The sequence below is a fragment of the Coregonus clupeaformis genome, chromosome 20, assembly GCF_020615455.1.
Source record: "Coregonus clupeaformis isolate EN_2021a chromosome 20, ASM2061545v1, whole genome shotgun sequence".
In the NCBI taxonomy this organism is placed as follows: domain Eukaryota; kingdom Metazoa; phylum Chordata; class Actinopteri; order Salmoniformes; family Salmonidae; genus Coregonus; species Coregonus clupeaformis.
Window position 1 is genome coordinate 48328716 of NC_059211.1, and position 251770 is coordinate 48580485.

At 44.8% G+C, this 251770-nt stretch overlaps 1 protein-coding gene across 1 annotated transcript; it reads left to right on the forward strand.

The window, feature by feature from the left end:
* The first annotated feature begins 42131 nt into the window (after nt 1-42131).
* On the forward strand, nt 42132-242500 carry LOC121533575 (neurocan core protein). Its single transcript, XM_041839642.2, has 16 exons — nt 42132-42452; nt 79018-79098; nt 104861-105084; nt 105414-105582; nt 115554-115728; nt 117517-117644; nt 118258-118551; nt 119239-120141; nt 138996-140204; nt 178644-178760; nt 214000-214113; nt 235531-235689; nt 236311-236393; nt 236872-237016; nt 240728-240910; nt 241903-242500. Exons 2-16 carry the CDS (start codon nt 79026-79028, stop codon nt 242073-242075), a joined length of 4149 nt encoding a protein of 1382 aa, XP_041695576.2. The 5' UTR covers nt 42132-42452; nt 79018-79025; the 3' UTR covers nt 242076-242500.
* The last annotated feature ends 9270 nt before the right edge of the window (nt 242501-251770 follow it).

Sequence of the window (251770 nt, forward strand, 5' to 3'; positions counted from 1 at the left end):
CTTTTCCCTGAATAAAAGCAGTGCATGTGCAGGATTTATGAAGTATGGCTGCTCTAACTCTAACTTCACGCTCCAGCAGGCTAGAATCCCCACCTGTTCATGATGTGGTTGGATACCCACAGGATATACCTTATCCTCAGCTGACGTCCGTGGGAGGAATAGGACTAGTCGTAATGCCAGGAGCTCTACAGAAGCTCTCACTGGGGGATCTAGCTGAAATACACCTACATGTACAGCATAGCATTTTGTGTTAAGGTCATGGAGGTGGTCATGGGGATCTAATCTTGAACTCATGTTTGGTGAATAGTACCTGGATTTTATGGGGATATTAATCTATCTGGAACTAACTGGAGGAGTTTTGATATAAGCCTAATTTAACATGATGATCACTGCTTGTTCCTGACGTTTTTAGCATTTGCAATCAGTTCTTTGAAGTCAATCGAAAGGTGTCCTCTGTCACAGCCAATTCTGCCAATTGAGAGTGCTAAAGAACTAACCCTTTCCTCTGTGTTATTATTCCAGACAGGGACAACCTCTGTAGCATGGTTTATCCCCTCCCTATTCCCCATTATCTCTTTATCTCTCTTTATTCACAGGCACACTGCCTTTTTTGGACCAGACTTGGATACCAGACACCCAAAGCCCCTCTCTCTCAGTACCAATGACCTCTCTCAAGGTAAAAACAAGAGTTTCATAACAGGTGGAGATCACAGAAACAATCTCGGGCTTGTTTCTTTACTGTGCTGGGGTAGTTAGGGCATCTAACATTGATCCCGAAGGGAGGAGCTGAATCCCTTCTGAGATATGTCTTTAATCCCTCTCATTGACCGTGACTTGAGATACCTACTGCAGGTCTTAGTACATCCTCTCCTCCTCTCATTTCTTCCTGTTCTCTTCTCCTATCCTTCTCTCCCCCTCCTCTCCTCTGTGCGCCTCTGATGTCCTAAAGTTTTGATAGCTACAGTATGTACATATGCTACCTCAATTACCTTGTACCCCTGCACATCCATTCGGTACTAGTACTCCCTGTATATAGCCATGTTATTTATATTCGTTATTCACTGTGTATTTATTCCTCGTATCAATATAAATATATATATATATATATATATATATATATATATATATATATATATATATATTTTTTTTTCTTGAACTCTGCATTGTTGATTAATGACCCGTAAGTAAGCATTTCATTGTTAGTGTACACCTGTTGTTTACGAAGCATGTGACAAATAAAATTGTATTTTTATTTGATTTGCTCAACATGTCCTTGAGAAGTGGAACCTCGCTTGCAAAGACGGCGCATCGTGATCATGCCCACACACCAGGGACAGCTAGGTGCAAGATAAACACCTGAAGCATGAAATTCTCTAACGCGTATGGATTTATATGAGCGAATCTGCAAAATCCAGTGGCAAATGAGTTGGGTCAGGTTTTTTTTCTTTTTAATGCAGATTTTGTAAGCCAAATAGGACAGAGGATATGTACTATAAGAGGGCTAGAAGTGGAGTCATGGATACATGGAGGTTATGCACCCTGTGTTATTATGTTATTATGCGAGGCAAGCACATATAAACAGTGAGTAGTATGTGCCATTGTTAGCAATGAAGAACGCAGGATTGTGATTTAATACTGACTGTAGAGCATCCTTTCAGTTATACAACCATACACCCATTGATATTACAAAGGCTATTCATGTATTAGCTGTATATTTCACTTTATCATATTCTGTAGTCCAGGGTCAAAGGCAGTGAAAGGTACTGCGTGACTGTGAATATTAATCACATACAGTGCATTCGGAACGAATTCAGACCCCTTCCCTTTTTCCACATTTTGTTACGTTACAGCCTTATTCTAAAATTGATTAAATATAAAAAAAATCTCATCAATCTACACACAATACCCCATAATGTCAAAGTGAAAACAGGTTTTTAGACATTTTTGCAAATGTATTCAAAATAAAAAACAGAAATACCTTATTTACATAAGTATTCAGACCCTTTGCTATGAGACTTGAAATTGAGCTCAGGTGCATCCTGTTTCAATTGATCATATCTTGAGATGTTTCTACAACTTGATTGGAGTCCACCTGTGGTAAATTCAATTGATTGGACATAATTTGGAAAGGCACACACCTGTCTATATAAGGTCCCACAGATGACAGTGCATATCAAAGCAAAAACCAAGCCATGAGGTCGAAGGGCTTGTCCGTAGAGCTCCGAGACAGGATTGTGGCGAGGCACAGATCTGGGGAAGGGTACCAAAACATTTCTGCAGCATTGAAGGTCCCCAAGAACACAGTGGCCTCCATCATTCTTAAATGGAAGAAGCTTGGAACCACCAAGACTCTCCCTAGAGCTCGCCGCCCGGCCAAACTGAGCCATTGGGGGAAAAGGGCCTTGGTCAGGGAGGTGACCAAGAACCCGATGGTCACACAGAGCTTCCAACAGGACAACGACCCTAAGCGCACAGCCAAGACAACGCAGGAGTGGCTTTGGGACATGTCTCTGAATGTCCTTGAGTGGCCCAGCCAGAGCCCGAAATTGAACCCGATCGAACATCTCTGGAGAGACCTGACAATTGCTGTGTAGCAACGCTCCCCATCCAACCTGACGGAGCTTGAGAGGATCTGCAGAGAAGAATGGAGGAAACTCCCCAAATACAGGTGTGCCAAGCTTGTAGCGTCATACCCAAGAAGAATCGAGGCTGTAATCGCTGCCAAAGGTGCTTCAACAAAGTACTGAGTAAAGGGTCTGAATACTTATGTAAATGTGATATTTCTGTTTTTTATTTTTTATAAATTTGCTGAAAAATCTAAAAACCTGTTTTTGCTTTGTGTAGATTGATGAGTAGAAAAAAACAATTTAATCCATTTTAGAATAAGGCTGTAACGTAACAAAGTGGAAAAAGTCAAGGGGTCTGAATACTTTCCGAATGCACATAGCATTTCCAAAGATCCGTTATTCTTGGAAATATTAATACTAGACAAAGAGAGAGGTCAGTGGCTTGGTTTAATGTCTGTTTTTGGAACCATAGCCATATTCTCAGAACGATTATTTTATTCAGGGCTGCAAGCTGGAGACGACACATCACTCTGCCTGCGTCTAGACACCTGAACAAGGCCACTAAGCTTTACCCCGCCAAATTGTATTTACTGCAAATAAAATCAAATAGCACCCCCAATTAGGTGAATTAATTATAATTTGCACTGACTCTTGTAGATGGTGTGACAGACAGGAGCACCAGACACTTGCCTCATTCTCTCTCTCTCTCTCTCTCTCTCTCTCTTTTTTGCTCTCTATGGTGGGGGGTATCTCTTTTCAGAACAGGCAGGCTGCCCTGTAATTGGGAGACTGCATGCAGAGGAGAGGAGAGCAGAGGAGAGCCAAGCCAGCAGCGGATAATATAGCCAGGGTGTGGAGGTGGGGTGGGAGGAGGGTTATTTGGGGGCAGAGGACAGGAGACCTGGGGGGGTTCCTGGAGCAGGGTTCCTGGGGCTGCCTCCACCACCCACTAAGTCATTGTCTGAGTCGATTTCTTGGGTCCCACCTTTATTCAGCTGCTCAATCTGGTCAAATCCAATTGAGATCTTGTCTCAATGGATTACAATCTCGGGCCATAAGTGATGCTCCCTCCCCATTTCCATTCGAATGCAGTTCAAACCGTTCTACTTTCAATCCAATCCAGGTGCCTTAGCCTCCCATAATATGGACCTCTCTTCCTCTCCCCCCTGCACCCCCCTCGCCAATGCAAAGATGAACCCTCCAGACAAGTGCCACTGCTCTGAATGAAAATTTGGCTTTTAGAAATCAAGACACTGCCCATTTGTCTTCTGTCGTATAGTTAGCCCAGCAGCAGACTGGCTCTGAGGTCTTACTGTAAGCTAGGCTTCTGTACTGGAGCCACTTTCACAACAAAATAAACAAGGAATAGCCTTTCATATCCCCACATTCTAGGTAAGATTGAGTGGTTGCATATGGGTATCAATCAGAGAGGCTGTGGTGTAATGATGAAATATGCATCCATATGTACACTGATTATACCAACATTAGGAACACCTTCCTAATATTGAGCTGCATGGACTGTACAAGGTGTCGAAAGCGTTCTACAGGGTTGCTGGCCCATGTTGACTCCAATGCTTCCAGTCAATAAGGGATCATAGTTTTCACCTGGATTCACTTGCTCGGTCTGTCATGGAAAGAGCAGGTGTTCTTAATGTTTTGTATACTCAGTGTAAGTTGTCATTTTATACACATTTTTGTCACAAATCAAGAAGGAATAGCATATATCCCCACGGCCTAAATTTGATGGAATTATTATATGTGACTGTCATAGATTGTGGTATTAACTGGTATACTGTGGGGACATAGTAATGCATTCATCCATCCATATAAGTGTGTGGTGTGACTATAATCTTATGACCACATAGTACCGTTGCTCAAGCACCCTGGTGAAGGCTGTTAGAAATAAGCATTTTATATTCAACCTCCATTGTCCTCAAGTGGCTGGCACATCCTGTTGCTCATAGCAGATTGTTGATCTGAATTCCTCATACCCACACTCTTGGTATAGTAGGAGGGAAATTACATCACATATATCACAAACCTTCCCTACAGCATTAAAAGAACAAAACGAGAATCATTCAACTAATACCTAAAATAATACTCTAACCCCATCCCCTATGTTATTAAATCATCTTCCTATTCTTCACACAGGAAGCTGATGAGCTGAAAATATGAGCCATTATTCCTGAATGGGTTATAGTATGGAGGGTTCCCCTTGACAGAGGACCCTTCGGCCATCCTAATTAATTCCTGCATCAAAAAGCAAATGAGCAATCCATCAGGACAAGTGGTTCCAAGTGATCCATCTATCTCAGGTCGTCTCTTCCCAAGCAGCCCAGTCAGCGCTTATCACCCAACACAAGTCCCTGACCGCAGAGCTTGTTACTGTACTGTGTAGTGGTGGAATGAAGGCAGGAACTGGATAGTGCTATAGTGTACAGTACAGTTAGTTGCGTGGTATATTGGAGCCACTGGGCTCAGTGAACTCTGAGGTATCGGCAGCCAGTCACATCACCAAACAATGTACCATGTGGTGAAGGCACTCACTGGATTGTGCTGTACAGTGCAGTTACTTGCGTGGCATGTTGAAGCTATTGTAATGTAAGCTATTGGCAGTAAGTCACATAACCAAACAATAACCAACTACCACAGCAAAGAATACAGTGACGCCAGGGTTGGGTCGATTCTATTTCAATTCAGTTAATTCAGGAGTGGAAAAGAAATGGCACTTCACTTAACAAACCCTGACTGACATTAATAACTTTGGGCGGATGATGATGATGATGATGTCTTGAAGTGGTCTGTAACAGGCTGTGTTCAGAGGCAGTATGTAAGTTCAGCCCAGGCCATTTAGGTTGACATGCTCATGTTGGGTTTGGATGAGGATTCCTGAACAGTATACAGACCACTAGGCTGGAAGGGTCACAGAGTGGAAAACTGGGATGTGGAAGAATGAGTGAAATGATTTGCTGTGTTAAAGCATGGGTGAGTGTGCACCCCTCCCTCCTTCCCCCTGAGGTGTGTGTCTGTGTGTGTGTGTGTGTGTGTGTGTGTGTGTGTGTGTGTGTGTGTGTGTGTGTGTGTGTGTGTGTGTGTGTGTGTGTGTGTGTGTGTGTGTGTGTGTGTGTGTGTCTGTGTGTATGTGTGTAGTCTTGTGAAACACCTCTCTGCTGATCTTGTTTTTCTAATCTACAGAATCCTTTGCTCTCTGTATCTTAGTGACATGTTCCCAGTTATTAGATTACAGTCATGTGGACACATATCGGGCTGGATTTATATGCTGCATGAAGATTGTATTTCTCCTTGACAGATATTTCCTTACAGGATAAGTGTTCAAATAATAGCTGGATAATGAATTGAGTTGTAATGGTAGTTGTGATACGGTTGTGTTTGGATTAGTTTAGTGTGTTGGGTAAATATCTCCGTCTGTGTTTTTACTATTTTAAGTCAGTGTAGAGATTAGCTATAACAGGAGCATTATCAGATGGATTCATGTGGACTGTTTGTAAACAGTCTAAGCTTGGTTCCACACAAAATAAATTGGATTGAGGTGGATTTGGTAATGCAGGTCTCAGCACATCATATGGTGGTGAATGAGATTACCAGGAGAAAGTGGATTTCCACCTCTTATTTAATTGCTCCTGTGACAATCCAAATTCTCTGAAACAGGTTTATCAAAGGATTTCTAATGTCAATTGGAGTAAAACCAGCTTAGTGAAGTTAGTCTCAAGCTACGAATCATGTACTGAAATGAAATGTAAGGGAGGATGTAAGAGGACAGAATAAGAATCTTTCATCTCTCTCTCTCTCCAATAACCGAAAGGGTGCTGGTTCGAATCCCAGAGCCGACTAGGTGAAAAATCTGTCAATGTGCCCTTGAGCAAGGCACTTAACCATAAGTGCTCCAGGGTCGCCGTCAATAATGGCTGATCCCTGGCCGTGACCGAACTCTCCAAGGGTGTCTCGGGGAGTGGGATACAGCAAAAAAATATATATCCAATTCACACGTGTATAATACACACTTGTACATGTGTGAAATAGGACAAATGTAAGCATCCACCTAATTATTATTATTTATTATTATATTTTCCTCAAAGACCTGGTCAGTAACTTCTCTCATTCAACCATATGCCTTAAAATAGCAACAACCATAGGGAAACCATAGAATCCAAAAACATTTTTATTTTCTGTTTTGCAAAAACATTGAAACCTTTGGACACGGACCTTGGAAAAACTCTAACTCTATAGACTTTAACCAATATCAAAATATAAAACTAACAACAACTTGGGACAAAAAGCATTTACGGAGAAATCAACAAATACTAAATCAATGTCAAATAGACACTTAAACACAGGTGAAGATAGTAAAACCAATAATTACAAGTCAACCAAATCAAACATGTAAAATAAGAAACCTATTTTCTAAATACACTAGACAGTGCCTTCGGAAAGTATTCAGACCCCTTGACTTTTTCCACATTTTGTTACGTTACAGCCTGATTAAATAATACAATTTCCTCAGCAATCTACACACAATACCCCATAATGACAAAGTGAAAACAGGTTTTTCATTTCTTTTTCAAATGTATTAACAATTAAAAACAGAAATACCTTATTTACATAAGTATTCAGACCCTTTGCTATGAGACTCGAAATTGAGCTCAGATGCATCCTGTTTCCATTGATCATCCTTGAGATGTTTCTACAACTTGATTGGAATCCAACTGTGGTAAATTCAATTGATTGGACGTGATTTGGAAAGGCACACACCTGTGTAAATAAGTTCTCACAGTTGACAGTGCATGTCAGAGCAAAAACCAAGCCATGAGGTCGAAGGAATTATCCGTAGAGCTCCGAGACAGGATTGTGGCGAGGCACAGATCTCGGGAAGGGTACCAAAACATTTCTGCAGCATTGAAGGTCCCCAAGAACACAGTGGCCTCCACCAAGACTGGCTGCCCTGCCAAACTGAGCAAAGGGGGGAGAAGGGCCTTGGTCAGGGAGGTGACCAAGAACCTGATGGTCACTTTGACAGAGCTCCAGAGTTCCTCTGTGGAGATGGGAGAACCTTCCAGAAGGACAACCATCTCTGCAGCACTCCACCAATCAGGCCTTTATGGTAGTGGCCAGATGGAAGCCACTCCTCAGTAAAAGGCCCCTTGGAATTTGCCAAAATGCACCTAAAGACTCTCAGACCATGAGAAACAAGATTCTCTGGTCTGATGAAACCAAGATTTAACTCTTTGGCCTGAATGCCAAGCGTCACATCTGGAGGAAACCTGGCACCATCCCTACGGTGAAGCATCATGCTGTGAGGATGTTTTTCAGCGGCAGGGACTTGGAGACTAGTCAGGATCGAGGCAAAGATGAACGGAGCAAAGTACAGAGAGATCCTTGATGAAAATCTGCTCCAGAGTGCTCACTACCTCAAAGTGGGGCGAAGGCTCACCTTCCAACAGGACAATGACCCTAAGCACACAGCCAAGACTACGCAGGAGTGGCTTCGGGACAAGTCTCTGAATGTCCTTGAGTGGCCCAGCCAGAGCCCGGACTTGAAGCCGATCGAACATCTCTGGAGAGACCTGAAAATAGCTGTGCAGCGACGCTCCCCATCCAACCTGACAGAGCTTGAGAGGATCTGCAGAGAAGGAATGGGAGAAACTCCCCAAATACAGGTGTGCCAAGCTTGTAGCGTCATACCCAAGAAGACTCAAGGCTGTAATTGCTGCTAAATGTGCTTCAACAAAGTACTGAGTAAAGGGTCTGAATACTTATGTAAATGTGATATTTCCATTTTTCCATAAATTAGCAAAGATTTCTAAAAACCTGTTTTTTCTTTGTCATTATTGTGTGTTGATTGAGGGAAAAAACAATTTAAAACATTTTAGAATAAGGTTGTAAGGTAACAAAGTGGAAAAAGTCTGAATACTTTTCGAAGGTATATAGAAAAGCATGTGGACACCCCTTCAAATTAGTGGATTCGGCTATTTCAGCCACACCTGTTGCGACAGGTGTATAAAATCGAGCACACTGCCATGCAATCTCCATAGACAAACATTGGCAGTAGAATGGCCTTACTGAAGAGCTCAGTGACTTTCAACATGGCACCGTCATAGGATGCCACCTTTCCAACAAGTCAGTTTGTCAAATTTCTGCCCTGCTAGAGCTGCCCCGGTCAACTGTAAGCGCTGTTATTGTGAAGTGGAAACGTCTAGGAGCAACAATGGCTTAGCCGCGAAGTGGTAGTCCACACAAGCTCACAGAACGGGACAGCCGAGTGCTGAAGCGCGTAAAAATGGTCTGTCCTTGGTTGCAACACTCACTAACGAGTTCCAAACTACCTCTGGAAGCAACGTCAGCACAAGAACTGTTCATCGGGAGCTTCATGAAATGGGTTTCCATGGCTGAGCAGCCGCACACAAGCCTAAGATCACCATGCGCAATGCCAAGTGTTGGCTGGAGTGGTGTAAAGCTAACCGCCATTGTACTCTGGAGCAATTGAAACGTGTTCTCTGGAGTGATGAATCACGCTTCACCATCTGGCAGTCCAACGGACAAATCTGAGTTTGGCGGATTCCAGGAGAACGCTACCTGCCCGAATGCATAGTGCCAACTGTAACGTTTGGTAGAGGAGGAATAATGGTCTGGGGCTGTTTTTCATGGCTCGGGCTAGGCCCCTTAGTTCCAGTGAAGGGAAATCTTAACGCTACAGCATAGAATGACATTCTAGACGATTCTGTGCTTCCAAATTTGTGGCAACAGTTTAGGGAAGGCCCTTTCCTGTTTCAGCATGACAATGCCCCTGTGCACAAAGCGAGGTCCATACATAAATTGTTTGTCAAGATCGGTGTGGAAGAACGTGACTGGCCTGCACAGAGCCCTGACCTCAACCCCATCGAACACCTTTGGGATGAATTGGAACGCCAACTGCGAGCCAGGCCTAATCGCCCAACATCAGTGCCCAACCTCACTAATGCTCTTGTGGCTGAATGGAAGCAAGTTCCCGTAGCAATATTCCAACATCTGGTGGAAAGCCTTCCCAGAACAGTGGAGGCTGTTATAGCAGCAATGGGGGGACCAACTCCATATTAATGTCCATGATTTTGGAATGAGATGTTCGACTAGCAGGTGTCCACATACTTTTGGTCATGTAGTGTATTTACCTCAAAAATAATATTAATCAAAAAATAAGTATTGACCATGCTAAAAGAGTTGAAAAGGAAAGTTTTGAGTGAGGAAAAAAAGGGTTCAATTCTGTCTTTACTGGCAGAGGGATACAGTGAGCGTCAGGTTGCTTCCATCCTTAAAATTTCAAAGACGGCGCTTCATAAGAACAAGGTCAAGCAGCAGACATTGGGGACAACAAAGCAAAAGACTGGCAGAGGGCGAAAACGACTCTCTACTGACCGGGATGACCGCCAACTCATTCGAATGTTACTCAACAACCGTAGGATGACATCAATTGACCTACAAAAAGAATGGCAAACGGCAGCTGGGGTGAAGTGCACGGAGAGGACAGTTCAAAACAGGCACCTAGGGGCAAGGCTGAAGTCGTGCAAAGCTAGAAAAAAAACCTTCATCAATGAGAAGCAAAGAAGAGCCAGGCTGAGGTTTGCAAAAGACCATAAGGACCGTAGAGGACTGGAGTAAGGTCATCTTCTCTGATGAGTCCAATTTTCAGCTTTGCCCAACACCTGGTCGTCTAATGGTTAGACGGAGACCTGGAGAGGCCTACAAGCCACAGTGTCTCGCACCCACTGTGAAATTTGGTGGAGGATCGGTGATGATCTGGGGGTGCTTCAGCAAGGCTGGAATCGGCAGATTTGTCTTTGTGAAGGACGCATGACTCAAGCCACGTAAAAGGTTGTCCTGGAAGAAAACTTGCTTCCTTTTGCTCTGACATTGTTCCCCAACTCTGAGTCACCCAACATCAATGTGAAAGACTGGTGGAGAGCATGCCAAGACGCATGAAAGCTGTGATTGAAAATGAGGGTTATTCCACCAAATATTGATTTCTGAACTCTTCCTAAGTTAAAACATATATATATATATATATATATATATATATATATATATATATATATATATATTATATATATATATATATATAGTGGGGAGAACAAGTATTTGATACACTGCCGATTTTGCAGGTTTTCCTACTTACAAAGCATGTATAGGTCTGTAATTTTTATCATAGGTACACTTCAACTGTGAGAGACGGAATCTCAAACAAAAATCCAGAAAATCACATTGTATGATTTTTAAGTAATTAATTTGCATTTTATTGCATGACATAAGTATTTGATCACCTACCAACCAGTAAGAATTCCGGCTCTCACAGACCTGTTAGTTTTTCTTTAAGAAGCCCTCCTGTTCTCCACTCATTACCTGTATTAACTGCACCTGTTTGAACTCGTTACCTGTATAAAAGACACCTGTCCACACACTCAATCAAACAGACTCCAACCTCTCCACAATGGCCAAGACCAGAGAGCTGTGTAAGGACATCAGGGATAAGATTGTAGACCTGCACAAGGCTGGGATGGGCTACAGGACAATAGGCAAGCAGCTTGGTGAGAAGGCAACAACTGTTGGCACAATTATTAGAAAATGGAAGAAGTACAAGATGACAGTCAATCACCTTCGGTCTGGGGCACCTTCGGTCTGAGGTCTGTAATTTTTTATCATAGGTACACTTCAACTGTGAGAGACGGAATCTAAAACAAAAATCCAGAAAATCACATTGTATGATTTTTAAGTAATTAATTTGCATTTTATTGCATGACATAAGTATTTGATACATCAGAAAAGCAGAACTTAATATTTGGTACAGAAACCTTTGTTTGCAATTACAGAGATCATACGTTTCCTGTAGGTCTTGACCAGGTTTGCACACACTGCAGCAGGGATTTTGGCCCACTCCTCCATACAGACCTTCTCCAGATCCTTCAGGTTTCGGGGCTGTCACTGGGCAATACGGACTTACAGCTCCCTCCAAATATGTTCTATTGGGTTCAGGTCTGGAGACTGGCTAGGCCACTCCAGGACCTTGAGATGCTTCTTACGGAGCCACTCCTTAGTTGCCCTGGCTGTGTGTTTCGGGTCGTTGTCATGCTGGAAGACCCAGCCACGACCCATCTTCAATGCTCTTACTGAGGGAAGGAGGTTGTTGGCCAAGATGTCGCGATACATGGCCCCATCCATCCTCCCCTCAATACGGTGCAGTCGTCCTGTCCCCTTTGCAGAAAAGCATCCCCAAAGAATGATGTTTCCACCTCCATGCTTCACGGTTGGGATGGTGTTCTTGGGGTTGTACTCATCCTTCTTCTTCCTCCAAACACGGCGAGTGGAGTTTAGACCAAAAAGCTCTATTTTTGTCTCATCAGACCACATTACCTTCTCCCATTCCTCCTCTGGAGCATCCAGATGGTCATTGGCAAACTTCAGACAGGCCTGGACATGCGCTGGCTTGAGCAGGGGGACCTTGCGTGCACTGCAGGATTTTAATCCATGACGGCGTAGTGTGTTACTAATGGTTTTCTTTGAGACTGTGGTTCCAGCTCTCTTCAGGTCATTGACCAGGTCCTGCCGTGTAGTTCTGGGCTGATCCCTCACCTTCCTCATGATCATTGATGCCCCACGAGGTGAGATCTTGCATGGAGCCCCAGACCAAGGGTGATTGACCGTCATCTTGAACTTCTTCCATTTTCTAATAATTGCACCAACAGTTGTTGCCTTCTCACCAAGCTGCTTGCCTATTGTCCTGTAGCCCATCCCAGCATATAATAATATAATATAATATATAATATATAATATGCCATTTAGCAGACGCTTTTATCCAATGCGACTTACAGTCATGCGTGCATACATGTTTGTTTTTTTTTGTGTATGGGTGGTCCCGGGGATCGAACCCACTACCTTGGCGTTACAAGCGCCGTGCTCTACCAGCTGAGCTACCAGCCTTGTGCAGGTCTACAATTGTATCCCTGATGTCCTTACACAGCTCTCTGGTCTTGGCCATTGTGGAGAGGTTGGAGTCTGTTTGATTGAGTGTGTGGACAGGTGTATTTTATACAGGTAACGAGTTCAAACAGGTGCAGTTAATACAGGTAATGAGTGGAGAACAGGAGGGCATCTTAAAGAAAAATTTACAGGTCTGTGAGAGCCGGAATTCTTACTGGTTGGTAGGTGATCAAATACTTATGTCATGCAATAAAATGCAAATGAATTACTTAAATATCATACAATGTGATTTTCTGGATTTTTGTTTTAGATTCCGTCTCTCACAGTTGAAGTGTACCTATGATAAAAATGACAGACCTCTACATGCTTTGTAAGTAGGAAAACCTGCAAAATCGGCAGTGTATCAAATACTTCTTCTACCCACTGTATCTACTAGTTCTAATGTATCCATGACATTCACGATTTCCTTAAGAGCATGAGGGTGATAGTGTCACGAGTTACAAAGCCAGAACCCAGAAGCAGACCAGGACAAGGTAAGTTGAAACGAAGGTGAGTGTTTATTTACAAATTCAAGAGTGATGCTGAATAATCCAGGGAACAGAGCGGGCGGCGTTGCTTAGTTGTTGGGGGTGCAGTGGTTGATCCAATCATGGCTCGGCAGCCGCCGACCACCAGGCAGAGGTTGGATGAAGGTCCCGGATGAGTGACTGCAGATGGAACAAAACGGAGGTAAGTAAACAACAAACCAACAAGGTGCAAAAACAACAAAACTAACGCTAGACGCTCTAAGACTGATACTCTGGTAAACCTACTGTTCATGGCTAACGATCCGGCAGGGAATGGATGTTAGGCCAGAGCCTAAGAAGGGTGATGATCAGGACCAGGTGTGCAGATTGCTGATGGGATGCAGGTGCGGAAATCAAGAGAGCTCCCCGGAGCGTTCCAGAACCCTCGGGAAACTGGAGATCACGAGCAGAAAAACTAGTCCACAGACAGGACCCGACTCAGACTGCCGGGATCGTTACAGTACCCCCCCTCCGGCGAACGCCACCGGGCGGACTCCCGGAGCGCCAGGATGGAGGCGGTAGAAGTCACGGATGAGGTCAGCATCTAGGATCTGTCGCCGCGGAATCCAACTCCTCTCTTCAGGACCATACCCCTCCCAGTCCACGAGATACTGGAAACCCCGGCCCCGCCGTCTGGAATCCATGATGCGTCGCACCGTGTAGGCAGGACCGCCTCCGATCATCCGAGGAGGAGGAGGAGGAGGCGGAGGAGGCAACAGAGGACTGAGGAAAACAGGCTTGAGGCAGGAGACATGAAAGGTGGGATGGACTCTGAGCGTCCTCGGGAGTTTGAGTCGAACTGCCACCGGATTGATCACCTTCTCCACCACAAACGGACCAATGAACTTCGGTAACAACTTCCTAGACTCAGTCCGTAAAGGAAGATCCCGTGTGGCCAACCAGACCCTATCTCCGATGGTGTAGGTGGGAGCGGGGATCCGGCGACGATTCGCCTGGAGCTGATACCGGTCCGAAACTCTAAGGAGTGCCTTTCTGGCCCGATGCCAGGTCCGGTGGCAACGACGAATATGGGCCTGAACAGAAGGCACTGAGAGCTCCTTCTCCTGAGAAGGGAACAAGGGAGGTTGGTAGCCATACAGGCACTGGAAGGGAGACATCCCAGTGGCAGATGTAGGGAGAGTATTGTGGGCATACTCAACCCAAGGCAACTGAGAGACCCAGGAGGTGGGGTTGGAAGAGGCCAGGCAGCGTAGCGTGGATTCCATCTTCTGGTTGGCTCTCTCCGCCTGACCATTAGATTGGGGGTGAAAACCAGATGTGAGACTGACTGTAGCTCCAATGGCCAAACAGAAGGACTTCCAGACAGCAGAGGTAAACTGAGGGCCACGGTCGGAAACGATATCACTGGGCAACCCGTGGACCCTGAAAACCTCCCTAACCAGGATCTCGGACGTCTCCGAGGCAGAGGGAAGCTTGGCAATTGGCACAAAGTGGGCGAACTTGCTGAATCTGTCCACGATAGTCAGAACGACCGTGTTCCCCTCAGAAGCGGGCAACCCAGTGACAAAGTCCAGGGGCCAGATGCGACCATGGTCGCGGGGAATAGGAAGGGGGTGAAGTAGTCCAGAGCTGGGCCGATTGGTACTCTTATTCTGCGCACACACTGGACAGGCAGCAACATAACCCCCGAGTATCCTCGGCCATGGCAGGCCACCAAAAACGTCTGCGAAGAAACGCCATCGTCCGAGCCACGCCAGGGTGACAAGCCATCTTGCTGGCGTGGGACCATTTGAGGACCGCAGGACGAACCGACTCAGGCACAAACAACCGACCGGGTGGACCGTTACCGGGACCGGGCTGCGTCCGAAGAGCCGCCATCACCTCCTCCTCAATCTTCCACCTAACAGCTCCCACGACGCAGTTCCGGGGGAGAATTGTCTCGGTCTTGGACCCACTCTCCTCCGTCTTGGAGAACATCCGAGACAAGGCGTCCGCCTTGCCGTTCTTAGATCCAGGTCGGAACGTCAGGGAAAAATTGAATCGTCCGAAAAACAACGACCACCTGGCCTGACGGGAGTTGAGACGTCTAGCCGATTGCACGTAAGCAAGGTTCTTGTGGTCAGTCCAGACAATAAACGGCTGCTCCGCCCCCTCCAACCAGTGGCGCCACTCCTCCAAGGCAAGTTTCACCGCGAGAAGCTCCCGGTTACCCACATCGTAATTCCTCTCCGCAGGCGAAAGGCGACGAGAGTAGTAGGCGCAGGGATGGAGTTTACTGTCCGTGGAGCATCGCTGCGACAGGATGGCGCCAACTCCCACATCAGACGCGTCCACTTCAACGGCGAACTGACGGGCCGTGTCCGGTTGAGAGAGAATCGGTGCGTTGGTGAATCGCCTCTTCAAATCCAGAAACGCTCGATCCGCCTCCGGATTCCACTTGAAGCTCCTGATACTGGAAGTCAAGGCCGTTAACGGAGCGGCCACACGGCTGTAATCCCGGATGAATCTGCGGTAGAAATTCGCAAACCCCAAAAATCTCTGGAGCTGCAATCTCGTACCGGGCTGGGCCCATTCCAGAACCGCTCTAACCTTCTCCTGGTCCATCCTAATCTCTCCCCTGGAGATGATGTACCCGAGAAAGGATGTCGTGTGGGCGTGAAACTCGCACTTCTCGGCCTTCACGAACAGGCGATTCTCCAACAATCGCTGCAGAACCTGCCGGACATGCTGGACGTGGTCGGAAGGTTCCTTCGAGAAGATCAGAATGTCATCCAGGTAAACAAACACAAAGAGACCGATCATATCTCTCAGGACGTCGTTCACCATACTCTGGAATACCGCTGGAGCATTGGTCAGTCCAAACGGCATCACCTGATACCGAAGTGACCCATCGGTGTATTGAAACCCGTCAACCACTCGTCTCCCTCTCTGATCCGGACCATGTGATACGCATTGCGTAGGTCTAGCTTGGTGAACACCGTAGCACCCTGTAAGGAGTCGAAGGCAGAACTCATCAAGGGCAGGGGATACTTGTTCTTGACCGTGATGTCATTCAAACCCCGATAATCAATACACGGTCGAAGAGAGCCATCCTTCTTACCCACAAAGAAGAATCCTGCCCCCAGGGGTGATGACGAGGACGAACGAGACCAGCAGCTAGGGACTCCTTGATGTAGGTCTCCAAAGCCTCACGTTCAGGGCGGGAGATACTGTATAACCTTCCCTTGGGGTAGACAGCTCCAGGGAACAGGTTGATGGCACAATCATATGGTCGGTGGGGAGGGAGTGACAGAGCCTTCTGCTTACTGAACACTTCCCCCAAATCGTGATATGTCTCGGGAACCAGGGACAAATCTGGGGGTTTAGCCTCAATCACCTGACTGGGAACCGAATGGGGACAGGCAGTCTTGAGACAGTTAGCATGACAATCAAGGCTCCAACTCGTTACCTTGCCCGTCACCCAATCGAACGTGGGATTGTGTTCCTTCAGCCAGGGGTATCCAAGGACCAGAGGAACATGGGAAGACGGCAGAATGAAGAATGAAATCATCTCCGAATGATTCCCCGACAACAGCATCTTAACCGGTTCAGTCCTCATCGTGATACGTGCCAGACTACTGCCGTTCAGAGTGGTCGCTTCAATGGCTTCCGGCAATTGCTCCTTGGAAAGCCCCAGCTGTTCCACCAACTCGGCATCAAGAAAGCTTCCATCGGCACCTGAATCGATAAAAGCGTTAATCGCTAAGCTCTGATTCCTGTTCACAAGGGTAGCCGGGAAACGGGGTCTGACAGAGGTACTGAGAGGTTGAAACTGGCTCGCTAAAAGTCCTCCCAACTTTAGCGAGCCGGGCAGTTTGACGACCGCCGGGAACAAGTGGAGATGTAATGTCCCGAGCTACCACAGTAGAGGCAGCAGTTGGTCTTACGTCTATGTTGACGCTCCTCCTTGGTTAACCCGTGCCGCCCCACTTGCATGGGTTCAGAATCGGGAGAGAGGACCTCTCCACTAATCCTTTGTGGTGGAGAATGATCGACGTGTTCTGGTCCACCACCCGACCCGACTGGGAACTGAGAAGCTGATCGATTGGACGGACCCCATTGCTTCTCCCTCCTTCGCTCTCGGACTCGATTATCCACCCGAATAGACAAGGCTACCAAGCTGTCCAGGTCACTAGGCTCCGGATAGGAGATCAACTCATCCTTGAGCTGCTCCGACAGACCCTGGTAAAAGGCCGCTTGCAGAGACTCCTCATTCCACCCACTCTCCACAGCCAACGTCTTGAACTCGATCACGAAGTCGGCCACGCTGCGAGTTCCTTGGTGAAGCGAAAACAGGCGCCTAGCTGCGTCCCTCCCTCGGACGGAATGGTCGAAGAGCTTCCTCATCTCGGCCGTGAACCCCTGGTATGAAGCCATGCAGGGGTCTTGTCGTTCCCAAACGGCTGAAGCCCACTCCAGCGCTCGACCACGCAGCAACTCAATCACAAAGGCTATCCTAGCCTTGTCTGTGGCATAAGAGTAGGGCTGTAGATCGAACACTAACCCACACTGCATAAGGAAAGAACGGCATCTTCCCAGCTCCCCTCATATTTATCCGGCGTCGGAACCTTGGGCTCACGGAAGGACACAGCTCCAGACGCGGCAGGCGAGATGGGTGAACCCGGTAGTGGATCCTCCACCGGAAACTTGCGCTGGTTCTGGACCTCCGTCAGACCGGTAGAAAGGTTCCGAACTGACAACGCTATCTCCTGTAGTGCCGTGCTATGTTGTCCCAACATCTTCTCCTGATGGGAAATGGCATGGCGAACAGAGTCCAGGTCCGCTGGGTTCATTACTGGCCGGATCGTTCTGTCACGAGTTACAAAGCCAGAACCCAGAAGCAGACCAGGACAAGGTAAGTTGAAACGAAGGTGAGTGTTTATTTACAAATTCAAGAGTGATGCTGAATAATCCAGGGAACAGAGCGGGCGGCGTTGCTTAGTTGTTGGGGGTGCAGTGGTTGATCCAATCATGGCTCGGCAGCCGCCGACCACCAGGCAGAGGTTGGATGAAGGTCCCGGATGAGTGACTGCAGATGGAACAAAACGGAGGTAAGTAAACAACAAACCAACAAGGTGCAAAAACAACAAAACTAACGCTAGACGCTCTAAGACTGATACTCTGGTAAACCTACTGTTCATGGCTAACGATCCGGCAGGGAATGGATGTTAGGCCAGAGCCTAAGAAGGGTGATGATCAGGACCAGGTGTGCAGATTGCTGATGGGATGCAGGTGCGGAAATCAAGAGAGCTCCCCGGAGCGTTCCAGAACCCTCGGGAAACTGGAGATCACGAGCAGAAAAACTAGTCCACAGACAGGACCCGACTCAGACTGCCGGGATCGTTACAGATAGTTTGTAGTGTGATTTCCTTTACGGTCCATTGAGCTATTTAAAACGGTATTATAATCTCCCACCACAATAATAGAGTCTTGAATTGCTTGCAGGGTTGATAATTTATTATATATATATATATTGTCAAAGAAGTGTGGATCATCATTATTTGGGCCATATCTGTTTATGGTCCAATAACATATTTACCTTGCAGATCTGTTTGGACAATTTGCACATTCGGATCGAAATTACTGTTAATTAATGTCATCACCCCTTTTGAGTTTCTTTGCCCATGGGAGAAGTATATTTCGCATCCCCATTCCTTTTTCCACACAACTTCATCTAGAATTGTTGAATGAGTTTCATGTAAACAATAGATATTACATTCCTTTCTCTTTGAGCCATTACAATTGAAGCTGCCAGAAAGTTATTTGTTTCTGGCCATTTTGAGCCTGTAATCAAACCCATAATTGCTGATGCTCCAGATACTCAACTAGTCTCAAGAAGGCCCGTTGTATTGCTTCTTTAATCAGCACAACAGTGTTCAGCTGTGTTAACATAATTGCAAAAGGGTTTTCTAATGATCAATTAGCCTTTTAAAATTATAAACTTGGATTAGCAAACACAACGTGCCATTGGAACACAGGACTGATGGTTGCTGATAATGGGCCTCTGTACACCTATGTAGATATTCCATAAAAAATCAGCCGTTTCCAGCTACAATAGCCATTTACAACATTAACAATGTCTACACTGTATTTCTGATCAATTTGATGTTATTTACAAGACAAAAAAAATTGACCCCAAACTTTTGGACGGTAGTGTGTGTATATATATATATATACACACACACACACACACACACACACACACACACACACACACACACACACACACTACCAGTCTTAAGTTTAGACACCTACTCATTCAAGGGTTTTTCTTTATTTTTACTATTTTCTACATTGTAGAATAATAGTGAAGACATCAGAAATTATGAAATAACACATATGGAATCATGTAGTAACCAAAGAAGTGTTAAACAAATCAAAATATATTTTATATTTGAGTTTCTTCAAATACAGTGGGGAAAAAAAGTATTTAGTTAGCCACCAATTGTGCAAGTTCTCCCACTTAAAAAGATGAGAGAGGCCTGTAATTTTCATCATAGGTACACGTCAACTTTGACAGACAAAATGAGAAAAAAAATCCAGAAAATCACATTATAGGATTTTTTATCAATTTATTTGCAAATTATGGTGGAAAATAAGTATTTGGTCAATAACAAAAGTTTCTTAATACTTTGTTATATACCCTTTGTTGACAATGACACAGGTCAAACGTTTTCTGTAAGTCTTCACAAGGTTTTCACACACTGTTGCTGGTATTTTGGCCCATTCCTCCATGCAGATCTCCTCCAGAGCAGTGATGTTTTGGGGCTGTCGCTGGGCAACACGGACTTTCAACTCCCTCCAAAGATTTTCTATGGGGTTGAGATCTGGAGACTGGCTAGGCCACTCCAGGACCTTGAAATGCTTCTTACGAAGCCACTCCTTCGTTGCCCGGGCGGTGTGTTTGGGATCATTGTCATGCTGAAAGACCCAGTCACGTTTCATCTTCAATGCCCTTGCTGATGGAAGGAGGTTTTCACTAAAAATCTCACGATACATGGCCCCATTCATTCTTTCCTTTACACGGATCAGTCGTCCTGGTCCCTTTGCAGAAAAAACAGCCCCAAAGCATGATGTTTCCACCCCCATGCTTCACAGTAGGTATGGTGTTCTTTGGATGCAACTCAGCATTCTTTGTCCTCCAAACACGACGAGTTGAGTTTTTACCAAAAAGTTATATTTTGGTTTCATCTGACCATATGACATTCTCCCAATCCTCTTCTGGATCATCCAAATGCACTCTAGCAAACTTCAGACGGGCCTGGACATGTACTGGCTTAAGCAGGGGGACACGTCTGGCACTGCAGGATTTGAGTCCCTGGCGGCGTAGTGTGTTACTGATGGTAGGCTTTGTTACTTTGGTCCCAGCTCTCTGCAGGTCATTCACTAGGTCCCCCCGTGTGGTTCTGGGATTTTTGCTCACCGTTCTTGTGATCATTTTGAACCCACGGGGTGAGATCTTGCGTGGAGCCCCAGATCGAGGGAGATTATCAGTCTTGATTATCACTCCCACAGTTGATTTCTTCAAACCAAGCTGCTTACCTATTGCAGATTCAGTCTTCCCAGCCTGGTGCAGGTCTACAATTTTGTTTCTGGTGTCCTTTGACAGCTCTTTGGTCTTGGCCATAGTGGAGTTTGGAGTGTGACTGTTTGAGGTTGTGGACAGGTGTCTTTTATACTGATAACAAGTTCAAACAGGTGCCTTTAATACAGGTAACGAGTGGAGGACAGAGGAGCCTCTTAAAGAAGAAGTTACAGGTCTGTGAGAGCCAGAAATCTTGCTTGTTTCTAGGTGACCAAATACTTATTTTCCACCATAATTTGCAAATAAATTCATTAAAAATCTTACAATGTGATTTTCTGGAGAAAAAAATTCTCAATTTGTCTGTCATAGTTGACGTGTACCTATGATGAAAATTACAGGCCTCTCTCATCTTTTTAAGTGGGAGAACTTGCACAATTGGTGGCTGAATAAATACTTTTTCCCCCCACTGTAGCCACTCTTTGCTTTGATGACAGCTTTGCACACTCTTGGCATTCTCTCAACCAGCTTCATGATGTAGTCACCTAGAATGCATTTCAATTAACAGGTGTGCCTTCTTAAAAGTTGATTTGTGGAATTTCTTTCCCTCTTAATGCGTTTGAGCCAATCAGTTGTGTTGTGACAAGGTAGGCGGGGGTATACAGAAGATAGTTTTTTGGTAAAAGACGAAGTCCATATGATGGCAAGAACAGCTCAAATAAGCAAAGAGAAACGACATTCCATCATTACTTTAAGACATGAAGGTCAGTCAATATGGAACATTTCAAGAACTTTGCTGGTGACACTGTCTGTGATTTATTTCGAATTCAAGGCACACTTAACCAGCATGGCTACCACAGCAGTCTGCAGCGATACGCCATCCCATCTGGTTTGGGCTTAGTGGGACTATCATTTGTTTTTCAACAGGACAATGACCTGGCCTCCACAATCCCCCGACCTCAACCCAATTGAGATGGTTTGGGATGTGTCGGACGGCAGAGTGAAGGAAAAGCAGTCAACAAGTGCTCAGCATATGTGGGAACTCCGTAAGACTGTTGGAAAAGCATTCCAGGTGAAGCTGGTTGAGACAATGCCAAGCGTGTGCAAAGCTGTCATAAAGGCAAAGGGTGGCTATTTGAAGAATCTCAAATATAAAATATATTTTGATTTGTTTAACACTTCTTTGGTTACTACATGATTCCATATGTGTTATTTCATAGTTTTGATGCCTTCACTATTATTCTACAATGTAGAAAATAGTATAAAATAAAGGAAAACCCTTGATTGAGTAGGTGTGTCCACACGTTTGACTGGTACTGTATATCTTTGTTCTACTTGTGCTCTTTCCACAGATGGCTCTGGCTTGCTGATAACATCTGATCTGATGAGACTCTCTATGCGATTTAACTCCTCTATTACTGACTCTATTCAATTAAACTTCCAATGTCAAATGTAAATAATTTGGGATTCTGTAATTGATAGACGATGGTAGTTCCTAATCAGACAATTACTATCAGACAAATCCTCAGTACAATATTTGGTGAATGCATGTGCAATGTTTGGTGAATGCATGGTGTTGTTTTGTCCTCGGTACACCTTTGAATGCTGTGTGTACTGATTCAGTTCTAAATGACCATCATCAGGGCCTCCCGAGTAGCACAGCGGTCTAAGGCACTGCATCGCAGTGTTGCGGCGTCACTGCAGCCTGGGGTTCGATCCCAGGCTGTGTCATTACCGGCCATGACCGGGAGTCCCTTAGGGCGGCACACAATTGGCCCAGCGTCGTCCAGGTTAGGGGAGGGTTTGGCCGGGGGGGCTTTACTTGGCTCATCGCGCTCTAGCGACTCCTTGTGGTGGGCCGGGTGCCTGCAGGCTGACTTTGGTCATCAGTTGAACAGTGTTTCCTCCGACACATTGGTGCAGCTGGCTTCCGGGTTAAGCGAGCAGGTGTTAAGAAGCGCGGCTTTAATCGATCTTCGCCTCTCCCGAGCCCGTTTGGGAGTTGCAGCGATGAGACAAGATCGTAATCACAAAATTGGGGAGAAAAAGGGGGAAGAAATTACAAAAAAAAAATATATAAATGACCATCATCAAGTCCATCCTCACCTCCTCCATCACTGCAACAGATTTTCCGGTCTGCTGAGAGGGTCATTGACTGCCACCTGCCCTCCATCAAGGTCCTGCACAACTCCAGGGCAAGGAAGCGTGAATGACCTATCCGGGCACCTATTTGCCCGGATCCGGTACATCTCGCGGCATGATTTATTAATTGCTTCACTGTTCGCACTGTAAACATTCTAATAATAGCGATCAGCATTAAATTAAGTTGCCTCCTTGTTATTTCTCCCACCCCCCAGAAAGACCATCATGTAAAAGTGCGGTGATCCTTCTGTGTAATCATCCTATCCTGCCATACTGATTCCAGACCTGCTCGCCTATTAGTACATAGAGGTTATGGGGAGGGCCAGTGGGGTAAGTAACAGATCTTAGTGGTGGTCAGCTAGTCAAGAGGCCCCTACGTAACCACGTCATGTAAGCTAGACTAGTCGTCTCCCTACTGAATTTGAATCGTGGGAAAGACAAATAAAAAATTGATAAGAAAAGGCAATCGAGTTTGATGACATTTTTCAAGTGCAAAAATCCAGAGAAAGATGGTGAATCGAACCCAGAACGAGCCAGAAAGTGCCGGAGGAGAGGAGTGAGGGGCAAACTGTTCCTGATGGTGATGCCTTAGCTAGCAGTGCTGCTAATCCCGCCATTTCTGCATCACCACCGGCAACTCCACTAGTTAATAGGCCTACTAGTGAGTCAGACTCAGCGGGAGAGGGAGACTGGGAGCTGGGGGGGACAGCGCATCATCCACCGACGAAGTGCTCGGAGCAGGTGCAATTTGCAGTTCAAGAACAAGCAAACGTATAACCCCTGGCTTGTCATGCAGAATTCAAAACTGGGCTGTACAACATGCAAAAGGGTAGGGAGCTTCGGTCTAGAAACTACTGGAGGGATTAAACTAGCAAAAGAGTGGAAGGAATGTACAGTAACATCCTCTGCCTCAGACACACAAAAAATAAGGTATTTGAACATGCCCGAACCAAGGCGCATTTGGTGGCAGCAAGCCTTGTAGACAAGGCTAAAGGACGCCAAGGTTATAGTTAACTCTCAAAATGATTTTTTTTTAAATAGACTGCAATAAAATAGAATCTGCAGCCTGTCTTCTGAACAGCCTTAGAATGAGGCTAAACATCACAGCCACGGGCCCCTCATGGCTTTGAGCAAGAAATTGACTGCCAGGAGTTAAAAGGACTTAACACGGCAAGACTCATTGTGGAAGCTTTTAAAACTAAGGTATAATTTGTACTTTACAAACTTGTTCTGTACTTTGAAATTAATCTGAATATGTGCATCATATTATCACATAGGCGGGAGGCCTATATATTATAATATGTGTGTTCTGCTGTAGCCTACATTGATTTATTTTATTTGAAGTTATATTCCGATATTGTGATATTTGTTCTACTGCTACATTGATGTCTTGAAAATTATATGAAATGTGGGTCTTGGAAGCCCCACAGCTGAGTATGTGTGCATATGCATATGGCCTGTGTTCTGCAGTGACGTCTAAAAATGTTGCTGTACGTTGATGTGTTGAAAATTAGGATATAAGAAATTGGGACTTGTGTAAGCCCCGCAGCTATACTCAAGTATGTGGGCATACTGCAGTGATGTCTAAAATGCTTTGAATTAATCAGCACCTTGGAGAGTGCTGTCTGTTTCACCACCATAGATGGTAGGCTACTTGGCTGTTTACTCTGTCTGCTGCGCTGCTACGTTGTGTTTGACACTTTTTTTCTCTATGTGTTGCGGTTCCTCAGACCCCCCCGGATAAATGTAGGATTTGTCCAATTACTGTAGGTGGAATGTGATGTTATGGATGGTCAAAATGTCTATATTGAAACACTAACCAATGGTAGGCCTATAGATTGATTAGAAACACATTCATAAAGTCATGAAAAATGGAAAAGATCGAATAAATCAACCACATATGAGAAATGATAAAAGATATACAGTACATCTGGGGCCAAAATAATGTGTTTTTAAATAAATGAGTAACCCAAAATGGGTTGGGAGGATATTAATGCAATTAGGTCTAATAGTTGTTTGCTATTGGACTCCTGCTGTGAGAGGGAGCTCCAGACTGCTGCTGCTCCACTCTAGAGGGCTCTAGCTGGGTAAATGGGACAACACTTCTCAATTAACAATACTTAATTTACATCTGCCCCTCACTGACTCGTCCATCTTTTCGAGTGGAGCCCGCCTGGACTCTATAAAGCGCTATCGGCACATAGATCAGTAGGCCATCAACAGATTGAGTTTTTATTCATACCCATATATCACGCTGCATTTCATGCTACGCCTGTGCCCAGCCAGACTGTGTTTACAGATAATAGATTTTACAGAGGTTTAAATCATTGGCTGGAGCTCATCTGACTGACATAAAACTTGCTTGGGTCTTGCTGAATTTGACAGCCTTTCATGATGGTTGCACTGAGGAGAAACACACGCACGCACATACTGTACTACATGAGCACACAAACAAATACACACACACACACACAGTCTCTGTCTGTTTTCTCTCTCACTCTCACACACAGACACACACACACGTGAAAGGTGAATGTTTGAGCATGTAGCTATGCAGGTTAGATCGTGATTACAAGGTCATGTGTATGTATGTCTGTGTGTGTCTATGAGTATGTTTGTGTATATGATATTATACAGTATGTTTGAGAATGAAAACTTGAGCATATCAAATCACAGTTTATTGGTCGTGTGCATAGATTTGCAGATGTTATCACAGGTGCAGCGAAATGCTTGTGTTTCTAGCCCAAACAGTGCAATAATACCTAGGAGTAATGCACAGTAGCTATGCAGGTTGGCTCGTGATGGAGAGATCATGTGTATCATGTGTATTGTATCATTGTATGTACATGTATATATGTGTGTGTGTGTGTGTGTGTGTGTGTGTGTGTGTGTGCTTGTCATGTCTGGTCAGCGTAGCGCTTCATACATAGCCCCTTTCTTTTCTAAGAGTGTATCTGGAACCTGAATGGGTTATTTGGCTGTCCCCATAGGAGAATCCTTTGGAGTACCCTTTTTGGTTCCAGATAGAACCCTTTTGGGTTCCATGTAGAACTCTTTTCATAGAGGGTTCTACCTGGAACCAAAAAGGGTTCTCCTATGGAGACAGCTGAAGAACCCATTTGGAAACCTTTTTTCTAAGAGTTAAGATGCATTTTGTCATGTCAGGAACAAATAAGTAAGGATGGGTAATAGGCAGGGGTGTAGCAGGGCTACCACACTAGCCCTCTTCTCTAATTAACCAACCAGGTTTGTGGGGAGTTGGGCCATCCTTCAGAAACATGACTAAGACCTGCAAAATGTTGAGCCGTACAGCCTTTCTCTATCTGCCTCTCATGCTATTAGGGACAGGATAAATCCACTTCGGACCGTGCGCATTTTCCTCAAGCATTCTTTTGATTAGCGTGAAACCAGACTGTCGAGTCGGCTGCATGGCAGAGAGAAAAAAAAGAAGAAGAAAAAGAAACAGGTCTTATACATCCTTAATCACCTTCCTCTGCGATACTTCAAACGGTGAGGCACACACGGCATTGGCAATGGCGTCTTGGAAGAGAATTCATCCATAACTTAAAATGCTTCAACAATGAGCTGTGTACAAATGGAAAGCTAAATAAATAAATAATTTAGTGAGGTATTAAGCTGATAAGAGACTAAAAATAGGCCTGTCTGCTTTAAGAGAGCGCCAGCAAGCACCGGTTGCAATTAGCTCAGCCAAGCAAGTCCGCCGCGTCAACACACAAACAAATGAAGTACGAAGGCAATCAATTCGGTTGTGGGTTGTGGGTTGTGGGTTGTGGGTTGTGGGTTGTGGGTTGTGGGAACCTAGCATCTTGATATATCCTATCTGTAGAACAGATACCATAAACTCTACAGCCCTGTTTTACTCCACAAAGCCTTTACAGAGGTGCCAATTAGGAATTTAAACTCAATTAAGTTGTTAGTGTGGAGTTTGTATAGAAGTCATACAGTATTACGGTACAGTTCAGACAGGAGCTATTGCGGTGAGTAAAGTCATTCTCTTGTAAGCACCATTGCATATTTGTCTGATTATCCTTTCTCTGGCGGTGTGATGGGAGTTCCATAGCCTACGCCTCAGCACAGTAAAGAGCAAATGTTCACATGGCTAGCGGCTATATGTCCACATCTACAATTGGATAATAAGGTCAAGCACGCTCTACTCTGCATCATTTGCTGCCTAGAGCTTCGATGTAGAATGAGTAGGAATGAGCAATATATGCCTACGCCTTTTCAGGCAATCATTCACACTTAGCTTAATCGTTCATTGACATGGACCTTGGTCATTTACGCCTCTGCTTTATACAGACATTGAGATTCATGAGTGAGTTTTAATTGCAAACCAAAAGTAAGTTGATTCCCCAGTTCCTTGGGGTTATATTGAGGTTAAGTAGACGGGAGGCTTGGTGTGAAGACCTGGGGGAATTGCTCTGCTTTTCATTGTCTGACATTTGAGGCATTAGCCTCAGAAGTGCAGGGCCCTGTTGGGTTGAACAACAAAGAGCACAGGCTAGTTCCAGTGCAGCGGTGTTCTATAGTCACCTCCCTTCAACCCTCTTCTCTCTCTTCTCTCCTCCCATCTCTTCTCTCCCCCTCTCCTCTCATCCGTCTCTTCTCTCCTCTCTTCACCTCTCCTCTCATCCTTGCCATCCTCTCCTCTTCTTTCCTCATTTGACATTCAAGGAACATCCTCCTGGATGTTAAAAACATTGCTAGATTGTCCCTGGAATGTTATGAAAGAAAGGAATTATCTTAGAATACTCAAAAGTGGACAAAGAGACGTTATACAACCCTAGGTTACTGTTACCCATAACCTACCAGAAATGTTATGGGATCGAATAAGAAAGCTACGTGAAGGGAATGGAGAAAGTGTATTCAATGGGCCAGAAATACAGTCTCACCTTCCCTCCTCCTCCTCTAAACCCCCCCTCATATCACCACCACCAGTCTAACATTTCTGTTCTCAACAACATGAGTCATGACGGGCGAGACGGTGCTCTACTTTACATGCGTTAGGAGGCGGTGAGCTCCAGGAGACAGATGCCATTTACTTTCCATTATGTGTGATTCATATATCTGCAAACTTACGGGGGGCATGAAGGGAGAAGTCAGGTGAGTAAAGGCCTGGAGACGAGTAGCATGAGATGGAGGAGACACGACCACTGCCGTGTCCGGTACAGAGGAATTGTCACTAGGATTATTGTCACTGAGATGTGACAAAGCAATCTGGTTCCTTGGGAGGTGGCTGGGGAGGGTTTGGTTCAGCAGCATGAGAAACAGTCCTCAACCTCTGCCTGCGGTATATGACATGAGTGTCAGTGCAGTGTGCTACAGTATAAAGGGCTATTGATGAATGGTGTCCAATTTCGTGTCCAAAGTCAACTGATATTTACTGACTGATACTTGCGGTCTGCATTGGGGAAGAAGAGCATGGGGAAGATTAGGAAGAACTGTGGCAAGCTCTCCTGACTGCCCATTGACATCTTTACTGAAAGGATGGATGCATGATTGACAGTCTCAATCGTGGAAATATGAAAAGAAGGCAGAAGATATGGACTGGATGAATGCAGAGAGAACAGTACAGAAAGTAGCTAGGCTACTATATGGACAGTACTGCTTCTCATATCAGTACAGTCTATTATTCAGACAGGGATCAGCTGCTTCACCAATAGGGACGCATCTGGCCTGGACCAGGAAGCAACAGCACATGAGCTGATTGTCAATGTTGTGGCTGACACTTCAACAGGATATCACCTTTTATTTGGTGCTCCATGAACGTTGATGTGTGTGACTGGAGGAAATATAAAGAGGGATTGTGTTGTATTTCAGAACTCAGTAACACATCTTTATTTACATTTGAGTCATTTAGCAAACACTCTTATCCAGGGCAATTAGGGTAAAGAGCCTTGCTCAAGGGCACATCAACAGATTTTTTACCTAGTCGGCTCAGGGATTCAAACCAGCAACCTTTCGGTTACTGGCCTAACCACTAGGCTACCTGCCGCCTTGACTCTATGCTTTTGAGTTTGTGTTATCTCTTTGGATCGATATCACGTAAATAACATGTTTATAGATCAGAGGCTTGTCTTTAGTGTGAGAAAATATACATGTTTCTTTGATGAGAGCATGTCTTAGATCTTTTGTAATCCTTTAACAGATGTGTTTATGTGTGTGATGTTGAGTCACATTTACTCCATTAAAGAAACACAAAGCAAACAAACAATAGTACCAAACAAGGCTTGAACAAACAAATAAGAAAATGAGCAGGAGTCGAGGTGTGGAATGAAACAGTCAAACTGGCATCAGTATAGCAACAGGAACTTGATCATTGTGGGTAATTGGGGCTTTCCCTACCTTACATTTATCACTTGAACCTCAGCACATGATCTCGATACCTACAGTTGAAGTCGGAAGTTTACATACACTTAGGTTGGAGTCATTAAAACTCGTTTTTCAACCACTCCACAAATTTCTTGTTAACAAACTATAGTTTTGGCAAGTCGGTTAGGACATCTACTTTGTGCATGATTTCCAACAATTGTTTACAGACAGATTATTTCACTTATAATTCACTGTATTGCAATTCCAGTGGGTCAGATGTTGACATTCACTAAGTTTACTGTGCCTTTAAACAGCTTGGAAAATTCCAGAAAATGATGTCATGGCTTTAGAAGCTTCTGATAGGCAAATTGACATCATTTGAGTCAATTAGAGGTGTACCTGTGGATGTATTTCAAGGCCTTCCTTCAAACTCAGTGCCTCTTTGCTTGACATCATGGGAAAATCAAAAGAAATCAGCCAAGACCTCAGAAAAAAAATGGTAGACCTCCACAAGTCTGGTTTATCATTGGGAGCAATTTCCAAACGCCTGAAGGTACCACGTTCATCTGTACAAACAATTGTACGCAAGTATAAACACCATGGGACCACGCAGCCATCATACCGCTCAGGAAGGAGAGGCTTTCTGTCTCCTAGAGATGAACGTACTTTGGTGCGAAAAGTGCAAATCAATCCCAGAACAACAGCAAAGGACCTTGTGAAGATGCTGGAGGAAACAGGTACAAAAGTATCTATATCCACAGTAAAACAAGTCCTATATCGACATAACCTGAAAGGCCGCTCAGCAAGGAAGAAGCCACTGCTCCAAAACCGCCATAAAAAAGCCAGACTACAGTTTGCAACTGCACATGGGGACAAAGATCGTACTTTTTGGAGAAATGTCCTCTGGTCTGATGAAACAAAAATATAACTGTTTGGCCATAATGACCATCGTTATGTTTGGAGGAAAAAGGGGAAGGCTTGTAAGCCGAAGAACACCATCCCAACCGTGAAGCACGGGGGTGGCAGCATCATGCTGTGGGGGTGCTTTGCTGCAAGAGGGACTGGTGCACTTCACAAAATAGATGGCATCATGAGGAAGGAAAATTATGTGGATATATTGAAGCAACATCTCAAGACATCAGTCAGGAAGTTAAAGCTGGACAATGACCCCAAGCATACTTCCAAAGTTGTGGCAAAATGGCTTAAGGACAACAAAGTCAAGGTATTGGAGTGGCCATCACAAAGCCCTGACCTCAATCCTATAGAAATTTGTGGGCAGAACTGAAAAAACGTGTGCGAGCAAGGAGGCCTACAAACCTGACTCAGTTACACCAGCTCTGTCAGGAGGAATGGGCCAAAATTCACCCAACTTATTGTGGGAAGCTTGCGGAAGGCTACCCGAAACGTTTGACCCAAGTTAAACAATTTAATGGCAATGCTACCAAATACTAATTGAGTGTATGTAAACTTCTGACCCACTGGGAATGTGATGAAATAAATAAAAGCTGAAATAAAATAAATCTACTATTATTCTGACATTTCACATTCTTAAAATAAAGTGGTGTTCCTAACTGACCTAAGACAGGGAATATTTACTAGGATTAAATGTCAGGAATTGTGAAAAACTGAGTTTAAATGTATTTGGCTAAGGTGTATGTAAACTTCCGACTTCATTTTACATTTACGTCATTTAGCAGACGCTCTTATCCAGAGCGACTTACAGTTAGTGAATACATATATATATATTTTTAGACTGGCCCCCCGTGGGAATCGAACCCACAACCCTGGCGTTGCAAACGCCATGCTCTATCAACTGAGCTACATCCCTGCCGGCCATTCCCTCCCCTACCCTGGACCAATTGTGCGCCGCCCATGAGTCTCCCGGTCGCGGCCGGCTGCGACAGAGCCTGGATTCGAACCAGGATCTCTAGTGGCACAGTTAGCACTGCGATGCAGTGCCTTAGACCACTGCGCCACTCAGGAGACTCAACTTCAACTGTATGTGGCGTATACCTTACCCTTCTTAAATGACAGAATGAACAAACGTTGTTGCATGACCCTTATTTTATAGTTCTCTATCTAAAAATACATAAACATTGCGAAGTGACACCTCTCTCATTACGACTTTCACACAGGGGTATGCCTTGTGGCATCTACATTTGCATCAGAGCCTGATAATATGACGTCTATTTCTCTGCCCCTCTGTGTGAATGTGTTAGACAGGGAACAAGCTGTAACCATGGACACCATGGACACTGGAGAGAGAAGTGTGAGGACTGAAACATATGGATCTGTTGATATTTACTGACAACCATTGTTATCAATAGTAACATGTCGATATTTTCCATGTTGTTTTATTTCGACATTTTGTGTTGGATTGTTCCACCACCTTTTGAGGAAAGACGGCGTACAGTGGGAATTGAATAGGCTATTGTTCATGAGAAATGATCATGTTGGGTACGTCCTCATGACTTACAGACTCCCAAATATAGGCTCTGTGTGTATCAATGGACTCAGAACCTCTTATCACCCTAGTCAGTGAGGCTGAAGCAGCCATGCTAATAAAGCTCTTTGCCTTCTCATTCTCTCTTTAGTGCTGATATTCTGATGTGCCTCTCTTCTCTGGCAGAGTAGCTGCAGCATAATTTCAATTCAATGGTGCCTTCTTGGCATGACGTACAGTATATAGGTATTTCATATTTCCAAAGCAAATTATAACAGCAAATGTCTTAACTTCAAGGGGTTTTTCATTAGTTGAGATGACTGGAAATCATACAGAGAGTGGCTGTAAGTCAATAAACATAAGGCAAAGCTATGAAAGCCAGGGTAATGCTGTATATTATATTGTTGCAGAAAAGCAAAGTTGCGTGAGCAGCGACAGGAGAGAGTGATAGCAGGAGAAAGAAACGCTAAATTATATGCATGAGATAATTACAGCTTCCTAACTGAATAGCTGAATGGAGAAAATGTGCTCCTGTCTGAATGAGGGCTCACAGCTGGAGAAAGGGAGAGAGCTGTCCTCTGTGTGCGAAAAGTGACCCCCTTTCTGCCCCCCGATTGTACATATTGTTCACACTAGTCTATTTAAAAATGCTGGCTTTTCAGATAAAAAAGGGGCCTCAACCCCAGACCCCCGGCTCCGTGTTCAGTTATGCTGTTCCGAGGCTTGATTATACAGTGGAGCAGATTGAGTGTAGTGCCTGCATGCCTCTTGGAGGACAGATCACTTCTGGTGCTCCACTGCTGTTTGTTTGCTGTCCAGCAGCCAAGCATAGCTGACAGAAGTGCTTCCTCATTGACTGCTGGACTCTGCTGTGCTTGTGGCCATCACTCTCTGAGCTGGCCAGTGGTTAGCCAATTAGAGGGAGGGAGTGGACAGAAAGAGAGAGGAGAGCGAGCGGAGCGAGAAAGAGAGAAAGAGGAGAGCCACAGCGACTGAGTGGCCTGTTTACCACTGAAAGGATTGTTCTTCTGGCACATTAGATGACCAGGGCCATATAAGAGTAGAGTGATTGAAATGATGAGTGCATCACCTTTCAGAAGCTTTTTGTGTAAGACGCTCTTTATTGGTCCTGTAAAAGGTGTCCGCTGTCCAAGGCTGCATCGTCTATTCCGGCTGTCCTCTGGATCAGTGCCATCCTCTGCATTGCGTCGAGCAATGCCTCATAATGCCTTGTGATGATTTCCTTAACTAGGCCATTTATCAGATGTATTTGTCATCACTTTCTCCCTCCCACTCGTCAAGACAATGGCGTGTGTGTGGGTAAGCTTTCTGCCTTAGAGGAGTGACAGTGACAGGCATTGTTCATCTGTCTGAGGGCATTTCTAAAAGACACAGCGCTGAGGGGCCAGTCATGACTAGGAGAGAGAGAAAGACAGACAGAGAGAGAGAGAATAGGAGGTGAGTCCAAGTAATGTATGTTGTGTCATAGAGATGCATAAACGGATAATGTACACTGAGTATACCAAATAGTATACCAAATATTGAGTTGCAAGGTGTCGAATGCATTCCACAGGGATAAAGTTTTCTGGATGTCTTTGGGTGGTGGACCATTCTTGATACACACGGGGAACTGTTGAGCGTGAAAAACCCAGCAGCATTGCAGTTCTTGACACAAACCGGTGTGCCTGGCACCTACTACCATACTCCATTCAAGGGCACTTCAAGCTTTTGTCTTGCCCATTCACCCTCTGAATGGCAAACATACACAATCCGTTTCTCAATTGTCTCAAGGCTAAAAATCCTTATTTAGCCAGTGTCCTCCCCTTCATCCACACTGATTGTAGTGGATTTAACAAGTTACATCCATAAGGGACCATAGCTTTCACCTGGATTCACATGGTCAGTCTATGTCATGGAAAGAGCAGGTGTTCTTAATGTTTCGTATACTCAGTGTATGTTATGTGCCATATGCATTAGTCAGCCATTCCAGTCACATGCATTTCCCCATATGCTGATTAATGCTGATCTAATGCTTCATTATGCTGACTTAGTGCAGAGTCAGAGGGTTTTGTTTTAGAGATATGCTAACTGTGCGCTCAATGAAATGTAATGATATCTCGAAATTGATAACAATTTGAACATTATTGAGCATAGGCCTATTTATTTCTGCAACAACAAACTCACTCATCATCACCTATTGTAAGCAAGCTAGTTGCAGTGCCTCCTAAAGACATGATTGACATCGGGAAAAGAGGGTGGGGTATCAGCTGATCATTGGTGTTGATGATTGATGTAACTCTGCTAGTTAGCTAGTTTTTATTGAACTATCCACTTTATCATTAACTGTACTGTGAAACAGAATACTGGTGTATTTCAAGGCTACTTGATGGCTGGGCCCAGGTTTTAAGTTCACTCTCTCACAAGGTTGTTTGTTTAACAGCTTCCTTTAAATGGTGCTGTTAAAAGGAAGCATGTTACACTATCTCTCTGTTGAGGTTTTTAGATGGACCAGTGAGAAATTATACAGACCATTATGGTGCCTTGAGAGGAGAGAATTCTCTCACATGATCAACCTCACTGAGTGAATCATAACGCCCTCTCTACCTCTTCCTCTCTCTCTCGCTCTCTCTCTCTCTTTCTCTCACTCGCTCTCTCTTCCTCTCTCCCTCTCTCTCACGCTCTTTCTCTCTCTCTCTCTCTCCCTCTCTCATACTCTCTCTCTCTCTCTCTCTTTCTCTCACTCGCTCTCTCTTCCTCTCACGCTCTTTCTCTCTCTCTCTCTCCCTCTCTCTCATGCTTTCTCTCTCTCCTGCGATACGGGTCTCTAGTGTCAGTGCTGATGGCCAGTAAAGCTATGCATCTCCCTCTGCTTGTAATACAACCTGGCCCCAGGACTCTCTCTCTCTTTTATGCTGACATCATCGCTGCCGCTGGCTATTGTTTGGAATTGAGTTTTCAGTGCCTCAATGAGCTGAGGTCTGTCAATTATTGTTTGGCTGTCTGCATTGGGCAACGGTGGACTCTGTTACTGGCTCATCATATAGGGTCTGGGGTTGCCATGGAGACCCACTGTGGTTTGGCTAGAGAATGCGCATTCTCTCTTGCTTCTTGTCCCAATAGGGCCACCATCACTCACCCTATAGAAATAATGAAGAGTTGGATGGAGTTGCCCCAAGACACTGATTTTAGGTCATTTTCTTTTTTTAACCTAGTGGTTGACGTGACGACTTGGAGAGGGTTAGTTGTTCCTAGATCTGTGCCTAAGGGCAGCGTGTACCAGGAGAATTGAAGTGACATGCTCATAGCTCATTAGCTTTGATGGGGGTCTGTGTCGGGGCAGGCGTGCAGCAAACACACGGGCGCTCACGAGCCAAGCACAGCATTAGCATCCTGTTGTTCATTTCTATATCTTCTCCTTTATCTATTTTTGTGTCTACCAAGTGACTTAGACAAATTGTCTCTGTGAGGGGAGTGACTATTGAATATGTTGAGATGCTATTCAGAAGGAATATATATTCTTTGATCACCGGTTCCATCTGTCTGCTTATAAGACAGAAGGGGAAGTACTTATTATTTTATTGGGCGACGTGCTTCCTGCAGAGACGTAATCAGAAAGTATTCACAATATTTTTTGCATTGAATAAAAAGGCCAAGGTAATTGTTGGTGCCCCAAACAAATAGTTCGGGCTCGGAGAGTTTGTATTTTTTATGACATGCCGCCATGACATGGAATTTCCATTAGCCAATGACTGTTCTCTTTGTAATGTCAGAAGATATTTAGATAATGGAAGAATGAAACTTCATTCATTCTAGTTGTCTCATTCTCTCTGTGCTGCTAGTGAATATTAAACCACAAGTCAAATGTCTGAGTCAGGATTGAGCAGTTAAAAACACATGCAGAGAATGCTGTGAGAAATATACTGACCAGGGCTGTTCTGTGCTCCAGTTAGCTGATTTGTTTGTGAAGGCTGACTTGTGTTAAAACAGTCATCCCCCCCTAAGTGCAGTGTACACCTCCTTCCATGCTCACCTTATTGACTCCCTTGTCAAAGTGAGTGAGTGCTTAGTTTGGAGAGATTTGCTTCGAGGTCCATGTATTGAGATGACAATAACACTGCTGCCCTCTATGTGAAGCAGAGTAATCACCTCCCATCACCGCCAAGCACCAAAACACTTCTCCCCTGGAAAAAATAGATCTTCAAAACCAAACAAAAGCTGCTCTCATCATCGCTGACTGTGTCGAGCCGAAGCCACTCCATTTTGTAATGTGTTTCTTGTTTATCTGGCAAGGGCCCGACTAGAGGCCCGTTCCCTCCTCCGCTTTTCCTCTCCTGGTCCTCTCCCCTTCATTTATTATGGATCACCTGCCCCCACCTGAGAGGCTCCATTTCACCCTCATTTATAGCTTCTGGCTGCTGACTCTCCTCTTTTTTCCGGTGCTCCATGGCCCCTGTGGCGCTCCCACAATGCCTGTCACCGAACCACCAGGCCGTCAAACCGCCAACATCGTCCCACACTTTTTCTTCCCTCCTCCCCCCTCCCCCCTCCACCTCCCCATCCTCCTCCCCCCTCCTCCTCCTCCTCCCTTCTCCTCCCCCCTCCACCTCCCCCTCCTCCTCCTCCCTCCTCCTCCTCCTTCTCTCCCCTCCTCCTCCCCCATCCTCTCCTCTCATTTTCACCCCCAGCGTACGTTAACTCCCTCGCACATCCCCAGTAATGGCGAGTGACCAAGTGTGGTTTGTTGATTGCCTCTAAGTGCTTGTGTCAGTTGTTTCTGGGTCAATGAGCTGCGGTTGCTGGACTGGCGCCAAGAACCCCCCCACACCTCACCAACACCCCCTTCTACCCCAGACAGCAGCACTGTCCTCTCTCATCCTCTCTCCCTACTACTTCCTCTTATCGCCCCTCCTTTCTCCTCATTCGTCCATTCTCTCCTCTCCCCTCTTCTTGATTCCTTTTTCCAGTTTCACCTCTCTCCTTTTTCCATCCTCTTGTATTCTCTCCCCTCATATCATTCCTTCCTATCTACTTGCCTCTCTTCTCTTCTCACCTCTCCAATAGTAGTGATGGTGGGATGATGGTCTCTCTCTTTTACCCTGTGGTAACAGATGAATGGATCAGTGGGACGTATGGATTGAAATCAATCAGGGCAGTTCTCCAAACAGTCACCTCTTACCCCTATCCCTAACAGAAGAGCCCAAACACACCCTCTATCCCTGACCCATCAACACAACACACAACACACCCTCAAAATCAATAAGAGTCACTGCTATCACAATGGATTAGATTTGTCCCTCACTATTATCCATAACTCATGCAGTCAGATCCATGTATTGTAGATTATAGTCACATTATTTGTGCTAAACTACTGAAAATAATCAAGTTTCTAACCCACATCCACAATAGATCATATATCAAGTCAAATCAATACAAGCTGAAGCTCTTATTTTCATGCAAGATAAAGGAAGGTAATTTGTGAGAATCTCCATCATACCGTGAAAGAGTTAGTAACCTTCTGAGTTTATCATTATTATTTTGCTCTGTTATATAATACCATACAGTATCAGAAGCGATGATAAAGGATCACAATATTGTGTTAATTAGTGGATCACTTATGCCAAATGTAACTAATTGCAATTTGCATTGCATTATAAAACCTTGTATTTTATGTATTTGGCTGAAATTGTATTTCATTTAATCAAAGGGCAATCTATTAATATTGCAGTTGAAGTTTAAACAAACCAAGCAGAGTTTATGATTCATATAGAAGAAAACAGTAGATTAAAGTGAATATGATATTACACAATCGTACTAGAGAAGTGTAACATTTGCCATGTCCAGTATTTATACAAAAACGTTGATAGAATGGAGTTTTTCCTGGGAGACATTTCTTATTCTGGTTGTGAGATCAATGGGCTCAGGCTTTGGCCTTTCTGTCTGTCAGTGCTGTACATCATATCTGATAGCAGCCTACTCAGGGGAGTGAAGGATCATTGGCCATATAGGAGAAAACCCCCAGCAATGCCATAGCAGAGGTCAGCATGGGCGTCTGAATGTCTGCTGACCTTATATTGCATATCATATCATCTCATATTCAGCTAATCCTGAATGATGTAGAGTAATGGAAACTGTCAATTTGCATCAAAACTACTATAAGGGCTGAAATCATCAGCTTGCCAGCACAAAATAAGTGAGTATTCATAATAAATAACTGCATTGTGTTGTGTGTTATGTTTACCATATGTTCACTAAAGCAGTCGCACATATTCAAGATGAGTTTAGGAAGCTTTGCAATATAAAATGCTCTATTACATTTTACATTTTAGTCATTTAGCAGACGCTCTTATCCAGAGCGACTTACAGTTAGTGAATACATATTTTTTTATACTGGCCCCCCGTGGGAATCGAACCCACAACCCTGGCGTTGCAAACGCCATGCTCTATCAACTGAGCTACATCCCTGCCGGCCATTCCCTCCCCTACCCTGGACGACGCTGGGCCAATTGTGCGCCGCCCATGAGTCTCCCTGTCGCGGCCGGCTGCGACAGAGCCTGGATGCGAACCAGGATCTCTAGTGGCACAGTTAGCACTGCGATGCAGTGCCTTAGACCACTGCGCCACTCAGAAGACTTATTGTTGTCATGGGAGCCGACTTCTTTGATTCTATGCCTGCAGAATGGTATCTGTTGTTGACAATAAAGCACAGCTTAACCCTCCTTATTATGCTATCTCCAATCCCCTACGGACTCAACTTGATTTAAAATCCTCTTGGGGGACAGACATTCCTCCAGTACTGTGACTATTCCTGTGGGCCGTCAGGGGTGGCTGGACCGTTTCTCTCTAAACTCCATCCTTTGGGATTCATCTCTCCCAGTCAGACAGTGTGTGTTGGTTAATTAAGGTATTAACAGTAATGAACATCAAGGAGAGAGAAGAGCCTCTGCTAGGCTGGGCTGCTGTGATTAGCCAGCCCAGATCACATAAGCAGATTTACTGTTATATGGTAGTGGCTAGATAAACACATGTACCCTCATCTATATACAGTGGGGGGGAAAAGCATTTAGTCAGCCACCAATTGTGCAAGTTCTCCCACTTAAAAAGATAAGAGAGGCCTGTAATTTTCATCATAGTTACACGTCAACTATGACAGACAAAATGAGAAAGAAAATTCCAGAAAATCACATTGTAGGATTTTTTATGAATTTATTTGCAAATTATGGTGGAAAATAAGTATTTGGTCAATAACAAAAGTTTCTCAATACTTTGTTATATACCCTTTGTTGGCAATGACACAGGTCAAACGTTTTCTGTAAGTCTTCACAAGGTTTTCACACACTGTTGCTGGTATTTTGGCCCATTCCTCCATGCAGATCTCCTCTAGAGCAGTGATGTTTTGGGGCTGTCGCTGGGCAACACGGACTTTCAACTCCCTCCAAAGATTTTCTATGGGGTTGAGATCTGGAGACTGGCTAGGCCACTCCAGGACCTTGAAATGCTTCTTACGAAGCCACTCCTTTGTTGCCCGGGCGGTGTGTTTGGGATCATTGTCATGCTGAAAGACCCAGCCACGTTTCATCTTCAATGCCCTTGCTGATGGAAGGAGGTTTTCACTCAAAATCTCACGATACATGGCCCCATTCATTCTTTCCTTTACACGGATCAGTCGTCCTGGTCTCTTTGCAGAAAAACAGCCCCAAAGCATGATGTTTCCACCCCCATGCTTCACAGTAGGTATGGTGTTCTTTGGATGCAACTCAGCATTCTTTGTCCTCCAAACACGATGAGTTGAGTTTTTACCAAAAAGTTACATTTTGGTTTCATCTGACCATATGACATTCTCCCAATCCTCTTCTGGATCATCCAAATGCACTCTAGCAAACTTCAGACGGGCCTGGACATGTACTGGCTTAAGCAGGGGGACACGTCTGGCACTGCAGGATTTGAGTCCCTGGCGGCGTAGTGTGTTACTGATGGTAGGCTTTGTTACTTTGGTCCCAGCTCTCTGCAGGTCATTCACTAGGTCCCCCCGTGTGGTTCTGGGATTTTTGCTCACCGTTCTTGTGATCATTTTGACCCCACGGGGTGAGATCTTGCGTGGAGCCCCAGATCGAGGGAGATTATCAGTGGTCTTGTATGTCTTCCATTTCCTAATAATTGCTCCCACAGTTGATTTCTTCAAACCAAGCTGCTTACCTATTGCAGATTCAGTCTTCCCAGCCTGGTGCAGGTCTACAATTGTGTTTCTGGTGTCCTTTGACAGCTCTTTGGTCTTGGCCATAGTGGAGTTTGGAGTGTGACTGTTTGAGGTTGTGGACAGGTGTCTTTTATACTGATAAGTTCAAACAGGTGCCATTAATACAGGTAACGAGTGGAGGACAGAGGAGCCTGTTAAAGAAGAAGTTACAGGTCTGTGAGAGCCAGAAATCTTGCTTGTTTGTAGGTGACCAAATACTTATTTTCCACCATAATTTGCAAATAAATTCATAAAAAATCCTACAATGTGATTTTCTGGAGAAAAAAAATCTCAATTTGTCTGTCATAGTTGACGTGTACCTATGATGAAAATTACAGGCCTCTCTCGTCTTTTTAAGTGGGAGAACTTGCACAATTGGTGGCTGACTAAATACTTTTTTTCCCCACTGTAAGACATGGATCAATATAAGCAGTCGTGTGTTGACTCGTTCTGAATGCCTCTTAGTCTCTCCCTGCCTGCATGCCTGCCTGCCTACCAGTGATGGCTTGGTGTAGGCTGGAGAGGAGTTCAGTGGCTGGCCAGTGTGTGCGGCATCAGCCATCAGGCAGGCGGCCTTGTCTTTTGAAGTATCTGGCTGTGAAGTGATCTGATAAGCTGGAGCTGAGGGTGCTGGAGTGCTTTTAGGTTCAAAGCCACTGAAGAGGGAGTCTGCTACAACATGCAGGCAAGGACCTTTTCAGACAAAAGGCAACCTCAGTCTCGAGCACTGTGCCCCAAACAGACATTGTAATGTCACAATGTCACCCCTATCTGGAAGTCAAATTGGACCATTACACGCATTTGCTTTGATGATGAAACCTTGAGTGTCATGCTGATAGGCATCACAATTATGTTATCAGCATGAGACTGTGATAGCTAATAATTAAGCATCTGCAAATGTATTTGGAGCAGCAATGAAATGTCAATGTTGAAGGCCCCTTTGTTGTCCTGTAAATGCCACTGGAAATGGATTGGTAATGTTTGCTTAAAAAAAAAAAAATCATATTCTATTGAATACAAAGAGCTATGTTTTAAGAGAAAGATAAGGGCAGTAAATAGAAAAAATAACAGAAATTAAAATAAGCTCCAACACATGCACTAGGGTTTGAATCAATCATATGATAAGTGTTGTTTGAGTACAGCATGTAGCAGCTGTTATAGCTGTGTGCATTGGAAAACCTATAGTGCACAGGTCAAGTAATGCTCTTGGTGCTGATAGGAAAGCTCTGAACAACAAACCCATGAAGCTTGGTAATTGTTCAGCACCATGGACAGCTCCTGCATTCTAAGGACTGAAAGGATCTGCCTTTTGTCGGTGTAGTGCAGTGTCAAAGCCTACAATTTGCCAGGTTGGAAAGTAGGCCTGAAACTCTCAGCACCAGCATTATTGTCTAGAATAGTTTCGCTGTCCAATTTATCACAAAGAGATTTTCTAAAATCCCAATTTCTACACGCCAAGAACAGACCGCGAATAAGCCTCATGCTAGAATCAATTTTAAATTGACAGTTTCAAAAGGCCCTCTGCAGAATTTTTTTTCTTCTTTAAATTAACAAGCAATACTGAAAGTGTATGGTGGGCTGTGAATTAGTAGGGCGAGTTAATCTTCCCTGCGCAGCACTGTGGCGTCTCGGAGGGGATCATTATTCTCGGTGTGGTAAAGCGGTGGGTTGAGAGGCTCTCTGGTGCTGTCTGTCTACCCGAATCAGGTCCTAATGATTTCTGGAGACTTCAACAAGGCTAGACAATAATATAAGCTAATTTATAAGAGTGTAATAAGTCATGATGTTTGCATTAATTGCAATTAGCTGAATGTTTTGGCTGGTGACACATCTGTCTATACAATAGCTTTTCTGTTGTTTTAACTAGGCAAATTGACAGTGAAGTCTGAGTTGTCGACTAGTTTTAGTGGTAGATAGGTGTTAATTAAGTGTTGTTTGGAAGAGCGACAAGCCTGTCTGTATAGTGTGACCTCAAACGTGTTTCTAAGACTATAACTAATGTTGAAGCTACTTCAAAAACAAGAGTTGGCCTAATTGTTATTAATCTAAGGTTTCAGCATTAATGAGTTATACCTCTTTCTTACTCTGCGAGGTCAATGTGAATTTGCAATACAAGGTAACATTATCCCCCAGGCTATTAATCGTGGCGCTCAAAACAGCCAAACGGGATTATACAGTAACAGTGCAGATGTGCAAAATTACGTCTTTCACTCTCGGTCCCTCCCTCTCCCCTCCAGAGGACGCCCCCCTCCCCACACACCCGATCCACCGCACCCCCCCACCTCCCATTTCTCCCTTCGCTGATTTGAATAGGGGGACTCTGCAGAGAGCAGCCTGAGCGTATCTGCGCTCTTTTGTTCAGTAGCACTTGGCTGCTGGGGAGGTGAGAATCGTTGTCGCTCTCCTCATTACTTTTCGTCTGCCTCTCTTCTCTTTGCGCGATAGGACGGACACCAGATACCCCGTTTTTGTGTTTTGGACCTCTCCAAAACGTTATTCGTTCTTTTTTCCAACTCTTTATGCGGTTTTGGTGCTGTTCGATGGCTCACCTCTGACTGTGGCTCGTGACTAACAGAACACCTGCCCCGAATCAGACCGACGTTTCTCTGAGGCCGCATCGCTCTACATTCCTGAGGACTTGACAGAGACACCAGAGCGGCTCACGGTCACCTCCTCCTAAAAGGTGAGAACAATGTGTATTACTGTTATTTAGCCTGTTCTAGTATATTACGATTTGTCTTTTTAGAGTCGCTTAATATGAAGCTGGAGAAACCGGTATCTTGGGTATCCGTCATTAATAAGGAGTAGGCTATATTCTATATTCACAAAGACAAAGCGAGGTATTTGTAAATACACTTTCTACCAATTAAATAAAAATTGCGCTATGCATGCGTTGAAGATGCTTATTTAGTTTTCCATGTGAACATTGGCATATCACTGTATAGTTTATTACACTCTTTTCCCCCCCGCTTTTATTCGATGCCTTTATTCTGGTCGAGTCTTAGCGATATCTCATTTGAATAACTAATTTGGCATCATGTATGAATTTCAGTTGTCATTTTATTCTGAATTGTTTTGCTTTTACATGCTTTAACCCTTTTTTAACCATGTTATAACATTTGTAGAATCCTTGTTGATACTATAATTAGCTACTCTTAACTAAGAAGAAAAGTGCATGCTTGACATCTGAATGATATCTGAAGAATGATACTTTTTTGTCCTCTTATGATCGGAACCAACTGTTATCATGTGTGATTCAATAATGTATCACTGCTTTGCGTGATATTGTAGTCTGCAAAGTAACAACCATCACCCCGGCAGGGGTGCGACAGAAAATGTGTTAAAGTGTTTAATGTGGGGGAATGTTTTAATAGCCTATCGGCTCTGTTATAAAGCCACTTAATTGTTGACGAGACAATTGGAAGGATATCGACCTTGACGAAACCAACAGGATGAGAATCTGAGCAGCCTTTTTCGGTTTCTCAGGGAGAGTAGCAGGCGGAGGAAGGATGTATTGTATATGATGTGAATTCGACAAGAAGCGAGCCCTTTCAGTAAATCCTGAAGCAACCACAGCCAGCTAGCCGAGAGAGGGAACACATGACGTTATCTTTGATGGCACTCTGTCAAACAATGCATGTGTTTTTATACTTTCTGCTCTCTGAAAACTAACAACTCCTGTTCACACTAATGAAAGTGCACGGTCAAACGCTGGTGGAGGCTGTTGCGTCAGTCTGCGATATGCTTTTGAATCGGACAAAGATAGATGATGCTGCTGAACAGCGTACATGTGTATGTGTATTTTCATTGTTTTATTTTCAAAGCGAGTCGTCGGAGATGTTCAGATGAGCCCCAGCGAAATTTAGCACGGATTCCAACCAGGACTTCGTGAAACAATAATCTCTCTCTTATCTCTGCTCCACTTCTCTCTGTGCATGCATGTGTGTGAGCTTGCCGATTCCACCAGGGTAGAAACTGTTATGCCCATCCATGTGTTTGTGTGTGGCCTTGCCAAAACTCTGAGACAGGCGGGCTGATGGATTGGAAAACGGAAAAGGTAGGCTTGGCTCACAAGGCTGTTGCATAGTGACATGGGGGAGATTAAAAAAAAACGCCTCAACAGCTGCATGGTTCATTATTTGAACTTGTTTCCCTTCACATGGTTGAGCAGTCATGTGTGTGTATGTGTGCACCTGGAAAAGCGGTCCCTCCTGTCACTGACCAGTGTTGGAGACCACCTGGGTTCCCTGGCTGGCACCTGTGTAAATGGAATGCTCCCCAAACAAAGGTGATCAGCTCTAATCCTGTTAGTGGGAGAGGCTCCCCCCTCTCTCTCTTTCTCTCTTAGCCTCTCTCTCCCTCCACCCTTCTCTCAGTCTCTCTCTCCAATGCTCTCTCTCTCTCTCCCCCCCTCTCTGTGACCCCCCTCCCTTCTCTCTCGATCAGTCTCTCTTCTTTTCTCCAGGTTCAAAGGCTAGCTCACTGACACCACTAAACTAATCTCAATAGAGGTGTTCTGTGGCACTGCCAATTTGGTTGCTGTTCCATTTTTCTTCTTTTCACGAGGCACAACAGAGGCACAATATCCCATCAGAGAGTTAGTTGCACACTGCTCCCCGATGGCTGTTTTCCAATGATACTGACGAGGGCCAAAAACAGCTCGTAAATGTTGTCATCACAAGTGGCTGAAAAACAGATTGGGGAGAATTCAGAGTATTCTCTGCTTTTGCATGGGTTGACTCGCAATGTCTTTAAATAATGTGCCTCCCTGCTCGGCTGCACACAGCTTAGCACCGACACGTGTAGGGAGCGACATGAACACCGATAATTCAATTTTGCACTTGAGTAGTATCCAAGCCAATGAAAGAAAGCGTGGATTTTCGGAGGTTTCTGTAAATTAATATTCACTTAATTAAGCAGCCACTGTCTGTTGAATGAACAAAATCATTCCTGAAGTTTTTCTACAGAACTTGAGGAACAGCAGGTTATCCGGATGTCTGCAGAGGGTTCAGATGGCCAATAGTTCCAGACAGTATTCCTGCTGAAAGCAATACCCCATTCATACATGCAGTGCGATTTGTAAGTGTATGTCTGCATGCTCATGCATGTGTATGAATCCCACTGACTGGGGTCTGCTTTGGCTTTTTGCCAGAATCCCAGGGATGTTTTATCACCTTAATGAACCTGGTGTTTCTGCTTTGATTGACAGCTCAGGAGAATCTTCGGCTGTTCTGAAGCCTCTGGCCTGGCAGAGCAGAGCAGTACTGAGCTGTAGCAGGATGTAGGCTCTCATCTGGCATTAGCAATGCTTTGGCATTAGCCACATTGGCTAACCACAGTGTCGGGCTGCAGTCATGGCTAACTGCATGCAGACAAAGGCGAGCAGCAGCTCTCAGCAGAAACAGCTTGTGAATATTCATCGGAGGAACAGACCATGAATGCATAATTCAATGTGGGCATTTTGCCTATTAAACACCATAAATAATCAATTACATCTGGTAACAGTTTTTGTCAAATTTTAAATGGGGGGCACAAAGGAGCTACTTGGGGATTTAATATCTTTTCCCCCTTCCTTTTTTGTTGATCATTTTGGTTGGATGCATCCTTTGTTAGTAATATGGCTCAGGTGGCGAATGAAATGGTCTGTGTGTTGTCCAGGTTGGAATTGAATTGTGATTCAGACTCTGAAACCGATATGGGAAGAATACTTGCTTTTTATTTCACCAATTTGCCAGTGGGTTCTTATCTGGAACATTTAATCCTCACACAGAGAGACCAACCTCCCCAGGGGCTCTGTAATGTAGGAGACTGCCGTTTTTTCAGCACTGGAAAGCTCCAGGACCAACGCTGTCATTGTCGCCGATGCTTCCTCAAGCAAAGCAGAATCTGTTACTGCTAAATTAGACAAGAGTAGCTACAAAGGAATAGAGAGAGCGATATTCTGTAAGGTTGGAACACAGAATGGAACCACTCCAGACTCTCTCTTCCACTTCTTCATTACTGAAGGACATGACGTGGTTGTGGATGGCACCGCGACAGAGGGCTGGGCTCCCATCCCTGGTATGTCCTGCCATCCGACAGACTCTGATAAGCCTTTAAACAGAGAACACTTGTCAAAGGTACAGATGAGTGAGGCATTCTTTCATTTCTTCAGAGCAGCTAGTTCCCGGAGGAGCTGTATGTTTTGTGAGTGGGTTGAGTCGGGTTATGTTTTGATGTATGGGGAAAAACCTGGAGGTCTGATACATATTTTTGAAGACAGAGAAGAAAAACGGAGAAGTAGAACAGAGAGCCACAGAAGGAGAAACATAAGCTCTTCAAGCCCACATTACAGATAATGATTCCTGAAGCTCTCTGCCTGCCACCGTCCCCCTGACTGCAGGTATTTATGAAGCCCAGAGTCTGTCTGATAGCTATTAGAAACCCAACTCTTATCATATATCTGCCTTATCTGAGTCTGGGGGGAGACCAAGACGAATCGCGTCGGATTTCTGGAAGAATGGAAAGTAATCTAATTCATTTAATTCAAATCCCTCTCGGACCCCGGTTGTGGCACCTCTGAATTTCTATTTGGCGGTTTTGTGAATGCAATATGCCTGTTCACTATCGGCTTGTGCTGCTATTGATATTAGTTATTAGTTTGCAGGCGACAATGAGATTTCTCCCCTTGTGTAATTCAAAGAGATGCTCATTAACATGTTAAAAAGATACTGAAAGCTTTATGCGGCTTGCCTTGGTGAATAATTTCTCTTAAATGTGGTGCCTTCAAAAAGCAGTAGGGGTGTTTTGTTCTGCATAGAAAATGTAATTCAGTTTTCATATTTCCCAGAGAAAAAAAATAATAAATAAATTATCCTCTTTCTCTGTGTGCCTTACTGAAGGCAAAAGCTCAGAAGCTCATGTACAGTATCTTGATATTTTGTTCTAATACAATATGCACCATTATTATTTTCTTATGTCTACAGACTGATATTCTCACATACAAGATACACACTGAGATCAGGCTGATCCTCTATATTGTGCTACTCTGTTATAGTGCCCTGTGGCAGTTTTCTGACCTGTATTCAGGTATATTTAGTGTTTTGCTGTAATTGGTGGATTTGCAGCAAGGGTTGGAAAGGAAATGATTTTGCAATCGTTTAATTCTGAACAGAACCATTATTTTTTTGTTCCATTTCACTGTTCCGACCAGAAAAATAAAGTTCTGAACCGGTTCGACCCCAAAAAAGTAACAGTTTATATCATACCTTTTGTGTTCCTTTTTTAACCCCTGAAATCATTTTTTTTTTTTTACATTTAGGTCAACATTAAATTACTACACCATTCAGTGCGGATAGAGCAGTTTGCTATGGAGCGGGCAAGCTATTTACATGCATTGGACAGACAAGTGTAGGGCGTGAGATGCGACTGAAATTTTGCGGGTGGGGAGAGAGCTAGAGAGGATGGAAGAGGAGGCTTGGCTTGAAGCGCTGGGCATCTTGTTATGACGTGCATTATCTGAATTAGGCCCTCAGAATTATACCTACAGAGGAGTGGCTTCTATGAAGGAACTTTGAATGTCTTTGAACTTCAGAAAGTTGGCTTAACGTTGGACCAGCTAACTAGCTAGCTAGCTAACAAGCTTGTGTGTGCAGAGTTAAAATTAAAAACAAGTCTTACCTTTTTGTAGTTAATAAATCCAATGTGAAACGTAATAACTATAGTATCCTTATCTAGCATTGACAAGGTTAATCCCTTCTTAGCTAATTAAATATCTTTATCCCTAATATCTGAATCACGCTTATAATGTCAGTAGGCTACTAGACTATGTCTTTGGAGGGGGAGGGTTCTACACATGCACACACACTGGGAAAGATTTCAGCTGGCAGGCAGGCAGACAATGGAATACGTTTTTGAGTGATGGTGTGAGGGCTTCGCATAGGCGCTTTGTTGCATTTTTTGAGGGACTGGAAAATAATCCCGGAACGTAAAAGCACGTTATTAACCGGTTCCCATGCTTTTAAACAGTATAGATCACTTTTGTTCGTGGTTCTGATTCTGTTTCTGGAAAAATGTCATTATTTTCCAGTTTTTGGTTCTGTTCTCTGAACTGATTCCAACCTCTGATTTGCAGGCTCTGTAGCGGAAGTTACCTGTCTGATATCAACAAAGCATCTCCTGTAGTGAGGGGATACTGGAATCTGCTGAGCTGAGCAGAATGAGCTACAGCAGCTTAGGCAGGGCAAGGTTAAAGCCCACTTCCTCTGTTGCAGTTACACACACACACACACTCACACTCACACTCACACTCACACTCACACTCACACTCATACTCATACTCATACTCATACTCATACTCATACTCATACTCACACTCACACTCTCTCACACACACACACACACACACACACACACACACACACACACACACACACACACACACAGTTCCAGGTGGTTAATGGCTGTCCTCTGGTGTGGCCAGGAGGGGCCTCCAGTCCTACTTTGATACTTCATCCACTCTATACCCTGGAGGGAGAAAGTCAAATGATAACTCCGGCCGTTTGATTCAATGCTGAACTCTCAATTTGATGAGTTTATAGCAAGTCAAATGTCCCACCAATAGACTTTGCAGTCGCTCTGCAGTCATTAATGAGATTGTCAATGCCCCACTAGAGTGGTTTTGCATGGAGGGAGTGGGACCCATTATTCTCCTTTAGATTTGTGAGATTCTCTGTTCAATTTACTCACTTATGAAAGTGAGTGCAGAAAAGAGATGGAGAGGAATAAAGAGAGAGAGGGAGTTTTCTCCAGTCAGGGTTGTGTTTAGGAGCGAAGCTTGTTTCCTAAATGGAGGGTAGTACCTAATGTACCAATAGTTGTCATGTTAGTGATGGGAAAATTGCACTTTGAAAATGTAATTTCTTTTCACATTGCAATTGCTGTGTCTTGGCAACAGAGTACAAATAGGCACATATCAAAACCCATTTGTTTGCCGCGTTGCCATTTCAAGAAAGAAACATCAGCAAGTCAGTAACTCAGAAGAACATTGAGGTTGACTTTTTATAGACTAAAGAGATTAAATGTATCAGAGTTTGTGTATATAAAACCCCCCCACACACACACATCAGGACATTCTGGTCCTGATAATGAAGAAAAACACTTGTTTCTTTGTGTTGTCTCAGTGATGCATTTGCAACATTTTAGACTCCGGGTTGTTAAACAATTAGCATTTAGCCATGTTACACAAAATCTCTGCAGGCAACTTCTCCTAAGTGATTTGAATTGCTTTTCCATTTTGTTTGCCACATTTACACTTTAGACTGATGGGCTTGTAACCAATTCCCTTCTGTAATTAACTGTCATCCTACAGAATAAATAGAGGAGGAGAAATGCAGAAAGTAAGAGAGAGAGAGAGACTAAATACTTCAGTACCGAGATGCGGCTGTTTCTGTTTGCTGTGATTTGCAAGGATAATATTATTCTTGCAAGGATAATATGTTATCTAGCAGAGACTATATGGACCAAAGTTTGTGTGTCCGTATGTGTTCGTGTGTCTGTGTGTGTGCGTGCATACTTATGTGTGTGTATTTCACAAAAGTGTGTATGTCAGCATCAGAATAAGTGTTGCCCCATGCCAACCCATCCATGCCCCCACTCTCCCTGCGCCCCTCTCGGCCCCCCTACCCTCTACCCGTGTGTGTGTCCCTGTGAGCACGTCTCTCCCCTGGCAGGCCGCCTGTCTGGTATCATGGCCTCTGTCTCCTCATCTGTAATTAACAGGCTTTAATGTCTTTCTGTATGTCTGCTGGAACCACCTCTGATCAACAGGGGCTGTCCAGGGGCCTTACGATTAATCTGGCAGCTGCTCACACACACACACACACATACACATACACACACACACACACACACACACACACACACTGACGCGAAGCGTGGGGGCTGCCCCGACAGCCCGCTCTCTGTTCAAATAGATCTGAGAACTTTCCCAGTGATGGATGGCTCTTTTCTCTACAGCACTATTAGCTGGGCCGTTAGTCACTGGCTGCTGTCACTAGAGTCACTAGGGCTACAAAACCAGACCAGTAGGAGCGTTAAGGCAGCCCTGCGCTGTAGCCGCTCAAATTGATCCGACCAACTAGAGTACTGTCCAATCCTCTAATGAAAAGATCAGACAAGAGAGAAAGGGTTTGATATTGAATCCTCAGTCTGCTGCATCCAGCGTTAAAGGCTTAATGGCGTCAAAATGGTTCCTTGTTTATTTTTTCTTTTGTCCCTTTCCTTTAATGTGTCCAAGCCCCATCACCACCACTCTCCCTCCCCCAGCCTTTCCTCTCTCCTCTATCCACAGGCTTAACCACTGTTCCGTGAGCAGCAGGCGACTGGCGGAGCCCTAATTGGGCGTCAGCTTGCGTGACCTTCATTGTTTTGACAGATGCTGATCAGACGCAGGCAGCGCTTCTCTCCTCAACACGCCAGCGAGGACCAGAGGACAGCATGGAGGAGAGCCATTAGCTGGCTGGCTTCTCTGGGCTTCTGAAGGGGTCAGGCTTGGGGCTATCACTGTGTGTCTACCATTGTGGAATGGTGTTTTGCACTCGCCTCCATGGTCTTGAATGAAAAAGTGCTGGAATGGAGAAGACAGGCAGATCACTTGAGCACGTCTGATGTAAACGCAGAGATACGTTAAGATACTGAATGATTTGCCATTGCTCAATTAGTATTCAGCCCCTTGCATGCAGCCTTTTCTCAGAGGAGATGAAGAAATGCACCTGCACTGTGGTCATACAGGCTCCCCTGTGATTTATTAAGACAACATTGCTTCAGACCACAGTGGTTGGCAACGTGAAAGAAGTGTCGTTATGGAGCTGAATGTGCAGGTCCCTCTGCTGCTCTGCACTGGCTTTAAGACATTAGAGTGGGCAGATGCAGGATGCAGATTGTGATTGTGATTGTTTTCTCCAGACTCCAGCACTAATATCAGTACCTCATCATGGCTCTCTCATCAGTCCAATCCAAATGATGAAACATGAGCTTCCTCCCGTCACTGTGTCTCAAAGACCCCTTAATTAGCATCTTCACAGCAACAAAAACACCAAGCCGGCCCCCCTCCTCCCCTCCCTCTCTCCCTTCAGTTTTAATACCAGACATCTAGGTCAAAATGGCACTCAAAGTGGCGTTTAGTGTCGGTGCTCGATCCGTCGCAATCACAGGGTTTGATTACGCTATCCCGTATTCCTCATCAGGACAGCAGGATCATTGTAGAATAGATGCTCATCACATCGCCCGGCTGCAATCAAAGCATTGTCATGTGTTATATATCAAACAGTCTTTAATTGGCCACTCTCACTCTATGATCGACCAGCGCCACGATTGCAGAAGCTGTCTTAATGAATGATGCCGTATAAATCTAGCCTGGTCCCAGAACTGTTTGTGCTGTTTTGCCAACTCCTACGTTCATTATCACGCCAATGACCATAGGGGTTGGCAAGACAGCAGAAACAGATCTGAGACCAGGCTAGCTCGTATCCAGTAGGAAGTGTAAATGTAGCTGGCCTGGTCCTGGGCAGGCCATAGCTGTATCTCCCTGCAGTGTCTTGGCCTAGCTAATGCCAGCTCACTCTGTCATATAGATGCATTGGACTGTCAGCTCCAGTTCCTATGGGATCTAGTCTTTGCATTGGCGGGTAGATAAATGATGTGTTTGCTTTCCTGTGGCAGCGCAGTGATTCTGATAGGGCAATAGGCCCGGCCTCTGGGACCGCTCGGCTGTCTCTTATTCACCGCTCCGCTCGTCTGCTCCAACATTGGGTCGGGATGGGGGGAAGGGGTCACGGGGTCAAGATGATCAGACAGAGAACGGCTGAACTCTTGTGCCGCAGCGAACTCCTTTGCACCAGCCACACATGACGAAAACTACTTGTCAATGTTTTTCCGTCCGAGACCTAACAGCGTTAAAAGTTTGTGCAAATTAGTATGTCAGCATATATTCCAGATGTTTCTGTCCATCCTGCCCAATGGATTCCTGCCCAAGGAGGAGATGGATGGAGGGATGGTCCGCTTCGTCACGTTTTTGAGACTTCAAAACTTCTGAAGGGTTGGCGTTAATTCAGAGACAGTTTCTTCTTCAGAAGAAGATTGGCATTCTTGTGTCCTTCTCCTTGCAACGCCAATCCTCCCATGCATCCGTCCCTCAATATTTCCCTCCCATCCATTTCAATCAAGTCTGCTTCCCGTTCGTTAACTTCACAAGCGTCACACCAACTCTCCCACTCTGAATTAAACAGTAAACATTGTTTGATGAGTTAGCTAAATTACTTCTCCAAAACGTAGTCTGGCATAGCAAGGGGGCTGGGGAACAACGACTGCTTTGTGTCTCATCCGGTAAACACTATGATCCACAGTTGGATGATGAGGTCCCCACGGTTGAGTCATAATGGCTCCATCCCTGTGAGTCCATGCCTTTGATTAGTCCATAATGATGCTGTATGTACATCGGAAATGGCACCCTATAGTGCATTATGTGCCCTGGTCAAAAGTAGTGCCTAATAGGGTATTGTGGATGATGGGATCTGGTCAAAAGTAGTGCTCTAGAGAATAAGGTGTCATCCATAGAGTGTACTCTGTATAAGTGATAAGGTGAAGCCGTATGGGGAGGCAGGCTCCATTATCCTCATTAATTATACAAAGCGTGTCCAACAACTTTGTTTATAAATAAATAACAGGTCTGTTATGAGCTCATAAAGCTAACTTGAGACCCCCACTGTGTTTAGTTCTGTTGTTTTCCCTTTAGCGCACTCCCTTTAAAGAACATTTTAAATGGCGGTATTTTCCCTTTTGTTTATTCCATCCATTGTATTGACTGAAAATGCTAATTGAGTGGAACTTTAGAAGGTTTTGGACCTTAGCTTGTTGTAATAGTGTTTGGGAACTGTTGGAGCAGAGATGAAAAAAGAACACATATTTAATCAATATGGTTTTGAATTGAATTTGAGTATTTTCGAAATGAATTGTTTCTGAATCATTTTTGTATTCTCTTGGTGGGAGCTCCCTGTTGAGGCACTATAGCATTTTTCAATTTAGCCGCTCTCCTGGCCACATTACCTGCTCCGTGGGCTAGCAAACCTCTCCTTTCTCTTCCAGTTTGTTGCTCGTTCCCTCATCCCCTCCCTCCCTCCCTCCTTCCCTCCTCTCTTCCTCCCGCCAGACAGCCGCCTGCACTGCAGTTGGTGGGACAGCAGTGGCAGGGGATGGGGAAAGGAAACATTATTAGGAATTAATTGGGCATGTGTGAGGCATCCATTAAAAGCAGGCTGGGCCCACGCCGTGCAGGAACAGTTGGCTCCGGTGACAGGACTGCATCCATCAGACCTGTACTAGCAGGATACTAGCAGGATGCTTCCATGGTTCCAGCTCCAGCACCACACTCCCTCCCTCTGCACCCCAATACAGAGACACACCGAGGGGCTGAAGTTGAGTCAGGCTGCCTGGGGCTTTGATGGTCTGTTGGGACATTAGTAAAGTTTCTTCTGCATCTGAGCTCACTGACAAACCGAAAAACTGCAGGCGGCAGGTATATGGAGAGATGGAGAGGAAACTAAACGAGAACGAGGCGTGCTAGCCCAGGTATAAATGGGTGTTTGAGAGTTTTTACTCTTCGTTATATCTTGGCTTCCTTGTTTAGTCACTTTCTCTCGCTGCTGGAGAAAGCCAATACTCTTTTCTCAGTCAATCCATCTGTTTATCAATAAGACTTTATAAGCACTGTATCAAGAGGGGTAGTCGATGAATTTCTGACTGCCGTATATATCGACTGGTTCCCCGTTAGTAATGCCAGGCCCCATGTGGAAGGGGCTGAGGTTAACACCACAAATCAAGCTAATTAATTGCCCCAATTTAGTCATTAAGACTGAGTTGGAACTGAAAGCTGACACCTGCGAGGCTGCAGAGAGATCCAGGGAATTCACGGTTGCATTCACTAGGCACCAAACGGAAGAAAACAGACATGTAACAGGGAGGGACTACCTGATCTTGTCCAATAAGAAAGCTTGCTTTTGTTTTCCGTTGCAAAATGTTTTTCTACGGTGTGCACTAATGAATACAACCCAATAGAGTAAAGTTGCATTCAATGTGTTTGGTATCATCACAGAAGATACACATGTGAGATGTCATGCATAGAATGTCACTATTACAGAGGCTGATATGCAGACACAGAATGAAGTGTGTTAGGTGATGTTAGCTGATGCTGTCTCTGAGCTCTCTCTCCAGTGATAACACCTTCTGCTCCAGATTAGGGAAGATGTGGGCCCCGTGTAGCTCAGTTGGTAGAGCATGGCCCTTGCAATGCCAGGGTTGTGGGTTTGATTCCCACAGGGGGCCAGTATGAAAATAATAACAAATAATAACAAATAAATAATAATAAGAGCGTCTGCTAAATGACAAAAATGTAAATGTGCCAGGATGGAATACGATGTATAGGAGGGTGTGTGTGCTGTAGATTATTTAAAAGTATGTGGATGATTTGGGCTGCGGAGAAGGGTGTGATATAGGGGGTGTGGAGTGTGAGATAGGGGGAGGGTGGCACCTTGGGCTCTGCCAGTGCTGACTGGAGGTGTGTGGGGGTATAAGGGGGATAGAGAGAAATGGGGAGAGAGGGGTAGCATAGAGGGTTGAGAGGGCAAAGAGGTGAGTTTGTTGAGCGAGAGAGAGACCTTCACAGCAGAGAGAGAGAGAGACTTTCACAGCAGAGAGAGAGAGAGAGAGACCTTCACAGCAGACAGAGAGAGTGTTCTGTTTCGGAGCACAATCAGTGGTGCCTTAACAGAGAAATGGGCCGGGCCTAGCCCCTCTGTCTCTAGGTGTTGTTTGCAATCAGTCCTCCTGGTACTGATGGTTCGCAGGAAGCTGCCCTCCCTCCCTATCTGATGAGATAGGGCTGATAAAGATAAGAAAGATGGCGCCCTTAACTCTTCTTCTCTTCCTCTCATCCACGCTCTCTTCCTCCTGTCCTCGAGTGAGGAGGACAATTATAGGATGGAGAAGGTTATGTTGGCATGTCAACACACTCTCTATGAGATTGAAATTAGCCTCCCCTCTCTCATTCGTCACAGGCCTGTACATCTTCTGTACTAGGACGCTTAACGCCTGAAACCATCACCACTGTGTTTGCTGGGCACTTATTTGGAGTGTCACACAAAAAAGGCATTAGCACTGTAGGGGCAGGTCAGATTGATTGTAAACACAAAGAATGAAGGGCCCTCATCATAATGTGGCCGGCCATCGCTCTTGTTGTTGGGGACATGTTGTACCATTAATATTAATGGGGGTGTCTGCCCTATCCTGCCTCTGTTGTTAGTAATTGCAGCCTATTAATCAATTTATGCCAGCTGAGGACACAGTGGTTCAAAACACTTCCATCCGGCTGGCTGGGGCCTTGATACATGATACATTACTGGGATTATAGAGCTGCGTTGGTTTCAATAACACTCTAATACTCAAAGACTATGGGTATGCCATGACAATGCAATGGTATGCAATTTAATTAATATTTCAACTAGATACAGTAAGTCATTGAGAACGATAACTTTTTTGGATGACGGCATGGCCAAGTGGAATACATGAAAATGTAGGTGTCATTAAAAAAGGTAGAACTCTGAACTGCAGGAAAATAATCTGTTGATTGCTTGTTTGTTTCATGTTTAGATTCTTACCTTATCAAGTACCATGGAGCTATATGAGTATCAATGTTTTGTGGAGGGTTATTATGTTTGCAGCTCGATACTCTATCGATCCCAGAACTTGCTGTTTTGGTCTTATAAAATGCCAAAATAATTCAAAAAATACATTTCCAAAGATACAGTTTGGTAGCACGGGCTCATGAATCCAAAATTCGCTTAAGGAGTGCAGTGGAATTTATCAAGACCCTCTCTAGACACATTCTCAGGAATAAAGTAAAGTCTTTGAAATGTTATTACATTTACAGGCAGTCCTTACTGGCAAATGCTGTAATTTAGATACAATACAGCAACAATGGAGACTAAATCATTCCTTTGCTTTATATTCATTGGCTGTTAAATCCAGTTTAATTCTACGCTGTGGTATTTTACTACAGACTAATAAGATCTTTACTGCCGATCCTCATTTTTCATGGTCCTCTGTTATACAGTCTCATATTAATCCTTGTCTTTAGACTTACAAAGGTGGAAGCGAAGAACTGCAGAGGAAATGATGAAGTTAGGGCATTGAACTATAACAGCAGTTCATAATTGAAATGAAATAACCATTCAACAATATTACATCATTATGATGCCCCGACTCCATTTTGACATGAAATCCTATGTTATCTGTAGCATACATGGCATGTAAGGATGCATAATATTAATTGCCTGTACAGTGAGGGGGAAAAAAGTATTTGATCCCCTGCTGATTTTATACGTTTGCCCACTGACAAAGAAATGATCAGTCTATAATTTTAATGGTAGGTTTATTTGAACAGTGAGAAGGTCCTCTGTAGCTCAGCTGGTAGAGCACGGCGCTTGTAACGCCAAGGTAGTGGGTTCGATCCCCGGGACCACCCATACACAAAAAAATAATAATGTATACACGCATGACTGTAAGTCGCTTTCGATAAAAGCGTCTGCTAAATGGCATATTATATTATTATTAGAAGTAAAAAAATCCAGAAAAACCCATGTCAAAAATGTTATAAATTGATTTGCATTTTAATGAGGGAAATAAGTGTTTGACCCCTCTGCAAAACATGACTTAGTACTTGGTGGCAAAACCCTTGTTGGCAATCACAGAGGTCAGACGTTTCTTGTAGTTGGCCACCAGGTTTGCACACATCTCAGGAGGGATTTTGTCCCACTCCTCTTTGCAGATCTTCTCCAAGTCATTAAGGTTTCGAGGCTGACGTTTAGCAACTCGAACCTTCAGCTCCCTCCACAGATTTTCTATGGGATTAAGGTCTGGAGACTGGCTAGGCCACTCCAGGACCTTAATCTGCTTCTTCTTGAGCCACTCCTTTGTTGCCTTGGCTGTGTGTTTTGAGTAATTGTCATGCTGGAATACCCATCCACGACCCAATTTCAATGCCCTGGCTGAGAGGAGGTTCTCACCCAAGATTTGACGGTACATGGCCCCGTCCATCGTCCCTTTGATGCGGTGAAGTTGTCCTGTCCCCTTAGCAGCAAAACACCCCCAAAGCATAATGTTTCCACCTCCATGTTTGACGGTGGGGATGGTGTTCTTGGGGTCATAGGCAGAATTCCTCCTCCTCCAAACACGGTGAGTTGAGTTGATGCCAAAGAGCTCGATTTTGGTCTCATCTGACCACAACACTTTCACCCAGTTCTCCTCTGAATCATTCAGATGTTCATTGGCAAACTTCAGACGGGCCTGTATATGTGCTTTCTTGAGCAGGGGGACCTTGCGGGCGCTGCAGGATTTCAGTCCTTCATGGCGTAGTGTGTTACCAATTGTTTTCTTGGTGACTATGGTCCCAGCTGCCTTGAGATCATTGACAAGATCCTCCCGTGTAGTTCTGGGCTGATTCTTCACCGTTCTCATGATCATTGCAACTCCACGAGGTGAGATCTTGCATGGAGCCCCAGGCCAAGGGAGATTGACAGTTATTTTGTGTTTCTTACATTTGCGAATAATCGCACCAACTGTTGTCACCTTCTCACCAAGCTGCTTGGCGATGGTCTTGTAGCCCATTCCAGCCTTGTGTAGGTCTACAATCTTGTCCCTGACATCCTTGGAGAGCTCTTTGGTCTTGGCCATGGTGGAGAGTTTGTAATCTGATTGATTGATTGCTTCTGTGGACAGGTGTCTTTTATACAGGTAACAAGCTGAGATTAGGAGCACTCCCTTTAAGAGTGTGCTCCTAATCTCAGCTCGTTACCTGTATAAAAGACACCTGGGAGCCAGAAATCTTTCTGATTGAGAGGTGGTCAAATACTTATTTCCCTCATTCAAATGCAAATCAATTTATAACATTTTTGACATGCGTTTTTCTGGATTATTTTGTTGTTATTCTGTCTCTCACTGTTCAAATAAACCTACCTGTCAAAGCGACGTGTAGGCGAAGTCAGGAGCAGGACACCGAGCTACTGGCAGATACTTTACTGGATACAGTGCAAATCCAAAGTACAAAGGTAACCTCACACAGAGAGGAACGATACAACCCGCACACATGGGCAACTGCCGAAAAGACCAAAACAATTACGCACAATACACAATGAGAAACAGAGGGTTATAAATGGAACACAATAAAACATAATGGGAAACAGGTGTAAACAATAAAGACCAAACAAGACAAACACCGAAACATAGATCGGCAGCAGCTAGTACTCCGGGGACGACGAACGCCGAAGCCTGCCCGAGCAAGGAGGAGGAGCAGCCTCGGCTGAATCCGTGACACTACCATTAAAATTATATACTGATCATGTCTTTGTCAGTGGGCAAACATACAAAATCAGCAGGGGATCAAATACTTTTTTCCCTCACTGTATACAGGATCCAATTTATCCCACCAGCACCTACAGTACCTCTCCCTGAGACCACAGCAAGGCTGGCTAGATGATCAACATGCCGGAGATTGCATCAGTTTTGTCACTAATTATTTCATGCCATCGTTTGAACTGTCTGTTGAAATGCAATTACCCGGGAGCCTGTGTAGTTTACAAGATGGGGGTGGTAAAGGAGGGATGAGGGAGAAAGGATGGGTAATACTGTACTGTGATATCTGGAGCATTACTCTGGGAGAGAAAGAGAGCAGGGAAAAATAGGATAGAAATCCCTGTTGATTCTTTGGCTTTCGTTTGCCACATTCTATGGCTCCCTTTGTCAGAATGATACTATGGACATTGATGGTGTTAATGATACTAAGGAATTACTATGAGCAGTCAGACTGTCAAAAATTGTACGTTGAACATTCAGATGGTTGAATGTAAAAATACCAGTTGCCGATTCCATGCCAACATTTTTGGCAGTTTTTATAACCCGAATGCTTTTTATTCGATTGCTTTGGTGGCTTAGTGAATGCTTATGACATATAACCAACCACAGAACCACAGCAGAGGGAGAACTTTATGAAAAATACCTTTTGTGAATCACCAAGTATTTTGTGTCATGGTCCTTCTGCAGTTTACATTACCCATACCTATCATCCTTTCCCACACTAATTTAAAGCTGCAATACGTACCTTTTGGGGCGACCCGACCAAATTCACATAGTCCTCAGAGCATGCGCAGACCAGCTGGCTGGTGTGTTTACGGACATATTCAATATCTCACTTTCCCAGTCTGCTGTTCCCACATGCTTCAAGATGGCCACCATTGTTCCTGTACCCAAGAAAGCAAAGGTAACTGAACTAAATGACTATCGCCCCGTAGCACTCACATCTGTCATTATGAAGTGCTTTGAGAGACTAGTCAAGGATCATATCACCTCTACCTTACCTGCCGCCCTAGACCCACTTCAATTTGCTTACCGCCCCAATAGATCCACAGATGATGCAATCGCCATCACACAGCACACTGCCCTATCCCATCTCGACAAGAGGAATACCTATGTAAGAATGCTGTTCATTGACTATAGCTCAGCATTCAACACCATAGTACCCTCCAAACTCATCATTAAGCTCGAGGCCCTGGGTCTGAACCCCGCCCTGTGCAACTGGGTCCTGGACTTCCTGACGGGCCGCCCCCAGGTGGTGAAGGTCTGAAACAACATCTCCACTTCGCTGATCCTCAACACTGGGGCCCCACAAGGGTGCATGCTCAGCCCCTTCCTGTATTCCCTGTTCACCCATGACTGCGTGGCCAAGCACACCTCCAACTCAATCATCAAGTTTGCAGACGACACAGCAGTAGTAGGCTTGATTACCAACAATGACGAGACCGCCTACAGGGAGGAGGTGAGGGCTCTGGGAGTGTGGTGCCAGGAAAATAACCTCTCACTCAACATCAACAAAACAAAGGAGATGATCGTGGACTTCAGGAAACAGTAGAGGGTGCACCCCCCTACCCACATCGACGGGACCGCAGTGGAGAAGGTGGAAAGCTTCAAGTTCCTTGGCGTACACATCACTGACAAACTGAAATGGTCCACCCACGCAGACAGTTTGGTGAAGAGGGCGCAACAGAGCCTCTTCAACCTCAGGAGGCTGAAGAAATTTGGCTTGGCACCTAAAATCCTCGCAAACTTTTACAGATGCACAATTGAGAGCATCCTGTCGGGCTGTATCACCGCCTCCAAGACACCTACAGCACCCGATGTCACAGGAAGGCCAAAAAGATCATCAAGGACATCAACCACCGAGCCACTGTCTGTTCACCCCGCTATCATCCAGAAGGCAAGGTCAATACAGGTGCATCAAAGCTGGGACGGAGAGAATGAAAAACAGCTTCTATCTCAAGGCCATCACTGTTAAATAGCCATCACTAGCACATTAGAGGCTGCTGCTGCCTATTGAAATCACTGGCCACTTTAAGAAATGGAACACTAGTCCCTTTAATAATGTTTACATATATTGCACTACTCATCTCATACGTATATACTGTATTCTATTCTATAATATTGTACTGTATCTTAGTCCATGCCGCTCTGTCATTGCTTGTCCATATATGCAAAAACCTCTGAAGCTGGAGACACTTATCTCCCTAACTAACTTTAAGCATCAGTTGTCAGAGCAGCTTACCGATCACTGCCCCTGTACACAGCCCATCTGTAATTAGACCACCCAACTACCTCATCCCCATATTGTTATTTACATTGTTATTTATTTTGCTCATTTGCACCCCAGTATCTCTATTTGCACATCATCTTCTGCACATCTATCACTCCAGTGTTAATACTAAATTGTCATTATTTTGCACTATGGCCTATTTATTGCCTTACCTCCATAACGTACTACATTTGCACACACTGTATATAGATTTTCTATTGTGTTATTGACTGTACATTTTGTTTTTGTTTATTCCATATGTAACTCTGTGTTGTTGTTGTTTTTAATCGCACTGCTTTGCTTTATCTTGGCCAGGTCGCAGTTGTAAATAAAAACTTGTTCTCAACTGGCTTACCTGGTTAAATAAAGGTGAAATAAAAATAAAAATGTATATATTCTTAAATTCCATTCCTTAATTAAATTTGTGTGTATTGGGTATATGTTGTGAAATTGTTAGATATTACTTGTTAGATATCACTGCACTGTCGGAGCTAGAAGCACAAGTATTTTGCTACACCTGCAATAACATCTGCTAAACACATGTATGTGACAAATACCATTTGATTTGATTTGATTTTAAAAGGCACGATTCAGCTGTAGCTTTCTCTGTGAAATGAGTTTTCTGACCTCAACATTTGAAGGCTGGGAGATGTCCCTCTCTGCCTGGCAGCTAGGGCCACAGATAAATAAGTAAATTAACTTTGACCTAAAGGAGAAGCCATCCATTCTGATTTTCCAAACGAGTCTGTGCCTCTGAATCAATATGGCCGGGGGAACCCATTCTGTCTCTATTTCAGACAACAGAGAGACCATCACCGAGCCAAAACATTTACATTGCACTCCCATTGCCACAGTGTTTCTCTTTCTTTTTCTCTAGTCTCTTTTTCTCTCTCTTTTTTCTTTTTCTCTCTTTCTGTAACTCATCCTCCCTCACCTCTCTTAATCTCCCCCCTCCCGCTCTCTCCTCTCCCACTCTCTTTCATTATCTGTCTCTCACACATTTCTTTCCCCCTCTATTTCTTTCACTCCCTCCACTATCTCCTTCCTTCTCTCCTCTGACACCTCCCAAACAACACTCCTCTACCTCTGTCACCTCTCTCCTTCTAACAGGATCCAGAAACATCTGTAGGCTTTCATGACTCATTAGCTGCTCTAAGTGTGATTATTTAATAAGCAGATGCACTTTAAAACAACCACCCAGGCTGAGCTCACACAGGCTTTTCTTAGTTTTTCTCAGTACTGTACCTCAGGTGAAAGAGTTTGACTTCCTGTGTTTGTGTGTCTCTCTCTCTCTTCTTCCAACTCTCCCTCTCACTCACTCACACACACTCACTCTCTTTCTCACACACACACACACACACACACACTTTCTTACACTACATTTCTAACTTTCACACTCTTTTCAACTTATTTTTACTCAGCATCTTTGATCCTCCTTCTCCCTCTCTTTCTTTACCACTCTCCCTCTTTCTCTTCTCTGTCTATCTGTCACATTTCTCTTCCAGAGCTCATCTCAACTATTGTGAGCGTGTCTCTGTTTGATGTGTCATTTCGCTCACGTCTGACAGGAAGACTGGAAGTCTCACCCCTTCTGCCATATCCTCTACATTCTCTCCTCTCTCCTTCACTGTTTCATTCCCACAATCCCTTCTTTATGGATCCGCCTTTGTTAGGATTATCGCTCTCTCTCTCTCCGATCTATCCTTCCATTCATACCTCTCTGTTACGGATACAGGTATCCTGTATTTTTGTGTGTTCCTACTCTTTCTGCCCTAATCACAGGTGTCCTGTATGTTCCTGATTGGTGGTCGTTGAGGTGTCTGCTGATTGGACCAATCAGTGAACATTCCTGTTAATTGCACCACCTGTTATTCGTTTGTTCAAATCACACATCCCATTTTTATAAAAACCAGACTTGTGTTTGTTGAGAGAGAGAGACTTTTTGCCATATGTGAGTATGGACACGGTGGTGTCCTGTGTGTTGTGTACGCACTAAGTTGTTGGTTACCCTATTGGTAACATTATTATAATATATTTCTTTACCTGAGTGTGGATACTGTTGTATCCGGTGTACTTATTTAATTGCTGAGTACCCTGTTTAGTAGCGTGGTGTGTTTCTGGGAAAAGGGGAGTTTAAGCTAGTTGCCCTTGGGCGTACATTACCCGTAGGAAGAAATCTGTCTATAAACACCAGTTAGACCTGAGCGGACCACCCACTGTATTTTTGTATGGTAGCAGTAGCCTAGCGGTTCTTCAGGCAGGCTAGATCAGTTTAGGGGGTTTTACACTATTGTTTCATTTCTTGGGTCCTGCTCAGCCCTTTTTCCCAAACCCTTACCGTGTGTTCATAAATAAACACTTTGTGTTTGACGGTAGTTCATGGTAGTTGTGTCTTATTTGTTCTCACTATTCCATGCCACACTTATAATTTACATGAATTTATGTTACGGGTCTCATGTCCATCCACCCTAGATGTTTAGAGCCACGGGGTTCGTAACATAAAGTGGGGGCTCGTCTGGGATCCTATCTATCCCATGCTACTCATGTAAATTAGTAGTGTCTGGTTCAGTGTTGAGCTTAGCAGCTGTAACTACCTGTTTTTTTTTGTGTTCAGTAGTCGACGGCTCGTGTTGCTAGTAGGATGGCTACTTTTGAGTTGGAGGCATTTTTGGAAAACCCTACGTGGGAGGTTTTTGATAATTGCCGTAGAGTGGATCTACAGGCTTTGGCTGACCACTTTTCTGTACCCATACCGAGGGGTTTAGTGAAAGCAGAAGTTAGGGAAGTAGTGTTAGCGATATTGTTAAACGAGCGAGTGCTTGAGTTACCGCCGCCTGAGTCTGCTGCTCCTGTAGGGGATGTGGTTGCTGTTCCTGTAAGCCCATCAGTGTCTGAGGACGAGGCTAAGGCTCCAGCCACATTGCCCCGTTATGACCCACTCTCCCCACTGACTGACAGTGATGCCAGGATGGATGTCCGCTCGACACGGCTCCAAATAGAGGCGGAAGAGCGGGCACAAATCAGGCAAGACAAGCTGGAGATGCGTAAAATGGAACTAGAGGCAGAACAGGAGACGCGTAAGCTAGAGGCAGAACAGGAGACGCGTAAGATGGAACTGGAGACGCGTAGGCTTGATCAAGAACTGGAGACGCGTAAGATGGAACTGGAGATGCGTAAAATGGAACTAGAGGCAGAAACAGCGAGGTTAGTCTCTGCTCATACTATGCCTGCTAGTGAGCCAGCCTCACCAGCGGTGTCGTCTGCTACATTTGATATTAGTAGACAGATCACCTTGGTACCTGTGTTTAGGGAGTCAGAGGTTGATTCCTATTTCAGTGTGTTTGAGCGTATAGCGGTAGCATTGAAATGGCCCGACGAGGTATGGTGCCTATTACTTCAGTGTAAGCTAACAGGTAAAGCCCAAGAGGTTCTGGCAGCGCTACCTCTTGAAGACAGTTTGAATTATGAGGTGGTCAAAGCTACTGTTCTTCGTGCCTATGAGCTTGTTCCTGAGGCATATCGACAGAGATTTAGGTCTCATAAAAAGTCTCCTACTCAGACTTATGTGGAGTTTGCTAGAGACAAAGGAAATCTGTTTGACAAATGGCACAGTGCTAGTAAGGTAACTGATTTTAACTCTCTACGGGAGTTAATCTTGTTAGAAGAGTTTAAAAATTGTTTACCGGAACGCATTGTAGTTTATCTGAACGAACAGAAAGTATCCTCACTGTCGGAAGCGTCTGTATTGGCAGACGAGTTTGTGTTGACGCATAAGAGCGTGTTTTCGGCTCGTACGGAGAGCAGGGCTGCGGAGTTGCTAACTTCTAGTCCTAGTCGACCAGCAGTACATCCAGCACGCCCAAAGATGTGCGTCACTGTTTCTATTGTCATAAGGTGGGACATTTGGTTAGTGATTGCTTTTTGCTTAAACGCAAACCGGGGATGCCTCAGCACGCCAGGCCGCCAACGGGTGTTGGGCTGATTCGATGCGGTTGTAGGGCCGGAATCAAGACAGAAGCCTCATAGTGAATGTGGTTTGAAAGTCCCTGTCCCAGATCACAGTTATGAACCGTTCATTTTTGAGGGGTTTGTTTCTATATCAGATGATGAAGCGTCTCAGCGTCCAGTTAGAATCCTCAGAGATACTGGTGCGGCGCAGTCGTTCATACTAGCTGATGTGTTGCCCTTGTCCAGTAATACATATTGTGGTTCCAGTGTGTTAGTACAAGGAATTGAAATGGGTTTCGTCCCAGTGCCATTGCACTTTGTGAACGTACACTCTGAGTTAGTCAGTGGATTGTTCAGAGTGGGCGTACGTCCTATGTTGCCAGTAAAAGGTGTGACATTTATAATGGGCAACGATATTGCCGGAGGAAAGGTAATACCCATATTGGAGGTATTGGATAAAAGTGACCAGTCTCTCTCCGAGGAGCTGGCACAGGGTTATCCAGATGTGTTCCCGCTTGTGCTGTCACACGTGCTCAAGCACGACAAGTGGGTGAAGTGGTAGATTTGTCAGACACGATTCTATTCAGAGAGTGTGACCCAGAGGATAGTTCGAGTGCTACCTCTGGTAAGCTGGTGCAGTCTGACCAACAGCCCAGAGAAAGGAAGAAGGATGTGGAACTTGTTGCTGAGGCCATACAGTTACCAGTTACTCGTGAGCAGCTGATCGCTAACCAACAGGTTGACATTAGCCTGGCTAAATGTTTTTCTAGTGTTGTCTCAGAGGAGGAGCTAAAGAAGAAAAACATGGCATACTTCCTTGATGGTAATCTCCTCATGCGTAAATGGACATCCCATGTTGACGCTGGCGGAGATTGGAATGCTGTTTACCAAATAGTGATTCCTACAGCCTTTCGACAAAATGTTTTATCCCTCGCTCATGATCACCAGTGGTCCGGACATCTGGGAGTCACCAAGACTTATGATCGTGTTTTGCGACATTTCTTTTGGCCTGGTTTAAAACAAGATGTGGCTCAGTTCTGTGGGACTTGCCACACCTGTCAAGTAGTTGGGAAACCGAACCAGGTTATTTCCCCGCGCCTCTTTGTCCCATACCGGCCATGGTGAACCATTCGAACATGTGATGGTTGATTGTGTTGGACCATTACCAAAAACAAAATCTGGTAACCAGTTTATGTTGACAATTATGTGTGTGGCCGCCAGGTACCCAGAGGCCATTCCTCTGCGAAGAGGGGTTGGATAATGTGTTGGCAGATGCTTTGTCTCGTGTTTAATGATCTAGGTTTTTTTTGTTATCCCGATAGGATGATTTGTGAATTTGGGTGTTGTGATAGATACGTGTGTCGCAAAACCATTTTGGTTTGCTCTTTTAAGGGTGGGGAGTGTTACGGATACAGGTATCCTGTATTTTTGTGTGTTCCTACTCTTTCTGCCCTAATCACAGGTGTCCTGTATGTTCCTGATTGGTGGTCGTTGAGGTGTCTGCTGATTGGACCAATCAGTGAACATTCCTGTTAATTGCACCACCTGTTATTCGTTTGTTCAAATCACACATCCCATTTTTATAAAAACCAGACTTGTGTTTGTTGAGAGAGAGAGACTTTTTGCCATATGTGAGTATGGACACGGTGGTGTCCTGTGTGTTGTGTACGCACTAAGTTGTTGGTTACCCTATTGGTAACATTATTATAATATATTTCTTTACCTGAGTGTGGATACTGTTGTATCCGGTGTACTTATTTAATTGCTGAGTACCCTGTTTAGTAGCGTGGTGTGTTTCTGGGAAAAGGGAGTTTAAGCTAGTTGCCCTTGGGCGTACATTACCCGTAGGAAGAAATCTGTCTATAAACACCAGTTAGACCTGAGCGGACCACCCACTGTATTTTTGTATGGTAGCAGTAGCCTAGCGGTTCTTCAGGCAGGCTAGATCAGTTTAGGGGGTTTTACACTATTGTTTCATTTCTTGGGTCCTGCTCAGCCCTTTTTCCCAAACCCTTACCGTGTGTTCATAAATAAACACTTTGTGTTTGACGGTAGTTCATGGTAGTTGTGTCTTATTTGTTCTCACTATTCCATGCCACACTTATAATTTACATGAATTTATGTTACGGGTCTCATGTCCATCCACCCTAGATGTTTAGAGCCACGGGGTTCGTAACACTCTCCAAATTGATTTCCTACTGCTCTTAGTTCCCCAACACCATCACTTTGGACCTTATTGTCCTTATTTCCCAGTCAATGGAGAATGAGTTCAACTCAGATGAGAACAATAATATTTCACTGATGAATTAATTAGAACACATACATTAACTTGGATTGACATTTAGTTGTACGTAACTGAGTAATTGATTGAAATATCTGCCAAAACCTTCACATTGGCTTTGAGTTGATGGGACATTGTATTCATTAAATCATTAGAGACTATGTGCACCTGCTCCATGCAGACTGTTTAGCAGTTGTCAGTCAAGCTCTTATGTGCTGCTGAGGACAGCACACGTGGTCCTTATCTGACTGGATCATTATTGTGTTTGTCTGACTGTCAGGGGGCCTCAGCAGCTAGTCCAGGCGGCCTACCCATCTGGCTCTCTCTGTCTGTCTACGTCCCTCTGGCTCTTATGGGCTTTGGGTGTGTGTGTGCACTGAGAGGGTGTGTGTTTGTGTGTGTGTTTGTTTGTGTGAGCGTGTGTGTGTGGTGGGGACACAGGGCTCCTCAATGTGTCTCAGGTGCTGTGATTGTGATGAGATGCAGACACCCAGGTCCCCATAACAGTGGGCAGATTTCCCCAATGCCTGTTTGGTGTGTGTGTGTGTGTTTAGTTGGGGCCGCAGCGATAGCTGCAGAGGCAGCATATGCTTCACAGTGTGCGGAGTGACTGATGGTTTAATGAGCTTTATTTTCACAAAGTGATTGGATGAAATGGCGTGTCTGCATGCGTCTGTGTGAAGCCCGGAACGTCCAGCTAAGCTCTATTGAAAACCCCTAACCCCCTACCCACTTACTTTCCATTGTCCCACGCATCCATTTGTCACCATTCTTGCATCATCTCAGACGGTATTGTAATTTATGGCATGATTAAAACAAAAGCTGCCTTCAGCTGTGGAGACAAGGTAAAAAAAAAAGTAGTGGGAGAGTTAAGCCTCATTAAAACACTGCTACTGGCACAAACCAACAGCACACACACACACACACACACAGATACACACCCACCCACCCACACACCACAGCACCGTGATGGACTAGGAGAGGCGCTTCCACACACTCTCTCCAAGCGTCTCCCCACAATCTCTCTCCTGCTTGTGTGTGTGTGTGCGCGTGTGTGTGTTCACTCAGGGAATGGATTAGAGAGCTTCCTAAACAGCAGACAGACAGCTCCTATCGTTAGTTAATTAACCTCCCTTTCACAGTGTAGGGAGTGCTGAGCAGGGCTGAGGGATGGTGTACTGGAGCTAATTGTTCATTGCTGTACCTAATAACTCACAGATATCAAAGTTATCTGGTTTACACAGGGGAGACATGGGTTGTGTTACTGACTGAGGAAGCTTGGGTGATGATATATTATCCATTCTGTATGTGTGGCAACCAGACCTCAGTTGAAATACTATTTAGGGTATTTTAATAACTTTCAAAGTCATTTGGAAGTAAGTATTTTGATATTTTATATTTGAAAACAAAAGTAGTTGAACATTGGACTGTATTTGGAAATACACTTGGAAAGTATTGGCATGTATTTGAAAATACTCAAATACACAGTATTTATAAAAATACTTACATACTCCCATGCATTTGAACCAGGTCTGTTTGGTATTAGAATTTTTTTATGTGGAAATACGTTTTAGAAAATACTTTCAAATAGTGTGCTATTTATAGTAAAATACTCAAATACACAGAAAATAAGTATTTAAATAAAAAAAACAGGTCTGGTGGGTTGGTGTCATCAATTGACTGTGACTCTCTTATTACTGATTTGAGTGTGTGTGTGTGATGGGGGTGTGTGTCTTAGGGTGGGTGTGGTGGGGGGTGTCTTAGGGTGGGGGTTACACCATAATCAAAATCTTAAAAGTCCCCCCAATCTTCATTTGGGAAATTGGGAACACAGTATAATCCTCTGATGTTTATATGTATGAGTTTTTCTCAGCAGCTTATTAGAGTGCATGTTACTGGAGCGTGATTCAGTGGCCTGTAGCCCGTAGTAACTTTGATTAACTGAGTCTTAACAGCCTGCAGTCAGAAGCCACTGGAATTATCCCGTCTGCCTGCCTGCGCCCCTATCAGAGAGAGGGGAGAGAGGGGAGAGAGGGAGAGAGAGGGAGAGAGAGGGAGAGAGAGGGAGAGAGAGGGAGAGGGAGGAGGGAGAGGGAGAGGAGGGAGAGAGAGAGAGAGAGAGAGAGAGAGAGAGAGGGAGAGGAGAGAGAGAGAGGGAGAGGGAGAGAGAGAGAGAGAGAGAGAGAGAGAGAGAGAGAGAGAGAGAGAGAGAGAGAGAGAGAGAGAGAGAGAGAGAGAGAGAGAGAGAGAGAGAGAGAGAGAGAGAGAGAGAGAGAGAGAGAGAGAGAGAGAGAGAGAGAGAGAGAGAGAGAGAGAGAGAGAGAGAGAGAGAGAGAGAGAGAGAGAGAGAGAGAGAGAGAGAGAGAGAGAGAGAGAGAGAGAGAGAGAGAGAGAGAGAGAGAGAGAGAGAGAGAGAGAGAGAGAGAGGCCTCCCTACTCTCCCCAGACCTTGGCCAATAATGAAGTGATGACATGGTCTCTGCACGGTGGTTGCGGTGCGCTGCATCTGAGCCGTGTGTTGTGGTGGGGGATATTTCCCTAAATAAGGTCCAGGGTCCTGGGCCCACTCTGTTAAACCCATGGGTAACACACTGGGGGTGACACTGTCTGTGATAGCTCACTGCAGGTGTGCACACCTCAGGGAGTTTGGGGAGGGTTTAGGCTCAGTCACTGTCAGAGGGATGGGGTTTTATCCCTGCTCTTTGGAGGAATGGGGTTTCCGTGACTGCCATTGCTGCAAAGGATGGGGGTTGGAGAGGGAGGATGTGTGTGTGTGTATTATTGCTTGCTTGTGTGTGTATGGTCGCTGCGCCAGCCATGCCATTGCTACAGAGGCTCCTTGGGCTCAGCATGCCATAGCTAACCACTGCTCCTCGTCCTCCTCCTCCAAGATTGGCAAGTATTGAGCTAACACCAAGGTTACAGTGATGGGTTGGTTAGGTAAGGCAACAGCAGACAGAACAGGACACACATTTATTTAAATCTTACATTTTAGTAATTTAGCAGATGCTCTTATCCGGAGCGACTTACAGGAGCAATTAGGGTTAAGTGCCTTGCTCAAGGGCACATCGACAGATTTTTCACCTAGTCGGCTTAGGATTTGAACCAGCGACCTTTCGGTTACTAGCCCAATGCTCTTAACCGCTAGGCTTTCCCTAAAGAAGCCCTTGCAGTCACAGCCTGCTTGTGTCCGACGCTGCGCTGAAAAATGTTCAATGGACTTTCCTTTCAGCCCAAATTTACATTCCTCTTGTAGACAGCAGGCAAGGAGACCTTGATGTGCTCAAGAACAAGTTAAACATTTGCCTCAGTGTAAAGTGGCTTTACGGCCACTGAGCATTGATCACTCTCTCCCCTCTTTCTCTCTCCCCCTCTCTCTCTTTTTCTCTCCTCTCTCTCTCTGTCTTTCCCTCGTTTAAAATCAGGACCACATCACACCTGTCGGATGCCATATTGGAGCAATATGTTATTTTCTTCTTAAAGAGGAGAGATATTCCACCTCCAGCCAAGCCCTGACTGCCAGCCAGGCTCATTTCATTGGTAGGATGCTCATCTGAATAGGAGAGAGGGGCAGAGGGAGACACTGTTTCTTTGAGGTGGAAGTAATATGCTTTCACACAGTCCTGGGCAGGCTCGGCTCTGCATGGAGAAATCCTCTCCACTACTTTCCCTCCCGTCTCTTTCACGGCCCAGCGCTTGGCCACGATGCGAGAATACATCCAACCTTTTGTGTTGTCGGTAGCATCATCAGGAGAGTGGAAAAAGATAAATACACACTCGTATGAGGGGGAAATAAACAAACTCTGCATTCCCCGCTGCCCTGGTCACATCCAGGCACATTAGATGCAATCAGGGGAGAGAGGGAGGGAGGGGGGGAGGGAGAGAGGGGAGGGGGGGAGAGAGAGAGAGGGAGAGAGGGGGGAGAGAGGGAGGGAGGGAGGGAGGGAGGGAGGGGGGGAGAGAGGGGGAGGGAGGGAGTGTGTGTGTGAGAGAGAGAGAGAAAGAGATGGCCGTGAGGAGCACTCCAGTGTAATTGCCAGGGCCTTTCAGCAGTTTAGTGTTAATGTGGCACACAGCCTCCTCCTCCCTCCATCCCTCCATCCCTCCATCCCTTCGTCCCATGAATGGCCCATCTCCTGCTTAATCGCATCTTTTCATGTCAGCATAAAAAAACCCTAACTCATAGGCAACAAGGGCACACTACTGCATGTACACTGAGAAACACTCATGCAAACACTCACAGGGACAAAAAGGCTCACACACAAAACATGCGCACACACACCCATACATAAAACACACTCACACACAAAGAACACACGCATGCACATGCATTCACACACACACGCCCACATTCACATTTCCATACAGAAGGTTGGCATTGACTTCATTATCATTCAGCGCTGTTGAAATGCAAATAATCCTCCTTTTATAACCTGAGCCTTCAGCCTCGATCATGATGGGATGGAAATGACTGTGTGTGCGTGCGCTTTAATTTATGCATGTGTGTTTTTGTATACCCGTGTGTGTGTGAGAGAGCATATGGTAGGCTGCGATGATGATGCGGAGCCAGACTGGTGGAGAGGGACCCACAGGCCAGCTATGGGCTCTCCTATAGTTCACATACAGTCCAGGCGACACGTTGGGGAAATGGATGGCTGCTTAAGATTCCAGTTGCACTCATCCGCTCCGGCTTGTCATTTGCGTGGATGCTAGCTAGCTAGAGTCAGAGTGCTCAACCAAATGGCGTGCCAATGGGCCATCTGAATGTACTGCACCACAGACAGACATTGTGTTTGTTGTGGCCCAGAAAACTCATGCTCTCCTTTCTTCCCATTGGCGAGCTGTTGTGTTCTCTCCTCATTCAGGTTTTATTAGTTAGCTTTTAGCGCTGCGGTCTCAGCGTTGTTTTCATCTGGATGCTTTTATCATTATGCATCAGAACAAAAACTCACGAAGGGAAAACACAACCAACTGAGAGGGAGAAGCAGCTCATAAAAGGCCAACTTTGTCCTGCAAATGTAGTATAATAAAGAGAACATTTACTATACAATATGAAAGTTCAGCAATATGGTTCCTGCAAATGTATTTTGTCACCTAATTTCTAATTTGTCACCTACATAGCTGTTGATGGGTCTGAGTCCCAAATGGAAATGGCATTGTGTGTGTGTCTGTGCGTGCGTGCATGTGTTGGTGTGTGTGTGAGTGGGTGCCTGCGTCCGTGCATCCATGTGTGTGTTTGTTTGTGTGTGTGTGTGTGTGTGTGTGTATGTGTGTGTTGTGACTGACTGACTGACTGACTGACTGCGGCAGGGACAATGACAGTGTGAGCTGATGGAGTGATAGGGGGAGTGAGTGATTAATGAGCCTGGTTCATAATGCACGATGGCACGGAAGAAAGGAGGGAGGGAGCACACAGAGAGAGGGAGACTCCATGGAGGGATAGCAAGGAGGTAGGAAGGGAAGAAATAGGGTAGACAGAAAGAATGATAGAGAACTTGTGGGAAACAGGAAGAAAGTTGACAGAAAGGGATAGAAAGAGGCTCCGTAGAGGGACAGCATGAGCTCCTGCCTGGTGGTAATAGCATATGGAAGCCTCCTTCTCTCCCTCCTTTCCTCCGCCATCTGGGTGGGGCAACATGGAGGGAACAGTCAGGCTGAGCAGAGCTTCCAACCAGCTGGGATGAAGCAGTGGAGACTGTGTGGAGATCTAGTGAGGCTCCCAGTGACTTCTCTGAGTCTTCCAAGTATAGGACACTGTTTCAGTGGGTGGTACAGGACAGTACATACCTGTTCTGGTCTCATGTATCTCTGTTAGTAGCAACGCTAACACTGTAATTACTGTATGTCTAATCTGAAATGGGTTCTGATTGTGAAAGGCACTGAGAGTAGGTAGGTAGCCTAGCGAAAGGTAGCGGCAGCAGCAGGTAGCCTAGCAGTTAAGAGTGTTGGGCCAGTAACCGAAAGGTCGCTGGTTCGAATCCCTGAGCTGACCAGGTGAAAAATCTGTCGATGTGCCCTAGAGCAAGGCACTTAACCCTAATTGCTCCTGTAAGTTGCTCTGTATAAGAGCATCTGCTAAATGACTAAAATGTACAGATGTAAACGTATGGCACTGTATGTATACTTTCTGCTTATGTGTGGCTGTGTGTACAGGTTTCTGTATGGGTGTGCGCGCGTGTGTGTTGTGACTGGCCTAGAAATGTATGCAGATGTGTATACAGCAGCAGGTTCATGTTGGCGTTGCAGTGATGTCCAGTCCTGTGAGCCAGCGGAGCAGAGAGAGTTGGTATTTGAAAGGACACTCACAGCTTGGCGGCTGTCCCCTGCTCACAGAGGCAAGGAGGGCTGGCCCTGGGCATAAGCAACATAAAAAAATTAGAAACTAATTCGGGGTCTCAAGTTACTGTTGAGAGTTTGAATAGTAGAATACACAAGATGCAATTTCTAAATTTGGTTGTGTATCAGCAGTTTTTCTCTTGTTATGTCAGTCACTGACAGTCACTCAATAAGCCATGTCATTATAAAAATAAAAATTAAAGGTAAACTAGTCTAGCCAGCTATCTAAACTTGTAGTAATCATAGCCGAATACCGAACGGGCATTCAGGACACGTGCCCAGGGGCCCTGACCTCCAGGGGCCCCCATTTATTTTGTTAGTCACTCTCACTCAGATATCATATTAACATGGCATAAGTCATGTCAAAATGTGTAGAATTGCAGGAGATTAACTTTATTTTTATTTTTATTATCAGGCGCCATGAAGAGGGGGGCCACTGAAATGATTTTACCATGAGGTGGGGGACCCCCCCCAACCAAATCTGGCTTAGGGCCCCCAAAATGCTTTCTTTGTATTGATGATGTGGCAAGGTCAGAGCCGACATAGCGTTGTGACTTAGCCCTAGAGAACACACATGAATAGAAGGCTTTCTTTGTATTGATGATGTGGAGAGAGGGCTACGGAGCTCTGAGGAGCCTGTATTGATCTGGGATTGAACTGAAGTGGGTCTGTGTGTCATGAGGAGCCTTTGGAGATACAAATAGTCTAGAAAAGGGAATATTATATTTTTGATGCTTCGTTAGCAAGGAAATCACTTGGCATTCTTCCCGCACCCCTAGCATGGTACTAAGGAGCCTTTGGTGTCTTATTTTTTTCTAACCAGGAAATACTCTAGGCCCTGGTCAGGTCACGTGATCGGGAAAAACTCCTGCCCCTAGCATAATATCACATCATCATTTGGGCAGCGTTCAAGCATTGATCTGTTGTTGCTGTAATATTTACGAGGGATAACACATACCTAAATGGTCCCATCTATATTCCTTCTCATAGAGAATAGCCTGGCTGGGCTGTCTGTGTTTGTCCTTGATTGCCTTTGAAACAGTCTGAGCGAATAGCGTGGCTGTAATGGACACCAGCTATCTGTATCCCATCTCTGGTACCCTTTGCCTCGGATTTCGCACCTTGGCCGCCGCGCCGGGCTGGACGCCGGATCTCCATAGCTGCCACATCCATTATTTATACACAGGGTTTTTCTGTCCTCCCTCCAGGGACTGGCATCTCAGTAGAATTTAGTTCACAATCAACACACACTAGATCCTACTATCTGGACTGGACTGGGCTGGTGTTAACACTTTGTCATAGCAACAGACGGGTCAGTTTAGTTGAGCCAGGCAAAGACATACTGTACCTGGATGCAAAGCTGGCCCTTTGTTGTCTATCCTGAGTGGCCCTGGTTCGAATCCAGGCTCTGTCGCAGCCGGCCGCGACCGGGAGACTCATGGGCGGCGCACAATTGGCCCAGCGTCGTCCAGGGTAGGGGAGGGAATGGCCGGCAGGGATGTAGCTCAGTTGATAGAGCATGGCGTTTGCAACGGCAGGGTTGTGGGTTCGATTCCCACGGGGGGCCAGTATAAAAAAAAATGTATTCACTAACTGTAAGTCGCTCTGGATAAGAGCGTCTGCTAAAATGTAAAATGTTATCTCTTTATGCTGTATAATGTGGAGAAATTATGTAATTGTGGTTGCTTGTGCTCTAACAATGTTGCCCCTGGGGGGATTAATAAAGTTGAATTGAATTGAATTGAAGGCATATTTTACACTGGGTTTTCTCTATTTGCTTTCATGATTCTTCTATCAAAATTGAGATTAGGACGTCACTTTTCTTCATTAAGAAATGTGACCGGTTACAGGATCTGAGGCGTTTGATGCTGGTTCCTACTTCACGGTAGGGCCATTTGCGTGAGGCTGTTTTTCACCTTCCCAATGACACAGAAAAGGTGCATTTTCCAATAAATGTATATAAACACTAGGCTCTCTCTCACATACCAGCTGCCTCCACCCTCACTAGATCTAAGAATTCCTGCAACTTTGATTTTGTGTGTGTGAAAATGTCAAACATGCCATGTGTAACAATTGCCATGGAAACATAGGCTTCAATCATGTTGTATTTGCTTGCTGTGTTGTGCTGCTCAGCTGTTTTGATGTAGAACACTGCAAACATATTTTATTTTGGTATAGGAATCAGAGGAAGCTGATGGGTTGCCAAATAATAAAACATCATTCAATGCAAATATCTTATCCACCTGATTGTCAGTCTGTATTGTAGACCTACGGACTGGGCTGTTCTAGGCAGAAATCAGTCTTTGATTATAGGGAGATTGTAAAGTCGGCTACATTATCAGTGCCCTGCCCTGATGTAGGGCCAGCAGGTGATTTCAAACCACAGAAATTATTCCTGTCTGATTTGTCACTAGAAGGGCCTGTCTGGGATGGGATTCTAATGGCTATGCCTCCTGTCCACCTCTCACCTGTCTCCTCTCTAGCTGGAACGTTAATGGAAGGAGATAGAGAGTGTACATGCAAACATATCGGCAACTTGAGTGATTGTAATTCTAACGATGTCTCTGCCTCTCTGCCTCTCTGTCTCTGTCTCTGTCTCTGTCTCTGTCTCTGTCTCTGTCTCTGTCTCTGTCTCTGTCTCTGTCTCTCTCTCTCTCTCTCTCTCTCTCTCTCTCTCTCTCTCTCTCTCTCTCTCTCTCTCTCTCTCTCTCTCTCTCTCTCTCTCTCTCTCTCTCTCTCTCTCTCTCTCTCTCTCTCTCTCTCTCTCTCTCTCTCTCTCAATTCAGTTTCAATTTAAGGGATTTATTGGCATGAGAAATGTATGTTAACATTGCCAAAGCAAGTGAAGTAGATAGTAAACAAAAGTGAAATAAATATTAACAGTAAACATTACACTCAGAAGTTCCAAAAGAATAAATAGTATGTGTATATATACAGTGTTGTAACAATGTGCAAATAGTTAAAGTACAAATGGGAAAATAAATAAACATAAATATGGGTTGTATTTACAATGGTGTTTGTTCTTCACTGGTTGCCCTTTTCTTGTGGCAACAGATTACAAATATTTCTGCTGTGATGGCACACTGTGGTTTTTCACCCAGTAGATAAGGGAGTTTATCAAAATTGGGTTTGTTTTCGAATTCTTTGTGGCTCTCTGTAATCTGAGGGAAATATGTGTCTCTAATATGGTCATACATTTGGCAGGAGGTTAGGAAGTGCAGCTCAGTTTCCACCTCATTTTGTGGGCAGTGTGCGCATAGCCTGTCTTCTCTTGAGAGCCAGACCTCACAACCATATAGGGCAATGGGTTTTATAACTGATTCAAGTATTTTTAGCCAGATCCTAATTGGTATGTCAAATGTTATGTTCCTTTTGATGGCATAGAAGGCCCTTCTTGCCTTGTCTCTCAGATCATTCACAGCTTTGTGGAAGTTACCTGTGGCACGGATGTTTAGGCCGAGGTATGTATAGTTTTTTGTATGTTCTAGGGCAATGGTGTCTAGATGGAATTTGTATTTGTGGTCTTGGCAACTGGACCTTTTTTGGAACACCATTATTTTTGTCTTACTGAGATTTACTGTCAGGGCCCAGGTCTGACAGAATCTGTGCAGAAGATCTAAGTGCTGCTACAGGCCCTCCTTGGTTGGTGACAGAAGCACCAGATCATCAGCAAACAGTAGACATTTGACTTCAGATTCTAGTAGGGTGAGGCTGGGTGCTACAGACTGTTCTAGTGCCCTCGCCAATTCGTTGATATATATGTTGAAGAGGGTGAGGCTTAAACTGCATCCCTGTCTCACCCCATGGCCCTGTGGAAAGAAATGTGTGTGTTTTTTGCCAATTTTAACTGCACACTTGTTGTTTGTGTACATGGATTTTATAATGTCGTATGTTTTTCCCCCAACCCCACTTTCCATCAATTTGTATAGCAGACCCTCATGCCAAATTGAGTCAAAAGCATTTTTGAAATCAACAAAGCATGAGAAGATTTAGCCTTTGTTTTGGTTTGTTTGTTTGTCAATTAGGGTGTGCAGGGTGAATACGTGGTCTGTCATACAGTAATTTGGTAAAAAGCCAATTTGACATTTGCTCAGTACATTGTTTTCACTGAGGAAATGAACTAGTATGCTGTTAATGATAATGCAGAGGATTTTCCCAAGGTTGCTGTTGACGCATATCCCACGGTACTTATTGGGGTCAAATTTGTCTCCACTTTTGTGGATTGGGGTGATCAGTCCTTGGTTCCAAATATTGGGGAAGATGCCAGAGCTAAGGATGATGTTAAAGAGTTTAAGTATAGCCAATTTGAATTTGTGGTCTGTATATTTTATCATATCATTGAGGATACCATCAACACCACAGGCCTTTTTGGGTTGGAGGGTTTGTATTTTGTCCTGTAGTTCATTCAATGTAATTGGATAATCCAGTGGGTTCTGGTAGTCTTTAAGTTGATTCTAAGATTTGCATTTGATCATCTATATTGTTTTGCTGTTTGTTCTTTGTTATAGGGCCAAAAGATTGGAGAAGTGGTTTACCCATACATCTCCGTTTTGGATAGATAGCTCTTCGTGTTGTTGTTTGTTTATTGTTTTCCAATTTTCCTAGTAGTTAGAGTCTATGGATTCTTCAATTACATTGAGCTGATTTCTGACATGCTGTTCCTTCTTTTTCCGTAGTGTATTTCTGTATTGTTTTAGTGATTCACCATAGTGAAGGCGTAGGCTCAGGTTTTCTGGGTCTCTAAGTGTTTGGTTGGATAGGTTTCTCAATTTCTTTCTTAGGTTTTTGCATTCTTCAACAAACCATTTGTCACTGTTGTTACTTTTCTTCGGTTTTCTGTTAGAGATTTTTAGATTTGATAGGGAAGCTGAGAGGTCAAATAAACTGTTTAGGTTTTCTACTGCCAAGTTTACACCTTCACTATTACAGTGGAACGTTTTGTCCAGGAAGTTGTCTAAAAGGGATTGAATTTGTTGTTGCCTAATTGTTTTTTGGTAAGTTTCGACACTACTTTCCTACCATCTATAGCATTTCTTAATATTATTCAGTTCCTTTGGCTTTGATGCCACAGTCAAAACTGTTCGCTGCTCTGTTACCCCAATGGTGGAACAAGCTCCCTCACGACGCCAGGACAGCGGAGTCACTCACCACCTTCCGGAGACATTTGAAACCCCACCTCTTTAAGGAATATCTGGGATAGGATAAAGTAATCCTTCTACCCCCCCCCCATTGTAAAGTGGTTATCCCACTGGCTATAAGGTGAATGCACCTATTTGTAAGTCGCTCTGGATAAGAGCGTCTTCTAAATGACGTAAATGTAAATGTAAATGATGCCTCATGATTGAGTATTGCTCTGTTCAAGTAGACTGTGATTTTGCTGTGGTCTGATAGGAGTGTCAGTGGGCTGACTGTGAACGCTCTGAGAGACTCTGGGTTGAGGTCAGTGATAAAGTAGTCTACAGTACTTCTGCCAAGAGATGAGCTATAGGTGTACCTACCATAGGAGTCCCCTCGAAGCCTACCATTGACTATGTACATACCCAGTGTGCGACAGAGATGCAGGAGTTGTGACCCGTTTTTGTTGGTTATGTTGTCGTAGTTGTGCCTAGGGGGGCAAATGGGGGAGGGAATGCTGTCACCTCCAGGTAGGTGTTTGTCCCCCTGTATGCTGAGGGTGTCAGGTTCTTGTCCAGTTCTGGCATTTAGGTCGCCACAGACTAGTACATGTCACTGGGTCTGGAAAATATTGATTTCCCCCTCCAGGATGGAGAAGCTGTCTTCATTAAAGTATGGGGATTCTAGTGGGGGGATATAGGTAGCACACAGGAGGAAATTTTTCTCTGTTGAGATAATTTCCTTTTGAATTTCTAGCCAAATGTAAAATGTTCCTGTTTTGATTAATTTCATAGAGTGAGTTAGGTCTGCTCTATACCAAATTAGCAGTCTCGCTCTCTCTCTCTCTCTCTCTCTCAGGTTCCAGGATGCTGGGTGCGGTGGTCCCTGCCTGTGGACTGCAGGCTCTGCTGACGGCACTCCTGCTCTCTCTGGGCTGTGGTAAGTTCTCCTCTCCTCGGCAATACACCGGTACCTCCCATCACTGGTTTACATGGCCATCTGTGTGTTTTAGCACCTTTGGTCCTGTAGATACAACATTAGCAACACACTACCTATCTCCTACTCTTCTGAGGGTGTTTCTGAGGAGGTCTTATGATAGCTCCAGGCTCTTAGCGGAGTCTTGGCTAGCCCTAGGTGCTCTATCCAGTGTTAGTATTCAGTCAATACTCTATGCTATCTGGCTCATTGGTCCCTGGACTCCTACGCTCTTAGAAAAAAAGGTGCTAAGTAGAACCATACAGGGTTCTTCGGTTTGTCCCAATGGGGGAACCCTTTTTGGTGCTGGGTAGAACCCTTTGCAGTTTATGGAGAAATGGCTTATCTAGAACCCTCTATGTAGGGTTCTTTAAAGAACCCCCTGTATATGGTTCGACCTAGAACCCTTTTATATATGAACGGTTCCACCAGCCTTATTAGTCTTTAAAATGTAAATACTTATAACAATACATTACATATATCATAAGGCCTTTCTTTGAGGGCTTAGTTCTACCCTAACACAGTGGTGTTAGGAATCTCCTGGTTTATAGGCCACTTAAGGCCTGCAAGTCGCATTATGCTGGCTTGCAAAGTGATGTCAAATCAAATTGATTGGAATTCCTATTGGAATCCAGCCAGAGTTAGGATATCCAACAAGTGGAATTGTTAATCACCCGCAACCTGCATTCAGAATGACTGCCAGGGTAGGGTAGATTGAATACTGAGACTACCTCAATCACCTAAACTGGAACAACCATTTAAGTAATGGGTGCAATAAATCCAATTACTAACAGATTGGATTAGTTTAGAAAACTGTATGCAGTGATGTAAAGTACTTAAGTAAAAATACTTTAAACTACTACTTAAGTCGTTTTTTTGGGTATCTGTACTTTACTTTACTATTTATATTTTTGGCAACTTTTACTTTTACTTAACTACTTTCCTAAAGAAAATAATGTACATTTTACTCCATACATTTTCCCTGCCACCCAAGAGTACTCGTTACATTTTGACAGGAAAATGGTCAAATTCACACACTTATCAAGAGAACATCCCTGGTCATCCCTACTGCCTCTGATCTGGCGGACTCACTAAACACAAATGCTTCGTTTGTAAATTATGTCTGAGTGTTGGAGTGTGCCACTGGCTATCAGTCAATAAAAAATAAAAATACAATTATGCCGTCTGGTTTGCTTAATATAAGGAATTTGAAATGATTTATACTTTTACTTTTACTTTTGAAACTTAAGTACATTTTAGCAATTCCATTTACTTTTGATACTTAAGTATATTTAAAACCAAATACTTTGACTTTTACTCAAGTAGTATTTTACAGGGTGACTTTTACTTGAGTCATTTTCTATTAAGGTATCTTTACTTTTTTACTCAAATATGAAAATGGTGTACTTTTCCAACCACTGACTGCATGTTATTTCTCTTTGTGTCGCATTAAATGTATCAACCAATCAATGTACATGTAAAAACAGATATTAGAGTAAAAAAATATATTCTGAAAATCTCCCTGCAGTAGAGCATGTTGGGAAATATTATATATGGTTCTATGTAGAACCCTTCTTGCCGTCTAAATAATCCATCTTGCCTTCCAAAGAATCATCAAAGAACCCTTTCTTCCAAAAACAGTTCTTAGGATGTTAAAGGTTCTAGGTAAAACCCTTTGCCTTACAAAGAACCCTTGTCTACCAAAAAGGGTTCTTCTGATCAAAATGGTTCTTGGTAGCACTGCCCTTTGGAGGGTTGCAGTTCATGGAGGATTGTCACACCCTGGCTCTGGGGACTCTTAAATGTTGAGCCAGGGTGTGGATTTTTCTATGTTTAGTTTTCTATGTTTTTTGTTTTAGATCGTTTAGATCTATGTTGGCCAGGGTGGTTCTCAATCAGAGGCAGCTGTAGCTCGTTGTCTCTGATTGGGGACCATACTTAGGCAGCCTGTTGGCACCAGTTAGTTTGTGGGATCTTGATCCGTAAAGGTTTGGTGTGTGTAACCTCAGGACTTCACGTTTCGTTTTGTTGTTTTGTTCGTGTGTTGTGTATCAATAAAGATGTACGCTTATCACGCTGCGCCTTGGTTCCACGAGTCATCAGTCAACGTGCGTGACAGAAGATCCCACCAAAAAAGGACCAAGCAGCGTGTCCAGGAACAGACAGCCTGGACTTGGGAGGAGATCCTGGACGGGAAGGGATCCTGGACTTGGGAAGAGATTCAGGCCGGAATGGATCGCCGTTCTTGGGAGGAGACTGTGGAGGCGCGCTACAAAGAGGAGCAGCGGCATCGCAGAGGGTACCGGCCGAGGAGGAAGCCCGAGAGACAGCCCCAATTTTTTTGGGGGGGGCTAAAAGGGTGGTTGGCGGAGACTAGAGTTAGAGCAGAGCCAACTCCCCGTACTCAGGCTAGGAAGCGTGAGACTGGGCAGGCTCCGTGTTATACGGAGCCACGTACTGTGCCGCGAGTGTTCCGGCACAGTCCTGTACGTCCGGTGCTAGCACCACGCACGTGTCGTGCTAAGATGGGCATGCAGCCAGGACGGGGTGTGCCGGCTCAACGCTCGTGGCCTCCAGTACGCCTCCTCGGTCCCGTATATCCTGCGCCAGTGCCACGTGCTGTAGCGCCAGTACGAGTGCACAGCCCTGTACGTCCTGTGCTGATGCCTCACACATATTGTGTGGAAATAGGCATTCATCCAGGACGGGTTGTGTCAGCTCTCCGCTCCAGACCTCCAGTCCGCCTCCACAGTCCGGCCCGGCCCGTTCCGGCTCCCCGCACCAAGCCAGTGGTGCGTGTTCCCAGCCCGGTCCGGCCTGTTCCTGTCCCTCGCACCAAGCCAGTGGTGCGCGTCGCCAGCCCGGTCCGGCCTGTTCCTGCTCCCGCACCAAGCCAGTGGTGCGGCGTCGCCAACCCGGTCCGGCCTGTTCCTGCTCCCCGCACCAAGCCTGTGGTGCGCGTCGTCAGCCTGGTCCGGCCCGTTCCTGCTCCCCGCACCAAGCCTGTGGTGCGCGTCATCAGCCCGGTCCGGCCTGTTCCTGTCCCTCGCACCAAGCCAGTGGTGCGCGTCGCCAGCCCGGTCCGGCCTGTTCCTGTCCCTCGCACCAAGCCAGTGGTGCGCGTCGCCAGTCCGGTCCGGCCTGTTCCTGCTCCCCGCACCAAGCCAGTGGTGCGCGTCATCAGCCTGGTCCGGCCCGTTCCTGCTCCCCGCACCAAGCCAGTGGTGCACGTCGTCAACCGGTCCGGCCTGTTCCTGCTCCCGCACCAAGCCTGTGGTGCGGCGTCGTCAGCCGGTCCGGCCCGTTCCTGCTCCCCGCACCAAGCCTGTGGTGCGCGTCGTCAGCCCGGTCCGGCCCGTTCCTGACCCCCGCGCCAAGCCAGTGGTGCGTGTGTCCAGTCCGGCACGGCCCGTGCCTGTTCCACCGGTGCCTGGTCCGGCACCGGTCAGCTGTTCCACTACGGAGTCAGAGCAATCCGCTCCACCGGAGTCCGGTCCAACTCCAGTCAGCGGATCCACACCGGAGCCAGAGAAATCCGCTCCACCGGTGTCCAGTCCAGCTCCGGCCAGCGGCTCCAGTCCGGAGCCGGTAAGGTTTGGTCCACCGTCGTCGGATCCAGCTCCAGTCAGCGGGACCAGACCAGGGGTGCAACGGGGAGGTGGAGAAAAGGTGGTGGTCACGCCCGGATCGCAGTCCGCGCCTTTGGGGGGGGGGGGGTACTGTCACGTTCTGGCTCTGGGGACTCTTAAATGTTGAGCCAGGGTGTGGATTTTTCTATGTTTAGTTTTCTATGTTTTTTGTTCTAGATCGTTTAGATCTATGTTGGCCAGGGTGGTTCTCAATCAGAGGCAGCTGTAGCTCGTTGTCTCTGATTGGGGACCATACTTAGGCAGCCTGTTGGCACCAGTTAGTTTGTGGGATCTTGATCCGTAAAGGTTTGGTGTGTGTAACCTCAGGACTTCACGTATCGTTTCGTTTTGTTGTTTTGTTCGTGTGTTGTGTATCAATAAAGATGTACGCTTATCACGCTGTGCCTTGGTTCCACGAGTCATCAGTCAACGTGCGTGACAAGGATGGCTTAGACACACACACACACACAATTCCGTCATCCCTATAGGGCTGGGAATGTTGGCAGGCCCTCACAGCTTAGGGACGAGGGGGTTGATTCCAGTCATTTTATCTCACTATAAATACTGGAGCTGGACTTTAGTAGAGGCAAATTTTGAGGCATTTAGGGCAGGGGTCCAAATCTCCCAGCTCCATTTATCCTGCAGTTCTCAGCTCTTGAGTCCCAGTCTCTGGAAAAACAGGAACATTCGCTAATCTCCCATGCAGAGCTTTATTTAGAGTTTTTTTGCAGCATTACTTGTTAAATATTCATATGACTTGTTAATATCCACTTTGATGCTTAAAAAAACAAACTCAGCTGCATTTTGACAACTTAATACCATGCTAATACTGCTCAAATATATGGGTGTATTCATTAGTGCACACTGTAGCAAAATGGTTTGCAACAGTAAATGTTTATTGGCAACAAAAATGAGCGTCTCTTATTGTACGAGTTCAGATTGGTCCCTCCCCATTTCTGCCATTTGCTTCCATTTGGTTCCTAGTGAAAATACCCCTGGTGAGAAACTGAAGATATAGACACAGTCCTGTGTCTCAATATTGTATCCACATACCGTAAAATAAGCCCTATAGTATGTCATAGGCAGATATCTAATGTATCCTGTCTCAGTATTGAATCCACATACTGTACAATGAGCCCTATATAGTATGTCATAGGCAGACATCCAATGTGTCCTGATCTATGATTTGCCTCAGTGAATTCCAGCCTGGTCTCAGAGCAAAACGTAATATATATATATATATATATATATATATATATATATATATATATATATATATATATATATATAGATATATATAGATATAAGAAAAACCCTGGAATGAGTATGCGTCACGAAGGTTGAGAGACGGGTCAGACCAAGGTGCAGCGTGGGGAACATGTTTATTAAATTGGATAAACACTGACAAAAACAACAAAAGGCAACGAACCGTGACGTCGGAAGGCTATGCACAAACAAGCCAAACACACCGAAACACAAACAAGATCCCACAATCCAGGCAGGAAAACTGGCTGCCTAAGTATGATCCCCAATCAGAGACAACGAGCGACAGCTCCCTCTGATTGGGAATCATACCCGGCCAAACAGAAGTATAACCACTAGACTCTAACCATAGATATACAACATAGAACTAAACATGCACACCCTGACCAAACTAACTAGAGTTGAGGGCATGACAGTACCCCCCGCGTTGCACCCCTGGACCGGTCTGGACCTCAACGCGGAGCTTCCCCTCTCAGTCCTCCCACGATGCACCGATCCCTGTCTGGACCCTGGTGTGGGAGACCCCGAACCTGGAGAGGGGCTGACTTCTGGACCCGGAGTGGAGCCGCTGACCGGAGCTGAACCAGATCCCGGTGGAGCGGACTGCTCTGGCTCCGGAGTGGAGCCGCTGACCGGAGCTGGCTTGGGCACCGGTGGAGCGGACTGCTCTGGCTCCGGAGTGGAGCAACCGACCGGAGCTGGATCAGGCACCGGTGGAGTGGACTGCTCTGGCTCCGGAGTGGAGCAACCGACCGGAGCTGGATCAGGCACCGGAGGAGCGGACTGCTCTGGCTCCGGAGTGGAGCAACCGACCGGAGCTGGATCAGGCACCGGTGGAGCTCCTCCGGGAGCCCCCACGAGTTAGGGAACAGAAACTTATCGTCGTCATCCTCCGACTCCTCAGTATAAAACTGTTCCCATTCCTGTTCCCATGGTCATAGGGACTCAAACTGGAAACCCACCGGGTGCAGTGGTCGGGTCTCTTCTCTCTCGATCCCCGACCACCCCTTTAGCCCCCCAAATTGTTATTGGGGCTGCCTCTCGTGCTTCCTCATCGGCCGGCGCCGTCGGTGTCGCCGTTGCTCCTCTCTAACCCGCGCTTCCTCTGTCTGTTCCCAAGGACGGCTATCCATCCCAGCCTGGATCTCCTCACATGTCCAAGATCCCTTACCATCCAGGATCTCCTCCCATGTCCAGGATGTCTGCTCCTGGCCACGCTGCTTGGTCCTCGTTTGGTGGGATCTTCTGTCACGAACGTTGAGAGACGGATCAGACCAAGGTGCAGCGTGGTATGCAAACATGTTTATTAAACTGGATAAACACTGACAAAACAACAAAGGCAATGAACCGTGACGTCGGAAGGCTATGCACAAACAAGCCAAACACACCGAAACACAAACAAGATCCCACAACCCAGGCAACTGGCTGCCTAAGTATGATCCCCAATCAGAGACAACGAGCGACAGCTGCCTCTGATTGGGAATAATACCCAGCCAAACATAGAAGTATAACCACTAGACTCTAACCATAGATATACAACATAGAACTAAACATGCACACCCTGACCAAACTAACTAGAGTTCTAGAGGTCAGGGCGTGACAGTAGGTGTGTCCAAACTTTTGACTTTGGACACACCTACTCATTCCAGGGTTTTTCTTTATTTTACTATTTTCTACATTGTAGAATAATAGTGAAGACATCAAAACTATGAAATAGCACATATGGAATCATGTAGTAACCACAAAATTGTTAAACAAATCAAAATATATTTGAGATTTGAGATTCTTCAAAATAGCCACCCTTTGCCTTGACAGCTTTGCACACTCTTGGCATTCTCTCAACCAGTTTCATGAGGTAGTCACCTGGAATGCATTTCAATTAACAGGTGTTAAAAGTTAATTTGTGGAATTTATTTCCTTCTTAATGCGTTTGAGCCAATCAGTTGTGTTGTGACAAGATACAGAAGATAGCCCTATTTGGTAAAAGACCAAGTCCATGTTATGGCAAGAACAGCTCAAATAAGCAAAGAGAAACGACAGTCCATCATTACTTTAAGACATTAAGGTCAGTCAATCCGGAAAGTTTCAAGAACTTTGAACATTTCTTCAAGAGCAGTTGCAAAAACCATCAAGCCCTATGATGAAACTGTCTCTCGTGAGGACTGCCACAGGAAAGGAAGACCCAGAGTTACCTCTGCTGCAGAGGATAAGTTCATTAGAGTTAACCTCAATTTTCAATTTTCGCCTAAAATGACATACCCAAATCTAACTGCATGTAGCTCAGAACTTGAAGCAAGGATATGCATATTCTTTGAAGTTTGTGGAAATGTGAAATTAACGTAGGAGAATATAACACATTAGATTTGGTAAAGGATAATACAAAAAAAAAACATGTTTTCTATTTATTTTTTTGTTCCATCATCTTTGAAATGCAAGAGAAAGGCCACAATATAATATTGCAGTTAAGGCAAAATTTAGATTTTGCAGTGTGTGCAAAGTTTCAGATTGATCCAGTGAAGCTTTGCAATACTGGATTATTTTGTATGAAGTCTGCTCAAATGTACCGAATTGGTCAATTGATACATTTTCAAGTACATAACTATAGAGAACATACATAAATTATATGGTAATACAAAATGTAAGTTTACACACTCCCAGGAATGTCATACATGATGGGCATTAGCTTATACACTAACTTTCAAACATCTAGATGGCCGAGCGGGGTGGGTGTGGAGCCAGAGACAGCAAGGGTTCAAACTGTAGATCCCAGTTCCTACATTTGAATATAAAATTGATTTTATCAAACAAAAATATGCTACATTTTATCTCTGGGACCCATAGGATGACAAATCAGAGCAAGATTACTGAATGTAAGTACATTATTTACCTTCAGAGGTGAATGTATCAAACCAGTTGTCGTGATAAGTTTTTTGTTGATGTGCACTCTCCTCAAACAATAGCATGTTATTTTTTCACTGTAATAGCTACTGTAAATTAGACAGTGCAGTTAGATTAACAAGAATTTAAGCTTTCTGCCCATATAAGACATGTACAGTGGGGAGAACAAGTATTTGATACACTGCCGATTTTGCAGGTTTTCCTACTTACAAAGCATGTAGAGGTCTGTAATTTTTATCATAGGTACACTTCAACTATGAGAGACGGAATCTAAAACAAAAATCCAGAAAATCACATTGTATGATTTTTAAGTAATTAATTTGCATTTTATTGCATGACATAAGTATTTGATCACCTACCAACCAGTAAGAATTCCGGCTCTCACAGACCTGTTAGTTTTTGTTTAAGAAGCCCTCCTGTTCTCCACTCATTACCTGTATTAACTGCACCTGTTTGAACTCGTGTATGTCAGAGCAAAACAGTTTGAAACAGTGTATGTCAGAGCAAAAACCAAGTCATGAGGTCGAAGGAATTTTCCGTAGAGCTCCGAGACAGGATTGTGTCGAGGCACATATCTGGGGAAGGGTACAAAAAAATGTCTGCAGAATTTAAGGTCCCCAAGATCACAATGGCCTCCATCATTCTTAAATGGAAGAAGTTTGAAACCACCAAGACTCTTCCTAGAGCTGGCCGCCCAGCCAAACTGAGCAATCGGAGGAGAAGGGCCTTGGTCAGGGAGGTGACCAAGAACCCGTTGGTCACTCTGACAGAGTTCCAGAGGTCCTCTGTGGAGATGGGAGAACCTTCCAGAAGGACAACCATCTCTGCAGAACTCCACCAATCAGGCCTTTATGAGTTGCCGGACGGAAGCTACTCCTCAGTAAAAGGCACATGACAGCCCGCTTGGAGTTTGCCAAAAGGAACCTAAAGGACCTTCAGACCATGAGAAACAAGATTATCTGGTCTGATGAAACCAAGATTGAACTCTTTGGCCTGAATGCCAAGCGTCATGTCTGGAGGAAACCTGGCACCATCTCTACTGTGAAGCATGGTGGTGGCAGCATCATGCTGTGGGGATGTTTTTCAGCGGCAGGGACTGGGAGACTAGTCAGGATCGAGGGAAAGATGAATGGAGCAAAGTACAGAGAGATCCTTGATGAAAACCTGCTCCAGAGCGCTCGGGACCTCAGACTGGGGCGAAGGTTCACCTTCCAACAGGACAACAACCCTAAGCACACAGCCAAGACAATGCATGAGTGGCTTCGGGACAAGTCTCTGAATGTCCTTGAGTGGCCCAGCCAGATCCCAGACTTGAACCTGATCGAACATCTCTGGAGAGACCTGAAAATAGCTGTGCAGCTACGCTGCCCATCCAACCTGACAGAGAAACTCCCCAAAAACAGGTGTGCCAAGCTTGTAGCATCATACCCAAGAAGACTCGAGGCTGTATTCGCTGCCAAAGGTGATTATACAAAGTACTGAGTAAAGGGTCTGAATACTTATGTAAATGTGATATTTCCATTTAAAAACAAATACAAAATTGCAAAAAAATCTAAAAACCTGTTTTTGCTTTGTCATTCAAATCATAGCAATTTTTATTGGTCACATACACATATTTAGCAGATGTTATTGCGGGTGTAGAGAAATGCTTGTGTTCCTAGCTCCAACAGTGCAGTAGTATCTAACAATGAACAACAATACACACATCTAAAAGTAAAAGAATGGAATTAAGAAATGCATAAATACTAGGACAAGCACATATTTAGCAGATGTTATTGCGGGTGTAGAGAAATGCTTGTGTTCCTAGCTCCAACAGTGCAGTAGTATCTAACAATGAACAACAATACACACATCTAAAAGTAAAAGAATGGAATTAAGAAATGCATAAATACTAGGACAAGCAATGTTGGAGTGGCATTGACTAAATACAGTAGAATAGAATACAGTATATACATATGAGATGAGTAAAGCAGTATGTAAACATTATTCAAGTGACTAGTGTTCCATTATTAAAATGGCCAGTGATTCCATGTCTATGTATAAAGGGCATCAGCCTCTAAGGTGCAGGGTATTGTGTGTAGATTGATGAGGGGAAAAAAACGATGTATTCCATTTTAGAATAAGGCTGTAACGTACCAAAATGTGGAAAAAGTCAAGGGGTCTGAATACTTTTAGAAATCACTGTACGTATCAGTGGGGATTGAGAAGTGCGTATACGCAATGTCCACTGAAAAATAAGTGGGTATACTGCGCATACACTCCACTCCACTACTGTATATAATTGGTTTGTATGTGTGGGGCTTTATCTGAAATTGTTCTTTACAGAGTCAAGTATATTTGTCCAGGCCTCAATTGTTCCTTCACTAACAACATTATTTCTCGCTGTTGATCATTCTAATGTTATAACTTCTAATAGTAACTGGATCCACTGGTTAAATGGGACAGAGTAAGGAGGCTGCAGCAGTGCTGCCTGCTAGGAGTAATCTTCTCTGATTGATTGAGATATTAATTATGTAATATAGTAGATGGAAAGCATTGACTATATAAATTCATGCACTTCTAAATGAATTTTGTAACTTTTCCCCAGAAGTATTTCACCTTTTACTGCAGTGGGCTAAATCAGGGTCACACAGAGTGATTCTTGGTAGTCTTAAACAAATCTACTTTGAAACAAAAGTATACACCTCACGTACATGGTTATGGTCTTAAAAAAAAGAAGACACCTGTATCATGTCAGATATAGAGTTGAAATGTATTACATTTTGAGTTTGCATCACATTATTACACTTTATATACATCACAGAAGACTGAAATATAACAAAACTGTTTGACATAGAAACACCGAATTTTCATCATGTTTTTTGAAATAATCTTTATTAATGATGAAATGATGAAATATATTATCATTCAACCCATGGAGCCTTTTGGTCATTGACTGCAGGAAAGGGCTACCTGCAGGGTACTCATACATCATATGGGGCGGCAGGTAGCTTAGTGGGTAAGAGCATTGTGCCAGTAACCGAAAGGTCGCTGGTTCTAATCCCCGAGCCGACTAGGTGAAAAATCTGTTGATGTGCCCTTGAGCAAGGCACTTAACCCTAATTGCTCCTGTAAGTCGCTCTGGATAAGAGCGTCTGCTAAATGACAAAAAAAAATAAAAAAATTAAAAAAATAAATCATATGAAGGAATGTGCCTACCTGATTTAGGGCGTCAACATTATTCAGTTCGGCTGGTGCCTAGCCAAACTCGGCTAGGTGAAACTCGGCTAGTGTGCTCGTATACTCCCTTAAAAGATCTTCGCTTGAAAAATGAGAAAAAATTGGCAATAGTACTGTTTGTACATTTTGAGATGCAATAGGTAGTATACTAAGATGTTTGGTGCAGTATTTCTGAAGTGAAAAAATTTGCATGAAAACGATTTGTCTCTCGTTGAATGACAACAAACACTTCATTGAAGAATCCCTACTGTAACATATCATACTAATTTGAGTGTCCCGGATTTAGTAAAATATAGTACTTTTTAAAGTATTAAAATATAATACTATCCGTACCAAAGTTTTAATTGTATTTCCACGCACTAGCATTTCGCTCCATCATACACAGAGCTCTGTGATGAATCACTGATGAAGGGGTGTAGACTTCAGCTTCTGACTTTGGATTGCCGCGAGAAAAAATGTAGTGTGCACGAACAACCGAAAAAACCTTTGCCGAAGACCAAAATGAACAAAAACGTCACAAAATGTTGTCATAATATATGCACGAACTGTTCCGAACTATTTAGGCTGAGAAGCATGCGGATGCCTTGGGAGTTGGAGTCAATATCATCGTAAAACGTCTCCTTGGTGTTAAATACAGTCTGTGAATGAACTTAAAATGTATAAGTTGATTACGGGATGCCAAGGTCATATTTTTCCCTATTCAGTTCCAGTTAAAGGGTTGTTCAGATGCCATTAGATCTGTGGACCAAACTTTTTTAATGGCTAGCTCAGAATATGAGCTTTCCAAAAGTTGTTTATATATTATAAAGGTCAGTCCTTTCGGGAACCCAGATAATTGATTTATAAATCCCATCATTGAATGGTTTGGTAGTTGGGTTTCCCAAGGGACTCCATAGGCCAGCATAGCTGACCTAAATTGTAAATATAGAAAAAAGGAGTTGCCTGGTAATGTGTATGTATCTTTCAAATTTTGGAATGTTCTCAAACCATTTATGTCCATGATATCTGTAAGGGTACGGATTCCACATTTGGACCATTGAGGGGATGCAAAAGGCCGCCCTCCAGATCGCAAGCCATTATTGTGAAACATTGGAGTATGGGCCATTTTCATTCCCAGTTACATTGTTTTACAATTTTGCGCCAAATAGAAATTGTGTGTGCAATAATAGTACCAAAGCGTAGTTTACATTGTTGAAGGGATATATTAGTGAAGACCACCTCTTCCAGGGCATTAGGAGACACCATATTGCTCTCTATACTCAGGCAGGGGGCAAAATAATCATGTCTAAACCAATTTAGGATGGGGCAAAATGCTAGACAAACCATAAAACAGGCAATGCGTCAATACAGGACTAAGATCGAATCATACTACACTGGCTTTGACGCTGTGGCAGGGCTTGCAAACTATCACAGATTACAAAGGGAAATCCAGGTGAGAGCTGCCAAGTAACATGAGCCTACCAGACGAGCTAAATGCCTTATATGCTCGCTTCAAGGCAAGCAACACTCAACCATGTGTGACAGCACCAGCTGTTACGGATGACTGTATGATCATACTCTCTGTAGCCGATGTGAGAAAGGTTACAGACGGATTACCAGGATCCGTACTCAGAGCATGCGCTGACCACCTGGCAAGTGTCTTCACTGACATGTTCAACCTCTCCCTGACCCAGTCTGTAATACCTACATGTTTCAAGCAAACCACCATAGTCCCTGTGCCCAATAACGCCAAGGTAACTTGTCTAAATGACTACAGCCCCGTAGCACTCACATCTGTAGCTTTGAAAGGCTGGTCATGGCTCACATCAATGCCATCATCCCAGAAACCCTGGACCCACTCCAATTCACACACCGCCCCAACAGATCCACAGATGACGCAATCTCTATTGCACTCCACACTGCCCTTTCCCACCTGGACAAAGGAACACCTACATGAGAATGCTGTTCATTGACTACAGCTCAGCGTTCAACACCATAGTGCCCTCCAAGTTCATCACTAAGCTAAGGACTCTGGGACCAAACAACTCCCTCTGCAACTGAATCCTGGACTTCCTGACAGTCCGCCCCCAGGTGGTGAGCGTGGGCAACAACACATCCACCACGCTGGCCCTCAACAAGGGGGCCTCTCAGGGGTCCGTGCTCAGTGTGGTGCCAGGACAACAACCTCTCCCTGAACGTGGGCAAGACAAATGAGCTTATCGTGGACTAAAGGAAATGGAGGGCCGAACACACCGATATTCACATCGACAGGGCTGTAGTGGAGCGGGTCGAGAGCTTCAAGTTCTCGGGGTCCACATCACTAAGGACCTATCATGGTCTAAACACACCAACACAGTCGTGAAGAGGGCACGACAACGCCTCTTCCCCTTCAGGAGGCTGAAAGGATTTGGCATGGGCCCTCGGATCCTCAGAAACGTATACAGCTGCACCATTGAGAGCGTCTTGACTGGCTGCATCACCGCTTTGTATGGCAACTGCTCGGCATCTGACCGCAAGGAGCTACAGAGGGTGGTGTGTACGGCCCCAGTACATCACTGGGGCTGAACTCAAAGACTCCAGCCACCCAAGTCATAGACTGTTCTCTCTGCTACCGCACGGCAAGCGTTACTGGAGCACCAAGTGGCTACCTGGACTATTTACATTGGCCCCCTTTTATTATTTATTGTTGTATCTTAATTTTTTTGCACTGACTCTCTTGCACTGGCTCACTAGACTCTACCCACAGACTCACACATACTACATTGACTCTCCAACACATATACACACACACACTACATACGCTCACACACACACACACACACACAAAACACACGTGCATATTGACGCCACACACACACACACTCACACAGACACACTTCACATACGCTGCTGCTACTCTGTTTATTATATATCCTGATTGCCTAGTCACTTTTACCCCTACCCACATGTACATACTGTATTACCTCAATTACCTCAACTACCTCGTACCCTGCACATTGACTCGGTACTGGTACTCCTTGTATATAGCCTCGTTATTGTTTTTATTGTGTTACTATTTCCTTTTTTATTTCGCAAATATTTGTCTTACTTTTTAACTCTGCATTGTTGGGAATGGGCTCGTAAGTAAGCATTTCAAGATAAGTCTACACCTGTTGTATTCGGCACATTGTGTGAAGTTACATATCATACTAAATGGAGTGGCATCGATTTTAGTCAAATATAATATGTTTTGCTCTAAGACCGGATGTGAATTCCTGAGTGCTATGCTGTGTGTCAGTGTGTCAGAGCTGTCCCTGCTCATTACAGCAAGAGCAGTCATTTGGCAGGACAATTTAGTCCTCCACCATCATCACTCTTAAGTCAGGCAATCGTTTGGAAGATGCCTGGGTAAGGTCTTTTTTACCCTCTGACTATGTGTCAGTGCGTGTTTCTCTCTCATTCTCCTTGAGAACACTTTGGCAGGTCTGACATCATGAGCTGTCAGGGATTAGAGTCTCTCCCTGCAGACAACAGCTGATCCTGGACCAGTCCTACTCAGAGAGTCTTATCTGGCCAGTGCAGGGGTCTGCAGGGGCTGGAGTAGCCATGTACACACACTCACAGCCCCTACATGAGAGACCCAGGACAGTGGTATACACACACACACACACACACACACGCACACACACTACACACACACACACACACTGCACACACACACCCATGCATTATCCAGAGTGCAGGGTCTGGAAGGGTCTCCTGGTAGGACTGCATCCACAGTCCTACCAGGAGGGAACCCAGACCAAAGCGCCTCTGTGCTCCCTCCATGCCCCCTGTGCCCGCCTGTCTCCCTGCTCCGTCTGCTGCCATCTGCACACCATTGTTCTGCCTTATGTCAAGATAAACAGCAGAGCATTGTGAGGCCTGAGGAACACCAAGGCTTGTGGGCCTGTGACTCAGCAAGCTACTCCCTCAGCACGAGAGACGTGACTGAAGCAGATTGAGTGTTTTTGTGTGTGTACATAGGTGTAATGGCAGTTATTGTAGTTGTAATAGCCTGCATGTTATGTATCCCAAGAAGCTCAGCAGTCACACATAGCATAAGCACAATAAAGTACCTCCCTCGGGTCATATGCCCAATTTCTTACTAACACGCATTAGCCTCTATGTCTGTCGTGCAAAAATATGCATTCTGCCCCACCCCCTTTTCTAACTTCCTCCTTTTCAGGTGAGTGAATATGGAAATGGGTGATGGAGGGAGACAGAGGGAGGCAGGGGGCAGTGGGCACAGATGGGTGGCTGGCATGAAAAGCTCCTCTGGTGAATGTGTTTGTTCGACGGGTCAGAGATGAGGACGGGGGGACGTGGGGAACTGGGCCCTGTGCCATTTCATATAAATGTATCATTACGCCACACAGGGCGCGGGCATTTGTCACGCCAGCAGCTTCCGAGTGGCACTAAACCGACATGTGGCTGGATGGGACAGGGCTGGGACAGGTCACAGACGCAGGCCCCTATCGCCGGGCATGGTTATTATTCATAGCTAGAGGAGGGGGGAGAGGAGAAGAGGAAGGAGGAGGGGATTGGGTCCCAGAGAGAAGATTTTATGCGAGAGAGTACCAGCATGTGGGAGGCCCACTGTGCACTTGCTACAACACAAACACACACACACACACACATACACACACACACACACACACACACACACACACACACACACACACACACACACACAGTAGTTTAATCTACTGTCAGGTGGGCAGCTCTGACTGCAGGAGAGGTAGCAGGCCGGAGGAGTGGGGTGGAGGGATGAAGGAGTGGAGCGGAGGGGGTAGAGAGGCGGTGGTGTTCTGTCAAAAAGCGACTCCCCCTTATTCCATTTAGATTACAAACCTACAGACGTTTATTGTCATGATTCTTGCCCTGCAGGCAGAACTGAGCGATTTTACACTAGTTGGGCCAGCTGCAAAGTCAGAATTGGCTGAATTGTAAAAATTCTAAACTGTGCTTTTTGGTCTTAATTTAAGGTTAGGGTAGGGGAGTGTGGTTTAGGTTAGGGTTAGGTTTATAATCTGATTTTGTGGCTGTGCCAGTTGGGGACCACTCTGAAGAGCTGCCTCCAGGGCAAGATTCATGACAATAAATTCCAACCTGCATTGAAAGACAGAGGATGTGTTTTCCCCTAAAACCCCACCTCCAGGTCTCAGCTTGTGGTGTCTCTGTTGCCATGGTTATCATTAGGGCTGGTTTGGGGGAGTTAGCATCTGCAAGATAACACCTTCAACACCCCCCCCCCTCTCTCTCTCTTTTCTTTCTCTCTGTATCTCTCTTTTTTCTTTCTTTCTCTATCTATCTGTCTCGCTCTTTTTCTCTCGCTCTCTTTCCCTCTCTCTTGTATGCCTATTGTTCTCTCTTTCCTTAGAAGAGCATGATGAGGGTTGTTCAAGTACTTGTCCCTGTATGTATTGTAGATAGACCCAGGCGTTTATATAAAAAAGAAACGGATAAACAGTTTTGTTAGCACATTCTAAATAAGAACTTGTGGCAGTCTCTATCACACAACAGTTCATGGTAAGCAACATTAAAGATTTAAAAAGGTACTCGCACTCAAACCAAGCCGAGTGTGACGAGTACTGAGGATACGAAGTGGTAGGACGCAGGAATCAACAATGTAAAGGTTTACTTAACACTGAGCAAGAGAACAACAACGAGCGAGTACACGACATGACACTAACAATCACACACAACACAACACTGAACAGTCCAGGGCTATATAGTGGTGGTGATGAGATGATAAGGTGCAGGTGCGCTGGAGGTGATTAGGGTGCGTTGGGTTTCCATTCCGGTGTTGCCGAGGGGGTGCGCTCAGACCGGTGACTCAGTAGACCGGCGAATCAGAGCGCCGGAGGGGAGCAACGGGAGGAGACGTGACACCGAGATGCAAAGATAATATACTTAATTTAATCCATGGTCGAAAGAATACAAAGGGTGACAGTGCAAAGTGCTAAAAATAAAACAAAAAAGAGCATAAGGTTCAGCCTTATGCCTTCATAAGTGCTGTACAAAAATGTGAGAGTACCTTTTGAACTCTCTCAATTTTTTATCCTACACACCGGTCACCTTTCCTTTTAGCCAGAGTGCAAACTCTCATACAGGTCCTCCAGTTACCCCTAGAATAACTCTAACATCGTTTTCATCCTGACAAACTGCTCTTGAGCAAAACTTCCTGTGATCTCGACACCTGACAGAGAGAGAGAGAGAAAGCTCAGACAGAAGATGTTTCTTGATTTATGACAAAGCAAACACCGGACACATCGTTAGTCAATGCCAATGATGCACTTGATCAGTTCAGAGCCGTGTTGCTGGTCTAATAGAGACAATGGGGCCTTTATCATTGAGAAGCTCGTTACAGGTAAGACCTGGCGGAGAGGGAGAGAAAAGAGAGATGTCGGCCATTGTGCACTTATGACTGTGGAAGAATGCATTAACAGCCTCTCTCTGCTCGAGGCAGATAAAGGCTTCTTTCTGCCTCCAGTTGATAATTTCCTGCCGCTCAAAAAAATGAAGATGACAAATGTGACCAAGTTGACAATCACAGATCAGAAAGTCATGTTGTGTGATTCAGCACAAGAAGAGAGACCGAGAGACATGTTCCTCTCTCCCTGTCTCTCCGCCTCATGCTCTCGTTCGCTCTTGCTCTCTCTTCGCTCAGTCCTCTTTTGCCTCGCCTCTTCCCTCGCTCCTCTCCTCCACAGGTTAGGCAGTCTATGATTGGGCCTCATTTAGATGAAAAAGTCAAATGAAAAACAGGCGGATTTCCAAACAAAGGAGGGTCTCAAAGCGGTTCTGCTTGTAAAAACATTTCCATCTAAATGCAGATTTGGTATATCTACTGCGATGGGGCCACAGCGCTTACATTCATTATTTAACCATGTAGGAATAGAGACATTTTTTATCGCTTTCCTTTGCTTTAAGCAGTCATTTGGATTTTTAAGAAGTGTATCTGCATTTTGATTTCGTGTCACAAATTGTTGCGGTCGGGGTAGAAACTAAATACAATCTGGGTAAGGGAAGAGAAACAAAGAAACACATTTGTACAAAACAAAGTTGACAGAAAGGGAACAGTGGTTACAACTTAACGTAATTCACTGCACATTTGTTTGGGTGCTGTGGGGACACGGGCAACACAATGGTAATGGCCAAGTGGAAAGTGGAACAGGGTTTGGCAAACACTGTCATGCCTCATGATTATACAGCTGGAGCATTATCGGTGCTTCTCAGCTTAAACATACGTTTGGCTGTATTACATTTACCCCAGCTATAGGCGAGGTGGGCCAGAAATTGCAACGCGATAGTCCTTGGGGACAGTGTGTGTGTATGTGTGTGTGTGTGCAGTAAACACACTGATGAGTGCCACTTCCCTGTGGGAGGTAGAGGAAAGGGAGGAGAAGAGCGTGTATGTGTGTCCCCTCAGGCCTGCTGACTCACTCCACTGAGCCTGAGAGAACCAACATTTTCCCATCTCTGCCTCTTATGCTGCCAGAGTAGAGACACTTTATACAGTGGGGGAAAAAGTATTTAGTCAGCCGCCAATTGTGCAAGTTCTCCCACTTAAAAATATGAGAGAGGCCTGTAATTTTCATCATAGGTACACGTCAACTATGACAGACAAAATGAGTTTTTGATTTTTTATGAATTTATTTGCAAATTATGGTGGAAAATAAGTATTTGGTCAATAACAAAAGTTTCTCAATACTTTGTTATATACCCTTTGTTGGCAATGACACAGGTCAAACATTTTCTGTAAGTCTTCACAAGGTTTTCACACACTGTTGCTGGTATTTTGGCCCATTCCTCCATGCAGATCTCCTCTAGAATAGTGATGTTTTGGGGCTGTCGCTGGGCAACACGGACTTTCAACTCCCTCCAAAGATCTTCTATGGGGTTGAGATCTGGAGACTGGCTAGGCCACTCCAGGACCTTGAAATGCTTCTTACGAAGCCACTCCTTTGTTGCCCGGGCGGTGTGTTTGGGATCATTGTCATGCTGAAAGACCCAGCCACGTTTCATCTTCAATGCCCTTGCTGATGGAAGGAGGTTTTCACTCAAAATCTCACGATACATAGCCCCATTCATTCTTTCCTTTACACGGATCAGTCGTCCTGGTCCCTTTGCAGAAAAACAGCCCCAAAGCATGATATTTCCACCCCCATGCTTCACAGTAGGTATGGTGTTCTTTGGATGCAACTCAGCATTCTTTGTCCTCCAAACACGACGAGTTGAGTTTTTACCAAAAAGTTATATTTTGGTTTCATCTGACCATATGACATTCTCCCAATCCTCTTCTGGATCATCCCAATGCACTCTAGCAATCTTCAGACGGGCCTGGACATGTACTGGCTTAAGCAGGGGGACACGTCTGGCACTGCGGATTTGAGTCCCTGGCGGCGTAGTGTGTTACTGATGGTAGGCTTTGTTACTTTGGTCCCAGCTCTCTGCAGGTCATTCACTAGGTCCCCCTGTGTGGTTCTGGGATTTTTGCTCACCGTTCTTGTGATCATTTTGACCCCACGGGGTGAGATCTTGCGTGGAGCCTCAGATCGAGGGAGATTATCAGTGGTCTTGTATGTCTTCCATTTCCTAATAATTGCTCCCACAGTTGATTTCTTCAAACCAAGCTGCTTACCTATTGCAGATTCAGTCTTCCCAGCCTGGTGCAGGTCTACAATTTTGTTTCTGGTGTCCTTTGACAGCTCTTTGGTCTTGGCCATAGTGGAGTTTGGAGTGTGACTGTTTGAGGTTGTGGACAGGTGTCTTTTATACTGATAACAAGTTCAAACAGGTGCCATTAATACAGGTAACGAGTGGAGGACAGAGGAGCCTGTTAAAGAAGAAGTTACAGGTCTGTGAGAGCCAGAAATCTTGCTTGTTTGTAGGTGACCAAATACTTATTTTCCACCATAATTTGCAAATAAATTCATAAAAATCCTACAATGTGATTTTCTGGATTTTTTTCCTCAATTTGTCTGTCATAGTTGACGTGTACCTATGATGAAAATTACAGGCCTCTCTCATCTTTTTAAGTGGGAGAACTTGCACAATTGGTGGCTGACTAAATACTTTTTCCCCCCACTGTATATAGAGAAAATTAGTGTGTGTGTGCACATGCATGTGTGTGTTTTTCAATTACATTACTCCATTTCCCTTCTATAAATCACACTGTTGCTTCTATCTTCCTCCTTTCTTTCCTTCCCCCCTTCCTCCCTTTGCCATCCTCACCATCATGTTCTGAGCAGAGTGCCAACCCCAAACCTCTTCATCTTTTTACTGCGTTACTCCCCTCTGTGGAAAGAGGAAATTGGGCTGCTGCTACCAAATGAACAAAGTTCAGAAGTGCCACCATTTTCCCTGACAGACTGAAGCACATTACATTCTGTACTCAGAATGTGGACGGTCTCATATGTAACACGGAGAAACTGTACCTACCGGAACATTCTGTCTCAGGAACCGAGAATGACCCATATGACACTCCTGATATGGTCAATTGTCTTCAATGCCACAGAAATCTCTGGAAATTCCTTGTAACCTTGTTGACTTCGTAACATACTGGTAATCAAATCTGTCTCATAATAGATATGGTTTAAAGCCCCTTCTGCAGCACACAGCCACACAAAGATGGTCAGTATAAAACCTGTAGTTCACAAAGTTCTGTTTCCATCTTGAGCTCGTGTTGATATTTCCTAGCCCCATTAAACGCCCCTCTTTGAAAAGAGATGGCCATGTTTTCCTCACAGGTCACAGCTCTTTAGGCAGGCGGAGCATCACTTGAGTGTGCTGAAAGAAAAAGGCCTTTTTAAACATGAATCACCTTTCATGCCGTCGGATGCAGCGCCAGCGACACAGTTTAGAATAGATCAGCTAGGTGAGGGAGTCAAACACAGCACCGTGGGCGTCTTGGAGTGTTGAGCATGTCACACACAGACAGATGGAGAGGAGCTAATGTTAAGCTCTTCGCCAAGTGGCAGTCAGCCTCTTAGGAAGCCACGGGTAAAGCATATAAAGCATGTAGCAACGAGCACTGACAGCTATTCACATGTCTCGTCTGCTATTTGTGTGCTCTGGCGTGCTCAAAGACACAATAAACCATCAGCCAGAAAAATGATATATTCCCACAAAAGCGCGCGTGTGTATGTGTGTGAGTAGCATGTGTGTATTTAGGGTACCATGAATAGTGAATTAGAGATGAGATGTTCTCAAGCAGGGGTTGGGGCTGAATGCCAGGCCAAGGGTAACGGTTGGGCTGTGAGGGGAGGGCACACACATACACACACCACTCTTATCCATCCGGCATTGGGCATAATTCAATGGGAATCGAAAATGAGGCAACAGAGGGCAAATTGAATTGCCGTCACAGACTGAATGTAATGAAATTGCTAGCTGAAGCCGAGCGAAAACATCGAGCCAGGTTTCAAAAAGGGAAACGGAAGAAAAATAGATTGTCGGAAGAAAACCAAATAAATGAACAGAGGCAAAAATAAAAAGCTTCTGTGGCCTGGTGGTCGTATGAAGAAGGGAATGAGAAAGGAAAGAGAAGGGAAGGGAGAGAGAAAAGCACAACGGCGTGTCTGTGACGATCTCGGGAAGCATCGCTCTTCCAATCAGCTACTTAATTACTGTGGAGACAGCCAGGAGAGACACATTCCACCAGCGGCGATGCCACAACCCTGCTCCGCCACACTTTACATGAAATCTAATCAGATGAAATAGGAGCGGGGAGCGAGTCGACACACTGCAGGTGTAGAGGAAACGGATAGTAATGAAAATAAATCAATACCCTCATTTCCCCCTACTTCCTACCATCAACCACTGCCTCCAGTTCTCTCGCTCTCTTTCTTTCCTTCCTTCCCCCTCTACATTCATAACAACGTGACACTAGCAGTCTATGTTTCCCCACTGCTGCCTGGGCAATCGAGAAAGAAATAAGAGAGTTTTAGCATTTCTCTCCTGGTTCCACTCAAACGATACAGCCTATCTGATAGATCTCAATGCTGTTATTAATTAATGTTCTTATAAGAGAGGTCCCACAGTGAGTGAGTTGCTGATTGAACGTTTTTATACTAAGGAGGGCTTTTAAGTCTGGGGGAGAGTGTGTGTGTGCCTGTATTCCCTGCTGGCCTTCCCAGGCACTGGTGGCTGATGTTGTCGATACTTCCACATCCCAACACACTACCACATGACCTAATGACTATGGGCTGGGAATGGTCTCAGGAGGAGCAGGGGAAGGGTGGAGGGAGGAGGAGTGCAGGAGAGAAAAAAAGCCAGTAGCTTACAATGTAAGCCTCATTTATAATAAGGTGAACTGTATGAACGGATAGAGATACAGTCTATATCTCTATCCTACGTGACTGTAGAGCAGGGGTCTCCAACGGGTAGATCGCGAGCTACAAGTAACGCAGAGCCCACCTATGAGCAGCTCGCCAATCAATTCTGAAAGTACATGCATTTTATCATGTGTTCCATCGCAAACTGTCATAAACATAAAGCTCCTGGGTTCTATCCAATCAAAGCCACACATTATCCCACCCTTGGTTAACCACTGTTGGCTTAAAAGCCAAACGTAACACAATATCTGCCAATTATTTTCCAGCAATATTGCCCCTCTGTCTTCTTTGTTTGTTTATCACTCTAAATGTAGCCAGTTAGCGATGCCAAGACTTTCCTCCAAAACCTTCTCAATTAAATGCAAAGTTGGCTTACCTGACAGAACTACAGTAGGTATAGAAAGTCACCACCTACTTTCAAAATGTTCACCTTTTGTCGCCTTACAGCCTGAAATGAAAGACATAAAATCCGGCTTTATTTACACACAGTAACCCACAATATCTATTTTTTTGAAAATCTAAAAAACTCTGAAAATTAATTAAAAGTAAAACAGTAAAATACCCTATTTGGATAAGTGAACACCCCCCCTTAGAATTGCAATTGCAAACTTGCTGAGGTATAACCAACCACCTTCCAGATCACAAATCAAGCTAATTGGCTTCCATCTGTGATCAATTGTAGTGACTTTGATTAGTTCAGAATAAAATCAGTTGTTCATAGAGGACTCCACTGCTTAGTAGCGCAATTCAAAGCAAAGAATCCACTATGGGCGGAAAGGTACTTTCAAAAGATCTACGATATAAAGTTGTGGAAAGGCACAAGTCAGGGGATGGATATAAAAATATTTCAAAGGCTTTGTCTATCCCTCGGAGCACAGTTAAGACCATTATTAAGAAGTGGAAGGCGTATGATCAGTCCCTACACCCAAACGAGGGCATTGCGTTCATCCACCTCTGGCCTGCTGGCTCCCCTTCCTCTGCGGAAGCATAGTTCCCGCTCAGCCCAGTCAAAACTGTTCGCTGCTCTGGCACCCCAATGGTGGAACAAGCTCCCTCACGACGCCAGGACAGCGGAGTCACTCACCACCTTCCGGAGACATTTGAAACCCCACCTCTTTAAGGAATACCTGGGATAGGATAAAGTAATCCTTCTACCCCCCTGCTGCTAAATGACTAAAATGTAAATGTAAATGTATGGCACCACCCAGACCCTGCAAAGATCAGGCCGTCCCTCCAAACTGGATGACCGGGCAAGGAGGAGACTGATCAGAGAGGCCACCAAGAAGCCAATGGCGACTTTGAAGGAGCTTCAGGCCTTTGTGGCAAAGACTGGTCAATGTGTGTATGTGACCACAATATCACAAGCACTCCACAAATCTGGCCTCTATGGGAGGGTGGCAAGAAAAAAAACACTCCTCAAAAAAAGCCACATCAAGTCTTGTTTGAGCTTTGCCAAAAAGCACATTGTAGATTCCGTGTGCCAAGTGGCAAAAGGTGCTGTGGTCAGATGAGACCAAAATTGAACTTTTTGGCCTGAATGCAAAACGATATGTCTGGCGAAAACCCAATACATCTTTCCACCCAAAGAACACCATGCCTACAGTAAAGCAATGCGGTGGCAGCATCCTGTTGTGGGGGTGTTTCTCTTCAGCAGGGACTGGAGCACTTGTCAGGATAGAAGGGAAAATGGACAGTGCAAAATACTGACAGGTTCTTGAGGAGAACCTGCAGCCCTCTGCCAGGAAGTTGAAAATGGGAAGATGGTTCACGTTTCAACATGACAATGACCCAAAGCACATCGCCAAAGCAACCGTACAGTGGCTCAAGGACAAGAAGGTGAATGTCCTTGAGTGGCCTAGTCGGAGCCCCGAGAATCTGTGGAATGACTTGGAGTGCAGTCCATGAGCGGTCACCATGCAATTTGACTGAGCTTGAACAATTCTGCAAGGAAGAATGGGCAAATATTGCGCAGTCTAGGAGTGCAAAGTTAGTAGAGACGTATTCAAAGAGACTCATGGCTGTAATTCAAGCAAAAGGTGGTTCCACCAAGTATTAACTCAGGGGGGTGTTCACTTAACCAAATAGGGTATTTTACTGTTTTAATTGTGATTAATTTTCAGATTTTTTTTTTATAAAAAAAAAAAATAAACTTGGATATTGTGGGTTACTGTGTGTAAATAAAGACGGAAAAAGTCTGATTTTATGTGTTTTCATTTCAGGCTGTAAGGCAACAAAAGGTGAACATTTTGGAAGGGGGTGGTGACTTTCTATACCCACTGTATATCATGATTATTTGTATCAATTGGGTGGTGATTGTTTTCCAAACTCTGCCATGACATGTTCTGAAGCAGTAGACCTAACAGCAGAAACATCGCTAGGCCGACCCATTCCTCTCTTGCTAGATGCGCAATTAACTTGGTGCAGCTGGCTTCCGGGTTAAGTCGAGCGGGTGTTAAGAAGTATGGTTTGGCGGGTCATGTTTCGGAGGACGCATGACTCAACCTTTGCCTCTCCCGAGCCCGTTGGGGAGTAATAAAAAACAGGAAAGAGAAACAGAATTCAGGAAAATACTAAATATGATTTTATAGGGCCCCCTTAGAGTTGTTTATTAACCATTCTTTTATTTATATTGACAGAAAACACATATCTTGTACACGAAGGACCAGGGGAAGAGTTGCAGGGTAGAGGAGAAGAGAGGAATGTGCTTGTTTGAAAGCTACGGTATATAAAAAAATAGTAGCTCATGCTAGAAAAGGTTGGAGACCCTTGTTGTAGCGTGTGTGGCATTTTTTTTTTTATGACAACCCTCATTTGTTATGATTAAAACGGTCCAATAATCAATCATGGAGATGGGCTATGAGGTTAGAACAGATCAAACTGTTGACTTCATACAGAGTTTGATTTATGGCTTTTGAAAAGACATTTCATCTTCCCATCTGTACTGTAGCACTATGTTTGAACATGTCTTTATCTGAAGAATCAATGACCAATAATCAGTCATATAGGATAGAGACCATTCTCTTGTTTTATACTTTACAATTGCAGGGCTAATTAAACAAGAGCAAGAAGATGAATCCATCACATCCCCCAATAGATACACAGGAATCGATCCCCACCTTTCTCCATGCCAAAGAAAATAGCATGCGATAGTATTGTATATCAGTGATCCCCTTCCAGCCCAGTACCAACACACATGTCTTGATAACACGTTGATAAAAAAAAAGCGTCTGTATTATACCGTAGTAGACCTAGCCTCCATTTCCAGTGTTTCATATTCACGGTTCAGAAACAATTGTCTGACACTGTAGACCTGCCTGTGTATCTCTCCTCCTCCACATCCTCCTCTTCCTCTTCCTCCTCATCCTCTCCTCTCTCCAGGCCTGGTGTGGTCAGACCCGGTGGTGAACATGAGGAAGGTGACACACCAGAGGGTGAGGGAGCAGCTGGCCAACACCGTCCTGCTGCCCTGTGTCTTCACCCTGCGCCCCACCCCTACCCACGAGCCCCCCCGCATCAAGTGGACCAAGGTGTGGGGCCAGAGGGGCGACGACGGTCGGCAGAAGGAACAGTCCATCCTGGTCGCCAAGTACAACGTGGTCAAGGTAAAGATTGACGAAGTGGGAAGAATACAAAATGTCGGTTGTACGTATATGAAGAGTGTGTGGGCCATCTAGCCAGTACTTAGCTTCAACTTATTTAAAAGCAGAATCTGTAACTATACAGTATGTGCTGCACAATCCTTTCTTCTTTCTATGAAAATAAGATTAAATACATTTCCGCTTTTCTGCTGCCAACTGTGATAATTGGACCAGCAAACATTTAGTGGAATGTCCTTTTTCTTTTTCATTGCCATCTTTGTTGTCTTTCATACTGTATGCTTCATTTTGCTTTAATTGTGTGTTCATAACTGTTCTGTCTTTTTGTGGTTTAGGTTAAGAAGGCATTCCAGGGGCGTGTCACCCTGCCCGGTTACCAGGACAACCGTTACAACGCCAGCCTTGCACTCAGCAGTCTGCGCTCCAGTGACTCGGGCATGTACCGCTGTGAGGTGGTGGTGGGCATCAATGATGAACAGGACACCGTGCCCCTGGAGGTCACAGGTAAAGCTGACCCCTGCTATACTCATTACACCTGAGTCGCGTTCAATAGGCACCAAACAGGAAGTAAACGTAACAAAACAGGGAGAGACAACCTGGACTCGTCCAATAAGAAATGCCCATTTTCATTGTCCATTGCAAAACGCTTTAAAGTGTTTTGTCCCTAATGAACACGACCCTGACTGTAGCTCTACCTGGCATTGCTAATGGAATCATTATTTAAGCCAGTGGGTTTGTTTACTGTGTGGGAATGTCTGGTCTGGGGAACGTGACAATGTCTGCCAACTGGACCGAGTAACAGATCGTTGACCCCACCGCTTAGGTCCATTTCATGCCACGAAAGCAAATAGACCTAATGAGAAAATAAAGTGTGTTGATATCTAGTGTTACATTGAGGTCTCTGGGCTGTAGTTTATGTTGAACCCACCCACTTCTTCACTGTGAGGTCCTGTGGATATTATATGCCATATCAGCTAATAGTATCATAGTAATTACCAAATGAAAATCTTTCAGCTGAGAAACAGATTTTTCCAGGTCACTTGCTGTTTTTAATAAACGCCTATTAGAGTAATGACTAAAGGGAAGTGGCACTCTGCTCTCTGCATTGGCTTTATAGTGCTGCTCTTTACTCACCTAGATCTACACAATGTTGCCAGCAGTCTGCTGAGCTTCAGCTCCACATTATGCCCAGTAGCCTCATTCACTCACCCACATACTGTACACTAGCTCCATGGGCTCCCAGTGAGAATAGCACAGATATAGCGCTGCGCTATTATTACACGATATAGCCACTGTGTGTGTGTGTGTGTCTCTGTGTGTGTGTCTGTGTGTGCATGCAGCGTGTGTGTTCCCGTGTGTGTGTGAATGTGTACGTGCCTGTGTGTGTGTGTGTGTGACAGTGGCTCTCTCACTCAATGATTATGACATCAAGGACTGTGTTTTTTCTCCATCCACAGCTCCTCTCTCTCCTTCCTTTCTCTCTATTCTCTCTGTTAGAGCACTTTATTGCTCCTGTAGAGACCCCTGGCTCGGTGCTCAGGAGACCATGTCCCCCCTCCCAGCCAATCAATTAGCACGCCATAAAACCCCCTTCCTCCTTCAGAAAGAGAAACCCGTTACTGGTTGGTCCATCTAGGAGCGCACCGAACATTTTCCCGGACTTAGCGTTAATTGCAAGTAACGCTACATTGCAGAACACCCAATACTAACTCCTCCAAGTGTTAAATATACACTGAGTATACAAAACATTAAGAACACCTGCTCTTTCCATGACATAGACTGACCAGGTGAATCCAGTGAAAGCTATGATCCCTTATTGATGTCACTTGTTAAATCCACTTCAATCAGTGTAGATGACGGGAAGGAGACAGGTTAAATAATGTTTTTTAAGCGTTGAGACAACTGAGACGTGTGTATGTGTGCCATACAGAGTACAGAGGGTGAATGGGCAAGAAAAAATATTTAAGTGAACGGGTAGTAGGTGCCAGGCACACCGGTTTGTGTCATGAACTGCAATGCTGCAGGGTTTTTCATGCTCAACAGTCATATTAATTCTGGCCAGGATAGGCTTGTTTGTGTGTGTTCTAGGCCCTGATTAGGTTTTCTCTCTGTCCATTCGGCCCATATTGCATGGTCAATTGTCTGTCTCCCCAATTAGAGCCCAGACATTGATCCTCGCTGTCAGCCACAGTCATGAGATACAGTATGTCAGGCCGGCTTAAGTGGTGATCCACAAATAGACATACTGTATCTACACACAGGTGATGATCTCTGCTATGTAGGTCTATTCGATTTTCCGCACAGGCAGGACTGTATTAGTGTTGTATACTGTGTTACTGTGTTACAACAAGGGCATCACTCTATTATCTACAGCTATATACAGCTATCTCAGTATCTGTGCTCTCCTGTTCTCTCCAGAGACTGGAGCAGAGTGGTGTGCTCAGAGCATGTGCAGACCAGCTGGCTGGAGTGTTTACGGACATATTAAATCTCTCCCTATCCCAGTCTGTTGTCCCCATTTGCTTCAAGATGTCCACAATTGTTCCTGTACCCAAGAAAGCGAAGGTAACTGAACTAAATCACTATCACTCACTTCTGTCATCATGAAGTGCTGTGAGAGGCTAGTTAAGGAACATATCACCTCCACCTTACCCAACACCCTAGACCCACTACAATTTCCATACCGCCACAACAGACCCACGGATGACTCAATCGCCATCGCACTGCACACTGCCCTATCCATCTGGACAAGAGGAATACCTATGTAAGAATGCTATTCATCGACTACAGCTCAGCCTTCAACACCATAGTACCTTCCAAGCTCATCACTGAGCTCGGGGCCCTGTGTCTGAACCCCTCCCTGTGCAACTGGGTCCTGGACTTCCTGACGAGCCGCCCCCAGGTGGTGAAGGTAGGCAACAATACCTCCGCTACGCTGATCCTCAACACGTGGGCCCCACAGGGGTGCATTCTCAGCCCCCTCCTGTACTCCCTGTTCACCCATGACTGTGTGGCCATGCAAGTCTCCAACTCAATCATCAAGTTTGCAGATGACACAACTGTGGTAGGCCTGATTACCAACAACGATGAGACCGCCTACAGGGAGGAGGTGAGGGCCCTGGCTGCGTGGTGCCAGGAAAATAACCTCTCACTCAATGTCAACAAAATGAAGGAGCTGATCCTGGACTTCAGGAGACAGCAGAGAGAGCATTCCCCATCCACATCGACGGAGCCGCAGTGGAGAGGGTGAAAATCTTCAAGTTCCTTGGCGTGCACATCACTGACAACCTGAATGGTCCATCCACACAGACAGTGTAGTGAAGAAGGTGCAACAGCGCCTCTTCAACCTCAGGAGGCTGAAGAAATTTGGCTTAGCCCCTAAGATCCTCACAAACTTCTACAGATGCACCATTGAGAGCATCCTGTCGGGCTGTATCAACGCCTTGTACGGCAATTGCACTGTCCGCAACCGCAGGGTTCTCCAGAGGGTGGTGTGGTCAGCCCAACGCATCACCGAGGGCATACTGCCTGCCCTCCAGGCCAAGAAGATCATCAAGGACCTCAGCCACCCGAGCCACCCAAGCCACGGCCTGTTCACTCCGCTACCATCTAGAAGGCGGAGACAGTGCGGGTGCGTCAAAGCTGGGACCAAGAGACTGAAAAACAGCTTCTATCTCCAGGCCATCAGACTGTTAAATAGTCAATACTAGCCGGCCTCCGCCCAGTACCCTGCCCTGAACTTAGTCACTGTTACTAGCCGGCTACCACCCGGTACTCTACCCTGCACCTTAGAGACTGCTGCCCTATGTACTTAGAGTCATTGAACACTGGTCACTTTAATAATGTTTACATACTGTTTTACCCACTTCATATGTATATACTGTATGCTAGTCAAGGCTCATCCTATATAACTAATGCTGTACACACCTTTTCTATTCATATACTTTCCATAATGTCTATACACCCCATCACATACATACACTGAGTGTACAAAACATTAAGAACACCTTCCTAATATTAAGTTGCACCCTCTAATGCCCTCAGAACAGCCTCAATTCGTTGGGCCATGGACTCTACAAGGTGTTGAAAGCATTCCACAGGGATGCTGGCCTATGTTGACTCCAATGCTTCCCACAGTTGTGTCAAGTTGACTGGAAGACTTTTGATACACACGGGAAACTGTTGTGCGTGAAAAACCCAGCAGTGTTGCAGTTCAACACAAACCGATGCACCTGGCATCTACTACCATACCCCATTCAAAGGCACTTATATTATTTGTCTTGCCCATTCACCCTCTGAATGGCACACATACACACTGTCTCAATTGTCTCGGCTTAAAAAATCCTTCTTTAACCTGTCTCCTCCCCTTCATCTACACTGATTGAAATGACATCAATAAGGGATCATAGTTTTCACCCGGATTCACCTTGTCAGTCTGTGTTCTTAATGTTTTGTATACTCAGTGTATATATTTATATTCCGGACTCTGACATTGCTCATTCTGATATTAATTTATTTGTTTATGTGTATTGTTTTGTATTGTTAGGTATTACTGCACTGTTGGAGCAAGAAACATTTCGCTGCACCTGTGATAATATCTGCAAAATATGTGTACACGACCAATAACATTTGATTTGATTCGTATGTGTTATGGCTTGGTAGAAATAGAGTGTAGTAGTTGTGGGAAATGTGACCCTCCTGTTAAATGGGACGGGGCACCCCCCCCCCCATGGTGCTCCTCAGAAACCCATTTGTCTCCCAAGCGCCAGAACGGTAGCAGCTAGCATCTCTGTGCTTGGCCTGGCTCCTAGCCTCGGCGGGAAGGAGCCCTAAACAGAGACCCTGGGAGAAGAGAAATGAAAAGCCTGAATGAAAGAGACGGCTCCTGCTACAAAGTTGAGCTGGAGTGTACAGTACAGCAGTATATGGAAACAGGATGGAGGGCTGTAGCGGGGTGTGTGTGTGTGTGTGTGTGTGTGTGTGATGAGGTGATTTGAAGGAGTCAGGCGCAGGAGGGTAAATCACAGAATAACAGGATTTATTTTGAACCACAGAGTCACGCAGAAATGCGTCAAAACACTCCAGTGCGCAAAACAGCCACACTGGAAAATACAAGGCATACGGGGAATATTACCGGCGATACAAAATACACGGCGCTCCACTGAGCTTCTCTCTCCTCCACAATAAACAATCACACACAAAGACAAGGGGGCAGAGGGAACACTTATACAGGTACTGATGAGGGGATATGAACCAGGTGTGTGTAATAAACAAGACAAAACAAATGGAATGATGAGATGAGGAGCGGCAGTGGCTAGAAGGCCGGTGACGACGAATGCCGAAGCCTGCCCGAACAAGGAGAGTCATGACAGTACCACCCCCCGACGTGCAGCTCCAGCAGCGCGCCGACACCGGCCACGGTGGAAATCACGCAATAGGGAGGGATCGAGGATATCCCTTACCGGAACCCAGCACCGCTCCTCCGGACTGTACCCCTCCCACTCCACGAGGTACTGAAGGCCCCCCACCCGACGCCTCGAATCCAGGATGGAACGGACAGAGTAAGCTGGGGCCCCCTCGATGTCCAGAGGGGGCGGAGGAACCTCCCGCACCTCAGACTCCTGGAGCGGACCACATGGAACGAGGGGTTAATACGGTAATCTGGAGGGAGTAATAACCTATATGTAACCTCGTTTATCCTCCTCAGGACTTTGAACGGCCCCACAAACCGTGGGCTCAGCTTCTGGCATGGCAGGCGTAGGGGCAGATTCCGGGTCGAGAGCCAGACCCGATCACCCGGTACCAAAACCGGAGCCTCACTGCAGTGGCGGTCAGCATTGGCCTTCTGATAACATAAAACACATTGAAAGGGCGATAGGTTAGTGGAGGAGTGGTGGAGAGAGTTCTGGGCATATTCTGCCCATGGCAAGAACACTGACCACTCCCCCGGCCGGTCCTGGCAGTAGGACCGCAGGAACCTACCCACATCCTGATTCACCCGTTCCACCTGCCCATTACTCTCGGGGTGAAACCCAGAGGTCAGGCTGACCGAGACCCCCAAAAGTTCCATGAACGCCTTCCAGACCCTGGATGTAAACTGGGGACCCCGGTCAGACACTATGTCCTCTGGCACCCCATAGTGCCGGAAGACGGGAGTAAACAGGGCCTCCGCAGTCTGCAGGGCCATGGGGAGACCGGGCAGAGGAAGGAGGTGGCAGGCTTTTGAAAAACGGTCCACAACGACCAGGATGGTGGTGTTACCCTGAGAGAGGGGAAGATCAGTGAGAAAGTCAATACACAGGTGGGACCATGGCCGTTGTGGAACTGGTAAGGGCTGTAACTAACCCGCTGGGAGGTGCCTAGGTGCCTTACTCTTGGCGCACACCGAGCAGGAGGAGACATACACCCTCACGTCCTTAGCCAAGGTAGGCCACCAGTACTTTTTGGTCATCAGCGCACTGAATGACCGATACCTGGGTGACCAGAGGAGGGTGACGTGTGTGCCCAATAGATCAGCTGGTCACGGACAGGAGACGGCACGTACTGCAGCCCAGCTGGAAACTGAGGTGGAGATGGCTCTGTGCGTAACGCCCGCTCTATGTCCGCGTCCATCGCCCATACTACCGGCACCACAATACAGGAGGCCGGGAGTATGGGGGTGTTGTCTATGGGCCTCTCCTCTGTATCGTACAGCCATGACAGTGCATCTGCCTTCACGTTCTTCGTACCCGGGATGTATGATAGTGTAAAATCAAACCGGGTGAAGAATAGGGCCCACCAGGCCTGGCTGCCCAGCCTCCTCGCTGCCCGGATGTACTCCAGGTTACGGTGGTCCGTCCAGATGAGGAAAGGGTGTTTCGCCGAAGTTCTGCTCCGCCGGGCTGAGCTTCTTGGAGAAGAAGGCACAGGGGCGGAGCTTGGGTGGCGTGCCCGAGCGTTGAGATAGGACAGCGCCTATCCCTACCTCGGACGCATCCACCTCCACTACGAACGGTAGTGATGGATCGGGATGGGCCAGTACCAGGGCTGAGGTGAACAGAACCCTCGGGTTACTGAAGGCCCTATCAGCCTCAGCAGATCAGCGGATCCGGGATGGCCCACCCTTCAACAGAGATGTGATGGGAGCTGCGACCTTGCCAAAGGCCCGGATAAACCTTCGATAGTAGTTGGCAAAGCCAATAAAGCGCTGTACCTCCTTAACCATGGTTGGAGTCGGCCAATTACCCCGGCTGAAATGCGATCTCCCTCCATCTCCACACCTGAGGTGGTAATGCGGTATCCAAGGAAGGAGACGGACTGTTGGAAAAACAGACACTTTTCTGCTTTGGCATAAAGATCATGTTCCAACAGTCGGGCCAGCACTTTGCGAACCAGGGACACATGCTCGGCGCGCATAGCGGAATACACCAGAATGTCATTGATGTAGACCACTACACCGCGACCAAGCATGTCCCGAAACACCTTGTTCACAATGGACTGGAAGACTGATGGAGCATTCATCAAACCGTACGGCATCACCAGGTATTCGTAATGCCCCGTGGTTGTGCTGAATGCTGTCTTCCACTCGTCCTACTCTCGGACACGCACCAGGTTGTACGCACTCCGGAGATCATATTTTGTGAAGAAGTGCACCCCATGCATTGACTCAATCACAGATGGAATGAGGGGTAGAGGATAACTATAACGTATTGTCCCCTTGTTCAGTGCTTGGTAATCAATGCAAGGGCACAGACCTCCGTCTTTCTTCTTCACAAAAAAAAACTTGAGGAGGCGGGCGAAGTGGAGGGACGTATGAACCCCTGGCGCAGGGACTCGGAGACGTATGTCTCCATCGCCTCCGTTTCAGCCTGTGACAGGGGATACACATGAATCCTGGGAGGCACAGCGTCTACCCGGAGGTTTATCGCGCAATCCCCTGCCCGATGAAGTGGTAATTTGGTCACCTGCGTTTTGGAAAACGTGTGCGCCAAATCGAGGTATTCGGGGGAAATGCACACGGTGGAGGTAGTGTCTGGGCTTTCAACCGTGGTTGCACCAACAGAAACACCTAGACACCTATCCTGACACTCTCGCGACCACCCCGTGAGAACCCTCTGCGGCCATGAAAATGTGGGGTTGTGTAGTGCTAACCAGGGAAGACCTAACACAACAGGGAAATCAGGAGACTGAATAATAAAAAAGGTGACTTGCTCTCTTTGTGTCTCGTGCGTAACCATAGTGACTGGTGCTGTAACTTCCCTAACGAACCCGGACCCTAATGGTCGACTGTCAAGTGCTCTGATGGGGAGTGGAATGGATAGGGGAACCAATGTAATGCCTAGACTATGTGCAAATGACCTGTCCATAAAGTTCCCAGCTGCACCTGAATCAACCAGCACTGGGGAACTACTGTGTAATCAGGAAAGTGGAAGTGAAGGGTACAGTGCGCAGCAGAGGGCTCTGAACGAGTATGGGTGTTCGACACCTGGGGTGACGCGAGAGTGCCCTGCCTGCCATGTCCAGACCCAAAAGAACGCTGACAACAGCGTGCAGGAGAATGTCCTGTCGTGCCACGAGAGTGACACTGGCGCTGTCGTCCTCCACTCTCCCAGATCACCGCTCCACCCAGCTTCATCAACTCCTTATCCGGGTTGGGGGGGTGGTCGATCCGGAAGTGGTCGATGAGGGCCCGCTCGTTCCCCCCGGACCCAGCCGCTAGAGTCCGAAACTCCAAGGCGGAGTCCGAAACTCCAGGGCGAAGTCCTGCGCGGTCCTCGTCCCCTGCCTCAGGTGGACCAGCCTCTCTACCTTCGTGCAGGTGATCGAAGATGGCCCGAAAGAGGCGAGCGAACTCCCCGTAGTTGTCCAACGCGGCTCCTCCTTCACTCCAGACCACATTGGCCAACTCCAGGGCTTTTCCCGAGAGGCAGGAGATGAGGGCGGACCCCTTCTCCCGCTCCGATGGAGCCGGCCTGATGTTCGAATAGTACAACTCCAGTTGTAGGAGGAATCCCTGTGGTCGGGATATATGGATCCCTCTGGGTGCTGGGGTGAGGGTGGCTGGATCCGGTCGCTCAGCAGGTCCCGAAAGATCCGGTCCTCTCCTCTTCAGGCGTTGGACGACCTGGAGAACCCGATCCATCGCTTCTCCCAAGCTGGTTAGCATATTCGAATGCGCCCAGACCCGTGCCACGACTCAAGGCAGGTGCTCCTCTCCTGCTGACTCCATGTTTGGGTGTGTGATTCTGTGATGAGGTGATTTGAATGAGTCAGGCGCAGGATTTATTCTGAACCACAGAGTTACGCAGAAATGCGTCAAAACACTCCAGTGCGCAAAACAGGTGCACTGGAAATACAAGGCATACAGGGAATATTCCCGGCGATACAAAATACACGGAGTTCCACCAAGCTTCTCTCTCCTCCACAATAAACAATCACACACAAAGACAAGGGGGCAGAGGGAACACTTATACAGGTACTGATGAGGGGATATGAACAAGGTGTGTGTAATAAACAAGACAAAACAAATGGAATGATGAGAAAAGGAGCGGCAGTGGCTAGAAGGCCGGTGACGACGAACGCCGAAGCCTGCCCGAACAAGGAGAGGTGGCAGCTTCGGAGGAAGTCGTGACAGTGTGTGTGTGTGTGCTTTCATGTGTATAAGTGTGGGTGTGTCTGTCATACCACAGGGATACGGGCTCATTTTCCGAGACTAGCCTGCAGCGTGATTGCTCAAATTGGCCCCGCGCCCAGAGGAGTTTCTGTCATTATACTGCACAAAGCATCATAAGATAAAGGAGCCCATGTTTGGAGCTGTATCCCGGCCTCCCTCAGCCTCCCTGTCTACAGGCTTTCATGTAGTGGGCTCCACTGGGATTTGATGTGTGGCCCCACATGCGGGGGAGGTTAGTGATGCTAGCTTGGTGGGGAAATATGAGATGGACACTTCAAAAGCAATTCCCTTCTCATTTCTCGGCACAATGGAGAGGAATCCTGGCCATTCACAGGTCATGGAATGAGCGCATGGGACTCGTCTCTTTCCTTTGTTTCCTCTATCTCGCTTCTCCTTCACTATCTATCTCTCTTTGACTATCTCTCTTTATTTCACTGTTTTCTTTTCTGGCTATGAAAACAAGCTATAGTATTGCTGTGGACTGTAAGCTAAAGCAGTAAAGCAAACATTGTTGCTGTTTGTCATCCACTGTATCCAAGGACAAGATCTCTCCCCTAAAGATAAGCCTGTCTGATGCAAATTAACTTTGAGCTCGGAGGTAGTTTTATAAATGTTTTCCAACGTTCTGTGCAGATACAGATACAACATTTGAAGTACATGATGATGTAGGGTTTGAGCCGTGTGTCTGTGCGCGCGCACCTGTGTGTGCCAGTGTGAGATTGTGCGTGCGTGTGTGAATGTGCCTGCGTACAAGCGTGCGTCCATGTCTCCATATTACCCTGGTGTCGCCCTACGTGTTTTCACCTCTGCATCCTCTCCTCAGGTGTGGTGTTCCACTACCGTGCCCCCCACGACCGCTACGCCCTGTCCTTCCCCGACGCCCAGCGGGTGTGTCTGGAGAACTCGGCTGTCATCGCCACGCCCGCTCAGCTCCAGGCCACCTTCGCCGACGGGTATGACAACTGTGATGCCGGCTGGCTCTCTGACCAGAGCGTGAGGTAAGGGCAAAACGACTGGGCATGAAGCTCGACTCAGCAAAACACACCACAGCATAGCCACTATCCTTATAGGTAGGCACGTGCGCAGATAGGGCTCTACTTGTCCAGAGCACATGCCCTTTTGCCCTTCCAGTCTCCAAAGTGCCCTTTGGGGTGGTGGTATAATCCATCCCCCAAAAATGTATTTAAATGTTTTGTCATTGTTCGGAACGGAGATTGCGCGCGTCCGGTATCCAAACGTGCATGGCTTGAGAGATGCGGTCACCGGTCGAGTGTGTGTAGCTAGCTACCTAGTTTAAATATCAAAAATAATGCCACAACAGCATAACATTTGATTAACATTTGATAACACTTGATTTAGCCTACATCATCATCAATATTCGGTCTGGTTGGCTGAGAGAGGCAGAGAGACATAGAGAGGTAAATCACAATCAATCAAATAAATCGAGCTAGCTAACTAGCAGAGTTACATCAATCAACACCAATGATCAGCTGATACCCCACCCTCTTTTCCCGATGTCAATCATGTCTTTAGGAGGCACTGCAACTAGCTTGCTTACAATAGGTGATGATGAGTGAGTTTGTTGTTGCAGAAATAAATAGGCCTATGCTCACATACAGTATATACATTTTTTCCACTACAGCGGCATTTGTCATGTTATGAATTTCAAGATATGAATTATGAATGTTTTTTCATAATTCACTTTTTTCATTTTGAGCACCTGTCCCCTGAAAGGTCGGTGCTTATAGGGTTGTACAAATTGTTTACTTATGATACTTACTTACGATACACTGCAACAATGTAAAGCAATATCTCTGACGAGTAAGTATCAGAGGTAATACATCTTTATGAAGAGTGGCAAAGTATACGTTTACTTCAGACTAACTAAAAATGACAGGGCTTTGATAGGCAATTAGATAGCTTTCACAAAATGTCTCTGTTGCCTCTGTGGCCCAGATAAGGAACCAGGGAATGAAATTACCAACAGAAAGTAAGGTATGCAAAGTATTTTGACACCAATGGTCCCCTCATAAACTCCTGAATCTCTCGTATCAAAGGATGTAATTGCTTGTTTACATCTCAGAGGCTAGCTCTGTCATCACGCTCCGCCATTTCAGCCACAACTATCCCTCGACTACCTTTAATGTTGATGTTTGTGTTTCAGCTTGCCGCCTCCCGTTATGTATGTTGATGACAGATAGTCAGTGTGTGTAGTACAGTTAAGATGTGGATATTTTGACACATCTCTATCTCAAACGTCTGCCCAATAATTGCACTGGAGAAGCAGCTTGCATATTTCTCCTCGACAGAGAACTGCATCCTATCCTCTCCTATCCTCTCCTCCCCACCTGGCACACATATAATTGGTCCATCTCCAGAGCTACTTGGCTACACATCAATGAGGAGGCAAACGTGCAATTAATAATGTAAAAATAGAGACATCAGCGACCAGGATGGAAGGCTGAGATGGGGGATTTAGCTATAACATTGTCTGACGAAAACGGTTGCAAACCGAGCGCATGCAGGATTGTAGCTACTGAGTGTGTAATAAGCCTTTCTTCCTTCCTGTTGTCCTCCATAAGCCCCTGCATGCCTCTATACATAATCTCTTAATCAGCATTTAGGCTGTACCCTCAATGCTGTTTGAATCAATGTACTTCAGAGTAATTGCACAGTCGGAGTCCGGATATAGATTGCCTATTCGCCCCCCCAGCCGAGAGATTTCTGGAGAAATTCCTGATTTTCTTTGGCTCCCCTCCTCTCCCTCCCTCTCTCGCTCTCCTCAGGTACCCTATCCAGTCGCCCAGGCCGGGTTGCTATGGCGACAGGCAGGACTCACCTGGAGTGCGCAACTACGGCAATCAGGCCCCTGAAGAGCTGTTTGATGTCTACTGCTTTGCCAAGCAACTGCAAGGTAGGAGGGAGGCGTCAATTAGGTTTTAGTCATGCATGACCCTGCAAAGCCCCAGGAGCAACGATGCTGGAACCGCCTGACTTTTGAGCTGTAGCTGGGTGGTGAGTTATACTGCCGTGGCCAGGATCAGAGGAAACTTCTACAGGAGGATCGAGTCCTATTCACAGCAGGTGCCTTTAAAATAGCACTTGGGAACCTGGGTAATTTGTTACTGTGCAGAGCCAGACGTTTCAGTTAATAATGCTACTGTGATACTGTAGCAGGAAGTATATGAGGTAATTTTATGAGAAGTGTCATTCTTGATACCTTGCATATGACTGGGCTATCTAGCTTCACAGGATGGATGTCCAGTGGTTCTGAGTATTCTATGGTTCTTCTGTGAAATTGCTTTATTGACCTGTTCAATCTTGTCTGTCATCACTTCTCATATTACATTCAACATCTCTCTATTCATCTCATACTTTATTGTAATTATATCTCCCCTTCTTCTTCATATGGTACTCCCATCCTCCCCCATTGCTCCCGTACCACTCCACCTCCCACACCTATCTCTCTTTCCCCCCACACTACCTCATTATACCTCCATCTCTCCATCTCCATCCTCCTCTCCCAGGTGAGGTGTTCCACTCGTCTGTACCAGAGAAGCTGAGCCTGGCCACAGCCTCTACCCACTGCCACTCTCTAAGTGCCCAGCTGGCCACGGCAGGGCAGCTTTACCTAGCCTGGCAGGCCGGCCTGGACCAGTGTGACCCAGGCTGGCTGGCCGATGGCAGCGTGCGCTACCCCATAAACCTTCCCCGGCGCAACTGTGGTGGGGATGATCCAGGGGTGCGCACTGTCTACCACAACCCCAACCGCACCGGTTTCCCAGTAACCACCACCCGCTTCGACGCCTACTGCTACCGAGGTAACGGCAGGGTCACCATCACCATGGCAACCGTCCTGTTTAATTCCCATTAATTAGTGCGTGTTGTTTGTCTCATGCATGAATTAATACAGAGGGGATTCAGTGACATTTTGGTCCCTTCTGGGATCTGAAATCTTCTACTGTAGCAACCAGCCAGTGTCTGGTATCAGCATCTGCAAGCTCTCAATACAGACTTAGAGAGACCCAGCAGTGATCTGTACACTGGCTATAGCCTCAATGTCCTTGCAGTGTCATTCTATAGTGTTTATAATGTTACTGGACCGCTGGTGATTTGTCTTAGTTTCAAGTTCACTTTGGAATGACTGTACACTCCTGTGTGCTGTGTGCTTGGATTTGATTGTGTTTGTGCAGCGTGTGATCTGCATTAGGCTGCATTTCCTCCTCGGCGTGACATGGAGGATGATTGACAGGGACTAAATTGATACAGACGTAATTAAGTTTTATCTTAGATTTTGCCCTAAAATAAAGTAACCCAAGGAGAGAGGAGGAACATGTCTACATGTATTATTTATACTTTATTATTGAAAGCAAAATCAAAAATAGAGGTCATCAACATATAAGAATGTGGATGAGTCACAGCTTATTGCAAATATTATTATTTAAAACCCATGCCTTATTGCCAGGAAAGCAAATAAGAATGCTAATATATTTTTGATATAATTACAGAACGTGAAGCAGGAGTCCAGGCAGCCCAGTCAGTGGGGTTCCTCCAATACAGAGAGCCAGAGAACAACTCCTCAGACACTGAGCCCCAGCGCTCTGACCCCTTCCCCCAACTCTCCACCTGGACTGGCATCGTGGACCTGGACAAGGAGGGAATCAGCTCCATCGCTGGAGGCAATGTGTCATCTGAGATTTCAGAGGAGCACGTGGTAATCCTCCTCCAGCCAGGGGAGAGTCCCCAGCGCTGGGGAGAGGAGAACCAGGAGACCCAGGACCGATCCAAGACTGGAGCCCCTCAGGACGCCTCCTCCAGCCCTAAGACTAAGACCAGTACCCTGGGTCTGTCTGCTCTGGAGAGTCTGGAGACCCACGGAGGTTCTGCCCAGGAGGAGGTGGAGGATGAGGGGGACGAGGAGGGGCGTTTCGGGACATCGGACTCCCCTCTGTCCTCCCAGACCTCTCCAACGCTCCAGGCCCAGACTACCAATAGCGTTCTCCACAGCTTCGTCAACAACCTGATGAAGCCCTTCAAGTATTGGACGGGCTCTATGGAGACCGACACGGAGGCCCCTCCCCCAGCCACACCTGCCTCACTGCCCGAGGGGACAGAAGCAGAGGAGGACCAGGCACCCCCAGGGTCGGCTAAGGTCAACCCCACCGAAGGGAGGCCCAAGCTCGGCAGCAAAGGAAGTAAGGACAATGCCATCATGGAGCATCGGAGCGGAGGCCCCTCACTCAAGACATCCACCGGTGGGCTCACCAGCTCAGAGGAGGGTCTGTCTGAGCAGGAGAAAGAGGTGGTCCCCTTAGTCCCACTTGGCCCTGTGACCCTGTACACAGCCACCCAGCCAGGGAGGAAGGATCCAAGCACATCCCTAACCAACCCTTCAGCCTCTTCCTCTAATGGTAAGAGCCACCTGCAATCCATCCATCAGAGAGGCTATGTGGGTTGGCTGAGTACACCCTGTCTCTTTATAATGTAGTTCATTACCTTTTCTCTCTAAAAGTCATTTTCTTTTTGCGTTCCTATTTCTGAGGCATATCGCCCGGCCTCAATGTTTTCTTCCAAATCAATGGCTTGTGTGAAATTGAAAATGGGCTGTTTACGAAGGTAGTACATTGAAAATATGGTTTCTATGGATGCCAGCTCAGGTCCTGTAAAACGAAGGTTTGTTTCATACTGTTAAACACTGTCTCAGGACAATATTTATGGGAGAAACATTCAGCCACTCTTTGGAGGACAATGGAAGTAAAATAGGAAAATACTTCATTATTATAAAAAAATTAAAATTACATTCGGCATTACAACCTTTCTCAGTTTGTTGCTCCTAGACACTGTCTCTGTGTCACATATGGTAGAATTTCCAGAGTATCAAAGCATCACTCACGTTTCCTTCTTGGTTTTCCTAGGGAGAAATTACATGCACTTTGGGTGTCTATTAGCACCCGTTTAGAGCCATCCTTCACTAAGCCTGCTTCCAGCTGAGGTGAGAAACGCAGTGCAAAGAGGAAAATTAGAGCATAGAGCGAAGCAGGCCAAAGCAATAGCTGATGTAAATAGATAAAAATAAGGTCTATCTGGAATCAGGGCACCATGCTGTGTGTGTGTGTGGGCGCATGCGCGCCTGTGTGTCACTGTGTACATGTCTACGTCCATGTGTAGGTGTACGTGTGCGTGTGTGTGTGTTCATGTCTACTTCTGTGTCTGTTGGCTCAGGGACCCTGGTAGCATCCAAACCCCAGTTAATTCTCTACAGAGCTGAGCGAGGCGTGTGGGTTGTAAAGGTCACCATATTGGGCTATTCCCCACTTGAGAGCCCTGCGACTTTAAACCACAATCGATAGCTGTGATTCCTCTGCTGTGCGAAGGAGGAACAGACAGGCAACCAGGCAATGTTTCATCTCACGGCCACCACTTACACAACCCAGTCACCAGGGCTAGAATAGAGAGAAAGAGCTGAAGTCTTGCACAGAGGTGTTTAAATTGGTCCAATTAAGGCTTCTATGGCCTGGACTCCTTGAAACCGAAACGCCAACCCCAAGGCGTTAATGTTTTATGCTGGATGAAAATATAGCTTTAGCCTGCGTACATTATTCACAGCCTCTTTCCAATTAATGCAGGGCTGGCTAGGTGCTCATTGTCGCACTCTTTGCCATCCACGTCTCCCCCATTTAGGACGGCCCTGGGTGAACGTAGGCGATCATTATCAATGGCGATGACGAGCGGAGGGAAACCGCGAAGGACAAAAAGAAGAGAGGAGAAGAGGAGGCATCAGGAAGGGGCTTTTGAATCGTGTAATTTTTTTTAGGATGCTGTTTCAATTGATATATCCTCTTAAAGTGGCAAATGAGCGCTGCGGGCTGTTGCTTGCATCTCTGAAATCTTCATTATAGATGCTGCCATTTTGATTCTGACTGGCGGGAAGCTAGGGTGGAGAATTGTGAAGAAGCACGTCTCGAGCAAGGTGTCAGGAAAGACATTGCATGTGAATCTTGACACTTCAACCTCAATCCCTGTTTTCCCACATAGTCTTAGCAAAGCATCGTGGGAATAAATCATTGTGGTAAAACCTCACACTCGTACACTGACACTCCAGATAGATGAGTGTGACATGTTTCACACGCCACATAATAACTTTTCCCTGTCGTCTTTACTAGACGCCATATCCTACTGTATGTGTGTGTATGTGTGCTAGCGTAGGTGTGCTAGCGTGTGTGTGTGCGCTAGCGTGTGTGTGTTAGTCTGTGTGTGTTAGTACAACGGATGTCACGCTGCTTGCTTAGCGAGTACCGCTTCCTCCTGATTCGGCTCAAACCGAGGCTCGAACCCAGGACCTCTGCTTTGCTAGCACACGTGACCACCCTCCCGAAGCGTGTTACCAGTCACGCCACATGAAAAGCTAGCTATTCACTGCCGCAAGTGGGGACACTTTAGGCTGAGGGGTACATTTCATACATCCCCATGTGCTACACTAGTGTGTGTGGGTGTGTGCTAGCATGTGTGTATGTGAGGCCTTGTGTGAGTCTCTGTGTGAGTCCGCGTCCGTGTGTGTGTGTGTTTATTAGATGCCGTATCTTACAACAGGGTTAGGGTTAGGGTTAGGGTTAGTACCCTGTGTCCCGGAGACGGCTTCAACCCTTCTCCCATTATGCTTTGTGACCTCAGGGTTTGACTCTGCTGGTTTACCCCAGAAAGAGACGGATAAACAGCTGATATACAGCACCGCTGTCACTGAAAACACACAATGGAGCGCATAATTGACTTGCCTCGATTTAGTCATTTGTAGGCAATTTATCACAGTACCATGATGTTTGTTTTGTGTTGACTTACTGTAAGCCAAAACTCACAGAAAACGATAGCAGTGAAATATGACATTCGTAAAACTGGGCCTAGCATGAAATTATCATAACGCATACCGTGTATAATATGCTATTTTTATTTAGTATATCAGCCATTAGAGTAGATCATCAGACTTGATTAATTAATTTAATCACTCAATATCTCATCAGTATGTGAAGGCAAAGTGGTTAAGTACCTTTATTCCCATTATTAATTGGATAATAACACAGTCTACATCTCTTATGTAAATGAACCAGCGCTCATATAGTACATAGGTGAAGGCAACATGCAGACACCTGAATAATTTATTTTTTATTTTTATTTTTTATATTTCATTTGTTGACATATTTGTGTATGTTTCTACCCACAGTAATTTGTTGTATTATGTAGTACAACCAGAGCCCCTGCTGTGGTCCTTTGCACCTCAGAGAGCTAGCTCTGCTGTTCTGTGTTGAGCTAGGCTTAGAAGCTGGGTGTGAGGCACTCTATACAGTGCCTTCAGACAGTATTCATACCCCTTCACTTATTCCATATTTTGTTGTGTTACAGCCTGAATTCTAATTGGATTAAATATATTTTTTTCTCACCCATCTACACACTATACTCCATAATGACAAAGGGAATACATTTTTATGTAAATGTTTGTAAATTTATTGACAATGAAATATATAAATACTCATTTACATAAGTTTTCACACCCCTTTGCTATGTCATTCCAAATTGAGCTCAGGTGCATCCAATTTCCTTTGATCATCTTTGAGCTGTCACTACAACAGTCCAAGGAACTGTCCATAGATCTCAGAGATAGAATTGTAATGCCACATATACAGTGCATTCGGAAAGTATTCAGACCCCTTGGCTTTTTCACATTTTGTTACATTACAGCCTTATTCTAAAATGTATTAAATATTATTATTTCATCAATCTACACCCAATAACCCATAATGACAAAGCGAAAACAGGTTTTTAGAAAAACAGAAATACCTTATTTACATAAGTATTCAGACCCTTTGCTATGAGACTCGAAATTGAGCTCAACCTGTTTCCATTGATCATCCTTGAGATGTTTCTACAACTTGATTGCAGTCCACCTGTGGCAAATCCAATTAATTGGGCATGATTTGGAAAGGCACACAACTGTCTATATAAGGTCCCACAGTTGACAGTGCATGTCTGAGCAAAAACCAAGCCATGAGGTCGAAGGAATTGTCCGTAGAGCTCCGTGACAAGATTGTGTCGAGGCACAGATCTGGCGAAGGGTACCAAAAAATGTCTGCAGCATTGAAGGTCCCCAAGAACAAAGTGGCCTCCATCATTCATAAATGGGAGAAGTTTGGAACCACCAAGACTCTTCCTAGAGCTGGCCGCCTGGCCAAACTGAGCATTTGGGGGAGAAGGGCTTTGGTCAGGGAGGTGACCAAGAACCCGATGGTCACTCTGACAGAGCTCCAGAGTTCCTCTGCGGAGATGGGGGAACCTTCCAGAAGGACAACCATCTCTGCAGCACTCCAACAATCAGGCCTTCATGGTAGAGTGGCCAGACAGAAGTTACTCCTCAGTAAAAGGCACATGACAGCCCTCTTGGAGTTTGCCAAAAGGCACCTAAAGACTCTCAGACCATGAGAAACAAGATTCTCTGGTCTGATGAAACCAAAATTGAATTATTTGGCCTGAATGCCAAGCATCACATCTGTAGGAAACCTGGCACCATCCCTATGGTGAAGCATGGTGGTGGCAGCATCATGCTGTGGGTATGTTTTTCTGCGGCAGGGACTGGGAGACTAGCCAGGATCGAGGGAAAGATGAACGGAGCAAAGTACAGAGAGATCCTTGACGAAAACCTGCTCCAGAGCACTCAGGACCTCAGACTGGGGCGAAGGTTCACCTTCCAACAGGACAACGACCAAGACAACGCAGGAGTGGCTTCGGGACAAATCTCTGAATGTCCTTGAGTGGCCCAGCCAGAGCCTGGACTTGAACCCGGTCGAACATCTCTGGAGAGACCTGAAAATAGCTGTGCAGTGACGCTCCCCATCCAACCTGACAGAGCTTGAGAGAATATTGTTATGAGAATTATTTAACTAACTATTTCAATGTCTCTGTGCGTCTCCCAAAAGGTTGTAATGCTTTTGGATCAAGAAACGGACAGAGTCCCGGTCTGCATAGTCAGGCCTTTATTCATTGAGAATTCTGCCACAAAATGGTCGTACAATATTTTTATACGCACACGTCATACAAAAATCCCACCCCTCTTTAGGCGGGTTGTAGTTTTCCACTTGAAAACTGCTCTCCTGACCATCAGGTCACACACACACATACACACACACACACACACATACACATACACACACATACATACACACACACATGTTCTTATCATAGTCTACTCCCTGCACTCCTCAGTTATCGCCGTTCTCGCAATATTCTGACTGCCTCATTGTACTTCTAACTAAGCTACACATATTATCAGTTTATAGTCTTATGATTCTAACACTTTTCACACAGTTTCGGAGTGTAATAATTAGTCACTACTAAGAAAGTACTAATCATACTTAAAACAAGAACATTTCACAACTATATTTAAGGGTGGAACATTTAGTCATTACTTTTAACCTGTATATATTTTAATTTCTATATCAATCCACCCTTTGACTAAATTATCCACACTTTAATACACAGAAAATCATTACAATTACTTTTAAACTAGAGATTTATAGTTCTAGGAAAACATCCAGTCACAGTTCTTCGTTAGATTTTCACTGCAACCTTCACACATTAGAACTAAGAAAAGTTTCATCCAGTCTCAAACTATCTGAATCGTCATCGTCCTCCACCAAGCCTGGTGGGTCATATTCTTCATTCCTTAGGTCGGAGTCCGGGATTGGGCCGTATCTCACCATCTGCTGTGATACTGCATACTGCATACTCCATACTCACCAACCCTCGGACACAGGGAATAAGACAACATCCACAAAGAACAAACATACCCATAGAAGCTATAGCTGCACCCAAAACAGTTGCAACAATAGCTTTCCATTTTCCAAACATGTTATCAAACCAACCAGTCATTGATGTATTCACCCCCCAGTTCTCAGCCCATTCTTTACTTAATGCAGTGAGACCTGCCAGTGCTCTAGTTACTGTACCATCTGGGGCTGTATTGTTGGGGATAAACATACAACAATGACCTCCCACCATCTTGTAAATCCGCCCTTCTCTGCTAAAAGCATATCGAGAGCCAAACTATTCTGTCAGGTCATGAGTGAGGTGGCGGATAGTTGGTCTGAAATTCCCTTCACTGCATCCCTTGTCTAATTAACAAACCTTTGTAGATGTAATTAATCCAGTCAATATTTCTATCAATTGTAACCCATCAGAAAAACGTTGTTGTAAACCCTTCTCCAATTTGATCTGTGATTCGCATTACTTTGGTGTCTATAACACTGATAATCTCCGGGGGTCATGGTGAATTGGGGTGCTTTAGTATTATCCTTTTTAAGAGTGGTTATTTTAATATCAGAACAATTAGTTGAGGTTTGGTTTGATCCCAAATCTATCACACAAGAGAACATGGTCTGAGGCATAGGTGCAGTTAGAAGGGTTGGCCTACCTGTTGAACAGGCATAACAATTAGTTTGACCCAACGCCCTAGCTGTGTAGTTCATCCACCTTACCCAGAAGTTCTCATTTGAAATTCCTTCTACTTCTCCTTGGTTCATTTACTGCAAGAGGAAATCTTCTACCCTTGGTGGTTTAGTGCTATTTAGGATTCCTTCTGAGGGCCTTCCAAGGGGTATTAGACTATTTTTTGATACCTCTGGTGATAACATTAGATCTACCTGCTGTTCTGTCTCGGGGGTGGAAGATTAATTTCTCTCCTGAAAAATTAACCTCAAACATATATCTGCCCCGAAATCATCAACACAGACCCAATAGTTCCTTGCTATGTCATCTTGCATAATTGACTTTACCGTTATCACCAGTTCCGTTTTACATTTATCATGGGTTTGTTTAATTCCCCATCGGTGTACTGCGTCCATCCCATTCTCATAGTATGTTCCCCAGGTATGTTTAAACACCCTTGCCCAAGGACATGAGCGTTCCCCAGTGCAAATGTATTTACCATACCTTCTAGGACCTAATTTTCTTGTACACGCCCCCTTCTTACCAAAGCCCCCAAAACCTCCTATCTCTTCATGGGAGAAGTCGAATGGTATCTTGAATCCCCCATCTTGTCCTAAACTGACTTTTACTATAAAATAATCATTCCCCCAATAGTCTTTCTTGGTTTCAGTATTTCTACGAGATCGAATCAGTGCCTTGGTATTATTTTGTTAATCATTTTCCTGTTTAGGTTGACCTGGATTAATCCATAATATGGTTAACACGATGATGCAGCTCAGAGTCCCCCAAAATCCCCAAAACCGCCATCCCAATCCTGTCCCTGACCCACCTGCCTGGTACTTCCCCATACCCACACCTCTATAAACACCCCACAGTGATGAAAGGTCGGGGTAGGGTTTCTTCGTTAACAGAGTTTACCCCCGAACCCTAGTGGGTCAGTTCTTCTCTTTAACTCTGTGTGTGTGTTCAAAGGTGTTGGTATGTGGGCCTACCTTTTTGCAGTGGGTAATGTGGACCCAAGTGGCTTTCTCAGCTATTCTTATAGCAAAGGCAGTTACCAATAGGACTTGGTATGGTCCCTCCCAGCGTGACTGCTTTCAATCCTTTTTCCTCAACGATTGGATCCACACCCAGTCTCCAGGTTGTATACTATGAGTCACCTTCTCCTTTAATTCTCCTGTAGGACACAAATTCTTAGACATACGGGTATGGTAAACAAACAATTTTCTTATGTGTTCTGCTAGTGTATTCTCTAGTTCTATGTCTGCCTGTTCTGGTCCTGCCAACTGTGGCATTCTGTAAGGTCTTCCAAACACTTTAAAATATATATATATATATTTTGTAATTCGTTATACCATAGGCCACAAAGTGTTTCCTAACCTGCTCTACCATCTAACCTATCCCCCCTATTGACACATTGTTTTACCCATGTGTCAATATTTCCGCATATCAAAACAGTGATTTTAATCAATTTAATAATTTATCCTTATGCCAGACATTATCTCGTAGGATTGTTCCTTTCTTTACAGTATGAAAATATATGCACTCACCAACTGTAAGTCGCCCCGGATAAGAGCGTCTGCCAAATGGCCAAAATGTAAAATATAATCAAGAACATAGGAAATATCTGTTTCCCCGTATAGTGTTCCTGTCACCCTTCTTAATGTCATATTTCACTCATTTGTCAAACTTAATCCCTTACTTCATATACAGTGGGGAAAAAAAGTATTTAGTCAGCCACCAATTGTGCAAGTTCTCCCACTTAAAAAGATGAGAGAGGCCTGTAATTTTCATCATAGGTACACGTCAACTATGACAGACAAATTGAGAAAAAAAATCCAGAAAATCACATTGTAGGATTTTTAATGAATTTATTTGCAAATTATGGTGGAAAATAAGTATTTGGTCACCTACAAACAAGCAAGATGTCTGGCTCTCACAGACCTGTAACTTCTTCTTTAAGAGTCTCCTCTGTCCTCCACTCGTTACCTGTATTAATGGCACCTGTTTGAACTTGTTATCAGTATAAAAGACACCTGTCCACAACCTCAAACAGTCACACTCCAAACTCCACTATGGCCAACACCAAAGAGCTGTCAAAGGACACCAGAAACAAAATTGTAGACCTGCACCAGGCTGGGAAGACTGAATCTGCAATAGGTAAGCAGCTTGGTTTGAAGAAATCAACTGTGGGAGCAATTATTAGGAAATGGAAGACATACAAGACCACTGATAATCTCCCTCGATCTGGGGCTCCACGCAAGATCTCACCCCGTGGGGTCAAAATGATCACAAGAACGGTGAGCAAAAATCCCAGAACCACACGGGGGGACCTAGTGAATGACCTGCAGAGAGCTGGGACCAAAGTAACAAAGCCTACCATCAGTAACACACTACGCCGCCAGGGACGCAAATCCTGCAGTGCCAGACGTGTCCCCCTGCTTAAGCCAGTACATGTCCAGGCCCATCTGAAGTTTGCTAGAGTGCATTTGGATGATCCAGAAGAGGATTGGGAGAATGTCATATGGTCAGATGAAACCAAAATATAACTTTTTGGTAAAAACTCAACTCGTCGTGTTTGGAGGACAAAGAATGCTGAGTTGCATCCAAAGAACACCATACCTACTGTGAAGCATGGGGGTGGAAACATCATGCTTTGGGGCTGATTTTCTGCAAAGGGACCAGGACGACTGATCCGTGTAAAGGAAAGAATGAATGGGGCCATGTATCGTGAGATTTTGAGTGAAAACCTCCTTCCATCAGCAAGGGCATTGAAGATGAAATGTGGCTGGGTCTTTCAGCATGACAATGATCCCAAACACACCGCCCGGGCAACGAAGGAGTGGCTTCGTAAGAAGCATTTCAAGGTCCTGGAGTGGCCTAGCCAGTCTCCAGATCTCAACCCCATAGAAAATCTTTGGAGGGAGTTGAAAGTCCGTGTTGCCCAGCGACAGCCCCAAAACATCATTGCTCTAGAGGAGATCTGCATGGAGGAATGGGCCAAAATACCAGCAACAGTGTGTGAAAACCTTGTGAAGACTTACAGAAAACGTTTGACCTGTGTCATTGCCAACAAAGGGTGTATAACAAAGTATTGAGAAACTTTTGTTATTGACCAAATACTTATTTTCCACCATAATTTGCAAATAAATTCATAAAAAATCCTACAATGTGATTTTCTGGATTTTTTTTCCTCATTTTGTCTGTCATATTTGACGTGTACCTATGATGAAAATTACAGGCCTCTCATCTTTTTAAGTGGGAGAACTTGCACAATTGGTGGCTGACTAAATACTTTTTTTCCCCACTTTAAGTAAGCAGTGATATTTTATTCCAGGTATATATTTTAAAAATTGTTTGCTACGTTGTCTCCTACTGTTCCTTAACATATACTGTAGGGGATTTTCCTCAGTCCTGGGAAATAAACAAAAAACTAAAAAACTCCCCCCCCCAGAACACATCGGATAACTCCATGTTTCATTAAATTCACTAAACCTATAAATAACAAGCCCATAACCACCTTCCGGTAATCTACTGATTTAAACCTGTTGCATTAATTTATTAAAATATATACCTATTGTTTAATAAATACACTGTTTGCATTGAACACATCTCTCAGTCTCTCTAGTTATTGACTAATAGTCTCACTGTCTCCCTGCTTACACTCGTGGACTTTGGAGAAGTCTGCATGTCTGTGATAATATTCTCTCAGATTATCACAGAGTTGTGCCAATTTATCTCCATAAGCCCCTCCCTCTTCCCACTCTAACAACGGCGCGTTCCCAACCCAGTTTCCCCTTACTGCCTCCCAGTCCTTCCACACTATCTGTCTGACTGCCCTCTCTAGTTCACCTGTATTCAGCTTAAAGCTGGTGGTCAGCCCTTCCATATCTCTTCTGAACTGGTGTACCCCCGTCTTAGGGTGGGGTATCCCTTCCACTGCTCTCACTACATCTCTCTGCTTCGTTTACTAAATCCTGGCATTAGTAAATTCTATCCACACACCACCAAAAACGAATAACATATTTGCATACACATAACTAGAAAGCATGAATTTAATACCATTCTTGCTTAAACAATGCAATTCAACATTTCTCATCACCCAATTTCTATTACTTTTTTCACACAGGAAACCCTGTACAATCTCTATCCTCTATTGCTGACTTTCCATCTAACATTACTTGTCAACATTTCTCAAATCTAATTACCCCCTTGAAGCTTGACCGAAATACAATGTGTTGACGTTATATGCTCAACCCCGTACACGTGACCTTTTTCTCCAACAAGATTTCTCATATCCCTCCTATTATTTTTTGTCCTTGCCCTTGTCTGTTTTTTCCTATGTTTCTGCAGTTTCGGGATTGATGCCCTGTCTTATTACAGTAAGTACAAGGTGCCTTACACTCTCTTGCAAAAGGACCCCCCTTGTTACAGTTAAAGCACTTATTCCCCCCGTTGTAGCCTTCACTCTTTCCTGGGTTTCTACCCTTACCCGCTATCTCGCCTAGTGTGGCTATTAAATACTCTGCTCCCTTCTGTTCTTTTCTTACTCGGTCCTGTCTATTATTCTCCCTTCTTTCTCTAAGTTTTCTGAGTTCCCCCTTCAAAGCCATATTTCTTTCTCCTATTAGGTCCATAATACACATTTCGTTTGTCTCGCATTTCCATGTATTTCTCGTCCCCAGTAAATTCTGGGACCTCTTGTGAGGGTTTGCCCCCCATGGTTGGTACTGTTAAAAATCCCTTAGCCATCTCTTCTATATAACAATTCAATATAACAAGTAATTCAAAACAATTTCACACAACACCTGGAATCACCCCTCCCTGTATAGGTAGTCTTGACTAGTCCCCCAGAATTATCTCATACCGTTACAGAGGAATTTATCCCCTCAAATGTAATCTTGACAATTCCTGACAGTCTCATACAACAGAAATGGGTTCTCCCTCTCCTAGTGATCTTAACCGTCCAAATTTACTCAATTATATTAACCTTCTCTTCACTTCTCTTTCACTGTATTTCTTTATCCCGGATTATTTGTTGAACATTACTGTTCTATAATCTACTACAGGTTCTCTGAATACAGGGTAGTTTATTTTGGTAATGGCCTATTACTGTGAATCGTTACAGACCCACCCTGAGCAATCCCAGACTGCCCCAATTAATGAATAAAGACTACCGACCTTTTCCTTGCAGCCGAGATTCAATGTAGGTTTGGATTCCGTCACCGTCTCTGTCATGAATCAGGGGTCCTCTGGCCTGTTTTAACCCTTAATGCCAAAGGGCAGGTCTTTCTATTTACGAATGTATCATTCGCCCGTCGACGGTTTTCAGAGTTACCTGGAATGACAGAGGCAGGTATTGGAATCCGGCTCGAAAGGACCAAGCTGTTAAGATAATTTATTTACTAACTATTTCAGTGTCTTTGTGGGTCTCCCAAAAGGTTGTAATGCTTTTGGATCAAGAAACGGACAGAGTCCTGGTATGCATAGTCAGGCCTTTATTCATTGAGAATTCTGCCACAAAATGGTCGTACAATATTTTTATACGCACACGTCATACAAAAATCCCACCCCTCTTTAGGCGGGTTGTAGTGTTCCACTTGAAAACTGCTCTCCTGACCATCAGGTCACACACACACACACACATACACACACACACAATATTCTGACTGCCTCATTGTACTTCTAACTAAGCTACACATATTATCACTTTATAGTCTTATGATTCTAACACTTTTCACACAGTTTCGGAGTGTAATAATTAGTCACTACTAAGAAAGTACTAATCATACTTAAAACAAGAACATTTCACAACTATATTTAAGGGTGGAACATTTAGTCATTACTTTTAACCTGTATATATTTTAATTTCTATATCAGATCTGCAGAGAAGAATGGGAGAAACTCCCCAAATACAGGTGTGCCAAGCTTGTAGCGTCATACCCAAGAAGACTCGAGGCTGTAATCGCTTCCAAAGGTGCTTCAACAAAGTACTGAGTAAAGGGTCTGAATACATATATAAAAACCTGTTTTTGCTTTGTCATTATGGGATATTGTGTGTAGATTGATGAGGGGAAAAAACTATTTAATCAATTTTAGAATAAGGCTGTAACGTAAGAAAATGTGGAAAGAATCAAGGGGTCTGAATACTTTCCGAATGTATGTGCGGAAGGGTATAAAACAATTTCTAAAGTGTTGAAAGTTTCCAAGAGCACAGTGGTCTCCATCATTGGGAAATTGAAAAAAATGTGAACTACCCAGACTCTGCCTAGAGCTGGCCGTCCGACCAAACTGAGCAACCGAGCAAGAAGGACCTTGGTCAGGAGGTGACCAAGAACCCAATGAACACTGATAGAACTACAGAGTTCCTTGGCTGAGATGAGAGAACCTGCAAGAAGAACAACAGTCTCTAAAGCACCACCAATCTGGGCTTTTCACTCGCCTTTTTGCAAGCTCCAGGTGTGCTGTCATGTGCCTTTTTCTCAGGAGTGGCTTCCATCAGCAAAAAAGGCATGTGAAAGACAGATCATAAGGCAAAAGATTCTATGGTCTGATAAGACAACTCTCTTTGGCCTCAATGCAAAGCACTATATCTGTCAAAAACCAGGCACAGCTCATCACCCGTCTAACACAATCCCTACCGTGAAGCATGGTGGTGGTAGCATCATGCTATGGGGATGCTTTTCAGCAGCAGGGACTGGGAGACTGGTAAGGATAGAAGAAACAATGAATGGCGCCAAATACAGGCAAATCCTTGATGAGAACCTGCTTCAGAGTGCAAACGATCTTAGACTGGGGCGAATATTTACATTCCAACAGGACAATGATCCCAAGCATACAGCCAAAGCAACGCTGTAATGGCTTCAGAAGAATGTGAAAGTGCTTGAGTAGTACAGCCAAAGCCCAGGCTTGAATCCCATTGAAAATCTGTGGAAAGATTTGAAGATTGCTGTTCACCGCCGCTCCCCATCTAACTTAACAGAGCTTGAGAAAATCTGCAAGGAAGAATGGGAGAAAATCCCCAAATACAGATGTGCGAAGCTGATACAGACATACCCAAGACAACTCAAAGCTGTAATCGCCGCCAAAGGTGCTTCTACAAAGTATTGAATCAGGGGTGTGAATACTTAATGTAAATGAGGTATTTCATTTTCATTAAATGTGCTAACATTTCTAAAAACATGTTTTCACTTTGTCATTATTAGGTATTGTGTGTAGATGGGTGAGAAAAATATATATTTAATCAATTTTGAATTCAGGCTGTAACACAACAAAATATGGAATACGTCAAGGGGTATGAATACTTTCTGAAGGCACTGTAGCTGTCTAATAGGGATGTGCATCTTTACCTTTCAAGACGATTCGATACATACAGTTGAAGTCGGAAGTTTACATACACTTAGATTGGAGTCATTAAAACTCGTTTTTCAACCACTCCACAAATTTCTTGTTAACAAACTATAGTTTTGGCAAATCGGTTAGGACATCTACTTTGAGCATGACACGAGGAATTTTTCCAACAATTGTTTACAGACAGATTATTTCAATTATAATTCACTGTATCACAATTCCAGTAGGTCAGAAGTTTACATACACTAAGTTGACTGTGCATTTAAACAGCTTGGAAAATTCCAGAAAATGATGTCATGGCTTTAGAAGCTTCTGATAGGCTAATTGACATAATTTGAGTCAATTGGAGGTGTACCTGTGGATGTATTTCAAGGCCTACCTTCAAACTCAGTGCCTCTTTGCTTGACATCATGGGGAAATCAAAAGAAATCAGCCAAGACCTCAGAAAGAAAATTGTAGACAAGTCTGGTTCATCCTTGGGAGCAATTTCCAAATGCCTGAAGGTACCACGTTCATCTGTACAAACAATAGTACGCAAGTATAAACACCATGGGACCACGCAGCCGTCATACCGCTCAGGAAGGAGACGCGTTCTGTCTCCTAGAGATGAACTTACTTTTGTGCGAAAAGTGCAAATCAATCCCAGAACAACAGCAACGGACCTTGTGAAGATGCTGGAGGAAACAGGTACAAAAGTATCTATATCCACAGTAAAACGAGTCCTATATCGACATAACCTGAAAGGCCGCTCAGCAAGGAAGAAGCCACTGCTCCAAAACCGCCATAAAAAAGCCAGACTACAGTTTGCAACTGCACATGGGGACAAAGATCGTACTTTTTGGAGAAATGTCCTCTGGTCTGATGAAACAAAAATAGAACTGTTTGGCCATAATGACCATTGTTATGTTTGGAGGAAAAAGGGGAAGGCTTGCAAACTGGCTTAACCACAACAAAGTCAAGGTATTGGAGTGGCCATCACAAAGCGCTGACCTCAATCCTATTGAACATTTGTGGGCAGAACTGAAAAAGCATGTGCGAGCAAGGAGGCCTACAAACCTGATTCAGTTACACCAGCTCTGTCAGGAGGAATGGGCCAAAATTCACCCAACTTATTGTGGGAAGCTTGTGGAAGGCTACCCGAAACATTTGATCCAATTAAACAATTTAAAGGCAATGCTACCAAATACTAATTGAGTGTATGTAAACTTCTGACCCACTGGGAATGTGATGAAAGAAATAAAAGCTGAAATAAATCATTCTCTCTATTATTGGACTCCCGAGTGGCGCAGTGGTCTAAGGCACTGCATCGCAGTGCTAGCTGTGCCACTAGAGATCCTGGTTTGAATCCAGGCTCTGTCGTAGCCGGCCGCGACTGGGAGACCCATGGGGCGGCGCACAATTGGCCCAGCGTCGTTGAGGGTAGGGGAGGGAATGGCCGGCAGGGATGTAGCTCAGTTGGTAGAGCATGGCGTTTGCAACACCAGGGTTGTGGGTTCGATTCCCACGGGGGGCCAGTATGAAAAAATAAAAAATAATGTATGCACTAACTGTAAGTCGCTCTGGATAAGAGCGTCTGCTAAATAAATACAATTATTATTCTGACATTTCACATTCTTAAAATAAAGTGGTGATCCTAACTGACCTAAAACAGGGAATATTTACTAGGATTAAATGTCAGGAATTGTGAAAAACTTAGGTTAAGTGTATTTGGCTAAGGTGTATGTAAACATCCGACTTCAACTGTATCTAGATACATATTTTCTGATACGATACAGGAACAACACGTTTTAGTTAAACTATTTGGTGCGATTCGGTTTGATTAGAAAACTAATTGATTTGGTTCGATGCACTAACATTTGTTGCATAAACACATGAATTTCCATTCTAAATTAAAATCTGCAGATGGAGTTTGAGCTGGGCCTCTCTGAGCTGGATCTGTGTGTGTTTGTGTGTGTGTGTGGTGTATGTGTGTAAATGATGTATGTCTATAGTGTATGTAGGCACCTGAGCTGAGCCATAAGGGAGACTAGGCATCTACCACCCCACTATCAGATTAGGGTGGGCAATGAAGCCTGTTTTTTGTCCCCTCACCTTTGTTCTGAAATCACTATCACCCACTAATTAACTTGTCATTTTTGCAGATTAAGTGTTTTTTCGTTTACAAATTAGCCAATTAATATATAGCACAACTTTGGATTTCACCCCCATGGTTTTGACCATTTGGCTGTTAAACAGAGTTCTCTTCTCCTCTCGCTTTGGCCATGCAGTGCGCCTAGCAAAAGTGATTGCTGTCCTCATTATGAAATTATCAACTTTACCCTGTATATCTGAAAATGACCATATACACTGATTGTTTAAAGCAAAACTACCAAAACTATTGCTGATGCTGAACTTGAACAATCAAAATAAAATATATTGTAAGCCCCTTTTAGCAGATATAGCCAGATGAGAGATGTGTCTCCGGTAGCTTACTTTTATTATGGAAAAACACAAATTTCAACAGCGTATAGATAACAATAACCTAGCAAATTACATAGGTTGTCACTCAACTAATAAAGCCTAATATCACATAAAGCCATTTTAGCATTTGAATGCTGAAGGTGCACATCAGTTGTGCAAGATCAGGAACAGGCAGCCTACCTCGCGTTGGTAAGTGTGCGAAGCTGGGCACAGTGCGCAGTTTGACTAGGCTACTGATATTGGATGGGGTTATTCGGCATGCTAAATGACTTGTAGATCAATGACTGTCAACACAGTTACATGCAGTTCAACACTGAAGGAGAGGACGCATCACTTGTCACAAAAGATTAGATATATTTTTGGAAGGTAGAAAGAATTTAATATGAGCAACAACAACAACTAAAATAACCAGCGATTCATAACGTTTGAATCTATTTTGTGACTGATGCTACGTTTGGATCGGTTTGGGATCCGCAGACTAATGCACCAGGGACAAATGCATATCTGTGAATCTTTACATCCCTACTGTCTAATACAGTAATACCCTGAAGAGACGCACCACTGAAAACCAACCCACACAGTTTGTCTGAATAATTCATTGTGTAGATACAGTATGGTGTAGTATATTAACTAGAAGGAGCATAGTGGTGTGCTTAATCTGAATAAGCAATGGTGTAGAGCAGGGTTGGGGTCAGAAAGTAAACCAAATTCCAATTCCATTTGAATTTTTTTCTCATTGAAAAGCATTGAAGAGAATTGGAATTTCAGTGCACTTGCTGGATTGTCTGGAATTTAAAGTTTTGAGAATGACACAAATACTAATTTTCACAAAATCTGCTGCCTCAGTTTTGATGATGGCAATTTGCATATACTCCAGAATGTCATGAAGAGTGATCAGATTAATTGCAATTAATTGCAAAGTCCCTCTTTGCCATGAAAATGAACTTCATCCCAAAAAAACATTTCCACTGCATTTCAGCCCTGCCACAAAAGGACCAGCTGCCATCATGTCAGTGATTCTCTCGTTAACACAGGTGAGAGTGTTGACGAGGATGCAAAGGCTGGAGATCACTCTGTCATGCTGATTGAGTTAGAATAACAGACTGGAAGCTTTAAAAGGAGGGTGGTGCTTGAAATCATTGTTCTTCCTCTGTTAACCATGGTTACCGGCAAGGAAACACTTGCCGTCATCATTGCTTTGCACAAAAAGGGCTTCACAGGCAAGGATATTGCTGCTAGTAAGATTGCACCTAAATCAACCATTTATCGGATCATCAAGAACTTCAAGGAGAGAGGTTCAATTGTTGTGAAGAAGGCGTCAGGACGCCCAAGAAAGTCCAGCAAGCGCCAGGACCGTCTCCTAAAGTTGATTCAGCTGCGGGATCGGGGCACCACCAGTGCAGAGCTTGCTCAGGAATGGCAGCAGGCAGGTGTGAGTGCATCTGCACACACAGTGAGGCAAAGACTTTTGGAGGATGGCCTGGTGTCAAAAAGGGCAGCAAAGAAGCCACTTCTCCCCAGGAAAAACATCAGGGTCAGACTGATATTCTGCAAAAGGTACAGGGATTGGACTGCTGAGGACTGGGGTAAAGTCATTTTCTCTGATGAATCCCCTTTCCGATTGTTTGGGGCATCCGGAAAACACCTTGTCCGGAGAAGACAAGGTGAGCGCTACCATCAGTCCTGTGTCATGCCAACAGTAAAGCATGTGACCATTCATGTGTGGGGTTGCTTCTCAGCCAAGGGAGTGGGCTCGCTCACAATTTTGCCTAAGAACACAGCCATGAATAAAGAATGGTACCAACACATCCTCCGAGAGCAACTTCTCCCAAACATCCAAGAACAGTTTGGTGACGAACAATGCCTTTTCCAGCATGATGGAGCACCTTGCCATAAGGCAAAAGTGATAACTAAGTGGCTTGGGGAACAAAACATCGACATTTTGGGTCCATGGCCAGGAAACTCCCCAGACCTTAATCCTGGGAACTTGTGGCCAATCCTCAAGAGGCGGGTGGACAAACAAAAACCCACAAATTCTGACAAACTCCAAGCATTGATTATGCAAGAATGGGCTGCCATCAGTCAGGATGTGGCCCAGAAGTTAATTGACAGCATGCCAGGGCGGATTGCAGAGGTCTTGAAAAAGAAGGGTCAACACTGCAAATATTGACTCTTTGCATAAACTTAATGTAATTGTCAATATAAGCCTTTGACACTTATGGAATGCTTGTAATTATACTTCAGTATACCATAGTAACATCTGACAAAAATATCTAAAAACACTGAAGCAGCAAACTTTGTGAAGACCAATGCTTCAATGAAGGACAGTGTTTTAATTGTACTTTTTTTTTTTTTTTTTAACGTTTTTACTGTTTTATATAGGGATTGGTTGAGTGTAGCTTGGTTTGAGGCCTAGGAGAGTGTCAATGGAATGAGAAAAGTGACAGAGTATGAAGTGTAAAATTGCATTGGCCAGTTTCTCTTCATGTGTGTGCTGATCCTGACACACGGTGTGGGTGTGCTACTGCGCTTTGTGCTGGAATACAAACAGCTGCACCATTATTTGAACGACGATGGGAATAAATGAGAATAAATATTTTCACTGATATAGCAGGAATTATAGTACACTGTTGCCGTGACTGAGGGTTTGCCTCCAGCATAACAATGTATAACCATCCTTCCTGGGGAGCTACACAACAACCAATCACCATTTAATGTCTTACACTTGATTTCTGTTTGGATATGGAAAACACTGTAAACAATGCCACACATCTGGGTATAAAGATATAAGAATGGATAAATAATATAAAAAGGATCATATATAATGAAACTATTGATTTGAATTATTTAAATATAATGACTGCTGCTCTGGAGGCAGCGTGGCAGCCGTATGTTATGATTGCTAATTCAGTGTGCATTTAATTAAAATAATACAACCGATTTTCCTCCCACGCTAAGCTAATGAATGTGTGTTGTCCCCCTGCAGGATTCACAGCACTGGGGCCTGGTGGTAGTAGCAAGGCCGTGGAGGCTGTGAATGTATCAGGAGGCCCCCTCCATGGCACCAGGTACGAGCTGGCTTCATCCCCAGGGGCCCCGGCATCAGCCACAGGTAGCCAGCTGAGATGGGCCCTCAAGGCCATGAAGGGCTCCAAGCTGGGGGACCCGGGACAGGGACACGTAGCCTACTTGGGGAAGAGTTCCACCTGGGAGCCAATGGAGGCCAAAGCGGGGCCCCTGGAGGTCATGACCCTGCCTACCAACCTAGAGAACTACTCTGGTGAGGGGAGGGACCAGGATGAGGACCACAGCATCCCCCGAGCCATCCTGGAGAGAGAGGAGGGGGATAAAGAGACAGAGACTGAGGGAAGCGGGAGAGGAGCGAACCACTTACCAAGAGGCTTTGGATCTAACGGTAACACCAACCCAGCCAGTGATGTCAGCAGCAGCACAAAGCCTCCTGTGTCTGGACTGAAACCCACCCAGACCCAGAGCCAGACTGTAGCAGAACACACCACTATCTCCCAGTGGCAGCTGGTGAACCAGCCCACCACCTCACCTGCAGCTGCTGCTGCTTTTTCTGCTGCTGGCTCCAGCCAGGGTCCGGGGGGAACCGCTGAGGAGGCCAGAGGAGAGATTGTCTATGTCCGACGCCCCACTGAGAAACTGCTTCCAGCCACCTCCAGTAAGAAAGATGGCTTCCCCCCTGTGATCAGGAAGCAGAGCCTGAACACAGCCAGAGTGACTGAGAGACAAAGCAGCCCAGATGAGCCCACCACACCTGGGGTGACCTCCAGTCCTGCAGACCCTATGGAGCCCCTGACCACCATCAAAACCTCCACAGCAGACACCAAGAGAACAGATTCCACCAAGGAGCCACCGATCTCCATCGCATGGGTTCCGGTGGAGAGAGAGAAGACAATCAGTACCACACCTCTGACTGGAGATGGACCACAAACGACCACAGCTTCCACTCAACTGACCACTCCAGTGTCCATTCTGAAGAGCAGCGATCGTGAGGCCGAGTCCAGGTTGGCCGTTTCAGAGTCGTTCGTGGTGGGAAAAGGGTGGAAGCCCTTGGGAGGGATGAACCCCAAATCTAAAGAGGACAAAACCCCTGTGATCACAGAGAAGACAGGGAAGACCCCCTTTGGTGTCTTTGTGCCCACCTGGGGCTATGACCTCATCCCTTCAGGTAGGTTTTATTTTGTCTATATTATCCTCAACATTATCAGCCTTTATGTAATCATGCTGTATAATCATATCATCTATTCCTCATCATAATATGCTGCTAATACGTAGGAGGGGAGCTGAGGCCCCATTATCTATTTCATGATGTTGCCCATGCTCTTTGTCTGTCTTTTTCACTGTCTCTCTCACTCTCTTCCCATCTCTCTCTCTTCCTCTTTTTCTCCCTCCAATTCCCTCTTTCTTTCTCTTTCTCTTTCTCTTTCTCTTTCTCTCTCTATCTATCTATCTATCTATCTATCTATCTATCTATCTATCTCTATCTCTATCTCTATCTCTATCTCTATCTCTATCTCTATCTCTATCTCTCTCTCTCTCTCTCTCTCTCTCTCTCTCTCTCTCTCTCTCTCTCTCTCTCTCTCTCTCTCTCTCTCTCTCTCTCTCTCTCTCTCTCTCTCTCTCTCTCTCTCTCTCTCTCTCTCTCTCTCTCTCTCTCTCTCTCTCTCTCTCTCTCTCTCTCTCTCTCTCTCTCTCTCTCTCTCTCTCTCTCTCTCTCTCTCTCTCTCTCTCTCTCTCTCTCTCTCTCATCTATCTATTAATCTAATCTATCTATCTATTAATCTAATCTATCTATACCGGTGTGTATATATATATATATATACACAGTGGGGAGAACAAGTATTTGATACACTGCCGATTTTGCAGGTTTTCCTACTTACAAAGCATGTAGAGGTCTGTAATTTTTATCATAGGTACACTTCAACTGTGAGAGACGGAATCTAAAACAAAAATACAGAAAATCACATTGTATGATTTTTAAGTAATTCATTTGCATTTTATTGCATGACATAAGTATTTGATCACCTACCAACCAGTAAGAATTCCGGCTCTCACAGACCTGTTAGTTTTTCTTTAAAAAGCCGTCCTGTTCTCCACTCATTACCTGTATTAACTGCACCTGTTTGAACTCGTTACCTGTATAAAAGACACCTGTCCACACACTCAATCAAACAGACTCCAACCTCTCCACAATGGCCAAGACCAGAGAGCTGTGTAAGGACATCAGGGATAAAATTGTAGACCTGCACAAGGCTGGGATGGGCTACAGGACAATAGACAAGCAGCTTGGTGAGAAGGCAACAACTGTTGGCGCAATTATTAGAAAATGGAAGAAGTTCAAGATGACGGTCAATCACCCTCCGTCTGGGGCTCCATGCAAGATCTCACCTCGTGGGGCATCAATGATCATGAGGAAGGTGAGGGATCAGCCCAGAACTACACGGCAGGACCTGGTCAATGACCTGAAGAGAGCTGGGACCACAGTCTCAAAGAAAACCATTAGTAACACACTACGCCGTCATGGATTAAAATCCTGCAGCGCACGCAAGGTCCCCCTGCTCAAGCCAGCGAATGTCCAGGCCCGTCTGAAGTTTGCCAATGACCATCTGGATGATCCAGAGGAGGAATGGGAGAAGGTCATGTGGTCTGATGAGACTGAAGAAGAAGGATGAGTACAACCCCAAGAACACCATCCCAACCGTGAAGCATGGAGGTGGAAACATCATTCTTTGGGGATGGTTTTCTGCAAAGGGGACAGGACGACTGCACCGTATTGAGGGGAGGATGGATGGGGCCATGTATCGCGAGATCTTGGCCAACAACCTCCTTCCCTCAGTAAGAGCATTGAAGATGGGTCGTGGCTGGGTTTTCCAGCATGACAACGACCCGAAACACACAGCCAGGGCAACTAAGGAGTGGCTCTGTAAGAAGCATCTCAAGGTCCTGGAGTGGCCTAGCCAGTCTCCAGACCTGAACCCAATAGAAAGTCTTTGGAGGGAGCTGAAAGTCCGTATTGCCCAGCGACAGCCCCAAAACCTGAAGGATCTGGAGAAGGTCTGTATGGAGGAGTGGGCCAAAATCCCTGCTGCAGTGTGTGCAAACCTGGTCAAGACCTACAGGAAACGTATGATCTCTGAAATTGCAAACAAAGGTTTCTGTACCAAATATTAAGTTCTGCTTTTCTGTTGTATCAAATACTTACAGTGGGGGAAAAAAGTATTTAGTCAGCCACCAATTGTGCAAGTTCTCCCACTTAAAAAGATGAGAGAGGCCTGTAATTTTCATCATAGGTACACGTCAACTATGACAGACAAAATGAGACATTTTTTTCCAGAAAATCACATTGTAGGATTTTTAATGAATTTATTTGCAAATTATGGTGGAAAATAAGTATTTGGTCACCTATAAACAAGCAAGATTTCTGGCTCTCACAGACCTGTAACTTCTTCTTTAAGAGGCTCCTCTGTCCTCCACTCGTTACCTGTATTAATGGCACCTGTTTGAACTTGTTATCAGTATAAAAGACACCTGTCCACAACCTCAAACAGTCACACTCCAAACTCCACTATGGCCAAGACCAAAGAGCTGTCAAAGGACACCAGAAACAAAATTGTAGACCTGCACCAGGTTGGGAAGACTGAATCTGCAATAGGTAAGCAGCTTGGTTTGAAGAAATCAACTGTGGGAGCAATTATTAGGAAATGGAAGACATACAAGACCACTGATAATCTCCCTCGATCTGGGGCTCCACGCAAGATCTCACCCCGTGGGGTCAAAATGATCACAAGAACGGTGAGCAAAAATCCCAGAACCACACGGGGGGACCTAGTGAATGACCTGCAGAGAGCTGGGACCAAAGTAACAAAGCCTACCATCAGTAACACACTACGCCGCCAGGGACTCAAATCCTGCAGTTCCAGACATGTCCCCCTGCTTAAGCCAGTACATGTCCAGGCCCGTCTGAAGTTTGCTAGAGTGCATTTGGATGATCCAGAAGAGGATTGGGAGAATGTCATATGATGAAACCAAAATATAACTTTTTGGTAAAAACTCAACTCGTCGTGTTTGGAGGACAAAGAATGCTGAGTTGCATCCAAAGAACACCATACCTACTGTGAAGCATGGGGGTGGAAACATCATGCTTTGGGGATGTTTTTCTGCAAGGGGACCAGGACGACTGATCCGTGTAAAGGAAAGAATGAATGGGGCCATGTATCGTGAGATTTTGAGTGAAAACCTCCTTCCATCAGCAAGGGCATTGAAGATGAAACGTGGCTGGGTCTTTCAGCATGACAATGATCCCAAACACACCGCCCGGGCAACGAAGGAGTGGCTTCGTAATAAGTATTTCAAGGTCCTGGAGTGGCCTAGCCAGTCTCCAGATCTCAACCCCATAGAAAATCTTTGGAGGGAGTTGAAAGTCTGTGTTGCCCAGCGACAGCCCCAAAACATCACTGCTCTAGAGGAGATCTGCATGGAGGAATGGGCCAAAATACCAGCAACAGTGTGTGAAAACCTTGTGAAGACTTACAGAAAACGTTTGACCAGTGTCATTGCTAACAAAGGGTATATAACAAAGTATTGAGAAACTTTTGTTATTGACCAAATACTTATTTTCCACCATAATTTGCAAATAAATTCATAAAAAATCCTACAATTTGATTTCCTGGATTTTTTTTTTTCTCATTTTGTCTGTCATAGTTGACGTGTACCTATGATGAAAATTACAGGCCTCTCTCATCTTTTTAAGTGGGAGAACTTGCACAATTGGTGGCTGACTAAATACTTTTTTCCCCCACTGTATATATACTCCTGTCCATCCCTCTTCCTCTCTGTTGGGCATCAGAGAGTGCAGCTGTAAACAAAGAGGGGCTGTGAACTGGTTCAATGGAAGCAGCCTTAGTGTAGTAATTAGAGGGTCAGGGTTAGTGCAATTAGGCAGGCTGTGAGAGGCTGAGATCTTAGGCCCCGGCAAATCAATGTTGACAGAAGCTAGAAGATGCAAGCTGTAATTGACTCTCCCTCCCCCCGTCTCTCGCCGAGAAAGGCCCTTTGTCCATGTTCAGAAGGATACAGCATGTGTAGACTTGTAAACATTGAGTCACCCTGATGGGAATGGGTTCTAAGCCTCACCCATGCATTTTTTACTCTGCAATGAAGGCAGGAAGGGAAGGTAACATCCTTGGTTGAAGAGTTTTGTCTCGTGGCTTCGTTTGAAATCCATACAGTAGGGCTGACTTCCTGCTTAGAAAGTTCTAGTGAAATATTTAGAACCTATTTCAGTGCAAAGTTCATGTCCGGGAAAGGAACACTGATGTCCTATGTAGAATAAATGACTTTGATTGAATAATGCAGCATAACACATCTGGTAGCTGCATATCTTGGAATGCATGCCTCAAACATCCTTTATCACTCTGTACCACTTAGTTTCCTACATCTAACCACATCCAGCTGGATTAAGTGAGCAGGTAAATAAAAGGGTAGATCAGGGCCCAGGGTGAGTGGAGAGAAGGGGATGAGAGGAGGAGGAGGGGCAGTGTTTGTCCTCTCTTACTGCTGCAGGTGGAAGTTCATAAGCCCCTTTAATCAATGATCAGCTACTGCAGTAACACTGTCCCCCGAGACCCACAACACAGCCCAGATCTGTGCTGGAAAAATAGCCTCGCTCTCTCTGTCTTCCTATCGCTACCTCTCTCTCTCTCTCTCTCTCTCTCTCTCGCTCTTGCTCGCTCTCTTTTTCTCCTTCTCTCTCTCTATCTATCTCATCATGATATCAGTATAGAGTAGTGTTGTAATGTGCTGGTCTTAGCCCCCTCCCCTTTAGCAGAGGGTTGTCTTTAATGGATGCTTCTCTAATGACTGTAAGTCGCTTTGGATAAAAGCGTCTGCTAAATGGCATATTATTATTATTATTATTATTATTTAATGTAAAACATGTAAAGTGTGGTATTCCGTAAGGCAGCTGTCTTGGCCCTTTACTGTTTTCTATTTTTACTAATGATCTACCTATAGCCTTAAAGCATGTGTGCCTATGTACGCTGATGATTCAACCTTATACATGTCAGCAACCACAGCTAGTGAAATCACTGCAACCCTAAACAAAGAGTTGCAGTCAGTTTTAGAATGGATGGCTAGTAATAAACTAGTCCTGAACATAATATAATATAATTTGAGATATTATCTCAAACTAAAAGTATTGTATTTGGTACAAATCATTCCCTAAGATCTAGACCTCAGCTGAATCTGGTAATGAATGATGTGGCTGTTGAGCAAGTTGACGAGACTAAACTTCTTGGTGTCACCTTAGACTGTAAATTGTCATGGTCAAGGCATATTGATTCAATTGTTGTAAAGATAGTGAGAGGTCTGTCTGTGATTAAGACTAAAGAGATGCTCAGCATTTTTAACACCACCGTCGACCAAACAAGTCCTGCTGGCTCTAGTTTGATCTAATCTTGACTATTGCCCGGTGATATGGTCAAGTGCTGCTGCAAAGAAGGACATAGAAAAGCTGCAGCTGGCCCAGAACAGAGCAGCACGTCTTGCCCTTCAATGTACACAGAGGGCTAATGTCAACAGTATGCATGTCAGTCTCTCTTGGCTCAAAGTAGAGGAGAGATTGACTGCATCAATTCTTGTTTTTTTTTTGGAAAAATTAATGTGTTGAAAATTCCAAATTGTCTGTATAATCAACTTGCATATGGCTCTGACAGACATACTTACCCCACCAGACATGCCACCAGGGGTCTCTTCACAGTCCTCAAATCCAGAACAAATTCAAGGCAAGGCACAGTATTATATAGAGACATGATCACATGGAACTCCCTTCTATCTCAAATGACTCAAGCAAACTGCAAAATGTGCTTTAAAAAAAATTAATAAAACATCTCACAGCCTCTGACCTAATTAACTCATAGGCATATGTATATGTACTAATGTATGTATGTATGTATGTGTAACTGTCCGGAGGACCTTTTTTGGTTCTATTGTTCTCATTTTAAATTTGTGTTGTTCAGTCCCTGAGCTGTTCTTGTCTATTGATGTTCTGTATTATGTCATGTTTTATGTTTTGCGTGCTTCAACAACAGCTATTGGGGATCCTACTAAAATACTAACACTAACTATCCATTTATAACATGGTTTTAAGACCAGCTAGGCTCTATTTCAACCAATACTCCACTTCACTACCACTCCCCCATCTCTCTGCCTCACATGCCCTCCAGCTAAACACATACAGATACAGATGGACCCACATACACCAGGCTCCCGATGGGATAAATATGCATAATCACACATGTGTAGTCCAGGAGCCCCAGACACACACATGGACACATACGCGTACGCATATACACACACACGCAAACACACACACATAAACACACACACACAAACACACACACACACACATTGAAATCAGGACAGGTTAATACACTAGAGTATTTAGGCCTAATGTAAACATGCATACATTTAATTGGAATTTCCCTTTAATTCTCTAGAGTCTAACGATGTTGGGGGAATTGCTTTAAGAAGATCATACCATGGATCATTTAGCTATTTCATTTAGAATTTTAGGACCCTTTTTAGGTATAAAAAACTATATCGATATTTGATAAAATATTGAATTTGGCCTTTAGCACCAAATCCCATAGAAACGCATTGAATAACACATTAATAAATGGCAAAAAAGACAGTCAAAAAATAAATCATAAGGAATAAGGTTTTGAAGTGTCTGTCCTATACCATTCGACAGACGTTTTCGTGAGAAGACTGATTTTTGGGATGTCTCATGGTTTGACAAACATCAATGTAGCTCGGCCACCTTCCACCAGAAATATCCTTAAACAGACAGATTTTGATGGGGATGTTACTTACAGTACCAGTCAAAAGTTTGGACACACCTACTCATTCAAGGGTTTTTCTTTATTTTGACAATTTTTTACATTGTAGAATAATAGTGAAGACATCAAAACCATGAAATAACACATATGGAATCATGTAGTAACCAAAAAAGTGTTAAACAAATCAAAATATATTTTATATTTGAGATTTTTCAAGCTGCCTTAATGACAGCTTTGCACACTCTTGGCATTCTCTCAACCAGCTTCATGAGGTAGTCACTTGGAATGCATTTCAATTAACAGGTGTGCCTTGTAAAAAGTTAATTTGTGGAGTTTCTTTCCTTCTTGATGCGTTTGAGCCAATCAGTTGTGTTGTCACAAGGTAGGGGTGGTATACAGAAGATAGCCCTATTTGGTAAAAGACCAAGTCCATATTATGGCAAGAACAGCTCAAATAAGCAAAGAGAAACGACAGTCCATCATTACTTTAAGACATGAAGGTAAGTCAATACGGAACATTTCAAGAACTTTGAACATTTCTTCAAGTGCAGTCGCAAAAACCATCAAGCGCTATGATGAAACTGGCTCTCATGAGGACCGCCACAGGAATGGAAGACCCAGAGTTACCTCTGCTGCATAGGACAAGTTCATTAGAGTTAACAGCCTCAGAAATTGCAGCCCAAATAAATGCTTCACAGAGTTCAAGTCACAGACACATCTCAACATCAACTGTTAAGAGGGGACTGTATGAATCAGGCCTTCATGGTCGAATTGCTGCAAAGAACCCAATACTAAAGGACACCAATAAGAAGAAGAGACCTGCTTGGGCCAAGAAACACGAGCAATGGACATTAGACCGGTGGAAATGTGTCCTTTGGTCTGGAGTCCAAATTGGAGATTTTTGGACGGTGTATTTTCCACTGTAAAGCATGGAAGAGGAGGTGTTATGGTGTGGAGGTGCTTTGCTGGTAACACTGTCTGTGATTTATTTAGAATTCAAGGCACACTTAACCAACATGGCTACCACAGCATTCTGCAGCGATACGCCATCCCATCTGGTTTGGGCTTAGTGGGACTATCATTTGTTTTTTAACAGGACAATGATCCAACACACCTCCAGGCTGTGTAAGGGCTATTTTACCAAGAAGGAATGGAGTGCTGCATCAGATGACTTGGCCTCCACAATCCCCCGACTTCAACCAAATTGAGATGATTTGGGATGAGTCGAACGGCAGAGTGAAAGAAAAGCAGCCAACAAGTGCTCAGCATATGTGGGAACTCCTTCAAGACTGTTGGAAAAGCATTCCAGGTGAAGCTGGTTGAGAGAATGCCAAGAGTGTGAAAAGCTGTCATCAAGGCAAAGGGTGGCTATTTGAAATATATTACTACATGATTCCACATGTTATTTCATCGTTTTGATTTCTTCACTATTATTCTACAATGTAGAAAATAGTAAAAATAAAGAAAAACCCTTGAATGAGTAGGTGTGTCCAAACTTTTGACTGATACTGTCACGATCGTTGAGAGATGGGTCAGACCAAGGTGCAGCGTGGTATGCGAACATGTTTATTAAATCAAATAAACATTAAACAAAACAAGAAACAAGAAACAACGTAACGTGAAGTCCTCAGGCTAAACACATACAAGCCTAACACGGAACAAGATCCCACAATTAAGGTAGGCAAACAGGCTACTTAAGTATGATCCCCAATCAGAGACAACAAGCGACAGCTGTCTCTGATTGGGAATCACACCCGGCCCAACATAGAAATACACTACCTAGATCACAAACATAAAATTTCCAGCATAGATTCTCACGCCCTGACCAAACCAACTAAAGACAACAGGCCTCTCAAGGCCAGGGCGTGACAGGTACTCACCAGTGCATCAATAGACTCTAAGGGGTTAATTACTCTTCCTCATTTGCATAATGTATGATCTAAAGCAAATTTACTCAGTGACATTATGACAGAGTATCTGGAAATGGAGGTGAAACTATATTATTTCATATTCAAGTATACTGCAAATGACTTGTAAAAGTCTTCCGCCATATATCCTCCTCCTTGTTTACGATCTGCTTCATACTTCACAAGGTAACCCTGCACGAAATTTACACAGAGACTCCCAATTTGGCATTCGTGTGCAGAGAGTGATAGAGCAGAAGGAGAAGGAGGCTTACAGTGTGCAGCCTGTCTGTCGGACCCTTAAATTACCATCTCCAATCTTAGACTCTGTCTGAGAGGTGGCAAACAGGAAATAGGATGTCTGTGAATTATGGCCTCCTTGGCTAAAGCTTTGCCAAGGCTCTTAGATGGATCAGACCCACCGCACATTAATAACCAAGAAGCCCTGGATTGGAGTGTTACATTTGGGTTGGAGAAAACAGCTTGCCATACTGTATGGCCCCTGTCTGCGGATTTTGTCTCCAGCCTTTGTACGAGGCCTTGAGACTGTGGTGTCTGTCTGACTCTGTGAGAGGCTGTGCTGTACCCATAGACCTAGAGTATTGATTTTCTCTGTCCTGTTTCTGTCAGGGTGCCTCTTCCAGTTCCTTCCAGTTTATGTACACTGCATGACCAAAAGTATGTGGACACCTGCTCATTCCAAAGTCATGGGCATTAATATGGAGTTGGTCCCCACTTTGCTGCTATAACAGCCTCCACTCTTCTGAGAAGGCTATCCACTAGATGTTGGAACATTGCTGCGGGGACTTGCTTCCATTCAGCCACAAGACCATTAGTGAGGTCGGGCGCTGATGTTGGGCGATTAGGCCTGGCTCGCAGTTGGCGTTCCAATTTATCCCTAAGGTGTTCGATGGGGTTGAGGTCAGGGCTCTGTGCAGGCCAGTCAAGTCCTTCCACACTGATCTCGACAAACCATTTCTGTATGGAACTCGCTTTGTGCACAGGGGCATTGTAATGCTGAAACAGGAAAGGGCCTTCCCCAAACTGCCACAAAGATGGAAGCACAGAACCGTCTAGAATGTAATTGTATGCTGTAGCGTTAAGATTTCCCTCCACTAGAACTAAGGGGCCTAGCCCGAACCATGAAAAACAGCCCCAGACCATTATTCCTCCTCCACCAAACTTTATAGTTGGCACTATGCATTCGGGCAGGTAGCGTTCTCCTGGCATCCGCCAAACCCAGATTCATCCGTCGGACTGCCAGATGCATCCGTCGGACTGCCAGATGGTGAAACTTCATTCATCATTCCAGAGAACACGTTTCCACTGCTCCAGAGTCCAATGGCGGCAAGCTTTACACCACTCCAGCCGACGCTCGGCCATGGAAACCCATTTCATGAAGCTCCCGACGAACAGTTATTGTGCTGACGTTGCTTCCAGAGGCAGTTTGGAACTCGATAGTGAGTGTTGCAACCGAGGAAAGACAATTTTTTTTACGCGGTACGCACGATTTTATACACCTGTCAGTAATGGGTGTGTCTGAAATATCAGAATCCACTAATTTGGAGCAGAGTGTATTTTATTACTCCTCTGCTAATTGTTATGTCTCCTTTCGTAATAATGTTTAGAGAGCCTCCTTGGCCCTTGGTGTTGAGGCACGCCACAATCAATGGCCCATTTTGGCCCCCAAGGCCCTTAGCTAACCTCAGCAAGAATCCCTACACTCATCACCACCATTAACACGACTTCACCACAAAACCTCTACCATTCCCTCGTTTCTCCTCTCCATCTTTCCCTCCAGTCCTCTTTTCTGTTCCATGGCCATTTTCCATCTCAAACGTTCATGCTAGATATAATCCCATCCCCTTCGCCGGGTGCTTATTTAATGAATGGGGATTTGTTAAAGCGGCACCTTGGGGAAACTGTACTCCATGGAGGAGGAAAAGATAAAGAGGGTTACGCTAACTGTGCAGAGCATTGGCCTTTTGTGTTCTGGTAACAAGGGGAAACAAAGGAAGGAACCAAAGTGTTGAGAATGAGCAGACTGGTGAGTGTCTCTTTGGGTTATGTAGACACTGCCGCCTCACTAATACACAATTGTGCTCTTCCCGGTTCAGGATCCCGCTGGGTTTCCTTATGTGGCTTTATATAGAGAAGTCCCAAAGAGAATCATGTCTTATTTTAGGACATCCTATTGAAGGAAAAGTATCCAAATGAGATATTTAATTTATTTTGGATCTGTATGCAGTAAGTGTATTGTAGGAAGACTTCCTCTCCACTGTGTAAGCGCTGAAGCTCCATCCATAGTGTTGATGTATCTGTACTGCTTCTCTGAGAGAAATGGTCCCGTGGTGGAGCAACTTCAAGTGCTACTCACAGAAAGGTTATATAACATTATGATGCAAAGCACTGTGAGGGCAACACCATGTGTACCCTCTGCATTATAGGCACATTTATAACACTTTAGATCACAGGTGACAAACGTATTCCACGGTGGGCTGAGTGTCAGCGGGTTTTCGATCCTCCCTTGTACTTGATGAGTTAAGGTCTAGGGCTTAATTGAAAGGCAAAACTAAAAACCTGCAGACACTAGGCCCTACTTGGAATAAGTTTGACACCCCTGCTTTGGATCCAATGCATGATACATAATAATCACAAACAGATTTTATTATGCATAATAAAAACCCTTACGAAGAGGGTATTCATAGGAAGTGTCACCAATATTGCGTTTGTGAGATTACAGAAGTTTTTTAATTCCATTTTGAAACAAAAACTCTCACTGAAACAGACTGAAAGGGCTGTTACACTATTGCATTTTTTATCAAGAAAAAAACACAATTTTCCTTAACTTCAACAATACACCATTGGCAGAATCTGTGACAACGATATTTTGATGGATGTACAGCCAAGTTCCAATTATAATAGTGAATGACTGAATCCCTGTGCTGTTCTGGAGAGGGGAAATAGTATAATAATCTTCTACAAATATAATGGAGTTTTTTCTTGGAGCCCCCTGAAAGCACATTGTGAGACATTCTTTACAGCACTGTAGTTCAACTAAGAGAACAAGAATAGTGAACGGCTGCTTCCCAGATCCTTGTTTCTCTGTATGCTGCTGCATATGGTGTTTGATCCTTCAGGGTTGTGTTCATTGATTGCTGTGTTCTGTACTGTTGCATTCAGAAGAGTTCATAATCATTAGGGTGCTCAGACTGGGAATATCATAGTGGGCGGTATTCTAGTGGACGACTGTGTCTTCTTCGGGGTCATTAAGTCTTCACCTGGCATGACTTCCCTAGCCTAGCATGGCTACCAGGCACTTCTTCCCTAGCCTAGCATGGCTACCTGACACTACTTCCCTAGCCTAGCACGGCCCCCTGGCATTACTTCCCTAGCCTAGCATGGCTGTGAGTGTTTGAAATTAGTGCTCAGTCATTCCACAGAAGATAATTAATATTATTCGTCCCTGTGGGCTAGATACATTTATGTAAACAAACTGTCTCTATGGAAGATAAAACAGCAGAGTACAAACCACAACCAAGATTAAATCTAATGTCCTCAGTGGTTGTCTGAACATTTGGGCTGTTTAATCTACAAAAATCTTCACTTTATTCCGGTCATTCCGTTTTAGATGGCCGTAAACGACAGTAGCAAAAGACCTCTATCGAGCCATATGTCATCCTATTAAAAAGTGTAATTGCGGTCCTCTGTAGCTCAATTGGTAGAGCATGGCGCTCGTAACGCCAGGGTAGTGGGTTCGATCACCGGGACCATCCATACATAAAAATATATGCACACATGACTGTAAGTCGCTTTGGATAAAAGCGTCTGCTAAATGGCATATTATATTATTATTATTATTATTTGATGTGTTTCATTCAAAACCGTATCAGTCTTTTATTGTTTTGTACAGCACAGGCTCCCCGCGGGTGCGTTGAGTCTTATAAACCTGCAAATCACATCACCTCTGTGTCCCAGGAAGTAGGAAATTAAGCTGCGGGTCTGCAGGCGGAGGGCTGTCAGTCAGTAGAATATAATACCCTCAATAGACGCTTTGTCCTCGTCTGCAGAATGGGATCCCTCTAAACTGCAGCTCTGACCTGGATGGAGCCGGAGCCAGAGGAAGCTAGGATAAAGTATTCAGTCCTATCTGATTATGCATGGGGACTCAGGTTCCACCACTGATGTATCATTTCACCACAGCTTCTATCCCCCAGGAGAACAAAGACCCAGACAGAGTCACAGACAACCTGTTTCCCTATCCGGTCTCCTGTCTCTTCACCCCGCTTCTTATTTCTCTCTGACAGAATGCGATCACATAGCGCTTAGAACCTTGCATTCATGCCAAGATAACGATAGAACCACCACTGTCTTATGCATACAGTATGCCTTACGACATTTGAAGGAGGCTGTCCACGTTCCAATAATGATACAGTATATTAGTTTTGCATTTTGCAGCCAGATTTACCTAGAGATGTGCTGAAATCAAGGTTCACTGGGAAGATGATGAATTCATAGAGTATTTTTTAGTTGCGGGGCAAGAAACGGAACCCAGCTGGTTTTGTGAGTTGTGAGATGCTTCCTCTACTTCAGAAGACGTTCCAGTTAGTTTGGAGGCAGTGAGCTCATTGCAGTCACATCACATCATGCAATTACCAGCTTGGGGAGAGGGAAATCTGGCTGTGGAGGGCATGATGGTGTGCCAGGCATGCCAGGTGGTACCCAGAGAGTTCACCCACAGAATGGGGCGGTAAAAGGGGGAAGAGGCGGGAGATATTGAGGGGCTGGTTCACTTTGCTATACTTTGCTATTAGCAGCCCTCTGTAGCCTCCAGCATGGCAGTGCTCCTATTAGAGAAGCTGTCAGCAGCAGACATGAATAGTGGAACAGAAACAGAACAGCCGGCAACGTCTGCCATCAGAGATCCAACTCTAGCGAGGCCATAACCACAGCTGTACTCTCCTCCTACATAACTGATGGTTTTGTATGAACCGTCATGGTTGGGTAGGTTACTTTCTAAATGTAATCCGTTACAGTTACTAGTTGTCCAAAATTGTAATCAGTAATGTAACTTTAAAATTACCCTAACTCAGTTACTTTTGGATTACTTTCACCTTGGAAAAATAACACAAAAGGATCCATCAAATGCATTTGGTGTGTCATCATAGTGGTCTCTGACTACTGGTCAGACCCCCTCAGTTGGAACAAACTTGCACAATTTTTAAATGCTGAATTGAATGTCATTGAGAAAACAGAAAGGTGTCATAATGTATTCTTTTGCAAATATCCTTTCTGAATTTAAAAGTTAGAGTAATCATCTAGTTTTTCAGAAGTGTCTATAAACCGATTACAATATTTTTGCTGGTAACGTAACTGATTACAGTTAATTTTTTGTAATCAGACTACATGTAATCAGTTACTCCCCAACCCTGTGAACTGTACACAAAAGACTGTATGCTCCTCGAGACGTTGGGTATATGTTGTACAGTATACACTAAAAGGGTACACTGTCTGCTATGATTTCCAATGGCTCTCCTACCTAGTCCTATCTCTGAAAAAAGCTGAAGATGGGGGTGAAAACAAACCATTGCTAGTAGAAAAACAAAGCTAGTAGAATCTATTTGTGATGGTAATGAAGGATGGATTATTTTCTCAGGAGTGTGACAGCTCAGATAATGCTATTTCTTTAGGCTCACTGCAAACTGCTCTTGTTGTAACAATATCGCAATTTGGCCATCACTGTTGTTTCTCTGCCATTTTAATTGGCCTCTATTGAGTAGCCAGTCGACATGTTGCTTGCTGCTTCTCTCCCTGCTAATTTAGTGTGATGCTAGGAGGTGCTCTCGGGTAGTGAGTGTTGTCTGGTTTTAACTCTCTCGAGCTTCCCCAGTGGAGCTAATTGTAAGTGTCATGCATTTCTGATAAAGCTGTGTGTTTGTTTGTGTGTGCGTGTGTGTGTGTGCGCAAGAGGTTGACGCAAATGGAAAGGTTTTACTTTGGGATAATAGGGCTCTGTGCAAAAATAGATTTAAGAAGGACCTGTGAGAGGGAAATGAATCCCTGTGGCGCTCAATTTCCTACATTTTTAATACAATTTGCTGTAGCACTCTGAAAGCATGGCTAAGAAGGGAAAAATGAACTCCAACATTTCAACTTTTCTGATTACATTTCCACACTTGCATGTCCCTCTTAAATCATACACACGTGCACGCACGAGCGCGCACACACAGCCCCAGTGTGTGACATCACCAGACCAAAATAGATCTCCTGGTTCTTCCATCCATCGTAGTTTGTCATAGACTAATGGATTTGATCAAGCTGGTCACACCTGCTCTCTCCAGACCTTTGCATTACATAATATGTCTTACAGAGGCCATCATCACGCTCTAGATCTAAAGCAATATCACTTATCCTATATCAAAGTACAGTGGGGGAAAAAAGTATTTAGTCAGCCACCAATTGTGCATGTTCTCCCACTTAAAAAGATGAGAGAGGCCTGTAATTTTCATCATAGGTACACGTCAACTATGACAGACAAAATGAGAAAAGAAATTCCAGAAAATCACATTGTAGGATTTTTAATGAATTTATTTGCAAATTATGGTGGAAAATAAGTATTTGGTCAATAACAAAAGTTTCTCAATACTTTGTTATATACCCTTTGTTGGCAATGACACAGGTCAAATGTTTTCTGTAAGTCTTCACAAGGTTTTCACACACTGTTGCTGGTATTTTGGCCCATTCCTCCATGCAGATCTCCTCTAGAGCAGTGATGTTTGGGGGCTGTCGCTGGGCAACACGGACTTTCAACTCCCTCCAAAGATGTTCTATGGGGTTGAGATCTGGAGACTGGCTAGGCCACTCCAGGACCTTGAAATGCTTCTTACGAAGCCACTCCTTCGTTGCCCGGGCGGTGTGTTTGGGATCATTGTCATGCTGAAAGACCCAGCCACGTTTCATCTTCAATGCCCTTGCTGATGGAAGGAGGTTTTCACTCAAAATCTCACGATACATGGCCCCATTCATTCTTTCCTTTACACGGATCAGTCGTCCTGGTCCCTTTGCAGAAAAACATCCCCAAAGCATGATGTTTCCACCCCCATGCTTCACAGTAGGTATGGTGTTCTTTGGATGCAACTCAGCATTCTTTGTCCTCCAAACACGACGAGTTGAGTTTTTACCAAAAAGTTATATTTGGGTTTCATCTGACCATATGACATTCTCCCAATCCTCTTCTGGATCATCCAAATGCACTCTAGCAAACTTCAGACGGGCCTGGACATGTACTGGCTTAAGCAGGGGGACACGTCTGGAACTGCAGGATTTGAGTCCCTGGCGGCGTAGTGTGTTACTGATGGTAGGCTTTGTTACTTTGGTCCCAGCTCTCTGCAGGTCATTCACTAGGTCCCCCCGTGTGGTTCTGGGATTTTTGCTCACCGTTCTTGTGATCATTTTGACCCCACGGGGTGAGATCTTGCGTGGAGCCCCAGATCGAGGGAGATTATCAGTGGTCTTGTATGTCTTCCATTTCCTAATAATTGCTCCCACAGTTGATTTCTTCAAACCAAGCTGCTTACCTATTGCAGATTCAGTCTTCCCAGCCTGGTGCAGGTCTACAATTTTGTTTCTGGTGTCCTTTGACAGCTCTTTGGTCTTGGCCATAGTGGAGTTTGGAGTGTGACTGTTTGAGGTTGTGGACAGGTGTCTTTTATACTGATAACAAGTTCAAACAGGTGCCATTAATACAGGTAACGAGTGGAGGATAGAGGAGCCTCTTAAAGAAGAAGTTACAGGTCTGTGAGAGCCAGAAATCTTGCTTGTTTGTAGGTGACCAAATACTTATTTTCCACCATAATTTGCAAATAAATTCATTAAAAATCCTACAATGTGATTTTCTGGAAAAAATATTCTCAATTTCTCTGTCATAGTTGACGTGTACCTATGATGAAAATTACAGGCCTCTCTCATCTTTTTAAGTGGGAGAACTTGCACAATTGGTGGCTGACTAAATACTTTTTTTCCCCACTGTATAGACTGTTTGTCTCTTAGTCAAAGACTGACATACCTGAACATCCGGGTGTGGACTATCTTTTCAATCAATTACATTAATTGATCAATTAATTATTAAGGAGACACCAAAACCAGCAGGACTGGAGCTGTCCTCCACTGGTATTGACTGTGGTAGGCCTATCCCATAAACAGTCTCAAACAGCAGAAATACATTTTATGGTCTGTTGGACTGGCAGCTGGAGGTTTGGGTCGAAGAGAAAGGAGGGTCTCAATCCACAGAGGTCAAACAGACCACAGCTCTTTGGTGATTACTGTCCAACCCCACCACAGAGGTCAGCCTCTCTATAGACTCTGGGCTGACCACACTGACCGCCATGATACAGCCAGCCACCACAGGGCACAGTGCAGCAGGGCCAAGCTTAACCATCCAATGAAGCACTGATACAGCACCAGCAGACCAGTCTTCTAACGTTCTATGTTCCTCTCTTTCTCTCTCTCTCTCATCCCCCTCTCTTTGCATTTTTATTGGTGTGTGTATTTGTGTTTTTTGTGTAATGAGGATGTCTCATTAAAGTAAGACAAAAAGTCAAAGTCTCTCTCTCATCTCTCATCCACCCACCCCCTCTCTCTCATCTCTGTTAGCATCAGGAACCCGGCAACAACCCGGCAACCTCTAAATCACTCTTATTGCAGTGAGCTGAGATTGCATTGGGTCTACACCACAGAGAGGAGAGAGAAGTGCTATCTATATTGCAGGAGAAATAGGTTTCATATTCCCTGGGTGTGCATTCAGCTTGCCTTTGCAGTAATTATAGCCTCATCTGCAGTGAGTGAAGTGTCTGTCTGAGCACATGGTGATACAGTGGATCGTATGCCTGCTGTCCTCCCTGCTCTGTTAGTAGGGAGATGGAAACGTGTACTTACTGACTGACCCCAGGTCATTTACTGTGCGATGGTACAGGTGATAGCAGCGTGTTTGATTTGAGTTTATACATTTATATAAACAGTTACAGTATGTATACTGCAGCAGCATATCAAGTAGCAGAAATAAAGAAAGGAAGTAACAGAAAAAAAACATAACAGCATAGCTTTATGTACAACTGTAGGAGTCCATTTCCTGGACACAGATTAAGCCTGTCCTGCACTATAATGTACTTTTAATGGAGATTCTTCTATGAACATGCTTTTGTCCAGTAGCTTTAATATTTGTCCAGGAAACTGACCTAATATGTATAGGTGAGTAATTTTTCAGGTTGTGGTTGACCAGGTTGTCATGGTGACTGTGATTGTTATATTGTCCCAGACACTTGCTGTTAAATGTAGTCATCCTAAAACCTTTAACTGTGAGAGATATTGGTGGTTCAGTACATGTTCTCCAGTGTGGCATTAAAGTTCAGGCCCAGCTGTGTTGCTGGGTAAAGGCAATGGCTTATCTTGCTTTTAGGTACACTTGAACAGGCAAATCCCATGATCCTTGTCTCTGGAACGCTATTACAAGGTTCATTAACTTCCACAGTAATGGAGGATGGTGTTTGGGTGTGTGTGTACTTGTGTTTACTTGTGTTTATGTGTAGAGATTAATGTGTGTATGTGTCAATAGAACAGATTTGTCCTCGAATTCCAGCTTAAATTATAACTGAACTCGAGAACTGACTTCTCTCGTGACATCGATATTAGTCAGAAACATTTATTTCAGTGCAAGTAGGTTATAAAGTCAGTATCTTCCAAAACCGTGTTCGTCAGGACTTACTTGAGGGTTGGGTTTTGATTTCAGCAATGCCCACTTGTCCACTACCACGGGATACAAAGCTGCGGTCGATCTACTCCTACCTCGAGAACAGCGCCGGAAGAAGATGGCTGCCGTTTTACAGCCCTCTAACCAATTGTACTATTATGTGTGTTTTTCCGCGTTATTTGTAATTTATTTTGTACATAATGTTTCTGCCATCGTCTCTTATAACCAAAGAGAGCTTCTGGATATCAGGACAGCGATTACTCACCTCGCATTGGACGAATATTTTTTCTTCAACGAGGCGTTCGCGAAGGATATCATACAGACACCCGACAAGGCCCAGATCCCCGTCATTCGCGTGAGGAAGAGACGGAGATATCGCGGACGCAGATCCAGGTGCCTCGTAAGGATCCGACGGCGGCGAGTAAACTGCCTCTCCCATCAATCCTATTAGCCAACGTTCAATCTTTTGAGAATAAAATTGACGATTTAAGATTACGGTTATCCTACCAACGGGACATTAAAAACTGTAATATCTTATGTTTCACGGAGTCGTGGCTGAACGACAACAATGATAACATTCAGCTAGCAGGCTATACGCTACATCGACAGGACAGAACTGCAGACTCTGGTAAGACAAGGGGTGGCGGTCTCTGTATATTTGTAAACAACAGCTGGTGCACAAAATCAAATACCAAGGAAGTCTCGAGGTTTTGCTCGCCTGAGGTAGAGTATCTTATGATAAGCTGTAGACCACACTATTTACCAAGAGAGTTTTCATCTATATTTTTCATAGCTGTCTATTTACCACCACAAACCAATGCTGGCATTAAGATTGCACTGAATGAGTTGTACAAGGCCATTAATCAACAGGAAAACGCTCATCCAGATGCAGCGCTCCTAGTAGCCGGGGACTTTAATGCAGGGAAACTTAAATCCGTTCTACCTAATTTCTACCAGCATGTTAAATGTGCAACCAGAGGGAAAAAAACTCTAGACCACCTTTACTCCACACACAGAGACGCATACAAAGCTCTCCCTCGCCCTCCATTTGGCAAATCTGACCATAACTCTATCCTCCTGATTCCTGCTTATAAGCAAAAACTGAAGCAGGAAGCACCAGTGATTCGGTTAATAAAAAAGTGGTCAGATGACGCAGATGCTAAGCTACAGGACTGTTTTGCTAGCACAGACTGGAACATGTTCGGGATTCTTCAGACAGCATTGAGGAGTACACCACATCAGTCACTGGCTTCATCAATAAGTGCATCGATGATGTCGTCCCCACAGTGACCGTACGTACATACCCCAACCAGAAGCCATGGATTACAGGAAACATCCGCACTGAGCTAAAGGGTAGAGCTGCCGCTTTCAAGGAACGGGACTCTAACCCGGACGCTTATAAGAAATCCCGCTATGACCTCCGACGAACCATCAAACAGGCAAAGAGTCAATACAGGTCTAAGATTGAATCATACTACACTGGCTCTGACGCTCGTCGGATGTGGCAGGGCTTGAAAACTATTACAGACTACAAAGGGAAGCACAGCCGCGAGCTGCCCAGTGACACAAGCCTACCAGACGAGCTAAACCACTTCTATGCTCGCTTCGAGGCAAGCAACACTGAAGCATGCATGAGAGCACCAGCTGTTCCGGACGACTATGTGATCACGCTCTCCGTAGCCGATGTGAGTAAGACTTTTAAGCAGGTCAACATTCACAAGGCCGCAGGGCCAGACGGATTACCAGGACGTGTACTCCGAGCATGTGCTGACCAACTGGCAAGTGTCTTCACTGACATTTTCAACATGTCCCTGACTGAGTCTGTAATACCAACATGTTTCAAGCAGACCACCATAGTCCCCGTGCCCAAGAACTCTAAGATAACCTGCCTAAATGACTACCGACCCGTAGCACTGACGTCTGTAGCCATGAAGTGCTATGAAAGACTGGTCATGGCTCACATCAACAGCATAATCCCAGAAACCCTAGACCCACTCCAATTTGCATACCGCCCCAACAGATCCACAGATGATGCAATCTCTATCGCACTCCACACTGCCCTTTCCCACCTGGACAAGAGGAACACCTACGTGAGAATGCTATTCATTGACTACAGCTCAGCATTCAACACCATAGTGCCCTCTAAGCTCATCACTAAGCTAAGGATCCTGGGACTAAACACCTCCCTCTGCAACTGGATCCTGGACTTCCTGACGGGCCGCCCCCAGGTGGTAAGGGTAGGTAACAACACATCTGCCACACTGATCCTCAACACGGGGGGCCCCTCAGGGGTGCGTGCTCAGTCCCCTCCTGTACTCTCTGTTCACCCATGACTGCATGGCCAGGCACGACTCCAACACCATCATTAAGTTTGCCGACGACACAACAGTGGTAGGCCTGATCACCGACAACGATGAGACAGCCTATAGGAGGAGGTCAGAGATCTGGCCGTGTGGTGCCAGGACAACAACCTCTCCCTCAACGTGACCAAGACAAAGGAGATGATTGTGGACTACAGGGAAAAAAAAGAGGACTGAGCACGCCCCCATTCTCATCGACGGGGCTGTAGTGGAACAGGTTGAGAGCTTCAAGTTCCTTGGTGTCCACATCACCAACGAACTATCATGGTCCAAACACACCAAGACAGTCGTGAAGAGGGCACGACAAAGCCTATTCCCCCTCAGGAGACTAAAAAGATTTGGCATGGGTCCTCAGATCCTCAAAAAATTATACAGCTGCACCATCGAGAGCATCCTGACTGGTTGCATCACCGCCTGGTATGGCAACTGCTTGGCCTCTGACCGCAAGGCACTACAGAGGGTAGTGCGTACGGCCCAGTACATCACTGGGGCAAAGCTCCCTGCCATCCAGGACCTCTATACCAGGCGGTGTCAGAGGAAGGCCCTCAAAATTGTCAAAGACTCCAGCCACCCTAGTCATAGACTGTTCTCTCTGCTACCGCACGGCAAGCGGTACCGGAGTGCCAAGTCTAGGTCCAAAAGACTTCTCAACAGCTTCTACCCCCAAGCCATAAGACTCCTGAACAGCTAATCATGGCTACCCGGACAATTTGCACTGCCCCCCCACCCCATCCTTTTTACGCTGCTGCTACTCTGTTAAGTATTTATGCATAGTCACTTTAACTCTACCCACATGTACATATTACCTCAACTACCTCAACTAGCCGGTGCCCCCGCACATTGACTCTGCAACGGTACCCCCCTGTATATATAGCCTCCCTACTGTCACTTTATTTTACTGTATATATAGCCTCCCTACTGTCACTTTATTTTACTTCTGCTCTTTTTTTCTCAACACTTTTTTGTTGTTGTTGTTTTATTCTTACTTTTTTTGTTTAAAATAAATGCACTGTTGGTTAAGGGCTGTAAGTAAGCATTTCACTGCAATGTCTGCACCTGTTGTATTCGGCGCATGTGACCAATAAAATTTGATTTGATTTGATTTGACCACAGAACACACAGCACACAGCACATCAGCAGCAAACACCTTAGCTAGATGTAAAATTGTGCAACTAAAACCTCCTCTGCAAAAACGTCCAAATTAATTTCAGCTTTCTTGAGTTATATTGGATTCATTCTGACTATTTTCAGGAAGTGATGCTGACTTTGTTCCAATGGTGTCTCATGGAGGACAAACATCAGTAACTGACACATCGAATCACACCCCCAAAACTAAAATCATTTTTTTTTTATGAGCAACCTTTAAGTTGTAATGTTAATGTTAAGCAGTTCTAGACTCCTAGTATTTTCCTAACAGATACTGTATATGAATCTAATAGGGGGATGGCAGAATCAATTTTATAAGGACACTGTCCTGCTAAACCACGATGCTTACTGTAGTCCTGACTGGAGACCAACAGTAAGCATGGATCTGCATTGTCCCCACCCCCTCCCTTACAGTGCCATGTCAGAGTCCGAGCAGTAGAGACAGAGATGGAATGGAATACAGTGGCTATTTTAAAAGTAGTCTGTAATTCATCATAAGCCAGCAGCTAGCATTACAAAGAAAAACAAGTATGATAGCTCCCTCTGTGTCTATCTGTCCCTGACCCTCTTTCTGTCTCTTTTGCTCTCCCTATTTTTCTTACACACACACACACACATTTACACGCAAGCAACCAAGGGAAAAACCATTTTCACCTTGGAGGCTGTAAGGAAGTGGATTGGATGCAACTACTGTAATCTCTCTTACGTGTGTGTGTGTTTGTGTGTGTGTTTGTGCACATATGTGGGATATGTAATGGGGCTGGTGTTGAGTGAAACAAAGAAGGTAAATGGCTGCTCTGACTCAGTCTTTCAGGGAGCACTCAGCAGAGATGGCAGTTAGCCCTGCTCTCACCCAGCAGATGAAATAGAATACTAGGGTTCCATTTTCCCTGCGTGGAACCAAAACTGACCTGACCCTCTTACAATATGAAACAGCTTATATATATAATGAGGTCTAGAGAGAGTGAGCCACTGGGATAATTTCAACCACATTATTCCTGCATGAAACAAAAACAGAAACAGAACTGAAATTTTATTGAGTGTCCTTTGACTATATCAAAAACTCTGCTCAAAGAGAAAGAATGCAGCTTACTAATCTGGTATCACGGAATACGACATTGATCCAATTCTCACACAATTAGTCATGTTTTATTACACCCAAATGGGATTGTGCTGCTCGCCATCTGTGTACTAAGACTACTGAGACTGCTGACAGAACATTAAGACAAGACAGTATAAGCATTAATAATACATCAAACACACGCAGATGCTCACACTCATGCAGACGCCCACACAGAGACGGAGACACACACACAAACACAACCATTTGAGCCTGAGAGAGGTGGCCGTTCCTCTTCTGCTCTAATACCACAGTCATGGTGCATAAACTAAACAACACCAGATACATACACACACAATGCCAGAGAAATGTAACGACCCAGTGATAACTTAATGGGTCATCCACAGTTCCAATGTAGATAATGGACACTGATGTTATTGTCTGAATTCATGTCTACCATAAATGTTGGCAGTGGTGTATATTCATGGATGCTAAGGAAAGCCAGGCTTCCCCAAAAAATGTATCATAGAGAAAAATAAAAAAAGATACAAAATAATGTATCTTTCGTCTCTGTGTTTCATACATTTCCTTCAATTCGCAAGAGACTGAATGTATCTCACCGGAGAAAGCATCTGTTATGATGAGTTTCTCTGGTATCAAGTAATTCAGGATGCAAGAATATACTTAAACAATCTAATGGAGGGTTGATACAAAGTATTTAATAGATACGGTACCGGGTTCGCATAACAAACGGCACAGGCGTTGCCTCTTGTCATTCGAACACTGGACAAAGGAAATCTCTCAGTTTATATACTTCATGTTACACGTTTCTTCAACAACATCTGGTAACCATCAGTGGGCACTCCCCACTCTGATGTTATCACCTTGTACACAACTCAGTATATTCCTTCTATCAATCATTCTGAGATAAACACAGGTAAGCTCCCTCGACATACTGGAATCCTTAGCATTCAGACTCTGTGGCACCAAGAGTTACCTATCTAACAGATTTAAGACGTCATATTAGCATCCGAGCGAGCGAAACAGCGCCCCTCTGTATGTGTAGCCCAGCTATCTGATGCTGTCTGGTCAAAAATGTGTATGACATTGTTGCCGCCCATAGCATTGAATGCAAGGGAAGCCTTTTGGCTTCCCTTGATAGAAAATTCTAAAATAATAGACAATCAGAGTTGAGCTGTTTTCTTTGCGATTTGCGGTAACTCCGTGGTTCTAAATCAATAGTTGTTTAGTAGTCCGAAAATGTCGGAAACATTAACTTGCTTGACCATGCTGTAGGTCATGTAACAGTTTGTTACATGCAATATATTTTGTGGACTTCACTGGACAGATGTTGCTCTCCGGTTTTGTGATGAAACAAAGGTGTGGTTGAATTTATTCTGCCACTTTGTCTTCTTATTGTCTCGGCCTTAGGCCTATATATCGTGGTGTCAAGGAACATGAACTAACAGGTTATAGAGCAAGTAATGCAATTATCACAACACAAGTTGTAATATGGCATGTTTTTCCTGGCTTGGCTTCCCCAATGATTTTGCCCACACACCGCTACCGAATGTTGGAATATTTCTACTGAGCACTCTGGCACAGGCCTACACTGCCCTTGCTGTGGATCAGAACAGAACTAGAATGCCAGCCAGCCTGAGATTTTCTATTCACATCATCTCCTCTAGTAGATAGGTCAGAACAAGACAAAAGCACTGTATCCCCTGGGCAGTCAGTGTGTTTATTAGCGTCTGCATTGGAGCAGACACACAATGGACGGCTGCCAGTACTAGGCTAACCCCTGTCTCCCGTGGCCACTCCATAGCCCCACACCGCTGTCCACCCAGCCCATTAAAACACTGCCTGTCACTGGCCCGCCTAATTGTGGTGGAAGGACACAGGATGGGGGAGACAGCAGGGGCAAATAGCCCTCTGCAAAGAGAGCGCAATGTCACACTCACACTAGCCTGTTATGGCTAATATCTCTCAGCCTGAGAACTCACCACTGCTGCGGTGTCCACACAGTGTGTGTGTGTAGGTGTGTGGGGCGGTAGTGGGGGTGTGAAAGTGGGGGCGAGGTATGATGTCATAATTATAGTTTGTGTGTGTGTATTCCTTTTTCTATTTGTTTATTTGATAAAGGTTTCCAGATGAGCGGTGTATGCTTGCCAATCACGTACTGTTTATTAATTTTTTTGCAATTCATTTAAGAAATGAAAACCCCACACTGTAATGGCTTTTCTCCTTCTCTCCAATCCCTTTGATACATTTTCAAAGCCAACACTCACATTATTATCCCCTCAAACTAGTGTATCAGTGGCTACAACACAGGAGAGGGTGGGAGGCTATTCCTCATCTTCTCAGGAAAATGAACACACACTCACCTCTATATTATTTACTAGCCTAGAGGAGTTAGTCACACTCACACAAGGATCCACACAAATACAGGCAAGAATGCACTCTCTCACACACACATACACACACAAATTCACTTGTAGTGTATTAAATTGAGTCAAAAGTAGGAGTATTTGGTCCCATATGCCTACCATGCAATGACTACGTCAAGCAGACCCGGCTCCAGAACAAATCAGTTGGACGGGCATTTGATTTCCATAGGGGGGCCCGTTTTTTCACGGGACCTCCTACACTTGCACACATTTTTAAATGGGTGTAATAGTAAAGACCATAGGCAGCTCATGATTTTCAAGTTTGGGGAAGCTTACAATTTGTTCTACCAATCTATGTGCCAGTTAGGAATATTTATATATGCACATTTTCTTGGAACAGTTTCATTTCAATAATAACATTTTCATTCCTCAAAATCATTGTCATGTGCTTAATCATAAAAATCTGAAGTAAAATAATATTATGGGGAGAGCACAAGCCTCTGCCATATGGACACATTGATACACTGTGATCCATTGGTGGCTAAAGAAATTAGAGCATAGAACTCAGAGATAGCCTATAGGCCAATGACTTCCATCATCAACTAAGTAAAATACATAGGCCTAAAGCTGACAAATAAAAACAGTAGAAAATATCCTGATGAAAATTCTGGTTCTTTCAATCACATTCATTTTTCTTGTCCGCCTGTCTGCCTCTCTTTCTATCTGTCTTGACTTGCTATTACTAATGAAGTTCAACATTGTATCAAATTATCACAGGTCCGGCCCGAAGTTGTAGTTAACAAACTTGCAACATTGTATCAACTAGCCTATTCCGGGCCCTCAAAGTTTCCTGTGCCAGTGAGCTCGGGACAGAAAGCAGTTTTTTATGATGTTTCCACTGGATCTATGGGATCATCAGATCATGATATTTTGCTCTTTCACACCGATGCTTGGTGATTATCGAGGCTGGGAGTGTTGGAAAGGTTTTTCAAATACTGAGGAACTATCATTCGCAATGGATGTTTAAAAAACAGTCTTTGTTGACTTGTGTGAGGCAAAGAAAAAAAATGAGTGGTGTACGTGGTGAGTTAGGACAATCAGAAATAAGACATTGCCAAATGGGCACTTTCCTACATAACCATGCATTCTGGAGATGCACCATATCTTCGCCACACCCCCCTCCTCTTCTTCTTAATGCAACATTTTAAATTACACTCAAGACACATTGTCTTTACACATATTTTAGACACTTTTCACTGACAGCCGCAACTCAATCAGCTAGACATGTAGCCACGTTCACTACCCAAATTGCATGCATCCCAAACACACTTGTGATTTGAAACAATCCACAGCTATTGAAGAAAACATTTTTGGAATGACCCTCTGTGGCTAAGTCATGCTCCCTGGTGAAGTATTTTGGATGATTTTATTTAGACAGGAGTAATTATATAATTTTTGCAAGACATACATTTACTTTAGGGAAATCCAGCATCCTAACAGTGCACTGTGCACACGCCAACTTTCCTCTCCAATTCGCAAGAGGCTGAAACCAGAGATCTATATATAATGAAGAGATGCTCATGTCTATGCCCTAACAATGGGAGTCTTTGCCACAAAGGCGGGAAGGCAGGCGACAAGCTTAGGTCTGAAAAGTATTCCCATAGAAACGCATTGGATTTATACTGGACAGATCTTTGGTGAGAGTGAGCCCTCTCGCTTAGCCTCTTCCTCTCTGCTGAAACTATAGTATGGAGCGAGAGAGCTGCCAAAAGGTTGAACGTACGTATTGTTAGGATCGTAAGAAAAGCCATGTATCAAACATGAAACGTAAACGTTAAATTAGATCTGTAAACGTACAAACCCTATGTTATGATTATGAATGAACATTTACACATTCAATTCTTACTTTACATCTCCCTTTACTCGGTTACAGATATGTTTTATGCGTACAAACTTTTGTCAGTGGTGTGGCATCTGCAAAGGACATGAACCGAATGTAGCTAGTTGAAGTTAGCTAGTCAATCAAGCAACTCTAGCCCAGACGTTAGAGTTGCTTTGCAGCTTCCGGTTTCAATTCCAAAATAAAAATGTAGAGCTTGTTTTAGAACTGCATTCAATAACGACATTAAACCAGTAGATGGTGTAGTATAGGCTTGGGCCTTCAGCAAATGACTTGTGTGAGAATGATAAAGACACAGAAGAGCCTTGTCTAGAATAACCGCCTGAGCTGCAAAATAGAAAGTAAATATGATTTAGACTAGGCCTATTCCACTATCTAAATATGCCATGCTGTTGTGTGTTATTTAATGGCCATATAATGGCATAATTTATTTGTATAGCCGCGTGAGGCTACTGTTGTGATCATGTAACCAAATTAATCACATTTGGGAGCACGGACTGTAGGCCTTAAATTAGGCCTTAATTAGGCATTTTGACTGTTGTATTAGTGGATTCCACTTTATATGTAGGCTTGATATAGCCATTTGCGTTGCACAACCCCATCACGAAGAGGCTATATCCATATCAATAAATGAGACAAAATAAAATATTTATTGTCTTGGCAATAACCTGTCCTGAGCAAAAAAGCCAAGGTGTCCCAAATGGTCAAGACTATCTATAGCCTATTCTATAGCCAGATCTGTTTTCCTTATCAGCCACTGCACGTGCTTCTTCAAGTATTTTGTTTAAAAATTATTTAGAGGTTATATTTAGAGGCCTGTGAGCTAGGGTCTTTTTTAAGGGGAGCCCTAGAATAAAAACAGTTTTAAAACACAAATAGAGTTCTGAAATTATTCCGCAAGACACCAGTACCCAAATTGATAACCTAAATTGCAATGCCTACAAGTTGAAGGCCTATTTTTTATTTGGATAGGCCTAAATTAAACATTGAGTTATTAAACTGAAAGGCTAAAGTACTTGGGAAAATGTAGATCATTTTCAATATACACATGGATTTCAACTGTTCTATTCTCTTTCATTTAGTTCCTATTGCAACTTAGACAAATTACTGAATGGTTGACATACTGACTGAATTCATATTAACCCCTCCTACAGAATATGCTTTGGCAAGATTTTGAGTGATGAAATAAACATCAAAATATTCTCCAAAATAATATTTTGAGTGGTAAAGACTCCAGTGGTCATACATAATTCCTAGATTCATCAAACATCTATTATTATTTTATGTTTCATTATTCCTGGTAGATACTACTGGTTATGATTGCAGACAGAGCCCAGAGAATGGGATGGTGCAATATTGAATTAGTCATATTTTGATAAGGTGCATGCATGGGGATGTCCACGTCACCCAGAGATACACCTAGCGGACTAAAACTTCACTGTTGTAGGCATAATACAGCTAGTGCTATCTATACTTGCACTGGCAAACAAATCCATTACAATAGCTACCTAATGTGAAGTAAACTCAACTGAGGAGTAATAGAGAATGGAGACTTTTAACTTGAAAACATGCAGGATAACTCTTTCCGGTTTCCTTGACTTCCGTTTTTTTTTAATACTGTGTTATGCTTGTTCACATAGCACTCCTCACAGGCCATTTGGTGTACAGTCGTGGTCAAAAGTTTTGAGAATGACACAACTATTAATTTTCACAAAGTCTGCTGCCTCAGTTTTTATGATGGCAATTTGCATATACTCCAAAATGTTATGAAGAGTAATCAGATGAATTGCAATTAATTGCAAAGTCCCTCTTTGCCATGAAAATGAACTTAATCCCCCAAAAACATTTCCTCTGCATTTCAGACTGGAAGCTTTAAAAGGAGGGTGGTGCTTGAAATCATTGTTCTTCCTCTGTTAACCATGGTTACCTGCAAGGAAACACGTGCCATCATCATTGCTTTGCACAAAAAGGGCTTCACAGGCAAGGATATTGCTGCTAGGAAGATTGCACCTAAATCAACCATTTATCGGATCATCAAGAACTTCAAGGAGAGAGGTTCAATTGTTGTGAAGAAGGCTTCAGGGCACCCAAGAAAGTCCAGCAAGTGCCAGGACCGTCTCCTAAAGTTGATTCAGCTGTGGGATCGGGGCACCACCAGTGCAGAGCTTGCTCAGGAATGGCAGCAGGCAGGTGTGAGTGCATCTGCACGCACAGTGAGGCGAAGACTTTTGGAGGATGGCCTGGTGTCAAGAAGGGCAGCGAGGAAGCCACTTCTCTCCAGGAAAAACATCAGGGACAGACAGATATTGTGCAAAAGGTACAGGGATTGGACTGCTGAGGACTGGGGTAAAGTCCTTTTCTCTGATGAATCCCCTTTCCGATTGTTTGGGGCATCCGGAAGAAAGCTTGTCCGGAGAAGACAAGGTGAGCGCCACCATCAGTCCTGTGTCATGCCAACAGTAAAGCATCCTGAGACCATTCATGTGTAGGGTTGCTTCTCAGCCAAGGGAGTGGGCTCACTCACAATTTTGCCTTAGAACACAGCCACTTAGTTATCACTTTTGCCTTATGGCAAGGTGCTCCATCATGCTGGAAAAGGCATTGTTTGTCACCAAACTGTTCTTGGATGGTTGGGAGAAGTTGCTCTCGGAGGATGTGTTGGTACCATTCTTTATTCATATGGTACCAACACATCCAACACAGGCTCTGGGAAGAAAACATCGACATTTTCGGTCCATGGCCAGGAAACTCCCCAGACCTTAATCCCATTGAGAACTTGTGGTCAATCCTCAAGAGGCGGGTGGACAAACAAAAACCCACAAATTCGGACAAACTCCAAGCATTGATTATGCAAGAATGGGCTGCCATCAGTCAGGATGTGGCCCAGAAGTTAATTGACAGCATGCCAGGGCGGATTGCAGAGGTCTTGAAAAAAACTTAATGTAATTGTCAATAAAAGCCTTTGACACTTATGGAATGCTTGTAATTATACTTCAGTATACCATAGTAACATTTGACAAAAATATCTAAAAACACTGAAGCAGCAAACTTTGTGAAGACCAATACTTGTGTCATTCTCAAAACTTTTGACCACGACTGTACATTTATTTTGTTGGTGAGATGAAACTGCCAAAACTCTGAAAGGTATTATTGTATGTCAGAATTGCAACACAAGATTTGTTCAAGCCTAAAATGTTAGTCTGTAATCATCGCATGGTGTTTGTATGTTCACAGATTAAATTTCACGTTTATGTTTCATGTTTCACGCATGGCTTTTCTTACGATCCAAACCATTTACGTATGGATTTTCTTACGATCCTAACGATACGTACATTCAACCTTTTGGCAGGTATCTTGCTCCAAACTATATCACTGGAGAAAGCATCCGAGCAAGCGAAACAGCGGCCCTCTATATGTGGCCCATATATCTGATGCTGTCTGGCTAGAAATATTATGACATGCCACACTACTGAGACAGAGGGGCGCTGTTTCGCTCGCTTGGATGCTTTAACTGTGACACATGCTGACTGGACCGGGCACGCACGTGTGTCCGCCATTGCGCGCATATTGATTTTGTCCCTCCATACCAGATGCAATTAGGACACGCAGGTTGAAAGATCAAAACGAAGTCTGAACCAACTATATTTTGGGAGACAGGTCGAAACACATGGAACATTCAAGGCCATTTAGCTAGCTAGTTAGCTGTTCCTAGCTAATTTGTCCTGGGATATAAACATTGGGTTGTTATTTTACCTGAAATGCACAAGTTCCTTTTTTCCGGGATCTTTATAGAATTTTGACCCATTTCAAATTTGCCACATAATAATATAATAATATGCCATTTTAGCAGACGCTTTTATCCAAAGCGACTTACAGTCATGTGTGTATACATTTTTACGTATGGGGGGTCCTGGGGATCGAACCCTCTACCCTTGCGTTACAAGCGCCATGCTCTACCAATTGAGCTACAGAGGACCACATGGGCCAAATACAACAGGTGTAGACCTTACAGTGAAATGCTTACTTACAAGCCCTTAACCAACTGCAGTTTTAAGACAGATAAGTGTTAAGTAAAAAATAGATAAGTAAAAAAATATATATATAAAAAAAATTAAAGAGCAGCAGTAAAATAAAATAACAGTAGGGAAGCTATATACAGGGGGTACCGGTACAGAGTCAATGTGCGGGGGCGCAGGTTAGTCGAGGTAATTGAGGTAATATGTACATGGGTAGAGTTATGCATAGATAATAAACAGAGAGTAGCAACAGCATAAAAGAGGGGGTGGGTGGGACAATGCAAATAGTCCAGGTAGCCATGATTAGCTATTCAGGAGTCTTATGGCTTGGGGGTAGAAGCTGTTAAGAAGCCTTTTGGACCTAGACTTGGCACTCTGGTACCGCTTGCCATGCGGTAGCAGAGAGAACAGTCTATGACTAGGGTGTCCTGAGTCTTTGACAATTTTTAGGGCCTTCCTCTGACACTGCCTGGTATAGAGGTCCTGGATGGCAGGAAGCTTGGCCCCAGTGATGTACATGGCCGTACGCACTACCCTCTGTAGTGCCTTGCGGTCGGAGGCCAAGCAGTTGCCATACCAGGCAGTGATGCAACCAGTCAGGATGCTCTCGATGGTGCAGCTGTAGAACTTTTTGAGGATCTGAGGACCCATGCCAAATCTTTTCAGTCTCCTGAGGGGGAATAAGCTTTGTCGTGCCCTCTTCACAACTGTCTTGGTGTGTTTGGACCATGATAGTTTGTTAGTGATGTGGACACCAAGGAACTTGAAGCTCTCAACCTGTTCCACTACAGCCCTGTCGATGAGAATGGGGGCGTGCTCAGTCCTCTTTTTTTCCTATAGTCCACAATCATCTCCTTTGTCTTGATCACGTTGAGGGAGATGTTGTTATCCTGGCACCACACGGCCAGGTCTCTGACCTCCTCCCTATAGGCTGTCTCATCATTGTCGGTGATCAGGCCTACCACTGTTGTGTCGTCGGAAAACTTAATGATGGTGTTGGAGTCGTGCCTAGCCATGCAGTCATGGGTCAACAGGGAGTACAGGAGGGGACTGAGCACGCACCCCTGAGGGGCCCCTGTGTTGAGGATCAGCGTGACGGATGTGTTGTTACCTACCTTTACCACCTGGGGGCGGCCCATCAGGAAGTCCAGGATCCAGTTGCAGAGGGAGGTGTTTCGTCCCAGGGTCCTTAGCTTAGTGATGAGCTTTGAGGGCATTATGGTGTTGAACACTGAGCTGTAGTCAATTAATAGTATTCTCACGTAGGTGTTCCTCTTGTCCAGGTGGGAAAGGGCCGTGTGGAGTGCAATAGAGATTGCATCATCTGTGGATCTGTTGGGGCGGTATGCAAATTAGAGTGGGTGTAGGGTTTCTGGGATAATGGTGTTGATGTGAGCCATGCCTTTCAAAGCACTTCATGGGTACAGACGTGAGTGCTACAGGTCGGTAGTCATTTAGGCAGGCTATCTTAGTGTTCTTTGGCACAGGGACTATGGTGGTCTGCTTGAAACATGTTGGCATTACAGACTCAGTCAGGGACATGTTGAAAATGTCAGTGAAGACACTTGCCAGTTGGTCAGCGCATGCTCGGAGTACACGTCCTGGTAATCCGTCTGGCCCTGCGGCTGGCCCTGCGGCCTTGTGAATGTTGACCTGCTTATAAGTCTTACTCACATCGGCTACAGAGAGCGTGATCACATAGTCATCTGGAACAGCTGATGCTCTCATGCATGCTTCAGTGTTGCTTGCCTCGAAGCGAGCATAGAAGTGATTTAGCTTGTCTGGTAGGCTCGTGTCACTGGGCAGCTCACGGCTGTGCTTCCCTTTGTACTCTGTAATAGTTTGCAAGCCCAGCCACATCCAACGAGCGTCGGAGCTGGTGTAGTACGATTCAATCTTAGTCCTGTATTGACTCTTTGCCTGTTTGATGGTTCATCGGAGGGCATAGCGGAATTTCTTATAAGGGTCTGGGTTAGAGTCCCGCTCCTTGAAAGCGGCAGCTCTACCCTTTAGCTCAGTGCGAATGTTGCCTGTAATCCATGGCTTCTGGTTGGGGTATGTACGGTCAATGTGGGGATGATGTCATCGATGCACTTATTGATGAAGCCAGTGACTGATGTGGTGTACTCCTCAATGCCATCGGAAGAATCCCGGAACATATTCCAGTCTGTGCTAGCAAAACAGTCTTGTAGCTTAGCATCTGCGTCATCTGACCACTTCCTTATTAACCAAGTCACTTAGCTTCCTGCTTTAGTTTTTGCTTATAAGCAGGAATCAGGAGGATAGAATTATGGTCAGATTTGCCAAATGAAGGGTGAGGGAGAGCTTTGTACACGTCTCTGTGTGTGGAGTAAAGGCGGTCTAGAGTTTTTTTTCTCTGGTTGTACATTTAACATGCTGGTAGAAATTAGGTGGAACCGATTTAAGTTTCCCTACATTAAAGTCCCCGGCCACTAGGAGCGCTGCCTCTGGATGAGCATTTTCCTGTTTGCTTATGGCCTTATACAACTCGTTGAGTGCAGTCTTAGTGCCAGCATCGGTTTGTGGTGGTAAATAGACAACTACGAAAAATATTGAAGAAAACTCTCTTGGTAAATAGTGTGGTCTACAGCTTATAATGAGATACTCTACCTCAGGCGAGAAAAACCTAGAGACTTCCTTAATATTAGATTTCGTGCACCAGCTGTTGTTTACAAATATACACAGACCGCCACCCCTTGTCTTACCGGAGTCAGCCGTTCTATCCTGTGGATGTAGCGTATATCCCGCCAGCTGTATGTTATCCATGTTGTCGTTCAGCCACAACTCTGTGAAATATAAGATTTTACAGTTTTTAATGTCCCGTTGATCTCTTGTTTTCCAATGATTGTACGTTGGCTAATAGGACTGATGGAAGAGGCAGATTACTCGCTCGCCTTCAGATCCTTACAAGGCACCCCGACCTACGTCCACGGTATCTCCGTCTCTTTCTCCTGCGAATGACAGGGATTTGGGCCTTGTCGGGTGTCTGTAGAATATCCTTTGCGTCCGACTCGTTGAAGAAAAAATCTTTGTCCAATACGAGGTGAGTCATCGCTGTCCTGATATCCAGAAGCTATTTTTGGTCATAAGAGACGGTGGCAGAAACATTATGTACAGAATAAATTACAAATAATGCGAAAAAACACACATAATATCACAATTGGTTAGGGGGCCGTAAAACAGCAGCCATCTCCTCCGGTGCCATTCTTCTTATAAGAAGAGTCACACAAAATGGTGTGTTCTCTACTCCGACAATTAATCCACAGATAAAAGGGGAAACCTAGTTAGTTTCTAATAATCTCTCTTCCTTCAGTCATCTTCTTCTTCTTCTTCTTCTTCTTCTTCTGTGGACTTTATATGGTGGTTGGCAACCAACTTTAAGGTTTATTACCACCACCAACTGGACTGGAGTGTGGACCTCTGTTCATCTTTCAATCACCCACGTGGGTATATGCTCCTAAAACTTGCAGCGTGACAAGCGTAAAAAATAGAACCATGTTCTGTTTTTGCGTCTGGCTACACAGACGCTTGCGAGCAGTTTGGATGAAATTATTGAATAACATGTATGTGTACATTTATTTTGCAATGCTCGCGCACGTAACGCCAGCGGTGTGGTCAGCTGCGTCGTTCTGTCAGCGCACGTCTCGGTCAAATAAATGATCAATATTTCAATATTTTATTTGGATGTACAAGGAGGTATGGTAGGGCGTACCAGGCCTCCTAAGGCCCGCCCATAACGCCAGCCCTGACATCAAGCTTGTGACTCTACAACATTTTTGTTTTGTTTGTGTTTTTCGGATTATTTTGAGCCCAACAGCAATGAATGGTAAATAATGTATTGTGTCATTTTGGAGTCCCTTTTATTGTAAATAAGAATGTAATATTTTTCTGAACACTTCTACATTCATGTGGATGCTTCCATGATTTCAGAAAATCTTGAAGGAATCATTAACATGCTAAGCTCTCACCATTACAAATAACAGGGAGGTATAGCATTTTTGGGGGGTATGATATTTATCAGAGCAAACAGTCCCATCTGCTGTGGGCCCTGCTGTCTAGAGCTGTGGAGTCAGACCCACACACCAACACACAGCCATGTTAACCATCACATAAAAAATGGAGCAGGTGTGGATTGTTCACCAACACACTGCCACGCAGGGCTAAAGCCACTGTCAGATATGTGATGCTACTTAATATATTAGTGGTGGATGGAATGAGCTACCACAGATAACCAACTAACAGAGAACCATGACGTGCCAGTGACTCTCTCAGATAGAGCCCTATTCTTCACATTGAAGAGCTTTAGATTGAGAAATAATACAGAAGATAGATAGACAATCTATCTGACAGGTCCTTCATACAGCACTTCACCCTCTCAGTGACACACACTCTGTTCGGGAGAGAGAGAGAGAGGGGGAAAGAGAGCGAGAGCGAGAGACAGCGAGAGAGATACAGGGAGCGAGAGACAGGGAGAGAGAGACAGGGAGTGAGAGGGAAGGAGAGAAAGGGAGAGAGAGACAGAGAGAGAGGCCGGGGGGACAGCCTGGCCGTGTGACTGTGACTTTCCACAAGGTGACAGATTGGCTGCTGCTCTGTCTGTCACCCCCCTCCTCCCTTTTATCATGACGGATGCTCGGCGGGGGGGAGGACAATGTGTGCCGCCCACCCGCGTCTCTCTCATGAGCTGGGTCCTCATAAATTACCTGATCATCACCCAGTCAGGCACCCTCGGAGCCACCTCTTTTAATGGCACATTACCACGTTGTTGCGAGGTAATAAACATGTTTTATTTCGCCAGGCTATAACTTCAAGCACCGCTCTTCAAGGGAAATGTTTTGGGGATAAATGGTGAGATAGAGGAGATTAAGTCGTAATTATAGGCTCTACTTTTAGGACGGTGCTGGAGTTTGACAAGGAAAGTTGCACAGCAGCAGGTTTTTAGGCTTTGTTTCGTAGCTGTGTGGAGAAATAGCTATATTAAGTATGGTTTTATTAGCCAATCCAGTTTCCAGGCCCAGGCCCAGACACAATCTGATGCACTGCATCTCTTTTCCAGCATTTATAATACCCAGGCTTACTTAATGATGTATGAGGGGCAAGATACAAGCTCACCCGACCCGGACAGGGAGAATTCTAGTGTGTGTAAATCTATGTCTGTGTGTATGTGTGCTTGAGAGAGAGATTTCAAGTGTGTGTGTGCGGGTGGGTGCGTTCATGTGTTGCGGGTTCACTCGCTTGCACATGTCAAATAAAATGTTATTCGTCACGTTTCCTAAACAACAGGTGTAGATTAACAGTGTAATGCTTACTTACGGGCCCTTCCCAATAATGCAGAGAGAAAGAAAATAGAGAAATAATAGAAAAGTAATAACACGTAATAATAAAAGCAATAATAAATTCACAATGAGTAATAATAAATTGGCTATATACAGTGCCTTGCAAAAGTATTCATCCCCCTTGGCGTTTTTCCTATTTTGTTGCATTACAACCTGTAATTTAAATTGATTTTTATTTGGATTTCATGTAATGGACATACAGAAAATAGTCGAAATTGGTGAAGTGAAATGAAAAAAATAACTTGTTTCAAAAAATTCTAAAAAATAAATAATGGTTAAGTGGTGCGTCATATGCTATGAAGCCCCTAAATAAGATCTGGTGCAACCAATTACCTTCAGAAGTCACATAATTAGTTAAATAAAGTCCACCTGTGTGCAATCTAAGTGTCACATGATCTGTCACATGATCTCAGTATATATACACCTGTTCTGAAAGGCCCCAGAGTCTGCAACACCACTAAGCAAGTGGCACCATGAAGACCAAGTAGCTCTCCAAACAGGTCAGGGACAAAGTTGTGGAGAAGTACAGATCAGGGTTGGGTTATAAAAAAATATCAGAAACTTTGAACATCCCACGGAGCACCATTAAATCCATTATTAAAAAATGGAAAGAATATGGCACCACAACAAACCTGCCAAGAGAGGGCCGCCCACCAAAACTCACGGACTAGGCAAAGAGGGCATTAATCAGAGAGGCAACAAAGAGACCAAAGATAACCCTGAAGGAAAAAACCCATTGCTTAAAGAAAAATATAAGCAAACACGTTTGGTGTTCGCCAAAAGGCATGTTGGAGACTCCCCAAACATATGGAAGAAGGTACTCTGGTCAGATGAGACTAAAATCGAGCTTTTTGGGCATCAAGGAAAACGCTATGTCTGGCGCAAACCCAACACCTCTCATCACCCCGAGAACACCATCCCCAAAATGAAGCATGGTGGTGGCAGCATCATGCTATGGGGATGTTTTTCATCGGCAGGGACTGGGAAACTGGAAATGAAGAAATGATGGATGGTGCTAAATACAGGGAAATTCTTGAGGGAAATCTGTTTCAGTCTTCCAGAGATTTGAGACTGGGACAGAGGTTCACCTTCCAGCAGGACAATGACCCTAAGCATACTGCTAAAGCAACACTCGAGTGGTTTAAGGGGAAACATTTAAATGTCTTGGAATGGCCTAGTCAAAGCCCAGACCTCAATCCCATTGAGAATCTGTGGTATGACTAAAAGATTGCTGTACACCAGCGGAACCCATCCAACTTGAAGGAGCTGGAGCAGTTTTGCCTTGAAGAATGGGCAAAAATCCCAGTGGCTAGATGTGTCAAGCTTATAGAGACATACCCCAAGAGACTTGAAGCTGTAATTGCTGCAAAAGGCAGCTCTACAAATATTGACTTTGAGGGGGGCGAATAGTTATGCACGCTCAAGTTTTCTGTTTCTTTGTCTTATTTCTTGTTTGTTTCACAATTTTTTTTATTTTGCATCTTCAAAATGGTAGGCATGTTGTGTAAATCAAATGATACAAACCCCCCCAAAAAAACATTTTAATTCCAGGTTGTAAGGCAACAAAATAGGAAAAATGCCAAGGGGGGTGAATACTTTCGCAAGCCACTGTACATGGCCACGGGTTACCAGTACCGAGGCAATGTGTATGAGGTAATTGAGGTACATAAGTACATAAACTAGGAATAAAGTGACAGATAATAAACAGTCGCAGCAGCGTTTGTGATGAGTCAAAAAAGTGAGTGCAAAAAAGGTTAATGCAGATAGTCCAGGTAGCTATTTGGTCAACTATTTAACTATTTAGCAGTCTTATGGCTTGTGTGTGTTAATGTACTGCATCTCTGTGTCAAACATCTCCCTCGGTTAACCCCCCTGCTCTGTCTCCATTCTGCAGCTGAGGACAACCCGTGCCAGACCAACCCCTGTCTGCATGGAGGCAGCTGCCTGCCGGAGGGCGACGGCTACAGCTGCTACTGCCCCCAGGGCTACTCTGGAGAGAGCTGTGAGATCGGTGAGTGGGGTCAGGGGTTAAAAGTCACTGTGGAGAGGGGGAAAGGTTATGAGTTTCAGAAAGTCACTGTCTTGCCATCCATGTGTGTTGTACACATAGCCAGACTCAGAATCATTGTAGTGTTACTGTTTAACTATAGCTGATACAAATACACTGTGTACAAAACATGACACCCCCCCCACACAGAAAATCCTTCTTTAACCTGTCTCCTCCGCTTCTCCTCCTTATTGACATAAGTATTCAGACCCTTTGCTACGAGACTCGAAATTGAGTTCAGGTGCATCCTTTTCCAGCTTGAGAGGATCTGCAGAGAAGAATGGGAGAAACTCCCTAAATACAGGTGTGCCAAGCTTGTAGCGTCATACCCAAGAAGAGTCGAGGCTGTCATCGCTGCCAAAGATGCTTCAACAAAGTACTGAGTAAAGGGTCTGAATACTTATGTAAATATGATATTTCAGTGTTTTATTTTTAAGACATTTGCAAAAAATTAAAAAAAACCTGTTTTTTCTTTGTCATTATGGGGTGTTGTGTGTAGATTTATGAGGAAAATAAACAATGTAATACATTTTAGAATAAGGCTGTAACGTAACAAAATGTGGAAAAAATGAAGGGGTCCGAATAATTTGCAATATTTTCGCCCATATTTTGCATTCTGACAGTAGAATCGTGTCTAGCCAGTAAACTAGCGTGTCAAATCGGTTTGTTCCTCTGTGGCGGGAAAACCACGAACATGGCAACCCTGAGCAAGGCTTGTAAGGGGAAAGGAGACACAAAATATCACCTCTCTTTTGCTCTCCTCTCTTTTCTTAACAAACCCTCAAATCTGTGAGCTAACCTTGAACTAATAAAATAGTAGAGTCAAATTCAACATTATACAGAACATTTTGTTTTTTCCAAATGGAGAAAGTTTCTATTTAGAAGTGATGAAATGCACATCTCGTGTAGGAGTGCTATTTCTCAAACGAGTGGTAATTGGTAACGGTTATATTGGGCTCTTTGGTAGTGTTATAAACCTTAAAATATCTAGTTTTTAGTAGGCTACATAATTAGAGAAGGGCTGTTTCTGTGAACCTCAGGCAATAGGCTCAAGTGAGCCTGTTTCTCTCCCCAGTCAGAGGCAGGATGTTCCCCCCATGATGAAAGGGGGGCATGATGAAATAGTTTGGGAAGCACTGATCTACCTAATGATTAGCACAAATACAGCAACCCCATGCTTCAGCCTATTTATTTATAGGCACTATGCTGCATCAGTTGGGCTACAGGTGATAATACTTATTTCTAAATTTCACAGCAGCCTGATAATATTGACCAATATGTTGTTAGGCTCATTTCTGGAGGGGGAAATTATATTTTAGATGGTGTCAGCAACATTTTATTTGTACTCATTTTGGAGTAGAAAAGTCACCAGAACTGACTTTCTCTAAGTCGTTCTACAAAGAAATGACATGCCAAGCGTGATGAATGGTACCCAAATAAGAATAATGGGTTATGACATTTACATTTAGTTAAATCAGGGGTTTGGTGGTGACTTTCTGAACTGTTAGAGTTATACCAACAGTTTAAAGTAATACTGAAATTATTGGCATTTCAGTTGTGGTTGAGAGACAGTGGGGTACAAAATTGTTGGATCCCTTGATAAAGATGAGCAAAAAAGACTGTATAAAATAAATAATACAAATACTGTGCTATATTGTTTACTCATAACATGAAAATATATATTATTTTAAACAAATACAATTGCCCAAAGAAATAGATTTTGTTTAACAAGTAATACAAAAAAATCTAAATAAAGATAGCGGTCCAAATTATTGGATCCCCTTTCCAGTACTCCAGCCCCCTCCCCTTGCGAGGATAACGACACTGAGCCTTTTTCTCAAATGTTTTATGAGATTAGAGAACATATTGGGAGGGATCTTAGACCATTCCTCCATACAGAATCTTTCCAGATCCTTGATAATCTTCATCTGCACTTATGGACTGCCCTCTTCATTTCAAACCACAGGTTTTCAATGAGGTTCCAGTCCGGAGACTGAGATGGCATTGCTTATGTTGGCCCCCAAAATGCAACACAAAGTTACGCCCTTGCTCCTATGGATCCCATATACATTAATGCAACGTCAATGAGGAGGGGTTGCTGTTCCGGGTCACTGCTTATGCAGAGGGGTCACAGGCCAGGGTCAGAGGTTAAGAGGAGAGGTATTGCCATGGGTGTGATTATCAATCAGCCATCTACTGACCACACACCCACACAAACACAAACACACACACACTCACACACAAACACACACACACACATTGGCTGTCTGGGGACGGCAGCCTTCGATTTGGGGATCATCCTAAACTTATGTGGGCTAAAGGCATCAGTGATCAATCAACATTACAGCCACATCAATAAGTCCTGATAAATGCATGTTAAACAGATGAATTACACATGATTTGTAATGTTAGTTTGTAATTGCTTAGAATCTGTTGGGACATAGTACATTTTGTGTATGTCAATCATATAGAACTGATATTTCTCATTGTCTCTGGCAACAAAACAAAAGGGATTCATTTGGAGCTTTTAAAATGTAGAATAGCATTTTTCCATTATTGATTTCATGTTGTCTGTTCATTCCGTGGATGGTTATTGTGTTGTTTTGTGCTTGTGTTCAGTTTGAAATCCGACTGCAGGACTGTGTAATTGGCTTTGGCTGCCGGTGGTTTCCTTCATCTCGCGTCTGCAGCAGATAGGGTGTCTGTCTGTCTGTGGTCTCGGTCATATTAATTACAGCCAAAGACAATCAGGTTAATTGCATATTACTGCAAACCAATGACCACATTTGTACTGACTTACCACCACGCTCTCTCCAGGTGAGGCGCTGAAGGGAGGATAAGGGACGAGAGAAGAGATGTAAATAGTTACTTTCTCTTTCTCCTTCTCATTCCCTTTCTTTCTTGCAATCTGACTTTCTCTCTTTCTTCATCTACTCTTTCATTATTTTTTCCTTTTTCTACCTTTCTTTCCAGCAGGCTATACAGTAGAACTCTATGTTCCTTCCCTTTGCTTCTCCTGCTCTGTGCGATTGAGTCTTCATCAGTGATTCTTCATAGTCATTACCATCCATCATGACTTTATTACTACCAACCCAGGCGGTGTCACAAACACTGCAATAAGCAAACCTTGTTTCCTTCTGCATACAGTATAGTGGGAGGAATTATGATTTAGGCAAAACAGGGCTGTGGAATTGTAACTGAAACTGCTCGAAGGCGATCTCCAGGACTTGGATTGTATTTGCAATTATTTGGGATGTGGCGTTTAGATGCGCTACATAATGCATGGGCTCCGTTTCTGCAGGGCCGCTCAAACATTTATGAGACGAGGGGAGAGTCGCTCCGTGGAGAGAGAGAGGGAGATGGAGGGAGGTTGGGGGGGTGAGGGGCCTTGGCGGACACAGGGCCAGTTAGGGGTGTCAGGCTGGGGGATCCATAGAGGGAATGGGTCATAACCGCTCTTATATATGAATCTAATAAATCTTCTATACAGATTAAGGATCTTAATTTACCTATATTGTCACAGCAAAATAATCCTGCAGCAACAGGATTTGAACGCTTAGTCCATAATGTTGCTTGATCGGGGGTTAGGGTTTTAGCTGGCCAAAAGTAGGCTACATGAAAAGTGCAATGCTGTTAATATAACCGTGTGTTAGTGTGGGTTTTCAGTGAATTTATGTAACTCACAAAGCTCATCTGCATTTCCTGCAGTGCAGGAAACTCTCAGCAACAAAAGAGTGATCAAATGAAGATCTTATATCTGTAGGTCTCCCATATACACAGCTGTGTGTGGCCACTAGGTTGACTATCAGTGGGAACCGGTACGTCTTAGATGTAAAGTCCCCTATATGGGGACTTAAGCGGTTCTGGACCGGTTCCGACTGACATTTTGGTGTACAAAGTGTTCTGTGAACGTCATAGGGTCCCGTGTCTTATAGTGCCAGAAAGCCCGATCAGTCTGCTATCCACTCCCACTCTCTCAGCGAAGCCCACATTTGCATAGGGAATTACGTATTTTCTGGCCTTTCCAAATAAATAATCAATTTTTTCTTCCTTTGAGTGACAGAGCCCAGCCTGTGAGACGGCATATGAAAGGGGACTGTCCGTTGTATCCATCAGTACTGGTTTCTTCTCACTGTGATATTCCAAGCCGGATTTAGAGCTCTCAGTGGACGTTTAGGAGAAAATTCTCTGTCGTCAGTTATATGAAATAGTGCCAATATTGTACTGTCACTAAGTATGATCATATTTATTTAACAGTTATAAAAATGTGAATTCTTATAGTAAGTCATTTATAATTTGATTGTTACTATATTTAGAAAGTCTTGTCATTTCAAGCCCTATTGCACCACTTTTGTTGAATAGGAAAACATATATATATATCTCCAAGGTGAGTACACCTCAGCAATTTATAAAACAAAATTACCAGAAAGGTGAGTTCCAGACCTTTCTAAAACTATGCAACATTACCAGTTATTGTTCATGGCCATCTCATGAAAAATATTTACATTTGGGTATGTCTATTTAGGTGGAAATCTACATTTTGCCCTATCATTCAATGAAAGATCTAGAGATTCATAGTAAAATCCACCACCTGTTTAGATGTGTACAGTATACAATGTGGAACATTCAGATAGACATACACTGAATGTACAAAACATTAGGAACTCTGCTCTTTCCATGACATAGACTGACCAGGGGAAAGCTATGATCCCTTATTGATGTCACTTGTTAAATCCACCTCAATCAGTGTAGATGAAAGGGAGGAGACAGGTTAAATAAGGATTTTTAAGAGACATGGATTGTGTATGTGTGCCATTCAGAGGGTGAATGGGCAAGACAAAATATTGAAGTGACATTGAACGGGATACGGTAGTAGGTGCCAGGCGCACCAGTTTCCCGTGTGTATCAAGAATGGTCCACCACCCAAAGGCCATCCAGCCAACTTGACACAACTGTGGGAAGCATTGGAGTCAATATGGACCAGCATCCCTGTGGAACGCTTTCGACACCTTGTAGAGACTGTTCTGAGGGCAAAACGGGTGCAACTCAATATTAGGAAGATTTTCCTAGTATTTTGTACACTCAGTGTAGGACAGACTTGAGGGGTCCCTCTGATAAGGAATAATGTCAGCTCTAGTCATGGCATTTTTGTATCTGCAACACTTTGTGTGTTGCACACTCCTGGTAAACTGTCACAGATACCTACGCTATCAGACTATGGAGTCTTGTGTCTTGGCTGTATACAGTAGCTATGATCTTGTTGCTTGGCAGATTCATAAACAGAACCTCAGTCTTAGACAGTGACGGCTTTATCTGTTCTCTTCAAATGGGGTTTGTTTTGGGATGTGCCGAGGGAATGCATTAACCCTCCCACATATAGCTCTGCGCAGGGGTCAGCAAATCATTCTGATTTGAAACGAAATTGCAGTCAGGGTATTATTTTTGGTGGGCTCACTGGGCTGTCACATTGTTCTAAGAAGGATGTCTGCATAAAGAGAGGACTGGTGGTGCATTAAGGAAAACAAGAGGACTGGTGGTGCATTAAGGAAAACAAGCAGAGATTCTGTCCATCAAACCTATTTAGCCTGCAGAGAGAGAAAGAGGAATTGTTACACGCAATCCATATTATTATGGTTTGGTATGGGGCATAAACAGAGAGTGGAGTAAAGTATGAAGGAAAAGGTGGGTGATTGCCTTTAGGTATTCTGGACTTGGATAATTGTGGGGAGGGGGACATACCTTAAAGGATAAGTTTTATTTTTTTTACAACCATATCTCTATGTTTTATGTAAATGGATGTTATAGAAAGGTCCAGACACCTTTTGGGGGATTTCACATGTTTTAGAGAAACAGCAAACAATTTCCTCATTCTCATTGTGTAGTATGGGGGCCCTGAAAAAGAATGAACAACATCTCCAAAAACACCCCAAAACTTCCTTTTAGAAACAGCAAAACTCTCATTATAGTGATGCAGCTCTTTAGATGTTGTACACATGAAGTTGTCATTCCGCAATGTTATATTCCCTTTTGCACGATTGGAGCCATCTCGAGCGGTTCCATTTTCCGTGTAGCCTGCTGATACAAGTAATGAGGGTGTTGGGCCACCAGAAGAGCTTCAATACGCCTTGGCATAGATTCTACAAGTGTCTGGAACTTTCTGTGTGGAAGCACCCCATGCTTTCGACAAACAGTACTTTATATACCTCATTTAAGTGTTTCCTTTATTTTGGCAGTTACCTGTAAAATGGACAGAGAGGTATTGCTCTAGTCACAACAAAATGGAATGTAACGTTGCGGATTAAGTTCGGAATGACACAATTTCATGTGTACTAAAGACCTGCATCAGTATACTGAGAGTTTTTCAGTTTCTAAAAATCTCCTCCCATTCCTCCCCTCATCTTCTGCTCTCCACTTTTCATCTTCCTCCTTCTCCCATTCCTCCTCCTCTTCCTCATCCCCTCCTTCCTACTGATACTATACAGCAGAGCAGAGTGAGTAAACTAACCTGTCATACTATAGAGTAGCTCAGTGAACCCCTCCCTTCACAAAATAACTGACAAACAAATGCTGATGTGGGTTTAACATCCCCCCAGGTCAATTTGAAGAAAAATAAATTGAATCCCAACTTTGTGTGTCCCACTGCTGAGCAATGTCCTCCGCTAGTTTGATGCTTGACAGGAGTGTACACCTGTATTTCATTTCCCATTTCCTATGCTCTCTGTCCTCATTCTGAGAGAGAGTGAGTGATCATAATGTGAGTTTTCCCTGTCCCTCCCACTTACCCTCTCCCCATCTTTACCTCTCTCTCTTTCTCTCCCTTCCCCTGTCACTCTTTCTCCTCCTTTTTTCTCCCTCCCTCCCTCTCTCTCTTTGTCTCCCTCTCACTGTCTAGTCCCCCCATTCCTCTCTCAACCCTCCCTCTCTTCCATCTCTATCCCTCCCCCCTCTCACTGTAGTTGTTGCTCTCTCAACCTCTCCTTCCTCCAGCATGTTGTTATTTGGCAGGAAGCTGTATGGAAATTGCTCTGCACTGCAGAGATGGGGGTGAAAACAGTTCTGTAGCCCTCTAGCCCTTATTCTCCAGTAATACATTTCATTTTCTCCTCCAGACTACCTCACACTCTCACCACCCCGAACCCCTCAATTTCACCTCTACCTCTCACTCTCTCTCTCTTTTCCTGTCTCAGGCAAACACAATCGCTCATATAGTACCAAAATGCAGCTATATACTCATGCATACACTCAACATCGTTCAGGCACTTTTATTCAAATGTGTGTACATACACAGTCCCACACACACGCACGCACACACACACACACACACACACACAAAGACACAAACTCCGCTCCTGTGTCCCTGCATGCAGCTGGTGTGTACTTTAGATTATATAAAGTGTTCATGTGGATCTTACGTTGAAATAGGCCTTTAGTGCTCCCCCTCCAACCTTCTCTGACAGTTAACTAATGGACCCTGTGGGACCCTTCCTTCTACTGTCACATCAGCTCCTATCATTGAGCCTGAAACATTCATGAAATCAAGGCTATTAATATAATTAGCCCATAACCTGGCCTGGTCCCTTGGCTGTGGAGCAGAGAGACAAGGTCTGGAGAGAGCTAGTCCACAGAGGGCAGCCCTTTGTGGGGGTGGGAGAGAGGGTGCACTGGGTGTAGGATGGAGCTGCCCCTAAACCTATGTTGGGTTAGTTCCATTTCAATGCAGTAAATTCAGGAAGTGAATGGTAATTTCCAAGAAGGTTGAAACCACAATGGTCAAACTCACTTTGTGTAAAGTTCAGTCACAAAGTCACCCTGTTGTTTGTGTGTGTGCGTGCCTGTGTGAGTGTGTGTGTGTGTGCGTGCATCCCTGGACATGTGTTGTGTGAGATTGATGGCTAGATTTATGTGGCTGTGCGTTGGGAGCTGAGCCTCTTTAAGGAGTGTGATTGGCTAACTCCACCTGCTGCCCACGCCTCATTACTTCACCTCTGCCTCTCGCCCTCGTCTCCCATGGCGACCTGATCACCTGACCCGCCCCAATCAGCAGTCATCACCCACCTCACACACCCTTGATTGGAGCTACTCAGCCTACAATGGCCTGCTGTGTGTGTGTGTGTGTGTGTGTGTGTGTGTGTGTGTAGCACACAGTTACTTAACACGCTGTAAACAGACCTGGAGATTAATGACCTTTTATGGCCAGGTTCCAAGGCATCCACACACACACACACAAACATACATACACACAAACACACACATACAAACACACACGTTTTACACACCTGCGGCCGCTGCTGCTGCTTCACTGTGCTCCTTTGCAATTTACACTGCAGCCCAAGCCTCCCTGATGGCTGAGGAATGAACATGTGAGCATGATGCTGATACGGATCTGTTAGAGATGAGGGTATTGTGTTATGGTGGACGGAGGCAGTATACACTATACCGTCTGTGGAGAGAAAATGAAGTATATAGAGGCTGGCCACATATAGGCGGAACAAATTGATTTCCCATGAAGTCCGTGCATAGGGCCAGACATGCATAGTGCAGCCTTGCACAAACACAAACACACACACAAACACACACACCAGGTGTCAGTGTTTTCCCCGGGACGAGCCAGCAGAATAGAGTGGAGCTTTATTATCTCTACGAAAACAGCCCAGGAGGCAGAGGGAGGGAGGGAGGTAGAGAGGGAAGGAGAAAGGGAGAGCGAGAGAGAGATAGAGAGAGAGAGAGAGAGAGATTTGAAATGTCTCTATTCCTTTGAAACTTTTGTGAGTGTAATGTTTACTGTTCATTTTACTGTTTATTTCACTTTTGTTTATTTTCTATTTCACTTGCTTTGGCAATGTAAACATATGTTCCCTGTGCCAATAAAGCCCTTTGAATTGAATTGAATTGAGAGAGAGAGGTGTGCAGGGAGTAAAGAGGCCCTCCTTAATGCTGCACTAAATCACCGAGAGAAGAGGGGTAAAGAAAGAGAAAGAGAGATGATGGTTTGAAAAATAGTGGTAAAGAGCACCAGCCCAAAGCCAGGTGATTTGAGGTGGAGCTGAGGTAGCTCTCAGGTGGATCAATCAGGTGTTGAAGTGGAAACATCTGTGAAAATGGCTCTGTTTAGTTATAAACTCAGTACTGTCAATCTACACTGCACAACATTTGTTAGAAACTTAACTCAAGACAAAACCATTACGTTTTCTCACTGCCGGTGATTATTCGATTGACAGGCGAGGACATTTTTTTATCATTTCCCTTTCTTCCCTTTCTTCTTTTTACTAAAGTATACCAGAAATAGCAGAGGTAGAGAATAGCCCTCCACTTCCTCCCCTGGGGAACTGTTCTACATTAAAATCAGAGTGGTATTTCTGCGTTGCTGTAGATGTATGATACAGTAGATCAGTCATGTAGAGTGGAGCTGACCCCTGGTAAAACCTGGTAATGATCACAGCTCTGGGTGGCAGCTGGAACGGTGGCTGTCAGGGAACATTTCTAAATCACTGTCCCCAAGGGGACTCAATATCCCAATGTAATGGAGGGTCTAGCTAGCTACACAGGGCTGCAGAGAGAGAGGGATAGAGGGAGACAATAAATTAGTATATTTCCCTCTCTCTCCTTTTCGACCCAATATATTGAAATGTAACTCATTTAGAACCAATTCTCTTTTACAATAACAACCTGGTTGGTGTCCATCCAGCCAGTCTCTCTAGCCAGCCAGCCAGTCAGTCTCTCTAGCCAGCCAGCCAGCCAGTGTCTCTAGCCAGCCAGCCAGCCAGCCAGTCTCTCTAGCCAGCCAGCCAGCCAGTCTCTCTAGCCAGCCAGCCAGCCAGTGTCTCTAGCCAGCCAGCCAGCCAGCCAGTCTCTCTAGCCAGCCAGCCAGCCAGTCTCTCTAGCCAGCCAGCCAGCCAGTCTCTCTAGCCAGCCAGCCAGCCAGTCTCTCTAGCCAGCCAGCCAGCCAGCCAGTCTCTCTAGCCAGCCAGCCAGCCAGTCTCTCTAGCCAGCCAGCCAGCCAGTCTCTCTAGTCAGCCAGCCAGCCAGTCTCTATAGCCAGCCAGCCAGCCAGTGTCTCTGACAGCTGGTAGAGGCTTTAGGGCCCTAGGCTTCTGTTTGTGAGGGACTCTGAGATGACAACAGGACCCTGACCAGTCCTCACCTCTCAGAGAACAGGGACCAGAGATAAGCTGGCTGTCAGTGGTGAGGGCTATGTGAGGACCAGGGGGTTGACATGTTGTGACATGCTCTTCTCATTAGTTCCCACACTCCCATGTGTGTGTTGCACTAGCCCTTTCAACAGTAGCCGGGACCTGTCGGTCTGGAACACACTGTATAGCACTTTGTGACATCTGCTGATGTAAAAAGGGCTTTATAAATACATTTGATTTGATGCGTGAGTACATCCATGTGAACACAGACATAAACACTGTGATGAGGTGGTGTTGAAGTCAGGCGCAGGAGGGTAAATCACAGAATAACAGGCTTTAATCCGCAAAATACAGGTTTATGCAGAAATGCATCAAACACTCTCCAGGGCACAAAACAGGCGCGTTGAAAAATACAAGGCACACGGGAAAATACTCCCGTCGATACACAATACACGAGCTCCACCGAGCTTCACAAACCTCCACAATAAACAATCACCCACACAGACAAGGAAGCAGAGGGAACACTTATACCATGACTAATGAGGGAATAAGGACCAGGTTTGTGTGATTGAAGACAAGACAAATGGAGTGATGATAAATGGATCGGCAGCAGCTAGTAAGCCGGTGATGTCGAACGCCGAAACATGCCCGAACAAGGAGGGAAGGCAGCCTCGGCGGAAGTCGTGACAAACACACACACACACACACACACACACACAGACAGTGATGGTCAGAACACTGCCCTTCGATCTGCACTCCGAACATATGGGTGTTATTCATAAAAGTTTACCACCGCAGTCTGCGATAAATCACCAGCTGTTTCATTTTTTGATTGATTCATTGACTAAATTGATACATGAATCATACTCAGGATTTTAATTGAGTTTATTGTTTATGTTTTGTTATTCTCTGTATTGGAAAACAGAGGGGTATACTATGAAGCAAGCTAGATCTACTCCGAATTTTCTAAAGCTAGCCAGCTTCAACTAGCTTTCCATTCCATCCTCTGTGGCTAAATTATGCTCTCTGGTGTATTTTGAACATTGAGAGTGGGCTCCTGTGGTTGGATTGAAACAACAACAACAACAACAACAACATTGTGCCTCTCGGCCCCCTATGGGCTTGGTCCCAGAGGCTTCCCCTGTAAACCCCGGCATTAATCCAGCCCTAACTGTGCGTGAAGTTTGAAATACATTTGTAATTACTAAATGTGTAAGGTGAATGGTATTTTAACATTACAATTTATTTGCACAAAAAAAAACACATTTGATTAATAAAATATTGAATCAGTTGTCTTCCTCAATTGAAGTGGATGATGAAGCCATTTTTCTGAGAGGGAGGGAATCTGATTTCATTGGTCCTCAACTCGCAGCTCAGACACTTCATTCAGGATAAATGTAGTTAGCCCTGAGTAAGCATGCCCCGTGCCGGTTAGATCTGAAGGATTCGTTGACATAGAAATGTACCTTGCTAAAAGGTGAGCCACTTTCGTGGTACCGGTTATCCCAAGTTGAACTCGAAGTTGATTCCTCAAACTACATTTGTAGTATAGGGCTCAGGTGTTTTAAGGCTGTTAACTTTTATGCATTACTCTGGACGTGTTAAAGCCATGTGTTATAGGGGTAAATCAAAACATGGAGCTAGGTGAGATTGAGTTTGAGTAACAACAGTTTAAATCAATAGGATTTTGAATTTAGAACTATTGAAGTCTATATTAATGAGTTACTACCGGTTTGTTTCTATGCCCGTACCCATGAATAAGCGTTTGAATCTACTGTATAAACTAAATAACATAGTTGCTTTCTGTGATGTTCACTAGCAGACATTCTTTTATGCATTAGGCTGGATCCACTTCCACCTATCAATGGTCCATTGATCTATCTATAGATTACAAGACAGACAGCCTGTGGCAATAGCACAGTACATACATACTAGTACCTCCAGTTCCTCTGTTCACACTGTTCCTCTCTATATCCAGTCACCCTTCCCCTCCCCCATACACATCCATCAGCACCAGGACACCCACACTCACACACATGCATGGACGCACACTCACACTTGCACAGACTCACACATGCACACACACACTTACACAGACGCACACACACACTAGAGCTATCAACAGCTCAACAGCAGCTATTGAGCCGACATGTGGTTTGGACAAGCAATTGTTCAACAGAAAAGTATCCATTTAGGTGTGAGAGGAGGGCAGGATCAATGGTTTGGCGAGACCTAATAGCAATCAATCATCTGAGGTCCATAACTCTTACCGCTTTAGGGCTGATGGCTGATCCAGACTGGTTCTTTGTCCCCTTACATAGCTTGTGAATACATTATGATACATAGTGTGTGTGTTAGGAAGGGCACGTAAGTAAGCATTTCACTGTTAGTCTACACCTGTTGTTTACCAATTTGATTTGATGATAATACCAGGGTTGGGGTCAATTCCATTTAATTCAGTCAGTCAAATCAAGGGAGTGAAGTGAATAACTAATGTTCCAATTCAATAAATGAAAAGTGTCATTTATTTTCAATGAGGATTTCTTCAGTTCTTGAATTGGAACTTGAAATGGAATTGACCCTATCCATGGACCAGATCTGATACGTGCTCTCCTCCTGCTCTACACTCTCCCACTCCCTGTACTCCTGTCCTAAATGCATTTTCCCCATCTGGTATTTCCAAGTTCACAGACCCTTTTTTTAACACCGTTTGATCAGGGAAATGTGTTGGCATTTATTTTCCCGCCCTGGGTCCTTTCCTGATCTGTGTTATGACTAAACAAGCTTTCAGACTCCCATATTGACAGCAGCTGAGTTACCATATCAGGACAGCAGCAGGTGTGTGTGTGTACCTCATTGGGCAAGCCTTAGCTTACCTTTTCTGTTTCACCACACACTCAGCGGCTGTACGTTTTGTTAGTGAAGTGTTGAATAGAGCCTTGTTATGCTCTGCTGAATCATAAGGCCATTAACAAGGACCTGCTGAGTGCAAATAATCCCATTAGGAGAACCAGGTCTCTCTTTCTCTCTCTCTGTTTCACTCTCTCTCCTTCTCTCTCCTCTCTCCCTCTCTCCCTCTCTCCCTCTCTCTTTCCATTTATTTCACTCTCTCTCCCTCCTTCCCTCTCTCTCCCTTCCCCTCTCTCTTTCTCTCTCTCTCTCGCTCCCTCTTTCTCTCCCCTCCCTCCCTCCCTCCCTCCCTCCCTCCCTCTCTCTCTCTCTCTCTCTCTCTCCCCCTGCCATGTCTTTTTTGTCCTTCCCACCTCCCCTCTGACAATCACACTTCTCTGTGCAATCCATAAAGCACTTTTTGTTGAAAAGGCGAGACTATTCACATTTTGCAAAAGCAATTACGGGAGAGACAATCAACAGCAACAGGACGACGCATGTTCCCCTGAAAGAGGGTAATTTATCCTTCAAATGTTAAATAGTAATAAAATAAAGTCGGAGGAGATGGACGCCACTGGATTTCAATGCACTCTCTCAAACTGTCATTAGGTTGTGTTGTCAGACGGCTGCATTTTGGATCCTCTCAGGGCAATGTTTGCAGGCCTGTGGCATTTTAAGTGGGTTGCCAGTATTGCCCCGTCGCAGCCCGCCGCATATCCGATACACTTCACATTATTTTAAGTGTCAGAAAGAATCCTTGAGAACACCTTTGTAATGATCCTTTTAAGATGCTGTCAAGTAAATTGTTATCATTACGTGTCAAGGCCAACAAATGCAATCCAGAGATGTTGACTTGCTAAAGGTGAGAGTGTTTTCGTTTCCATTCATGTGGCCGTATAAGTGTGAATGTTAACTGAGGTGGGTGATGGTTTCTTTGTTGTGGATGAGGGGTTATTTCCTGAGTGTGGTTAACTCTGACATTCTTAGTAATGTCTGTTTTATGAATGGCAGGGTGACTCTCTATGAATGCTGAGGGGGTTGATTGCCTGTTGATTACCTAGATGGATGGTAGATACAGTAATGGCTTTCCTAGCACCTAGGTATAGTATAGTACTAGTGTCTGTGTTATGAATGGCCAACTGAGATAGAAAGTGAAGTCACTGTGCAATGCAAATCTAGCCATCCATTCCACTGGTTTCCAGGTGGTGTAGATAACACATTGTCTGTATTGATAGATTTACGTAAAGTAGACTATTAGTTCTCAGGTGGACTAGTGCCTGTAGTACTGTGAGGAGCCAACTGACTTAGATGGAGTAGGTATGTCTGTATAGCACAGCATGGTAGAGAGGGGATGTCTGGTTGTGGGTCAGTGTCTGTGACAGGGCTGAGAGAGAGAGAGAGAGAGAGAGAGAGAGAGAGAGAGAGAGAGAGAGCTCTCAAAGACATTGCTCCTGCATTTTTAACAAAAAATATAGATTTAGAGTTAGATAAAGTAGGATTTTTTGGCAGGGACATATACAGGATGCTACCCTCCACAACATAACCTTCATTCCAAACCAAAACTCCAAACCTACAACCTGATTTTGGACGGAATTACCTGGAAAGCTTTCTACTACCAAGGATTACTATTCTCAAACTATACAGCAAATGCTCTGGCAAACAAACAGAAACCTGAAAACACCATCCAACCTGGAACAGAGTGAGTAATGTTTAGAATGAAGCTATTTTTCACTTTCAAAAACCAAGAAGAAAAATACATTACAATGATATATTTTATTTTATAAGGACTGAATGCTAAGGCTACCAAGCTTAAACTTGCTTTTACAAAGAGATACAATTTCAATTAGCACTGACGTGTGAAGTGAGAGGTGTCAAAGCCCCTGAGCCCAACAATGGCAGGAGAGTCGTACAGTCTACCCCAACCAAATGGAGAGGCCTTAGAAGCACCCCCCACTGTTCAGAGGTCATTAAAATACAGTACCCTCTGAATGTAAAAAACGACAAGACACGAAAATAGTACAAATTGAAACTTCTTTTGGGGAAGCAGGAGACACTTTTTGCTGATTTGTATAAAAATGGGAACATAAGCAACCTTATCTTCCACACAGACCATCCCCTGGCATGGCACAGTGCTATACTAGCACACTACCCCTCTGTTAAGAGGGGGGGTGTTAGCGACGGGTGGAAACTCAGGATACTGGACAACGAGGACTCTGAGTCGTCTAATATTAATCTCTATAAATCTGGAACCATTTTGGTTCAAGGCAACACCAAACAGTTCCAGCTGGACTTTCACCTAATCAAAGAAATAGCTCAGCAGGAGAAGCTCTCCCTTGAGAAAGATACCCCTACCCCGAGCGGGTCAGACCAGACCTCTTCATTAAATAACCCCACAGAGCAACCCCAAGCAGAAAGTCAACTTCCCAGCACAGAGTACTACTCCCTCATTGAAATGAAGGATAAATTCACCCAGCTGGAGGTAAGGCAGGTGGAGCTGGAACAGCAGGTGAACACACTCCAGTCAGCACAGACCCAGACAACAGTCACGCACAACAACACCCCCTTAACTAGACATGGAGAGCTGCAGGTAGAGAGAGACATGTCTGCACTCTGGACTGTGGTGAGACAACATCAACAGGAGAAAGAGCAGGAGCAGGAGAAGAACAGAGCACTAGAGGAGAGGATCAGAGTGCTGGAGGAGAAGGTGAGAACGATGACGGGTGACATAGAACAACCCATTAGAGAGCTGGCCACCCCCGCAGAGAAGCCAGCAGAACAGCCCACCTCAGATCCTGGCCAAAGTCTCGACACCGCAGCAGAACAGTACACCCTAGACCCTGACCATAGCCTCGACATCACACACAGACAAACAAATGAAGAACCCCAAGCCCAGGGGATCCCAACCCCTCTGAGCAACCCCCCAGTCAGACACCCTGATAGCCCTCATGACGACCCCCCCACACCCACTGAGGACATACACAAGCCACAGATTGTACTCCTTATGGACTCAAACGGAAAATACATACAAGAAAATAAACTTTTTCCAAAACACACAGTGTCTAAACTCTGGTGTCCAAACACCCAGCGCGCCCTAGACCTTCTGTCTGAGGACCGACTAGGATCACCCAGCCACATAATAATACACACAAACGACCTGAGAACACAGCAGGAAAGGGTGGCCACATCACTCAAGGGAGTGATAGAAAAAGCTTCTTCTACTTTCCCCAACGCACAAGTGGTTATCTCAACCCTGTTACCACGAAAAGACTTCCACCCTGCTACTATACAGCGGGTAAACGCAAGTATTTCCCGTGACTGTGCATCAAAACCAAATGTCTACCTGGCCCACCACTCCACCCTGGATGTGAACAGCCTTTATGACCAGGTCCACCTTTACAAGGCAGCAGTGCCCACCTTCGCCCGGACCCTAAAGGATATCGCCCTCAACCGCTGACCCAACACCTCACACAGGAGCAACAGATCAACAGACACCCCGCCCAGACCAGCGAGACACTCTCCCAGACCTGCGGGACCCCCCCCCCAGGACCTACCCATAGAGGACATCCAGACCACAGCACCACCAACCACATCTACACCCCCACCAATTAACTCCCCCCCAAGTCAACCATGCCCACACCCCATTTAGGCCCCCTCAGATCAGACCTATGCCCCTCCTACCCACCCCAAGCCCCCCCACTCCCACAAAGAGGGCCTCAACATGAAAGTCACACATACGCCCAGGCCGTGAGCAGGCAAACAGGCCCAACACCCACTCTTACACTAGCCCAAGCCAATGGCATGTACCAGATGCTCAGCAGGCTCTGCTCACAATTACTGGCCTGAGGCCAAACCACACAACCAACAACATTAGACACTTTATGGAACACAAAGCCTTCACTATTTCATCCTGGAATATCCAAGGCCTGAGGTCATCTGCCTTTGGCCTAAAGAGCAGGAATCTGGACTTCACCAAAGAAATCGGAAATACAGACATTGTCATCCTACAAGAAACATGGTATAGAGGAGACGGACCCACTGGTTGCCCTCTAGGTTACAGAGAGCTGGTAGTCCCATCCACCAAACTACCAGGTGTGAAACAGGGAAGGGACTCAGGGGGTATGCTAATTTGGTATAGAGCAGACCTAACTCACTCTATTAAATTAATCAAAACAGGAACATTTTACATTTGGTTAGAAATTCAAAAGGAAATGATCTCAACTGAGAAAAATGTCCTCCTGTGTGCTACCTATATCCCCCACTAGAATCCCCATACTTTAATGAAGACAGTTTCTCCATCCTGGAGGGGGAAATCAATCATTTCCAGACCCAGGGACATGTACTAGTCTGTGGCGACCTAAATGCCAGAACTGGACAAGAACCTGACACCCTCAGCACACAGGGGGACAAACACCTACCTGGAGGTGACAGCATTCCCCTCCCCCATATGCCCCCCTAGGCACAACTACGACAACATAACCAACAAAAATGGGTCACGACTCCTGCAGCTCTGTCGCACACTGGGTATGTACATAGTCAATGGTAGGCTTCGAGGGGACTCCTATGGTAGGTACACCTATAGCTCATCTCTTGGCAGTAGTACTGTAGACTACTTTATCACTGACCTCAACCCAGAGTCTCTCAGAGCGTTCACAGTCAGCCCACTGACACCCCTATCAGACCACAGTAAAATCACAGTCTACTTGAACAGAGCAATACTCAATCATGAGGCATCAAAGCCAAAGGAACTGAATAATATTAAGAAATGCTATAGATGGAAGGAAAGTAGTGTTGAAACCTACCAAAAAACAATTAGGAAACAACAAATTCAATCCATTCTAGACAACTTCCTGGACAAAACGTTCCACTGTAATAGTGAAGGTGTAAACTTGGCAGTAGAAAACATAAACAGTATATTTGACCTCTCAGCTTCCCTATCAAATCTAAAAATCTCTAACAGAAAACCAAAGAAAAGTAATAACAGTGATAAATGGTTTGATGAAGAATGCAAAAACCGAAGAAAGAAATTGAGAAACCTATCCAACCAAAAACATAGAGACCCAGAAAACCTGAGCCTACGCCTTCACTATGGTGAATCACTAAAACAATACAGAAATACACTACGGAAAAAGAAGGAACAGCATGTCAGAAATCAGCTCAATGTAATTGAAGAATCCATAGACTCTAACCACTTCTGGGAAAATTGGAAAACACTAAACAAACAACAACACGAAGAGCTATCTATCCAAAACGGAGATGTATGGGTAAACCACTTCTCCAATCTTTTTGGCCCTATAACAGAGAACAAACAGCAAAAAAATATACATTATCAAATGCAAATCTTAGAATCAACTATTAAAGACTACCAGAACCCACTGGATTCTCCAATTACATTGAATGAACTACAGGACAAAATACAAACCCTCCAACCCAAAAAGTCCTGTGGTGTTGATGGTATCCTCAATGAAATGATAAAATATACAGACCACAAATTTCAATTAGCTATACTTAAACTCTTTAACATCATCCTTAGCTCTGGCATCTTCCCCAATATTTGGAACCAAGGACTGATCACCCCAATCCACAAAAGTGGAGACAAATTTGACCCCAATAACTACCGTGGGATATGCGTCAACAGCAACCTTGGGAAAATCCTCTGCATTATCATTAACAGCAGACTAGTTCATTTCCTCAGTGAAAACAATGTACTGAGCAAATGTCAAATTGGCTTTTTACCAAATTACCGTACGACAGACCACGTATTCACCCTGCACACCCTAATTGACAAACAAACAAACCAAAACAAAGGCAAAGTCTTCTCATGCTTTGTTGATTTCAAAAAAAGCTTTTGACTCAATTTGGCATGAGGGTCTGCTATACAAATTGATGGAAAGTGGGGTTGGGGGAAAAACATACGACATTATAAAATCCATGTACACAAACAACAAGTGTGCGGTTAAAATTGGCAAAAAACACACATTTCTTTCCACAGGGCCGTGGGGTGAGACAGGGATGCAGTTTAAGCCCCACCCTCTTCAACATATATATCAACGAATTGGCGAGGGCACTAGAACAGTCTGCAGCACCCGGCCTCACCCTACTAGAATCTGAAGTCAAATGTCTTCTGTTTGCTGATGATCTGGTGCTTCTGTCACCAACCAGGAGGGCCTACAGCAGCACCTAGATCTTCTGCACAGATTCTGTCAGACCTGGGCCCTGACAGTAAATCTCAGTAAGACAAAAATAATGGTGTTCCAAAAAAGGTCCAGTTGCCAGGACCACAAATACAAATTCCATCTAGACACCGTTGCCCTAGAGCACACAAAAAACTATACATACCTCGGCCTAAACATCAGCGCCACAGGTAACTTCCACAAAGCTGTGAACGATCTGAGAGACAAGGCAAGAAGGGCCTTCTATGCCATCAAAAGGAACATACAATTTGACATACCAATTAGGATCTGGCTAAAAATACTTGAATCAGTTATAGAACCCATTGCCCTTTATGGTTCTGAGGTCTGGGGGTCCGCTCACCAACCAAGAATTCACAAAATGGGACAAACACCAAATTGAGACTCTGCATGCAGAATTCTGCAAAAACATCCTCCGTGTACAACGTAAAACACCAAATAATGCATGCAGAGCAGAATTAGGCCAATACCCGCTAATTATCAAAATCCAGAAAAGAGCCGTTAAATTCTATAACCACTTAAAAGGAAGCGATTCCCAAACCTTCCATAACAAAGCCATCACCTACAGAGAGATGAACTTGGAGAAGAGTCCCCTAAGTAAGCTTGTCCTGGGCCTCTGTTCACAAACACAAACAGACCCCACACAGCCCCAGGACAACAACAACAACAACACAATTAGACCCAACCAAATCATGAGAAAACAAAAAGAGAATTACTTGACACATTGGAAAGAACAAACAAAAAAACAGAGCAAACTAGAATGCTATTTGGCCCTAAACAGAGAGTACACAGTGGCAGAATACCTGACCACTGTGACTGACCAAACTTAAGGAAAGCTTTGACTATGTACAGACTCAGTGAGCATAGCCTTGCTATTGAGAAAGGCCGCCGTAGGCAGACCTGGCTCTCAAGAGAAGACAGGCTATGTGCACACTGCCCACAAAATGAGGTGGAAACTGAGCTGCACTTCCTAACCTCCTGCCAAATGTATGACCATATTAGAGACACATATTTCCCTCAGATTACAGCGATCCACAAAGAATTCGAAAACAAACCCAATTTTGATAAACTCCCTTATCTACTGGGTGAAAAACCACAGTGTGCCATCACAGCTGCAAGATTTGTGACCTGTTGCCACAAGAAAAGGGCAACCAGTGAAGAACAAACACCATTGTAAATACAACCCATATTTATGTTTATTTATTTTCCCATTTGTACTTTATTGTTTATTTCACTTTTGTTTACTATCTACTTCACTTGCTTTGGCAATGTTAACACACGTTTCCCATGCCAATAAAGCCCTTAAATTGAAATTGAAATTGAATTGAAATTGAATTGAAATTGAAATTGAATTGAGAGAGAGAGAGAGAGAGAGAGAGAGAGAGAGAGAGAGAGAGAGAGATTACTGTATGTGAAATATGGCCTCCCTACTCTCCCCAGACCTCGGCCAATAATGAAGTGATGACATGGTCTCTGCACGGCGGTTGCGGTGCGCTGCATCTGAGCCCTGTGTTGTGGTGGGGGATATTTCCCTAAATAAGGTCCAGGGTCCTGGGCCCACTCTGTTAAACCCATGGGTAACACACTGGGGGTGACACTGTCTGTGATAGCTCCCTGCAGGTGTGAACACCTCAGGGAGTTTGGGGAGGGTTTAGGCTCAGTCACTGTCAGAGGGATGGGGTTTTATCCCTGCTCTTTGGAGGAATGGGGTTTCCGTGACTGCCATTGCTGCAAAGGATGGGGGTTGGAGAGGGAGGATGTGTGTGTGTTATTGCTTGCTTGTGTGTGTATGGTCGCTGCGCCATACATCCTCAATGAACTTCTCGCTACCCTCACTATCCCTGCATGGCAAATGGCGTCTGTCTGCCTGTGTCACATGACTTTAAATTTTTCATCATTACAGACAGCAGCACAATTGTAGAGTAGGGAGAGTGAGTGTGTGGATGAGAGAGAGAGATGGTAGAAGTGAAAATATGCCCAGGGAACATTTTTAATGCCGGTCTCTCTGACTGAGAGAAAGTCCTTGGTCATGATATTGATCCTTTCTTCGCCTCCTTTATTAGATTCTATTCTGTGGACTCTGACTCTGAGCCCAGTGGAGAAACCTTCTGGGAATCATTGGCGTGAAGATGTTGATTGCGTCTGAGGTCTCATTTATAAAAGAGGGAGCTGTTTACTTTTTATTTGGCTCCATGTTCACAAATTCCCCGGCTGGAATTGAAAGCATAAATCTTGCCGTGGTGAAGTGGGGTTAAAATCCTTGTTGTAACGAGAGCCCATGAGGTGGGTGGAGGGGGGTGATGGAGAACAGATCAGTAGTCCCACATTTCAGGCCAAGATTTACAGTTCTGTTTGTGACCGCACAACCCCCTTTTACAAGCCAATCACAAGACAAATAAACTCCTCTTTCTTTCGCCTTTTACAACTCTAAGTGGCCCTGATGGGGGCCAGGAGACAGAAAACAGACACATTCGGCAAATCAGCAGACTGTCTTGTGATCTGCATGTGTTACTGGTTCATTGACCAGCCAGGCTTTTGAGTACTGGGAGTTGTATCCTAAGAGAGAAAGAGTCGGGAGCTCTTTTTGCTCTTTCTAAAGCAGCACAAAGGACATTTAGGCAAGTTTTCTGGATAATGTATCAAACTGAAAACTCATGACATTATTCTTCTCCTTTCCTATGTCATTTAAAGGGGTAAATTGGTATTTTGCTGTAACCTAGTGTGTAAATCACCCAAGGTGTGTTTGGTACCTACAGGCTACGTTTTCATCGTAGGAACTGTTAAACTGTGTTTTGTGCAGAAGAAACATGCTGTGGACAATTATGAGGAAATCTCAGATTTATCTCACTGGACCTAAAATGTGTTGAATTCTTAGACCCTACGGGGTGGTTCTGTGACGCCCTGTCCAGCCATCAGAGCCCTTCCCTTGTGAGTATACCTATACATTTCAGGGCTTGCAAACAGACGAGTGATCAAGTTTCTGCGAGGTGCGGCCACGCCCGTTGGACGAATGATTTTACATTTTACATTTTTAGTCATTTAGCAGACGCTCTTATCCAGAGCGACTTACAGTTAGTGAATACATATTTTTTTATATATACTGGCCCCCCGTGGGAATCAAACCCACAACCCTGGCGTTGCAAACGCCATGCTCTATCAATCGAGCTACATCCCTGCCGGCCATTCCCTCCCCTACCCTGGACGACGCTGGGCCAATTGTGCGCCGCACATGAGTCTCCCGGTCGCGGCCGGCTGCGACAGAGCCTGGATTCGAACCAGGATCTCTAGTGGCACAGTTAGCACTGCGATGCAGTGCCTTAGACCACTGCGCCACTCAGGAGTACCAAACACAGATTGACAAAGACTTATCCTACCCAGACCGAAGAATCCTCCCAGAGGGTCGTCCTGCAGGAACGCATTCGTGACTAGTTCACAATACCTCCCAGCTGGGATGGGGGGTGCTGAGGAGTATTTCTGTCTGTAATAAAACCCTTTTGTGGGGAAAAACTCATTCTGATTGGCTGGGCCTGCGTCCGCAGTGGGTGGCCTGGCTCCCAAGTGAGTGGGCCTATGCCCTCCCAGGCCCACCAATGGCTGCCCTGACCTGCCCAGTCATGTGAAATCCACAGAATTAGATTTATTTCAATTGACTGATTTCCTTCTATGAACTGTAACTCTTTGAAATGTGAAATTGTTGCATGCTGCGTTTATATTTTTGTTCAGTTATATTGTTGATGGTATTAACACTATAATGCAGGGTTCTTCAATTCCGGTCCTGGAGGGCCGAAACACCTCTGTCTTTCATCCTCCCCTTCTAATCAGGGGCTAATTCAGACCTGGGACACCAGGTGAGTGCAATTAACTACCAGGTAGAAATAAAAAACAGAAGTGTTTCAGCCCTCCAGGACCGGAATTGAAGAACCCTGCTATAATGGTTAATGATAACTACTGATAGAGTTAATTCAAGGTATCTCTTAATGGTGCCCCTCATAGATTAATTTGGTAGGATAACCAAAATAATCAAACAAATCCGATCAATTAATTATTTCAGTAATTAATCAGTAAATGATCTTGAAATGAATTAGCCCAAAGTCAGAACACCCTCCAGAACTGGTAATGGCAAGCAAAAAGTGGGCTGGTGCCTGTCTCTGGACCTGAATAGGGAAACAGTGTTTCACTGGACTGGCACTCACACCCCATAGTTACCGAGACGGGGGGGGGGGGACTGGACTGGCCAAGACTGCTCTCACTCCTTCTCTCTCTTTCTCTCTCTCTGGCAATTTCACACCCATCTCATTTGGGCTGAGACTGCACATTTGTCAATGGAACACCGGCCCAGTTTGTCTGGCTTCTCTCCCTCGCGCTCTCTTCCTCTCTCCCTCTCTCTCCTCTGCCAGCTGATGAACGAACTTCACAATCCTCCAACCGGGTGCTCTCTGGGTCCTTGGGAACAGAGTGTAGCTTCTAGGCTTCCAGAACTGCCTGTGTTGTCCTGGGGAGGAAGCCAGAGAAGGCTAGGCAGTAGCCACCCTCCACCGCCCTCCACCTGCTCTGGCTACAGTTTATGCCCAATTAGCCAGCTGGGCTGGGTGGACACTGAGTGGCCACTGAATGGGCTCTCTGGCTGCTCTCTGCTCTCCCCAGTTATGTCTGCTGTGTCTGAAGCAGGATGAGATGGAGGGGAGACACTCCAGAGGCCGGCCCAGCAGTGTGTTTATATTTCTGCTTTGTTATTGTTAAGAGTCGAGTGCTGTACTGTATGGGGGTCAGAGTGTGCTGAGCCAAGCCAAGTCTACGATGAAGGATTGTGCTATCACGGTACATTCTGCTCAGTGGCGGACGGTGCCGTTTAAGATGAGGGAGGATAATATATTTTTTTAATGAACATGGCCTTATTTGTATTACAGTATATTGGATGACTGTCATTTAAATTCCATTCACCCAGCTCAATGTAACATTGATAGGTTTAGGCTACTACATGATACTCACATTTTCCATGTACCAATCATGAGGTTGCTACAACCAAGCCTATGAATGAAAGTTTACAATGTAGGTGCACAGGTCAAGATAATTTTGAGTTATCAAGGTGCCAGACAGTGACACATTCAATACCGCCTTGCACACTCTTTCCTGCATCTAGCTGATCTAGGGTGTAATCATTACTCCAACAGTTGCAAATGAGAGTTTCTATTGGACAAATTCAGTTATGTTTATCCCCGTTTTGTTCCGTTTGCTTTCGTTTTAAGAAATGTTTTTCAACAGAATCGGCGCAATGAATACACCACTGATCACACACAAACACAGTTCACTTTCATAGCAGCCACATAGAAATACAAACAGCTCGTTGTATATATAATTCCTTCTCACATCTATCTACGCACTCCTCCTCGCACATTTTCCCTTCGCTTGTGGACTTCAGTGCACGACACATCAGCTGTCTGTGACAAGGCGAAAAAACCTTTCATTTACATTTACGTCATTTAGCAGACGCTCTTATCCAGAGCGACTTACAGTTAGTGAATACATTTTTATTTTTTATACTGGCCCCCCGTGGGAAACGAACCCACAACCCTGGCGTTGCAAACGCCATGCTCTATCAACTGAGCTACATCCCTGCCGGCCATTCCCTCCCCTACCCTGGACGACGCTGGGCCAATTGTGCGCCGCCCATGAGTCTCCCGGTCGCGGCCGGCTGCGACAGAGCCTGGATTCGAACCAGGATCTCTAGTGGCACAGTTAGCACTGCGATGCAGTGCCTTAGACCACTGCGCCACTCAGGAGACCACAAGCCAAACCTTTCATTTCCAAGCCAAACCTTTCATATCATGACCGCTAACCGCTACACAGTTTAGCAGTTACACTGGCGTGCAATAAATTAATAAAACCAAAAGCTTACCTTGACTTGGAAGAGTTCCAGTGTTGGATAGCCATAGCAAGCTAGCTAACATAGCATCCCTCTCTGTTTGAGACAGGTGTTTGAGTAGGCAAAACTAGCTAGCTGCATTTGATGCTAGCAAAGAAAGTGAATGTGAAAAGATATATACTACGAAATATAGCTATCTCTCTCTCTCTCGCTTGCTTCTCCTTTATTTTGGAAGAAATGTATTTGTTTAAAACTGTTCAACTATTGTCTTTCTCTTTGAGTCAACTACTCACCACATGTAATGCACTACAGTGCTAGCTAGCTGTATCTTATGCTTTCAGTACTAAATTAATTATCTGATTCTTTGATTGGGTGGACAACATATCAGTTCATTCTGCAAGAGCTCTGATAGGTTGGAGGACGTCCTCCGGAAGTTGTCATAATTACTGTGTAAGTCTATGGAAGGGGGTGAGAACCATGAACCTCCTAGGTTTTGTATTGAAGTCAATGTACCCAGAGGAGAACAGAAGCTAGCTGTCCTCCGGCTACACCATTATGCTACCCTACAGAATGCTGCTGAGGCTACTGTAGACCTTCATTGCAAAACAGTGTGTTTTTATCAATTATTTGATGACGTGAATATATTGTTTCCTTATAAAACATTTAAAAAATGAAATTCAGTGAGGGGGATTGTCCTCGCCTTCCTCCTCTTAGGAGCCTCCACTGATTCTGCTGCATAGTCAGCTGAATGAAGAAAGGCTGTAAGAGGAGTATAGGTCTAGAAGAGGAGTAGAGGTAGCCTGACTACCCATCCACATTGCTCCGGCCAAACGCCCTGCCCACTAGCATTTCTTCTCCACTATGAGTATGGATTTTGCTTTCCTACCCAACGTCTTGTAGAATGCAAACCCATTCTGACCGTTCTGATTGGTCCACAAAACCGATGGGTTGGGCCAGAACCGGCCTACACGAATAATGAATCACGTCATTGGCTTTGATACTCTGATTGGTTATTGACGATCCAATCGCTGATGAATTTGTTTTGTACAACACCCCTCATTTTGACATGTGCACAAACAACTTCTAGTATGGCAGTTTCAGACTGCATGTATAGAGCGATCGATAGAGCAGCGGAATTTAATTCAGGATGAGTCATCATGCAAGAGTAGAGGAATAAGTGATGAAGAAATCCTCTAGGGCACTGGTTCTCAAACCTCTCCTCGGAGACAGTTAAACATTTCACAATTTTGTTTTAGCTCTGAACTAGCTCACCTGATTCATTTAAAGGCTTGATGATTAGTTGACACTAGCTCTCAAATAGATCAAATACATGGTACAGCTGGGGGTTCCAGAGTAGAGGTTTGAGAAACACTGCTCTAAGGTGTCAAATAATGTATTATAGTTAGGGTTATCACCCTCAATAGGGATGGATGAGTGGCCGGCTTTCAACTCTTCGGAACTCGACAGTATCACACTTCCTGATTACAAGAGAAAAATTGCAGTACCAAAGAACCCAGCTGGGAGCCATGCTACAGTCATTTCCAAAATTATTGGCACTCACCCTTCAAATCAAAATCAAATCGGTTGCGTTATTGGTCACGTACACAGATTAGAAGGTGTTATGGCAGTTTCAGCGAAATGCTTCTATTCCTAGTTCCTATCAATTCATTAGGCCATAATCTATGGATTTCACATGACTGGGAATACAGATATGCATCTGTTGGTCACAGATACCTTAAAAAAAAAGGTAGGGTGGTGAATCAGAAAACCAGTCAGTATCTGGTGTGACCACCATTTGCCTCATGCAGCGTGACACATCTCCTTCGCATAGAATTGATCAGGCTGTTGATTGTGGCCTGTGGAATGCTGTCCCACTTCTCATTAATGGCTGTGTGAAGTGGCTGGATATTGGCGGGAACTGGAACACGCTGTCATACACGTTGATCCAGAGCATCCCAAACATGCTCAATGGGTGACATGTCTGGTGAGTATGCAGGCCATGGAGGAACTGGGACATTTTCAGGTTCCAGGTATTGTGTACAGATCCTTGTGACATGGGGCCGTGCATTATCATGCTGAAACATGAGGTGATGGCGGCGGATGAATGGCACGACAATGGGCCTCAGGATCTCGTCACGGTATCTCTGTGCATTCAAGTTTCCATCGATAAAATGCAATTGTGTTTGTTGTCTGCAGCTTATGCCTGCCCATACCATAACCCACCGCCACCATGGGGCAAACAGTTCACAACGTTGACATCAGCAAACCACTCGCCCACACAATGCCATAAACCTGGTCTGCGGTTGTTAGGCCAGTTGGACGTACTGCCAAATTCTCTAAAACGACGTTGGCACGACAATGTGTTTCTTATGGTAGAAAAATTAACATTCAGTTCTCTGGCAACGGCTCTGGTGGACATTCCTGCAGTGAGCATGCCAATTGCACGCTCCCTCAAAACTTGAGACATCTGTGGCATTGTGTTGTGTGACAAAACTGCACATTTTAGAGTGGCCTTTTATTGTCCCCAGAACAAGGTGCACCTGTGTAATGATCATGCTGTTTAATCAGCTTCTTGATATGCCACACCTGTCAGGTGGATGGATTATCTTGGCAAATTAGAAATGTTAATTAACAGGGATGCACAAAATTTCAGAGAAATAAGCTTTTTGTGCGTATGGAAAATGTCTGTGATCTTTTATTTCAGCTCATGAAACATGGGACCAACACTTTACATGTTGTGTTTATATTTTTGCACAGTGTACATAGGGCAGCAATCCCTAAGGTGCAGGGTTGAGTACCCAGTGGTAGCCGGTTATTGACAGTGACTGAGAGGCAGAGTAGGGTACTGGGCGAAGGAGGTCTAGTGGTGACTGTTTAACAGTCTGATGGCCTGTGGATAGAAGCTGTTTCTCAGTCTCTCGGCCCCAGCTTTGATGCACCTGTACTATCTCCACCTTCTAGATGGTGGCTGGATGAACAGGCCGTAACTCGGGTGGCTGAGGTCCTTGATGATCCTCTTGGCCTTCCTGTGACACCGGGTGCTGTAGATGTCCTGGTGGGCAGGCAGTGTGCCCCCGATGGTGCGTTGGGCTGACCGCGCCAGCCATGTGGTTGCGGATGGTGAAATTGTCGTAACAGGCGGTGATACAGCCCGACAGGATGCTCTCAATGGTGCATCTGTAGAAGTTTGTGATGGTCTTAGGGGCCAAGCCAAATTTCTTAAGCCGCCATTCTCATCGACGGGGCTGTAGTGGAACAGGTTGAGAGCTTCAAGTTCCTTGGTGTCCACATCACCAATGAACTATCATGGTCCAAACACACCAAGACAGTCGTGAAGAGGGCACGACAAAGCCTATTCCCCCTCAGGAGACTGAAAAGATTCGGCATGGGTCCTCAGATACTCAAAGAATTCTACAGCTGCACCATCGAGAGCATCCTGACTGGTTGCATCACCGCCTGGTATGGCAACTGCTTGGCCTCAGATCGCAAGGCACTACAGAGGGTAGTGCGTACGGCCCAGTACATCACTGGGGCCAAGCTTCCCTGCCATCCAGGACCTCTATACCAGGCGGTGTCAGAGGAAGGCCCTCAAAATTGTCAAAGACTCCAGCCACCCTAGTCATAGACTGTTCTCTCTGCTACCGCACGGCAGCGGTACCGGAGTGCCAAGTCTAGGTCCAAAAGACTTCTCAACAGCTTCTACCCCCAAGCCATAAGACTCCTGAACAGCTAATCATGGCTACCCGGACTATTTGCACTGCCCCCCCACCCCATCCTTTTACGCTGCTGCTACTCTGTTAATTATTTATGCATAGTCACTTTAACTCTACCCACATGTACATATTACTTCAACTACCTCAACTAGCCGGTGCCCCCGCACACTCTTTTTTTCTCAACACTTTTTTTGTTGTTGTTTTATTTATTTATTTATTAAAAATAAATGCACTGTTGGTTAAGGGCTGTAAGTAAGCATTTCACTGTAATGTCTGCACCTGTTGTATTCGGCGCATGTGGCCAATAAAATTTGATTTGATTTGAAGAGGCGCTGTTGCGCCTTTTTCACTACGCTGTCGGTGTGAAGGGACCATTTCAGGACCTCAGTGATGTGCACATCGAGGAACTTTTGACCATCTCCACTGCAGCCCCTTCGATGTGGATGGGGGCGTGCTCTCTCTGCTGTCTCCTGTAGTCTACGATCAGCTCCTTCGTTTTGTTGATGTTGAGGGAGGGGTTCAGACTCAGGTCCCTGAGCTTAGATGAGCTTGAAGGGCACTCTGATGTTGAAAGCTGAGCTGTAGTCGATTAACAGCATTCTTACATAGGTATTCCTGAAGTCCAGGTGGGATAGGGCAGTGTGCAGTGCGATGGCGATTGCGTCGTCTGGGGATCTGTTGTAGTGGCTCTAGGGTGTCAGGCAAGATGAAGGTGATAAGGTCCTTAACCCGCCTCTCAAAGCACTTCATGATTACAGAAGTGCCATGGGGGCGATAGTAATTTAGTTAAGTTACAGTACCTTCACTTTCTTGGGTACAGGAATGATGGTGGACATCTTGAAGCAAGTGTGGACAACAGACTGGGATAGTGAGAGATTGAATACGTCCGTAAACACTCCAGCCACTGCACATGCTCTGAGGATGCAGCTTGGGATGCCATCTGGGCCAGCAGCCCTGCGAGGGTTAACATACTTAAATGTCTTACTTACGTTGGCCATGAAGATCGGAAGCACACGTGAGCGGTGGGGCCTATATCGGCAGCTCGGTGTTGTTTTCCTCGAAGTGGGCGAAGAAGGTGTTTAGCTTGTCCCAGAGCGAGGCGTCGTTGTCTGCAACGTGGCTGGCTTTCCATTTACATTACATTTTAGTCATTTAGCAGAGGCTCTTATCCAGAGCGACTTACAGGAGCAATTAGGGTTAAGTGCCTTGCTCAAGGGCACATTTACGTCATTTAACAGACGCTCTTATCCAGAGCGACTTACAAATTGGTGCATTCACCCTATAGCCAGTGGGATAACCACTTTTCTTTTTTTATTATTATTTTTTTAAATTATTATTATTATTATTATTATTATTATTTATTTTTTTGGGGGGGGTAGAAGGATTAATTTATCCTATCCCAGGTATTCCTTAAAGAGGTGGGGTTTCAAATGTCTCCGGAAGGTGGTGAGTGACTCCGCTGTCCTGGCGTCGTGAGGGAGCTTGTTCCACCATTGGGGTGCCAGAGCAGCGAACAGTTTTGACTGGGCTGAGCGGGAACTATGCTTCCGCAGAGGAAGGGGAGCCAGCAGGCCAGAGGTGGATGAACGCAATGCCCTCGTTTGGGTGTAGGGACTGATCAGAGCCTGAAGGTACGGAGGTGCCGTTCCCCTCACTGCTCCATAGGCAAGCACCATGGTCTTGTAACGGATGCGAGCTTCAACTGGAAGCCAGTGGAGTGTGCGGAGGAGGGGGGTGACGTGAGAGAACTTGGGAAGGTTGAACACCAGACGGGCTGCGGCATTCTAGATGAGTTGTAGGGGTTTAATGTCACAGGCAGGGAGGCCAGCCAACAGCGAGTTGCAGTAGTCCAGACGGGAGATGACAAGTGCCTGGATTAGGACCTGTGCCGCTTCCTGTGTAAGGCAGGGTCGTACTCTCCGAATGTTGTAGAGCATGAACCTGCAGGATCGGGTCACCGCCTTGATGTTAGCGGAGAACGACAGGGTGTTGTCCAGGGTCACGCCAAGGCTCTTCGCACTCTGGGAGGAGGACACAACGGAGTTGTCAACCGTGATGGCGAGATCATGGAACGGGCAGTCCTTCCCCGGAGTGAGCCGCGCCGGAGATGCCCAGCTCGGAGAGGGTGGAGAGGAGGATCTGATGGTTCACAGTATCAAAGGCAGCAGATAGGTCTAGAAGGACAAGAGCAGAGGAGAGAGAGTTATTGTCTGGAGTCCCTGCCACATTGCAACTCCACTTTGTCTCTATACTGACATTTTGCCTCTTTTATTGCCTTATGGAGGTCATAGTTGGTATTTTTGTCCACGTCCATGTTCCCAGTTACAGTGCTGTGGTTAAATGCGGTGGTTCGCGCTTTCAGTTTTGCGCAAATGTTGCCATTTATCTACGGTTTCTGGTTTGGTAAAGATGAGCAAAAAATACTTTATAAACATATATTTTTGAGACACTTATCTTTTTGAGAATTTTATGATTTGCTTGTTAAACAAAATCTCTTTCTCTGAGAAATTGTATTAGTATAAAACAATTAAATGTTCCTTTTTTTGTGCATAATATACTATATATACAAACGTATGTGGACACCCCTTCAAATTAGTGGATTCAGCTATTTCAGCCACACCCGTTGCTGACAAGTGTATAAAATCGAGCACACAGCCATGCAATCTCCATAGACAAATATTGGCAGTAGAATGGCCTGTCTGAAGAGCTCAGTGACTTTCAACGTGGCACCGTCATAGGATGCCACCTTTCCAACAAATCAGTTCGTCAAATTTCTGCCCTTCTAGAGCTGCCCGGGTCAACTGTAAGTCCTGTTATTGTGAAGTGGAAATGTATAGGAGCAAGAACGGCTCAGCCGTGAAGTGGTAGGCCACACAAGCTCACAAAACGGGACCGCCAAGTGCTGAAGCGCGTAGCGCGTAAAAATCATAGCCGCACACAAGCCTAAGATCACCATACGCTGGTGTGGTGTAAAGCTCGCCGCCATTGGACTCTGGAGCAGTGGAAATGTGTTCTCTGGATTGATGAATCACGCTCTACCATCTGGCAGTCCGACGGACGAATCTGGGATTGGCGGATGCCAGGAGATGCTACCTGCCTCAATGCATACTGCCAACTGTAAAGTTTGGTGGAGGAGGAATAATGGTCTGTGGCTGTTTTTCATGGTTCGGTCGAGGCCCCTTAGTTCCAGTGAAGGGAAATCTTAACGCTACAGCACATAATGACATTCTAGACGATTCTGTGGTTCCAACTTTGTGGCAACAGTTTGGGGAAGGCCCTTTCCTGTTTCAGCATGAAAATGCCCCTGTGCACAAAGCGAGGTCCATATAGAAATATTTTTTCCAAGAACGCTGTGGAAGAACTTTACTGGCCTGCACAGAGCCCTGACCTCAACCCAATTGAACACCTTTTGTATGAATTGGAACACCGACTGTGAGCTAGGCCTAATCACCCAACATCATTGCCCAACCTCACTAATGCTCTTGTGGCTGAATGGAAGCAAGTCCCCGCAGCAATGTTCCAACATCTAGTGGAAAGCCTTCCCAGAAGAGTGGAGGCTGTTATAGCAGCAAAGGGGGGACCAACTCCATATTAATGCCCATGATTTTGGAATGAGATGTTCGACGAGCAGGTGTCCACATCAAGGGTGACATTTTGGAGGTGACTGTATATATACAGTACAGTACCAGTAAGAGCCGCCATACTTCTCTGGACAGAATGTGCACTGTAGGAATCCCTCCCTCCTGATCTGTTGATTCATCGTCTAGACATGGCAGGCCGTCCCAGTGTGGATTCCTGCCTCTCCTCTTCTCTCCACCACAAGCTGCTTTTATCCAACATGCTTCGCTTCACTATCAAATCCCTGTAATCCAACAGAGGGACTCACCATCTTCCACACTCTTACAGACTCTTCAAGACTCAGAGAACTATAAAAAGCGTGATTGCTGTTTTACCCGATACCCTTTTCCTTCCCCCTCGCCCGGGCCCCCAAGATACACTCAGATGTTCTGAGGGCAAAGGATGCTGGGATACCAGCTGTGGTTTTAATGATTTTGCCCCCAGGCCTCAGATCAGAAGTGAGAGAAATATAATTCCGACTCTACATAGAGAGGAGAGCCATGACCTCAAAACGCCTCCGCAAAGTGTGCGTGTGTGTGCGCGTACGTGCGTAAGAGCGCATGCTTTCCTGGTAAACTTTATGAGTTTGTTTACCTGTATCATAGGTACCTGCAGCAATTTTGCATAAATATAGTATGTACAGTGAGGGAAAAAAGTATTTGATCCCCTGCTGATTTTGTACGTTTGCCCACTGACAAAGATATGATCAGTCTATAATTTTAATGGTAGGTTTATTTGAACAGTGAGAGACAGAATAACAACAAAATAATCCAGAAAAACGCATGTCAAAAAAGTTATAAATTGATTTGCATTTTAATGAGGGAAATAAGTATTTGACCCCCTCTCAATCAGAAAGATTTCTGGCTCCCAGGTGTCTTTTATACAGGTAACGAGCTGAGATTAGGAGCACACTCTTAAAGGGAGTGCTTTTAATCTCAGTTTGTTACCTGTATAAAAGACACCTGTCCACAGAAGCAATCAATCAGTCAGATTCTAAACTCTCCACCATGGCCAAGACCAAAGAGCTCTCCAAGGATGTCAGGGACAAGATTGTAGACCTACACAAGGCTGGAATGGGCTACAAGACCATCGCCAAGCAGCTTGGTGCGATTATTCGCAAATGGAAGAAACACAAAAGAACTGTCAATCTCCCTCGGCCTGGGGCTCCATGCAAGATCTCACCTCGTGGAGTTGCAATGATCATGAGAACAGTGAGGAATCAGCCCAGAACTACACAGGAGGATCTTGTCAATGATCTCAAGGCAGCTGGGACCATAGTCACCAAGAAATCAATTGGTAACACACTACGCCGTGAAGGACTGAAATCCTGCAGCGCCCGCAAGGTCCCCCTGCTCAAGAAAGCACATATACAGGCCCGTCTGAAGTTTGCCAATGAACATCTGAATGATTCAGAGGAGAACTGGGTGAAAGTGTTGTGGTCAGATGAGACCAAAATGGAGCTCTTTGGCATCAACTCAACTCGCCGTGTTTGGAGGAGGAAGAATGCTGCCTATGACCCCAAGAACACCATCCCCACCGTCAAACATGGAGGTGGAGACATTATGCTTTTGGGGTGTATTTCTGCTAAGGGAACAGGACAACTTCACCGCATCAAAGGGATGATGGACGGGGCCATGTACCGTCAAATCTTGGGTGAGAACCTCCTTCCCTCAGCCAAGGCATTGAAAAAGGGTTGTGGATGGGTATTCAGGCATGACAATGGCCCAAAACACACGGCCAAGGCAACAAAGGAGTGGCTCAAGAAGAGGCACATTAAGGTCCTGGAGTGGCCTAGCCAGTCTCCAGACCTTAATCCCATAGAAAATCTGTGGAGGGAGCTGAAGGTTCGAGTTGCCAAAAATTAGCCTCGAAACCTTAATGACTTGGAGAAGATCTGCAAAGAGGAGTGGGACAAAATCCCTCCTGAGATGTGTGCAAACCTGGTGGCCATCTACAAGAAACGTATGACCTCCGTGATTGCCAACAAGGGTTTTGCCACCAAGTACTAAGTCATGTTTTGCAGAGGGGTCAAATACGTATTTCCCTCATTAAAATGCAAATCAATTTATAACATTTTTGACATGCGTTCTTCTGGATTTTTTGTTGTTGTTATTCTGTCTCTCACTGTTCAAAAAAAACCTACCATTAAAATTATAGACTGATCATGTCTTTGTCAGTGGGCAAACGTACAAAATCAGCAGGGGATCAAATACTTTTTTCCCTCACTGTATGTGTCAGTAGAAATCTATACATATTCATTCTAGCATGATTGTGTGGGTGTAAATATCTAAATATCAAACAAATCAAACTGCCTCCTCCCTGGATCCTCTCCCTGCCAGTGGAGCGTAATACCTGTCCAGTTTTGACAGCAGAGTATAAAGCACATCCTGCATACGCATCACAATTAGCATCAAGCGCTCCACTGCTTCTCCACCCACTTATTGATGGACTGCTGAATCAATGCTTTTAATTACAACTCCTCTAAACAGCTCAGATCTCTCAGAAAAGTTACGATCTCTGTTGGTTCCCTGGTCGGTTTGGTAAGTGATAGTGACAGGCAATTTTTGCCATGTCCAGTGACTGGTGTTGTAACTGATCCTGTCTCCTTGTGTATCCTTGTCTCCTGGTGTCTCCTTGGTCGTATTAATTAGGACATGCAACGCTTTAAAACGTTTTGTAACAGAAAACGAAAATGAATGTTTCTCATTATACAAGTCTAGGTGGTCCCTCCCTGTTTCAGTCTGTTTTCTTTAGATTGGTGCCTAATGAGCACGTCCCTTGTGTCTCCTTTTCCCCTGACAGACATTGACGACTGCCAGTCCAACCCGTGTCAGAACGGAGGCACCTGTATCGATGAGATCAACTCCTTCGTGTGCCTGTGTCTGCCTAGCTACGGTGGAGCCACGTGTGAGAAAGGTAACGTTTTATCACATAACACCTCTGTCATTAAATCACATCCCTGGGGAAAGGAGGAAGTGGTTGAAATGTATCAGTGCAGAAGCTTATGACAGAACATCTGCGCTCAGCTGGAGCCCTTCAAAGAGGAAGAATCCTAAGTAGGTATGAATGCAGCAACACCACTTCAAAAATTCTAAACGTTTTTTGGCTCTTCCATTACATGAAAGCAAGTCTAGGAAAGATAGCCAGCCACGTAGCCCTCAAACAGAATTGTCTGGAAATGACAATACTTTAGACGGAGGATTCTTTGAAGCACTGACAGAAAGACAGAGTGATAAAGGAAAGAGAGAAAAATTAAAATAAATAAAAAGGGAGAGAGAATAAGCTATACAGTTGGTCCATAAATAGAGCTGGACAGTGGGCTAATGCATATTTACCACAGTAGAACCTCAACCTCTGGTGGTCTCTCTGCCTCACTCCCACACTTTTAGCCTGTATCCTAGCAGCCCAGCTCTCTCTGCCTGCAGGGCTCGTTCAGGGGGAGGGGTAATGGGCCTTTACAGATCTAACTGCAGAGAGAGAGGGAAAGAAAGAAAGAAAGAAAGAAAGAAAGAAAGAAAGAAAGAAAGAAAGAAAGAAAGAAAGAAAGAAAGAAAGAAAGAAAGAAAGAAAGAAAGAAAGAAAGAAAGAAAGAAAGAAAGAAAGAAAGAAAGAAAGAAAGAAAGAAAGAAAGAAAGAAAGAAAGAAAGAAAGAAAGAAAGAAAGAAAGAAAGAAAGAAAGAAAGAAAGAAAGAAAGAAAGAAAGAAAGAAAGAAAGAAAGAAAGAAAGAAAGAAAGAAAGAGGAAAGTTAGAGATGGACAAGATGTGTGTAAAGAGAAACAAAGGAGAATGGGGCCGAGAGAGAGAGAGAGAGAGAGAGAGAGAGGTATATAAAAGAAAGGACAGTGGTGTGTGTGTGCGCACATGCGTGCGTGTTGTTGTGTATGTGTGCGTGTGTGTGTCTTTGTGTGTAGCCTAGTCAGTTATGTGTGTGTGGAGATGGACAGACAAGTGCCAGTGAGGCGTAGAGGGTTGAGGATCAGTGTGTGTGTGTGTGTGATTGCTCTGCTAGAGTGAGACTGGCCTCTTCCCCAGGACATCCCCTCCAATCTGAGCTCTACGCCACGTACCCCTCAACATCCTGCCTGCCACATCACAGCACTCATACAGATGAGCTATTGAAGAAGATATAGACGCTGGCATACACACACACTCGCTCTCTCTCTCACACACACTCGCTCTCTCTCTCACACACACACACACTGCTCCGACTTTGGGTTTTTACCTCATGGTGCAGTGAGGACCCTGCTGTGTAACTATCGTCATGGTTGACTTGGAGCAGTAGGCCGGAGAGGAGAGGAGAGGAGAGGAGAGGAGAGGAGAGGAGAGGAGAGGAGAGAGAGAGGAGAGGAGGGAGAGGGGGGAGGAGAGGGAGAGGAGGGAGAGGAGAGGAGAGGAGAGGAGAGGAGAGGAGAGGAGAGGAGAGGAGGCTGTGGCTGTGGCTGCCATCCGTCTCGCTGCTTAATAAGACCACACATCAATTATTCAACCCTGAAGAGAGGAGATCGCAGCCCTCTCCTATTTGAATGTCATTTATAAGGAAAACCTTGAACCATGAGCATGGAACTAAGAGGACAGAGAACTGACAGATACTTTACGATACAATAAAGAAGACACTAGCATAGCTCAAACGTTCTATAATTAAGTACTCAAGAATACTAACGTGATGGTTTATAGTATTGCCTCTTTTGAGATGGTAATATCCCTTTAAATGTAAGGCAATCAATCTCTCTTTCACTAAAGTGCCTTAGCCTAACCATCCCTATTAAGTTCATGTTCAGCCATGTCATTCTTCCCTGTAATACGATCCAAGGCCTACTGCCTGCTGCCTGTCCTCATCCCCTCATCCCAGCTCCTCTGGTCCTTTGATGCTCCTGCCTCCCTCCCACCCCCTCCCTCCTCCTCCCCCTCTTCCAGGCCCTCCAGACAGTTTCCATGGAGACCACCGTGGGGAGTCATATAGTTTCCTCCAACCTCGTTGTCCAATGACCATGTCACATCACCCTGCAGTGCACAGCCCATCACAGACAGGAGAGAGGGGAGAGAGCCTATTAGTTGTACCTGTACTATACTCCACTGTTATAAACTACATGACCAAAGCATGTGGACACCTGCTCGTCGAACATCTCATTCCAAAATCATTGGCATTAATATGGAGTTGGTACCCCCTTTGCTGCTATAACAGCATCCACTCTTCTGGGAAGGCTTTTCACTAGATGTTGGAACATTGCTGCTGGGATTTGCTTCCATTCAGCCACGAGCATTAGTGAGGTCGGGCACTGATGTTGGGTGATTAGGCCTGGCTCGCAGTCGGCGTTCCAAAGGTGTTCGATGAGGTTGAGGTCAGGGCTCTGTGCAGGCCAGTCAAGTTCACTCCCTGTACTTGCTTCCCGACTCCCAGCGTACACGTTACAGAATAACGCCTCGGGTTCAGGGAGTTCTTTGTTTTTGTTGGTGACGTCGGGTCCGGGTGCCGCTGCTGAAGCAACCGGGATGCCTCAGCTAGCTCGTCAAGCTCCCATGCCTCAGCTGGCTCGAGAGGTTCACAAGCCTCGGTTGGCTCGGCAGGTTCCCATGCCTCAGCCGGCTCGTCGGGCTCCCATGCCTCAGCCGGCGCTACAGGTTCCCACGCCTCAGCAGAAGCGATCGGCCCGCTCCTGGTCCCCGGGACCATCCCTCTGGTCGGCGTCCTGCGGCTGGAGCTGCGCGTCAGGGAGGGGGTACTGTCACGTACAGTTGAAGTCGGAAGTTTACATACACTTAGGTTGGAGTCATTAAAACTCGTTTTTCAACCACTCCACTAATTTCTTGTTAACAAACTATCGTTTTGGCAAGTCGGTTAGGACATCTACTTTGTGCATGACACAAGTAATTTTTCCAACAGTTGTTTACAGACAGATTATTTCACTTATAATTCACTGTATCACAATTCCAGTGGGTCAGATGTTTACATACACTAAGTTGACTGTGCCTTTAAACAGCTTGGAAAATTCCTGAAAATGATGTCATGACTTTAGAAGCTCCTGATAGGCTAATTGACATAATTTGAATCAATTGGAGGTGTACCTGTGGATGTATTTCTAGGCCTACATTCCAACGCAGTGCCTCTTTGCTTGACATCATGGGAAAATCAAAAGAAATCAGCCAAGACCTCAGAAAGAAAATTGTAGACCTCCACAAGTCTGGTTCATCCTTGGGAGCAATTTCCAAATGACTGAAGGTACCACGTTCATCTGTACAAACAATAGTACACAAGTATAAACACCATGGGACCAAGCAGCCGTCATACCACTCAGGAAGGGGACGCGTTCTGTCTCCTAGAGATGAACGTACTTTGGTGCGAAAAGTGCAAATCAATCCCAGAACAACAGCAACGGACCTTGTGAAGATGCTGGAGCAAACAGGTACAAAAGTATCTATATCCACAGTAAAAACGAGTCCTATATCGACATAACCTGAAAGGCCGCTCAGCAAGGAAGAAGCCACTGCTCCAAAACCGCCATAAAAAAGCCAGACTACAGTTTGCAACTGCACATGGCGACAAAGATCGTACTTTTTGGAGAAATGTCCTCTGGTTTGATGAAACAAAAATATAACTGTTTGGCCATAATGACCACTGTTATGTTTGGAGGAAAAAGGGAGCTATTTGCAAGCCGAAGAACACCATCTCAACCGTGAAACACGGGGGTGGCAGCATCATGCTGTGGGGGTTCTTTGCTGCAGGAGGGACTGGTGCACTTCACAAAATAGATGGCAACATGAGGAAGGAAAATTATGTGGATATATTGAAGCAACATCTCAAGACATCAGTCAGGAAGTTAAAGCTTGGTCGCAAATGGGTCTTCCAAATGGACAATGACCCCAAGCATACTTCCAAAGTTGTGGCAAAATGGCTTAAGGACAACAAAGTCAAGGTACTGGAGTGGCCATCACAAAGCCCTGACCTCAATCCTATAGAAATTATGTGGGCAGAACTGAAAAAGTGTGTGCGAGCAAGGAGGCCTACAAACCTGACTCAGTTACACCATCTCTGTCAGGCGGAATGGGCCAAAATTCACCCAAGTTATTGTGGGAAGCTTGTGGAAGGCTACCCGACACGTTTGACCCAAGTTAAACAATTTATAGGCAATGCTACCAAATACTAATTGAGTGTATGGAAAGTTCTGAAATAAATCATTCTCTCTACTATTATTCTGACATTTCACAATCTTAAAATAAAGTGGTGATCCTAACTGACCTAAGACAGTTTGTTGAATGTTTACTAGGATTAAATGTCAGGAATTGTGAAAAACTGAGTTTAAATGTATTTGGCTAAGGTATATGTAAACTTCCGACTTCAACTGTATACTCCCTCTCAAGCGTTCGAGGTCGCCAGTCTGCTCATTATTACGCACACCTGCCACCATCGTTACGCGCACCTGCGCCTCATAAGACTCACCTGGACTCCATCACCTTCCTGATTACCTCCCCTATATACAGTGGGGAAAAAAAGTATGTTGAGTGTTTATTAAGTTAAAATAAACATGTATGCATATCACGCTGCGCCTTGGGCTGACCCGTCCTTCAACGAACGTGACATATTGACCAAATACTTATTTTCCACCATAATTTGCAAATAAATTCATTAAAAATCCTACAATGTGATTTTCTGGATTTTTTTTCCTCAATTTGTCTGTCATAGTTGACGTGTACCTATGATGAAAATTACAGGCCTCTCTCATCTTTTTAAGTGGGAGAACTTGCACAATTGGTGGTTGACTAAATACTTTATTTCCCCACTGTATGTCACTCCTTTTGGTTCCTTCCCTAGGCGTTATTGATTCTGTTCCTGTGTTTCATGTCTGTACGCTACTCCTGTTTCTTGTTTCATTTATTATTAAATTCACTCCCTGTACTTGCTTCCCGACTCCCAGAGTACACGTTACAGAATAACACGGTACTCTCTCCTCTCTTTCTCTCTGCTCTCTTTCTCTCTCCTCTCTTTCTCTCTCATCCTTACACCTTGTCATGTTTCCATCCTGAAGCAAAACCATTCCCTCCCTTCCGTGTTTACTTCAAACATCTCTCTCGCTCTCGCTCTCTCTCTCTCTCTCTCTCTCTCTCTCTCTTCTCTCTCTCTCTCTCCTCTCTCTCTCTCTCTCTCTCTCTCTCCTCTCTCTCTCTCTCTCTCTCTCTCTCTCTCTCTCTCTCTCTCTCTCTCTCTCTCTCTCTCTCTCTCTCTCTCTCTCTCTCTCTCTCTCTCTCTCTCTCTCTCTCTCTCTCTCTCTCTCTCTCTCTCTCTCTCTCTCCACAGCAGCATCATGCCCCTGTCTCCCACGCCACAGAAAGTCTGTTATGTTGTTACAGCAAATCTGCCGTGTGGCATGTTTGGCGTGTGTTAGCATTAGTCAGTGTCTTTATACATTAATAAAAGCCCTGTGACGCTTCTCTGTCACAGAGTTTCATCTGTTCCCTGTGTACGGCAGCATAGACTCTGGGCTGAGAGCTTTTGGTGCTATTGAGTGTTAACACACACACACAAAAACACAGGCACGCTCGCACACACACATACACAACACATACAAAGACACAGACACACACAAACAGACACACACACACACACACACACATATCCTACCATTCCTCCCTGACTCACTGTGGATTCATGTTTCTCTCTACGCCCGCCATCCCAACTCCAAAGCTTCTCCCCCTCACTGCTTACTTCAGCAGAAACTACACATGTAAGAAATCCTTCACATACAGACAGAGCACCACCAGCAACAGGCTCTCTCACTGTGTTCCCTGTGACGGGAAAACTAACAATCCACACAACTCCTACCAGCTAAGTTATTGTAGTACTGAAGTACTAGTTCTCAAGAACATCATAGACAGAGTTTGAACAACAACCACATAAAGATCATCCCAATCCCCAGGAGATAAATCGCAGCCCCTCCAGAACAAATAAGTAGACAAATTGAATAAAAAGCCTGTTAAAGCATTGTGCTCCAGCTAATTAATCCCTAGGCTTGTGGTTGTGGACTGACTTACTGCTGCCTTTATCTCTAGGAAGAATGTGCCCTCCTCGCGTGTTGCTTTAACTCAGAGAGCCTACTGGAGAATGCTACTGCTTTGCTAATGTTTTCTCCTCCTCCTTCTCCCTGCTTGCCTGCTTTTCCATCCGTTGCATAAATATTTATTCAGCATTAGGAGAGAGAGAGAGGAGTTAGAGAGGAGTGTTGTCTGGTAAAGGTGTTAAATCCTCCTGTGTGTTGTAGAGCTGGTGGGAGTGATTAATGCCAGGCTAACGGCAGCTTAGAGAGAAGGAGAGGAGGACTTAAACACCAACACTAAAACTAAACACTCACGTCTGTAGGAAAAAGCCTGGAAACCAATATGTATTCCTACCTCTCTGTCCCTCTCTATTTCCCTCTCTATTTTTCTTCTTCTTCCACTTCTTCTTCTTCTTCTTTCTCTCACGCACTCTCTCTCTCTGTCTCTTGTTTCTCTTTTTATTCAGTCCTTGCCAACCCTATAACTATATTGTACATACTGTACATACCACAGGTAACTGCCAAAATAATGGAAACACTAGAGTAAATTAGAGATACAAAGTATATTGAAAGCAGGTGCTTCCACACAGCTGTGGTTCCTGAGTTAATTAAGCAATTAACATCCTATCATGCTTAGGGTAATGTATAAAAATGCTGGGCATGCCATTATTTTGGCTACCATGGTTATGCCCCCATAGGATGACAATGTACCCATCCACAGGACACGAGTGGTCACTGAATGCTTTGATGAGCATGAAAACGATGTAAACCATATGCCATGGCCGTCTCAGTCACCAGATCTCAACCCAATTTAACACTTATGGGAGATTCTGGAGCGGCGCTTGAGACAGCGTTTTCCAACACTATCAACAAACTAACCCTCCAGTAGAGTTCCAGACACTTGTAGAATCTATGCCAAGATGCATTGAAGCTGTTCTGGCTCGTGGTGGCCCAGCGCCCTATTAAGAGACTTTATGTTGGTGTTTCCTGACAGTTACCTGTATATTTCCATTACCCATTTGTGTTGTACTGTAGTCAGCTCATAAAGCAGACTTGTGTGTAATTCCCTGTGTGCAGATCCTTTATGCATCACATATTTATAGAAGCAGTTTATGACACACACTGTAATCAGTCAGTAGGGCTTAGGTAAGCAGCTTTTAGGTAGCAGTTACTTTACAGTCTTTACTGCTTTGATGACTGCTTCGATGACTGCATCGTTGAACTCGGAGCAGCAGTATGGAGTTTGTTGAGTACTGGTACCTCTCCTTTATTCCTCTGTAGAAGTTCACAATCTATATCAGAGGATCATTGACCTGCGTTTTTTTTTAGGTCTAGTGTGCTTGTGATTGATGAGCCACGTTGAAGTACAATGCAGGCCATGCATCGGTCCTGTTAACCCTGACCAGACCCGGCGCCAGAACAAATCAGTTGGACGGGCATTTGATTTCCATAGGAGGGCACGTTTTTTCACGGGACCTCCTATGTGTGCACGCGCTTGCGAGTTCATATATATTTTAATGGATGTAGTAGTAAAGGCCATAGGCAGCTCATGAGTTTCAAGTTTGGTGAAGCTTACAATTTGTTCTACCATTTCCACCGATCTGCGTGCTAGTTATTTTTATATGTGTATTTTCGTTGAACAGTTTCATTTTAATAATACAGTTTTTGTTTCTCAAAATCATTGTCACGTGGTTAATCATAAAAATCTGAAGTAAAATGAGCACTAACCTCTGCCATATGGACACATTGATACACTGTGATCCACTGGCAGCTAAAGAAATGAGAGCATAGAACTCAGAGATGCAGCAGTAGGCTTATAACTTCCATCTTCAACTAAGTGAAATACATAGGCCTAAATACATAGGCCTTAAGCAGTAGAAAATATCCAGATGAAAATTCTGGTTCTTTCAATCACATTCATCTCTCTTGTCTGCCCGTCTGCCTCCCTTTCTATCTGTCTTGACTTGAGCTATTGCCAGTGAAGTGCAACATTGTATCAAATCATCACTAGCGAACTTACAACATTGTATCAACTAGACTATTCCGGGCCCTCATGGTTTCTTGTGCCAGTGAGCTCGGGACAGAAATATATTTGTAAAATATTATTCTACTTCTTCTTCTTCTATGGTATATTGGCGATTGCACAATTTAATGTACTGTGCGGGATGGAAACAGGATTCCCCCAAAAAACTGAACAAACTACCAAAGAATTATAATAATACCAAACTACAAAAAATTAAATAAACCAAATCAAACAGCTTTACTGTTTACAAAATAAAACAGATCTGATCCCTACACAGGCCCAAGGGGAGCCTGGGAGGGCAGGCCGTCTTCCGGCCCTAGTACCCCTTGCAAGTCCCAAAAGCGTTTCTGCCACAGCCACAATAATGTCCAGTTACTTAGAATTCTTTGAGACTTGAACCGTACAGTTTATAACTGTGGCAATGAATGCCACAAAATCCACCTTTTTAACACACATGGTATCTTTTGACTGGCAACAAACATTTGCATCCACTACCATATCTTCACTAGCATCACTTGTTTTCTCAATTATTTTAATAGGAGATGAAATTTGTTTTTTAAGACGTTTCCACTGGATAAATGGGATCATCAGATCATGATATTTTGCTCTTTCTCACGGCTTGGTGATTATCGAGGCTGGAAGTGTTGGACAGATTTTTCAAATAGCCTACTGAGGAACTATATAATTTGCAATGGATGTTAAAAAACAGACTTTGTTGACTTGTGTGAGGCGAAGAAAAAATTAGTGGTGTATATGGTGAGTTAAGACAATCAGAAATAAGACATTGCCAATGGGCACATTCCTACATATGCTTGGATTCTGGAGAGAGATGCACCATATCTTCGCCACTCCCCCCCTTCCCTTCTTCTACACATTGTCTTTACACATATTTGAGACACTTTTCACTGACAGCCACAACTTAATCAGCTAGACCTATTGCCATGCGCACTACCCAAACACACTTGTTTGAAACAATCCACAGCAAAAAATAATAATAATAAACTAATGATCCTATGTGGCTAAGTCATGCTCCCTAGTGAAGTATTTTGAATGATTTTATTTAGACAGGAGTAATTATATAATGTTGGCGAAACATCAATTTACTTTAGGGTAATCCAGATTCCTAACAGTGCACTGTGCAATCGCCAACTTTCCTTTCCAATTCGCAAGAGGCTGAAACCAGAGTTCGGTATATAATAACGAGATACTCATGTTTCCGCCCTAACAATGGGAGTATTTGCCCCAAAGGCGGGAAGGCTTTGGTCTGAATATTGGAGAAAGCATCTGAGCGAACGAAACAGCGCCCCTCTATATGTAGCCCACGTACAGTGCATTCGGAAAGTATTCAGACCCCTTCCCTTTTTCCACATTTTGTTATGTTACAGCCTTATTCTAAAATATATTAAATAAATACAAATCCTCATCAATCTACATAATGACAAATCGAAAAACAGGTTTTTAGATTTTAAAAAATATAAGTATTGCAATGGGCAATGGGAGAACCTTCCAGAAGGACAACCATCTCTGCAGCACTCCACCAATCAGGCCTTTATGGTAAAGTGGCCAGACGGAAGCCACTCCTCAGTAAAAGGCACATGACAGCCCACTTGGAGTTTGCCAAAAGGCACCTAAAGAACTCTCAGACCATGAGAAACAAGATTCTCTGGTCTGATGAAACCAAGATTGAACTCTTTGGCCTGAATGTCAAGCGTCACGTCTGGAAGACACCTGGCACCATCCCTACGGTGAAGCATGGTGGTGGCAGCATCATGCTGTGGGGATGTTTTTCAGTGGCAGGGACTGGGAGACTAGTCAGGATCGAGGGAAAGATGAACGGAGCAAAGTACAGAGAGATCCTTGATGAAAACCTGCTCCAGAGTGCTCAGGACCTCAGACTGGGGTGAAAGTGCAGCGATCTGACAGCGCTTGAGAGGATCTGCAGAGAAGAATGGGAGAAACTCCCCAAATACAGGTATGCCAAGCTTGTAGCATCATACCCAAGAAGACTCTAGGATGTAATCGCTGCCAAAGGTGCTTCAACAAAGTACTGAGTAAAGGGTCTGAATACTTATGTAAATGTGATATTTATGTTTTTAATTTTTTATAAATTCGTTCATCGTTCATCATCGTTCAAATTCGTTCATCATTATGGGGTATTGTGTGTAGATTGATGAGGGGAAAAAACGATTTAATCCATTTTAGAATAAGGCTGTAACGTAACAAAATGTGGAAAAAGTCAAAGGGTCTGAATACTTTCCGAATGCACTGTATCTGATGCTGTCTGGCCAGAAATAATATGACATGCCATACTCTTTTGGTCCAGACAGCATCAGATACATGGTCTACACCAGGGTTCCCCAACTGGCGGCCCGCGGGCTAAATAGTTTATATACACTACCGGTCAAAAGTTTTAGAACACCTACTCATTCAACATTTATTCTTTTTTTTTACTATTTTCTACATTGTAGAATAATAGTGAAGACATCAAAACTATTAAATAACACATATGGAATCATGTAGTAACCAAAAAAGTGTTAAACAAATCAAAATATATTTTATATTTGAGATTCTTCAAATAGCCACCCTTTGCCTTGATGACAGCTTTGCACACTCTTGGCATTCTCTCAACCAGCTTCACCTGGAATGCTTTTCCAACAGTCTTGAAGGAGTTCCCACATTTTCTGAGCACATGTTGGCTGCTTTTCCTTCACTCTGCGGTCCGACTCATCCCAAACCATCTCAATTTGGTTGAGGTCAGGGGATTGTGGAGGCCAGGTCATCTGATGCAGCACTCCATCACTGTCCTTCTTGGTAAAATAGCCCTTACACAGCCTTGAGGTGTGTTGGGTCATTGTCCTGTTGAAAAACAAGTGATAGTCCCACTAAGCCCAAACCAGATGGGATGGCATATCGCTGCAGAATGCTGTGGTAGCCATGCTGGTTAAGTGTGCCTTGAATTCTAAATAAATCACAGACAGTGTCACCAGCAAAGCACCCCCACACCATAACACCTCCTCCTCCATGCTTTACGGTGGGAAATACTCATGCAGAGATCATCCGTTCACCCACATGCGTCTCACAAAGACACAGCGGTTGGAGCCAAAACTCTCCAATTTGGACAAATTTCCACCGGTCTAATGTCCATTGCTCATGTTTCTTGGCCCAAACAAGTCTCTTCTTCTTATTGGTGTCCTTTAGAAGTGGTTTCTTTGCAGCAATTCGACCATGAAGGCCTGATTCACACATTCTCCTCTGAACAGTTGATGTTGAGATGTGTCTGTTACTTGAACTCTGTGAAGCATTTATTTGGGCTACAATTTTTGAGGCTGGTAACTCTAATGAATTTATCCTCTGCAGCAGAGGTAACTCTGGTTCTTCCATTCCTGTGGCGGTCCTCATGAGAACCAGTTTCATCATAGCGCTTGATGGTTTTTGCGACTGCACTTGAAGAAACTCCCCCCACCTAGTCACAACACAACTGATTGGCTGAAATGCATTAAGAAGGAAACAAATTCCACAAATTCACTTTCAAGAAGGCACACCTGTTAATTGACATGATTCCATATGTGTTATTTCATCGTTTTGATGTCTTCACTATTATTCTACAATGTAGAAAATAGTACAAATAAAGAAAAACCCTAGAATGAGTAGGTGTTCTAAAACTTTTGACCGGTAGTGTAGATATTTTTTTTGTTCATTGTTGGACATAAAAGACTATAAAACACCAGGAAATCAGCTCCAAGTAATTTGAATTTAAGAAATCTGTTCCCAAGTATTTCCACGCATAATAGAGAGACACGTGATCGTATACAAATGTAAGCAAGGTTTGAAATGATTATGTTTTAGTCAAACATTAAATCTGTTTGGGCTTCTTGTGGTCAAATTGCAGTCTACAAATTATTTGTAACATCCGCTCAAAAAGAATCGCCCCGCAGCTGAATCTATACTGAACAGAAATATAAACGCAATGTGTAAAGTGTTGGTCTGTCATGTTCGTTGAGTAAAGGATTGGACCAAGGTGCAGCGTGGTATGCGTACATTCGTTTATTATATTAAACACCGACAAAACAACAAAAGCAACGTAACGTGAAGTTCAAAACGCTAAACATCCAACAAGCCAAACTGAAACAAGATCCCACAACATAGGTAGGCAAAATGGCTACCTAAGTATGATCCCCAATCAGAGACAACGATTGACAGCTGCCTCTGATTGGGAACCACACCCGGCCAACATAGATCTACACATTCTAGATCTACACATAGATATTCACACCCTGACCAAACCAACTAGAGATCTCTATGTCAGGGCGTGACATGGTCCCATGTTTCATGAGCTGAAATAAAAGATCCCATATTTTCCATTTGCACAAAAATATTATTTCTCTCAAATGTTATGCACAAATTTGTTTACATCCCTGTTAGTGAGCATTTCTACATTGCCAAGATAATCCATCCACCTGACAGGTGTGGCATATTAAGAAGATGATTAAACAGCATGATCATTACACAGGTGCACCTTGTGCTGGGGACAATAAAAGGCCACTCAAAAATGTACCATTTTGTCACACAACACAATGCCACAGATTTCTCAAGTTTTAAGGGAGTGTGCAATTGGCGTGCTGACTGCAGGAATGTCCACCAGAGCTGTTGCCAGAGAATTGATGAGCCGCCTCCAACGTCGTTTTAGAGTTTGGTAGTACGTCCAACTGGCCTCACAACCGCAGACCACGTGTAACCACGCCAGCCCAGGACCTCCCATGTCGCAAGGATCTGTACACAATTCCTGGAAGCAGAAAATGTCCCAGTTCTTCCATGGCCTGTATACTCACCAGACATTTCACCCATTGAGCACGTTTAGGATGGTCTGGATTGACGTGTATGACAGCTTGTTCCAGTTCCCGTCAATATCCAGCAGCTTTACACAGTCTTTCATGAGGAGTGGGACAACATTCCACAGGCCACAATCAACAGCCTGATCAACTCTATGTGAAGGAGATGTGTCGCGCTGCATGAGGCAAATGGTGGTCACACCACATACTGACTGGTTTTCTGATCCACACACCTACTTTTTTTTAAAGGTATCTGTGACCAACAGATGCATATCTATATTCCCAGTTATGTGAAATCCATAGATTAGTGCCTAATTTATTTATTTCAATTGACTGATTTCCTTATATGAACTGTAACTCAGTAAAGTCTTTGAAAGTGTTGCATGTTGCGTTTATATTTTTGTTCAATGTAGCTGATGATCCCTGGTCTACACATTCTGAGACAGGGGACGCTATATCACTCGCTCGGATGCTTTAACTGAGATTTATGTGCCTTTCTGTTGGCGCGAGTCTCTGTCAAATAAATTATCAATATTTCAATAATTTATTTGGACGGGCAAGGAGGTATGGTAGGGCGGGCCATAACGCTGGCCTTGACCCTGACCTTGCCCTCTGCACATTTTTTGTGCTGCACATACATCTGAGATGTTTGAGTAAGAGACAGACAGACAGAAGAGAGATGCTGTTTTATGCAGTATTGTGTTTTAAGACAGGCAGCTCCAGGGGCAGGCTGGAGATTGAGCCGCTGTGGGTCCTGTCTAAACCACGACTCTGCATAAACCGCAAGGAAAGCCGTCAAATTGATCTTCCTCTGGGTATTTATCGAGGCTATTAATGCTAATGAAGATTTGTGTTATAATAATACACATCGAGAGGGACACGTGCCGGGGCTCAGAGCAGAAGGCGGGCGGATCGAGTGGGCTTCAAGTCTTTGCCGTCTCTCTGCCAGAGCTTGTTGTCGCTTTGAGCACGATCCACCTCACTGGGGGTCTCGCATCTGCAGGAGCTTATCACTAAGTTTACAGGCAACTTGGCAGGGACTAGTCAAACAGAATAATGAAATGCTGTCAAATGACTCTGACTACAGCTCTCGGCCCATATGCTATTGTCTCTGTTTGCCAAGTCTGTTCTGGGGGAAAGGTGAAAGCCCATCTTGTCTTTGTGTGGCAGAATAGGAACCTGTGTTGATTCTCATTCAACATGCTTAATTAGGGACGTGTTCCAGGAGCAATCCTGGAATCCGCTGTGTGGCGGAGGGAGGGAGTCCTAGCATTGGAAAGCACTGCTTTCTTTTCTCTTTCTACAGTGAGGGAAAAAAGTATTTGATCCCCTGCTGATTTTGTACGTTTGCCCACTGACAAAGAAATTATCAGTCTATAATTTTAATGGTAGGTTTATTTAAACAGTGAGAGACAGAATAACAATAAAATCCAGAAAAATGCATGTCAAAAATGTTATAAATTGATTTGCATTTTAATGAGGGAAATAAGTATTTGACCCCTCTGCAAAACATGACTTAGTACTTGGTGGCAAAACCCTTGTTGGCAATCACAGAGGTCAGACGTTTCTTGTAGTTGGCCACCAGGTTTGCACACATCTCAGGAGGGATTTTGTCCCACTCCTCTTTGCAGATTTTCTCCAAGTCATTAAGGTTTCCAGGCTGACGTTTGGCAACTCAAACCTTCAGCTCCCTCCACAGATTTTCTATGGGATTAAGGTCTGGAGACTGGCTAGGCCATTCCAGGACCTTAATGTGCTTCTTCTTGAGCCACTCCTTTGTTGCCTTGGCCGTGTGTTCTGGGTCATTGTCATGCTGGAATAACCATCCACAACCCATTTTCAATGCCCTGGCTGAGGGAAGGAGGTTCTCACCCAAGATTTGACGGTACATGGCCCCGTCCATCATCCCTTTGATGCGGTGAAGTTGTCCTGTTCCCTTAGCAGAAAAACACCCCCAAAGCATAAAGTTTACACCTCCGTGTTTGACGGTGGGGATGGTGTTCTTGGGGTCATAGGCAGCATTCCTCCTCCTCCAAACACGGCGAGTTGAGTTGATGCCAAAGAGCTCAATTTTGGTCTCATCTGACCACAACACTTTCACCCAGTTCTCCTCTGAATCATTCAGATGTTCATTGGCAAACTTCAGACGGGCCTGTATATGTGCTTTCTTGAGCAGGGGGACCTTGCGGGCGCTGCAGGATTTCAGTCCTTCACGGCGTAGTGTGTTACCAATTGTTTTCTTGGTGACAATGGTCCCAGCTGCCTTGAGATCATTGACAAGATCCTCCCGTGTAGTTCTGGGCTGATTCCTCACCGTTCTCATGATCATTGCAACTCCACGAGGTGAGATCTTGCATGGAGCCCCAGGCCGAGGGAGATTGACAGTTCTTTTGTGTTTCTTCCATTTGCTGTTGTCACCTTCTCACCAAGCTGCTTGGTGATGGTCTTGTAGCCCATTCCAGCCTTGTGTAGGTCTACAATCTTGTCCCTGACATCCTTGGAGAGCTCTTTGGTCTTGGCCATGGTGGAGAGTTTGGAATCTGATTGATTGATTGCTTCTGTGGACAGGTGTCTTTTATACATATTACTTCAACTACCTCAACTAGCCGGTGCCCCCGCACATTGACTCTGCACCGGTACCCCCCTGTATATATAGCCAACCTACTGTTATTTTATTTTACTTCTGCTCTTTTTTTTCTCAACACTTTTTTTGTTGTTGTTTTATTTTTACTTTTTTTGTTAAAAATAAATGCACTGTTGGTTAAGGGCTGTAAGTAAGCATTTCACTGTAATGTCTGCACCTGTTGTATTCGGCGCATGTGACCAATACAATTTGATTTGATTTGATTTGAACAAACTGAGATTAGGAGCACTCCCTTTAAGAGTGTGCTCCTAATCTCAGCTCGTTACCTGTATAAAAGACACCTGGGAGCCAGAAATCTTTCTGATTGAGAGGGGGTCAAATACTTATTTCCCTCATTAAAATGCAAATCAATTTATAACATTTTTGACATGCGTTTTTCTGGATTTTTGTTGTTGTTATTCTGTCTCTCACTGTTCAAATAAACCTACCATTAAAATTATAGACTGATCATTTCTTTGTCAGTGGGCAAACGTACAAAATCAGCAGGGGATCAAATACTTTTTTCCCTCACTGTCTCTCTCCCAAGCAGTCCCAGCATGTCAACACACACACTCTCTCTCTCTCTCTCTCTCTCTCTCTCTCTCGCTCTCTCTCTCTCACACACACACACACACACACACACACACACAGACATGTTATGTTCTTCTATCCTCATGGGACCTAAAATATATTTCCATTCTAAATCCTATTATCCCCAACCATAATCTTAACCCTTACCATAACTTTCACACTAACCCTAACCTGAACCTTAAACCTAACTCCTAAACCTAACCACTAACCCCTTACCTTACCCTAACCCTAATTGTAAGCCTAAACCTAACCCCTAAACTTAAAATAGCCTTTATCCTCATGGGGATGTGGGAAATGTCCCTACGAGGGAGAATCTTCCTTATTTTAATATCCTTGTGGGGACTTTTGGGGATTTTAGGACCCCCCCCACACACACACACACACACAAACTCCTTTAACCTTCCTTGCATATAACTGACAGCCTCCCAGGATTAGCCCCTATAGACAGCGCGCTAGCATTGAGCCATTAGACTAGGTACTCTGGTGATCCAGTATGTGCAGGCTGAGAGGCTGCTGTTAGACAGAGTGTTGGGGTCCTGGCCTCCTCTTCTCTAATGGTCTCCCCAGTGGACCCTGGACCTGTAAACAGAGGCTCTGAGCTCTCTAGTGCTGATGGACTACCTGGCAGGCCCACCAATAACAGAGCTCCACTCCTGACGGCCTGAACACGCAGCAGCTCGTTTCAGGTTAGGGAGCTACCTTGGGAGCTAGTTACAGCTACATTCAGTAGATACTACCAGGCCTATTTGTATATGAGTGTGGTGTGCTATCCCTCTGTCCCGCTCATTCCCCTCTGCTCCCATCCACAGTCCACATACTGTACATATACAGCAGGTCTGTAAAGGTCTGTCCCATTTTCAGGCTGGTATCTAATTGTGTGAGTCCTCTCCCTCTCCAGCTCTCTGCCAGCAGCTTGGTGGTAAATGTCACATCTCCAGGTAATAAGGTGGAATGAGGCAGGCAGGCATCAGAGAGCATTAGTCATTTACAGTCTTCACCCATTAGATTGATGGTAATGCTCACCCGATTAGACTCCTCATCACAGGGCTGTAATATCCATAATAACCCCCCATCCTATCCTCCATTTACACATTCTCACAAAAAGCAGAGGGTGTCTCTGTGAGAATGTGGAAGGCTCTCTCCGACTCTGGGTGGCCTCGTTTAAATGGCAAAGAGCTGTCAGTCATTAAAGCGAGTGTCACAGGGAGAGGGAGAGGGGAGGAGAAAGGCAGTACACACACAGCGTTTCATCATCAGAGGTCTCAAAAAGCCACGGCGCACAAATATCACATTGTGAAGTGGATAAACGACCCAATCACTCAGCTGGAAGCATTTGGCCTTTTCTTTCCCTAACTGATGCTCATTCCCTGCTCACTCTGAATATTAATGGCAGAAATGTACCCCAGTCCAAAGGAAAAATCAAAACTTGAAGTAATGCATTAATATCAGGCATTGAGACGTCTGTCGGCGGAGGAAATCAGTCGAGCAGAGTCTTAAGATCTGTGAGCAGACCAGTATCTGTGTTGGCTTCCTTCTGGGTCAGGCTGTCTGTCTGTTCTGTCTGTCTGTCTGCACAGGCATGGTTCCTTTCTTTCTGCAGACAAGCTGCTTAACAAATATTGATAGTCTGGGTGAAATCGTCTAATGAGCAGGAGTGTTCACATCAAAGGCACTGATAAATAATGTTGCTGTGTGTGTGTGTGTGTGTGTGTGTGTGTGTGTGTGTGTGTGTGTGTGTGTGTGAGCGCCCCAGGCTCCTTCCTCTCAGGCTGTTGGATTAAGCTGCTCTGTTTGCCTCCTTCACACCACTGTCCTCTTTCATGGCAGCTCCCAGGAGGCCTTGGGGCTGGCTGGTAAAGGCCCAACAGTGGGCAGCCAATGCCTTACACACTGTCTGGGCATGGTGCCAGGTGCAGCCCACGGTGTGTGTATGCAGTGTGTGCGTGCATCCAAGTGTGTGTGTGTGTGTGTGTGTGTGCGTATTGCTTTGCATGTGTTTGTGTACATGCGTGCGTGTGTGTGCACCTACGTAGCCCCCAGTGTTTCCATTCTCCCTGTTTCTGTAGATAACAACCCCGTCTACGCCAACGCAAGCCAAGTTGGACACGCTCCCGACCCCAATACAATATACCAACCACGGAGCAGGCAAACTGTAAGCGAAGGTGTTAGAGGATGAAGCCGAAACCAGGGCTTATTTGGGTGTGATCTAAACAGACATGGTGCTAGAATGACTGCAATTCATTGATTATTGAATGTTATGGACACAGCTTTGTAGAACCAAAACATACACAGCCTCTGCTCAACAAACTCGATCTCGAGAACGAATCGTTTAGGTGGCTGCAGTTGGCGAACGACTGTGCTTATCACCTTGTCTGGCTACCAAGACTCCTTGCTCGGCCAAACGCTACACTACGCCCACGGACGTTAGTTTCTTCTCCGCAATGAGAAGTGTGTAGCGAACGACAGAGCAGCGGAATAATTTAGTGTGAGTCTTCAACCTACTTATCACCCTCACAGCAGTCAAGCAATGCGTTCCGCACAGAGTTGTTCACAATCTAGTCCGGTTACGGCCACAACTCGTTTAAAATGTATCAAGAAATAATCTTATTTGTATGCCTAGCAATCAACAAATGTACATTGTTTAAACACACGTTTACAAGTCTCAGTCATAAATGACAGCTCTAATAAACCTCCTATGGTAAATGACATGAACGAGAAGCTCGTTTTCAGTTCATCCTTCGCCGGTAGGGGGTCCCACGTGCTCTGGGCATTACAGACTCAAATGAACAAAATTTGTCGAAAGATTAGTTTTTTGTCTGAACAAGTCCGAAAAATCAGTCAGTAAAAATAGCCAAACTTCCCAGCACTACTTAATCTTTACCCACTTTTTGGAAATATAGCTTATAGCTTATATTATACAGTATGGCTGCAAAAACCAACTAGGTCGCTGTTGCAAAACAGGCTTTGTTTTCAATGTCTACCTGGCTCAATAAAAATACATTTGGACAATAGCACACCTCCTTACATCATACTGTTCAATGCAATTGTGTGGAACAGCAGAGTATTATTTGATGATAAAACCTACTTGGGCAGCAGAGACTGTGTGGGCTGACCTCAGCTGTGGAGGGAACAGAGATCTAGCTGTCTACTCACTCCATGACATCTGGATGATACTTAAAATCCCAGAGGTTTACAGCAGGCTCAATGATTGTCACATTATCTCTCACCTCTGCTCTGTCTAATTCATCCTATGAGTGAAAATGGGCCTCCCCCTTATCCACACACACGAACACAGGCACTGCTGTTGGGAAATTTGAAAGCATGATGAATGAATATGTGGCGAATTGCCATAGAGCGTTGAAGTGAGCAGCCAAACTCCCCCCACCCCGCCCGCACGCCCACCCGCCACATTCAGTCGCGCACACACACACACACACACACACACACACACACACACACACACACACACCGTAGCCCAGTGTGTGAGTGCGTTATCTTGGAGTCTGCTGGGCGTAGAAGGGGAGATTAGTGTCTGTAGCCCTGCAGATGTGTTCAGTTGCCTAATCACACAGGCCTCCACAGTGTGTTTGCATGTGTGTGGGTGTGCACGTGCATGCCTATATGCGTGCGTGCATGTGCCAATTTGTTTGGTGCTAAGGCAATTCGCCATTCATTCAACTTGCATTCCCACATTCTGCACATGTGCAAGTGTGTGTGTGTTAGGGCATGAGGGTACTGCTGTAGTTACCCTGTCACCACATGTTAAGTATTGCTTCCTATTATAAGGGGGTGCAAAACAATTTGCTACATGTTGTTCCCCATATTGAGAACAAATACAGACTAGATTGCTTTGAGCGCTGGCCATTGGAAGGTTGTGAATACTGATAGTGAGCGAGGATAATGCATTCTGCTGGAGCTGTGTGTTTTCAGAACCACGGACAGCTTTCCTCCGGAGTGATCCACTTCAAGCTTTCATCTGTTCTCCTCTGGGCATGTAGAGAGGTGTCTGATGACTCTATTATCACAGCACGGCGTTGTGGAGAACAGTCCACTACAAGCTACTGCATCATATGGAGAGCAGCTCTGTGTAATATAAGTGGACTGGACAGCCTCTCTGCAGCTAGCGCTCATCCACTTACAAACACACACACACCCTCCTCTCCTTGGCCCCTCTCCTCTGAGCTCCTCTCAGGCCGGCCTGGAAGTGTTTACATGCTAAGCAGGGTTCCATAAGGCCCTATTTGCACTGCCCAATTTACTGGTGTCGCTTTAGATGGGTTGGGGGAAAACCTGAGGCCATCTCTCTCTGATCCCCACTCTGCAGGGGTTGGAGGGAAAGGGGGGCTCTGTTGACAGATAAACCCTGAACCCCCATCCCCAAACACGGATGCATACACACGCACGCGCACACACTCTCTCTGTTTCCCTCACACACCCTCCGTAGACACAGTGAATGGGTGCAGCTGAGCACCGCCATACAGTAAACCCCAAGGAAGATGGATGGAGAGAGGGGGAGATGAGATGGAGGGAGTGAGAGGCTCAGTGCTTTCTGACAGGGATGAAGGGACAGGGAGAAACGGGATGGATAGAGGGAGAGAGATAGAGAGTGAGAAAGAGGGATGAAGCGGGAGGCAGAGGGATGGAGGACGAGGCTCAGTGCTGACAGGGATGAAGGGAAAGGAAGAGAGAAATGGATGGAGAGAAAGTAGGAAAGAGGAGACGAGCAAAGTCCTGACAGGGTTTAATTAGTCCGGATGGCGTCCCCACTGGGAGACATTTCTGGGGATTGTTGTCATTTAAATAGATTAAAGAGCCTTTCACAGGGCTAAGCTGCTTCCTCACACTGTTCTGCTCCCATCCCAGCCCACTGTCTGACTGGGATTAGGCCTGGACGGACGTCATGTTGGGAGGGAGGGAGGCAGGGTGGGGGAAAAAGGAGTGTCATACTGGAGGAGGGAAAGTAGAGCACTGGGAAGAATGTGAGAGACAGGAAAAAAGTGTGAAGTGTGTGTGTGTAACAGAGATATATGAGTACTCATGTATGTGCATTCATGTGTATACTGTTCATGTGTGCGTCTGTGTGTTTCTGTAGACTAACACCCCCCTCTCTCGCTCTCTCTCTCTCTCTCTCTCTCTCTCTCTCTCTCTCTCTCTCTCTCTCTCTCTCTCTCTCTCTCTCTCTCTCTCTCTCTCTCTCTCTCTCTCTCTCTCTCTCTCTCTCTCTCTCTCTGTATGTGCAGACACAGAGGGCTGTGAACACGCATGGAGGAAGTTCCATGGCCACTGCTACAGGTACTTCAGCCGCAGACACACCTGGGAGGACGCAGAGAAGGACTGCAGGGAGCACATCGGACACCTGGCCAGCATACACACACTCCAGGAGCAGGACTTCATCAACGGTGGGTGTCTTTCAATCATTACGACCTTACAGAATATATAATGAAGTGCAGTCTGATGTTCTCTGATCCTCAGTGGGATGGAGAAAGAAAGAAATGGATGAAAAGAAAGACAGAATCAAACCCCCAGCATGGGAGCCCCTCCCAGTCCCAGAGAGGCCAGAGCTATACATTCCCCCACTCCTCCCTCTTCCTCCCCTCCACAGACACATTTACCAAAAAGTGTGTTTAATTGCCTTGAAAATGGACGTCTCCATCCCGGCAATATAAGGAGCAAAGGCATTAGGAAGATTAATGGGCCCCATAATTATGTTAATCAGAAACATCAGGACTGAAATTTAATTACACCGCACTCAAATCTCATCAATGCTGCACCTTCCGCAAAGATTTGGCTGCTTCTGCCTTCTGCTATCTGGGCTGGAATTGGGATAAGATCAGAGCTGAGCCTCCCGTGTGTGTGTATGTGTGTGTGTGTGTGTGTGTGTGTGTGTGTGTAACTTGGGAATGGGTGGTGGTGCATTGGGGACTTAACATGTAGAATAGGAATGGAAATACTGCTAAATGGAAAAGTGTCTTTTTAAAGGATGGGTGGTGTGTGTTTATTTGTTTTGCCCTGTCGTTCAGGTCTGAGTCATGACAACACCTGGATCGGACTGAACGACAGAACAGTGGAAGAGGATTTCCAGTGGACTGACAACATGGACCTGGTTAGTGAGTGAGTGAGTGAGTGAGTGAGTGAGTGAGTGAGTGAGTGAGTGAGTGAGGCCCCTACGGAGGATGTGGATGTTAGCTAAAGGTCAGGTGGGAAGTTGATTGAGTGAATGTGTCATTACCTGTTTATATGTACACCCTCGCTCGCTGAACCACTTTTCTTCCAACACTACTACATCTTCCTAGAGGCATCTCCTATGTGCCTGATGTTATTTAAGAACTGTCATTACTCTGTGTCAGTCTATACCACTGGAGAAAGACCTGTGTTGAGACACATCAGCTTCTTGTTCAGTAAAAGAGCACAATGAAACAGTCTACAGTATCTACCACTTTCTTTTTTTGTTCTGTCTGTGTTGTGTGACTGTCTGTGGCTGGGTCTGTGACTCTCTGTACCATGTGTCGGTGTCGTGTGTCTGTGTCTGTTGCTGTGCCGTGTGTCTGTGTCTTTGACCCTGTGTGTCTGTGACTGTGCAGCAATATGAGAACTGGCGGGAGAACCAGCCGGACAACTTCTTTGCGGGTGGAGAGGACTGTGTGGTGATGATCGCCCACGAGAACGGCAAGTGGAACGACGTGCCCTGCAACTACAACCTGCCCTACGTCTGCAAGAAGGGAACAGGTGAGAGGGTAAAAGAGGAAGGGAGGGAAGGAAGGGGGGAGAGAAGCGGAGAGAAACTGAGATTGCGAGGGGATGAAAAGACAGTGGGGGAGAGAATGAAAGAGAGTTGAAGAGGAGGTGAAATTATGCTTCCGCTGTGCTTTAAATACTTTAAAGAATACTTAAAAGTATTCTGTCTGTTAGGGAGAACATCTTAGGCCTCTTCAATCAGTCAGTCTGGACTTGATCATTACAGCTCACCTCCAAGCGCAGTCAGCTCACTTGTAGCTGTGCTTTCACACCTAAGGCAGCTCCTTACAGAGATGGTCTTACTGTCAGATCAGGGGCTGAGAGTTCTTCAGAGCATTTAATCCACAAAAAAATGATCCTCCTTTGTGTAAAACATTGTTGGAAAAGTTTCACACAAAGTTTTGGGGCTGTCTGGTAAAGTTTCTGTGTCACATGATCAGGCTTCTGTGAATCTGCTCAGTCATGGTGCTGTGAGACGCCAGAGAAGTGCGCATCCTAACATGCTCCTCTGTGGGCTTATTATAGCCGATGGTCTTTCATTTGCATTTGGGGCAGACAGAGAGACATGTTATTAATAGCCAGCCAGGTAGATGTTTGTAGGTTGGTTGAGACGACTGGCCAGACTCCAGAGCTGTGTTTAAGGAAATGGAGGATCGGGTCACTGCTAAATCCTCTTGGGTACTGATTTAAACTAGCCTCAGGCTATAAACATTATTTAGTTCATCTGAATGGGTCACCAAAGAGTTAGAGTTATAAAACTTAGAGTTAGATAAGTCTCTCATGCCACAGAGTTAGATAAGTCCCATTTGCCACAGAGTTAGATAAGTCTCTCATGCCACAGAGTTAGATAAGTCCCATTTGCCACAGAGGTAGATAAGCCCCTCATGCCACAGAGTTAGATAAGTACATCATGCCACAAAGTTAGATAAGTCCCTCATGCCACAGAGGTAGATAAGCCCCTCATGCCACAGAGTTAGATAAGTCCCTCATGCCACAGAGTTAGATAAGTCCCTCATGCCACAGAGTTAGATAAGCCCCTCATGCCACACTAATGTTCGGTGTCCACTGCCCTCGAGTCAGATCAACTTTCCACTGTATGTTATTTCTCTCATCAGAGGTGCAACCCATAGCTGATGACACACTGTCACAGGTCTAACTGAATGCCTCCAACTGGGAAGCTGACCTTCAGTCAATCAGTCAGTGGCAGCATTCCATTTTCAGCCCAACTAAACCGTATGTTGTCTTGATTTCTACAAGTTTAGTGCTGTTGTTCTCTTTGGGTCTGCTCATCAGTGGACGTATGGCGTGATTGGCTGATTACTGGCGTGTGGCTGACACTCAGGCCTGTCCTCTGAGAGAGAGACAGTATCCAATCAGTGAGACACGTCATCTGGGTTATTAGTGTTACCTATAGTGCCATGGGGAAGAGCACAGAACAGGCAGGCATGAGCCACCCTGATTAGGAGGATGGGTTGTGGTGAAGGCATCAGTCATACACACATACTCAAACACAGAATATTATCAAATATTCACATACTTATTCACATACAGTTCAAAATATTCTCAGACACACAGCCCAAGTCCAGGCCAGAGCACACTGGTCCTTTGGGGCAGTTGGGCCATAAATCCCATAGAACACCTGCCACTGCCTCTACCAATTACTATTTTTCTCTTGCAACTCTCCTCTGGGGACAGAGAAGCAGCTCACCCTGACACCAACCCAGGACACCCTGACACCCACCCAGGACACACGCTATCACATACTCACAGTTCACCCCAACTCTGCTGCCTGCCTGCCTGCCTACTGTGACTTGTCAATACATTGGCTGAGATTGGAGTGTGTGTGTGCGTGCGTGCGGACATGCGTGCGTTCATGGGTGTTGGTGAGTGAGAGAGAGTGTGTGTTTGTGTGTGTGTGTGTGTTGAAAATATGTTTGCGTGGTTGTGTGTGTGGACATACCCAGCTCACCCCAGTCTAATCTGCTGAAACATGTTATTCTCTAAGTGTAAAGCTGTAGCCCACAGGGCTCGGAGAGTGCTGGATGGATCCAGGCTCCAACTGTCCAGCTTTCAAAAGAACACTAAATCAGCCTGACACACACACACACACACACACACACACAATCCTGCGTGCCTGCCAGGCATCCTCAGCCCAGCCCCAGTCAGTAAGATCTGTGTTGTGTTATTGAGTGCCATGCCTTGTTCTGTGGCTATTGATCTGTTGCCACAGCTGCACACTAGTGTTAGTAATGTCCCTCCTAGTCTCTGTTACTGCACACTAAACACAGGGTGTGAAAACAGTGGTTTTCTGGTTGGCTGAATATGAGGTGTGAGATGTTGCAGCAATCACTATACTGGCAGTCTAAACAAACCCTGTTAACACAATTTAAAGATTTTTTAAAAGTGGGGTAATCTGATATGGCTAGGCATTATTATGGTGTCTAATAATATCATGGCTAGGTAATAGCCTACAGGTAATTAAGTAGAATGTAAGGTGCTATGGTTGTGAGCAGTATATGGTTCTTGCAGCCTGCCTTTTAATCACACCTCTGTACTGCAGCCCCAGTCCTTAGTGCTCTGTACTGCAGTGGGGCCTTTACAGCCTGGCATTAAGCTGACTTCCTGCTTTTAGAAGGCCAGACCTCCCACTGGGCCCATACTGCAGTCACAGACCCTGTGTGGATACCTGGAAAATACATCCTTCCTTCCCTCCTTCCCTCCTTCCCTCCCTTCCTCTACTCCTTGGAGTTAGCGCTGATCTGATAGTTCTGAATTAGTGTTAGCTATGTAAGGGACATCTCATTTCCACCATGTTCAACCATGTTCCAGATGAGAGGTCGGCGATTACTTCAAGGAAGGGAATGAAGCACTTACACTTAGTCTACAGCTGGGTTGGTGACTGTCTGTTGGTTAGAAACTCACTGAGGAGGGCTTTAGGTTTCAACTGTAGGGCTGACATCTAGGGGAATGACAGAGGAACTGCACCATCACCGCATGTCACCCCTCTTCATCCCTCGTCTCTCACTCGCCCTCCCTCTAATCCAGGCCAATGAGAAGTAAGCGTGGGTACATTCCTGACACCTGTCACACACTGTGGCCCCTGAGGGCCCAATCCCCTCTGAAAGGTCGGGGTAGGGCAAAGTTACCCCTGGACACTGATCTAAAGTCAGTTTGGCATTTTCCTCCCAGATAGTGAAGATTAGGTTTGGTGGAGGGGAAGCTGATCCTAGATCTGTGCCTATGGGGAACAGCCAGAGCTGAAAGGTCAGTGAGTCAGTGTGATGTCTCACTGGGCTAAGAGCCCTGTAGGGTCTGTCTGGTGTCTCAACCTCTTTGCCTGTCTGTCTGTCCCCACTCCTCACATCAACACAACGCTCTAGGTCAGGAGATGACAACAGCCCACGCAAACAGACTAGTACACACGCACACACACACATGACTCATCTCTTTTGGTTTCCCTTGAACTTTACATGTGTGTGTTGTGTGCCGTTGATAGTTTTGAAGAGTGGAGGGGAATGTTCTTTAAAGCAGGGCTCTACAACCGTCTCTTGCCCAGGGACAAGGGCAAAAACAGTAAGGGGAAAGACTGGGTGATGACTGATGACTGTGAATGGTGATAGACATATTAGGACCGCATTGTTATAATGTACCACTCATCCATTGCTGGATTTCCATTTCTCACTCTCTTTCTCCATTTGGCAGTGCTGTGTGGGAACCCTCCCACCGTGGAGAACGCCTTTCTGATTGGTCGTAAGCGGTCCCACTATGACATCCACTCAGTGGTGCGTTACCAGTGTGCCGACGGGTTCCTCCAACGCCACATCCCCACGGCCAAGTGTCGTGCCAACGGCAAGTGGGAGCGGCCCAAGATCATCTGCACAAAGTGTGAGTGACCAAGACTATTAAAGGGTTTTAAGTTTTATCTCTATGGGGTAAACGCTCAAAAACAGTAGAGGAATGGAAACTTAAAATTAGACCGAATTCATTAGGAATACAAGACTCTCCATAGAAGTTGTAACATGTACTCTAATTTGACAAACTTTTCATCAGATAGAGGTTGAGTGATGACTGTAATCTAATTTTAATGTAGATAAAACAATGTTATAGCTCTTTTTCTGTTGAGATAGTGTATCGCTCCAAAGTGTGATTGACAGCCAGGGGTTTGGAGGAATGCCAGAAACACCAAGAAGAAACATTTCATTTTACTATCCTCCCATGAGAAGTAAAACTTGCTCTGCAGAACGACAGAAACATCCATCTTTATGACAGCATAATCATTCATATTGTAGGATTGTATCAATGTTTGCCCTTTTTAAGAAGTTATGAGCAAACAAATATTTCCCATTTCCCCTTTCGGCTCGTGCTGACAAATAATGAATTGCTGCTGTTTGAACTGGAGAGAAAATATGGAGCCTTATTTCGTATTCAGTGCATTTCGAGTGCAATGTTGTTTTCCTGCTATAGTCGTTTGTTAGTCATCATTATCATGGGAAGGTAGACTTTCTGTTGGCAAACCCAACCCAGGACCAATGGATCCAATTTGGCAGCACAACATAGGAAGGAAGCGGCTTACTCAGGCCGTGAGTGGGAGGACAGTCCTATGCTAATACATGTAGAGAGCTAGTAATGTAAAGTAGAGTAGAGAAGACACTTTGGGCTGAGTGGCTGATGTTGAGTGCTGTATGTCTGTGGTGTTGACCTCTCACCCCCCTCCTCTCACATCTCATATCCCTCTCTCACTCCTTCTCATCCTTGACTCTCCACTCTACTCTACTTCTCACCCCCCCCTCTACTTCCTCTCATCCGGTCTCGCCTTTCTCTTTCCCCTGACTCCTCCCCTCTCTCCCCCTTTCACTCCCTTCTCTCTCTCTCTCCAGCCCGGGGAGCTCACCGCTACAGGCGGCACCATGACCATCACAACGGGCGACGGGAGCGCAGAAAGCACAAGAAGCACGGCCATGGACACGGAGAGGGGGGCCACCACGGAGGGGATCAGGGCCACGGGCACGGGCACGGGCACGGGCACGGGAACGCTCATGCCCACATCTGAACCAAAAATGTCCACTGCCCGAACCTCGCCTCGCTGCCCAGTCTCCCTCCTCTACCCCTCTCTACCCCCTCTCCTGCCCTGTTCCTGACCCCACAACCTGGCTCCCAGAGCCAGCCTGTATCATACTCAACTCTGAGGCCTGACAGCCGACTGCTAGGCCTCCCTGAGACAATAACAATCCCTTTGTACTCTTCTTTCCTTTCACTACTTTCCTTAGTGTTTTCTTCCTTCCCTCCCAACCTACATTTATCAAGTCAACGATGACCCAGAATATGGGGCTTTGCTCAATTGTTAAATCTTAAGAGGTTTCATTTTTTTTCCTTCTATTTTTACATTAATGATCGTGGAGGAGGAGGTTTAGTACAAACTGTAAATAGTGACAACATCATTGGAAAGAGTCAAGGAATACACGTACATGCAATCCATGTTTTTCAATTGAGTCTTCTATTCTAACCTTATTTTTAAGAGATGCAGTGTCTGAGTGTATTTCTTGACTTTGCTGTTTTTGGTTAGCTCTTTGTAAGACATTTTGCTTAATGACCTACAACAGTTATTCTGAACAGATTTAGCTACACGCTTTCTTTGACACTGGTGGTGGTACAGATTTTGAATGACTAGCATTGTATCTCATCATTGTAAGACAGTCACTTTTAACTGGGTGTAGTAGGTCCACAGAATAAAACAGAGAAAACGCACAGTTAGCTTGTATCCAAGTCAACCTCACACCACTGAGGTCAATCCAAAAGCTGGAACAGCTCCTCATAGTGGTGGAAGACCCCCACAGCAGTCCTTTTCAAAGCTGAACTGGAAATGTTTATTCTAACAATATCATCCAACTGTATGTGTTTCCTTTCTAAGTCATTCTGTGTTCCTGCTTAACTACTAGAGGAGATAGCTAGTAAGGAGTCGAGAAACCCAGCCCAGAATAGCTGTTACCTTTGGAACTGGCCAGATTATGACTGGCCTCTCTGAGTCTGGTTTCCCAGCTAGCTAATAGGCAATGATCCTTCATCAGAATTCTCTCATGCCCATCACCTCACTCTCATATTCCGTCTGCGTCCCAGTATTAATGGTATGTTCGTCTTCCATTTTGGAGATCTACTTCTCTGGCCCGCTGAGGAGAAATTGTTCTGTCAGACTGTCAGAAAGAGAGAAGGAGAGGGGGAGGAATAGAGAAAGAGAAAAAAAAAAGAGAGGAGCAGGGCATTCGGACTCTTAATTGCAGTCGCCCCCTTCTCCAGCACATCAAACAGAGAGATGTCAGGGCTCTCTGTGCAGCCGGCGGGTACAGAGCTGGGCCCATAATTAGCTTTCTAAAGTAGTGCAGATGAGGACATAATGCCGGGATGAACTCCCACTCTGCCCCACCCGAGGAGAAGTGAGCTGGGCTAATGTCATAGTGTATGGATCTGGCTTTAAATACAGAGAACAAGATTTGTTGGAGGACGCAGGGGTGGCTGGGTTCAGAGCCCAGTCTCAGTGAGGTTTGTGTGGGGGGCGACAGTGACAGCGACAGGGCCCACAGAAAATTATAGAAATATTTGAGACTATTAAGAGAGATAAAACACCCTTCTATTTCTGGACCGGGAGGCAACCGGCGGTCATTCACAGTGGTTCAGAATAGTACCAGGACATGCATGGTTTTAAACAGGGCTGTCCTGTCTGCTGCAGCCTGCAGCCCGGAGCCGGCTGGGATAAGACCCGGGCCACCTCCTCTCTGCTGGTAGAAAAGGAGACGTTTAATTTTTTCTGCAGGATCCGACTGATTCTCTAAAGCTCCTTTATCGCCTTTACGCAATTCCTCTGAGCTTACGCCCCCCTCTTCCTTTCATTATTTCTCTGTCTCTCTCTCCTCTCTTCCTCTCTCCCTTGTCTTTCATCCTCAGCCCTTTATCCACCTTGTCAATGACACAGACAGGGCCTGAAAGAGAGAAAAGAGAGAAAGCTCCATATCAGTACAATTAATCTCCCTTAAAACATGCTTAATTAATGAAGAGGTTATCATCATGACCTTTGTCCCTGGCTGTGATGACAGGGGCTTTGCTCTGACAGACGGGGAGCCACAGGCCTGTCACAGCACTCAAACTCTGACGTCTTTTAGATGTCAGTCTAATATCGGCTTTTTTTCTATCCCATCTACCATTCCAGACAATGGATTGATCGTGGGTGGGTGCATGCTCCTTAGGCATTTTAAGCAGCTGAGATTCTCCTAAAGATAGTGAGATGACTATAATTACTATGGAGTTAAGCAAGACAGTATGTGTCTGTCTCTTACAGTAATACGAGGGACGGAGTGTGTGTGTGACAGGAAGAACCAATATGAAGAGGTAATTGGATCTCTCTCTCACAAGGTGGATAAGGACAGAACTGTAAAACGAACAAACCAAGACTGCTGAGATAGAGACTGGGCTGGAAAGAGGTGGGAGGTTCTAAACAGATGTTGGATATGATTAGGGAGTAGAGATGGAGCCGACCGATGTGTCTGGCTGGCAGGCAGTCGTCCTCTAGTCTAGGATGCTGTTGTTATCTCTGCACCAGACCAGCTGCTTATTGGTGGATCTCCTGGAGCAATGGGTCAACTCAGCTCAATGTGCTCTGTGGATGGTGTCAGCCTGCTCCGATGCACACAGACATACCTTCATTCTCTGCGACACTCCAGACACATACTCTCTCTCTATCACAGATACAAACCTTCTCGCTTTCCCTATCTGACTCACTCTCTCACCCTCTCTTCAGCTTCAAACACACACACACAGCCACCCGTCTTCAGCCCAGACGCCCTTGCTCCAACTCCAGACAGCACCCTCTTTCTCACCTACTATCCCTCTCTACCAGTCGCCCTCCCTCTCCAGCTCTGTAGTCTGATGCCCTGAATTCAGGCAGACGGCCGGGACAATGGGATCGCTGCTTCATTGCGATGAGCCTTAATTATGAAGACAAGTCACTAAACAACAGAGGTCGCCCACAGCTGTCTGCTGCCGCGGCACGGCATGGTCGGAACGCCTGCAGGAGGAATGCCTTCACAACCATCTGGGCTTCTTCCTTAGGCTATAGCCAGCACCTCACCTTCAATGCTACGGAGCCATTCTGATCACACAGGCTTTGGGTTCCCTGTAGGAGTGAGTGAGTGAGTGAGTGAGTGAGTGAGTGAGTGAGTGAGTGAGTGAGTGAGTGAGTGAGAGAGAGAGAGAGAGAGAGAGAGAGAGAGAGAGAGAGAGAGAGAGAGAGAGAGAGAGAGAGAGAGAGAGAGAGAGAGAGAGAGAGAGAGAGAGAGAGAGAGAGAGAGAGAGAGAGAGAGAGAGAGAGAGAGAGAGAGAGAGAGAGAGAGAGAGAGAGAGACAGAGAGACAGAGACAGAGACAGAGACAGAGAGACAGAGAGACAGAGAGACAGAGAGACAGAGAGACAGAGAGACAGAGAGACAGAGAGAGACAGAGAGACACAGAGAGACACAGAGAGACACAGAGACACAGAGACAGAGAGAGACACAGAGAGACACAGAGACACAGAGACACAGAGACAGAGAGAGTTACTGTATGTGAAATATGGCCTCCCTACTCTCCCCAGACCTCGGCCAATAATTAAGTGATGACATGGTCTCTGCACGGTGGTTGCGGTGCGCTGCATCTGTGTTGTGGTGGGGGATATTTCCCTAAATCTTCATTAGAACTACGTCAGAACTGTATCTCTGCACTCTACACGGTCGGCAAACCATGAGTGTGTGGATGCGCAGTCAGATAGCGTTTGATTGGATCAGAGGGTTAGAGCAATGGAGAAGTTCACTTTCTGTCGTCTGTCTCAGGTAGCAACAGACTAGCAGCCGGAGAGGAAGGAAAACTCTGTTAGTATTCTGAAGCACACGCTATAATAATGCGTAACCTTGCCCTTTTGTATTTACACAGTTGTATGAGTGTGAGACGGAGGACAGGAGTGAGGCAGGAGCGGAGAGGAGCAGGGAGAGAGCACTTCCCTCTGTTTAATCTGGGCCCTGCGTTAGCAGCAAGCATCCATCAATGACTACATACACTGCTTTAGTATAAACAAAGGGTGTGTGTGTGTGTGTGTGTGTGCGGCATCCCATCCCAGTGTGTGTAACACAAGTATTACTAGTATTAGGAAAGCATGCAAGTGAATTGGATGAGCTTTAGCTTGGCAAACAAATATGAGATGAGCGTAGGTGGATGACGGGAGATTGTTCTTAGGACAGGTAGACAGTAAACGAGCCAGTGTCAGCGGAACAACCAGGAACCACCACTCATCTCCTCTCCTCTCTCCTCCCTTGCCTAGACCTCTCTCGCCTCCTCTTCTGTCCTCATTTCACGCCTCCTGTCTTCTCGCTCCTCCCCCTCCTCTCAGTGCTGATCCCCAGAAGTCCAGTGAGGGCAGGTAATCCTGACACTAAACCCCAACACGGCTCTCTACTGTAGGTCACTATCATCTGATTGCAAGCTGCTTTCTACCTTAGTGTGCTGGTGAATGAGATGACAGCTCTGTAGCAGCCGAGGCATCAAAAACACTGTGTCAGTACTGTCTCCAGACCATCAACCAATAGGATGCTCAGCATAGTCCTGTGGTGAGGAAACCTGCTTTCTGACTGCTAGAGGGTAGTGTGTCACCTGTTATGGTATTAACCCTCGGAGAGGTCTCAAGTCAAGGAGAATGATATTTACTCTATAAACCAGACCAGAGCTATAGTACGTTTAATAATATGGTTTTTATGAGAGAATTTTTGCTACGTACAGCTGTATACCACCCATATCAGATGTTAACCTTCTGACAATGACAAACTGATCAGACTGGGGAATGACTATTGAATCTGTTGTCACTGAGACGGCTCATTGATTTCATGGTTAGTCTGTCTGAGGTACTAGTTAGGTTGTCTGTGAGACTGGCAGCATGACTTGATAGGCCTACTGCATATTTGCTTATTGTTAGCTATCCTCATCAGTGTCTTTGCAAGCTCGCTTTTTGAACTCTTTCTTTTCATGGTTCATTTTTGTTTGGGTTGCCAGAAACTGTTCTCTCTCCCTGTATGTTTTACTCATCTCCAGAACGTGTGTGTTTGTGTGATTGTTTTGACCCCAAGATCAATTCTTTCTGTTTTACATGATATTCCCATAGTATAGAAAAGGTTACCCATATCTACCAACACTAGGTATTCTTTATACATAGATATGTGAACCATGTTGACATGTTAGTTTATAATCCGTCCTAATTGATGTACAATCCCCTTGATAGCCCAGAATTTGTTTTATCTGGACTGTTAAAATTATTTATAAACTTTAGCTGTTAGGAGCTAATTTCCCCTTTTGTATATGGTTACATACAGTACAGGACAGTACTGTAGAGCGCTACATACTGTAAACTGAGTTAACATTTTGTCACTGTCAAGAAACCAGCACTCCTATAGGAAGGAAGCTACAAGCAGAGAGAATAGGAAACGAGGGGTCCAGACGCGTAGCAGCCGAGACCACAAAGCACTCCTCTCTGTGATGTAAATACTCTGTGGGAGTTTTTACAAATCCTTTAAACTCTCTGCGTGTTTGTTGCTTGGACTCCATGGACCTTATTCATACAGTCTCAGTTCCCAATGCTCCGTTCACCAGACAGACGGGAGAGAGGCAACCCTGTTTTTTTTTTGCCGCTGCTGCCGCATCATCAAAAGGAGACGTTCCTTTGGGAAGCCTGAAGTGACACATTACAGTTCTGACACCACGCCGCCCTTCCCAGTACGGAGCAGTGCTACAAGGACTACAGTACAAGCACAGATACGCTGTGTGATGATGATGATGATGATGATGATGAGACGGGCTTTGTGAATCTGGTCCTCAAGTATTAATCCGTATTTATTGATGTTCTTATGAATTCCAGTCCTGTCATATTGTATGATATTCTTTACAAGACAAAATGATCATTAAAAAATGTTGATTGGATTCGTTATATGGGTGTGTCGGTGTGGTTATTTTGATGCTTCGATGTTAATCTAATACTGTACACCACAGTCGATGACATGCTGTGTGGCCATGGTGATCAAATCCATGGATATTGTTAATTATGGATATAGTGTTTTCATCAAATGTTAACATGCACAACTTTTTAAGGACACACAATCTGAAATTCTGTCAGAAAATGTCCTTTTCCAAATACTGTATTGTAAAAGTAACACTTAAACGTTTAGTCATTGAAACATGATGTTACAGTATAAGAACAATATATCCTTCCCTTGTGGTGCTTGTAAGGGTTTAGAGAAAGACCACGACAGCTTTGCAGATTTAGTTCCTATTGGGCAAAACATAACCCAAAACACAACCACAAAAATAAAGTGCTTTCATTTCTAAACAGTAAAACAGATATGTATGGAAATACCCTCAAATAAAAGGTGACATTATGTACTGTCACCTCAAATGAAACATTTGATCTCAAATCCCAAATGCTGGAGTATAGAGCCAAATGTAACATTTTAGCATCACTGTCCAAATACATACGGAGGGGGCTGTACATGCAAAGTAAGTCATTTGTGTCATTAAAGCCTAGAGCAAACTGTATCTTTGCAAAGAATAAAGATTACTTTTTTTCTCAAAGGAATACATTTCTCCAATGCAGAGAAATCAATGCTACTGACAAAACTAGCAAAAGTTATTGAGCAGGTCTCTCCAGACATCTGCTGAAAGTAGAGAAAGGGAGGGATGGAGTGAGAGAAAGACATGGCTGCACGTGTTTGTGTGTGTATTTCATTCAGAAAACACAATGTTGTCTTGTTCTCAGTTTGCTGCAACATCCTCAAAATGGCAAACAGAACATACCGAAAAACAACGACATCCAACAATGCCGACCAGAATAATAATTAGGGATAGCTGATATGTTTCAAGACAACTCCCCCTATAGTTTTGACCTTTCCCCCTATAGATTTTTACCTCAGTGCTGCATCAAGCCTTACCATTGGTGCCTTAACAATGTGCCTATCTGTACAGCTCGTTCTGCCTCTGTGTTTTGAATGAATAATCACTGAATAAGGTTCTTTCAGAGATTTCTGAGACACTATAAAGCGTGTGTGATGTTTGGTAGGCTGTGTGAGTTCCAAGGACAAGCAGGACTCATTAGGAAGGCTGTTGATGAGTTTACTTAATGCAGTATCGAACATGACCTTCAGTTCTCCTTCCACACAATAACAGTTCTGGGTTTGGAACAGCCACTTCCAGCATTTACCAATCACATGAATCATATACTGTAGCTGTTGAGGCCTGTGGAACATTATACCTCTGTAGTCCAGATGGTATGTTTGCATTCCAGAAGCATTGATACCAAGGGCGCAACTTTGGTTTTAGAAGTGGGGGGGACCAAATTATTATTTTAAATGTTTTATACAGTCGGATAAACACTCCAAACAGCCTACCCGGCCGCTTGGAGGCGTCCGCATGGTCCTAAAGCACACCGCTGTCTAGTTTTGTATCACATTCCATTGATAAAACTGGGGGGGACAAAAATGCAATTTCAGAAAGTTGTGCCCCTGATTGATACTAAGGTAGCTTGTTTTGGTGGTTTCCCTGTGAATGGGAAATGAGGCCGTTGTTCACTTCTCTGTTTATTTTACTGAAGGCAGGTTTGAACAGTATTTTCTGCATACACCATCCATAACCTCTGACCTTGCTTGTGATCATTTAAATATGTCCTGGGATCAGTGACAGTGGTTAAACAACAAATATCCTTCCCTAATCACGCTAATCTTGTTTCTGTGTCTGTACATTGGCCATTTGGCTGGCATAGCCAATCAACGATGACCTTTGACATCATCCCTCAGTATCTCACTTTTTACTCTTTTACTCTTTCTCTGCGATGGAGTCAGCCCCAATAGCTTCTCCCAACAATTGGTGAGCCCTATAGCTTAGCCGAATCAAAAGGTTAATATCCATCTTAAGTCCATTTCTTTTTCCCACAGCTACTTTGATGAATAGGCTAGTCCTCTAAACCTCACCAGTGCAACGGCATTTACAACGATAATGATGTCTGCGCAGATGGCGAAGCATCAGCCGCTAATAGCTTTTCGAGCCGAACGAGACGCAATGCAAGCGAAAAGTCATCCTGAGCCAGCCGGGCTGGCGCTCTCAGGCGGCTGCTCCCACCAGCTGTATTGTTGTGTGTCTACAAGTGATGATTCGGAAATCTGACTGTATTAAGCAGCTTACCGCATCACTCTACAACAGGATGTTCATGCTTTGGGTGTGTACTTTTATTTTCTGCATTTTCTTTTGCTCATAGGCCTACTTCTTGACTTGTATCCCACTGTTCCATAGATGGGGTTAGATGTACTTTGTTAATAGCAGACCTCTTGTTCTGGCAGGGCATAACATGATATATGGGATCAAGGAGGGGAAGTGCAGTATTAGGCTTCACACTGTGAATCACTAGACAGACAGGCTTTATGGTTGTAGTGGGCTATCAGTAGATCAAGACAATGATATGCCCAGATCAGAGCTAGGGTCATGATCCCAGTTCATTATCATCTCAGTAACTCTGTATATTTATGTTTTGTTGAACTCCAAGATGGTACAAATACACTAAATGACCAAAAGTATGTGGACACCTGCTCGTCGTACATCTCATTCCAGAATCATCGGTATTAATATGGAGTTGGTCCCCCCCTTTGCTGCTATAACAGCCTCCACTCTTCTGTGAAGGCTTTCCACTAGATGTTGGAACACTGCTGCGGGGACTTGCTTTCATTCAGCCACAAGTGCATTAGTGAGGTCGGGCACTGATGTTGGGCGATTAGGCCTGGGGGGCCTAGCCTGAATCATGAAAAACAGCCCCAGACCATTATTCCTCCTCCACCAAACATTACAGTTGGCACTATGCATTGGGGCAGGTAGCGTTCTCCTGGCATCCGCCAAACCCAGATTCGTCCGTTGGACTGCCAGATGGTGAAGCGTGATTCATCACTCCAGAGAACACGTTTCCACTGCTCCAGAGTCCAATGGTGGCGAGCTTTACACCACTCCAGCTGACGCTTGGCATTGCGCATGGTGATCTTAGGCTTGTGTGCGGCTGCTCAGCCATGGAAACAATTTCATGAAGCTCCCGACTAACAGTTCTTGTGCTAATGTTGTTTCCAGAGGCAGTTTGGAACTCGGTAGTGAGTGTTGCAACCGATGACAGACGATTTATACGCGCTATGCACTTCAGCACTCGGAGGTCCCATTCTGTGAGCTTGTGTGGCCTACCACTTCACGGCTGAGCCGTTGTTGCTCCTAGACGTTTCCACTTCACAACAGCCCTTTCAGTTGACCGTGGCAGCTCTAGCAGGGCAGAAATTTGACGAACTGACATGTTGGAAAGGTGGCATCCTATGACGGTGCCATGTTGAATGTCACTGAGCTCTTCAGTAAGGCCATTCTACTGCCAATGTTTGTCTATGGAGATTGCATGGCTGTGTGCTCGATTTTATACACCTGTCAGCAACGGGTGTGGCTGAAATTGCCAAATCCACTATTTTGAAGGGGTGTCCACATACTTTTGTATATGTGGACTACTACTCAATTCCCTGTTTTCCAATAGGAACACACTAGCTTTCACTGCCTATTCCTGTGGAAGATATGCTAGCCTTGAGTCAGTCTGAGTTCCCCCTCATTCTACATCCATCTTCCTCTCTCTCTCTCTTTCCCATTCCCTCCCCCTGCTCACTCTCTATCTCTTTCTTTC

Excerpts from the sequence above, each read along its gene's own strand:
- LOC121533575 (XM_041839642.2), top strand. The coding sequence starts at position 79,026 with ATGCTGGGTGCGGTGGTCCCTGCCTGTGGACTGCAGGCTCTGCTGACG. Across the intron at positions 237,017-240,727 it reads CGTCTGCAAGAAGGGAACAG|TGCTGTGTGGGAACCCTCCC; the intron begins GTGAGAGGGTAA and ends TCCATTTGGCAG. Across the intron at positions 240,911-241,902 it reads CAAGATCATCTGCACAAAGT|CCCGGGGAGCTCACCGCTAC; the intron begins GTGAGTGACCAA and ends CTCTCTCTCCAG.